The sequence below is a fragment of the Equus asinus genome, chromosome 8, assembly GCF_041296235.1.
Source record: "Equus asinus isolate D_3611 breed Donkey chromosome 8, EquAss-T2T_v2, whole genome shotgun sequence".
Taxonomy (NCBI): Eukaryota; Metazoa; Chordata; class Mammalia; order Perissodactyla; family Equidae; genus Equus; species Equus asinus.
The window spans coordinates 21752259-22033443 of record NC_091797.1 but is presented as its reverse complement, the minus strand read 5'-3'; the positions used below and the strand labels follow the sequence as shown (position 1 = coordinate 22033443).

General features: G+C 46.3%; 12 protein-coding genes and 1 pseudogene across 74 annotated transcripts; 7 read left to right on the top strand and 6 right to left on the bottom strand.

Moving 5' to 3' along the window:
* The first annotated feature begins 120 nt into the window (after positions 1–120).
* On the top strand, positions 121–545 carry LOC106828697 (RWD domain-containing protein 1 pseudogene; annotated as a pseudogene).
* A 38583-nt stretch (positions 546–39128) lies between these two features.
* On the top strand, positions 39129–58390 carry ABCC10 (ATP binding cassette subfamily C member 10). 2 transcript variants are annotated; one of them, XM_014837416.3, is made up of 22 exons: positions 39129–39281; positions 39611–39782; positions 41600–42818; positions 44190–44417; positions 45040–45196; positions 45481–45590; positions 47236–47315; positions 47936–48107; positions 49329–49427; positions 49838–50027; positions 50788–50865; positions 51006–51200; positions 51617–51770; positions 51964–52153; positions 53873–54216; positions 54550–54719; positions 55232–55392; positions 55702–55955; positions 56902–57047; positions 57147–57244; positions 57490–57602; positions 57920–58390. In XM_014837416.3, the coding sequence occupies exons 1-22, from the start codon at positions 39173–39175 to the stop codon at positions 58071–58073; spliced, it is 4593 nt and encodes a 1530-aa protein (XP_014692902.2). In that variant the 5' UTR covers positions 39129–39172; the 3' UTR covers positions 58074–58390. The 2 variants fall into 2 exon arrangements, with proteins under 2 accessions (XP_014692902.2, XP_014692903.2); XM_014837417.3 differs by having other exon boundaries at positions 39198–39331.
* On the bottom strand, positions 58299–62864 carry DLK2 (delta like non-canonical Notch ligand 2). 2 transcript variants are annotated; one of them, XM_044776742.2, is made up of 6 exons: positions 62604–62864; positions 61980–62110; positions 61644–61707; positions 60538–60668; positions 59948–60092; positions 58299–59237 (listed from the first exon to the last, which is right to left on the bottom strand). In XM_044776742.2, exons 2-6 carry the CDS (start codon positions 62053–62055, stop codon positions 58502–58504), a joined length of 1152 nt encoding a protein of 383 aa, XP_044632677.1. In that variant the 5' UTR covers positions 62056–62110; positions 62604–62864; the 3' UTR covers positions 58299–58501. The 2 variants fall into 2 exon arrangements, with proteins under 2 accessions (XP_044632677.1, XP_044632676.1); XM_044776741.2 differs by having other exon boundaries at positions 61980–62190; positions 62604–62838.
* A 14491-nt stretch (positions 62865–77355) lies between these two features.
* Positions 77356–101886, top strand: TJAP1 (tight junction associated protein 1). Of its 50 annotated transcripts, none has more exons than XM_070514884.1 (13): positions 77412–77550; positions 78039–78185; positions 87178–87288; positions 87380–87500; positions 94309–94407; positions 95051–95173; positions 96849–96877; positions 97599–97760; positions 97970–98036; positions 98283–98312; positions 99084–99191; positions 99296–99379; positions 100082–101886. In XM_070514884.1, the coding sequence occupies exons 6-13, from the start codon at positions 95075–95077 to the stop codon at positions 101180–101182; spliced, it is 1680 nt and encodes a 559-aa protein (XP_070370985.1). In that variant the 5' UTR covers positions 77412–77550; positions 78039–78185; positions 87178–87288; positions 87380–87500; positions 94309–94407; positions 95051–95074; the 3' UTR covers positions 101183–101886. The 50 variants fall into 50 exon arrangements, with proteins under 50 accessions (XP_070371008.1, XP_070370985.1, XP_044632665.1 ...); XM_044776730.2 differs by having other exon boundaries at positions 95051–95209; XM_070514883.1 differs by having other exon boundaries at positions 95048–95173.
* A 437-nt stretch (positions 101887–102323) lies between these two features.
* LRRC73 (leucine rich repeat containing 73) lies at positions 102324–105720 on the bottom strand. Its single transcript, XM_014837433.3, has 6 exons — positions 104889–105720; positions 104127–104287; positions 103632–103754; positions 103154–103254; positions 102783–103005; positions 102324–102631 (listed from the first exon to the last, which is right to left on the bottom strand). Exons 1-6 carry the CDS (start codon positions 105158–105160, stop codon positions 102561–102563), a joined length of 951 nt encoding a protein of 316 aa, XP_014692919.1. The 5' UTR covers positions 105161–105720; the 3' UTR covers positions 102324–102560.
* Positions 105721–107484: 1764 nt separating this feature from the next.
* YIPF3 (Yip1 domain family member 3) lies at positions 107485–111625 on the bottom strand. 2 transcript variants are annotated; one of them, XM_070514908.1, is made up of 9 exons: positions 111402–111625; positions 110577–110869; positions 110276–110382; positions 108962–109007; positions 108732–108824; positions 108443–108574; positions 108133–108246; positions 107808–107931; positions 107485–107709 (listed from the first exon to the last, which is right to left on the bottom strand). In XM_070514908.1, the coding sequence occupies exons 2-9, from the start codon at positions 110817–110819 to the stop codon at positions 107561–107563; spliced, it is 1008 nt and encodes a 335-aa protein (XP_070371009.1). In that variant the 5' UTR covers positions 110820–110869; positions 111402–111625; the 3' UTR covers positions 107485–107560. The 2 variants fall into 2 exon arrangements, with proteins under 2 accessions (XP_070371009.1, XP_014692921.2); XM_014837435.3 differs by having other exon boundaries at positions 110577–110774; positions 111402–111536.
* Positions 111626–111677: 52 nt separating this feature from the next.
* Positions 111678–115588, top strand: POLR1C (RNA polymerase I and III subunit C). Of its 2 annotated transcripts, XM_014837442.3 has the most exons (9): positions 111678–111862; positions 111988–112059; positions 113511–113618; positions 113874–114006; positions 114184–114303; positions 114394–114546; positions 114728–114877; positions 114994–115110; positions 115223–115588. In XM_014837442.3, exons 1-9 carry the CDS (start codon positions 111794–111796, stop codon positions 115339–115341), a joined length of 1041 nt encoding a protein of 346 aa, XP_014692928.1. In that variant the 5' UTR covers positions 111678–111793; the 3' UTR covers positions 115342–115588. The 2 variants fall into 2 exon arrangements, with proteins under 2 accessions (XP_014692928.1, XP_044632682.1); XM_044776747.2 differs by lacking the exon at positions 113511–113618 and having other exon boundaries at positions 111707–111862.
* XPO5 (exportin 5) lies at positions 115517–171173 on the bottom strand. 2 transcript variants are annotated; one of them, XM_014837436.3, is made up of 32 exons: positions 170865–171173; positions 168907–169028; positions 167911–167983; positions 166706–166843; positions 166376–166558; positions 163650–163676; positions 163063–163248; positions 162089–162165; positions 160990–161089; positions 160259–160342; positions 159514–159639; positions 158446–158536; positions 150809–150937; positions 148975–149093; positions 145424–145579; positions 144130–144171; positions 143726–143815; positions 142781–142980; positions 142131–142230; positions 141098–141279; positions 125961–126061; positions 123944–124040; positions 122943–123079; positions 122135–122232; positions 121344–121390; positions 120794–120891; positions 120103–120165; positions 119208–119290; positions 118662–118769; positions 118388–118525; positions 118026–118190; positions 115517–117863 (listed from the first exon to the last, which is right to left on the bottom strand). In XM_014837436.3, exons 1-32 carry the CDS (start codon positions 170967–170969, stop codon positions 117726–117728), a joined length of 3603 nt encoding a protein of 1200 aa, XP_014692922.2. In that variant the 5' UTR covers positions 170970–171173; the 3' UTR covers positions 115517–117725. The 2 variants fall into 2 exon arrangements, with proteins under 2 accessions (XP_014692922.2, XP_014692924.2); XM_014837438.3 differs by lacking the exon at positions 163650–163676 and having other exon boundaries at positions 170865–171157.
* Positions 171174–171265: 92 nt separating this feature from the next.
* Positions 171266–203493, top strand: POLH (DNA polymerase eta). The gene is made up of 11 exons (XM_014837439.3): positions 171266–171556; positions 174025–174165; positions 174399–174533; positions 177231–177448; positions 188535–188704; positions 190481–190584; positions 192282–192401; positions 193290–193413; positions 193951–194016; positions 197104–197273; positions 199033–203493. Exons 2-11 carry the CDS (start codon positions 174029–174031, stop codon positions 199928–199930), a joined length of 2142 nt encoding a protein of 713 aa, XP_014692925.1. The 5' UTR covers positions 171266–171556; positions 174025–174028; the 3' UTR covers positions 199931–203493.
* Positions 203474–211474, bottom strand: GTPBP2 (GTP binding protein 2). Its single transcript, XM_014837443.3, has 12 exons — positions 211250–211474; positions 209376–209402; positions 208906–209090; positions 208429–208537; positions 208029–208226; positions 207559–207733; positions 207173–207392; positions 206598–206733; positions 206401–206459; positions 205609–205780; positions 204992–205156; positions 203474–204756 (listed from the first exon to the last, which is right to left on the bottom strand). Exons 1-12 carry the CDS (start codon positions 211436–211438, stop codon positions 204580–204582), a joined length of 1812 nt encoding a protein of 603 aa, XP_014692929.1. The 5' UTR covers positions 211439–211474; the 3' UTR covers positions 203474–204579.
* A 4172-nt stretch (positions 211475–215646) lies between these two features.
* On the top strand, positions 215647–226248 carry MAD2L1BP (MAD2L1 binding protein). 2 transcript variants are annotated; one of them, XR_011504964.1, is made up of 4 exons: positions 215962–216086; positions 216560–216825; positions 218305–218916; positions 226112–226248. XR_011504964.1 is itself a non-coding variant. In XM_014837445.3 (3 exons), exons 1-3 carry the CDS (start codon positions 216041–216043, stop codon positions 218815–218817), a joined length of 825 nt encoding a protein of 274 aa, XP_014692931.2. In that variant the 5' UTR covers positions 215647–216040; the 3' UTR covers positions 218818–221377. The 2 variants fall into 2 exon arrangements, 1 of the variants encoding a protein (XP_014692931.2); XM_014837445.3 differs by lacking the exon at positions 226112–226248 and having other exon boundaries at positions 215647–216086; positions 218305–221377.
* On the top strand, positions 222325–236995 carry RSPH9 (radial spoke head component 9). 6 transcript variants are annotated; one of them, XM_070514865.1, is made up of 6 exons: positions 222325–222464; positions 226112–226277; positions 228827–228956; positions 229423–229569; positions 236336–236461; positions 236616–236995. In XM_070514865.1, the coding sequence occupies exons 1-6, from the start codon at positions 222346–222348 to the stop codon at positions 236852–236854; spliced, it is 927 nt and encodes a 308-aa protein (XP_070370966.1). In that variant the 5' UTR covers positions 222325–222345; the 3' UTR covers positions 236855–236995. The 6 variants fall into 6 exon arrangements, with proteins under 6 accessions (XP_070370966.1, XP_044632678.1, XP_014692932.1 ...); XM_044776743.2 differs by having other exon boundaries at positions 222346–222572; XM_014837446.3 differs by having other exon boundaries at positions 222346–222572; positions 236556–236995.
* Positions 222572–253629, bottom strand: MRPS18A (mitochondrial ribosomal protein S18A). Of its 3 annotated transcripts, none has more exons than XM_044776752.2 (7): positions 253032–253629; positions 245802–245833; positions 243285–243392; positions 240713–240836; positions 240402–240471; positions 237357–237423; positions 222572–223121 (listed from the first exon to the last, which is right to left on the bottom strand). In XM_044776752.2, exons 1-7 carry the CDS (start codon positions 253141–253143, stop codon positions 223002–223004), a joined length of 633 nt encoding a protein of 210 aa, XP_044632687.1. In that variant the 5' UTR covers positions 253144–253629; the 3' UTR covers positions 222572–223001. The 3 variants fall into 3 exon arrangements, with proteins under 3 accessions (XP_044632687.1, XP_044632686.1, XP_044632688.1); XM_044776751.2 differs by lacking the exon at positions 222572–223121 and adding an exon at positions 223280–225544; XM_044776753.2 differs by lacking the exon at positions 222572–223121 and adding an exon at positions 226488–226690.
* Positions 253630–281185: the final 27556 nt, after the last annotated feature.

The window sequence follows — 281185 nt, the reverse complement described above, 5'->3', positions numbered from 1 at the left end:
ACAGTGAAAAATACCCAGATGAAGCCCCCTTTATGAAATGTCCTCCCAGGATCATCTAGAAGATAATGATGTCTCAGACATTTTTAAATTATTAACATTACAGGCAGAAGAAAACCTGGTATGGTGATGATCTTTACTTTAGTGATAGCTGTGCAAAAATAATTAAATGAAATAGTAGATCAAATAAAAACTAGAAGAGGAGAAGAAAAGAAACAAAAAGAAAAAGAGGCTGAAGAAGCCAAAAAGCAATTATGGCTCTTCCATTACAATTGAGAATTTCTTAAGTCGGGAAGCCGAGTTTGATGCAGAACTCTTGAAAATTAAAAAGAAATGAATGAAAGAAGAAGAACAAGTAAGAAAAAAGTGAATTAAGTGGGAAACAGCTCATAATCTTGACACATCTGCTATCCAGTTCTTGGAGGATGCTGGAAACAGCGTGGAGGTAGATGAGTCTTTGTTCCAGGAAATGGATAACTTGGAGCTGGAGGATGAAGGATGATCCAGACTACAACCCTGCTGACGCAGAGAGTAACTTGACCGACTAAAGGACTATCTCCGTCTGTAGAGAGGTTTGACTGCCAGCATCTGTGGCTATGCTGAGAGGGTGTTGATTTTCCTTTCTTTTTCTCTAAGAAAAAATAATTTTCAGGATAATATTCTTCTAACAGCTTTCATCGTTGAATTTAATAAACTGATCTTAAAATTTCAAAAAGTAGGTAAATAACTATAAATACTCCAGTACGGAGCTCCAGGTTCGTGCTGAGGTGTTTAAGAGCGAAATGTACTGATGTCTGTAACCAGCCTTTGAAATGCATAAAAAATAAGATGCTTGATGAATGGACAGAAGGAGGGATAGATAAATGGAAAGTTGCATGAAAAGGCAAATATAGTAAAATCTTAACTGTAGAAATCAGGTGTTGGGCATTTGGGTATCACCATACAATACTTTCAACTTTTACTTGTGAATGTTTTCAGAATTAAATAAAAACCTCATAGGATGCTGATAAAGTGATTCGTAAAGAGAAATGTATCCCTAAATGTTTATAGTAGAAAAGAAAGGTAAAAAAATATTAAGCTAAGCTTCTAATTCAAAAACTTAGGAAAAAAACCAACACAATAACCTTAAAGAAAGAGGAAGAATGGCAGAAATAAAAAATGAAAGCAGAAGTTAATTGAATATGAGACAAAGACACAACAGAGGCAGTAAAAAGACAAAAGAATGTTCTTTGAAATAAACTAACAAAATAGGCAAAACTCTGGCAGAATTGATCAAGGAAAAAAAAAAAAAAAGACAGAGAGAGGGCCCAAATAAACAATCTTAGAAAGAAAAGAAGACAGATATGGCCACCACTAGCCCTCACAGTGCCTCTGTGTGAGTTATGAAAAGGTGGTCCCCTCCTGGTGGCTGCAACCCTAACCAAGGACTTGTTACTTGAAAGCCGGGTCCAGGCTGCTCCCACCCACTCTTTGTCCAGATAAGCTTGTGCAATAAGCAACCTTGCACAACTATATTGGCAGGCCTGGATCAGCATAGTTTAAAAAGTTGAGATAGTATGAACAACTCAGTGCCAATTAATTTGGAAACTTGAACAAATAATTAGTTCCCTTGAAAAATACAGTTTACCCAATTTTATCAAGGAGAAATAGACAGCCTGAATAAACCTGTAACTACTAAAGAAGTCAAATCAGTAGTTACAAAATCTACTTACAAAAAAGTGTGAAATTTCTTTTTCTTTTCTTTTTTTTTTTTTTGAGGAAGATTAGCCCTGAGCTAACATCTGCCCCCAATCCTCCTCTTTTTGCTGAGGAAGACTGGCCCGGAGCTAAACATCCGTGCCCATCTTCCTCTACACGTGGGACGCCTGCCACAGCATGGCTTGACAAGCGGTGTGTAAGTCCACACCTGGGATCTGGGCCAGTAAACCCCAGGTGGCAGAAGCTGAACGTGTGAACTTAATCGCTGTGCCACGGGCCGGCCCCTGTGAAATTTTTTTTTTCTTTAGTCTAGCGCAATTAAACACTACTGGAATCATCTGTTTGCTAAAAGATAGATAAAATGCAGCTGTGAAACCATCTGGTTCTGGTGCCTTCTTAAATAGGAAATCTGTAATGATCTTCTTGAAACTTTTTGTGATAATTGGTCTTTCAAGTTTTCTGTTTCCTCACAGGTCAATTTTGGTTTTATTTTTTTCCTTTGAAAATATCCATTTCCTCTAGTTTTTCACATTTGTTGCCATAGAGTTGCACCTAATTCTTTTAGTGTCTTTTGTGGCTATGGATATGTCTCATTTTTCATTCGTAACCTTGGTATTTTTGCTCTTTTTCTCTAACCAGTTTCATGAGATGTTGCTGTATTTTATTGGTCTTTTCAAATAATTAACTCTTGAATTTATTTTTGTCCTTTCTACTATTCTTTTTGTTTTATACATCATTATTTTCTGTTTTTATCTATACTATTTCTCTCCGCTTTAGGTTTGTCATTCTTTTCCTAGTTTCATAAAATGGGCAATGAATTCTTTTTTAAGAATTGTTTCATAGTGAAAGCATTTAAGGCTATGCATTTCCTTTTGCTGTGTTCTACAGGATTTTACATACAGTGCCCTCATTTTTTCATTGCTTCCTAGATCATTTATAATTTCATTTTTTTAAAGTTTACAGGGGCCAGCCTAGTGGCATAGTGGTTACGTTTGTGTGCCCCACTTTGGCAGCCCAGGTTCTCCAGTTCGGATCCTGGGCATGGACCTACACACCACTCACAAGCCATGTTGTGGTGGCATCCCACATGGAAGAACTAGAAGGACTTACAACTATGATATGCAACTGTGTGCTGGGGATTTGGGTAGGAAAAAAAGGGGGAAGATTGGCAACAGATGTCAGTTCAGGGCCTATCTTCCTCACCAAAAAAAAAAAAAACAAAAATGCATACCTTAAAAAAAAAAGCAGAGCTCATTAAAAAAATAAAACTTTACAAATAAAATAATTATTAAATTAGAAAGAACCAAACACCTTAATTCTAAGGAGAGTTATATTCTAGACCTAATTTCATTTCAAAACAAGACAAATTAATCACTCATTGTAATTTTAGCTCTTCTCTAAAGTAATTAATTTGATTTATATACACACATGTACACACACAAAACAATCTATAGACCTAACACTCTCTTTTCAATAACATCTCAGAAACCTTGATTTATTAAAAATAGCAACATAAAAACAATTGTATAAATGGGGAAAAAATGAGCCTAAAAGGGTTTCAGCTTTGCAATAACACAAATAGTTTTCCCATAGAAATTCCACTGAAAAGTTTTATTCTGTGATTTAAACAAATCTTAAATTAAAGCTATAAATGTAAAGATTACTGAGCTAATCTAGCTCTTTCTTTGCACATTTGGTACCGAACCCAGTGATAGGCCATCTAGCCTAATAATAGATCAGTGCCACCCGAGGCTAGCCCTGTTTTCTTTTTTTTTTTCTTTCTTTCTTTCTTTTTTTTTTTTTTTGAGGACGATTAGCCCTGAGCTAACTACTGCCAGTCCTCCTCTTTTTGCTGAGGAAGACTGGCCCTGAGCTAACATCCGTGCCCATCTTCCTCTACTTTACATGTGGGAAGCCTGCCACAGCATGGCGTGCCAAGTGGTGCCATGTCCGCACCCGGGATCCGAACCAGCGAACCCCCGGCCGCCGACAAGCGGAACGTGTGCACTTAACTGCTGCTCCACCGGGCGGGCCTCTAGCCCTGTTTTCTAGTTAATCATCGCTTCCATTTTTATTTTCTCTTGTTCAAAAGATGACTTAAGGATGTGCTGCTCTTATTCTTTACTTAAAATATTTTTAAACATATTTTTATTTTGAAAAAGTGCAAGTTATACAGATTGTAGAGTTTTTTTGGTTTCTGAATGGTTTGAGAGTAAACTGCTGCCTGTTGTCCCACTGCTCCTGATTACTGTAGTAGGTGTTTCCCCAAATAAGGACATTCTCTTGCATAACTCCAATAGAATAAAAATACGGATACACTGATACTCAGCTACCATTTAATTCTCGGACGCCATTCAAGAGTCTCCAGATGTCCCCAAAGATCCAGATTGCAATCATACGTTGCATTTCATTGTCGTATCTCTTTAGTCTTATTCATCAGGAACACTTCCTCATTCTTTGCCTGACGTTCATGACCTTGACATATATAAAGATTACAGGCCAGTTATTTTATTTTCCTCCACTTGGGTTGACTGGGGTTTCCTCGTTGTTGGATTCAGGTCAGGCGTCTTGGGCAGGAATATGCTGGAAGGGATGATATGTTCCTCTCACTGCATCCCGTCAGGTGGTGCAAGATTTCAAATATTCCCTCCCAATGCTGATAATGTGCATTTTCATCACTTGATTAAGGTGGTTTCTGCCAGGCTTCTCTAGTGTGAAGTTACTTTTTTCTTTAGTGATTAATAAGTATTTTGTGGAGAGGTATTTGAAACTGTAAATATCCTGTTCCCCATCATACATTCAGTTCACTCCTTCATTTATATCACTATAGACTTGTGGTTTCCTAGTGTATTCAATGAATAGTAATCTGTTACTATCATTATTTATTTTGATCCTCAAATTGTCACCAGTTTGGCCAGTGAGAGTCCATTCTGTGTTCTTTTGACGCATTCCAATTATTCTTTAGGAACTTCCTTCCTTTTGGGCACAACAAAATATTCCGGCTTATCTCGTTCTTTCCTCGCCCCAGCCGTGGAGTCAGCCATTCTGTAAGGAGCCCTAGTTCCTTTCAGTGAGGGCTTGTATTTAGAAACCAAGATCTGGGCACTGGGGGCTCATTGCTATTGGGATGTCACCACTTCCTGGCCCTCTTGTGGACAGAACTAGAAAATACATGTATGTATACACACACACACACACACACACACCTATCTATCTATCTAACCTTTCATCTTGAATAACATGAGTTCACATTTGTATCTCTAATTACAGTTGTACTCCACAGGGCTCACTCTAGTTTTCTCCCTTTCCATAGTTGTCATTCCCTTCTGTGACACTCAGAATCACTTTACTTATTATGTAAGTATAGTAAGTATCTATATTTTTATAATACAATTTTACTTTAATTTTAAGTAGTTTTACTTCACTATAGCTTTACTTAATAACTTTACTTATTGATCGGCCTCCCTGTAGTAACCAACTGCCCACCGCCATCACCACTCCCTCCCCCTCACAGATCCTCTTCTCACTCCACTTGGACTCTGATCCCCTGTGCGGGGCTGCTGCCAGTCCCCCACCCTGGGAACACCCTCCTCAACCCACCCAGGCTCTGACATCCCACATCGGGTCATCCCATTGAACAGAAGCCCTTTTTACCCTCTAAAGGCCCACCAGAAATTTCAGAACACTGAAGATAAAGAGAACATCCTAAAACCCTCCCGAGAGAAAAAAGAGTCCACACGCAGAAGATCAGGGATTGGAGTGGTGTTGGGCTTCTCTCAATGCAACAAAATACTGAGTGAAAAATGATTTTCGATTTAGACCTGATCCCCAGCCAAACCATCTGTGGAAGCTCCTCCGCAAAGGTGGTCCCCAGCAAACTATACTTCCTAATACTTGTACCCTTGCGTAGTCCCTTCCAACTCTGAATGTAGGCTGGTCTATGATTCACATTAACTAATAGAATATGGTGGAAATGACACTGTGCTAGTTCTGTGCCTGGCCTTTAAAAGGACTAGCAGCTTCCATTTCCCTCCTTTTGGAAAGCTTTTAGGTCCCCAGATTTAGGAGTTTGAGGTGCTAGGTAAGAACTGTGCTGGAGAGGCCATGTGGAATGAGAGAGACCCTGACACTACAGAGAGAGGAGACTCAACATCTGGGATCCAAGAGGGAACTTACAAGAGGGTATGCAATCCTTTCATATGTATATGATTATCAAACCTCTGCTTGCATCACACTTGCTAATATCCTATTGGCCAAAGCAAGTCACATGACCAAGTCCAAAGTCAATGTGGGAGGGGACTACACAAGGCCATGAATCCCTGAAGGTATGGTTCATTGGGGACCCCTAATCTAACAGGATATCACAGTGGTTGAATGGGATTTCAGAGTTAAAAGGTAATTGAGTTATAGAAAATAAGGAGAGTTTTCTTACTCACCTAAATTTGTGAGTTGAAAATAACACTTGTTGCATATCTGAGACTATATTAGTCAAGGTTCTCCGGAGACAGAGAACCAACATAGAGAAAGAGAGATTTTTGTTAACAAGGAATTGGCTTACACAACTATGGTAGCAGAAAAGTCCCAAGATCTGAAGCTGGCAAGCTGGAGTCTCAGGGCAGCCAAGGGTGTAGTTCCAGTCTGAAAGCCAGCAGGCTCTGTGACCCAAGAAGGGCCAATGTCTCAGTTCAAGTCCCAAGGCAGAAAAACACTGGTGTCCCAGCTTAGTAGTCAGGCTGAAGTAGTTCCCTCTTACTTGTCAGAGGGTCAGTCTTTTTGTTATATTCAGGCCTTCAACTGATTGGATGAGGCCCACCACATTAGGGAGTACAGTCTACTTTACTCAGTCTACAGATTCAAATGTTAATCTGATCCAAAAACACCTTCACAGACACACGTAGAATAATATTTGATCAAATAACTGGGCACCCTGTGGTAGACTCATGTTGACACATAAAATTAACCATCACAGAGACTTTGTCATTAGTCAAAGTTTACCTGCCAGATTCTCTCTTCCCTTAGAATGAGTTCTTTCCCAAGGATGGTCCCTAGCCTAGTTTATGCGACCCTCCCCAGTGGTTCATCAGACCTGCAAGGCAAGAATGAATCCCAGAGGCAAACATAGCTTGGCTCTCCTTTATGTTATTAATAGTTGGTGCATGAGCTAAGTTCTGAGAAATTAAGTATACCTCAACTTTCTCATCCTCAAAAAGTTTGTGGTCAAGTTGGGACCAAGAAGTAATAGCTTGAGAAGTTCAATTATAATATTTTTCAAACAGTATACCACATTTTGTCGTGGTCTTCGCAGTGATTCATCCTTCTCTGGGAAATGTCTCCCCCAAAAGATATGTCACTTCCAACCATGTCTGTGCTCTGTGACACCACTCCCTGGTCATAGTTGATTGAAGCGTGAACAGACATCTGATTCAAGCTGAGCCAATCATTTAGTCTCTCGTGGGAGTTTTTGCATTGAGAGACCAGTGCACAGAACTGTTACAAGCTGAGTCACATTAATGACAACGGGCTATATACCTCCAGCTGCTTAGATCCCAGAAATTACCCTGCTTCCTTTCAAGATCTTCTCAAGATCAAGATTAAAAGTTTACTTGGATTTCATGAGATAACTCTAGAATGTTTTTCAACACCACCAAGCAATGCTCAGCAGACACTGACTAGATGTCCTACAAATTTAACTCAGTGCTGACACTCTCTTCCTGGAGATAGCATCAGATTCCATGAGTTGAGGGCTCAGTCCGACAAGACTGTCCCCACTTCAGGCACCAATTGCAAGTCCAGGTTGTCTCCTCAGCTTCTGACCAACTGGCTGTAAATCAGAGGTTCCTACAACTCCCTCCTCAGGTTCAATCATTTGTTAGAATGGCTCACAAAGCTAGGCAAACATTTACTTACATTTACCAGTTTATTATGAAGGATATTATAAAGGATACAGATGAACAGCCAGATGAAGAGGAACATACAGTGAGGTCCGAAGGGTCCTGAGCACAAGAGCTTCTGTCCCCTTAGAGCTAGGGTGGGCCACCCTCCCAGCACCTGGATGCGTTTACCGATTGGGAAGCTCATCACATCTCCTCCTTCAAGAGTTTGTAGAATTTAATCTGCAGCCCCTCTCCTTCCCCTTCTCAGAGGTTGCCAGGTGGGGCTAAAAGTTCCGACTTCCTAATCACTTGGTCTTTCTGATGACCAGCCCCATCCTAAGGCTATCTAGGGGCCCTACCCCAAGTCACTTCATTGGCATAAACTCAGGCGTGCTCATAAAGGGCTCCTTATGAATAATCAAAGACACTCCTATTGCTCAGGAAGTTCCAACGGTTTTAGGAGCTTTGTGCCAGGAACTGGGGACAAAGGCCAAATATTTCTTATTACGTATACCACAGTAACCTAATAACCTTATGTATTAGTCAGGGTTCTCTAGAGGAAACAGAACCAACAGGATGTGGATATATATAGAAAGAGATTTATTTTAAGGAATTGGCTCATGCAGTTGTGGCGGCTTTGTAAATCCAAAATCTGCAGGGCAGGCCAGCAGACTGGAGACCCAGGGAAGAGTTGCACTTCTAGTCTGAAGGCTGTCTCCTGGCAGAATTCTTTCCTGCTCAGGGGCAGTCACTTTGTTCTATTAAGGCCTTCAACTGATTGGATGAGGCCCACCCACATTATGGAGATAATCAGCTTTACTCAAAGTCAACCAACTTAAATGATAATGTCATCCAAAAAGCACCTACACGGACACCAAGAATAATGTTTGACCAAATATCTGGGCACCATGGCCCAGCCAAGTTGATATAAAAAATTAACCATCACACCTTCTAACAGATTCCATTTTTAGTTGAAGCTAGCTCAAATCAATACCGTTACTTGCAAAAAGGAAAAAAAAAAGTAAATATGCCCAAATTGCTTACAATTCTAATGATAATAGCTTCCAAGAACACTGTTAGGTTCTGGTCTATAATGATGAATAAGACGTGGTCCCTATCTTTGAGAAGCTCACAGTGTTTTGGGTTTTTTGTTTGTTTTTTTCTGTAGCAGTTTACGACATCAATAAAAAAATATATGAGGGGGTGAATCATTAAGTCCAATTGCTATGAGACAAGAACCAGCCTAATGAGACAAGGCTATCTTCAGGGCCCCAGGCCTAACAAGATTGGCGCTAACCAATTGGCAGGCTAGGAGAATCAGATAGTGGCCACCGAGATTCACATTCCACAGGCTCTGGACTTTCCTGGGCTTACATATGTGCCCTGGCACCCAGGAGTCCACTGAGGATGACCCTAGCCCCATTAGCATAGTAAAAGTCACAGCCAGGGCTGGAGAGCTAGCATGCTAATGATGCATGTGCCGCATGCACTAGCATGTTATGTGACAGTGCAGGCGCAAGCACAGCCCCACCTCTCCATGCCGTGACAGGGCACTCCTCCCCAGCCTCTTTCTTTCTCTTATCTTCTTTATGAGAATCTTCTCTCCTCTGGTCTCAGGGGCACCGTGAGGCCCTGGGTCAGTCATTAGCCTGTCAATCTGGTTTCGGAGAGTCTGCGTTCCATCCCTGGGAGCTCTCCTCTTCCGAGCCTAATCACCCTGGCGACCCCAAGTGAGTTGCCCTCTCTTGGCGGTCCTGGTTCCTGGATTCCGTTAATCTGTTTGGGCACCTAGAGTGATTCCAAGTTGCCTTCTGGGTCAGTCATTTGACTTACAAAGCTGCAATTTCTGGGCTTGGAAAGCCCTCGTTCCACCCCTGGGAGCTCTCGTCTGGTTTTTGGGCCCCTGGAGTGATTCCAGGTTGCCTCGGGTCAGTCCTTTGACTTGAAAGGACTGCAGCTTTTGGCCTTGGAGAGTCTGTGTTCCACCCCTGGGAGCTTTCTGGAACCATGTTTTGTCTCCTGTCAAGAGTCTGTTGAGTATTTTAGGCACCTACTGAGTAGTTTATTCTGTAAACTGTCTTGCTTGGGAACTACTGTTTGTGTGACCTTTGGGAAGAGGCCTGACCACCTCTTTCTCATCTTTGTCTGTTTTGTTTGTTACCTCCTCTGTTGTTAACAAGTCAAGGTCAAGTTCAGCCTGGACCTGAGCAGAACCTGGATGTTGTGTAAAACCAACAACTTGAAAAAACTTTCTGCCAGGGATGTAACTCTCAACCCCAGTGCTGAGAGCCCTGGGCTCTGGCCCACTCCAGGCCTTTACCTCTTGCCTCCCTGGCTAGCCTTGTGCTGGCTCAGGCACTAAGCACCCGGGCTGAATGGGACTTGACTAGATCTTATAACTATATTGATGCCCACAGTCAGGCTCTGCACCCTTCTCTAGGCTCACCGTCGGTCAGAGATGAGCTGCACTGCCAAGGGGAACACCCCAAGCATCCCTGGAGACTCACCCCCGGGTGCATTTTAAGTAATGGAAACACTTTCAATTGGATGGGTTATGCCCCAGAAACTCCATCTTGGAGAAAACTTGAGGGGTTTCTCTGTGCCTTTATGATGTGGTTGGATGGGTAGATCAACCTATAATGTCAATTGAGTTTCAACCCAATTTCTGAGAAATCAAGAGCAATTTTCCTTAGAAAATCCTTGCAAGACTGGAAAAGTAGCTCCAGAGGCAGTTCAGATTCCACCCAGTTCTTTCATCTTGAAAAGGACTGTCATCTTGCCTCTCCAGGAGCTGTTGCCTAACCCACTAATTCCTAGGACTGAAAAAAAAATAAAAGGAAAAAGGAAAAAAATAGCTATAAGAGTGACAAGAAATCCAGCATCTTATATGTCTTCTCCACAAATATTAGCAAAAAGTCTTAAAATTTGGATTCATAATTAATGTATCACTGTATGTGATTCATGGCAGTAATTTTAAAAACAAATGCTGTGGAGTCTCTATGTATGTGTGTCTATTTGTATGTTATATGTGTATGATATTTTTACCTCCAGATGGTATGGCCAAAAATTAAGAGATCTGTTTATGTGGCATAAAGTAAGTGCTTACCTAAATTATTTCTAAATGGAAAAGAAATTCACCCAAATGTCTTTTAAGTTCACATGATATAAATTAATCTTTGGTAACTGAAACCTTATTGTATAAAAAGATAAAAGTGTTGGGTGAACTTTTTAACAGTAATTATGTGTTATAGTACGTGTATTTAAAATAGCTTTCAAAATCTTTCTGGTAACTTGAAACTTTGAAGTTTTGCTAGGTAAAGTTTAATGACAAAAAAACTCACTGAATATCTGGGTCATTTTTCAAATAAGATAATATGCTGAAAAATTATTGCTAAACATGTCTAAGTTTATCTACTTTTGGCTTGTTATTACAAAGAAACTAAAAGATGTTTGGGCCTAATAGTAAACATGTCTTGTATTTTTATTAAAAATCGTACTATGAAGTAACATGTTTCTAGAAATTATGAAAAGTATTTATAAATTTGCCAAACCACAGAATGCTAATATAAAAGACAGTTCATAATTGCTTAGTTTTCAGTTTTCACTAAGGTCTAGAAGGCTTAAAATTTCTAATTAATATAAATAAGTTTTAACGTAAAAAGTAAGCTATTTCAAAAATTAAAATTTGATTTTCTTTCTTTTAAAAGGGATAATTTTCTTAAACTCTTAGTCTGCTCTTGATAAAGAGGCTATAAAAGGCTTTTCTTTATGTTTGAGTAACTTTACCTGTCACATTGAATGGATAACTGAGCATTTTTTCACAGTGAGCATTGTTTCCTATTTGACCAAGTGCTTTAAAACCTTTTGATATTTTTGACAAGCTTTCTCCCTCCCCCCAAAAGTTCAAATCTTGAATAAAATCTTTCTTTTGACCTGGAAGGAGGGAGAGAATTTCTCTGAGGATTTTCAGAAGGTCCCTGAGACTTCTCAAAGAAATTTGTTCTCTCTCTTCCTATAAGGAGAAGATAGTAAACTTATTAGGCTTATGTGGTATGTTAAATTACATGGGAAGCATTCTCAAATAAGTGTTGATAAATCTTCTTAGGTGGTATTATGTGAATAAATGTTATTGATATAAATGTTTTAAAATTATGTAACATTCCTAAAATTCTTGTCTATCCTGGTTGTCAGCCATAATTCTAGTTATTATCTTGAAATGTTGTATGTCACAGAAGTAGCCAAGTTTCTTTGTCAATTGCCCTTCTGAGTCTTTTGTCATTTGCAGATAGTTGGTATTTTACTCCGTTGTTTTTTTGCTTTAGCAAACATGTTTCATCTTCAGAGAGATTCATGGAAAGGACTCTGATACTTACCCTAGAATACAGATTTCTGACAAACTTTCAGATCATAAAACTGAACTGGATAAGAAATCACAGAACTCTGAGAAACTGATAAGTTCATGAAACTGATGACAGAAGATTAAGATTAAGAATCAATTACACAGGACCGAATGAACTGATGAAGATGATTATAATTTATGTGATTTTCATTTGGGATATTGCTGATTTTTTTAATGTTTTGTTTTCAGATTTGAGGAAATCTTTTTCTCTTTTCTCTCAAGCTAACTATGACTTATATCAATTTGGTAAAAGTATACCTTTGCAAGCAAAATTGAAACATTTATCTTTTTCTCCCTTCCTGATCCCTCCAGAATTTGGAAACTCTTAGTAAGTATTGTTATTTTCACGGTAATATAGTTATTCGCATAAGTTCAATAAGAACCTGTTCTCCTTATAACAGGGCACAATTGGAAACATTGGTAATATTACCAAGGCTTTGAGTGGAATGTCATATTTGAGAGAAATATGCAAACTCAGATATGACAAGACAGCTTTTGAGGAATAAAGGTTAACTTTCTGGAATAAAACCACTTGGAAATATTGGCCTGATACTTTGTTTACACAGTTCCTAGCAAACTTACCTGGTGAGTAAGGAATGTCACTCCTCTGGCAGGTGCAAGGAACCTTGAAATATTTTGGGGGACCTTGAAAAGAGAGGAATTCACCCAAATCTAAAGTATTGAAGGTGAAGCCTGATGACAAATCCTTGGCTTGGCTTTCCTGGCCTTGAGAAGCCTTTAAAGTTCAATCTGAGATTCCTTATAAAAAGTTCTAGCAAAGCAGATCTGAAAGAACTTATATACTCAATTGCTATTCTTGCTGCACTTATATAAATAATTGGGCCAAGTGTACTGAAACTAAACTTATTTTGCAAACTAGTTAGTCTTAATTTGGCTATCTTTTATTAAAAATGAGGGTGATTTTAGGGATAAAAATTATGTTTCAATAGAAACTATTACACATTCATGGATATTAGGTTCCAGTTCTGATAACTATTTTGAGGTTTTTGTTTTCTATCTGTAAACTGGAGCAGATCCTGAACTCTTCTAGTCTTCTGAAATATCTGGTTACAAATCTCCAAACTAACATTTTCAATTTTCTTTTCTATCATTTTCAATTGAAATCATTGAGAACTGATCCTGCCCTTTTCTTGAAGCCCTGCAGATTGAAACTGGACAACTTGATATAAACTTAAGGGAGATTCATGTCTTTTGCTGTGTAAGTCACTCAGAAAGATATCTGAACACCCAATGAGATCATCAGAGACATTTCAAACTTTAAAAGATGCTTAGACTCTGACCTAAAATATCTCTTTGGCTGCCCCCTGGGCTCAGAAACTGATTTATAATTTTCTCCCACCATTAATCTTGTTTTTCTTTTTGTTTTCACTAGAAATGACTTATGTTAATAATTCAGGAGAGGTTGAGACCCACATCCAGGAAATCTATGAATAAGCATCCCGGCCCCACTGATATAACCAGGGAACAGACTCTCATCAGGCATGGTCATTGATCAAGGGTGCCCTCCCATCCTTCACCTGGTTCCTTCCCTTCTTGGGACTCCTAGTAATCATCCTGTTCCTATTAATTGTTGGTCCCTGTCTTCTTCTTGTCCTCTAGGTTCCAACAATTCCACGTTAAACTGATGGTCATGCAAGGATTCCAGCCACTTCCAATGGTCGACCCACCTGGTCCTCATTCTCATTCTTACTGGACCCTGCAACAAGCTGAAAATTATTTTTACTTCTCCTGCATATAGGGCCCCCTTCTAAATGCCCCTGCAGCAGGAAGTAGCTTCAGAAGAACAGATCTTTGCCCATGATCCTTAAGATTAAGGAGGATACAGTCTCTCAGGGGGGAATGAGACAGGAACCACCCTAATGAGACAAGGCCATGTGCAAGGGCCCAGGCCTTACAAGATTGGCCCTAACCAATTGGCAGTCTAGGAGACTCAGATAGAGGCCACCAAGATCCACATTCCACAGCCTTAGGACTTTCCTGGGCTTACACATGCACTCTAGCACCCAGGAGTCCACTGAAGATGACCCTAGCCCCATTAGCATAGTAAAAGTCACAGCCAGGGCTGGAGAGCTAGCATGCTAATGATAGATGCATCGCATGTACTAGCATCCTACGTGACAACACAGGCACAAGCACAACCCCACATCTCCATGCCATGACAAGCCACTCCTCCCCAACCTTTGCTAATAAAACCACCACAATCCTGTTCCCTAACGAGCTGGTCACCTGCCCCTTTCTTTTCCGCACCAGCTCCCTTGTGCCTCTTCTGCGCACAAGCTAATAAACTTTTACTTTTCTACTCCTGTTTGTTGTCTCTCTTGATTTCTATCCTCAGTGAAAATAAGAACCCAGTATTCCAGTAACAGTTATAGACATGAATTCTGCACATGGAGACCTCTTTGAGGACTGGGGTGGTCAAAGAAGGCTACACTCCTTTGTCCTGAGAAAAGGTTACATTGTGATGTTCTCAGTGATTCTTCAGGCAGCCAGGATACAATCTGGCTTGAATTCTGGACTTTTAGAGAGGAGCAGGCACAGACACATTGGGAAAGGCAGCTTGGCATCAGCCTGGTGAGAACCTTGGGTTTCAGAGTAAGGAGTCTAGAATTTACCCTGTCAGTAGCGGGAAAGAGGAGGTTTTTGCGTCGGATGACAAAACAAAGTGATCTACCCTTTCTGTGTTTTAGGAAGAAGAAACTGATAGGTGTGAAGGGAGAGAGGAAGGATAAAGCAGCCTGGGAGCCTAAGTTAGCCAGAGTTTTTAGTTGTAAGTAAGAAATCTGGACTCGGTCTAACTTGAGCAGAAAATGAAATGATTGAAACTAAATTGTGCAATTCACAGTATTGATGGGAAATCTAAAGGACGAGGCTTGGAAAATCCTTCCTGCTGCCTGTTATCCACATACTACATTCTTCTTCCTATACTTGCTCTTCCAAAAAGTAGCTTCATTGACTCACCTTAGACATTCCTTATACAAATGAAAATTTCTCACCACCGCCGCCCAAAAAGACAACTTCTGGTTTTAACAGTCACTGCATCCAGCTCCAAGTCCGGTGTCTCTGTTGATGCCCACTTCTAGTTCTGCCCAGTCCTGTCTTGATATTTTTGTGGACTAACTTGTAAAGTTATCAATCACCAACACCTTGTTTATGTTTTTCAAAAAGTGGCAAAGGGAGAAAAAGAAAAGCGAAATTAGTTTAGGTATATGAATATATTTAGGGAAGGAAATACAGGTGGGGACTACAGTTCTCATTTCCACAACTGATCACAAGTGTGTGGGTATTTGTGACTTCCGCCCTCTTTACTTATTCCATATTCTTTGCCTTTAGGCAGAACCTCAGCTGGGCAGCGCTTTTCACCCAGTGTGTGTCCCAAATATCATTTCTGAGGGATTCAAGCCCCATACAAGAGGTTGAAGGAGTCTTTCATTAACTTTTAGTACATCCACATGAGGATGTACCCCAGGGGGTCCCCCCGGTCCCATCCACATGTCTCTTGACCCCATCATGTAGTCACAATCTTATTTCTCCTTGAAAATTAGGATTAATGATTCTAGCCAGTATTGTAACTTCTATTTTTCCCTGTTGATCCACTGCAATGAGGAGCCCAAAGTAGCCAGGCGGCAAACCGAGCTCAACATTGTGCCTACTGGTAGAATTTTCCCTACTAGCAGAGTTCAGAGTGATAGATGATGTGGTAGGCAGAATAATGGTCCCCAAGATGGTCACATCTTAATCCCTGAAACCTGTGAGTATGTTAGGTTACACGGCAAGAGGGAATTAAGGTTGCAGACGGCATCAAGGTTGCTAGTCAGCTGACCTTGAGATGGGGAGAGTATCCTGTATTATCCAGATGAGCCCTTGTAATCACAAGTGGTTACCTTATAAATGAAAGAGGGAGGCAGGAGAGTCAATGTCAGTGATGAGGCATGAGAAAGATTTGAGCTGCCATTGCTGGCTTTGAAAATGGAAGGAGGCCATGAGCTAAGGAATGTGGGAAGCCTCTAGAAGTTGGAAAAGGCAAAGAAACAGCTTTGTCCCTAGAGCCTCCAAAAGTAACACAGCCATTATAATATTTGATTTTAGCCCACTGAGAACCATTTCAAACTTCTGACCTCCAGAACTGTAAGGTAATAAATGTATTGTTTTTGGCTACTAAGTTTGTGGTGATTTGTTACGGCTGCAAGTATAATTTTAAGAGGCACCACCTCACTAATACCGCCATCCCCAGACTCGTGAATGCTGGGTATGAAATAGCTCCATTATAGATGGTCACTGCTTCAAAGCACATGGCACATTCTGTAGGACAGCATTCTAATATTATAAGATATTGTCTTCCAGTCGCCAAAATAACTAAGACTTCAATAGGTCCATTCTATAAGGCCAGCTGGAAGACAAAAGAAAACTAAGGAATCCTAGGAGAGTTGAATTGTGTATCCCAACTGCCTTACTTCTTTCGTTGTGAATGTCTTTGGTCAAAAGCCATGTTAAGGGGCATGTCATATTGATGTATAAGGTATTCAGAAAGTTCCTGGATGGTGGTGCTGGCAAAAGTGTGGTGGGTAGGGAAAATACATAGAAATCCAAAATAAGTTTCTACTATAGTGAGGACATGTTGCTGCCCCCTCCATGATGGAAGGTCTCCAAGTTGGCAGTAGCCAGGTCAGTCTTGGTGTGAGAAAGTCCATATTGTTGAGCCCTTGCATAACCCCCATCAGTGGCCCCATGGCCACTTTGTTCATGAGATCATTGAGTAAGCTCTGGGGTCACAAGCGTAGAGGCCTGACATCATTCACAGAGCAGGTCGTGTCCTATTTGTCCTATTTGTTTGTCCAGATATTCCCACTATAGTAGATTGGTTTGCTCAACATACATTCTAACCTCCTTCTAGTGTGCCTTCCTATACTCACAGTCTAGAAAGCTAAAAACTGTGTCTCAGATCCTGTTGCAGTTAGGGCTCCAGAAGTGATTGAGATTCTGCCAATCAGATGCACGTATATGAGACTTGTATTTAAAGCTGAATTAAGTGAGTTAAGTGGGGAGGAGGCAGAGTGTGAAGCACCCACTTTGCTGCTGTGAATCATGGCAGAGCAGGTGTGGTTCTGTGGTTACCAGTTTGCTGATTTGGTGGTTTCCTGCAGTGGCGGCCATGGCTTACCCAACCACAGCAAAATCAGTGAGGTTCTGGGGGCAGGAAGCTGCTCTTGCAAGCTTCATGTAAAACTTATTCCTCTAGCCCTTCCAAATATTGTATAAGCCACCTAAAACCTAATAACAAATCTCTTTTGCCTTAAACTAGATACAGTGGTATCCATGGTCTGAAACTGACAGATATTCTCACATTTGAGATCCATTCTGAGAGTTTCGTCCACGTTATTCTTCTCCAAACTTCCTTTCAATATGACTTCTAATTCCCCAGCTTGCCAAACCATTAACCTCTGTCCGAGAATCAGTATAGATTCTTACCTCAGGCCTCTCTCCTCTGGGAAAGCTAGCTAGCTAGATGTATTTCTTGAAGTCTTGCCCATCCCCAATGTCCTCCAGGGTTACCCTTGATTGGGGACCATAATATGGCAGCAGTCCATTTCTTTCTAATGCCGGCATATCAGGTAAAGACATCTGTAAACTAATCTTGACTTTTTCTACCACAGCCGATTGGCAACAGGGCACACACCACCAGGGCACAGCGTGGAGGAAGCAGTGATGCAGCAGAAGTGGGGGTATAGGTGCTGTGAGCCACTCGTGTCTTCAGGACCTGCTCAGGCCTCCTCTTGCATATGCCATTTCCACCTGAGCATGGATCCACACCCAGCCTCATACCTATGAGGGCCACATAGTAATCAGCTCGTGAGAAACAGCTTGAGTTGGAGTCACTCTGTGTCCGAGGCCAGCAGCAAGCCAAGAGTTGATTCTCAAAAGGAGATTATTTACTTGCCAAAGGTCATAGCCAAAGGGCCTCTGCTGAGATTCCTCTGTCAGAATTTGCCACAGGCTCCATAGGGCACCTCAATCGCCACAAATACTGTGAACATCAAAAGGATCATGAGAGTCCAGGTGCCCTGCAAACCGGACCAGCTGGAGAATCTTCTCCTTCTCTGAGTCTCACTCAAATGTGGCTTTGTTTCAGGTGACCAGGGAAGGAGGTCAGAGTGGTACACCCAAATTCGGAAAACACTGTCTTTAAACTCACCCAGATGATGTCTCTTTTTGTTTTTTTGTTTAGCAGTATGTAGCACAAGTAAAGCAACTTGTCCTTCATTTGGAGGGTACGCCTGTATGCAAAACCACAAAACATCAAGAAACTTCGATGAAGCGAAAGGCCGTCGTACTTTAGTCTCCCCGCTCTTTGGTATACCTGCGTTTCCTAAAGCACGGAGGGTACCTGCTGTTTTATACTCTGCCTGTCCTGTCAGTCTGATGTCATCAATTCAGTGGACTGGTTCTGTCTGATTTGTCTACAACTCAGGGGTTCCCATGACCCCCTTCTCAGGTTCAATAATTTGCTATAATGGTTCACAGAACCCAGAGAAACACTTTACTTACTATTACTGGCTTATTATAAAGGATACAAATGAACAGCCAGATGAAGAGACACATGGGGTGAGGTCCAGGAGGATCCTGAGCACTTTGTGCTACCCTTCTGGCGTGTGGATGTGTCCACCACCTGGAAGCTCTCCAAACCCTGTAGTTCAGGGATTTTTATGGAGGCTTCATCACATAGGCATCATTGACTCAACCTCAGCTCCTCTCCCCTCTCCAGAGGATGGGGGTTGGGGCTGAAAGTTCCAAGCTTTTAATCATGGCTTGGTCTTTCCAGTGCCCAGCCCCCATCCTGAAGCTATCCAGGAGCCCACTAAGAGTCACCTCATTAGAACAAAAGACACTCCAATCGCCCAGGAAATTCTAAGGGATTTAGGAGCTCCGTGTAAGATGCTCCTATTACCCTTTCCACTCAGGAAATTACAAGGGTTTTAGGAGCTCTGTGTCAGGAACTTGGGGCAAAGATCAAATATATATTTCTTTTGATGTCTTGTAGAATGGGTAAGATGGTCAAGATCCCTATGTATTAAATTGAGGCACAGAGCCAGAGAATTCACATAACCCTGAGACAATATGATAAATATATATTGTTGTGTATTATATCTGTTGTTTTCTGTTAATTAAGCCAAAGAAAAATCTATACCAACTCAGTTTTCCCTTTGTGCCCCTCCTTTTTCAGTAACAGTCCCCCCAAGAAGATGAAACCACTATTCCAACTTCTAATATCCTTGATTAGTTTTTCCTCTTCTTAAATTTTATATACCAGCAGTGGAAGAGCATTACAGTTGCTCCAGATCTTTGTCAGATTCTGGTATTATCAGGTTTTCTTTTTAGCCTTTCTAGCAGATGTACTGCTGTTCTGTGTTTTCTTAGATTCTGTGTTTGTCTATTTGGCAGCCATTAATCACAGAGCCAAACTAACAGCCAAAGTTGTTTATATCTCCCCTGCGATCTAGCTTTTGTGAGCATGCAAATATCATATTACAAACCTCCCAACCAATCCCAAGTCCATACCCCCAACCCCCTCCTTTACCTAATTCTCACACATCAAACCAATACTGCCCTTGCCTAAATCACCCGGGGTAGGGTACCAGACAACTAGAGATCACCCCTATAGCCCAGAGCCTGCTGACATTATTCAAACCAGCCAACCCCGAACTTATTACCTTGCTCTCCTTGCTTTTCTTGCAAAACCTCAATAAAGACTATGGCCTGTGCTTTCCCCTCACTCCTGCTTCTGCCTCCTGATCAAACCTGGTGCTTCCCTGTGTGGCCCTGCATGGCAAGTGTGCCCTCTTCTCCTGGAAACCTTAAGTGATAAAAATCTTCTTTCGATGTCATTAGTTTCTCCATGTTGTCACTCAGTCACCTCTGTGAATCCTATAGATTCAGCTGATAAAAGGACTTTATCATTGTTGTTTTAATGTCCATGTCCCTAATGACAAATAAGATTAAGCATCTTTTTTTTTTTTTTTTGAGGAAGATTAGCCCTGAGCTAACATCTGCTGCCAATCCTCCTCCTTTTGCTGAGGAAGACTGGCCCAGAGCTAACATCCATGCCATCTTCCTCTACTTTATATGTGGGACGCCTACCACAGCATGGCTTGCCAAGCGGTGCCATGTCCGCAACCGGGATCCGAACCTGCGAACCCCAGGCCGCTGAAGTGGAACGTGGACACTTAACCCCACTGTGCCACTGGGCGGGCCTTAATCATCTTTTAATATGCTTATTGTCCATTCAAATATCCTTTTGTGAGCTGCTTGCTTAAATCTCCTGCCTATTTTTGTACTGGATTGTCTCTCTTTTTCTTATCAATTTTTTGAGTTCTTCACATATTCTCTTAAGAGTCCTTTGTCAGCTTACGTGCATTGCAAATGTTTTCTTCCATATAGTAGCTTACCTTCTTACTTTCTTAATGGCATCTTTTGATGTCTTAATCAACTCTTGCATTTTAAAATCGCTATTTTAAACTCACGGCAGAGAAAATAGTTTGAGAGAAAATTTTTCAGTGTAGACCCCCGGGAGCCTGAGAATCTTGATTCATAAATTTCATAAACAATAATCTTGAAAGAAAAATTTCTGACAGGTCTTTTTCTCTATAGTCCCAGAAGAAATTAAAAATTCCTTGAGTCAGGAAAGAAAGGAGAAGTCAGAGACAAAACAAAGAACTTGGACTTGGAGGGATTCAAGAACTGAGTGACTTGTGCCTCAATTCCCCTCCCTCCCTCGCCTTGCAAAGAAATGCAGATGTGGTAACGCGCGGTAACTAGGCAAAAGGGCACAAGACATCTTCCTAAATTTCCTGAGACCTCAGTGTTTTAGAGGAATAGTGTTTCAGCTTGAACCAGCAACTCCTACAGGACATGGATGAGACTCCGAGAGATCCGCAGTGCCAGCAAAAGCCAATATGAGAATGGAGGCATCACCGAGTCATGACTGAGCCGAGAGATTAGACCAACACTTCACTGCATGCAGACATCAAGGGCAATTGCCAACAGGTTCCCAGTGATCAGAAAGACAGAAAAGGAAAACTGCTTCAAAAACCAGAGGTGCCAGAGACCCTGTAAAAACAGATCGAAGACTCTCTCTCCCCATTCGCTGGGAGTTCATATAGCCCTTTCACATTCCTAAAACACATATTAGAAAGAAGTGAGAGGAGGAGTAGACTAACTAAAAGCTTGAGAATTTATCTGAAGGAGTTGTTTTGCCAAGAAGAGTCTGTTTAAACCAAAAAAGGTGGAGATTCTATTAAGTGACAAGTTTAAATTACCAACCAACTAATGGTATTGGGGTTGTGAAGATTTGATCACTGAAAATGAACTATATTTTCTTGGCACATGTGATTGTGTAATTTTGTAACCACACAGTCATGCATTACATAACAACACGTATACATTCTGAAAAAGTGTCATTACGTGATTTTGACATTGTGCAAACATCATAGAGTGTATTTACACAAACCTAGATACTATAGCCTATTACTACACACCTAGGATATCTGGTAAATCTTCTGGGACCTCTGCTGTATATGCAGTCTATCATTGACCGAAACGTCGTTATGCAGGGCATAGTGTACTATTATAAGTGTAAAAGATTCTTATGCTTTCTTGCCTCTGGAGGGAGCTTCTTTCACAATTATTCCCATCCTTTGGTATTAATTTAAATGAGACCAGACTCAATCTCTTTGTGAAAATAAAAAACCTAGCAGAGTTAGGAGCTTTTATGTTTTGCATAATGCCAATCATCCTCTTCTGATTTGAGGAGACAGTATTTATACTTACAGTATTCATACTGTTTAGGAACACAGAAATATCAATTAGCACGATATTATTAAGGCAATAAATCAAATATATGGTCAAGTAAGAAACCTAATAAGAACTATAGGCATATTTTGAAGCAATTTCCCCAGGATAAAAGTCTTATATGACCCCTTCATTCAAATTATACTTCCAAGGACATAGTTATATTAAGAGAGAACAGAGCAAGTTAATAATAGTTTTGAATAGTCACCAAGTTTCCATTTTGCACAAATGGAAATGGAAAACAAAATTGACATTTTTGTAAATGTTCTCAGATTCCTTGAACTAGTTTTATAATGCAGAATGCTATTTCTCCCTCTGTTGATGCAAGGAAGAGATGCAGTTCTCTCATGGACGTCTTTCTGTTAATTTTTAAGGCTTGCTTTTAAAGGCCAAACTCTGGAATTTCATTAGTTAGCGTTAAAAGCTAAATTCAGGCCTTTTGATCTTGATTTAACTGGCTGAAGAAAGAGATGGAAGAATTTTATTTAATAAGGAACATACAGCAGGAATCTTCCATGTTAAACTTCCACATTAGTAACTCTCTTCTACCCCTGTTTATTGATTCCTTTTTCTCCTCCTTGATATGTGCAGAAATCTTATCTCAAAAATTACCTTAGGGGCTGGCCCCGGGGCTGAGTCGTTAAGTTCGCACCCTCCACTTCGGCAGCCCAGGGTTTTGCTGGTTCCGATCCTGGGCATGGACATGGCACTGCTCATCAGGCCACGCTGAGACGGCGTCCCACATGCCACCAGTGGAAGGACCCACAACTAAAATATACAACTAAGTACTTGGGGGACTTGGGAGAAAAAACATAGGGGAAAAAAAAAGATTGGCAACAGTTGTTAGCTCAGGTGCCAAGCATTTAAAAAAAAAAAAAAAGAAAGCTTAATGTACGGGGCCAGCCCAGTGGCATAGTGGTTAAATTCATGCACTTCACTTCAGTGGCCCGGGGTTCACCAGTTCAGATCCTGCACACCACTCATCAAGCCACACTGTGGTGGCATCCCACATACAAAATAGAGGAAGACTGGCACAGATGTTAGCTCAGGAACAATCTTCCTCAAGCAAAAAGAGGAAGATTGGCAACAGATGTTAGCTCAGGGCCAATCTTCCTCATTAGAAAAAAAAAATTACCTGAATGTAGTATATCTAAGCGATAGATTACTACTCAGCAACAAAAAGGAACAAACCACTGATAAGTGCAACAATATGGATGAATCTCCAAAGCATTATGCTGAGAGGAAGAAGTCAGGCCCAAGAATCCATACTGTAAGACTCCATCTATATGAAGCCCCAGAAAATGTAGAAGTCATATATAATGATAGTAGATCAATAGTTGCCTGGAACTGGGAGTAGAGTGAGGAATTGACTACAAAGGGGCTTGAGGGAACTTTTTTGGGTGATGAAAATAATCTATATGTTGATTGTGGTGGTAGTTACATGAGTGTATACATTTGTCAAACTCATTGAACTATACATTTCACTAGTGAATTTATGTATGTAAATTATATATCAACAAATTTAAGTATTAAAAATAACTAAGTCGGCATCATGGTGGAGTGAGTTATTCCCTTTGTCTCTCCCCTCTAAGTTACAACCAACTGGACATTCATCGACCCACAGAGGATTCCCTACACATAACAACAGGAAGCCTAAGAAGCCATGCATCTATACATATGAAGGAGGGTGGAACGGACCCCTGGAAGGCAGTGGAACTAGGGGAGCAGTCTCACCCCCTTCCCTGGCAGCAGTGATCCAGGGAGCAATCCTCATGCCAGCATACACACCTGGTAGTGGTAGCTGTGAGAGCAGAAACAGCAGGCACCATGGCTCGTGTGACTGTGAGCAGACATGGTGGGAGCAAAACCAGCAGGTGTCACTGCCTATCCCCCAGCAGACTGAGCAAGCATGCCTCCTCCCCCTCCCCTGGCAGTGGCCAGGTCTTTTCAACAGTGGAGACTGTATACAAAATTTGGATTTTCCCAGCTGTGGCAGAGCATCCTGACCTGAGCTTTCAAAACACACCAGTTAGCACCACGGACCAGAGGCTGCATGAATGAGCAGCAACAAAAACCTTTCTCTGCTTAACCCCTGCTCCCCACCAGCAGTGGCAAGTGGAACCTGCAACCAGAGACTTCAGGAACCACAGCAGAAGCAGTGACCCAGCCCCCAGTGGCAGCACTAATGACACTGGCTCCATCAGCAGTGGGGGCTGCATACAAGTGTCTGGGTCCCTAGGCATTCAGAAGCAACAACAACATCCGTGAACCCAGCACCCCTGGAAAGTGGTGCAATCAGCATCTCCAGACTCAGGAGCAACAGCACATGTGGTGCACAGACCAGCAGCATCTGAGCATGTGGAGAGCCCCTGGAAAGCCAGTGGAGGGACATGAGACCCAGGTGACCCCAGAAGCAGCAGAAGTGCATGCAGCCTGGTGAGCCTGCTGGTGATACCTGAGACTGCAGTGACATTGTAAGCAGCAATGCATCAGCAACCTCAGAGGCACAAGCAGCACAAGGAGTGCACTGATGCTGCCTCTAGCAGAGGCAGTGGAGGCTAGAAAGTGTAGGCTCTCAAATACAACCAGAAGGAGCTCAGAACCAAAGTAACCAAAGCTGTACCCAAAGGAGAAAGGTGGTTGCTACCATAAATGCACCAGCAGAGGATAAATTCACTAAACACCATGGAGAACTACAGGAATGCAGCAGAACAGAAAGAAAATGACAACTCTCCAGAAACCAAACTTGAAGTCACAGAAGATTATAATCTAACTGACAGAGAATTCAAAATAGCTGCCATAAAGACACTCAATAAGTTTCAAGAAAACTCAGAAAGATAATTCAATGAGCTCAGGAATAAAATTAATGAACAGACGTAGTACTTCACCAAAGAGACTGAAACTCTAAAAAAAGAAAACAAATTCTGGAGATGAAGAACATAATTAATGAGATGAAAAATAATGTAGAAAGCATTAAAAATAGAGCAAGCCATATGGAGGAGAGAATTAGTGAGCTTGAAGACAGAAATCTAGAAATGATTCAGGTGGAAGAGGAGAGAGAACTAAGATTTTTTAAAAATGAAGAAATTCTTTGAGAAATATCCAACTCAATTAGTAAAAGTAACAAAAGGATAATAGGTATCCCAGAAGGAGAAGAGCGAGAGAAAGCAGCAGAGAGTTTATTCAAAGAAATAATAGCTGAGAACTTCCCAAACCTGGGGAAAGAACAGGACATGCAAGTACATGAAGCCAACAGAACTCCTACTTACCCCAATGCAAAAAGACCTTTTCCAAGGCATATAATATTAAAATTGTCAAAAATCAATGAAAAAGAAAAAATATTAAGGGCAGCAAGAGAGAAGAAAATAACCTACAAAGGAACCCCCATCAGGCTTTCAGTAGATTTCTCAGCAGAAACCCTACAGGCTAGGAGAGAGTGGAATGATATATTCAAAATACTGAAAGACAAAAATTGTCAGCCAAGAAGACTCAAATCAGCAAAATTATCCTTCAGATATGATGGATAAATAAAATCTTTCCCAGACAAACACAAGCTGAGGGAGTTCATCACCACTAGATCTGCCTTACAAGAAAGGTTGAAAGGAATCTTCTCATCTGAAACAAAAAGTCAGAAGTTTACAAAGCTTTGAGCAATGAGATAAATACACAGAATCAGAAAAGTGTAGCTCTGTATCAGAATAGGTCAGCAAACACAATTATTACATAAAGGATAAAGAGAAAGAAAACATCAAAAAATAACTATAACCACTTCAATTTGGTCACAAACTCACAATATGAAAAATAATAATTTGTGACAACAAAAATATAGAAGGCAAAGAGGAAAAGGTAGAACCTGCATAGGCTAATGGAGATAAGAGGCTCTCAGGAAAAGGACTATCTTATCTATGAGATCTTTTACACAAATCTCATGGCAAACACAAAACAAAACAAAAATCAGAGCAGGGTCACAAATCATAAACAAAAAGAAAATTGAGAAAAACATCACAGAAAACCACCAAACTGAAATGGCAGAAAGAAATACAAGGGAAAACAAACAATGAAAATATAGAACAACCAGAAAACAAAAGATAAAATGGCAGTATTAAGCCCTCATATAACAATAATCACTCTAAATGTAAATGGATTGAATTCACCAATCAAAAGACACAGAGTGGCTGGATAGATTAGAAAGCAAGACCCAACAATATGCTGCCTCTAGGAAATGCATATTAGCTCTAAAGAGAAACATAGGCTCAGACCGAAGGGATGGAAGATGATACTTCAAGCAAATGGCAAGCAAAAGAAAGTGGGTGTAGCCATACTTATATAAGACAAAGTAGACTTCAAGATAAAAAGATAATGAGAGACAAAGAGGGGCAGTATATAATGATAAAAGGGACATTCCACCAAGAGGACACAACACTTATTAATATATATATATATATGCACCTAACACAGGAGCACCAAAGTATATGAAGCAACTATTCACAGACCTAAAGGGAGAAACTGACAGCAACACAATAATAGCAGGGGACTTTAGCACCCCACATATGTCAATGGATAGATCATCCAGACAGAAATTCAACAAGGAAACAGTGGCCTTAAGTGAAACACTAGACCAGAAGGACTTAATAGATATAGATATATACAGAACATTCCATCCAAAAACAGCAGAGTACACATTCTTCTCAAGTGCACATGGAACATTCTCAAAGAGTGACCATACTGGAAACAAAGCAAGCCTCAATAAATTTAAGAAGATTGAAATAATATCAAGCATCTTTTCTGACCATAATGGTATGAAACTAGAAATCAACAACAAGAAAAAATCTAGAAAAGTCACAAATATGTGGAGAATAAACAATATGCTACTGAACAACTACGGGATCAATGAAGAAATCAAGGAGAAATAAAAAAAATACCTGGAGACAAATGAAAATGAAAACACAATATAACAAAACCTATGGGATGCAGCAAAAGCAGTACTAAGAGGGAAGTTTATAGCAATACAGGCCTACCTCAAGAAACAAGAAAAATCTCAAATAAACAATCTTGAACTATACCTAAAAGAACTAGAAAAAGAAGAACAAACAAAACCTGAAGTCAGAAGGAAGGAAATAATAAAAATCAGAGCAGAAATAAATGAAATAGAGACTTAAAAAACAATAGAAAGTATCAATGAAACTAAGAGCTGGTTCTTTGAGAAGATAAACAAAATTGACAAACCCTTAGCCAGACTCACTAAGAAAAAAAGAGAGAAGACTCAAATAAAATGAGAAATGAAAAAGGAGAAATTACAATAGACACCACAGAAATACAAAGAATTATAAGAGAATACTATGAAAAATCATACACCAACAAATTGGATAACCTAAAAGAAATGGATAAATTCTTAGAATCACACAACTTCCCAAAACTGAATCAAGAAGAAATAGAGAGTCTGAATAGACCAATCACAAGTAAAGAGATTGAAATAGTAATCAAAAACCTCACAAAACCCAAAAGTCCAGGATCAGGTGGCTTCTCTAGTGAATTCTACGAAATTGTCAAAGATGATTTAATACCTATGCTTCTCAAACTCTTTCAAAGATGCTTCCTAACTCACTTTATGAGGCCAACATTAACAAAATGTTTGTGATACAAAAACCACACAAGGACAACACAAAAAGGAAAATTGTAGGCCAATATTGCTGATGAACATAGATGCAAAAATCCCTAGCAAAATATTGGCAAACCAAATACAACAATACAATAAAAGGACCATATACTGCAATCAAGTGGGATTTATTCCAGGGATGCAGGGATGGTTCAACATCTGCAAATCAATTGATGTGATACACCACATCAACAAAATGAAGAGTAAAAATCACATGATCGTCTCAATAGATGCAGAGAAGGCATTCGACAAGATCCAATATCCATTTATGGTAAAAACTCTCAATAAAATCTGTATAGAGGAAAGTACCTCAACATAATAAAGGCCATAAATGACAAACCCAGAGCCAACATACTCAATGGAGAAAAACTGAAAGCTATTCCTCTGAGAACAGGAACAACACAAAGATGCCCACTCTCGCTATTCTTATTCAACATAATACTGGAAGTATTAGAAGGAGCAATCAGACAAGAAAAAGAAATAAAAGCTATCCAAACTCGAAAGGAAGAAGTAAAACTGTCACTATTTGTGGATGATATGATTCTACATATTGAAAACCCTTAATAATCCACAAAAAAACTATTAGAAATAATTAACAAATACAGTAAAGTTGCAGGGTACCAAATCAATATACAGAAATCTGTTGCAGTTCTATACACTAATAGCAAACTAGCGGAAAGAGAAATCAAGAATACAATCTCATTTGCAATTGCAAGAAAAAGAATAAAATACCTAGGAACAAATTTAACCAAGTAAGTGAAAGACCTACACACTGAAAACTACAAGACATTACAGAAAGAAATCGAAGAAGAGGTAAAGAAATGGAAAGATATTCCGTGCTCATGGATTGGAAGAATAAACTTAGTTAAAATGTCCATATTACCTATAGCAATCTACAGATTCAATGCAAGCCCAATCAGAATCCCAATGGCATTCTTCATGAAAAAAGAGCAAAGAATCCTAAAATTCATATGGAACAACAAAAGAACCCAAATAGTCAAAGCAATCCTGAGAAAAAAGAACAAAGTTGAAGGTATCACACTCCCTGAACTCAAAACATACTACAAAGCTATAGTAAGCAAAACAGCATGGTACTGGCAGAAAAACAGACACACAGATCAATGGAACAGAATTAAGAGCCCTGAAATAAAACCACACATCTATTGAAAGCTAACCTTTGACAAAGGAGACAAGAACATACAATGGAGAAAGGAGAGGAAATACAATGGAGAAAGAACATATAAAGGAGAAGGAGAGTCTCTTCAATAAATGGTGTTGGGAAAACTGGACAGCCACATGCAAAAGAAGGAAAGTAGACCATTATCTTACACCATACACAAAAATTAACTCAAAATGGATTAAATACTTTAATGTAAGACCTGAAACCATAAAACTCCTAGAAGAAAATATGGGGAGTACATTCTGACATTAGTCTTAGCAGTAGCTTTTTGAATGCCATGTCTAGTCAGGAAAGGGAAACAAAAGACACAAAAACAAATGAGAGGGGCTGGCCCTGTGGCCGAGTGGTTAAGTTCGCACACTCCGCTGCAAGCGGCTCAGTGTTTCAGAGGTTCGAATCCTGGGCACAGACATGGCACTGCTCATCAAACCACGCTGAGCAGCGTCCCACATGCCACAACTAGAAGGACCCACAACTAAGAATATACAACTATGTACCGGGGGGCTTTGGGGAGAAAAAGGAAAAAAATAAAATCTTAAAAAAAAACAAAAACAAATGAGACTACACCAGACTAAAAAGCTTCTGCATGGCAAAGAAAACTATCAACAAAATGAAAACACAACCCACCAAGTGGGAGATAATATTTGCAATCATATATCTGATAAGGGGTTAATTTCCAAAATATATAAAGAACTCATACAACTCAACAACAAAAAAATGAACAACCCAATCAAAAAATGGGCAGAGGATATGAACAGACATTTTCCAAAGAAGATATACAGATGGCCAACAGGCAGGCACATCAAAAGATGTTCAACATCACTAACTATCAGGGAAATGCAAATCAAAACTACAATGAGATCACCTCACACCTATCAGAATGGCTATAACTAACAAGACAAGAAATAACATGCTGGACGCCATCCTGCAACCGCTGCAGCCCAGTGACACGGGGCACACAACGCACGGGAGTTGCAAAGCAACCCCTGCAGAAATGGCCGAGGGTCCTCCTTGCTCAATCTGCTGTTACTAGCTGCTGTATTGGCTCTCTTCATGACGCTTGTGCTTCCCCAGGGGAATCTGCTGGGAAAGGTGAATCTCACTGTAATAGACAAGAAAGACCCTCTTCTGACTAACACTCCTTCAACATCCCCAGGGCCCTGCCGAAGAAAGAGGGTTAAAGGGTCAGATGTGTCAGTGTGGGAGTTATATAAGAGGATGTGGGGGACCTGTATGCGCCTGGTCTAAACATACCTTGGCTCACCTTTGCCCCAAGGCTTCTTCCGTCCTCCAACATAACCCGAGTCTCACCCCCTGCAAAGAATACTGTAGAGATCTATAAATATTAACTGCACTTACCCAGAAAATGAAAAGAACAGCTCTTTCCCAGGACTGAATAAGGGAAATAACCTTTAGAAACTGCTGATGACCAAATAAATTAAGGAAATAAAATGGTATCATGGGGAAAAATCAAGCTACTTCAGGGGAGAAAATAGATGTATCCCAGACGCTTATGTAATCCTTAAAATATATATAAACACACGCTTGACAATAAAGACTTCAGACTTGCTTCCCCCAACTTGGTGCGCAGTCTCAATCCCTTCGCCGATGCCGTTCATCCCTCAGGAACCTGGACTCTGCTGGAGCTGGACTCCGGCAATAACAAGTGTTGAAGAGGATGTGGAGAAAAGGGAACCCTCACACACTGCTGGTAGGAATGCAAACTAGTATAGTCACCATGAAAAACAGTATGGAGAGTTCTCAAAAAATTAAAAATAGAAATACCATATGATCCAGCTATTCCACTACTGGGTATTTATCCAAAGAACATGAAATCAGTAATTCAAAAAAATATATGCACCCCTATGTTCTTTGCGCATTGCTCACAATAGACAAGTCTTGGAAGCAAACCAAGTGCCCATCAACAGATGAATGGATGAAGAAGATGTGGTATATATATACAATGGAATACTACTCAGTTATAAAAGAGACAGAATCATACCATTTGCGACAACATGCATGGATCTTGATGGTATTATGCTAAGCAAAATAAGTCAGACAGAGAAAGACAAATACTGTATGATGTCACTCATATGTGGAAGATAAACAAACAAACACATAGACAAGGAGAACAGACTGGTGGTTACCAAAGGGGAAGGGGCTGGGGGAAGGGCAAAAGGAGTAAAGGGGCACATATGTATAGTGACACATAAAAACTAAACTATTGGGGCCGGCCCCATGGCGGAGTGGTTAAGTTTGCACACTCCGTTTGGGCAGCCCAGGGTTTCACTGGTTTGGATCCTGGGCGTGGACATTGCACCACTCATCAAGCCATGCTGAGGTGGTGTCCCACATAGCAGAATTAGAAGGACCTATAACTAGAATATACAACTATGTCCTGGGGGGCTTTGAGGGGAAAGAAGAAGAAAAAAAAGATTGGCAACAGATGTTAGCTCAGGTGCCAATATTTAAAAAAACAAAACAAAACAAAACTAGACTATTGGTGGTGAACCTGATGTGGTCTATACAGAAACTGAAATACAATAATATACACCTGAAGTTTACACAATGTTATAAGCTAATATGACCTCAAAAAATAATTTTTGAAAAAAAAGCTTTTAAGAAATCATATGAGATACTATGTACAGCCAACAGATTCTTAAAAATTAAGAAGTCTTACAATGCCAGGTGCCAGAAAATATATGAAATTCTCATCCACTCCTAATGGAAGTGTAATTTGATTCAACTACTTTGGAAAATAATATGACATTATCTTGTGAATTTGAATACCTGCGTACCAATGACCTAGCAATTCCACTCAAGAATCACCTGCACATGTGTTAACTTAATTGACTGTTCATTTGGAAAAAAAGATCCAGATAAAATAATAAAAATATTAGAGGAAAACTATGGCAAATATTTGTATAACTTTAGGATGAGGACAACCTTCTGAAGCAAAAAAGGGAAAAGATACATGTTAACATAAAATTTAAAATTGTATAGCAAAAGACACTATAAACAAAGTCAAAAGACAAACTAGGAATACATCTTTGCAATATATATGACAGGTAAAGGGTTAATACCTGTAATCTATGAAAAGCACCTACAATTTGTTTGGAGGAAAAACAAAGACCTCAATAGAAAAATAAGCAAAACATATGAATAGGCAGTTCACAAAAGAGGAGTACAAATAACCAAAAAAAAAAAAAAAAAAAGAACACTAAAAGCCTACAAGATGATCATCTTTATGATCATTAACAATCAAAGCACATCGGATTGTGTTTTTGTGATGATTAACAGAGGCAAACATTTTCAACATTTTCAATACCAGATTCCTCCCTATCTTTATACTCGTTTTCTCCATAATTCCCTATAACTGGTTTCTACCTCTACACTCGACGAAATTACCCTTGCTGAGGTCACAGGACACCCCTCTCTATGCAAATACGAAGATCACTCCTACTCTTCTAGAACTCTCCAAGGCGCTTGGCTCCTAACTTTTCCTTCCTCCAATGCTGCTCCCAGGCTTCTTCAATGCTCATTCCCACTGCCCCGGACCTCTTCTTGAGCTCTTGACTGACCATTCCCCTTCCTTTTCCTGCCCTCTAGCTTTGACCAACTGTAGGTGGACATTTCTTCTTTGGGGGGTGGTTGTGGGGGCTGCTCAGCAGCTGAGAATTTCCCACCTATGAGTCTTCTATGAAGCAGACTTCACTTCTCACTATAGAAGCTGAAAATAGCAGATACTTGCTTTCCCAGCCCCCTTTGCAGCTGGGCACTGGCACTGACCTAGGCTGAGCCAATCAGATGCAGCTACCTTAGACTTTGACTCTGGAGTTATTGATGAAAAGAAGCAGAGTCTGTGGAAGAGTGTTCCTGGCAACAGCAACTTCAGGTTTCCATGGCAGCTGTGGCAGCAGTGCTGAGCTCAGGTCCCTTGCCTGATGGTGTCAGTGGTGTGAGGTGTGACATCTAGTGGACAGCAGTGTCCTCACCAGACACTGTTTATGGAGCAGTTTTGGCTGTGGTTATAACTGTTTAGGCTCCGAGCCTGGTTCTCCAGCTTTCCCAGTGATTCTGTGAGCTATTTACAGCTTAACTTAAAATCAGAATCTATTTCCATTGCTTGCAACTGAGAACTCTGACAAATATAGCAATTTCAGAAAACTGTCCCCAGTTCTCTCTTTCTTTATATCACCTAAAACCACACTTATCTCTACATTTTCTAAACTTCTATTGCATTATTAACGAATCCATGTAGTTTAGCACATTATCATTTGCTATCTTATACTTTAATTTTTCATTCTCATATGTTTATTTATGTTTATTTACAGGCCCTGTTGTGCCTGTAAATTATGTCTCTCCAACAATAGCATGAACAATGAGAACAATGAAAGGTAGAAGATAGGGGCTGGCCCAGTGGCACAATGGTTAAGTTTGCACGTTCTGCTTCCAGTGGCCTGAGGATTGCCAATTCAGATCCAGAGTGCAGACCTATGCACTGCTTGTCAAGCCATGCTGTGGCTGGCGTCCCACATATAAAGTAGAGGAAGACGGGCACAAATGTTAGCTCAGGGCCAATCTTCCTCAAAAAAAAAAAAAAGAGGAGAAATGGTGGTGGATGTTAGCTCAGGGCTAATCTTCCTCAAAATAAAAAGTGGAAGATAACATAGTCGTATATATTTGCTGATGGAAATTATGGGAATAGGACAAACTGAAGATAGAGGGGTGAATGGCAGGCAGGCCCAATGTCTTTGAGTAGTTGAGAAGATAAGAGATCTAGTACCCAAGTCAAGGAGTTTGCCTTAAGAGCAGAGACAGTCCACCCACAGCGGGAGGATGCAGGCAGAATGAATGTATACAGTTACTGTCAGCGGGTAAATGTGGTGGTAGGGGCTTCAATTTTCTCTGTGGATTAGGAAGCAATGTCTTCAGTAGAGAATGAGAAGGGGAGAAGGCACAGGAGATTGGAGAAGGTACGGAACAGTCATTCAGGACAGCAGTCTAGGGCATAAGGCAACTTTCCAAGAGGTTCACAGTGTGGATAATTTTAAGAGAATTAGTTTCCAGATGCTCAATTTCCAAATGTCCTTTTGCTAAAATTGATCTGTTTTCCTAAAATAGAATGCCACCTGTGCTTCCTCAATTGCCTTTCCCCACTTTGTAGAAGTCATACCTCTCACTTAGCCCAAATCATACCATAGTTACACAGTATAACACAGTGATTATGATTCCGAACTCGGAAGCCAGATTACCTTGAGTTGAATCTCAGCTCTGCTATTTACTAACTGTGGTAGTAGAGTGCGCGAACTTGCCTTGAAGAGATATTTCAAAAAAGACGATATACAGATGGCAAATAAGTACATGAAAAAATGTTCAACATTACTAGCCATTAAGGAAATACAAATTGAGACTACTAAGAGATATTATTCTATACATATTAGAACAGCTAAAAATTTTTTTTAAACTGTGACAATACAAAGTGCTGGTGAGGATGTAGAGAAACTGGATTTCTCATACACTGTTGATGGGAAAGTAAAATGGTATAGCCACTCTGGAAAATAGTTGGGTAGTTATTCAAAAGACAAAGCATATATGTACCATACAACACAACAATCACACTCCTGTACAATTTACCCCTCAAAATAAAAATTTTCATCCACACAAAAACTGATACATGACTGTTCAGTGTAGCTTTATTTGTGGTAGCCAAAAACTGGAAAGTAAAATCTCCCCCAACAGGTGAATGGTAAAACAAACTGTGGCACATTCATATCACGGAATACCGCTCAGCAATAAAAAGGAACAAACTATCGATATATACAACAACTTGGATGGATCCCAAGGGCATTACGCTAAGTGAAAAAACCAATCTCAAAATGTCACATGAGGGGCTGGCCCCGTGGCCAAGTGGTTAAGTTCGCACACTCCGCAGCAGGCGGCCCAGTGTTTCGTTAGTTCAAATCCTGGGCGCGGACATGGCACTGCTCATCAGACCACGCTGAGGCAGCGTCCCACATGCCACAACTAGAAGAACCCACAACGAAGAATACACAACTATGTACCGGGGGGCTTTGGGAGAAAAAGGAAAAAATAAAATCTTTAAAAAAAAAAATGTCACATGATTCCATTTATATAACATTCTCAAAGTGACAAAATTACAGAGATAGAAAACAGATTAGGGGTCCCCAGGGTAGGGGACAGTAGTTGCAGGGGTGGGATTGTGACTATAAAGGGTAGTGTGAGGGAGATCTTTGTGATAATAGAATAGTTTTGTATCTTGTCTACAGAGCTGGTTACACAAATCCACGCATGATAAAATTACACAGAACTTTACACACACCTTGTACCAATTTGGCCCCTACACACAGATTGTACCAATCTGTTTCCTGTTTTTGATACTGTACTACTATATGTAAGATGTAACCACTGGGGGAATCTAGGGGAAGGACAGGGGACCTCTCTGCACTATCTTTGTAACTTCCTGTGACTGTACAATTACTTCAAAATCAAAAGTTGAAAATAAAAAATAAATGCAACAAAAAACATGGTCTAATTCCCTAGTGTGCAAAAATTTCTGAAACAAAAACAAAAGAGACCTCTGTATTCAGGGCACTGTGGTAGGATTTCCTGTCTCTTTCTTAGATGTATGTTTCTGTCATGGGCAAGCATGATCAGGAATGCGGTATTTTGGCCTATGTTGGGGTGTTCTGAATTCAGATATGTTGTAGAACGTGGCTGGAGTGACGGTAATTTTTACCTAGTAACCTCTCTTCTGCTCCCTGACTACTGAGGGAGGGTCCTGTGAGAACAAAGCAAAGAGAATGTAGGTAGGCAACACAGCAGAGAAAGTCACCTTATTTCATTCAAGGACAAATTCATGGCAAGATGCTGTATCTTCTCAATCTATTTAGCATTAAACTTCAGAGTGGGATGTCATCACAGGGACATCATTAATCTGTTTATTTGAATTGAAAAATGAAGTATTTGACAAAGAGGATTGACTTTGCCAGAACATTTACATGGCAGACACTTTCCATACATTGAATGCGTTAAAAATATACGGCTGCAAGATTTTGACCAAAAATATATTTAAAATACATCATAAGATAAATGTATTGCTGTATATTATGAGATTTTGACATCTTAAAAAACCGTTCTGGATGGGGAGAGACTGCCCCTCCCAGGGTAGCTAATTCCTAAAGATAGTAACAACTTGCCTACAAGCACATCTTTCTTATGCAAACAAACCAATCCAGAATTTATACCCCTAACTACCTCCTTCTGTAACTCTCTCACACCAAGTCAATATTCCCCTAACCTTAAATCATGCCAGGTCCAGGTACCAGGTAACTAGAGACCACTCCTATAGCTTACAGCCCACCAAAATTAGTCAAACTAGCTAATCCTAAGCTGTCTTGCCCTCCCTTTCCCATGGAAACCCCAATATTGGCCATGGACTATGCTCTGCCTTTCCTCCTGTCTTATGCCTCCTGACCAATGCTGGTGCTTCTTCTGTGGCCCTTCGTGGTGTGGAGTGACCTTTCTGTAGTATATGTGAGTATAATAAATTTCTTCTTTCAAGACTCATTCTTGTCTCCTCCTGTGGCTGCATCATCTTTACCATACCACAACCAACACGTACATTCTTAAAAGATGCATTTTGCCAAAACAACTCAATTTTAAAGTGGGCAAAATATTTTAAAACACATTTCACCAAAGAAGATATGCGAGTGGATAATAAGAACATGAAAAGAAGCAGTTGAAAAAATGTTCAACATCATTATCCATCAGGGAAATGCAAATTAAAACCACAATGAGATACCATTTCACAACCACTAGAAGGGATAAAATAAAAACCAATAACAAATGTTGGCTAGGATGTGAAGAAATAGGAAATCTCAGACATTGGGAATGTAAAATGGTACAGCAACTTTGGAAAACAGTTTGTCGGTTTCTTAAAAAGGTAAATATAAATTTACCATAAGATCTAGCAATTCATCAATTAGGTATCTACCCAAGAGAAATAAAAACCTATGTCCACACAAAGAATTTTACATGAATGTTTATAGCAGAGTTATTCATAGTACAGAAAACTGGAAACAACACAAATTTCCTTCAATGGATGAATGGATACACAAAATGTGGTATATGTTCATACAATGGAATACTATTCAGGAATAAAAAGGAAATAACTGGAATGCAAGGTTGGTTCAACATTTTAAAAATCCATTAATATACTACACCCTATCAATAGAATAAAAAACAAAAATTACATGATCATCTCAATAGACAAACAAGAAGAATTTGACAAAACTCAACATCCTTTCATGACAAAAACACTCAACATACTGGGAATAGAAGGGAACTTAACCTGATAAAGGTCATCTGTGAAAAACACACAGGTAACATCATACTTAATGGTGAAAGACTGAATGCTTTCCCCCTAAGATCAGGAACAAAACAAGGATGTCTACTCTCACCATTTCTAGTTAACATTTTACTGGAGATTCTAACCAGGGATAGGCAAGAAAAATAAATAAAAGGCATCCAAATTGGAGAGGAAGATATAAAATTATCTCTACTTACAGATGACATGATTTTGTATATAAGAAATCCAAGGAATCCACTAGAAATGATTATAACTAATACACAAGTTTAGCAAGGTTGCAGGATACAAGATCAATGTTAAAAAAAAAATCAATTGTAGAGGCCAGCCCGGTGGTGTAGTGGTTAGGTTCACATGCTCTGCTTCGGCGGCCCAGGGTTTGTGAGTTCAGATCCCAGGTGCAGACCTGCACACTGCTCATCAAGCCACGCTGTGGTGTTGTCCCATATACAAAATAGGGGAAGATTGGCACAGATGTTAGCTCAGGGCCAATCTTCCTCCCCCCCTCCCTAAAAAAAAATCAATTGTATTTTTATACACTTGCAATGAGCAATCCAGAAATGAAAGTAAAAAAAGAAAACATTATGTTAAGTGAAATAGGCCAGTCACAAAAAGATAAATATTGTATGATTCTAAGTATATGAAATACCTAGACCAGTCAAATTCATAGACAGGAAGCAGAAATGGTCACTGCCAGGGGCTGGAGGGAGGGGGAATGGAGAGTTAGCATTTAATGGGGATAGAGCCTCAATTTGGGAAGATGGAAAAAGCACTGTAGATGGACAGTGGTGACGGTTGGACAACAACGTGAATGTACTTAATACTACTGAACTGCACACTTTTTAACGTGGTAAATTTTATGTTATGCATATTTTACCACCATAAAAAGAAAGAAAGGAGGAAGTGCTGATACACGCTACAACGTCGACGAACCTCGAAAACATTACGCTGAGTGAAAGAAGCCAGTCACAAAAGTCCATATTATATGATTCCATTCATACGAAAGCCTAAAATACGGAAATCCAGAGACAGATAGTAGATTAGGGCTAGGGGTGGGTGATGGAGAATAAAAGACTGATAACTAAAGGGTGCAGGGTTTCTTTCTGAGATGATGAAAATGTTCTAAAGTTTATTGTGGTGATGGTTGAACATATCTGAACATATTTTTTTGGCAAGAATATGTTATTTTTCATAAGGAGGCACACCACGTCTGGTTGTCTCTCTCTCTGAGTTAGCAGCCATTGACGATCACTGCCTAAATGATCCATTATTGGGGGTGTGAAATGCAAACCTACATTTCTTAATTTGTAGCAACTGGAACATTAATTCCTGACATTAGAGACACCAGGCTTCTTATTGAGATTAAACAAGATAATCACAGTTATTTGTTATTCACTAGTGTGAAGTAGATACCAATACCAGGCCCAATAAACAGTAAAACTAAGATGCGGAAGTAACTTACCTAAGATCACATTGCTAAGAATTGGCGGGGTCAGGATTCGAACCCAGGTCCGTCTAATTATAAAGCTTATATTCTTCCCACTGCTTCCCTACAAGGTTTATTTATTGTTGGACCCTAAGCATTTTAAATTAACTATGCAACTCTCCAACAGTACTTTGGCATTGGTGTTATTGCCCCCTTTGTACAAAGAAACTGAGGTTTAAAGAGGTTAGGTAACTTCCCCCAAACGATACAGCCTTGGAATAAGGAAGAAAACGGTTCAAGCGTCATTAAGTGACATTATTCGTCCGTGTAGCACGCATGTTTGGCATCCCAGTTCTGTAAGCTTTAAGAATCAGAGAGTGCAATGCATGTGACTGCTAGTAAACAGCAGACAGATGAGAGAGAACACTTTCCGCGAGAGTGTATGAATGACGTTGCATTAGAGCCGAGATCGGTCCACACGCAAGAGAGGCAGCACAGGCGTGCCGAAACGCAAGGACGCCACAGCAGCAGCGCCCCGCTTACCGAGGCCATCGGAGGCCGAGAGCCGTGCGCATGAGCGCAGGAGCCCAGCGAATGGGAGGGCCAAACGGCGCCTGAAAGGTCATCCCGCCTCTAGGGGGTGCCAAACGAGCTTGGCCCGCACCACACCCCGGCAGCACGCTCTTTTGCATGCACCAGTGCACGGGATCTCCGGGTCCGGTGGAAAGCAGCTTCTTCGGGTTAGAGGTTCCGGATGTCTGCGGCGGGGACACAAGGCAGGGCGAAAAACCGAGGCTGAGTAAGTGACCAGTCCAGAAACCCAAACCACCTCCCTTTCTACCCCTTGAGGTAACGCCAGATTCGGCGGGATCTGGCTTCGGGGCGGAAGCAAAGGGAGGCCCTGCTTCGAGGGCGGGGTTAGAGTCGGGGAGACCCGGCTGGGGCGAGCTGTCCGGGCTCGCTGACACCACCCGCCTTCCCGGTCAGCGTCCTGTCCCCATCCCCACCGCTCCCCCACCACCCTCGCCCCCGGGTGCAGGCTCCCAGCCTGGACCTCGCCCTTGGGAACACGGATTGCTCCTCTCTGGGAGGAACCTTCCCTCCCTCCGCCCTCGGCTTTCCCCGCAGGTGAGGCTTCCATGGAGCGGCTCCTGGCCCAGCTGTGCGGCACCAGCGCGGTGCAGCCGCTCCCGGTGTGGGAGGGGGACACCACGGGCCACTGCTTCACTCAGCTCGTGCTCAGCGCCCTGCCCCACGCGCTCCTCGCCGTGCTCAGCGCCTGCCACTGGGGCGCCCCGAGGTAGGTAGAGACGGGTGCAAGACATCTGTCCGTGTGCGCCTGCAGACCTCACCCGAAACTCTCATCTCCGCGGCGGTGTAACCAGAATACGTAGTGAGGTCTCTGGAGGAGGGCAAAAGTAGAATAAAATCACCACTTTGCAGCAGTGTGGCTGTTTTGGGGCAGGTGACCTGTGTCGACGAAGATAATCCATAACCAATCTGTAAATGAAAATTTGGGTGAGTTTATTCTGAGCTTAAATTTTAGGATTATAACCCGGGAGAGTCTTTCCACAAAGGAACAGAGCACTCCAAAGAAGTGGGGGTACACAGGGTGTTTATATACCCTCAAAGAGTATGTTTCACATATGATTGAAATGTCCCTTTTACAATAGTCACGAGGCTGCTCTGTCAGCACAGCGATTGATGGAAACGGTAGTTAGGTCTGCTGTCTCAGTGAACGCCGCGGGGTGGCAGGTGTGTTGCCTCGGGCTGGGGGGGGGGGGGTCACAGGTGAGCGCTGCAATCAGTTCCCAGCCTAAAGAAAGATGCTTAATCTTCAAGGAGATGCCAACGTTGGGAGGGGGAGGGAAGTTGCACCTTTATCTCAAGGGCCTTTGCTCTTGCCATAGGGAGTCTCTAAAGCAGATACACAATGCATGCTCAACGGCCTAGGTCAGGCCCTTTTGGAAAGACAAGGTCAGGCCGAATTAGGTTTACACCAAATGGCTTCCTCATATACTCCAATATATCCTATTACTTGCCATTTTTATTTTTCACCTGTCTTCTCTGAGCCTCCTAACATTATTGGAAGGTTAAAACAGATAATGCATTTAAGCATATAGCGCAGTGTGTGGCACATTTTTAAAGGCCTGATGCGTGGTAGAAATCATCACTTTTGTAGATTTTCAAATTATAAGACTGGTTGATGGCCAACTTGGGGCCAGTGTACCAGCCTCCAAGGGCCCCATATTCTTTCTTCTGTCCCCACATCTTAGGAAATAGAATTATTACCTGTTGACTTTCATTCCAATATAAACCCCTCCATATAACTGTGATCAGCTGGACTTTTTAAAATAAACCCAAAGCATTTTAATCTACGATTAAACTTTGTCGGTAGCCTAACCCTACCAACAAAGGGAGTGACAGATTCAGTTTCGTGCACCTTCGTGGCATTCTGATATTCACTGCTGCAGCTGTGTTTTCCTGTACTTGATTTTAGGGCAGACAGATCACCCTTTTGTTTATTAGCTATGTTTTTTGCATGACAAGAAGATATAGACAAAACTAAAGAGGTTTTTGTTTAGCTAATGGAGTCACAAAAATGATCCACACCGTCTTCTACAACCATCGGTAAAACAGAAAGTAGAATATTCTGAGGTTTCATAAAATTTAGGCTATAGTGTTAAAGTATAGAAGCTCTATGTAAGTCAAATTTTTATTCATGTAATGGTGCTTCAGGTGACTTTAAGGGTTATTAGGTAGATACTTTTGTGAAAATGAATACTCATCCCTTAGTGAGTATCTGTATGAAAATTTAAGATTTCTTTTCTAATTAGAGTCTCCATGTTCAGTTCAACCTTAACTCAAAATTGTCGATTTCTGTGGTGAAAGGATGATCAGAAATGGGGTGGGTAGATTACAAAATGGATTAGGTTAATCCAGGAAGACTTCCTGGGAGAAAAGACCCTGGATTCCAGGGTAAAATGGCATAGAAATAAGGTGTGCAAGACAGAAAAGGGAGTTGATTCTCTCTAGGTGAGTGATTTATTGGAGGTATGTCTGGGCCCTGAGTCAGCCATGATGTGCTTCCTTTTCTCTTTTTCCCCTTGTCCCCAGGTATCCAGATTACATCCTACACTGCAGTTCTGGCTGGCGCATCCGACTTGCAGCCTCCTTCCTGCTCTCCATCTTTCCACTACTAGACCTCCTTCCAGTTACTTTGCCCCCAGGGGCAGGCCCAGGGCCCAAAGGGCTAGAGCTACTAGCAGGGGGCGTGGCAGCTGTGGCCTGGATGAGCCACAGCCTGGCCCTGTGGGCATTGGCTCATTCCCCTCATGGCCACTCCCGGGGACCCTTGGCTTTGGCTCTGGCTGCCTTCCTGCCAGCCCCAGCGCTAGTGCTGACCCTGCTATGGCACTGTCAGCGAGGCACACTGCTGCCCCCACTTCTCCCAGGTCCCCTCTCCCGCCTGTGCCTTCTCATCCTGCAGCTGACTGCACTCTTGGCCTATGGACTGGGCTGGGCAGTCCCCGGGGTGCCACAGGAACCCTGGGCCCAGGAGCCCTTTCTGTCTGAGGGACAGGAGCCTGAGGTAGCTGAAGATGGGGAGAGTTGGCTGTCACGCTTTTCCTATGCCTGGCTGACACCCTTAATGGCCCGTGGGGCCCGTGGAGAGCTCCGGCAACCCCAGGACACTTGCCGACTGCCCCACAGGCTGCACCCAACCTACCTGGCCCGTGTCTTCCAGGCACACTGGCAGGAGGGGGCCCGGCTCTGGAGAGCCCTGTATGGGGCGTTTGGGCGGCGCTACCTGGCACTTGGACTGTTGAAGCTGGTGGGGACCATGCTAGGATTCTCAGGGCCCCTGCTCCTGTCCCTCCTAGTGGGCTTCCTGGAGGAGGGGCGGGAGCCACTAAGTAACGGCCTGCTCTATGCCCTGGGGCTGGCCAGTGGGGCCATACTCGGTGCTGTGCTGCAGAATCAGTATGGCTATGAGGTGCGGAAGGTGACACTTCAGGCACGGGGGGCCGTGCTGAACATCCTGTACCGGAAAGCTTTACATCTGGGGCCCAGACGCCCTCCTGCTGGGGAGGCCCTGAACCTACTAGGCACTGACTCTGAGCGGCTGCTCAACTTTGCTGGGAGCTTCCATGAGGCCTGGGGCCTGCCCCTTCAGCTGGCCATCACCCTCTACCTGCTGCACCACCAGGTGGGTGTGGCTTTCGTGGGCGGTCTGATCCTGGCACTGCTGCTGGTACCTGTCAACAAAGTGATTGCCACCCGCATCATGGCCAGCAACCAGGAGATGCTACAGCACAAGGATGCGCGGGTTAAGGTGAGAGGCTGCTTGGGGTCTCTTAGCAGTCTTGAGACCCCACCCAGCATCCTGGTCCCCAGGTCCTCCCATGTATGGTGCCTGAAGGAGTGAGTGTGATCTAGAAGTTAAGACCTCAGACTGGAGAAAGACAGACATGGGTTCACATCCCATCTCTACCACTTACTGGTTTAATTGCCTCAGGCAAGTCACTTAACCTCTGGGCCTCTGTTTCCTCATTTGTAAAATGAAGATAATAGTAGTTTGCCTCATAGGGTTGTTGGGATCATATGAGATAATGCTTGGTACAGTGCCAGTCACAAAGGAAGCACTAGATAAATGTGGCCCGTTAGTAATATTATAGTTTCAGCTCATGCAACCCTAGGAGATAGGAAGTAACCTGTCTGGGACCACATGGGTTTTAAATGTTAGAGCCAGGACCCAAGTCTCCCACCTCATCTCGGGCACCATCCCATGGCCGCATGTGGAGAGGCCTAGGAGAACCCCAGCTACCCCTTAGGGGTGGGCTGTGGGGAAGGGAGGAGGTCACTCTCCTGCCTGGGCCAGTTCTAGGTGTTGAGGGTCTGGCTGAGTCAGTTCTGGGTTCTGCAGTGATGGTGGGGACCTTTACAGAGGGGATGGCAGGCTGGGGGTCTATACGGCATAGTTGTCAACCTCTCACTGGAATAGCTCAGAATACTAACAGGCAGGGGGAGTGTCCCTGATAGCTAGTTACGGCATGAGGCCTTTTTCCCTACCTGAGACAGCTACACGCTAGGTCTCCAGGGCCATCTGGGAAGGCTCCAGTGCCTCCCTGGCTTGCAGGCTGGGGATGTACAAATGTTACGATCCAAGAATTTCCTCTGGCCTTTGCCTTTCTGGCCTGGGCCCATTGACCTGTGTCACCCTGAGCTGTAGTACAGCCTCCTACACCTGTATACTCCTACAGGCATAGTTCCCACACTACCCAAGCCACGGGCCAGACTGGTGACCAGCACCCGAAGCCCACATCTTCTGGCTTTGGCAAATAGTCCTTAGTCCCTCATCTAATGGAAAGAGGGCTTTACCCCAGCGGGTAACGCCCCTGCACTTTCCACCACTTCATCTCCTAGGATGGTGGGGGGATTCTAGCTCCAACCTGCCCCCAGCCAGAGCATATGGAGGAGAAGTGAAAGACTGGCAGGGCAAGCAACCCAGGGCTGTAAAGGGTTTGAGGGCGGGGTTTCCAGAAAGGGTTGAGGAGAGGCGGAAAAGCAGGGCTAGGGAAGTACGGAGTATCTGGGGGCTCAGAGTACTCAACGTGCTCTGCCGGGACCCTGGGGAAGACGGGCCAAGGAGAAGACACAGGAGCAGTGTCTCCACTTCACACTGCTCTCTTTTCCCTGTCCCTAGCTCATGACAGAGCTACTGAGTGGCGTTCGGGTCATCAAGTTCTTCGGGTGGGAGCAGGCGCTGGGGGCCCGAGTAGAGGCTTGCCGGGCTCAAGAGCTAGGGCGACTCTGGGTCATCAAATACCTGGATGCGGCCTGTGTGTACCTGTGGGCTGCCCTGCCAGTTGTCATCTCCATCGTCATCTTCATCACCTATGTCCTCATGGGGCACCAGCTCACTGCCACCAAGGTGAGGACCAGGAGGTGAGGAGATGGCTGTAGGAAAGCATGAAACCTGCAGTGCAGTGGGGAGGTGGGCTCAGGCCCTCAGTAGTGGCTGGGAAGGAGGGAAGGAGGATCCCTGGCTGCCTTATCCTTTCCCAACCAAGGGGATATTCTCTGAAGGGGACTTTTTCTGGGGCCTCAAATATATAACCTTCCCTCTGAAGGAATTCCTTTTTTCCCTCTCTTCCTCCTTGCTTTCCAACTTCCAGTCAGGTCCAGACTCCATGTTAGGTCCCCTTAACCCCATTCTGATGGCCTTGGGAAAGAAAAATCTGATCTAGTGCTGGGTCCAGCCAGGGCTAGGTGATGTTGCTACTTGGAAATTCCGAGAAGTTCTCAAAATGAGTGAGGCCTGTGTGCTTATCAAGATGTAACCTGGATCCCTGAAGGACCATCTGGGATTTCTAGGATTCTTGGAGTGGCCACCTCTGCCACCTCTAACCCAAGGATTGTCCAGCCAACCCCTCAGTTCTGCCGCTGCCCTGCCCTTCCCTCCACAGTCCAGTCCACAGGGCCACCTGTAGAACAGGCCTTCAGATAGCTCCCGGGCTTCAGGTGATGCTTCACCCCTCCTCTACCCAACTTAGGTGTTCACGGCTCTAGCACTGGTGCGCATGCTCATTCTGCCCCTCAACAACTTCCCTTGGGTGATCAATGGCCTCCTGGAGGCCAAAGTGTCTTTGGACCGGATCCAGCGTTTCCTTGACCTTCCCAACCACAATCCCGAGGCCTACTACAGCCCAGGTAATGGGGAGCTAGAGGGCAGAACCTGGCACGGGTGAGGAGGGAACTGTAGCCCCTTGGGCGCTGTACAGACATGCTGCCAAGAGAAGCCAGAGGCGGCAGAATCCAGGCCGAGCAGGTGGCCATTTCCTCGGGGAGACTCCTCAGACCAAGACTGAGGCTGCATTAGTTCTGGGTGGGTATATAAGGGACAGACAAGCCAATGACATGCCCCTGGTTTACCCTCCCTGAGCTGGTAGGTTGTGGATTAGAAGCCCAAACTGAGTGATTTCTTCCCTGTTCAGACCCCCCCACGGAGCCATCTACAGTATTGGAACTGCGTGAAGCCCTGTTCTCCTGGGACCCAGTTCGAACCAGCCAGGAGACCTTCATCAGTCACCTCGAAGTGAAGAAGGTTCGTTGGTCAGACACCCTGGGGGCGTCCCCAGACTAAGGAGGGAGATACAGACTCAGTGACAGATAAACAAGGACGGAACCAATTGTAGCTAGACGGCCCTGTAGCTCTGGTTACTGAGGGAGGGACTGGAGGGGTTTGTGGGAGCAGATTCTAATCGGAGAGGAGGTGACACCTCGTTTTTGAATGCCGTTCCTCCAGCACACAGCTTTTTCAGAGTAGTCACATCTCTCCTTGGTCTTTAGACAGCTCACATCCTCCCAGTCCAGACCAACAAGTAAGTTTGTCTCCACGTCCCTCAGAGGCTGTTGAGTTCTGAACAGACTGCAGAGCTTATCCAGCATCTCCCCCAAGCTGGGGACCTGGGGAGAGGCGCAGCATCCCTTTTGGAGAAGGATCTTGCAAATAGGATAGATAATCCTCTATTTAGCCTGGTGAAAAGGAATCACACCCTGTGACTCATACCCGGCATGCATCGTCAAAGGAGCACTTGAAAGAACATTCCTGGCAGGACAGTGACTCCTGTTCACCCCTGTCCTGAGTTTTCTTTCTCCCCTGACCCCTTTCTAACCCTTTGCCCCACAGCTCAACCCAGCATTCCCCAGTGGTACCTGAACTGCCTCCACCACATTTGGCTCACATTTCTGGCTTGGGCTGTATGTTTTGTTTTGCTTTTTAGTTCAGGCAAGACAAGGCTGGAATTTTTCAAAGGAATTTTACTAGTGTGTCAGTTGGGGCTTTTTTGGATATAAGTCAGAAACCCACTGGAGCTAGCTTAAGCAAACAAGAATTTATAATAAGGATATGGAGAGGAATTGCAGAATCCAAAGGCAAACACACAGCCAGATCTCAGCAGCCACCCAGAACCAGGCCTCGACTCGCAAGCTGTCCTTCTGTCTGCTTCTCTGTATTTGTCTTGTTCTTCTCTCACTGTGGACCCACTCCTCTGAGCAGAAGATGTGACTGCAGAGAGCCCGCCCACTCACAGACTGCAGCCCAAAAGAGAGAATTGCCAGGGAAGGGTCTAGGATCGGTCCAGTGCCCACTTGTAATGGGTCAATCCTGGCTGGCAGGGTGGGGGCATCACAGACACCTTCTGGGAGCCCCACCTATTTCTAGAGGAGGAATTTTTTTTTTCCCTTTATGTACAGGGAGATAGCTCCATGAATGTATGTTGCAACTCAGAAATGAAGGGAGAACAGAAAGTTTTAAACTGCAAATCACAGAAATGGGTACCTGTGCAAAGCACTGCTTTTTGCGCTGAGATGTTGGAAGTTTAGCCGCAGGTGGACTTAGCCAGCCCAGCATCCAGGCCCCAAAGCCTGGAGTCCTCTCCCCTTCCCCATTCTGGGATGCCTGCCTCAGAGCTTTCCTTGGAAGTGCTTGGGAAGTTTTCCTCCCATTCTCGCTGGCACACTCCTCCTCTTCAGAGACGCAGACAGTGACACTGATAGCTCCTCTGAGTGGAGAATAAAACACCCCACTTCTCTAGGTCCAGCACGGTGTCAGTCACTGAGCCACAGCTCTGCCTGTGGGGTGGAGATCCTTCCCTACAGACTAACTAGGGCCTAGAGAGAAACCTCCTGGGATGACTGGCAGCCCATGGCCTCCAGAGGGAGACCTGACACGTGTGGCTTCCTTGCAGGGTGTCCTGGTGGGCATCGTGGGGAAGGTGGGCTGTGGGAAAAGCTCGCTGCTGGCCGCCATCGCTGGGGAACTCCACAGGTAAGCAGCCTCTAGCACCCTCAGTCCTCAGCTCCACCCTTCAGCAAACACTGACCTATCCCCTGCTGTGTGGTGGACACCTCTTTAAGGGCCAGAGATGCCAAGATGAACAAGACCCGGTCCCGTTCTTGGGATACTTTTCAGTCTGGAAAGGGGAGGGTGGTCAAGAAAATGAGTTATCATAATCGTCACACCAGAGGGTTCTAAGTGCCATCTTAGCGAGTGGAGAAATAAATGGAAACATCTGGCATCAGCTGCTCTTTCAGAAGATGTGGTTGTGCAGGGAAGGGATCCAGAGAGGAACAGAGGTGTGAAGCAGGGCCTTCTTATTTCACGGTGAGAATGAATGACTGCAGGCTGGTGGCCATACTCTTCTGAGCACATCTAGATTTGACAGCTGCTTGGCTGCAGCCAAAGAGAAATTTCTCTCCTTCCCAATCCAGAATGAGTTTGCAGCCTCATGAGGACTCAGTGGCTGCCAATCCAGAGAGCCATGTGACATGAAGGGGGAACCTCTGTCGAAGATAGCAGTCTGGAGAGGCTTCTGGGAGGCAGGGGCTGGGCTTGGAAGGACCCAGTTGGGAACCAGCCCCCCATGATGCTGGCCTGGCTCTCTACAGGCTGCATGGGCAGGTGGCAGTGTGGGGGCTGTCCAAAGGCTTTGGCCTGGCCACCCAGGAACCCTGGATCCAGTTTGCCACCATCCGAGACAACATTCTCTTTGGGAAGACATTCGATGCCCAGCTGTACCAGCAAGTGCTAGAGGCCTGTGCCCTCAACGATGACCTCAGTGTGAGTGCCTGGCCCTCAAACCTGGCCGCCTGCTTCCCTGTGTCCCTGACACCTCAAATCAGAGCCTTGCTTCTCTGGAAAGGGGTTGCTTCTACCCAGGCACCATTTACCTAGGGCTGGCTGTCAGGCTTCCGTCCTCCCAGAGTGTCGAGTTGCTCAGTTCCCCCTTCCACGTAGGGCCCAGAGGAGTGGTGGTCACTGGGTGTTCCACACAGCAGTTGGGGGAACTCTGAGGCCTCTGGGGCTAGAGGAGGGTTCCCTACGAGGCTTAGCTCTCCGTAGGTCTGACTAGTGGTTCTGGTTCAAGAGGCCGTCCCTCACCTCCCACTGGGAAGGCTTGGGAGGGTCACGGTTACTCTAGGGAAGCCTGGCAAGCCCTGGATCCCCCGCACCCAGAGAACTAGAGTTAGGGGAATGAGATTCCAGATTTCTCCCATGCCTTCCCCACCCAGCCCCCATGTCCCCTGCAGGACTGTCACCACTACCCTGTCCAGGTAAATGCGGAACTTCCCTAGAAAAGAAGACCTTTGACTTTGACCATGGGGCATCCTATGTTCATTTATTTATTTCTACATCAGGCATTTTCCAAATGTCTGCCGGGTACTGGGAACTGTTCTAGGTGCTAACAGAAGAGATGAATAACAAAGCTTTCCCTCAGGGGACTCACCCTCTGGTGCACCACAGGTGCTTCCTCTGGTTTGGGGACCCCTTACCTAAGCGGACCACTCCTGAGGCCACAGGAAGGCTCAGGGTACATTCCTTCTCTAAAACCCTATGAAAGCTTTCACATCAATTTTGCCCGTCATCATCCTTGCCTGTTACAAAGGCAGGGTAGTGGGTATGATGGAGTGGTTAAGAATCTACGTTCACGTCCTACCCCTTACTTACTAGCTGTGGAACAACCTTGGGCGAGGTAGTTACTCTGAGCTTTGGCATCATCTGTGAAAAGGAGATAATGCCAACTTCATAAGGTTGTCGTGGGGGTCGGATGAGAGAATGCCTGTAAAGCGCTAAGCACATAGAAACTGTTCAACAAACGCTAGTCATTGTTGGAATTATGGGTTATCCTCTCTGGCTCACTCACCCCAAATTTAAGTCCAGTCTCCTCAAACTCCCTGGCTCTCTTGACCCCCCACCATCTCTTCCCTGCAAAAGGTTAGGAAGTGGGGTACAAGGTACTGGGGAGCTCGCTGACCAACACCGGGGGGCCTGTCCTGTCAGATCCTGCCTGCTGGGGACCAGACAGAGGTGGGGGAGAAGGGTGTGACCCTCAGCGGGGGACAGCGGGCCCGGATTGCCCTTGCTCGTGCTGTATACCAGGTATGTTAAAGATGGGGGAGTCTGGAGCCTCGGGAGCTTGGCTGAGAGAGAGGGGATGGGGATGTTTTTGTCAGCATCTGGTTTCTTCCCTCCTTACTCCATGTTCCTGAGGTATTGGTCCCTTGGTCATCCCATCCACCTTTTGTAGAGTCAAAGCAGAATTAAAGGCCCTTTAAAAAGCCATTATGTGGCTTGAGTTGCTGGGACCCAGCAAAGTTGAGCACTGGCCTTGCTTGACTAGGGGGAGTCCACCCTCAGGTCTCACCTCCTTCTCTACTGCTGTAGGGGTAGCCCCCAGAGTTCTTCTCGACTATCTTCTCTGACTGCCTCAAGATCACGTCTTAGGAGAGGTCTGGGTTCTGCCAGAGGACCTGGGCCTTGGTACCCATGGTGTCCCCACCTCTCCCTAGGAAAAGGAGCTCTATCTCCTTGATGACCCTCTGGCTGCTGTGGATGCACATGTGGCCAATCACCTGCTGCATCGGTGCATCCTAGGAGTGCTGAGCCACACCACACGGCTGCTCTGCACACACCGCACTGAGTACCTGGAGAGGGCTGACGTGGTGCTGCTGATGGAGGCCGGGCGCCTCGTCCAGGCAGGTAATGTCGGCCACCAGGTGGGAGCCTGGCCAAGTAAGGGACCCATCTGCCTGGGTGTGACAAGGGAAGAGTGGCAGATGGATTGTCAAGTGCATAAACTGCTCCTTCTCTGTGTGTGGCCTGGGCCCGGTCATCCTTCTGTCTAATGGGAGGCCCTCTCCTGCCTTCACAGAACTGGTGTGAGGAAGTGGAGAGCAGGAGGGAACGGTGCACACCGGTGAAACGCCAGTGGATGTGGGACTTGGGCTTTGTGACTGGGAGCTTCAGGAGCTTAGAGGCCCAGGATCTCTGAGAACAGTCTGATGTTCTTAGAGAAGAGAAAGCAGTCAGATTTAGAACAGTCTTTTCATTAAAAAAACAAAAAAACCTCTGAAGGAGTATTATCCAGAGGGATGTGACCATCTGCATGTTCAGCGGGAGAGAAACAGGAGGAAACGGGGCTCCACCAGAGTGTTAGGAATTTCGTGAAGCATGAGGAGGAATCTCTGCAGTAAGGAGAGGTGACCTCTGGACAAGGTGCTTCTGAGTGGCCATGACTCTCCTTCTAGGGCTGAGCATTTTCTGTCTGTGCTGATTGGACTCCAGACACAGAGGAGTGAACTTGATGGTCCTGCTCAGAGGTGGGGGTCCAGGGAAGGGTCCTGTTAGGAAGGGTCAGGTAGGACGTCCAAAGAAAATAGGAGGTGGATTGGCACACACATTTAGAAAGCCATAGTATGTACCCAGACAGCCCCTCCTCATCTCTCCTGCTACCTTCCAGGGCCTCCCTCTGAGATCCTGCCATTGGTGCAAGCTGTCCCCAAAGCTTGGGCTGAGGATGGACAAGAGTCTGACTCAGGTATGGCCCGGGGGTGAGAGGAAAGGGCTTGCTCTTCACCCCCACACTGGAGAGATATGTCTGCTGCGGTTCTGAAACACTGAGGTTTTCAACTGTTGTCCTGCAACCTTGTTCACCACTGATCTCCCTGATCCCTGCAGCCACAGCCCAGTCAGTACGGAACCCAGAGACAACAAAGGAGAGGCTGGAGGTGGAGGAGAGCACATCTGGCCGCCTACTGCAGGAAGAAAGCAAGAAGGAGGGCGCCGTGGCCTTCCACGTGTACCGAGCATACTGGAGGGCCATGGGCTGGGGCCTGGCCCTAGCCATCCTCCTCTCTCTGCTCCTCATGCAAGGTAGGAGTAAACCCTGGAGCCTCTTATCCCACCCACAGCCCTGTTGTCTAGTCCCCATGACATCCATCACCTTGTACTAGTCATTACAAAGCCCAGAGACTCACCAAGCTTGGGCAACAGCTGAGACAGGAGGCAGGCCCCCAGTTCTGAGAGCGTCCCAGGGGCCAGAGGGGTGCGCTCTACAGCCGTCTTCTGATCTGCCCCCCAGGCTAGCTCCCATTCTGTAAATTCAAGCTCACACTCTCCCTGGATCTGAAGGGCGACGGCCCAGGAAAGAAGCGCACACTAGGGAGGACTTGGGAAGGTGGCAAGGTGGGGAGGGCCAGGGGGGTGAAGAACGGTAGAAATCAGAGTCAAGGGCAGAGAAAGGGGGTGTTTGACTAGAGGGAAACTTTCTCCTTCCCGTCCCCACTCAGCCACAAGGAACGCTGCTGACTGGTGGCTCTCCCACTGGATCTCTCAGCTGAAGGCAGCCAAGAACGGCTCCCAGGAGGTGCTACCCTCCACCAGCCTGGGCTCCACTGGGCTCCTCTCTGCCCAACTGCTCCTCTTCTCCCCTGGAAGCCTCTAGTGAGTGACTGGGGCTGGGGCTAGGACCAGGTCTGGTGCTCCCAGAGTGGTTGTCAGGCAGGCAGTGAGAGTTGGGGGCTGGTGTTCCAGGGGCTGTATCTTCTGGAGGGCAGGGAGAGGTGGCCTGGGGAGGGGAAGGGACCCCTGAGTGGCCCTACTTTTGGTTACCCACAGCCCCCTCCCCACCACCCAGCACTTCAGTATTCCCACTGCCCAAAGCTGCCCCCAATGGCTCCTCAGACATCCGTTTCTACCTCACCGTGTATGCGACCATTGCTGGTGTCAACTCCCTCTGCACCCTCCTCCGGGCAGTGCTCTTTGCGGCGGGCACCCTCCGAGCGGCCGCCACCCTGCATCGCCGCCTGCTGCATCGAGTCCTTCTGGTGAGGGGATGGGGGGGGTGGCATGGGGGAGCCCTCCCAGGACCTGGGCTGCATCGGGGGCCCCCATTCTACCTCCTAGTCCTCAGGAGAAAATAGCCCCTCACAGTCGGGTACAGCCCTTAACAACTTGAGACCTGGAGAGGCCGAGAGCAGAGCGGCTGCCTGCATTCAAACCCAGTTACTTAAGCCTGCAGCTTTCTCATCTGGAAAATGGGGAGAAGAGAATCTTCCTCAGAGTCACTTCTGTTTTGGACTTCAAGTGCAGAGGGCTGAGTTAATCACCCCTGAGTTTGTGCGGGTCCCTTTTTTGTTTTATTTATTTATTTATCCATCCCCTTTTACATGCATACCCTATTTCCATTTTCCCTCCTTTCCTTGATAAGCAACCATTCTAAGTGCATTTAATTATGTATCTTTTTGTTTGTCTTTTTGCAAAATGCCTATGTTTTGTGTGCACACATTTTTAGAAATGACATTCTGTTTCTTAGTTTTTATTTAGGGCTGTTTCTGAGATCCATCCCTGTTGCTATGTGTACATCTAGTCGAGTGGTAACCCATAGACTTATTATGAGGGTTAAATTAATTAGTATATGGAAAGTGCTTAGGACAGTGCCCGGCACATACTAGTGCTCAATTAGCAATTATTATTAATAATATTGTTATGGTTACAAAGCCCTTTCTTGTCTGTTATCTTCTTAGGGCCTCATAATAACCCTGTGAGGTAAGTGCTATTAGCCCCAATTTACAGATGAGGAAACTGAGGTTCTGAGAGTGTAAGTAACCTGAGCAAGGCTGGTTCCATGGAGAGCCAGGCCATGAACGCAGTGACAGTCAGGGAGCAGCTGTCCACTGTCCTGCCTCTCCTGCAGGAGCCAAGGAGGGGACATCTTCAGACTGAAAAGGGATTTTCTCATAAGCTGGCAATAGGAGGTGCTTCAAAAAGTACTTTGACCAAGTTCCCTGCCTTGAGATAGGACTGTGCCCCAAGTAAAGACAGAGAGTTGGAGGACAGGGAAGGGAAGGGGCTGTCTTTGAGACTGTACCTCCCAACAGGAATCCAGATAGCTAGCAGTGCCTGAGCACTTGCTCCGTGCCAGGCAGACGGTGCGAAGCACCTGCTCTGCGTATAGCCTTTAGTCCTACTAACAGCCCTCTGAGGTGCACTTCCATTATTACCTCTGTTCCTGAGGTGACGAACAGGGGCCTTGAAGAGATTAAGCCTCTTGCGTGGGGTCTCGCATGTAGTAAGTGGTAGGGCTGGGATCCGAGGATCAGGCTGACTGCAGAGCCTGGGCGCTTAACCGTGAGATAATACTGACTTTGACTGCCGCCCTCCCCACTCCGTCCAGCCACAGGTAGTCAGGGTGTTCCTCCTGACGTCTAACTACATCTCATTCACTGGTCTTCTTCCCCATCTTCCAGAGAGAGATTTGCTCCCTGCCCTTGAAAGGGGAGTAGGCATGTCCAGCAGAGGCAGAGGAGTGGCCAGCATGGCCTCTGAGTCACCACTGGCCTGAGAGTTTCTCTCTATCCCACCCTGGAATATTCCTCCTCTAATCTCTGCCAGCCCCTCCTCTCTGCCCCCAAACTCTGGGGACACTTTACTCCTTTCCTATTCTCTACCTTGGGCCTTCCTCCCCACCCCATCTTTCCCCAGGGCTGCCCCCAGCCCCTTTTCTGCCAGGCCTTGACCTCACCCAACCACACCCCTTCTCCCAGGCACCAGTGACTTTCTTTGACTCCACGCCCATGGGCCGGGTCCTAAACCGCTTCTCCTCCGATGTGGCCTGTGCGGATGACAGCCTGCCCTTCATCCTCAACATCCTCCTGGCCAACGCAGCAGGCCTGCTGGGCCTCCTGGCTGTGCTGGGCTCTGGCCTGCCCTGGCTGCTGCTGCTGCTGCCACCGTTGAGCGTCATCTACTATCGTGTGCAGCGCCACTACAGGGCTTCCTCGCGGGAGCTGCGGCGTCTCAGCAGCCTCACCCTGTCTCCACTCTACACCCACCTGGCTGACACCTTGGCTGGCCTCCCCGTTCTCCGAGCCACTGGGGCCACCTACAGGTGTGTGAAGTCTGCCTTTCCCAACCAGAGCCAGTGGGATGAGGGCTGGGGGAGGGGAGAGAGGGGCCCCTGAGAAGGGCTGGAGAGAGGAGCTTCAGTTCTCCTGAAAAGGGAAGGATGGGTGAGGCACTAGGAGAAAGAGAAAGAAACAAAAAAGGGACCATGAAGCAAAGCAACCCCCCTACAAAAGAGCACACTGGCCTCTCTCTACTCCTGAGGTGAGGCCTATGGGTATGCAGATCAGCTCCAAGAAGGAGGCTTTCTGCTGGGAAGGAGTCTGGGCGGGTCAGTGCAACAGTGGAGCGTCCTTGCTTCCTTCCTGGCCTCCCCCAGGTTTGAGGAGGAGAACCAGAGACTCCTGGAGCTAAACCAGAGGTGCCAGTTTGCCGCCAGCGCCACGATGCAGTGGCTGGACATTCGGCTACAGCTCATGGGGGCTGCAGTGGTCAGCGCCATTGCAGGCATCGCCCTGGTGCAGCATCAGCAGGGCCTCGCTGACCCAGGTGCCACCCTGGGACCCTTCATTCTCACCTCAGAAGCATGTTATTCCTACCCCTTGTCCCCTAGCTTTCCCTCCACCATCCCCCCAACATTTCCTCCTCCCACCCAGAGTACCCTGTGAGGATATGTTGTAATTCTCATCACCCCCATTTTAGAGTTGAGGAAGCTGAGTCTCAAGGAGTGACTCGCCCAGGTGGTGGTGGATCTGGGACTAGAAGGAGTCTTCTGACCTTCTGCTCCTTGTCCCTGCCCTGCCCCACTCCATCCCCAGCACTCTGCCTGGCCCACCTGTCCTCCACCTGTCACCTCACAACCTCACCACAGGCCCATTCCACTCCCTTGCATCTAGTCTCCTATGGCCCTGGTCTGGGTCCTGGCATCTTCTTGGTTCTCTGCTGGCTTCCTTTAAATGCCCACAGTTCACAGGTTGGGATTCCCCCGTTCTGCCTCACCCCTCCCTGCATGCCTCCCAGTGTCCAGGCATCCCCTAGCAGCTGGTGCTTCTCTCCCCCAGGACTGGTGGGCCTGTCACTGTCTTATGCCCTGTCCCTGACGGGCCTGCTTTCGGGCCTGGTGAGCGGCTTCACGCAGACGGAAGCCATGCTGGTGAGCGTCGAGCGGCTGGAGGAGTACTCCTGTGACCTGCCCCAGGAGCCCCGGGACCGGCTGCCGCAGGTAGGCCTGCACCCCTGCCTCAAGCCTGGGCGCTGGAACCCTGAGGGACCCTCCTGATGGCCTCAGTTCCTTTCCTTTCACTCCTCACCATCTCTCTCAGCAACTCTAATGTCCCTGCGTGATGTCCCTGTTCTTCATGGTGCCCCTTGTCTTTGTGTCCCTTCTCCCCATCTCTCCTGCACTTGCCCCCATTCCCCCTCTCCTCTCATGCTGTCTGCTTCTCATTCTCTCCTCCTTCTACTCTCCAACCTCCCTTCTCCTCCTCATTCCTCCCCATCTCACTCATCTCCCTCCATCTCCCACCACTAGCTGGGCATCGGCTGGCTGACCCAGGGGAGCGTGGAGTTCCAGGATGTGGTGTTGGTCTACCGGCCAGGGCTGCCCAATGCCCTGGATGGGGTGACCTTCCGCGTGCAGCCTGGAGAGAAGCTGGGCATCGTGGGCCGCACCGGCTCCGGCAAGTCCTCCCTATTGTTGGTGCTCTTCCGGCTGCTGGAGCCCAGTTCCGGGCGAGTGCTGCTGGATGGTGTGGACACCAGCCAGCTGGAGCTGGCCGAGCTCAGGTCTGGAGGGAGAAGAGGGGAACCAGACTACTAGCACTTAGGAAGGCCCAGCCAGGAAGGCTGTATATAAATTTAGGGCAGCCAGGGCGGACCAGGGGGCGAGGTGGTGGATAGGATGAGCAGGCGAGGAGAGCGAGCTCCTAGTGCCCAGGCCCAGATTCACACAGTCTTCAGTGTGACCCAGGCCCACCTTTCAGCTTCATCTTTCTTGTACTTCCCAGCATACACCCTCCACTCTAGACCACTAGTCACTGCCTCCTGAGTCACCTCCCAGGTGCTGTGCCGGACACTGATCCCCTCAGCTCTCAGGCTCGGCAGGTGGTGCTTGGGACAGCTCAAGACCTGGGCCAGTGGCCCCTGGCCACAGTGGCCTCATCTGGGGCTAATATCTCCCCACCCCCACCCCCAGGTTAACCTAGTATGGTTTTCACTGAGTTCCATGACATGGGAAAGGTAGAGAAACTCTGGCCTAAAGGCCATTGCTGATCCCAGGCCCTGCCCCTACCCTACCTGCCTCTCTTCTAGCCTGTGGTGGCCTTACCTCAGCTCCACCATACAGCTTCCAGGACCCAATTCCAGGCCCACCTCCAACCTCGAAGCATCCCTTCCCCATTCGTCTCCGGTCACTCCTTGCCTGTCACTCCTGTCCCAGTTACTGCTGGAGTCAGGACCACACAGTTTAGTCCACTCTTGTTCTCTGTTTTTTGCACCTCGGTGAGATGTAAACTCCTTAAGGACTAAGTCTGGGCCTTTGGTTTCTTTGTATTCTTCATAGCACTGCACAGTTCTTGGTACCCAGCTGACCAGGGGAATAGTGGGGCTTATGTTCAGGTCTTATCCCCAAGCTTCCTGGAAGTGCTAGACCTACAGCTAAAACCTGTGCTGGAGCAGAAGTGGCTATATCTTCAGCCTAGACCCCATGTCCTGTCCTCTCCTTGTCCCCCAGATCTCAGCTGGCTATCATCCCCCAGGAGCCCTTTTTGTTCAGTGGGACTGTGCGGGAAAACCTGGACCCCCAGGGCTTGCATGAGGATAGGGCCCTGTGGCAGGCTCTGGAGCAGTGCCACCTGAGGGAGGTGATCCTATCCCTGGGTGAGTACCAGGCCTACCCTGCAGGGCAGCAGAAGGAGGGAGCAGGGAGGAAGCAGGGAGAGGCCCGGGACCTGAGGGTGAAGATGCTGTGCCTTGCAGGTGGTCTGGATGGTGAGCTGGGTGAGGGGGGCCGGAGCTTATCCCTGGGGCAGAGGCAGCTGCTGTGTCTGGCCAGGGCTCTCCTCACAGATGCCAAGGTAAGGCAAGAGAAGGAAACATTCAAGAGGGCCAGGAAGAAGGCAGGGGATATGTCTGGGGTGAGGAAGTGGGTTGGGGAGAGGACTCAGGGCACCAAGTTAGTTTCCTTTTAGAGCTGGAGGTCGGGAGCTGTAGGCTAGGCCGGGCTGGGCTGGCCTGGCCAGAAGTGGGGGCTAGTGGTTGGGTAGGAGCCAAGGCTAACCCTCTTCTCCCTCCTCCCCCCCACTCCCTCCACATGTTCCAGATCCTGTGCATTGATGAGGCCACAGCAAGCGTGGACCAGAAGACAGATCAACTGCTCCAGCAGACTATCTGCAAACGCTTCGCCAACAAGACAGTGCTGACCATTGCCCACAGGTGTGCAAGCGTCCAGAGTGAGAATCTAACCTGAGGTTATTGCCTCAGGGACCCAGAGCCTCCATTCCTCTCAGGGCCCCCAGGGGTCAGGGCACTAGAGACTCCAACCCCCCATGAATCTCAGCTCTTCATTCTCCAGGGCCTTTATAGCACATTGTCTGAGGGAATCTGCTCCCCCTCCCCTAGCACAGAGCCAGGAGGTAAAGCCTGTGGGGCAGACCTGTGCTGTCCAGGAGAAGAGAGGAGGGGACAGGGGTCACTTTTCTTCTTTAGGGTTTTGTCCCTCATCCCTCCACTGACGACCGTATCCCACACAGGCTCAACACGATCCTGAACTCGGACCGGGTGCTGGTGCTACAAGCAGGGAGGGTCGTGGAGCTGGACTCCCCTGCCACCCTGTGCAGCCAGCCCCACTCGCTGTTCCAGCAGCTGCTGCAGAGCAGCCAGCAGGGAGCCCGCTCCTCTCCCTGAAGGCCCCGAGCCCAGTGCCCACCCTCTCCCCACCCTCTGCCAGGCAGGTGCAAGAGGCTGGCTGCTCGTTTACATCTCCTCTGTGGCTCTACCTCTCCCTCATTCCCCAGAGGGGAAAAGAGTGTCCTGGGTTCCTCTTTGGAAACAGGGACAGAGTCCCAAGTCTCCCCCAGAACCAGGCCTCTGCTCTGGCCCTCTTGCATCTGCGACTCCAGGCAGGTTTTTCTGGCAAAGGAGCCAACTTGTACTTTCATAGTTTTATTTGATAAAATTCCCATCTTACATTCTTGTATTAAAAAAATAATATTTCTGATGTGAGGCTGAGGTCCCTCAGTGTGTGTACCCTAGCTGAGGGGTGGCAAGAAAGGACCACTCCAGACTGAGGGGTGGAGGAGGTGAAGGAGGGCGCCGGAAAGCCTCACCTCCCATCACAGTGCTGTGGTCTTTCCAGGCTCAGGAGACAGGTCAGGCGGCAGGGGGAGCCCTGCTGGCAGCATGCTGACCTGACACTCCTGGTCCTGGCGGGCTGGGGCATAGTGTGGGGGTGGATAGCAACAGGGTCCAGGGGGGCAGATACCCCGGCGCCAGGCCCTCAGGGTCAGCAACACTGTGGACAGGACTAGGGCAGCAGTGAGGGCTCCAAACACCACCACGGCCACCAGGCTAGACTCACCTAGCCCAACCTCCTGCCTCCGTACCACCTCTTTCACTGAGATGCGCAGCAGACCAGCCCCCACGCTGTGGGGGACAGGCCCTGTGGCAGGTACCACCACAGCCGAGGTGGGCCCCAGGGGGCTATCTGCTGTAGTGGCGGGGTCCGGGACAGGTAACACTAGCTCACAAGTCTTGCCGCCATAGCCACTGGGGCAGAGACAGTCAAAGTCATGGACACGGTCCCGACAGCGGGCCCCTCTCTGGCATGGGCGGCTGGCACAGTCATCCAGGTTGATGGTGCAGAAGCGTCCAGCAAAGCCCTCAGGGCAGAGGCAGGAAAAGCGGTTTATGCCATCCAGGCAGGTGGCGCCGTTCGCACAGGGTCGCATCAGACAGTCGTCCACATTCACCTCACAGCGGGCACCCACAAAGCCCGCCAAGCAGCGGCACGTGAAGTTGAGGGCATAGCCATTGTCGTCCTGGCATTGCCCGCCATTCCGGCACGGGGAGCTGGGGTGGGGGTGGGAGAGGGCATTGATACTGACTGACACCTACAGGGTAGCGCAGGTCAGCATCCTGACCATTGCCCCCCTCCTCCTAGCTACGTCACCTTGAGCCACTCTGCACCTCGAATGCCTCATTTTAAAAACAAAAATAAGAATAGTACCCAGCTTCCCAAATTGTAAGGGTTAAATGAGATAAACCAATGTCAGGCAGTCAGCACAGGGCCTGGCCCAAAGGCAGGGCTCAAGGTCAGTGTACTCTTACCATCCTCGCGGGCTCTCAGGCCTGAGGCAGATGAGGACAAGTCCAGTCCTGCAGGCCCGTTTCCTCATTGAGAATGAGGTGTAAGGCTGCCATATGGAACCTCCTTAGGGGCTGCATCCCAGCCTTCTTGGGAGGCTGAGGGGAGTCCTAGGGCCTCTACCTCCCCACACCCACTGTCCCCAGTCAGAGCTGTCACACGTGGATCTGTTATACCTCCAGCTCGTATAGATATTTTGTTGAAGAAATGGTTCAGGTGGTACAAAAACGTTGAGAAACCCTGAACTATGGACACTTTGGCAGGCTGGGGTTTTATCTTCAGGTGTCCGCATGTTGGGCTTCTGACCCTCAGCCCTAAGACTTCGCCACCACCCTCTCAACAGTCCTGCCTCCTCCATCTTCCGGTCACCAGATTCTGTCTGACCGCCCACTCATCCCACCGGGCCAGCACTCACCCTGCTTGCTCACATGGTCCAGCTTTGTGCTCACAGTCACGCCCATGGAAGCCTAGTGGGCACACACAGTGGTACTCGCCGCCCCCGTCATATACGCACTGGCCTCCGTTCCGGCAGGGGGACTGCGTGGTACAGATGTGCTCATCTGGAGAGGAGACCCGGAAGGCTCTGGGATAGCCCCTCACGTCTGGCACCCAGACTTGCCCAGGCCCCACCCAGGGCTCTGTGGGTATGGCTTGTACTACAAACCCACCCTGGGTTGGTATGGTGTCAGAGAAAGCAACAACAGTGAATTTGGAGTCAGGAGGCTCCTGGCACTGTCAGTCTGTCTCAAAGTGACTTTGGACAAGTATCTCATTTGTGAGTCTTGGCTTCCTCATCTGTAAAATGAGTACAATTTTCAGCAGCTGCCTCATGGAGTTATGTTGAGGACCAATTCAGACAACAGATAGGTATAGTCTAAAATGATGAAATACCATGTAATTGAGGGATTGAGCCAGATACAATACCTGTTCAGTAAATATGGATGGATGTTTTCCCAAGACATACATTCTCCCTAGCCCCACAGCCAACTGTCTCTACTCCCCTACCTTTGTCACAGAACTTGCCCGCCCAGCCACTGTGACAGATGCACTGCCAGGGCTGGTGGCAGGTACCATGCTGACAGCCAGGCATCCTTACACAGCGCTCACAGTGCAGCCCCTCCCAGCCTGGGTCGCACCTGATGGGGAGAAGCACAGGGTCAGGGCTTCGGGTAGGGGATCTGAGGAAATGGAGGAGGCAAGACCAGAGCCTCTAGAAAACAGAAGGACGTATGACAGCCCTAAGGGAAAGCAGGCCCTAAGGGAAACCAGGTGGGTGTAGGGCTGTGCAGGGTCATGGGAAACATGGAATCAGACCATCAGACACAAGCATCAAGTCCTCATTCTGCACTTACTTTCTGATGCTTAGTTTTTCTCCTCTGTAAATTGGGGATACACCTGGTAGGGGTGTATTAAATTAAATAAGATGATGTCTGTAATTGCCCCCAGTACCACTCCTGGCATGTCTGAGGTGCTCAGAAACGTTTGAAAAGAAGAGTGACCTTGAAAGGTCACCAGGACTATCTTCCCACCCTGATTCCAGGGCAAAGGCCTGACCCATGTCAGAGAGTCCCAAACACCCCAGCCTGACCAGCAGCTTGCCCTGTCAGTTCATTTCCTTATGTCCAGACACCCTTTCCTCTTGCTGCCAAATTTGCCCAACCCCCACCGCAGTGAGTCAATTACTCAAATTCAAAGAGAAGGACCCTCTTTCACAAGCGTTTCTCCCCAGCAATCCTCTAGCAGCCTTCCGTTTCCAGGCTAAACCTAACTCTCTTTATATCTTTCCTTTATCTCCCTCTCTCCCCGTGGCTTCCTATCTCCAAACTCTCTCAAGCTTCAGGTCTTTCTCCTGGTATCTTGAGGATTGTTTCAGAATTCCTGGATCAAACTGGTGAGAGTAAAGTGGGAGACACAAGCCAAAAGCCAGGCACAGGGGAACCGGGGGTGGGGAGAGGATGGCCAGCCTGCCCTGTGTGCCATGAGGGCATGGCAAGCGAGCAGTAGGGCCTACACGCCTAGACAGTCTGTCCCGGGACTTGACCTGGTTGTGGGTGTGGAGGGCTGGGCAATGGGGAGCAAAAAGTTTGGGAGCACGTGCTCGGGAGAGGTACCTGCAGGAGCCGTCAGGCGCACAGCAGCCATGGGCTAGGTCACAGGAGGCGCTGCAGTCATCAGCTGCAAGAGATTGATGTGGGAGGGGTGAGCCCGGGGTCAGGGTTCCGCTCCCTGAGATGCGGGGGCGGGAGAGGATGCGGGGTCCCGGTAATTGGGTGGGTTCAGCTCTAGGGCAGGGCAGAAAAGACACTCATTCCATTCCAAAGACGACCTGGGTCGGCCAACCGCGCGGGTCGGAGCGTCTGCAGTGCTGTCTCTGGCCGGCAGAGGTCAACGTGAAAGCGAGGGACGGCAGGACAGGGCCTCGACATGAGCCCTGGGGGCGCGCTCACCTCGGGCAGGCTGAACGGGTGCCCCTAAGATGCACAACAGGCACACGAGATGCAGGCAGCGGCAGCCGCTGGGCATGGTCAGCGCCGGCCCCAGGAGGGACGGACGGATGGACGGACGGACGGACGGACACCTGTGGGACGGCACAGGTTGGGAGGCAGCGGGACGCGGAGATAGCGGTTCGGACTCCGGTTCCGAGTGACAGGAGCGGAGCTAGGAAAGGGGCGGCGGGACAGAGTGGGGTGGGGGTATCGAGGGCAGGGGCGGCGAAGGGTTGAGCAGGCGAGGGGATTGGAGACGGGAACCTGGGAGCGGACTCTGTGGGAAGAAGGCGACGGATGGGCAACGCAGAGCGAGGTCAGGGCGCGAGAAGGACCAGGCTGGGAATGCAGTCGGACGGAGGAGTCCGCGGGGATGGGGACAGCGCCGAGAGGCAGCCTCGAGCACGGAGGGGACGCGAGGGCCGGTTCCAGGCCGCTAGCCGTCTCCGCCCCCCACCCCCGACCCCCAGGACTTGCTCCCACGTCCCCTTCCGATCTCTGTCGCGCTCTGCTCGGCCGCTGCGCGGGGCCTGGAGTCCCCAGAGCGCCCCTCGCCCTGCGCTCCCCTGCCCTCGCGGTCCTCACCTTGGACTGGGAGGCGGCGCGCCCCGCGGCGCAGAGCGAGGCCGGATCCGACGGGCTCCGCCGAGGGCCGAGCTGGGGCGGGGGCCGCCCCTAGCGGGCCGCGGGGCCGGGAGCCGAGGCGGCTGCCATGCGAGCCGAGTGCTCGGGAATCTGGGGCTCAAGGCGACCCCGAGCGGCGGCGGCGGCGGCGGCTCCTCGCGCGCGCTTAGGCCGCCTGCCAGGGGCGGCGTGTGCCGGCGGAGCCCGCCTCCCCCTCCCTCCGCTCCCAGGGCTGCCGCGGGCCCGCCCCCCGCCCCGCTGCCACGCACCGCGCGCACCTCGCCCGGAGCTCGCCCCTTCCTCCGCGGCCTCGCCCTCCCCTCGGCCCCCACCCTCCGCTGCCGCCCAACCTCTCCGAACCTCGCTTTCTTCAAGAAAGGAGGAGATTATGGGAGCCTAAATGGGAGCAGACTGTAAAGTGCCGGCCAAACGTGCGCAGCCCTATTATTCTCCGATCTTGCATCCCCGCTTTCCTGACCTGCGCCTCTCACCCCACGCCCCACCTCTGCTCTCACCAGTCCGCTTCCCATCACGCTTCTCATATATACCTCATGCCCGCTCAGGGCACATTGCTGCTCCCCGCCCTCCTCCTGTCACCAGCCCACACCTCCTCCGTTTGTAAATCCTACAACACCTGCTTCATCTGTCTGCTCCTCTCCTCCTCGGCTCCCTCCGCTTCTTTCTCTCTTCATTACCATCTACAGCCTTCCAGGATCGACCCATGCCTATCCGAATCTCAGCCCTCCTAGCCCCGCATGCCTCCCTCCGTCAAGTCTGTCTTTCCCACCCCTTTCCTGTCCGTGACCGCTACCGGGAGGCCTCCCTGAACTGGGGACGCCCCTGACTCGTAAATGTTCCCCCCAAGTTCCCACTTCTGTACCCCGGATCACATCCGTTCTTGACTTCAGGCTAATCGTCAACTGCCCAAACCCAGAGCTCAGGCTGAGAGTTCTGTGGGGGGTATGGGGGAGGACTACCCCTCCAGGATAATGGCTCAGAGACACCTGGGCAAGGCAAGAACAGGAAACGGTTTCTCGTTTGCACAACGCAAGAGGGCAGAGGTCAGGAACGTCACTGCCCATCTCTAATCCTTCAGATCAAGATTTCACCATCTTTAAGTTCAAAACTTTGGAAGGAGGCGTCCCTAGCCCGTGCAGAGCAGCTTCCTACAGACAGCAGCCCTCCCTCGCAGAGGGACGGAGCCCCTGGACTGAGTTCTCTTGCAATCTCCATTGGACTTAGCCACGCCCACCCCATCTCTCTAGCCACCTTCCCAGAAATTGATCACCTCTTTCCTTATGCGCTTTCTGAATTTGAGTGACGCCAGGGCTCTAACCACTATTTTGTTAAAATTTTTTTTGAGTGAAGAAATGGGAACAGCCTATAATGTGCAAAATTGCTGTAGGCCAAATAAATTATGATATGTCAACACTATGTGACTATTAAAAGTCACCTTTGTGAAGTCTAAAGATGTCAAAAAAGCTAAGAATATGTTAAGTCGGGGGGGGGAGCAGGAAACAAAGCAGAACCTATCTGAAGGACAGCAGTGATTTTTTTTTTCTGGATGATGGAATTATAGGTTATTTTTCTCTTATTGCTTTTCAGCATTTCCCCCTTTTCCACAATGAACATGTACAACCTTTGTTATTATAAAAGAAATTCAACAACATTAAAGAACTTTTGGAATAAAGAAAAAAATCACCTCCGATCCCACCAGCTTGATAAAACTGCTCTTGTTGTTTGATTCCTTTTGCTACCCAGATGTTTTTACACAGTACCTGTAATGTTGTATCCTGCTTTTTTTTGACACATACCTGTAATGTTTATCCTGCTTTTTTTTTAAAGATTTTATTTTTCCTTTTTCTCCTCAAAGCCCCCCGGTACGCAGTTGTATATTTTTAGTTGTGGGTCCTTCCACTTGTGGCATTTGAGACGTCACCTCAGCATGGCCTGATGAGCAGTGCCATGTCTGTGCCCAGGATCTGAACCGGCGAAACTCTGGGCCGCCAAAGCAGGGGGTGCAAACTTAACCACTTGGCCACTAGGCTGGCCCCCTTTTTTTTTATCCTGCTTTTTTTTTTTTGACATGTACCTGTAATATATCCTGCTTTTTTATTTTTACTCCACATCATGTATTGATAGTCCTCAAAAGCGTAATTTTTTATGGCTGCATGATATTCCATTAAATAGATATATCATAATTTATTTAACCTCATTATTGGGTACTTATGAAGTTGTCTTTACTTTTTTGCCATTATAAATTCATTCAACAAATATTTACTGAGCTCCCATGTGCTACTACTATGCGCCAGACATCATCCTAGGCACTGGGGACACAGCTCCCAGACAAATAGTAGTGCCACAAATTTTCATGCATATAGTTTCTTCCCATGGTTTTAGATTCCTTCCTTAAGATAGAGTCTGAATTGATGAGTAGCTGAGTCATAGAAGTTGTGAAAATGAACAGTTCCTTTTCATTAATGAAGTTCACTGACATTCACTGATGAAACAATAAAGATATTTGAAGTTTTGGAGGATGCTGGCATCAGACTATATCACTTACCACTCCCTCATGCTTTCAAGATTTTGGCACCTGGCTTGTTGTCACTTTCTTCACTCCCACTTCTGTCAAATTCTTGGTGATTCTTAATGATGCAGTACCACATAGACAACCATTCCAATAAATGTGATGGTTTGTTTGCAAAGATGGCCACTGCCGTTCCTCCTGTCCCACAGGACCCTTTGCAATGATTTTGCTACTTCTTCCAGCAAAAGGTGGAGTCTGTTTCTCAGCCTCCTGAATCTGGGCTGACTTTATGAGTTGCTTCGACTAATAGAATGTGACAGAAATGGCATTGTGTGAGTCCCCAAAGTCTAGGTCTCAAGAGACCTCATAGCTTGCCCCTTTGCCCTCTTAGAACACTTCCAGTTTCGTATAAAGAAGTCCAGGCTAGCCCATTGGAAGATGAGAAGCCCCATGGAGGAGAACTGCAGTACCCTGCCCAACAACCACCAGACACAGGAGGTCATGTTACCAGCCCCAGTCAAGCTTCTAGATGACTGCAGCCATGTGAGTGAGCCTAGGCAAGACCAACGGAAGAACTCAGCAGAGCCCAGCCATATTACCAAACTATGGGCACATAAATAGTGGCTGTTTTAAGCCACTAAGTTTTGGGGTGGTTTGTTAATATGACAATAGATAGCTGATAAAACCAGCTTCTCATTTCCTTAATTTCTTCTCCATCAATGAGAAGGATGGTTCCACCCAAACCTTGTTATTACCAATACTTCACACACTCCATATTCTCAATTTTGAGTATCACACTTTCCTATTACCGACTCATATCTTTTCATCCCATCCCCTCTAGTACCCGGACTCAAACAATTCTGGATACTTAGGTTGTATTTACTTTTTGCCATTATAAATACATTCAACAAATCTTGAATTTGGATCCACTGGGATCACTCGTAAGTGCTACATTACAACTTTTGTGGACACTCAGCACTTCAGTGAACCTCATGGGGGCCTTCCTCCACAAAAGAATAATAAAAATTATATTTTATGGGGCCAGCCCCCGTGGTCTAGTGATTGAGTTCAGTGCACTCCTTTTCGGCGGCCCAGGTTCAGTTCCCAGGCGTGGACATACACCACTCTGTTAGTGGCCGTGGTATGCTGGCAGTCCTCATACTAAAAAATAGACGATGATTGGCACGGATATTACCCCAGGGCAAATTTTCCTCAGGAAAAAAAAAGATTATGCCTGCATTGGTAAAAGACAAATATAATCCAAGCTAGATTCATTATTATATATTCATTTTTATTATACTCATTTTTTTCTTCTGATTTTAAAATAAATTAAGTCATTTTGTGGGGTTCTAAAAGTATTGTGGGCCTTTGGCACCGTGCCTCCTGTGGATAAATTGGCCCTGTCTCTCGTCTATTGATCGTATCTCCTTTTCAGTGTCCCCTAGCCCCATCACATACACCCTTCTCTCATTATCCAGCTTTGATTCCATGATCTGTCATTATAATTAGTCCCTGGCCCCTCTCTTCCATCACATTAATCTGGTAAAACCCCGTCACAGTGCCTTCTCCAGCCTGCACCTAAGCAGCTGCACGTGGCTGGAAAAACGCAACTCCAGGCTGACTAGTCTCACTTAAATTTCATCCTCTCAAAAGCACCCTTTGTGTTGACCACCCACGCTCCTGCCTTTCCTCAGTTCTGTGCACCCTCCCACCCTTCCCGATAGCTATTTTTACCTCCCCCTCTCTCCTCCAACGTCCAACCCCTCCTCCTTTCTCCTCCTTCTGCTGATGTCTTGCTTCCAACTTCATGGAGAAAATAGAAGCAATCTGAAGAGAATTTCCACATGCTTCCGCCACCTACCTACATCTGTCTCCGTATACTCTGCGGTCCCTCGTTACCGTAGATGCACTGTCTGCGTTCTTATCTAGGTTGAACTCCACCTGGGCACTAGTTCCCATCCTTCCTTACATATGTGACTACAAGGTTCCACCAGTTCTCCCCATCTCTTCTGCATCATCAGTTTGCTCATCTCTATGGGATCATTTTCATCATCCTCGCTTTCATATTAAAATAAATAAATAAACTCCTTCAATCCCATATTCTCTTCCGGCTACATTTTTCTGCTCCCTTTTGCTGAACACTTTTCAAAAGTATTTGTCTATACTTGCTGTCTTTACCTTCTTTCCTCTGGTTTTCTCTCGAACTCACTCTCACCCCACCACTCCACCACAGTTACTTTTTTTTTTTTTAAAGATTTTTTTTTTTATTTTTTCCTTTTTCTCCCCAAAGCCCCCCAGTACATAGTTGTATATTCTTTGTTGTGGGTCCTTCTAGTTGTGGCATGTGGGACGCCGCCTCAGCGTGGCTTGATGAGCAGTGTCATGTCCGCGCCCAGGATTCAAACCAACGAAACACTGGGCCGCCTGCAGCGGAGCGCACGAACTTAACCACTCGGCCACGGGGCCAGCCCCTCCACCACAGTTACTTTTGTCAAGGTCACCAATGCCCTCACCATTGTCCAACCCAATGATTACTTCGCAGTCCTCATCTTGCTGGCTCTGTAAGCTGCATTCGACACAGTTGTTCACTGGGCTTCTGGGATCACTCTCGCTAGCTTTCCACCTACCTCACTGGCCACCCCTCCTCGGTTTCCATTGCTTCCTCCTCATCGGTCCCAATTTCTTCCATAGCCCCAGGGCCCAATCTTCAGACCTCTTCTCTTTTCTACCTTCACTCACTTCCTTCATGATATCATCCAGCCTAATAGCTTTAAATTCTAGCTATAAGCTAAGGACTCTCAAGTTTATATTTCCGGCCAAGATTTATCCTTGAAATTCAGACTCTTGTATCTAACTGACTACTTGACATCTCCACTTGGATTGTCCACTAGGCAACTCAAACTTAGCATGTCCAAATGCAGACTCCTGGTTTCCATCCCCAGTCTACCCATGTCAGTCTTACCCATCTCCTTAAATGGCTAGTGTTTTAAGCCAAAATCTTTAGCATCAGACTTAACTCTCCTCTTTATCTCACATCCCATGTACTGCACATCCTGTTGGCTCTGCCTTCAAGTTCATCCAGAATTTGATAACTTTTCACGGTCTGACCTCTAACATCCTGGTCTGAGCCCCATTATCTCTTGCCTGGACTACTGCAACAGCTTCCTAATGGATCTAATATTATCATGTACTAGCCAGAGTGATCCTGATAAAATGGAAGCCAGCAAAATGCGATGTGGTATTCTAAATTGAATCTGGAAACAGAAAAAGATCATTAGTGGAAAAACAGGTGCAGGCTGAGTAAAGTCTGGAGTTGTTTACACTAAGGTACCAATGTTGGCTTCTTAGTTTTGACAAATGCACCACGGTAATGTATAATGTTAACACTAAGGGAAACTAGGTGAATGGTATATGGGAACTCTCTTTGCTATCTTTGCAACTTTCCTGTAAATCTAGATTTGTTCAACAATAAAAACTTTGTTTAAAAGATAAACGTCAAATTATGTTGCATCTCTCCTCAAAACCTTCCAGTGGATCTCATCTGACCTTATCTCCTACACTCTCCCTGCCTCATTCTGCTCTAGCTAAACTGGCATCTGTGTTGATCCTTGAACACATCAAGCATGTTCTCTGCCTCAGGACATTTGCACTAGCTGTTCCCTCTGCCTGGAATGCTCTAACCCAGGTATTTTCATAGCTCACTCCTTCATTTCATTCAGTTCTCTGTTCAAATTTTGTTTTAGTAAAGAGGCCCTCCCTATATAATAATCTCACCCCCACTCCTGGCATAGTTCCTTTATCCTACTTTATTTTTCTCCACAGCACTTTTCTCCACCTGGCACATATATCTATTAGCATATTTATATATTGGCTGGCTCCCTCCACTAGGTTACAAACTCCATGAGGGCAGAGACTTTGTTTCGTGTGCTGCTGTGACCCAGCTCTTGATTTATCACATGACGTCTTGTGCTGTTTAGCACTGAATTTGCACTCTTTCTCGTCTCAGTTCCTCTGTCTTTACTGAGACTCGAGTCTCTTTAACGGGCAGGATGAGGGATTTAGGGCGATGGTGTGTTCACTGCTTTCTCATGACTTGGAAGAAGAAAAAAATGAATTTTCTATAGGTTGGGCCCTTCCATTTAATCCTCACCACAACCCTGCAAGACAGGCATACGATTATTCTGCTTTTATGGATGAGGAAGGAAAGGATGCAAGGGGTTACGTGACTTCCCCGAGATCACAGAGCTAGTGAGTGAAGATGCTAGGGTTCAGAGCCAGGCCTGTCTTCCTCTGTGCCATGCTTGTGATCTGGGCAATTGTGCAAGAGTCTGGCCAATTGTGTTTTCCAAAGATGGCTTCCCCAAGATCTCCCACCCCCCCAGGCACTTCTTATAATGTGACTTTGCCATTCCTCCCATTAAGAGATAGGATCTATGTTCCCTTGCTTTGACTTGAGGCAGGATTGTAACTATGGTGGAAGTGATGCTATGTGACTTCTGAGGTTAGATCACAAAAGATGATCCAGGTTCCACCTGATTCTCTTGGGGCACTTGCCTTTGGAGATCTGAATTGTCGTGTAATCAGTCTGATTGCCCTGAGGTCACCACACTATGAGGAAGCCCAAACTCGCCCCCGTGAAGAGGCCACATGGAGAGGACTTGAGACCACATGGAGGGAGAGAGAGGCCCAGACAGCCCCTAGCTGCTCCTGCTCTTGCTGTTTCAGCTCCAGCCACTGACAACTGCAGTTTCATGAGAGACTAAGTCAGAACCGCCCAGCTGAGCCCTTCCTAAATCCCTGACCAGAAGAATCTGAGAGATAATAAAATGACTATTGTCTTAAGCCACTAATTTTGAGGTGACTTGCTATATGCAGTGATAGATAACTGGAACAAAGGGAGTGACAGAATGTCAGAGGGATTCAGGGGGCAAGTCCCTTCTTTCTGGCCTTAGGTTTCCCTTGTAAACAGTAGACATTAACTCCGTGATCTCTAAGGATGGTTCTGGCCCTGATGTTTGGTGCTTATCATAACGTTGCCACATCCCCCACTGTCCATTTTCACTGCCTCCTCAATACCCAGTCAGTATCCCATCACTTCCTCACTCCCAGAGAGAAAAGTAATGCTCCCAGGGCACCAGGGGATGTCTGCGGATCTGCTGAGGAAAGGAGGGCGCCTCTGGCCCCAACCTGCATGAGATGTCTTGAAGTGGAGGTGTGGTGTAGTGAAGTAAAATGAGCAGGATTTGGAATCTGGTCACTGATTGGCATTGGCTATGTGACCCTGAGAAAGTCTCGTAGACTTTTTGGGCCTCAGTTTCCTCCTTTGTAAAATGGAGAGAATAGTACGAGCCTTAACCTCTAACAGGGGTCACTGTGAGGATAGAATGAGATAATGTGTATAAAAGTGCAGTTATGTTTACAGGAGATGGGAGAGTGGGGGCTGGGAGGAGTGGTTGCTGAAGCTTTGGGGGTCCCTGGTAAAGTCAATTTTCTGCTCTGGAGTAGGAGAGGGTGGTGGTGACAAGAGCAATGATGGGAAATTGAACTGGGCTGTTCTGGGCTGTGCTGGGGCTTGTCTCTTAGCAATTGTTTCTGTTCCAGTACCTCTGAGAATCCATCTACTACTCACAGTAGGAGTCCTTTGACGTAAAAGACATCACTGAGTCCAGGCTTCTGACTGCAAAACTGTCTCTGACACACACTGCCTCCCCCATTTGACAATCACCTGGGAAAGAGGGCTTGTCTTGCTGCTTGGATTTCTAAGAACACACCAGTCCCAATCACCTGTCTCTGGCAGAAGACTTGCTATTCCCCGGGGAACGAGGCTTAAAACCTTAAGGCTGTCTGTCCTTGCTTTCTCTCTTATCCCCACTCCCTTGTTCCGACTGCTTACCAAATTTTGTCTGATCTTCCATCTCCCTGGGGGGGCCTTGGCAGTTCCATCCCACTGCCTCAGCCCTTCTCAGCACCTTCCTCGCCACACTAGATTCCTGACAAGCATTTTCTACCTGCTGTCTTGGCTCCAAGCCCAACCCTTTCTCCCAGACACCCACTCTGCAGGGTGCCTTGAGGTTAAATATTCTGTCCCACCATCATTGTCATCTCACTCCCTGGTTCAGCAACCCAGGACCACTCCTATTACTCTTCAGGCTGTGATGTGAAGGCAGGAGTACCAAAAGCTCCTTCAAATCCTGGCTCCATTATCCATAGCTGGGTGACCTTCAAGAGACATCAAACTTCTCTGAGCCTCAAGTCCTTGCTGGTAAATAGACAGACATCCCATGTACCAGGCACTGTTCTAAGCTCTTTACATGCATGAACTCATTTAAACCTCACAACAACTCTGTGAGGTAGGACTATGCTTAACCCATTTGATAGATGGAGAAACTGAGGCACAGAGAACTTCACTCATCTGCCCATGTTGATGCAGCTAGTTAAGTGACAGAGTCAAGATATGAACCTAGGCAGTCTGCTTCAGACACCCTGCTCAGAACCACTGTCCTCTCCTTGGGAAAGAGACTGCTCTGGGCTGTGTGGTAAGAGCCCCCTGGCTGACATAAATCAACTCGGCTTTAAATTCTGCTTCACAGTACAACTACTGGCTGTTCTTCCAAGGACTTTTGGAACAGATTAGTCTAGAAGCCTGATGACTTTAGGGTCCTCCTAAGCCTGCCTCAATAATGGCCTCTTTTGGGGGTGCACCACTAAACATATGAAGCTCATTTATGGCTTTGATCCCAGACCTGAATAGTAACTACTGCTCTAGAATACCCCAGTCTCCCATCCCTTAGGATTCCCCCACTTTCCTGAGCATCTCTTTTCTGTACCTGCCAATAAATCCCTCCTTCAGGGCCCCCGACCACATGGATTCATCTTTCTCGGCTTCCGCACCTCTCACCTGGGTGGTGACTTCTCAAGTTCGGCATCTCTCTTTCTAGCCTCCTTTTCAAACAAAAAGTTTTGTGTCCTACCAACACCAAATAAGGGTGCAGAGACAAGAGAATGGGGGACAAGAGGAGCTGTACATTCACTGACTCACCCACTCCCTGTCAGAGCCTGGCACCATAGTAAACACTGTGGTCAGGAGCAGAGAAGGGATCCCAGATGCTCAATAAGCATTAGCTGAAGGAGTGAATGAATTAATATGGAGGAAAAAGATACTGGGGCTTGACCTTAAGCAGCTTATAGTCTAGTAGGGCAGGCGCACCCACTCACTTCCCGCACACTCCGAGTATACAAGGGACCAGATGCACCTGTGGGCTCCGGGCCTCTTGGAGACCCAGGGGCATGCAGGCCTGGCCCTTGTCCTTGCCAGGTAAGGGGCAATCATCTACCTGCGTGTTTTGTCCTGCTACCAGTTCTGGCCAGCCTAGCCAGTGGGGACCCCAGGTGGGAGCTGAGTTGGTGCAGGGAGGGAGTCAGGCATACCCGATCAGTCCACCCTTCACTGGGGCTTTCTGCCAGCACAGGGGCCTTTGGATTCTGAAACAAATGTCCTCCCCCTCTGGTTGTTTCCTGTCCTCCACCCCCACCACTACCTCACGGCAGGCGTTGGAGCCAGCTGCTCAAGGGCAGAAATCCAAACCAGCCATTGTGCCCCACCTCTTGGCTGTGTTTGACTCTGTGTGTGTTGGCAGGGCCTGTTGTGTGCCTCAGGGGCTGGAGTGCCAAGTCTCAGGCCCTGGATGCCACGCTTGGGTACCTGGCGATATGTGCTCAGGGAAAGGAGGAAGCTGGACTAGGGTAGATATGAATACTGATTATGGGCTTTGGGGTTAATTGAGGAGTGGCAGAGGGGGAGGCTTTGCCCACTTCTGGGCTCAGTGTGCAGTCATGCCCAAAATGTCAAGAGAGGGAACATGTCCACTTGGAATCATGAGAGTGTGCCCACACACGTGCACAGGTCTGGAAGGGCAAGAGGTCCACCCGTATCCAGAACTGTGAGTGTAAAGCACAGTGGTACCAAGTATTCACAAGCCTGGGAAGCCCCTGCCACCATGGAACCACCCAGAACCCCTGAGGGTGTCGGGGAGGCATCAACAGACAGGTCATGCTCCAGCCCCTCTATAGCAGCTGCGAAAGGAGTCATCCCTGGAGGTTTACGTGGAGCTTCTGGAAGCTGGGCCTCCTCTGTTAACCTTTCACATGTAAATAATTGCTTAGTCTATGGGACAGCACATACATTCAAGGCCATGTTTCAGGTGCTGACCTGGCATGGAGGGAAACCCTCCTGATTCAGCAAAGAGGTTAGGGACTACAGAAATACCCAGTGCCTACTGTGTCAGAGCAAAGCAGGGCCTGAAAAACGGGTCCCAGTGCGGTCCAGAAGAGGGAGGTAAGCTGTTTCTTCTGCACTTTCTGAGCTTCCTCAGGACTTGAAGTTGAAGTCAGAGAGGGGAGGCACAGGTTTTCTCAGGCCCAAAGTCTGAGGGGGTAGACAAGCCTTGCCCTCAGGGCGTCCCTGCCTTAGAGTTGGGAGGGGCAGGAGGCCACCTGAAGCCGGAAAACAGGACTCAGTATCATATGAAGATGTACGGGATGTATATTTTAAGTATTTTTTTACTGGAAATATTTTTTATTATGGTAAAATACACATAACATAGTACATCATTTTAACCATTTTTAAGTGTACAGCTCAGTAGCTTAACTTTGATTGCCAACATTTACGTTCCTGGGCAACCATCATCACAATGCAGCTCCAAAACTTTTTCATCTTCCCAAACTGAAACTCTAGTATCCATTAAATGCTAACTCTCCATCCCCCACTTGCCCCAGCACCTGGCGACCACCATTCTATTTCTTGTCTCTACAAATTTGACTACCACAGATACCTCATGTAAATGGAATCATACAGTATTTGTCTTTTTGTGACTGGCTTATTGCACTTGGCATAATGTTCTCAAGGTTCATCCATTTTGTAGCATGTGTCAGAATTTCTCTCCTTTTTATGGCTGAAAAATATTCCATTGTATAAATATATCACATTTTATCTACTCATCCATCAATGGACACTTGGGTTCCTTCCACTTTTTGGCTATTGCAATAATGCTGCGATTGATAGCATTGTTGCATATATGGGTGTATAAATATTTGTTTGAGTTCCTGCCTTTGTTAAGTATCTTTCAAGAGTTAAGTGGTTTTAAGAATATTAAAGGATGCAAGATCCCACCAAGTTTCGAGGTTTTTAAAATTACATTTCTTAGGCTCCCATCAAATACAACATCCTGAGTTAGGAAAAAGACACTTACACATAATAAAAGCTTATCCACCAGGGTGGCAGCTGTGGACTCCTATTAATAGACAGAAGAATTAGGAAATGGGTATAACTTAAATCTAGGGAAGGAGAATAAGTTATCACCTCTTGAAGTTTTGAAATAATTGTCAAAACAACCATGTAAATAGTGTTCAGCATGTCCAGTCAGGGTCACAAATAAGAATAAAGGTAGCCTCCTGGCTTCAAACTATTGGTAGATAAGGTCAATTGCAACCAAAAGGGCTGCCTATGGTCTGAGGCCCTTCTAGCTGTCATGAGAAACAGTTCAAAGGACTATCAGGCTGAGCCCAGGATGGTTTCAACTCTTTTCCCAGAAGTTTCCTCAAATACCTGGAGCTCAAATTGTTGTCTTTGTCCAAGATCCACTTCTATTCCAAGACCCTTTTCCACCTACGTAGTCTGTCAGGCTGAGCCTGGACTCTGCATCAATACAGTCATTCCAGCTGGGAGACTAGGTCTATATAAATGAAATCGGGAGAAACAACTGTCTTGGACCGGGGTGGACTGTGTCCTGGGAAATACTTGACTATGCTTGCGCAGGTGGGCCCTGCAGGCCCGTCGACACCGAGTCACAACCATATAAAAACTGCCATCAAAACCTAGTGAGTCTGACTCTTGTGCAAATCGCAGCTACTTCGTAAGACCCTGAAAACCTAGAAGAGATCTTTAATCTTCACCACCTTCTTCGGAGTTCTCTTACAGTGATGGCGATCAATTATGTAATTGTGGCCTAATGAATTTATAGGTATGCAGACATGCATTTGTATATCCACAGAGGGAGTGATGAGGTAAACCAGTAAATCAGAACATCTCCTAAAAGTTAAAAACTCTGGAGGACTATGACTCCTTTTCTTTTCAAGTTATGTTTATATTTACTGATACTTTCCTTGTTTACAAAATACAAACTTGGATCACTTTTCCAATTTATATACTGTAAGTTTGTTTACCTGACAGTTCATGGGCCTCCTTTCCTCTATGGATCACAGAACAATTTCAGGAAAGATGGAGAGGAGATCTGGGGGTCATATCTATTTAGAAAAGAAAACTAGCTTCCTCATTTCTCCTTTCAGGCAGATTCCTTTTAGTAAACAGTAAAAGTCATGTTTCAAAAAATCTGAGTTTGTGGTCTTATGTCACAATGAATGTCACATTTTGAGAGTACTGTATAACAATTTAAGGGGGACCATGTGGAAATGTATAATGTTCAGGACCCTTATTTTAAGCATGGCAAGAGCCAATATGATTGATTCATTTAGTGGAATTTTATCAAATTAATAATAATGAAAAGTTGTATGGAATTGAAAAGCATGGACAGGATGGGAAATAAGGATGACTGATCCCTCCTTCCAGGGACCTGGGAATCCTTACTGAGGTTTTATTTGTGTGTGTTGTTGAAGGAGTGAGTGCTTGAGGCCACTTCCACCAAGGGACAGACCAGCTTCCATCCCTAGGCTCAGGGAAATGGGACACCTCTCTGCTCTGAAATGTTGATGAGCTGTGGAGGGGAGAAGGACAGGGGAGCAGATGGAATTCCTGGACAATTGTTCCGGCTGTCACCAGAGAGGACAGGCAGGAGGGAGCACTGGATAATTTACAGAGGAACAGATGCTGAGGCTTCTCCGGAACCATCTGGCCAAGAGAGGCCGGGGCTCGGGGTGGATGTTTTCTTTAGATCTGAGTAAACTCCTCAACCTCCAGCCTACCCCATTTCTTCTACCTGAACTGTGGCTTTCCCAGGAGAGCTCCGCTCCCTAAGGACCCACCTCCAGAGTTCCACCTGGCTCTCATCCCACTCCCTCCTTTGCTGAGCCTGGGTTTTATCTTTGCTACCAATCCTGATAGGGCCAACCTTGGCCTTTGGGGCCTGTAATTTCTACCTATGCATTTCCATATTTTGTAGCGTTTTCAACACCTCCTCTCCACCACTATGTTCCAAAATCCCTCTATCACTCATCTCCATGCCATTTATTCACTCAATAAACATTTATTGAGCACTTATGATGCCAGGCTTTCTTTAGACTGTGGGGATACAGTGATGAATGAGAAAAAGTCCCAGACCTCTGGAGTTTGCATTGTAGTGGGTGATGGTCAATAAACAAAGAAATATTTAATATGTCAGATAATGATAAGTACTATGAAAGAAAACATTAAAGCAGAGTAAGGCAGAGTGACTGGGAATGCTGTTTTAGATAAAATAGCCAGGGAAGGCTTCTCTGAGGTGGTGACACTTGAGTAGAGACATGAATGAGAATATGTGCAGGAAGAACATTTCAGGCACGGGGAACAGCAAACCTAAAAGCCCGAGGCAGAAGTATGCTTAATACGTTGCAGGATGCCATGCTATTTATTCATTAAGCATTTACTGTGTGCCAGGCACCTGCTAGGGAATACGAAGATGCAATCAGACATAGCTTTTGCCCTGGAGCGGCAGTTTAGTGAGGGATACACCATGTAAATAAATAATTACAGCACAAGATAGCTACAATGAAGTTATGTGCAAGCGGCTAGAGATATGCAGCAAAAGCAGCACCAAATCCAGTCTGGGGGATTGGGAAAGGCTTTCTGGAGGAGGTGACAATTTGAGCTGAGGACTGAAGGAGGAGTAGGAATTTATAATGCAACGGGGAAGAGAGGGCTTCGACATTTTAAGGTCTGACGGCGTGAAAACACAGCACAACTGGGAACCTGAAGTCCCTGGGAGAGGTCGAAAATTAGGCTGGTAAGGTGGAAGAGGCTGGGTCATGCGGATCTCCGCATGGCAAGCTGAGAAGCTGCTTTCAGCCTTTCGATGACGGGGAATCAGCGCCACGGTTCTGTTTTTGTACTGCCTTCCTCATTCTTTTTTTTGGTTGGAGTATCAGAGTCTTTCCCCACCCTTTCCGCTATTGCCCTTCTTCTGACACCTCCTTCCTTCTCCAGCAGCCGGGCAACCAAACCCTCCTCGTAGAAGATTCCCATCTTCCCGAACACCTGGCGCCCCAGTTCCCGGCCCGAGGCCACGCCTCCCCGTGGCCACGCCCCCGATGACGCGGGGCGCCTTGTGCGTGGGGATTCCCGCGGCGGTGGCCACTACCCGGCCTGCCCCGCGGCAAGATGGCGGCCTGAAGGTAGTGGGTAGCCGCAGAAAGTTTGTTGTGGGATTGGAGTAGTCGGGCCCGGAGGCTAGAGTTGGGGGCGGTCGTGGGGACACCAGCGTAGAGTAGGGGCGGAGGAGGGACTAGCTTCGGGGTTGAGAAGAGGAAATGGAATGGTGGAAGGTTGGAGGCGGAGAGAAAAAAAGAGGGAGATCGGGGCGAAGGGGAGGGGGCCCAGGGCCCAGTGGCGGGTCTGGGGGAGGGGGTCCAGGACTCAGGAACCCGAAGTAGGTGTGCAGGCCCTGGAGAAGCAGAGTCACGAATTGGAGGGGAATTTCTTAACGGAGCGTAAAGAAGCCTGGAGCTTGTGACCGAGGCCCGACTGTACTAGGCCAGTGCGAGAGGAAGGGGGGTCTTTTCTGTGGAGGAGGATAGTCGGGTAGGGAGGAAGAGAGACCTGGAAGATGCTGAGCAGGTTTGGTAAGGAAGGAACTAAAGCCCGTCAAATGACCCTCTTCCAGACTTAGATGAGCCTTTCCATAGTCCTATAGCAGCATCTGCCCCAATTTCAGCTGAAGACTCAGGGGCCCCAGAGACTGGAAGAAATCACAGAGCCTGCTTGGAAAGAAGAAGAGGTAGCAACTTGCCCCAGCCCAACCCCAGAGCGGGTAAGGTGGCCTCCATTGACAGGCTGGCATACTCCCTGGAAGCGGGATGCATGAGCCCCGAGTGATGCTGAGAATCATTTAATCTGAGAAGGGCCCTTTTCTATAGAGGTTGCCCTTTGCCTTTGGTCCCTAAATTAGTGTTCTGCTTAGATTGCGTGCTTTGTTTTGAGTGTTGGGTGTAGAATTGAGTCTTGTGTGCCTTTACCTGTGCAAGTGAACATGGGCAAGGGCCCAGAGATCAGGCTCAAAAAAAAGTATTTTAACACATCCCTGTCATAAGCAGTTTCTTACAGGCCTGCTGTATCTTCTTCCATCTCCCCATCACATCTCCACTTTGGCATCCTGCCTGATTTGTAGTTGACAGATGGTGGGAAGTCTTGAGAAAACAAATTTCTGATGGTGTTCATTGACACTTTAGGTGCCTACTGTCACCAGCTCCTGAATTCACTCTTGTAGCATGTCTACTTCTCTTGATCTTTTCTTTTGATAGCAAGGGCTCATTGGTGTTCCTGTGAGGATGTGGATTTGGTAGGTAGGTGGGGTCAGAGGACGGGGAAAGGCAGATTAGGATTAGGGAAAAGAAACCTAGATCAGTTTATGGTAAGAGGTCAAACTGACTGGTATAAAGCTGTGGGAACATTTACCACATCACTCTCTGTCCCTGAGACCCCTAGTTGAGAGCTGCTTTACAGTCTGGACCAGTGTGATGATGGAAGGAAAGGATTGTAGAACTTGCCTTTTTCCCTTCTCATAGCTTTCTTCTCTTCCGTTGTATTTGCCCCATCAAACCACACTAAAAAAAAAAAGAGAGAGAAATTGGTTTCACTAGCCAAACTAAGCATGGCTTGAGAGATAGTGAACTCTGTGCTGGAGGAAAGGGAAGGGGTCCGGAGCCACAGGGTGCAGTGATTCTGGTCTCTACTTCCTTTGATGCTCTGTGGTTATGCCCAAGCTAGAGTTTGGAGCAGGTTTCTTACTGAAGCCTGTTTCAGGACTGGCGTCTGCTCCATAATTGAACTAGGAGGCCTAGTTTGATCCATGACTCCTCACTAACCATCCCCCTCCCACCCCCAAAGGGCTACTCCAGACAGACCAACCAAATCACTGTTACTAGGCCAGCTTCCGTACCTTCAGGTATCTGAGGAACTGATGCTCTTTAGCTGTGACTCCATTTCTAGAAGGCTGAGAACCTTCTCTTTCGGAGCACAATTTGTGGATCCCCCCTTAGAAATTGTGATCAGCAAGGACAGTGTGCACATAGAGATTAAGAGCACTGACTCTGGAGCCAGACTGCCTGGTTCAGATCCTCGATTTACCATTTGTAGCTTTGTGATCTTTAGATATTGCATTGCTTTCTGCGCCTCAGCTTCCTCATCCATGAAATGGGGATGGTAAGAGTACTGGTCTCATAGGGGTGTTGTGAGGGTTAAGTAAGTTAATACATTAATGTATTTAGAACAGTTACTAACACTCAATACACATTTGTTATTGTGATAGTCAGATCTCAGTACTAATTTCTGCTTCGTAATTGAACCTGGTATGTCTATGGAGTACCTGTACTGATTTGGGCTGCTATCCTGATGTTAGAGAGATGAGGCACAGCTCTTGGATAGTGTAGATTTTGCATGAAATAGAATATCCTCATTAAGCTATTTAAAGTGATGTTAAAATGTCAGTGATTTCCTGTCTGAAGCTGTGAGGCTGTAGAATTAACTTCTTTGCAGTTGAGTGATAATAATAATAGTGCTTATTGAGCACATTCTATGTGCCTGGCGCTGTTGTAAGTCCTTTACATGTATTAACTAATTTAATTTTCATAACGACCCCATAAAGTATATACCGTTGTTATCCCCATTTTACAGGTGAATAAATAGAGATGCAGAGTGGTTAAGTAAGTTGTTCCAGGTCACCCAGCTGATAAGTGGCAGAATTGCATTTCACCCCAGGCAATCTGGCTTCAGCAACTGAACTTTTTTTTAATTTGGTATGAAGTTAACTTAAATATGCCTGGTGGCAGTTTGTATCTTTGTCATGGTGGTTATATGTACACCTGTTTTTGTTGTTGTTAGTGCTGTCGAGTGGATTCTGACTCCTAGTGACCCTGCGTATGCACAGGGAGAGCGGAACCCAGCCCAGTCTTTTTGTGCCGTCCTTTCACCTTCTGGCGCTGTATCGGACAGTGCTCCGCTGCTATTCACAGGGTTTTCATGGCCAATTTTTTGGAAAGTGTGTGGCCGGGTCCTTCTTCCTAGCCTGTCTTAGTCTGGAAGCTCTGCTGAAACCTGTCCACCATGGGTGACCCTTTGTATTTGAAATACTGGTGGCATAGCTTTCAGCATCACAGCAACATGCAGCCGCCACGGTATGACAACCGACAGATGGGTGGTGTGGTTCCCTGACCAGGAGCAAACCCAGGCTGCAGGGGTGAGAGCACTGAATCTTAACCACTAGAGCACCACGGTTGGCTTGTATACCCATATTGTAGTAACATTTTTTTGGTTAGTTAAAAAACGTTTTAGGAGCTGAGCTCTTCATCACAGCTCTCTCCTTTCTCTCAGAAATAGCAACTGGTGCAGGGACGGTAGTGAAGGAGCCATCTGTGCCATGTTAGCCAAATCTGGACTCTCTGCATGGTTCGACTTGGTGACTGCCCTTTGGAAAACCTTAGGCCTAGGTTGGGTGAGCAGACTGACATTTGGATCCATTCTTGGCGTGCCTTAAAGGGGTGTGTGCGTGTGTGTGTGTGTGTACATGTATAAATTAATGTAGATGTAAATATAAGGCTCGTTTCTGACTTTGATACTGACATAAGCAGTTGAAGTAACTGTAGTGTTAAATTCGTAGACAGTTGGATGTCATCTTTCTTTTAAAAATAGCAAGTAGCAAACTACACAGAAAAAAAAGTGGCATTTTAAATAGCTTCCTCCACCCAGTTTGAGAGGAAAATGGAAAACAAAAGTGCTTCTACTGAAGCTTGTGTTGCCGAGGAAGGCCCTGGCGCAGTGCTGTAGTCTCTCCTTTTACCTCGGCTGGAGGCTGTGTGTAGTCTTGGGGTAGAGGTGTGCCCGAGGTTTGATTGACTGGCTTTCCTTTGCCCTGTATTTAAAACTCACTCTTCCCCTCCTTGTGAGTCATGTCCTGTCTATTTAACACGCCCTCAGGGCCCATCTTTTTCTTCAGTAAATGATTCTCCACCCTGCCGTCAGAGTAGACACGCGCCTGGTGTCTAACCAGATTTCAGGGGAATTGGGGCCTCAGACCTTAGGGCTTTCCCTGCAAATTCTGACCTGTGGTAACTTTTCTATTTGTTGTGGCACGTGTGATTTTGCGAGTTAGACAGTATTTGTCAGACTCTGCTCCCCTCCTCCATTAACTTAGGAGTCACATATCTCAGGATGATGTACTTTATCTTGATTTGTGCTGCTGTCAGCATGTTGAAACATGTTATCTCCTTAGACTACACCTTTGTGTTTTGGTAGAAGTCTTCAGACTTTCTGGATTCAGGTCACGTTTTAGCAAGTGATTGAACTGCACAGTGAAGGCTGATGGATTTTGAGCTGATTCTCCCCCTTTGCTATTTTCTTTTTGTTGTTATCTAAATCAGTTTCTTCTCATAACACCCCTTATTCATGTACTGTCTTTGAATCTAATCCCTTCCCATCCTTCTCACCACCATATTTTGAGTGCCAAGGACCTCTGGGTAAACTGGGCCCTCATTTCTCACCTGGATTCAGCCTCTTACCAGCTCTCTGAACTTATCTCATTCTCTCTTGCTTCTGGGCCTTTGCAGGTGCCGGTTCTGCTGGTCCTGCTGGTCTGGAATGTATTCCCCCCTTCTCCCTTTACCTTCCCTTTTATCCTTCAGGTCTCAGTTTAAATGTCACTTCCTTTGGGATTCCACCTCCCTTTAGTGCCCTTCTGTGCTTACTTCTGTTTTAACACTTATGCTATATTATAATTGCCTGTTTAGTTGTCTGACTCTTACAAGACTTAAGTGCCCTGAGAATAGGACCTATGTCTTATTCAGTGTTATATTCTACCATTTGGGATAGTACAGGGCACATAATAGGTGCTTTATAATGCAGTGGTGCATATAGAATGAATGAAATGTGGTGGGTAGTCTCTCCCCACTCCAACCTATCTTCTTTGCTGCTATAGAAATTATTTTCCTATAAAAAACGTTGCCTCTTCCTTTAGAAATGCCATGGAGTCTCCCTTGTTTAGTCCCCATCTTTGGCTGGGCATGCAAAAAGGTTCTTTACACTCTGGCCCAAATCCAGCCCTCTAGCCTGAGTTGCTGCCACTCTACTTCATCTTCCTGATCTTCACTGCTCCTAAATTTCCTACAGCTCCTGAACCTGTTATGGCTATCCGCTTACTTTATTCTTTTTTGCTTGTGTGCTTCACTCTCTCCATAATGCTCAGCCTGTCTCTGAAACTTTGCTTATCCCCTAAGACCCAGCTCCTCTGTCACCTCCAATGAGAAGAATTCCCTGCTTTCCTTTCCTCCTCTTGGCCTCCATAGCACTTTGTTTGAACCTCTGTTCTGGTACTTACCATATTGTGTGGTAAGTTCTCTGTTTATTTGTCTGTCCCTTTCACTGCGCTGACCTGTAGAGGAGGGACCCTCCCTGATCTTGGGGTGGGGAGCTGGGAGTGGGATGAGGAGTATGATGGAGTCTGACTTTGGAGCTAGGCAGACCTAGTTTAAATTCTGACTCTGCCTATTACTAGCTGGGCGACTTTGGGGAAGTTGCTTAATCAGTAGGATCCCTGGTCTTGTCACCTATAAAGTGAGGATGACATTATGTTTTTTGCAGGAGTATTGAGCATTAGAGATAAGTTCACAGCATGTAACATGGTGCCTAGCATATGAAGGAGACTCGGTACATATTTGTTGAATGAATGAATCTCACTTTGGAAAACTCAATGGATAAGAAAAGTCTTTGTTTTATTCAAGTTAGAATAATCCTTTTGATTTCTACCCAGTAGCCAGGAGCATTTCTGAGGTGGGAGTCAAATTGAGAGAGTCTCCTTTCTTGTGATGAAGCAATAAAAAAAGTGACATTGGGGACATCATCAGTGAGTAGCCTGTGCAAAATAAGATTGTTGATGTTTCTCCCCATCTCTTATGTTGTAATGTCTCCTTTGACAGATCGGGACATTCATGCGAGATAAGTGGTGACCTTGGTGGGTACAGGTGGGGGTGGGTAGGTGGTGGATTTGTAATGTGGTTAAGGCTGTGGATGACTGGATGGTGTGTTTGAGGATCCATGTTTCCTGATGTTTTATGGACTGAAAAATCTTGGGCGAAGCTGATGGAACACATCGAGACATTGAGGAAGGCAAACTTCTTGGCCTCAGTTTTCTTAGGGCTTGGATGACCTGGTGCCACAGACCAGGCTTAACTCAGATGCTCCCCAGAAATGGGGCTGGTAGCTGAGAATCACTGTCCATTCTTTGCTGTTTTGTTTTTAGTGTGGCTGATATAGGTCTTAGGGCACCAGTTCCCAACAAACATCAAAGAAGTTTGTTTCCGGAGATGTAGACCTCTTAATTGTGTAATGCCAGGTGGTGCTCCAGTCTGAGTTTACAATCAGCTGAGGAAGATATGTCTGACTTTTCAGGAGGGCAGCCTTCTTGTTTGGTTCCTAAACCCCTGCCCCAGGCAGGCATCTCTCCTCTGCTCTCAAAGCACTCACCACGCTGTAATGCAGGTGGCTGTTAACCTATCCCTCCCTCACGAGGGCAAGGTCTTCTATCTCTGCAGTTTCCTAGGGGCAAGGTCTTTTACTGAATGCTGAGCATTCAGGCCCTATGTAGTAGGTGCTGAGCAGTCCTGGTTGTTGTGGGCCCTGACCCAGTCCTTCCTCAGTGAGACTACAGCAGATAGGATCTATCTGGCGAAACCTTTTGGTTGGAAACTCTTAGGATGGAAGATCCTGCATAAAAAAAAGGTGATAGCATTGACAATAGCATTCTGATTATTTTCCAGAGTTGAGTTAGTGTGGTGAAACCATCTTCCAGGTGCTTGGCTTCAGCTGTCTGCCTTTTCAGCCTTTTTATGTTCTAATATCAGGTCCTTGAGGCAGCAGGAAAGGGTTAAAAGAGGAGGTGAAGTACACACCTGTCTATTTTCTTGTTTAATTAGCATCTTCTAACAAGCCTTAGGCTGCTGGCATCCTCTGTTATTCGTGAAGCTCCTTTTAGTGCCCCTTGTAATTGGCTTGCTTCTCTGGTTGGATCCTAGTCCTATCTCAGTGTGCTCCATGCCCACAGCCAGGACTTACCTCAATTTTGTTAATGCCTAGACAAAGCAAAAGGGTGAAACTGGTAGCTAAAAGTGGAGTGAAGGATTTCCCCTAAGCTCTATCCCTTGTCCCTTGGTGTGGAGTGCGCATGGCAATGTGGGCATATCTTTGCTGATGGCAGGAGTGATAAGCTGCATTGTATGTTAAGCAGATTTGAGAGGAGATTTGGTGAGCCAGATGGACTGGATTGTGTTGTGTACTTTTAGTCTTCAACGGGACTGAGTCTCCTGGACTGGCCATGAGTAGAAGAGTGAGGCCTCTTCTTTGTTAGTTACTATCTCGTAAGTGCCAACTGACTACTAGGTGACATTTGGGATCTGTAAAGGGCGTGGCCTCCTATTTGTGAAGAGCTCCTGTGCTCTTAGAGTGAACTGGGGCAGGCACTCACTGAGGGGAGGGACTGCCTCAAAGGAAGTCACCCTACACCCGAAAGCCCTGTGGTTCCACTCAGCTAACCAGTAGGATAGAACTCTGTGCTTATCATTCTGGGTACTGAGCAGTGGCCTCTTTGCACCTTGACAGGTAAGCCAGGTGTGGAATTCAATCTGAGAAGCCTTTGAGAGTCTTTACCTCAGGGCAGAATTGTCGTGGCTTTCCTCTGGCTCCCTAGAGAAGACAGCTTTCTAGGTTTGCACTGGAATTGGAAACTGAGGGTTCTGTCCCAGTCTGTCTCTGTGTCTCTGGTCTTGGGCATGACTTGTCCTCTCTGTCACTTCAGAATGGGATAACTCCACTTGTTTTGTGGGCCTCACTAGGCTACAAGGATCAAAGGAAATATCATGGAAGGGAAAGTGCTTCCAGAATGGTAAAGCACAGTGCAGGTGCAGGGGCTTGTCCATTTGTCTAGGAATTTTATATTTTCATGGTAAATATAATTTATGTTCTTGTATAAAATACCAACCATACAGAAAAATGTACAAAATAAAAAGCCAAAAGACCTCCCTTTCTTTCCCCACTGCTCCTTTCTAAGTCCTTTCTCCAAAGATAGGAAACTACTGTTAACCATTTATCATGTATCCTTCTAATCATTTTTGTGTACTGCTAGACATCCTCATCGTGTATCGCCTCTAAAATAAACAGAATTCAATAGTAGTACATACTGTTCTTCAACTTGCTCTGTTCACCTTACAAGTTACCCAGGAGTCGGGTAGTCCCTGTTGGAACCTTTGAGGAGCCTGGTTGTAGCTCTTTCCCAGCTTGGTGGGTTCCTCTGGGACTGGCTCCTCAGAAGGGCTGGAGAAGCTTTCCTGGAGGTTCTCACCACAGCAGGCCCCTGGTTATCTCTGAGGGATTGTTTTATTCTGAGATGAAATTTTCTGGCAGGAGTGCCCTTCATTGGGAATCAGGATGGATATAAGTGCCATGTGGGCATCAAGATTTCCATCTCTCGTGTTGTTTTGCCCCTTCACTCCTTCATTTTTGGCTGGGAAGAGAGTAAAATTAGCTGATTTCCCAACCTCTATTGTAGTGCCGAGAGAGTCAGTGGTTTCTGAAAGCTTGGCATAGCTGGGTCATTTGCTGCTCTTCCTTTTGAAAGTAAACCAGACCCAGCTGGTGTTTTTTGATTTCTTTTTTTGTGGGTGAGGATTGTGAAGGTGGCCTGTGAATGGCCATGCTTTCTTGGCAGTCCAGGGAAGAGGTCAGAACCTACAGGAAGCGTTGTCATCTTCTCTTCCAGCTGGTTATCTCACCCTCCGCAGTCAGGCCTTGGCCTTTTGAGCTCTGGGGCTGTTGTCAGAGCAGTTATGAGGAGCCCAGTAAGTAGGCTGTTCCATTGGGAAGCCTATTGGAGGCTTTTCCTGCCTGCGTTAATCATTAACTTAGGCTTGGGAGAGGACCAGGCCCATCTGTGGGGCCAGGGTGGTCACGGTTCTCCCCTTTCTACCCCGAGACATCTGCAGGGCTTTCTAGACCAAAGGGAGAATCCCTCTCCTGTGTTTTCCTTGCCAACACGTTTCTCTATTAAGCACAAGCACTGTTGACTGATAGATTTGCCAGAGCTTTCTTATCCTCTTGCCCCAGGGGTCACGTCTTGTGGGGTCTCTGGCACTCAACTGCTGTGGCCACATTTGCCTTGAGATCTCTAAGCCAGGGTGTGTCACTTCCCCTGGGTGGTTCTGGAGGCTTCAGGAAGGTGTTTTCTACTGTTCCCTGGGCTTGCTGTGGTGGGAACACTAGCCTTTCTGGCTGTTGCACATGCTGAGGGTATGGACTAGTTCCTGTGGGAATCTGGGAAGCCTGGCTGTGGCAGGGCCTTTATCCTCACTCTCTGCGTTCCTCTGGAGCTAGCTTCCTGGGCAGCACCATCCCTTGGTCCTTTCAGAAACTGAAAAGTGGCAGTGTGCCACCTCTTCCCTTGACTGGCCCAGCTCTGGGCCAAGTCACACACTGCCGCATTATACTGTGCTTTCGATGGAGCTCTTGTTGCAGCCTCTGGTCCCTGGGCCAGTTCTCTCTAAGCCCCTTTCCTTGGAGCCTGTGGGAGGTGGTGGGGTAAACTCTGCTGGCCCAGGCAGGGGATGGGTGGCAGCTGCAGCTGTGGGTGGCTTTGTTCTTACAACTCAGCTTTCAGGACTCTGGTGGAACCTGGCAGCAGTGTTCAGGGAATAGGCAAGACAGGGGAGCTGCCCCCTGCTACCCCCTTCTACAGCAGCTGTCCTCTCTTTCTGTTGACCAACCAGAGAGCCTTGTTACCTGGGGTCAGCAAGCTGGACTCGCTGGTTGGCAGGGGGAGTGCTGCACTTCCACCTTGCTTGATTTCTGGATGGGAGACAGCCCCTGAAGGTCCAGTGGTAAGTCTGGGGAGTGTCCCCTGTCAGGAGAGTGCAGTGTGTGTCCTTGGGCATCCTGCAGCTGGGCCTGCCTTCTGCTCTCTCTTTGTAGCTCCGGATTTGGGCTGCTCACAAACCAAGCTGTCTGTTTATATGGAGTGCCTGGAGGGCGTCTACCATGAGTCTGTCACTAACCAGGAGAGCTGGCTGATTGGGGAGAAGACACTAACCCTGTGAGTCTGACCTGGGCCAGCTAACCTGCTCTGGGGGTACCACCAGCAATGCCTCTGTCCTCCCTTCTTCCCTGCAGCCTGCCTGCCCCCTCCCCTTAGTTTACATCATAGCATCTCCTCTGCTCTCTTGGTCTTACTACTGGGTTCCTTCCACCTTCCTGGTCTCCTCGCTGTGGGTGGGGATGTGCCCCCTCCACAGCCAGGAGAGGGGGGCCTCCTACGCACAGTCATCTGCCAGCCTGCTGCTGGACTTTGCACCCTTCCCTCAGTCAGTACCAGGGCTCTCAGTTCTCCCTTAAAACAGAATTGGTTAGAGTTTCTGTTTCATCTGCCTTTAGCACCATGGAGTTTGAGAATATCCCTCAGTTACCATGCTGTTTCTGTTTCACACCTCAGAGACAGAGTGGCAAAGGAATTTTCTTCTAGACCAGGTAGTTTCCTCTGTCAAGAGGGGAAGACTGAATGATGTCCCTATTGTTCTCACCGCAGGATGATAATTTAGGATCGACTGCAGAGTTCTCCTTGGGGTTGAGGAGGTTGAGGAAAACCTTGGCCTGGCTTTGAGAAATTCCCTGAGGGGAAGAGGGAAGCTCCTTAAAAGCTGGAGCTCAGAACCAGGTACCCATCTGAGATGTAGCTCCCATTGGTGACCATTGCTCTGGGAGGTGGAGTGGGTGGAGTTTGGCCCCCCACCACCTTCCACGTCTGGAGTTTCAGGTGGACTTTATCCCAAAGAGCTGGGAAGGGCGCCTCAGCCAGGCGGGGCAGGACCTGGCTTTGGACTCCTCAGGGAGCCTTGGTCTCAGACTGGGAGATTGGTGAACAGCCTGCCATGGAGAAGCTCCTGCCACACTCCTTTCTCCCCCCAGGCTTAGAAAGGAGAAGGGGCTTCTGGAGATAGCAGGAAGGCCGATTGCTCGGGGCTCCCTAGTATTCTGCACAGGTAACTCTAGAAAGACACTGTCTCTAGCCTTTGAGGCAGTGCAGTGTGAGCTAGGCTGGACCCCCTGTGGGCTAGGAAGGCCCTCTAAGTGGGTTCTACTCCCTGTGGGCTAGGAGGGAGAAGGCAGGGAGCTGTCTACCAGCATGGGATGGGAGATGGGAGTGTGTCCGTGTGAGAGGGTGTAGGTGCTGCACAGAGTATAGGGACCCTGAATAGGGAGTGAGCAAGCTGGAGTTTGCTTTCTTGGCCCTGACTAGGAAAGCAAGAGAGGCCTGGAGTGGAGGGCTGGTTCAGGGCCACCGCTCACTGTGCCCTTCCTTAGAAGAGGGCAAGGGGACTAATGTCAAGTGCTGGTTATGATCTTGGGGATTTTTCTGGCCCTCCCTTTATGAGGGGTGGGGGAGTTTGGTTTGTTTGGACCATCATCAGTAGTCTTCAGCCCCTTTGTTCCTATCAAGTGTTTGCTTGAATGAGAGGCCAGGTGGATAGACTTGAGGTATTTGCTCAGGTGGGGAGCCAGGTGAGCTCTCAGGTCACCAGCATTCGTTCTGAGTTCTTAGGATTATTCTGGGGCAGAATAATTTCCACCCATTTTGGCTTTTAAAAACCTGTCAGTCTGTTCCACTTAGAGCAGGCAGGGGGCAGGTCAGGGCCACAGGCAGCTTGTCCCAAGAGGGTGAGGTTGTACTTGCCCAGAGGGGTGGCAGGCATGGCTGTTAGGGGGACAGTGGGGCTGGTCTGGGCACAGACTGGCATCTTCTAGTCTAGTCATCGGCCCAGAGCAGAGCCTGCCCAGGCTCCACCCCATGCTCTGCTGGCTGCTTGCCCGCCACGTGCCCAGGATTGCTGAGGGCCTTGCTCATGTAGCTCAGGAATAGCTGCATGCTGGGAACTGGGGGCTGGGGGTGAGCGGGGGGGTCATCAAAGATGGTGAGGGGAAGGCTAAACCCAGTCGGCTCTGGTAGGATCAGCTCACTGTGCTGGGGGACTGTTCTGCTCTTCGCTGACAGAGTGAAGAGGGCTCATATTCATGGTGGTGGGGTTCCTTGTGAGCAATCCCCAGGGCCCCTGCTGTGTCACCTGTTTACATGGCTGGTCCTTGCAGGGTGGTGGTTCATGTTTCTAGGGCCTCAGTTGGAGGCAGAGCCTGGATTTCAGAGGCTTGAGAAGCAGCTGGACTTGTATGGCAGGAGTGTGTCCTGCCCCTAGAGGCGCAGCTTCCTCTAGGCTCACAGAGTTCAGAGACTCTACATCCAGGGCTGATAGCTGAGGACGCTTCCCGCAGGGGAGGCTCTAGGCCCTGCGTGGTCGGATGTTGATGTTAGCAGTTGATTAGGGGCTTTAGGAAGGGTTTATTATTTATTTATATCCTGCTGGGTTCCAAGGGAATTAAGGCAGCATACAACACAGCTGGAATGTTCTGAAAAAGGGCCAGTTTTCCTTTCATTTTGAAAGTGATTGCTAACTTCTGTTTGACTTTCTTGGTGAATTACAAAGAAGAGCTTTAATGATTTTTGTGGTGATGTGTGGGCCCTCCCTGATTCAGAAGATGGGGTTCTTTGACCCCTTAAGGTCCCTCACTTGCTTGATTCAGTGACAGCTGTGAGCAGAAAGGTGTATCAGTAGGTGCGGAAATGATCTGAGCCCAGATAAACTGTTGGGGCCACCGTTTCTTAAAGAGTGTGGGTGATGTGGGGAGCGCTGGGGGGCAGTTGGTCTCTCTAGGGCAGGGCAGCTGACATGGTGTGAGTGGAGTGAGGTAGCAGTGCAGGACCTGGGGAGCTGGAGGAGCCATCCTGTCGGGGAAAGACAGAAGTTTGAAAAACTAAAGAGCCATGCCCATTTTGGATTCGATCCTGTCTCCCACTGCTGGGCCAGTGTTGAAGCGGTGGCCTCTGAGCCCTCAGCAGGGAGAAAGCTGCGTGCTTGGACCTCTCTTCCTCTCCTGCACCTTTCACTTTGCCCTGGACCTTGGGCAGACCCACAGAGAGGATGGCAGAAGGAAGTGAGAGGGTATCCTTGGCTCCTGGGCTTGAACCTTTTGCTGTTGCCTCCTGTGGGTGTTTGCTGGGAGTAGGAATAAGGGTGGTGTTTTGGAGAGAATCAGGATTCTGAAGAGGTTTCTCCTTGTCCTACTCCGTCTTCAGCAGCGGTGATCCCTGACCATGGTGGAAGCCCCTGGTCACATACACATACGCTCCGTATCCACAAAAGGGAGCACGTATGAGTCCCAGCTCCTGGTTGAAGAGTGATGCTTGACAAATGTTTTGTTCTTCGATTAAAGGATACTGCTCAGCCAGCTTCTGGCACATTTCTCCTTATATTTGTCTCTGTCTACACTCTCTGCTCAGCTGTTTAGTAAGTTCAGAGTGCAGGTTCGCTGTGCGTGCCGAGTCCCATTTCTAATGAAAGCAGACTTTGTTCTCTGGAGGCAGCTAATCGTGCCCCATGGGCTGTAATCAGGGAGAAGGTATTTAATACGGGGCAGGCGGCAACAGGCGGCCTGCACTGACTGGCAGATTGCAACATGGCAATTAGGAAGTTATCACCCCCTCTCTGCCCCAGCAGATACGGGGTTGAGTGTCTCTTCTGAACTGCTTTTGAGTAAGCGAAGAATGAATACTATGCAGAAGAGGAAGGAGGAGGCGGGGTGGGGTGGGGTGGGGTGGGGGCAGTGAGAGGTGAGGAGAGCTGCTTTCTCTTCTCCCCTCACCTCCATGAGATGGGGAGGTTTACTGCTGCTCTGGGTGTCTCCCTCACCAGTGCCTAGAGGTCCAGCCCGAGGAGCCCCAGACCAGACTGAATCAGCCAGGGGTTTTAACCTCAGTCTTCTTCCCAGAGCACAGCTGTTCTTGTAGTACAAACCCAACACAATGTCTGGTAGCCCAACATCCTAAGTCATCTGCCTCCAATTCCTTGAAACTCAGGTAGTTTGAGGTGAGGGGTGGGAGTGGGATTCTTCTCTGGATTTCTAGACCTTCCAGAAGACCATTTTCTTGGAGGTGCCCTGGAACCAGCTCAGCATCCAGAGGCCAAAGGCCCCAGAGGCTGCTTGCTTGCTTAGCACGGCCCATGTCCCATTCTGAGTTGTCCAGCTGCTTTATTAGGGGCCTCCTCTTCTCGACATGGGATTGGGAGTCCTCCTTGGGCTGAAACACTCCAGGGCAGCCTGGGAACCTTTGGGGGAAGGAATGTGGCCAGTGGAGGCTGCATATGGTAGCTTCCTGGAGGGACTGCTCTGCTGCCTTCCAGCTCACCTTTCACCTTCTCCCAGCTTGTGGGCCTGGTGTCCAGCTCCTTCTTGTTTTGTTCTCCACCTGGCATTGCTCTTACCCCAGATGTGTCCTTCCCTGCAGAGCTTTCAGTCAAGGATAGTGGCCTGCCAGGCCCATTGTGTTCCTGTTCTGTGCTGGAATTGTGGGCCCCTGGGGGCTGGATCTGAGCTGCTTATCGCATCTCAGGAGTTGGAGCTAGGGCCCTGACACACACTGGTATTCTTGGACATGGGGCAGGGAGTAGCATCTACTCTCCTTCATGGACTTGAGTTGGGGATACTGTAGGCTCCCTGGGGGACTGCCTCCCTAGTGGCATTGCCTTCTGTTTCCCCAGTTGGGAGTGATTCCCTTCCTTGTGACTCTGACATGTGTGAAAAGAGTAGACTCTGGCTGGGAGACATAACCACCCCCAGTCACCTCTCAAACATCCCAGAGAGCCTGGGTCTGCATCTCACTACCAGCCACATCCACACTTTCTGCCCTCTCAGCAAGCCAGATTATCTGGCCATGGAAGCCCTGGGAATATGTGCCATGGGGCTGGGGAGTGGGGACTTGAGGTCAAGATGAGGCAGGATGAGCTACAGAATGTGTAACAACTAGAGCTAGGGCTACAGGCATGGAGTGAAGCTGCTCTCTTTATGGGTAGAATTTACCAGATACCTGAGCACGTCACTGTCCTCTCTGCCTACCCACCACCCATACAAGTGTCCTGGTGCCTAGAGAACGGTGTGTGCATTGGCAGGAACAGGGCTAGGGAAGAAAAGAAGAGGCTGAGTATAGAGGGGGGTACACAAAGGGGCCTGCAGGGAGGAAGGGCTACTCAACTGACTGGGGAGCAAATGGGGAAGGGCTTGGGGGCCTGGTTTCTCCGCAGACAAGTGGAGGAGGCTAAGGCCAGTTCTGGAGCCTGCCCTGGATTTTGAAGAAGCTCTTGGTTTCCTGTGCCTCTTATTTCTCTATCTCTGTCCCCTTTTCTAACTCATATATACCACCATTCACCCCTTTTGAGGAGCAGAACCCAGGTATCCAGGCTGGCTTGGGACTTTCTGGACCTCTCTGCCAGGCCATAGGAGCTCCCAACCCCCGGGGCCTTCTGGAAGGGTGGCCCCACGGAACCTGTGGGGATGCCTTGCTTGCTCCCCCACACCCCAGGAATGTGCTGTCCTCTCAGGCCCGCCCGGATTCCTGTGCAGGGAGTCAGCCCGACACAGCATGCTGCTCGTGCCCTGTGGGGACACGTTCTGCCTCACCGTCAGAGGGGCGGATGTTGGCGGCTCGTGCCTACTGCCACACCCCAGCTCCCTCAGAGCCCCGAGCCGGAGACCAAGCTGCCCGGACAGAGGAGGGCGGCCACTCCTGCTCCCCACCTTCCCTACTCCTCTCCATTCTTCTTGCCTCAGGGCTGTTGGAATGTGACAGGAGTCATGGCCAGGGCATGTCCCGACAGCAGGAACACATGCTTTAGCCTGTAAGGCTTCCCTCAGCCCCCAGCTCTGTTTAGATGGATGGCAGGGGGAAGATTGTTTATGCCCAGAAGGCCACCTAAGGTTACTGCCTCCATTGGTCCCTGTGGCGGCTGCTGCCCCCGTGCTGCAACCTGGCTTATTACAGGTTGGGGTGAAACTTGGAGCCCCAAGAACCTGGAGGGCCTCTCACCGGTCACTCAGACCAGCCACCAGCCACCTTTGTGTAGATGAGAAACAGGCTTATCCAGTGAGGAGGGGACTTACCGACCGCCACAGTGTGTCAGAAGCAGCACTGAGCCTAGAACCCAGGTGTCTCAGCTCCCCTAGTTTTTGGTTTTCTGCACCAGGGTTTCCCAACTTTGGCACTTTCAACATTTTGTGCTGATAATTCTGTCAGGAGGGCTGTCCTCCTGTGCATTTTAGGATGTTTAGCAGCATCTCTGGCCTCTCCCCACTAGGAGTCAAGTAGCACCCTCCCCTATCATGACAACCAAAAATGTTCTCACACATTTGCCAGATATCTGGGAAGGGAGCAGGGGCACGGGGGGAGCAGACTCGCCCTGGTGGAGAACCATCATTGCTCTAAACTGCTGCCTTTTCACATTTTCTCTCCTGGACCTACCCTTCCTCATTGCCAAGTCTGTTTGCCACCACTGTACATAGTAGTAGTCTTTGGGCTCCTTCTGGAAACATTGCTAGGAGCTTTCTTTCTGGCATCTTTTCTGGTCTCTACTAGGCTTTTTCCTGGTGTTCTCTTCTACAACCCCAGATGTCTTAGTTGTTTCCAGACTCTGAGAGGCCTGGGAGATGAACAGGACAGAAGTGCGGTAGGATAGGGACAGGACAGGACCAGACTATTCCAGAATCGGGCATGTGGTAAGCTGAGACTATGAACCCAGACACAAACACACATGCGACAGTGCTTTCATGGAGAAAGGCAAGAGCGCAGTGCTTCCAGTCCTCTCTCCCCTCCACCACTTTCCCCTCAGACCCCTGTTCCCAGGTTTTCTTGCCTGGCTCTCCCTGGGGGCCTTCCAGATCCCGGACTGGGTAGACCAGCCTGTGGCACTGACAGACAGGCGGCTGACACCTGGTTTCCACTTTCTTCCCTTCTCCGGTTTCAGGAGCTGTTGGCTAGAGGAAGTTGAAAGGGCTGTGGGATGCGGAGAGCCCAGGGCTAACTCCAGGACAGCAGAACAGAGAGAGCTGCCGACCAACAGACGGTATGTCCTTGTGAGGCCTGCACCCCCTACTTGGCTCTCTTCTGGGGAGGCTGGCACGTGGTGGGGGCTGGTGAAGAGAGTGGTGGAGGCCAGAGAGGCTTGGCTTTCAGGTCTCTCGAGCTTGGAGACCCCCACTGAGGAGCCTGGTTGGGTGAACAACATTCTCAAACCCTTACTTTCTGGTTATGATTTTTTTTTAAAGCCAACATTTACTGAACATTTCCTAGGTGCCAGGTGCTGTTTTGATTGCTTTACATAATCTTCACAACAACCCCATGAAATCGGTAGTGTTTTAATCCCCGGTTTAGAGTTGAGGAAACTGATGTAGAGAGCAGGTTTTCCCTCAGAGGCCTTCTAAGCCCACAAGGGCGAGTGGTGGGCTGCTCTTTAGACTCTCCATCCCTCTCCTAGAGCTCAGTCCACTCTTCCTGGTGCCCAGGCCCCCCTCCAGCACTCCCCTTACCCATGGGCACTGACACACTGGAGTCCAGCCCTTCTAATGACCCCAGCAGTGGCCCAGGCCTGCCTGCCTGTCTGGTGGCTCCTATCTGTGTCCCTTTTCCCATCCTTTTTTCCCTCAGTCCAAAGGCCTCTTGCCCACATCTTTAAGCCACCTCCTTCCTTGCTTCCTTCCCCTCAGCAGGTCAAGGAGCCCTCACCTCCCAGAATGACCAGTGCGGCTCCTGCTAAGAAACCCTACCGTAAGGCACCACCCGAGCATCGGGAGTTGCGGCTGGAAGTTCCTGGATTGCGGCTTGAGCAGGAGGTCAGCAAGACTGGTACCCTGCCCTGGCTGGCAGAGGTGGGCCCCTGAGGCTGGGTGTCTCACTGTCTTGTCCTACCTAAGGGGACTTCTGGTCCCCTGAGTTGGGGTGAGGGTATGGTGTTGCTGATACAGGCCTGGAGCCTGCTAGCTGCAGCAGTGCTGCTGGGGGCAGTGTAGGCTTCTAGAGGACGGCTGTGAGTATGTGTCCACGGGTCAGGGAGCCCCTGTGGGTCATTTTGTAGCTCGGCAGAAATGATCCTGCACAGTATTGTTCTTTCTGCAAGAGGCAGCCCACCAGACTGAGGGGTCCCAACCTGCTGGAGGCTGGGACTCTGGCCCTCTGCTAGTAGACAAGAGCCTCTCACCCTGCTGCCCCTTTCCGGGCTGTTGGGAGGTGGTGCTCCAGCCCTTTCTACCACAGTGGCTGTTCTTCACTGGCCTGGAAGTCCGGCCCTTCCTCCCGCTTTGCTTTGTTTGGCTAATGTTCGTTAAATACGTGCTCCCTGCTAGGAACTGCATTAGGTTCTTAGGACGCCTTCAGTCAACTACAAAACATCCTCCAAATCCGTGATCCTCCCTCATTAAGTTTACCAACAGGAGAAAACGAGTGTTGTGGTTTGTGCACCTTACTACCGTGTTTCTACCCTGTTGCAGTGGATAGAGTACGCTGACAGAACTTGAGGGACAGTCAACACATGCTGAGCATCTGGCACCCCATGGCCCACTTTGATCAGATTCAGGGCAGAAATGCCATGACTTGCCCATTTCAGTTCAGGGAACATGAAATAAAAAGGCCAAGTATTGTGGTACTTGCCACCCATAGGCATTCCCCTGGTTTTGTAGGTGAGGACGCTAAGCCTCAGTGAGGTTAATAAACCGTAATCAGTGTGTGGTAGAATGGGATCAAATCAGGTGTCAGTGGCTCCAGAGTCCATGGTCTGGGCCACCTCCCTCATTTGCCTGCCCATGCCTGGCATTTTGAAGCAGTCAACTCCATTTGGAGTGGGCCCCTTGATATTTCCCTTTTGCTGTAGCACTTGCCCGCTCTGCTTTCTGGTTGGCTGAGCTCTGGCTCTTGGGCCATGACCAGCCTGGGGGCTTGGGAGGATGGGGGAGAAGGTTAAAAGCAAGACAAGACGCTTCACTCTCGGTCAGTTATAGCCCAGAGGCTCTCCTTCCCCCATGCACTTGTTCCTCTCGGGCCTCAATAAAGGCCTGCTGCTGCCCGTCTTCCCTCCAGCTCTGTCAAAGCTCAGAAGCCTCCTATAGCTCACCTGACTTATTCACTTCCCAGTAAGGTCTCTGCCATGCCTGCAGGGCCCACTAGGAGCACAGTGAACAGCTGAGAGGTTCTTTATCCCTGGGAGAGGTAGCATGGGTACCAGGATTCATTTGCACCTGGCTCTAGGATTAAGAGAGGGGTTGGAGCTGGTGTGGGTAAGGGTGACGGTTGGAAGGGGTTCTTGAATCTTCTTGTTGGCGTGGGAGAGAATAATCTAGGCTTGTCTGGGTGTTACTGGATTGCCTCCATCTCTGCAGGGCCTTGTAGCCCAGTCTGCTGTGAGAGTCTTTGGGCTTCAGAGATGGCCATTTCCAGGGCTCTTTGGAGGGTGGGCTAAGCAGAAGGTCAGCTGGCCCAGAGCTGAGCCTCAAGCTTCTGTTCTTTTGTGCCCAGGAGCCCCTGACTGATGCGGAGAGGATGAAGTGAGTATCTGCTGCCTGAGAGCCTGCCCTGCCTCAACTCTGTCCCTCTTAGCTCCAGGCGAGGCTCTTGGTACAATTGGGCTTTTCTTTGGATTAGGTAGAGGTAAAGGTGGGGGTGGAGTGTTTTAGGGACTCTGGGAGGAGGCTGGATGTCATGGATATTCCTTCTGGAGAGCAGTTTTATTCCATGGGCTCCAGGAGAACGTGGAATCAAGGAGGGGCTGGCTCTGAGGGCCTGCTCTTGCCAGAGAGCCCTTGCCCAGCTCCTGGCCCTCCTGTGCCAGCTGCCTCCCTGCAGCCCTTGCTGTCAGCCATGTGAGGCCTCTGGAGAGGAGGGCAGTGCTGGGCTGGATTTCCAAGAGATTAATAATGGAGCAGCCTGATTGTGCAGTGAGGAAACTGGAGCTGGGGGGCTTGGTGGCCTGCTGGCTTGGGCTGTAACCAGAGACAGACTTGGAACTGTTCCCCGCCCCCCAATTCTGTCTTCTCATTCTTCTCCAGTGAGGGGGTGTTAGATTGCCCTCTGTCTCCCCCCATCCTCCAAGCCAGGTCATGTTCTCGGGACCAGCAGGCCTGTGGAATATGCTTCCCCAGACTCAGACTGAGTCTCAAGGCTTGTCCTCAGGTCATCCCTACTCCTTCCTTCCTGAGACCAGCCTGGGGCTCCAGGGCTGGCCCCTATCTCTGATGCCCCTCTTCCCTTAACCCCTTACCCTGCTAGGCTGTTGCAGCAGGAGAATGAGGAGCTTCGCCGGCGCCTGGCCTCAGCCACCAGGCGCACTGAGGCCCTGGAGCGTGAGCTGGAAATCGGGCAGGACTGCCTGGAGCTGGAGCTGGGCCAGAGCCGCGAGGAACTGGACAAGTTTAAGGACAAGTTCCGCAGGTGTGGGCACAAGGTGCCCAAACACACATGCACACATCTCCCCTTCATATGAGGTTGACTGGAAGAGGCCTCAGAGATCATCTGATTCTCTTGAGAAAACTGAAGTTATGGGAGGAGAATGACTTGCCCCATCCCATATCAAGGAGGGGCTGAGCAGGGTCTAAAGAACAGGATCTTGACCCAGGGCTCTGCCTTTTATTCCTCTACAGGCTGCAGAACAGCTACACGGCTTCCCAGAGGACCAACCAGGAGCTGGAGGACAAGCTGCACACGCTGGTAACCTGTCCAGGAGGGCAGTTTGGCTGGCACTATGCTCACAGCATAGCTGGGGGCTAGGACTTGCCAGGGAATGCCATTCTGCCCTGCGTCTTGGGGAGGGGGGCAAGGTGGGGGGCGTGCAGTGGTGGGGAGGGGACCGCAGTGTGCTGTGCAAGTCAGGACTGTCCTAATGCTCACACTGTTTCTCTTCTCTCCTCATCTTCCCCTCATGCTGCCGCCGTTGCTGCCGCGCTCTCCTCTCAGGCCTCTCTTAGCCACAGCTGGATTTTTGCAGTTGCGTCTGAGTTTGTGTGTTTCCTCCCTTGCCCTGGCCTCCTCCTCAGCTGAGATCTGGGATTGCTGGGCCCTGGCTCTTTCCTCTGCCCACTCCTTGCCTCTTCCTATGTGAGGCCCATTCAGTAGTCAGGGCCTCCCTCCTGGAGGACAGCTGGGGAGCCTGCTCTTGGCTCCAGCAGAAGTACTGATTGATGTCACCAGTGAACACTCACAGCTTCTCAGCTGCAGTGGCAGCAGACCAAGCCATTTCGGGGAGGGAGGCTGTAGGTCCAGTCCATGAGCTGAAGGTCAGAAGGCTGCTTTTGAGCTTCCAGCTCTCTCCCTGCTCAACTAGATAATCTCACAGGCGCCCCCAGCTGCCACCCAGCCCCACTCCCTCCTCCCTCCCCTAGCCTGATCCTGGAAACAGCTACACACATAGGCTTCAGCCCCTGGGTTTGCACAATTGTTGCCTCTCAGGTCCCAGCTGCCTTGCCTAGGGCGTAGAGCCCCTCCAGTTCCCTCAAGGGATGGGCAGCTCTTATACTGCCTCTGTCCTGGGTCCTGGTGGCAGCAATTTATGCTTAGAAAGCCCCCATTCCACAGCCAGCCCAGAGAACAGGAGAGGTGTCTGGTCTCCTTCTGTCTGTCCATCGTCTGTCTCTACTCCGTCCGCCTTGGCTGCCCTAGCACCTGTGGCTTCCTGTGTCTCTGGGCTGGAGGAAGAGGTGGAAGGGGAGGAAGGGCTGGCTGGTGTGGGCTGGGTTCACCACAAGTCTTGTGTCTCAGATCAAGAAGGCTGAGATGGATAGGAAGACACTGGATTGGGAGATCGTGGAGCTGACCAACAAGCTGCTGGATGCCAAGAACACCATCAACAAGCTGGAGGAGCTCAATGTATGTGTCCGTCAGGAGCCTTCCTTGCCTGTGGCTGGCTTTGTCCTGGCCCAGCCCTGCTCCCCTGGGTAGCGCCGGGCTCTGACCCACATCTGTATCTGCAGGAGCGGTACCGGCTGGATTGCAACCTGGCTGTGCAGCTCCTCAAGTGCAACAAGTCTCACTTCCGTAACCACAAATTCGCCGATGTGAGTAGAACACCCTCCCTGCCATCACGCCAGCCTTTATACACTCCTCTCACTCTAGTTTCTGCGCCTCTCCCTCCCTGTGGCCTGGCCTCCATGTCTCCTCTCAGGCCAGTCAACTGCCACTCGTTGGTATCCTGTGTGCTGTCAGGGGCCCATCACTGGGGCTGGGCGCTGGCCCTGTTGGTAGTTCTGGAACAGGGACAGGGAGAGAGGGACTCAACTCCAGGACCCTATGCAGGAAGGAGGGGGTGGCCAGGGCTATCAGCCAAAAGAGTATTGAGAGAGGATTAGGCCCAAATCACTCCCTAACCCCAAGGGGCAAACTCTGGACCCAGAGCCTCAGGCTCCAGGTTGACGGGGCCTTCAGAAGGAGGGAACGTATTAAGGCTGCTGGTCACTACACATTCTTAAACTTCTGTCTGGTTTGGGCAGAAGCCACTGCTGAGATGGGGAGACAGAAGTTTGAGAGCATGTGGGCCTTAGCACTAGTTCTGGGTTCAGATCCTGGCTGTGTTCATCAAAAGCTTCAAGTTATTTTACCTCTACTGAGCGTCAGTTTATCTCTGCGAGAGCGGGAGAGAACAAAGGGCTGAGCACACAGTGGTTCTTGTATGTGGTAGCCGGTATTGTTGCCCTGAGTCAAGCTATTTTAGGCTGGGATCATTCATGTCTCTCTTCCCTTCTCCTGCTCCTTTACCCCAGCTGCCCTGTGAGCTACAGGACATGGTTCGGAAACATCTGCACAGTGGTCAAGAGGCTGCCAGCCTGGAACCTGCCCCCAGCCTGGCACCAGGGGCTGTGGTACCCACCTCGATCATTGCCCGGGTGTTGGAGAAGCCAGAGTCGCTATTGCTCAATTCAGCCCAGTCAGGCAGTGCTGGGCACCCCTTGGCTGAGGATGTCTTTGTGCATGTGGACATGAGTGGGGGTGCCCCGGGTGACCCAGCCAGTCCCCCAGCCCCTGGCAGCCCCACCCCCCAACCCAATGGGGAGTGCCACTCTCTGGGCACTGCTGGGGGCTCCCCAGAAGAGGAGCTGCCTCTGCCAGCCTTTGAGAAGCTGAGCCCCTACCCCACCCCATGTCCACCACACCCGCTGTATCCTGGCCGCAAGGTAATAGAGTTCTCTGAGGATAAGGTGCGAATTCCCCGCAACAGCCCCCTGCCCAACTGCACTTACGCTACGCGCCAGGCCATTTCCTTGAGCCTGGTGGAGGAGGGGAGTGAGCGGGCCCGCCCCAGCCCAGTGCCCAGCAGCCCTGCCTCAGCCCAGGCCTCACCCCACCACCAGCCCAGACCCACCCCCTCAACCCACAGTGCCCCAGCCAGCTCTGCCAGCTCTGAGGAGGACCTGCTGGCCAGCTGGCAGCGGGCATTTGTGGACCGTGCTCCACCCCCGGCCGCTGTCGCCCAACGCACTGCCTTTGGACGTGATGCACTCCCTGAGCTGCAGCGCCATTTTGCTCTTAGCCCTGCTGACAGAGATGAGGAGGTTCAGGCACCTTCTCCCCCACCCAGTGAGAGTAGGCTTTTGCTGCCTCCAGAACCTGACTCTGGCCTTCCCAGAGAGGAAGAGGAAGAACAGCTGAACCTGCCAGTCAGCCCCGAGGAAGAGCGCCAGAGCCTGCTGCCCAGTGGTAGTGGCACAGAGGAGGGGCCAGGCACTTCCCACACTGAGGTTAGGACCTGGGCACTCCCTAGCTCCAGCCGCCCCCAGCGCAGCCCCAAGAGGATGGGGGTGCACCACCTGCACCGTAAGGACAGCCTGACCCAGGCCCAGGAGCAGGGCAACCTGCTCAACTAGGGCCCTTGCTTGCCTTCCTGCCACTGCTGCACTGGGACTGCAAGGAGGCTCATACCCTTGCAGCTCAGGGTCCCCGCCCAGCCGAGCCCTTGGACTTCCCTCCCTCCAGGCCTGCACAGCTCTGCTCCCTGTGCGGGTAGGGTCAGGTGGTGGCCACACCAGGCCTTTCAGCTGCGTTGACTGTGAATGGCACCGGCTTGCCTCATGGTTTTTCCCCTTCTTCTTGGAATATTTATTCTCCAAAGGTAACATGCAGCTGGGGCTCAAGACCTTTCTTCCAATCAGCCCAGCCCAGGTTGGGCTGTTCTGGGGAGCTGAGGGGTTTATTTCATCAGTGTTCATCCTCCATCCCCCTTTCATATCCATGAGTTTTGTTTGGTTATTTTTTTGGGGGGTGGGGGGTGTTGTTGGGATTATTAACCTCTAATTTCTATTTTCCACCTGTTTCTCTCTCCCCCCAAACCCCCTGCAGGGGTGTTGCCTCCAAGAGGCCTGGATGAGGGAGAGGGCTGACTCAGGGCTCTGTTTCCTTCCTCCCTCTGGAAGGGAGTAGAGGGTGGGATTCAGGGGCTTCAAGCTGAGCTCTATGTGAGGCCTGGCCCCCTCCCCACCTTGGCTCTAGACTGTTACTCCCAGCTTTGGGAAATTTTCACATCGATGACTATTTTAAAATTAATTAAAACTATTTTACTGGTATGGCTTAATTTGTCTATTAATGACCTTCCTTCTGCCAGTTTTCTCCCCATTCTTGAGTATTCTCAGTGCTTGTGATGTCCTAGTCTTTGCTAGTGATTCTCCCTTGCCACACTCTGCCAGGGTCTTCCCTGGGCATGGAGCATCCGGCAGTGGGAGAGGGTACACCTCAAGTAACTTTGGCCGGGACCAAGTCTCTCCTCGAGGTAGAGTGCAGTCCAGCCCAGCTCTTGAGGTGGGGTGTTTACCTTAGTTATGATGCTTATCGTGGGGCCTGTGTGAGGTGTCATCCCAGAACCCCAGGTCAAGACCTGTCTGGGACACTTGGGGCCAGAGGACACTGCCTGGAGCTTGGGCTGTGAGGTGGCACTGCCCCCTAGTGGTGCCTAGTGGTAATTCCAGTTCCTCCCCTACTGCTGAGCCCCAGTGACCACAGCCACACGCCAGGTTGTAGAGTTCATAAAATCTCTTCCGAGCCAGCGGGCTGCAGCCAGAGCTGCCAACAAGTGCAGAGGCATTGCCTTGGGTTCAACTGCCTCCAAGGCTGTTGCTCTGTCACAGTTTCCAGAGCCTCCCACCACACTGCCAGGAGCTGCCAGAGCCCCAGGGCCTGACCCTGACACCTGGGTCAAGGTGCTGGGGACACAGACAAATGTAGTGATGCGCAGAAGCCCAAGTGGGAGAGTCACATCTCGGTCTCAGCCAACAGACTGTCCCCTAGTCCTGACGTCATTAGCACCATCTGAGAGCTGGGATCTGTGGAAGGGCAAAGGGGTGTTCAGACCACAATTTCTTCCTCCACTGGGGACCACAAATAGGTGAGAGGTGGCCTAGGTTTCCCACACCCACTCTCATTGGTCCCAAGCCTCTTCCAGACCTGGCTCTGATCAACCCTCAGGGCTCTTACCACTGGGGCACATCCAGGAGCTGCTGCCCCTCTGGTGGACAGCAGACTCCTGCCCTCTCTCTCGTTCCTGGGTGTTGCCAGCCCCTCCTGCCGTCTCCTCCTCCTCCTCCCCCTCAGAGAGGAGGTCACAGATCTGCTGCTGCAGCTCTGGGCTGATGCTGTTCTCAGCCAGCACCAGGCTCCGCAAAGCCGTGGGGTAATTTTCTACCATGTCCAGCAGGGTCTGAGGTGGGGCAGAGAATGAAAAAGGATGAACACAGTTAAGGCAGCGCCTCGGGCTCCAACCTGCCACCCCTTCCGAATGTCCACAGATGCACCAGCTAACCTCCACCCCAACCCCCGGCCCATCCCCAAACCTGAGGACTTCTAACCTGAGCTGACTGGTTGGTGAGCCCTGTGCCCTCCAAGTCTAGGACCTCTAAGGTGCGGCTGGAGGCCACAGCTACAGCCAGCATCCCTGCCACATGGTCACCTGGAGAGAGAGCACACACTCAACTGCATTTGTGCACAAGCATGCTAACCCTTTCTCCACACGGTCTCCCCATTGCCCTAACAACCTTAGATCCTACCCCCAGGCCAGGAATATTGACAATTGGTAGATGGCCAGGAGGGGAGCGTTGTGATTGGTGAGTGAATGGATGAAGCAAGCCAGGCCCAGGGATGGTGAGGGATGCTTTGATCTACTTGTTGGTCATCTGGTCCTCCACACAGGTGGCTCCTCTACTACCTCCCAGACCCCTTTCCCTTCTTCCCTTCCCCAGTGTGGGGGTTACCATGGCAACTGATGGCCCCAGGTTCTTGGATGGGGGTGGGGTGGTGAGAATTGAAAGGGGCTTTCTTGAGCCTCACCCAGGGGGTTGTAGTCCAGATTGAGGACGCGGACCTGGGAGCTGTGGGCCACGGCAATGGCGAGGCGGCTCCAGCCCTTAGGGGTGATGCCAGGGTTGGCACTCAGCGTTAACTCCTTCAAGCCTGGGCAGCATCATAGCAAGAAGCCAGGATGGAGGTCAGGCCCTCCTCAAGCCCCTCCCCCATCCCGGGTCTCTGGGGTGTCCCTAGTGGCTGGGAGCCACCCCACCACTACCACAGAGTTCCAGGGCCATTAGAGACCCAAGCCTTCCCTGCACTGCAACCCCCCCCCCCCGCCGACCCTCCCCCACCCCCCAATTCCCCCAGCCTGGATTCCTGTCTCCATCCTGCTCAGCCCCCCAGTCCTTCTCCTTCCTGAGAGGATTTTCTCCCATTTGGGCAAAGCCCTCAGCTCCGGGCCGCACCCCTTACCCTGTGCACTTAGCTTTTCATCAAGGCCATACCAGTTCATGCCCTCAGCAGGGCCTTGCTCACCAGATTTGGCCCCATCTGGGGGGAGGAGGCCACAGATGAGGTTGATGGCTTCATCACCCAGCATGCAGTCCCCCAAGTCCAGAGCCACGAGGGCAGGGTGGAGGGCCAGGGCGGGGTTCAGCAAGGCCAGCCCGGCATCTGTCAGGGGGCTCCCATGCAGGCTGGGGGTGAGACAGAGAGCAGAGGTTACTGCGGTGGTCAGTCCTATCTGTAGGCAGAAGGGGCACTTCCCTTATGTGAGCCCCAGAGGTAAAGAGGGCACTCAGTCACACCACTTGGGATGCCTTGGGGAGGGAGAAAGAAAATTCTAGATTCTAAAGGAATACAGGTAGGAGAGGAATTCTGTTTCTTTTCTGGAGCAGGGACTGGGATCCAGGACAGAGCACAGAGAAGGGGTGTGTAGGTGGCGACGGAGCTTCTTCAGTGGGCAGAATGTAGGGATCGTGGTCTAGTCCTCAGGGGAGAGTTCCCTTTTGGGAACTGAGGAGCTGCTCCCGAGAAGTCAGGAGGGCGATTAGGTGGAGAGGTGCACGTGCCCTGCTAGGAGCAGGTGGGTAAACCCTCCATTGGGGTGGGGCTGCGTGTGCACAGTCCGCAGATAAGGCATGTGTTTGGAGGGTGTTGTGGAGGCCCAGGCAGAGGAATGAGGTGTGTGTATACGGGGTGAGAAGGTAGGTTGGTGGAAAGACAGGTACAGGAAGGTGTGTGGAGGAATGGGAGGGGTGCAGAGCCCGGGACCCCCTTGCGAGGGAGCACACTCACAAGAGGGACTGGATGGAGCGGTTGGTCCGCAGCGCCTCCGCCAGCTGCTTGATGCGGCTGGGGCTGGACACGACGCCCAGGTTAAGGTTGAGCTGTGCCAGCGACGTGGCCCCGGCCAGGGCCCGGCAGATGCGGCCGAAGTCGCGGTCGCAAAGGCGGCAGCCGCGCAGCGAGAGCAGGCGCACGGCGTTGTCGCGCAGGCCGCGGCAGATGTCCCGCACCTCGGCGCCTGACAGCGGCTCCCCCGAAATCTGGATGGAGCTGGGCAGCATCGTTCCCACGGCTGGACCTCCGGGGCCGGGGGTGGGGCCTGGGCCGCGGCCGAGGTTGGCGGGGCCGCGGGCGGGGTCGGGGCTGAGGTCGGGGCCCGGGCTGGGGGCGCGGACGAAGCGGGGGCAGCGGCGGCGGCAGAGGCGCAGGCGGCGGCGGTAGGGGCGGCGGCTGCAGCGGCGAGGAGCGCGGGGTCCCGGGCCGGAGCCGGCCGGGGTTGCGGAGGCGCGGAGGTCGCCGGCAGGGCTGAGACCTCGCGGCGCTGCGGCCGGGGCGGACCGTGCGGTCCGTGTCTGGGCGGCGGGCCGGGATGCGCGATCCGGAGCCGGACGGGCGCTGCCCGCGCTTGTTCTGGGCCCTCCCGGTGGCGGCGGCGGCGGCTCAGGGGCCTCGGCTTAGGACGCGCGGGGCCAGTCTCCGCTCGGAGGCCGCATCCCCGTCCCCTCCTCCAGCCCGGCTCCCCCTACCGCCCCGCGGGGAGAGCCCGGAGCGGGCAGGCGGGCACCCGGCAGGCGGGCAGCGGGCGGCGGGCGGCAGCTTCGGTTTCGGCTCCTGCACCGGAGCGGGCGGCGGGTTCCCATGGCAACCGCCGCGTCACCGCCGCTCGCCCCGCCCCCTGCCCGGCCTCGGCCACGCGCGTCCACGAGGTTTGCGCACACCGGGTGGTTCCGGAGCGGTGTGCACGCTCCTCCCCCGGGTGTGGGCCTACAGCAGGTAGCGTGTAGGGAGCGGTGTTGAGGCCCGGGACTGGCAGCGGGGTGGGGACGCAAGAGTGGAGGCGCGGCGCATGCGGATGGCGTTGGAGACTGTGACCCACCGGACTTTTTTGCCCATTCTCCCGTCGTTCCCCATTCCGACATCCAGATCCTCGGTGCCTTTGCCTGAGCCCCGGGCACGCCCTCGCGTCCCGTTTGAAAGTCCCCAGGGCCCTTTCCGGCGCGCCCCGCCCCACCCCCGCGTCCCCGCCCCCGCGACCAGAGACGGGGCGCGCGGGGGTCCCAGCCGGCCAGGACTGGCCGCGCGGCCCTCGCAAGATGGCGGCCTCGCGGCGCGGCCCGGCGACACGGCCGGGGGGGGGGGGGCGCGACAGGTCCCTGGGCCGGCGGGCGCAGGGTCGGTGCCGCCCCTTCCCCACGTGCGCAGGGCACGGATGCCCTAAGGTTCTCGGTGTCCGTGAGACCGGGGTAGCCAAAATAAAGGGGGTGTCCGGCTCGGCGACCCCGAGCGGTGGCAGGACCGTGGGAAGCGGGCTGGAGCGCTCGGGACGTGCACACTGCACAGCGCGGGCAGTGCCGTCAGAACGTTGTCTGCTGCTGATGGTGCGGGCCTCCCGGAACAGTCGCACCGCGCGAATGCAGAGCACGTCTTTCAGTCCCCTTATCAGGAGGGCAAGGTGCTGCCCCAGATTTACTAGGGTAATGATTTTTTTACTGAATAATGTAAGCATAGTTGAAGGGAGGTCAAACATTCTAGTCCCTCTGTTAACCACCTGAATTAACTGCCCAAGTGGAGCAGATGAAGTGAGTGGTGGGGGTGGACGGTGCTCTGCTTGGGGTGGTGGTGGTTTTTAGGAGTGAACACACTCTTGAAGAGGAAGGACAGAGAAAACTCTGGAAGAGGCTTTGTCCCTCTGGCCCCAGTATAACCAAGGCAAAGCCGAGTTTGGCTTCCAATGTGAGTTCCCACAGGAAAGTTATCCCTACACAATGGCTCAGGTGCCTGAGGGCTTTTAATGACATGAGGTTGAGTCTGGAAGTTCTTGTCCACTTGTCATTACTCCACTGGCATCCCAAGAATGAGGCTGAGCCCACACTCAAGCTGGGTGTGCTGGTCCATGAGGCTCGTGGTTCTTGTGTTTGAGTCCTCCCTGCGCTCCACGGGTCAGGTGTCCCCTGCCCTTGGGCAAGTTACATATTTAGTCACTACTTTCAATGTAGTCTGGGCTGTCCCTCCTTCATCCTGCCTGGATGAGGGTATAAAGAATGGAACATGTGACATGCCCACCACTGACAAGAACAGGAAAGTGCACAGGAAGTAGGAAGGCAGGAGGACCACTGGAAGGGCAGCTGCAGTTCCGGACTTCAATCAGTATTTTAATTACCAAGTCTATCTTTAGCAAGACATTGTGGGAGAGACAAAGAGGAGGGAAGGGGTAGGTGGAGAGGGCTCAGAGGAGCTGGCCCACTTTCTGCACTGGCTTCAGAGCCTGCAGTCCTGGCCGTGAGTTCCTGGCCGTGTGCCCTTCGGGAGCCCTGACGGGTGTCAAGGAGGTGCTTAAGCAGCTACAGCTCTGTGGCAGCTGCAGACCCCATCAAAGAGACACATGTCATCAGTACTGTCCTTTAATCTTCCTCTGCTCCGCAGCTGGGGGAAAGGGGGCCGGCCAAGGATCTCAGGTGGGGTCAGTGTGACTGCAGGGTCACCGCGACAGCCTTGGCTGTGGCGTTGAGCACGGTGGCAGGAAGCCTAGCAGCAGGGAGCGCAGCAGGGATGTCTCTGGGGACCCTCTGCATGGGTGGAATGTTGGGGCCCTCCAGGGTGTCCAGGATCCCTGAAAGACGGAGGATGGAAGGTGAGCATGAGTCGGCTGGGCCCTGCCCTGGGCGGCTCTCTCCCCCTCCCTCGCGCCCAGGCCCTCCTGTCACTTACCCTCTACCACCTTGTGATAGGCAAAATGCAGATAGAGCAGGAAGAGCATGTGCAGGGCGGCCAGGGTGCCACAGAGGAGCAGCCGCTGTGTGGGGCCCACAGTCCTTGACACCAACACTGCCACCTAGGGCCACAAGAATACAGTTCAGAGGACCTGGTTCCAAAGTGAGCAGTGTGGAGAAGACACTCCTACCCAGAGCAGAACCATCTTTGGGCTCTTCCCTCCCATCCAGAGCCCTCTGTGGGGTTCGGCCGGAGCTCTGGGCTGTTTAACCCAACTCCCTGGGAGGACAGCCCACCTCTGGAAACCTCTTGCCCAGCTTACCATTCGCAGAGTTGACAGCCCACCCAGCAGCAGCCAGAAGAGGTAGAAGAGGGCATGGAGGTGGATGTTATAGGTGATGAACAGGACAATGCAGTGTCCAAAGAGGCCATAGCCCTAGGAAGGAGGATGGTGGGGAGGACAATCACTTGGGCCGGGCTGGCCTCAGGACCCTCTTGGGGACCCTGAGAAAGAAATGGTCCACTGGCCAGCTCACCCCACTCCAGGCCCTGGGGCCCCAGGACAGATGCAGACCACGGCCTGGCTACTCTTTTAACATCACCCTTGCCCAGCACCATGTGGGACTCCTTACCAGCAGGGCCAGCATCTGGAGCATGGTGATCTGGGCATTGCACAGGTAGGCGAGGAAGTAAATGAAGGACGAGACGCCCAGCCAGTAGCCGAAGCAGGTGCCAATGGCTGTGCCCATCAGGGTGCCCTCCCGCTGTGGGAGGAAGGCTCTACTTAGTCCTGGGAGGCCTCTGGTCGCAGCCTCACCCAGGGCCTTCCTCAGGGGCTGCTTCAACCTCACTCCACCAGTGTCTCCTTGGGCAGCTTTCAACTCAGGTCAGCCACCCCCCACAGTCCTCTGCCCTGCTTACGATGATGGTGTCAGATGTCTTCATTCCATGGAGGAGGATGGCAACCAGCGTGAAGACCAACATGAGAGGTCCATAGAGCTCACCTGCGATTTTCTGTCAATATACCAACTCATTCAGGCTGGAGGGGACAATGGCCCTTCTGCTTATGCCTTCCCAGGCTTTGCCTGGTGGCCCCACCCTCTACCCTAGTGCCTCCCGAGGCTCTTCCAGACATGCTACCCCCTATTCACCTGGGGGAAGTTGACCATCTTGATAGGGATCATGGACTCCAGGAGCCTGGGAGAGGAGAGGAGATATGAGAGCAGAGGCAGCACTAGGCTATGAGGTTCTGGAGGGCCTGAATCTTAGTCATCTCTCTCACACCAGAGAACACGCTGGGTGGTAAAGGGAGAAGAGGACAGTCAAGATGGACAAGGAATGAGGGAATCACTTCCTTGCCTCAGCCCAGCTGGGCCTGGAGAGAAGGCTTGACAATTTACCTATTTGACCTGCTCCCCTTTAAAAGACAGGCAAACCCCAGCAGAGAATGCCCAGAATTCAGGGCTGTGATGCTGAAGCCCTGGAAGAGGTTTAGAAGGAAAGGCTTTACTTGAGGGAACCAGCGTGCCTCCTGCCCCTTCTGCTTACCACTCCTTTAGGCACCGCTGAGCATTTTGTTGAAAATATATCTGAAGTGGTATAAGCAGTCCAGCCAGGAGGAATAAAAGCACAAGTCACTCCCCCACTCTCTTCTTAAGTGGCTAGCTCCTAATAATACATTGGAATTTGGCTAGATTTTACTTCCTCTGGGAAACCTGCCTTCTCCCACCCTCCAGCCTACTCTGGGTCCAGGTGTCCCTCCTGTGTGCCCCACCATAGCACTTGAGTGCTGTGTTCTAACTGCACTCAAGGACAAGGCTCCCATCGGTATTCACCACTGAATCAGACATAACAACTAAAGTGCCAGACACAGAGTGAATGCTTAATAAAGCCTTGCTGAGTGGTACTGGCTATTCGCTAAACGTTGGTTACATTAAAGGATGAACAAATGACCAAGCCAAGATTAAATCCAGCTCTTGAAAAGTCATTCAACAACTATGCACTGATGTTTTGGCTCATAGACTCTTCTGGTGCTGGGAATAAAAGGATAAACAAAATAGAGCCTGCTTTTGAGGCCGAATCTGTGGAGACAGACCCAGGAATAAGGAAGTACAGCATGGCTTAAATGTCATCTGTTAGAGGAAAGCATAGAGTTCTATAGGGTCAGCAGGAGAGGAAAAACTGGGGATGGGGTTGAGGAATGAAGAACAAAGAAAGCGACATTTGAGCTAGGTTTTGAGGGAAGATGAGTCGATTGCTAGATGGAGAAGAGGAGGAAGGCAGTGTGTTAGCACCATATCCTGTTCCATGACTGGTAACAGGTCTGGTGCGGCTGGGTACAGGTGCAATGATGAGGGCGGGGTGGGGGTCACAAAGGCTCGGGGAGCCTAAGGCTTGGTATTTGGTGGTAGTTTGGATCAAGGATTAGGTGTTGAGATGGCAGCTTCTGTCAGAAGGATCCTCACCTGCTTCGCACCTGGGCAGGCTCCACATCAAAGTAGGGTCTCAGGATGTCGATGTTGGCGTACAAGCTGAAGGCCCTGGAGGCTTGTCTCTTCCCTGCCTGCCACATCTGAAGTAAGGAAGACGGGGGTGGGGTGGGTGGGAATTGTGAGACTCTTGGCTCTAGGCCCTGCAGCTTATTTTCTGTTGGATTTCTACATGGTTCTAACTGGACAACCTGGGATGAACTTGAACACCAACTCCAGAACCTGGGGGCCTGCCTAGGTATACTTTTCCACCTGCCAGGGATCCAAGCTTGCTTACCTGATCAGCCACCTGCCTGCTCAGCTGTCCCTTAAAGCCCTTCATGCCTAGGAACTCCCCATCCTCTTCTTCAGCAGCAGCTGCATCAGCATCTACTTCTTCCTCACGCAGGCGCTGATGCAGCTCACCCATGTCCTCAAAGCTGGAGCCGGAGGTATCATCCATGTTCTCCATGTCGATCACAGCTGAGCCCCCACCCTGTGAAGACAGTGGCTCCTGGAGTGCAGGACCTTTCTGCTCCATCCACTAAGTCCTCCTCTGTTCATCCCACGGTTTGGGGCTTTGTTCTGTCACTGCTGGGGATATGGCTTGGAATCACCATAGACCATGCCACTCTCTTCCCCTCTTTTGCTCTCAGAACCCTTGGTTGTTTGGCTCTCTTTTCTTTGCCTGGGAAACCCACTCCCTGTCTTCCATACATGTCTTTCTCCTACCTTCCCTATCAAAGCCTCAAAGGGCTGCAAAAGCACCCATGTCCTTGGTCTTTCCCAAACCCCAAACGAGGCTGTGCAGAGAGTATGGTTTCAGCCAGTGCCAGTGAGTGCCGCCCATACCCCCGCCATACCTGACCCCGACCGACCTCCTAACTTGTTCCGAAAGCAGAGCGGGCAGGCCTAGAGATGTGAAGCCCTCTGGCTGGAGTACCAGTCTGGACCTTTCAGGTCAGCACTAGTCCCACTGCCTTTCGTGTGCAGCAAGACCCAAGCAAGAGAAAAAGTGCTGCAAATGGAGCAGACTTCCAGCCTCCTAGGGACAGTCCCCACGACACTTCAGGACGGCTGCTGGCCCTGGGGCTGCTAGCAGCCCGAGCCTTGGGGACATTACCTGGATGTTTTCTTCGAACCCTCCCCATTCCGGGCCAGCCCCGTTTCGGGCGCCCCCGGCCGGCGCCGCCGTAGTTGCCATGTCCCTCAAGAGCTCCCGTCGCTGAAGCCCGCGCCGGCCCCGCGCGCGGAGGAGAAGTGGGAGAGATGTGGGCCTGAGGGAGGCAGACGTCCAGCGGCGAGAAAGAGAGGTGGCACCGACCGGAACGCAAAACAGAGAAACCCGGATGTTTGGCCCAAACTGACTTCCGGAAGTTGGGGACGTGGACGGAGGCGGAGCGGAGTCTCGCGATATTTAAGATTCCAGGCGGTGGTGCGTTGCCACGGAGACGGAGGAGGGCGACGAGAACGCACGCGCCGGTTTGATGCTCTAGTCACGTGCAGGCGTTGAAGATGGCGGCGGCCCAGGCGGTGGAAGAAATGCGGAGCCGCGTGGTTCTAGGGGAGTTCGGGGTTCGCAATGTAAGTCTTGTGGCCTTGAGCTCAGGAGGAGAAATGAGAGCGGAACAGGGATGAGTTGGGATCGGAGTGGGGACAGGCTTGTGCTCCCTGCCCCTTTGCGGCAGACTCGTCTTTCTTTGCCCTAGGTTCATACGACGGACTTTCCCGGCAACTATTCCGGCTATGATGATGCCTGGGACCAGGACCACTTCGAGAAGGTGGGTGGGGTGCGAGAAGGTGGGAGATGTGAGGAACGGACCGTGTGATCTGAGCAGCCTGTGCCTTAGAAGCTGCCCTTGGGGGTTCGCGCCGTTCACAAAACGTTTATTGAGCAGTATGCTAGGCGCTCTGTACACGGTTTCTGCCGTTTTCTGCGAACAAGAAGTTCAGCCTTGTTGAAGAAGAGCGCGTGTAAACAAATGATTCCAGTGTAATGTGGTGAAAGCGGTTAATAGCAATAAGGAAGGGTGGGGGTGGGGTATCCCGCAGAGGCACTTAGTTTAGAATGGGAAGGGGGCGTAGAGGTATGGAAGATTTCCTTCCTGAAGGAGATGACGTCTAAATTGAGCCTTGAACGCTAAGTAGAAGCTGAGAACAGCGAAGGGCGAGGAAGAGCTAAGAACAGAAGGCTGAGTTATAAAGGCTTACGTGAGCTGTGCTCCGGGAATGTCCAAGCAGTTCATTATTGCTAGAGGGTAAAGTGGGCTGGCGAGCGTCTTAGGCACCGTAGGTCTCTAGGGAGCTTTTGAAGAGCTCTTAAACAGACCTGATCAGATTTGCAACCTTAATGGTTGGGAGACAATGAATTTGAGGATCATCATATGGGGCAGGCCTATTTGTCACAGAATTGCATAGGGGAGCTGAGGTTGAAGGCATGAACTAAGATTATCATCTCGGAAATAGAGCCAAGGGGAGATAGAAGGTAAGTTTGGTAATTGCTTTGATATGGGCTGTGAGCTGGGAGTGTCAAATGACCTAGCTCAGGGAACTGCTTCGATGGATGATGGTGTCATTTGCTGATGAGAAATGGGTCTGGGAAAGGGGAATGATGATGCAGTTTCCTGTGTGTGGAGAAGTCTAGAAGAATATATGTTTGAAATGAGATCAGAAGTGAGATATAATTTTGAGAGTTGTCAGTACAAATAGTTGCTAAAACCACGAGTGTGGGTGAGGTCACCCTGGAGAGACAAAAACCTGGGAAATAGTAACGTTATGGAGTAGGTGGAAGATAGTGAATTTAGGATTTATCAGAGAAAAGAAGGAAGAGAACCAAGACTGGTGCTCTGAAATGAAGGCAGTAGTTTGAAAATAGAGGGAGTCTATCAACAAATGCCAAATGCAGCAGAGTTTAGTGAGATAGGGATTACTAGTGTCACCTAAACTAAGCAGGATGGAAGCCTGTTCTTTAGTAGGAGGGTAGTGTCTGAGGATGGACTGGCTGGAAGCTGTATTGTAGAGGGTTTTAAGTGAATGGAAGATAAAAACAGGGAGACTTTTTAAGAGACTGGTAAAGGATCGGAGGAGAAAGAGAACACCTAATGAGGGACGTGTGGGCCAAGGGAAGTTTTTGGATGAGAGAGGACGTTAATACGTTGGGAGGAAGATCCATCCGGGAGGTGTCGACTCTGCAGAGGGCAGGCTTCATTTAGTTTTTTTCCTGTCCCTTTAGAATTTCCGTGTGGATGTAGTACACATGGATGAAAACTCATTGGAATTTGACATGGTGGGAATCGACGCGGCCATTGCCAATGCTTTTCGACGCATTCTATTAGCTGAGGTATCAGTGGGCATGGTGGCAGGAGTGGAGTTGCTTGGGGGAAACCATGCCATCACCTCACCTGTAGAATTGTCTCAGCTGCCTCTTTCATTCTTTCTGTAGTTTTGCTGAGCATTCCTCCTCATTCTTCGTAAACTTTTCATCAAGCCTTCTTCTAGGAAGTGGTCTCTCCCCATCTCCCTGTGTCAGGAGGTAGGGAGTAGAAGGAGAGTCTGTAGGGTCTCTGAAGATAAGTGATGTTATTTTCTCGGGCAGGTGCCAACCATGGCTGTGGAAAAGGTCCTGGTGTACAACAACACATCCATTGTCCAGGATGAGATCCTTGCTCATCGCTTGGGGCTCATTCCCATTCACGCTGATCCCCGTCTTTTTGAATATCGGAACCAAGGTGAGTGAGTGAGAGAGTGAAATTTTGGGAAAAGGGGAGCAGCTTTCTTCTGAAGTAGATTCTAGAATCACACTGCCTATGTTCACATCCTGGCTTGACCACTGCATGACCTTGAACAAGTTACTAATCTTTTGGTACGTTAGTAGTTCTTATCTGTGAGAACACTTGCCCTTGCAGGAGATGAAGAAGGCACAGAGATAGATACTTTGCAGTTCCGGCTGCAGGTTAGGTGTACTCGGAACCCCCATGCTGCTAAAGATTCCTCTGACCCCAGTGAACTCTACGTGAACCACAAAGGTGAGTAGCGGTAGCGTGAGGGAGAAGGCCCACCTGTTGGTGGGGACTAGTTTTAGGGACTGAGGTCTTCTGATGTGCTTCTCCCTCCAGTGTACACCAGACACATGATATGGGTGCCCTTGGGGAACCAGGCTGACCTTTTCCCAGAGGGCACTATCCGACCAGTGCATGACGATATCCTCATTGCTCAGCTGCGGCCTGGCCAGGAGATTGACCTGCTCATGCACTGTGTTAAGGGCATTGGTAAGAACCATGTCGGGCATCCTGGGCAGGAGGGCAGTTCAGTTACAGTGGGGCGAAGTGTCTAAAAGGTGATCAGCTGAGGTGTGCCTGACAGGCAGAAAGCCAATGGGCGTTTGCTCTTTGTGACTTAGGGAATGTGAAGAAGGGTTTCCCACAGACTCTGACTTCCCTCTTCCTCCAGGCAAGGATCATGCCAAGTTTTCACCTGTGGCCACAGCCAGCTATAGGCTCCTGCCAGACATCACCCTGCTTGAGCCTGTGGAAGGGGATGCGGCTGAGGAGCTGAGCCGGTGCTTCTCGCCGGGTGTTATTGAGGTACAGGAAGTCCAAGGTAGGGTATTTGGGATGCTGTTCCGGTCAGGACCTAAAGTCTGTTCTCTTTGAAGGTAGCAGAGAGAAATAAAAGCTCTGGGCTTGTGTATTTATAACATGGTTTGTTTTCATTAGGTAAAAAGGTGGCCAGAGTTGCCAATCCCCGGCTAGATACCTTTAGCAGGGAAGTCTTCCGGCATGAGAAGCTAAAGAAGGTTGTACGGCTGGCTCGGGTTCGGGACCATTATATCTGTGAGTATCAAGTTGGGCGGAGGGGGGCAGGTCCAGATGTGGAATCTAGCAATAACTTACACAGGAGCTCTTGCAAGCCCTGCCTGGGCTAAAGTCTCTCTTTGGTCCCCAGTCTCTGTCGAGTCAACAGGGGTGTTGCCACCAGATGTGCTGGTGAGTGAAGCCATCAAGGTACTGATGGGGAAGTGCCGGCGGTTCTTGGATGAGCTAGAGGCGGTTCAGATGGACTGAAGTTTCCAGACTTACTGGCATGGCTGGCCTCGGATGCTTGCTCCTGAGGCAAATGGAAGATTTGGGATTCTGGCCTGCCCCCACAGGAGTGCTGTGGAGAGCCCAGTGTAACCAGGGGTCTTCGGTTTTCTGGGACAATCACCACTTCATCTGGAGTCAATACATTTTGTTAAATGTGCCATAAAATGTGACTTTTATGCCTTTGTAAGGCCTTAATGTAAATAAATTCACCACTCAAACAAAAAACCTTTTTTTTTGGTCAGAGACCACTTCTTGAGTTTTGGCCCCAAAAATGGGGCCTCACCTCAGAACAGGTTTGGCATCATTGGCCTCATTTAGCAGTTAGGAACACTGGCTCAAAAGTCACTGCAGGTCAGGGCTAAGTCCCTCTGAAGCCTCACAAGAAATGCCAAATTGAGGTGGTTCTTTGGGGGGGCGAGCACAGTCACAACCTAGAAAAACATTGTGCCACTGCAATCCACTACCTCCTGGATTACCAGAGGAAGTTCCTGGGTAGAAAAAGGGTGGTTTGTAGTAGTCAAGTGACATTGCTGTCAAGGGCCACATGAAGAGCAACAGCAGTTCCCTTTGAACAGTCGCGGAGGGTCAGGTCCAGAGGGCACCAACCACCACACAGTGAGAATGGTCCGGGCTGCCTGGTCTAGGTGTGTCAGGGATGGAAATCTTTTTCTAGCTGGCATACTACCTCCATCAGTCACACTTCTTCCTGTCCAGTCCCCTTAGCAGGATGCCCATGAGGAAGAGTGACCCTAGAGCACGTCACTGGTTTGAAAAAGGCAGATGGCGCCCTTTCTGTAGGAAATTGAGATTTTTACTGACATGCAGATGTGCTTTAGAGTTAATGTTTCTACAAAAGGTTCTATAAACAATAGAAAACTTCTAGCATGAAGTCACAGGATGTTAAAAATATTACAACACAATAAATACAACTATGCCCTCCACAGCCCCAACCAGAGAGGAGTAGGCAGCATCAAGCCTGGAGGGAAACATGCGTTGAGATGGCCTTCACAGTCAACAGGAAGAAGCCCAGAGCACCACCCAGAAAAAGGGTGTGGGACGAGTCTGTGCCACAGAACAGACAGACAGGACTCCAAGCCCTGTTTCCCCAGCTTCGCCTCTTCCCGACCCTACCTGCCTGGGAGCCTACACCAGCTCACAGCTCTAGCTTCGGTCCACGCTGCTCCACTCAGTCTTTACAGAAACCCTTTTCAATGACAGGCCTCTGTCATTGTGCCCAACTCATGGACACACTACATGGTGTCTGTATAGATTAAGCCTGTCTATGGCCAGCAATGATCTCAAGGCTAGGGGGTCCCACATCCATGTCCCCTCTGCTCACGGCCTTGTCCAGTGACCTCTAGAACAGCCTGGAGACTCACAGGTCGATGGGAAGGCATATTCTTTTCTTTTGGAAATGGCCCATGAGAGAAGTGACCAGGGACCTGAAAGAACATGGGAATTTTGAAGGCACCTGGACTCAGCTAGTCCAAGGAGAGGAGACCAAGTGGCTTTGCTAGCTGCTTGTCACAGATGTAGCCTAGTTGGCCTGCATTATCCTCATGGCAATGGCATCATGTGACACTAGATAGGGTACTGTGGCTCTTGTGCCTGAGTGGACTCTGGGGCTGGGAAAACCACACTGAGGGGTCATTCACGGAAGGGCAAGATACGTGAGATCTAAGGGGGACGTTAGCACTATAGACCCTGGCCCAGCCCCGGTCCCTGAAGATACTACACTTGAAACTGTGTCCAGAGCTTACCAGTAGCCTGTATCAGGGATTCCATCAGGTAACCAGATCCTTGCTCAAAAGAAGAGGGAACTGGCCAAATTCAGTTCAGCACTCGGCACCTGACCCAGACATGCCCCTGGGGGATGGGGAAGGTTCCCTGCCAACCCAGCAGCAAGGGGGCTCAGTGGGCCTTGCAGTGGTCCAGGAGAAACTCTGGCACAAGCAGGTCAGGGCCGAGCCCTCTCCGCGAGCCCGGCTAGTCGCAGTGTCAGGGACGGCAGCCCTAGTTAGCACTGCAGAGCTGTATGGCTATGTGGGGGTGGGAGGGCTTGGGGAGAGGGGCCACTCTGCTCTAGCTTTTCTATCTAGGAAAAGCCAAAACTCCCAGTAGAATGAGAGATACCTGGGAGATCTAGACAGAATGGTCTAAGCCCTGACTCCCTTTCTTGATACTTGAGTATAGTTACTTCTGGCCCTGCACAGGGCCCACTCTCTCCAGCTCCAGACCTGGAGCTCTCTCCAGGCTGACAACGGTGGAAAGTGAGGCGGCAGTGGAGAGGGGCCTAGACATTAGCTACGAAGGGGAAGAAGAGATGACAATAAAGGCTGAGGAAGGATGCCCAAAAGCTTGATTCAGGGTTCAAAGATGGTGGCCAGGCCGCCCTCCTCGTTGTCCAGCACCTCCGTCTCCAGCATTGGCTTTGTTTTTTTGAAAAGTGAGGGAAGATTCTTAATGTGAACTTCCTTTCGAAACTGCTCTCCCAAGGGTTTCTGTGGAAAACAAATGAGAAAGAACTAATGCAGGGCCCTGGTTGTTGTAAAGATCATCTCACCACGATGGTCAGCCACACAGCCGGTTCTGGCGTGCCCATACACACGGTCTAAGAAGACTGCAAGGGTGGCTGGGAGCACTAAGGAAGGTGCGCGACCTACCCCGATGCAGCCAGCAATGAGGCGTTTGAATTGGTCCTTCCGGCGCTTGTCAGCCACTTTCTGCAGAGAGGGGTTCAAAAGCTTGCAGTCAAACTGGTCCAGAGAGTCCTTCTGTATTTCAGGGATCTGCTCCATTACAGCTCTTATCTCCAGGTACCTGGGACGCTGAGAAGTGGTGATAAACCCAGTCAACGTTGTAGGTTTGGGCGCTGCCACCTTCCCCATTCCCTGCCACACCCACCTGGCAGGGGCAGCGCTAGCAACTTGGCAACAGCCTACATTTAGGAGAAGGCCCAACCGATTGGGCACAGGCTCTGCTGGTGAAGCTGCAACCACCCTGCCCCCTTGCTTTCTCCACTCACCAGCGCCTCGTATATCTGGAAGGCCAGATGGACCAGGGAAGCCATGCAGCCGTCATGCTGCCCGTGAGTCTGTAAGCCCTTCAGCACGCTGGTGAAAAGCCATGTAACGGCATCTGCCAGCAGTGTCCCTGACAGCACCTGGGGAGACAGCTGTGCTCAGGGCCAAAGGGGACTCTCTGAAGGGCCCAGCACCCCAGTTCTTGCAACTGATTCAGTCAATCCTCATGACCCAGAGCTTTCATAAGGGGTGAGGAGAAGGGGTGATTAACCATACTTGTTTGAGGAGAGGCCAGCAGAGCTGTGTGGTCGTCCTCTGGCAGGACAGAGTATCCTTCCAGGCCAGGGAATTGAAGGCTGTAATTAATAGCGCCGTACAAACATCCTAACGGAAAAGGGTGAAGGATTACAATGAGAAAACAAGCGCAATGTTCTCTCAGTATTCTTACGCATTAGGAGTTTTAATAGGTAAGCAGGAAAATATTTCCTCTCTTTATGTATATCAGGCAGTCAAAAAGAAGAGAAAACAATATAGAGAGAAAACCTACGTGCAGGAAGGAGATGGAGCTCAGGCCAGGGGCAGCTGCACACCAGGGACTGGCATCAGTGTGCCGTGCGTTTCCTGAGAGCCTCTGCCCATGGTGCACGGGAGACCCTGGGGCCTCGCACTTTCCCCGTCTTCTGGGGGCTTTAGGAACAGGGACTTAACTCATATAAAGGAGTATTACCCAAAAAACTTTTTTGATGGCATCACAGTGAGAAAAGTAGAAGCTGACTCCACAGCCAGGAAAGCAGAAAACCATCACCTGCCCCCTCCACCCACCTCATGCTTCATCAGACATTTGCCCAGGTCCGTGAGCTCTGCCATGGCCGAGGGGGTCACCTCTGTGGCCATCATCTCTTCATCTGCAAGCAGAGAGCAGAATGTTAAGCTCCACTCTTCCAGAACAGAGAAGACTATCCTGTTCTGACAGAAGCCCACGAAGTAAAGGACAGTTGAGTATACTGGGCTGACGTGGTTCAGAGTACTAGGACAGCCCCCAGCCTCACAAAAGGGTGTGGAGGCCCCTGCCCATGGCAGATCTAGCGATGCATCCAGCTGTACAGTGGGAAATAGTGGGGAACAAGGGATTTTCTGGACAGTTACTTAAAAAGCTGCAAATGCCAAGGATCTTTTATTGCTGAAGAAACATTTGTGGACCTGCTGTAGCAGGGACTGACTTAATTACTGGGGCATAAGAGGAACAGGACAAAGTCCCTTCCCTGATTGGAGTTTACATTCTAGTGAGGGAAACAAATAATAAATGAATATACAAATAAAACATAATGTCAGGTAGTGATAAGTGCCATGAAGAAAAATAGAGCAGAGGAAGAATACAGGGTGGTTGGGGTTGCTATTTTTGACAAGTTGGTCATGGAAGACCTCTTGGAGATGACATCTGAGCAGAGATCTGAATGAAGCAAGGAGACAGGCTATGTATACAGTGGGAGAAAAATCATTCTAGACAGAAGAAACAGCAAGTGCAAAGGCCCTGAGGTGGGAGTATGCTGGAGGAATACAGCAAGAGGGCCAGCACAGATGAAAGCCAGATACACAACATCTCACCCACACGACTGTGAGAGAAACAGTTTCTATGGGAACTGACCTGGTTACAGAAGGGACAATATTTATTAGCCTAAAGACAGACCTCTAAGGGCCATGCAACAGGCTCACTTACCATCTCCATCTGCAGGGGGAGCAGTACCGTGCTCAGCACCTTTCTTTGAAACACAGCACACCGCTAGAGCAAGAAAGCAGGGTTACTGGGCTTACTAAGGCCAGATAACAGCTGCCTCAGGCCGATGGATCCCAAAGGGACTCTGGGCAGGTGAGGAGGGGGGAAGGTGGGGTACTGTGCAGGCACAAAATCGCTTCACCAGAGGAGACAGAGGCATTCGACCAGACTGTGTTCTGGTTCCTCTTCAAGTTCAATTAACTAGAGGGAAATTACAGAATTCCCTGAGAGTAAGTGACCCGGAGAGGATGCCTGACACATCCTCGGTCTACTCTGCATCTCAAACAAACAAAATGACCAAAATATAAAAAACCAAATTAACCAACGTCATGTCCAAGAATGAAAATTTTTCCCTATTTTGACAAAGCTAGGAAGTTATTCCTACCATTAACCCAAATTTCTCCTGCTATTTTAGACATTTCCTCACGATCTGGCCTTGGTATGAATGCAATTCACTTCACAATTCATAAAGTGTCCTTAGGTTGATTTAAGGACTACCTAGTTTCTATCTAGTTAATTATTTCTTGTCAATCTGAAGTATTACTGTAAACATGCCTTATAATGGGGTTGGGTGACCAGGTCTTTTTCCAGAAAAATTCTTCTCTACTACCCTGGATTCCCACATGCCACTTACTGATTAGGTCCATGACTTCTCGGGTTAACATCCTCACCAGTTGTTCCTCCAGCATCTCTTGAGACTCTGGATTTTCATCTGCAGGCTCATCTTCTCCACTGCAGAAAACCAGGGGGCCCAGTTCCATGGGAGTGCAAAAAGGGGAAGGACTCCTTAAGTAGTGACCCTAACCAGACCCTCTGTGTCCACTTCCTTCTCCTGGCTTCCTTCCGGTCTATATTCTATGTAAATGTTGGGAATGGACAGCAATGATCCACTGAGGGACATTATTACTTGTGACTATATCCAGTTGGACAGAGGGTACTGGATCAAAATTCTAAGTAGATAAGGATGTGTCACCATCCTCCTAAGGCAGCCAAAGATCCCCCCAGGAGAGCTTGATCTGAGTCTGCCTAATGGTTATAGACAAGCCATCTGCCATCTAGGCTGAGAACGCCTAGAACCTACTGCTGCTCTAGCCCTGGACAGTGGAATCTTCCCTCAGCCCCCCTTCCACCTCCTACCCCAATCCTAGCTGCCAGCTCATCCGCCAAGAAGAGATGTTCCTTACCACAGCAGGCTCCTCTGGTTGATGACTTGCCATTTCTGGGAAAGCCTCTGGGAAAAGAAAAGGAAATAAACACTAGCACTGGGGAGAAGGTTGGAAGAGAGAACATTAAGGTCCACTTCATGCTTAGAATTAGCCAAGGATGATTCCAGGCTTCAATGACAGTGCCTTGGAGACCCTACCAGATATGGTTTCTGTAACCTCTCCCACACCCATGATGAGGGCAGGATAGCAAACAACTCTTTGCTTTGAAAGGGTCAACATTTTAGAATGTTTGGGTCTCTCGGGACACATCTGTTGTCCACCCAGCTGGTTCCCCTGCTTAATTCCAGAGTCATGGAAACAGACCCAGGGGAAACACCCCCCTGATGACTTCTCAGTCAATAGGACGTTGGAAGCTGAATCTGAGCCTACAGGTGCCTCGCGGGCAACTGAACCAGTTTAGTTCTTGGGGGGCTGCTCAATCCACTGCAGCAAGGATAGTCTGCTGGGACAGGACGGCTGGGCAGCCATCCTGACAGGCTGAGGAGACGACACTCTCAGGAGCTCCTGACCTGCAAGACTCACGAGAGGCTGCCCTTCCTCTTTGAATGTCTATTCAAGTCCTTTGTCCATTTTTGAATCAGGTTTTTTTTGTTGTTGAGTTTTGGAAGTTCTCTCTCTATTCTGAATATTAATCCCTTATCATATATATGATTTGCAAATACTACTCCCGTTCTGTGGGTTGCAATTTTACTCTGTGGACAGGACTTTTGCGAAGTCCTCTTTGCTACCCTTTCTGACCGATCACTTACCATGTGGAGGTAGGTGAAAAGAGGTCCAAGGATGGGAGACACCAGGGCTTCATAGTGCTCCGGGGGACAGAAGAGTACCAGAGGCTTCACAAAGACCCATGCCACGGCAGGTTAAGAAGGTTTAGCACATGAGTACACATCCCTCTCATTCTAAAGCACCCCTCCCTCACCTGCCAGGCAGCAGGCTGCACCCTTGGGCAGAGTCAGCCCCCCAAGGACTTGTAAGATGCCAAAAACATCCTGTGCTAATAGGCAAACATCTTCAGGCTCTTTTCTGAAAATCCTAAGCTGCATGGATACTCAATTCTATTACATTTTTAGTTTAACTTTCCTTTCTACTAGGCTGCACATTATGGGCATTGGGTTGCCTGAAAGTAGGGAAGAAAAAAATAGGAAGGACACTCTTACAGTAAACTCTCCTTGACTATTCTCCTTAAACGATAACTTCAGGGAAGAAAGACACTCATAAAAACAAAAAAAGGTCCAAATGAGAATGAAGAAGAGCCTTTTCAAAGAGGAAGCACCTGACAAAATATAGCAAAGGGATAAAGCTTCATCCTTCCTGTTTCCAAGAAGTGGGGTGGTAAAGATTTACCCCTAAGGAGACAGAGCTTTCAGGACCCCCTGGACTGCCTTCATGTTCCTCCTGCTATTTACTTCAAGCGTCTTGTAACGCGGGTGTTATACACTTAGATAAATGATTCATCTATTCCACGCAGCCCAGCTCCGCCTCCTCTGGTGCCTGCGAACTATTCCTGTCTTCAATCTTCAGGCCCTGTGGGCTATCTAGGGACTTTTGAAAGGATATGAAGCATGGGTCTGAGTCGGTAGTCAGGAATATTGTTCAAGTTGACGAAGGCCGAGCTGAGGAGCTGGGTAGCGAGGTGCTCCACGGTGTAGAAGTCCTGCTGCATGGACGGGCCCGCCTTCCCCAGGATATGAAAACTGGAGGGAATATCACGGGCAACGACAAACACAACACGTGTTACTGCCGACCTCACTGCCCCAGGAATTTCTGGTCTACATTAAGACTTTACAGCTAGAGAAGCACCTGTATTTATTCCTTAAGAAATCTGTAGCTTAATCGCTCTACTTCAAACATATGAACTTAATCTTTTATCAAAAGTGAAAATAACACCTCCCTCTGCTCCTCACTTTTAAGGAAACTTCTTGGTAGCAGATTCAGCATCTTTTTAAAGATAGAAATAGGTACCTAAGATCAACAGTAGCCTTCATTACTTCCTAAGTAATACAGATTTACAGTGGCGATCTCTTGTTAGCCTGGCTGCCTAGAGGAGCACTGGGTTAGTGAGGCCAATGCCCTGCATGTGGTGGTGGACGGGGCCAGTTACCTCCCCATCCTGCAACCAAAACCCAAAGACAAAATCTGGCCAGCCACCTCCCAGTGTCCCATGACAAGTAGGCTACAAGCAGTGAGTGGGCTGAGAAAATGCATCCCCCCACTAGATTTCCTACTTTGGTCTCATCACTTTATACACTGGAGAGCACACCTACCTGTTTTTCTTTTAAAAGTTAATTATAAAACATTTCAAACATACATAAAATTACAGAATATAACAGACAAGTTGGACATAAAATATCAAGTCATGGCTAGGACTGAGGCTCCTATGACAATTATAAAAAAGCAAATGCAAGAAAGCAGCCTGTTCATTTTGATTTGACACTAGAATCACTAGTTTCCTGTCAAATTCTTACCTGTACACTAGAATTCTAGATCAAAAGTCCACCCTATGGCCATTCCTAACTAATGCACGTCTAGGAACTATAGAGGCAGCATTGGTTCCTTACCAGTTTTCATAGAGGGTGCTGAAGAAACGCTGCATTCTTTCCAAGACTGTTTTGTAGACAGGATAGTCATTCAGTTCCAAGAGAGGCTGAGGTAATCCTACAGAGAAAGACAGGCAGGGACAAGCTGCGTCTCTGCCCAGAGTCTCACCCTGCCAACACCGTGCCGCAGGCAGCCGTGGTTCAGGGGTTGGCGTGAGGAGTGTTCTAAATGAAAGCAGGTGGCTACGTCTCCTGACAGCCAGAGCCGCTAAGGGCTCACCCACCTTGGCAGCAAAAGGTGAAAGCTATTAAGTACCCAGGCCTTCAAACTAGACTTGGCTACTCCAACTTTCGCCTGCGTTTCTCCTGAGAGGACTTGTATCAAAACACAAAACGACAACTCAAAATGATCTCTCCATAAAACAAGAGGCTGCCCCTCATCCCTTTTTAAGTTGTTGAACCTCTTTTTCAAGCAAAATTTTAAGTAAATGACCAAGATGTATAGCAGATCAAAATGAAACCCACCTACCTCAGCATAACAACTGCCTTCCAAGACCTACACTTCTATGAGAGCGATTCAAGTCTTGCTCATGGTTGGAAGCTGCCAGAAGGAATTGTTGGTCCATTCTAGTATGTTTTGGTTGACCACATATTTCTATAGCAGGAGTTCCTGGCTTAATTTGAATAACTGAATGTGGGAGAGGGGAATGGGTTCTGAAGCAACACCTGTTTTTTATATTAATGGCAAAGTATTTCTTAGAAGTTCTGTTTTTACTGGTGCCTGCAACATGGACCTTAAGTGTAACGGTGCCAAAGGAAATGGCCCAGGACTGTGTAGGCCAAGACAGACAGGAGCTTCGGAGAGGCAAACTAACATCCTCTCTTTCATTAATGTCACAGATGAGGATGCTCACTAGATTGCTTAATCATAGCCACGCCCAGGCAGACGTTATGGCCAGGAAGGAGCTACCGAGAGGGCTGTGATGGTGAGCCAGGACGAAGCTTCAGCGACTGGGATAAGGTTGAGACAACTCTGGTTGTCTAACTTGCTCTCTGTGTTCCAGCCACATGAGTTACCCCTCTCTATTCCCTGGACATACGAAGCTCTTTCCTGTAAGCCTCAGGGTCTTGCACCTGCCATTGTTTGCCCAGAATATTTAGCATCTTCTCTTGCCCCCAACCTGGTTAGCTCCTTCTAGCCCTCAAGTCTCTTCTGGGCGGCAGTCTTCTGACCTCTCTCCAAGACTGGGTTAGGTCTCCCAATAAACCCACTCACAGCCACTTTCCTTCACAGCATATATCACAATTATGATTGCACAGTTATTTGCCACTAAGTAATATGAATTAAAGCAACATTTTAATCAAGGTAACAATTGGGAAACGGCTTAGAATCTATTAAAAAAAAATTTTTTTTTTTTGAGGAAGATTAACGCCGAGCTAACTGCTGCCAATCCTCCTCTTTTTGCTGAGGAAGACTGGCCCTGAGCTAACATCCATGCCCATCTTCCTCTACTTTATATGTGGGACGCCTACCACAGCATGGCTTGACAAGCGGTGCCATGTCTGCACCCAGGATCCAAACCGGCGAACCCTGGGCCACCAAAGTGGAATGTGTGCACTTAACCGCTGTGCCACTGGGCCAGTCCCTATTCAAACATTTTGATAATATATATAGTATTTTACTGATTAAAGCTATTTAAGCTTAATTGTTTTAATACTTTTTTCCATAAATGAAAGTCAGGAAATATTCTTCAGGTCAAAAAACCAGTATATTTATAATCTAAAGGCTCTCCCACACACCACTACCTGGAGGGGTTCACATGGGCAGGGGGTGGGGGTCTGCTGCCTCCGAAGACCTCTGTATGCTAAGGTGATGAAGCAGACGCACTTGTTCCTAGAGAGCGGGTAGGAACTCCATATACTCCTGAACAAACAGGTGGTCAAAGTAGTGCCGGGTGCAGAAGGAGGTGACAAGGCACAGAGAGAGCCCATTAGAAATAAGGTGAACTTCAAGAAAAAAAAAGGTTAGATATCTTACCTAAAATAGCAGACTTTTCCGCTTCAAGCATATCCAGAGCCTTTGTGAAAGGCTCTGCCATTTTGGCTAGCATTTCTGGTGCATATAAAGTATTGTGAGTTCTGAAAGAAACAAGGATGCTCTGTGAACTTTTCCTTGTCTGCCGCAGAAGGAAAGAGCGGGTTCACCTTGTAATTCAGTGATACTACACTTCCATATAGAAAGATATCCCTGTTAACACTACTCCTGGCTGGGGAAAGAAAAGAAGGTATAAACGCGATTGAAATCTTCCCCTGGAAAAGCGAATAGGCTTAAGGCTATTTAGCTGCATAGTATAAAAACCTAAAAGCAATCAAGAGAACCAAATCCTGAGATAGCAGCACAACACAACAGACTGAAGCTAGAAAGCAAAAATGAAAATTTGAACCCTGACACAATGCCTGGCGCTCCCAGTTTTCTGCCCAACAGACACATAGGATGAATATCAGAGGCACTGTGGATGCCCAGGCAGGAACGCACGGCAGGCAGGAATGTGCTCCCATTTTTCAGATGTTTTGTTTCCATTCCAAGAGCATGGACCTTCCAATGCTCTGACAGTTGCTTCTGCCTCCTGGAGGAACAGTGACAATTCCCAGTATGTTCGTCTGTTCCCCATCAAAATGACTTCCCGGAGCAGTTACTGGCTTTGTGTGAGTAAGGAGCACTGACTGTGAACCTGATCTACCTGCCATCCACAGTGGTCCCCTCCTGCCCACAGCAATGGCACCACTGAACAATCTATAGCCAGAGAGAATACCTGCCTAATTTTCTTTTAAAAGTTAATTATAAAACATTTCAAACATGCAGAAAATTACAAAATATAAAAGATACCAGGCAAGGTTAAATATTTAAGATGCACACTGACCAGATCATTTTAGACTATGCTTATTAAAAACAAAAGCCTCAACATTGGTTTTTCAATCTAACCATGTACACTCACCGGTGCACTCATTTAAACTGCCTTTTACAACACTACTTAATAAGTTAATTCAAGGTTATTTCTCCATCTCCCTACTGAGAGGTATTGTTTGTCTCCACTCTTTTGCTTATATAAAGAACACAGCAATGAGCTTTTCTGCAGAGGTCTTCTTGGGTACACGTCTGAAAGTCTCTCTGTGGTGGACATAAACAGGTAGAATTACTGGATACTAGTTCTTTGCAACTCAGGGGTTGCAAATATCTTCTCCCAATGTGGCCTGACTTGCTTATATTGACATCTGCAATAGGCTTTACTTTTTTTTTTTTTTGTGGTAAAACAAATAGAACATAAAAGTGACCATTTTTAAGGTACAGTTCAGGGGTATTAAATACCCTCACACCGCTGTGCAGCCATCACCACCACCCGTCCCCATAACTATTTTCATCTTACAAAACTGAAACTCTGTACCTATTAAACAATAATTTCCCATCCCCTCATCCTGCTAACTGCTGGCAACCACCATTCTACTTTCTGTTTCTGATTTTGGCTAGTCTAAGTATCACATATAAGTGGAATCATACAGTATTTGTTTTTCTGTGACTGGCTTATTTCACTTCACAAAATGTCCTCAAGGTTCATCCACATTGTAGCATACTACAGAATTTCCTTTCTTTTAAAGGCTGAATAACATCCCATTGTGTGTGTGTCTATGTATACATATACATATATATGTATATATATACACACATACATACCACATTTTGCTTATCTGTTCATCCATCAGTGGAAGCTTGGGTTGCTTCAACGTTTTAGCTATTGTGAATAATGCTGCTATGAACATGGGTATACAAACTATCTCCTCAAGACCCTGTTTTCAATTCTTTTGAGTACATACCCAGAACTGAAGTGCTGGATAAAATGGTAATTCTATTTTTAATTTTTTGAGGAACCTCCATTCTGTTTTCCATAGTGGCTGAACCATTTTGCTTTCCCACCAACAGTACATAAATGTTCCAATTTATCTACATCCTTGCCAACACTGGTTACTTTTTTAAAAATAGCCATCCTAATGGATGTGAAGTGGTATCTCACTGTAGTTTTGGTCTGTACTTCCCTAATGATTTGTGATGCTGAGCATCTTTTCATGTACATTCCTATATCTTCTTTGGAGAAATGTCTATTTAAGTCCGTTGTCCATTTTTGAATCGGGTTTTTTATTGTTGTTGAGTTTTGGAAGTTCTCTATATATTCTGATTATTAATCTCTTATCAGATATATGATCTGCAAATATTTCTCCCATTCTGTGGGTTGCCTTTTACTCTGTGGATAGTGTCTTTTGATGCACAAAATTTTAATGAAATCCAGTGTGTCTATTTTTTCTTTTGCTATCTGTGCCTTTGGTGTCATATCCAAGAACTCACTGCCAAATCCAATCCTGTGAAGCTTTTGTCCTGATTTTTTTTTAAGAGTTTTGTTTTAGGTCTTACATTAAAGTCCTCGATCCATTTTCAATTAATTTTTGTATATGGTGTTAGATGAGGGTCCAACTTCATTCTTTTGCATGTGGATACCCAGTTTTCCCAGCACCATTTATTGAAAAGACTGTCTTTTCCCCATTGAATAATCTTGGTACTTTTGTAAAAAATTATTTGACCATATATGTGAGGGTACAGGGGGCCGGGCTGGTGGTGTAGTGGTTAAGTTTGTGCACTTTGCTTTAGCAGCCCAGGGTTTGCCGGTTTGGATCCTGGGTGCAGACCTACGCACTGCTTATCAAGCCATGCTGTGGCAGGGTCCCACTCACAAAATAGAGGAAGATGGGCACAGATATTAGCTCAGGGCTAATCTTCCTCCAAAAAAAAAAAAAAGACACCATATACGTGAGGGTTTATTTCCATGCTCTCTACTCTATTCCACTGGTCTACATGTCTGTCGTTATGCCATTGCCACACTGTTTTGATTACTGTAGCTTTGTAGTAGGTTTTGACATCAGAAAGTGTGAGTCCTCCAGTTTTGTTTTTCTTTTTCAAGATTGTTTTGGGTATCTGAGGTCCCTCGAGATTCCATATGAATTTTAGGATAGGTTTTTCTATTTCTGCAAGAAATGTCACTGGGATTTTTTGAATCTGTCATTGAATCTGTAGATCGTTTTGGGTGGTATTCACAGTTTAATAATATCGAGAGTCTTCCAGTCTATGAACATGGGATGCATTTCCATTCATTTATGTCTTCTTTAATATCTTTCAGCAATGTTTTATGGTTTTTATCGTAGAAGTCTCTCATCTCCTTGGGTAAGTTGATTCCTAAGGGTTTTTTTTGATGCTATTGTAAATTAAATTATTTTTGTAATTTCCTTTTCAGATTGTTTATTGTCTTGTGTATTGAAATGCAACAGATATTTGGGTGTTGGCTTTGTATCCTGCTACTTTGCTGAATTCATGTGTTAGTCCTAAGAGTTTTCTTGTGGAATCTTTAGGGTTTTCTACACATGAGATTGTATCAGTGGCAAACATAATTTTACTTCTTCCTTTCCAATTTAGATACTTTTTTTCTTTCTTTTTTGTGCCTAACTGCTCTAGCTAGAACTTCCAGTATCATGTTGCATAGAAGTGGTGAAAGTGGGCATCCTTGCCTTGTTCCTGATCTTAATGGAAAAGCTTTTAGTCTTTCACCAGAGTATGATGTTTGCTGTTTTATTCTTTTTTATATAAATATGGCTTTTATTATGTTGAGGTGGTTTCCTTCTATTCCTATTTTGTTGAGTGTTTTTATCATGAAACAGTGTTGAATTTTGTCAAATTCTTTTTCTGCACCAATTAAGATGATCAAGTGGTTCCCCCCCCTCATTTTGTTGATTTGGTGTACTATACTGATCAATTTTCATACTTTGAACCATCCTTGCATTCCAGGAATAAACCCCACATGGTCGTGGTGTATAATCTTTTTAATATGCTGCTGAATGGTTTTGCTAGTATTTTGTTGAGGAATTCTGCATCAGTAAGGGATGCTGGTTTGCAGTTTACTTTTCTTATAGCATCTTTGGCTTTCAGGGTTATGGAATTTGTCTGGAATCAGGGTTATGCTGGTCTCATAGAATAAGTTAGGAAGTGTTCCCTTCTCTTCAATTTTCTGGAAAAGTTTGAGAAGGACTGGTATTAGTTCTTCTTTAAATATTTGGTAGAATTCACCAGTGAAGCGATCAGGTCCAGGACTTTTCTTGCTGGGAAGATTTTAAATTACTGATTCAATTTCCTTACTAGTTACAGGTCTATACAGATTTTCTATTTCTTCATAATTTAGTCTTGGTAGGTTTTATGTTGCTAGGAATTTGTTCATTTCATCTAGGTTATTCAGTTGTTTGGATACAATTGCTCACAGTACTCTCTTATAATGCTTTTTATTTCTGTGGAATTGGTGGTAATGCCCCACTTTCATTTCTGATTTTAGTAACTTGAGTCTTTTTCTCTTAGTCCACCTAGATAAATTTTGTCAATTTTGTTGATCTTTTTGAAGAACCAACTTTTGCTTTCACTGAGTTTCTCTATTGTTTTTCTGTTCTCTATTTGTTTATCTCTGCTCTAATGTCTATTATTTCCGTCCTTCTGCTAGCTTTGGGTTTCGTTTGCTCTTTTCTAGATTATTAAGTTGTAAAGTTAGATCTTTCTTGTTTGTTAATGTAAGTTTTTATAGCTATGCATTTCCTTCTTAACACTGTTCGCTGCACCCCATAAGTTTTCGTATATTGTGATTTTGTTTTCATTTGTCTCTAAGTATTCTCTAATTTCTCGTGATTTCTTATTTGATCCATTAATTGTTTAAAAAAATGTATTGTTTAATTTTCACAATTTTGTTAATTTACCAGTTTTCCTTTCATTACTGGTTTTCAACTTCATCTCGTTGTGGTCAAAGAAATTTTGTATGCTATCTTTTTAAATCTACTGAGACTTAATTTGTGGCCTAATGTATGGTCTATCCTGGAAGAGGTCCCATGTGCACTTGAGGAGAATGTGTATGCTGCTGCTGTTGGGTAGTGTTCTGTAAATGCCTTGTAGATCTAGTTGGCTTACTATTCTGTTTAAGTCCTCTTTACTTACCTTCTGTCTGGTTGTTTTATCCATTATTGTGATTAGGGTACTGAAGTCTCCAGCTATTACTGTATAACTACTTCTGCCTTCAATTCTGTCAATTTTTGCATCATATTTTGATGGTCTGTCTTTAGGTGCGTAAATGTTTCTAACTGTTATATCTTCTTGGTGTACTGGACCTTTTATTAATATATAATGGCCTTGTCTTTTATAACCTTTTTTGACTTAATGCCTTATTTTGTCTAATATTAATAACACCCCTTCCTCCCCATGCCTACTCTCTTTTGGTTACTGTTTGCATGGAATATCTTTTTCCATCCTTTCACATTCAACTTGTTTTGTGTCTTTGGATCTAAGTCAGTCTCTTGTAGACAACATATAGTTGACTCATGTGTTATTACCCATTCTACCAATCTCAGTATTTTGATTGTAGAGTTTAATCCATTTGCATTTAAAGTAATTACTGATAAGGAAGGACTTACTTCTGTTAACGTGCTATTTGTTTTCTATATGTCCTATAGTTCTTTTGTCTCTCATTTCCTGCATTACTGTCTTCTTTCATGTTTAGTTTATTTTTTATAGCACCATGTTCAAATTCCTTTCTCATTTCATTTTATGTATATTCTATAGCTATTTGTTTGTAGTTGCCCTGGGGATTTCATTTAACATCCTCAAGTTGTAAGAGGCTAATTTGAATTTTTACCAGCTTAACTTCAATAACATACAAAAACTCTGCTCCTTTACAACTTTGTCCCCACCCCTTTCAGTTGTTGATGTCACAAAATTACATCTTTATACACTGTATGCTCCAAAACACAAACTAATAATTCTTTTAAATGCATCAGTCTCCTAAATTATGTAGAAAACAAAGTTGAAGTTATAAGCCAAAGTTACAATAATACTAGCTTTTACACTAACAGGGTTTTTTCTTTAAATGTACTAGTCTCTTAAATCGTGTAGAAAACAAACAAGAAGCACCATTACAAACCACTGTTACAATAATACTAAGTTTTATAACTGTCCATATATGTACCTTTATTAAGATCTTTGTTGCTTCACACAGCTCGGAGGTACTGTTTGGTGTGCTTTTATTTCACCCTGCAGGACTCCCAGGAGCGTTTCTCTCGGGGCAGGTCTAGTGGTCACGAACTCCCTCAGTTTTTATTTATCCGAGAACGTCTTAATTTCTCCCTCACTTTTGAAAGACAATTTTGTCAGATATTGGATTCTTGGTTGACAGTTATTTTTTTCTTTCGGCACTTTGACTATATCAGCCGACTATCTTCTGGGCTCCAAAGCTTCTGAGGAGAAATCTACTGATAATCTTATTGAGGATCCCCTGTGAGTGATGATTCACTTGTCTCTTCCTGCTTTCAAGATTCTTTCTGTCTTTTGAAAGTTTGATTATAATGTGTCTTGGTGTGGATCTGAGTTTACCTTACTTGGGGTTTGCTGAAATTCCTGAATGCTTGTATTTATGTCTTTGATCAAATTTGGGAAGTTTTCAGCCATTATTTCTTCAAAGATTCTCTCTGCCCCCTTCTCTCTCTTCTCCTTCTGGGACTCCCACGATTGAGAAGCTAGGCCACTTGATGGTGTCCCCCAGGTCCCTTAAGCTCTGTTCACTTTTCTTCAATCTTTTTTCTTTCTGTTCCTCAACCTCAATAATTTCACGTTCACTGATTCTTTCTTCTGCGTGCTCAAATCTGCTTTTGAATCCCTTCAGTGAATTTTTCATTTCAGTTATTGTATCTTTCAGCTCCAGAATTTGTCTGGTTTCTTTTTAGGTTTTCTATCTGTTTATTGATATTTCCATGTTGATCACATGTCATTTTCTTAACTCTCCCCACATCTTCCTTTAGTCCTTTGAGCATCTTTAAGAGTCTAGCATATCTACCATTGGGTCTTTTTCAGAGACAGTCTCTACTGATTTATTTCTTCTTTGAATAAGCCATACTTTCCTACTTCTTTGTATGCCTTGTGATTTTTTGCTGAACATCGGGTATTTCAGTCTAATAATGTGGTAACTCTGAAAATCATATTCTCCCCCTTCCCCAGAATTTGCTGTTTTTTGATACTGTTTGTTTTTTAATTTTCTGATTGGCTGTCTTTGTGCCAAAGATCCACCTGAGGTGTAAACTTAATGTCTTCCCAGGGTCTTTTCTGAGCCTTTCCCTGGGCATGCACAGACACTTTCTAATTTTCCCTGTGTATGTAGTTGTTTTGGAATGTATTCGTTTTTAAAGTCTGGCTCCCAAAAGGGGCAAAAGCAAAAAACGAAGGGGGAAGGGAAGGGCACTGGCCCTTTAAATCTCCTGAGTCACTTCAGTCAGATGGGAGAGGCCTGCAACAATGGGGGAAGGTACAACAATGGCTGGCTGCCTCTTTGTACCTCTGTGGTCAGAAGCAGCAATTAGTGATTAAAGCACACATCTCTGATATTTGGAGTACACAGTCCTTTCTGCTCACCCTGACCCCTGCCAGCCGTGTGCAAGCTGCTCTAGGAATATGTGCACAGCTGCCTGCCAAGGGCTGGGGGTGCACGATGGGTAGCTGCTACTGTGCTAAGAGCTGATATTGACCAGAATTAACCACAATCTACTGTTTAAGTTTTCCCATGGAAGTTGCAAGTTCTCAACAGATTCCAGAGTTCCAAAATAGTAACATCAGACCCATTCTGCCAGAGCAATTTTTGTCTAGGGGAGATAGATTCCTGGTGCTTCCTACTCTGCCACTTTTCCTGGGCTTTACTTGTAATGTAATCAAACTTATCAATCTTTACCTTATGGTTTGTTCTTCTTGTGTCTTGTTTAAGAAATTCACTACCCTAGGGGCGGGCCTGGTGGCTCAGCAGTTAAGTGCACATGTTCTGCTTTGGTGGCCCAGGGTTCGCCGCTTCGGATCCCTGATGCAGACATGGAACTGCTTGTCAAGCCATGCTGTGGTAGGCATCCCACATATAAAGTAGAGGAAGATGGGCATGGATATTAGCTCAGGGCCAGTCTTGCTCAGTAAAAAGAGGAGGATTGGCAGCAGTTAGGTCAAGGCTAATCTTACTCAAAAAAAAAAAAAAAAAAAATCACCACCCTAATACCCTAAGTATGGTCTAGAAGTTTTACCTCCAGGGTTTTAATCCATTTGAAATTTATTTTTGTGTACGGTGACAGGTAGGAATCCAATTTTTTCTTCCCATGCAAAGCCAACTGTCCCTGCACCGTGAATTTTTTCTCACTGACCTGTATTACTTCTGTCATAGATCGATCTGTCACACATACCCTAAGAGTCTTTGTAGACATTTTTACTATTGTGTTGAACCCAACATCACCTATCAAAAATTTCTACTAAAAAAAACCAGTATCAGATTAATTTTCTAGACCAGGAGTCAGATAGTAAATGTTTTAGATTTAGCCAGCATGACTACTCCTCCCTGTTGCTGAAGCACACTGGCAGCCACAGACAATGAGTAAACAAATGGGCAGGGCATGTTCCAATAAAACTTTATTGACCAAACATAGAGGCCCATTTTGGCTGTGGTTTGCAACCTCTGCTCTATACCAAATTATTTATCTATAAGAAATATTAAGTAATGTAGACTAAGTTAAACAGTGCTATAGAAATGCAATCAGCACAATCCAAACCAGGCGAAACTACAAGTACAAACCCAGTTTTTTCAACAAATAAATCTGAAAAGAAAAGAAGGCAGGGCAACTTATAAATTTAGAGATTTAAGAGATATCTCAATCAAACACTATGTATAGACCTCGTTTGGATCCCGAGTGAAAAAGAACTAAAATATTTTGGAGATATTTGAACACTGATTGGATGTTTGATGATACTGAGGAATTACTGTTAATATTTTAAGATATAACATTGGGAATGTGGTTATATTAAAAAGACACTACTAGATTCAATTGACAGCCTTTTATTTATAATTTCTGCATCTATCTTTTCTATTGCAGCCTATAATTTTCCTCTTTGGCACTGTCAATGTCTAGTTTTGACATCACAATAAGCCTCAAAATGAGTTGTGGAGCACTCCATTTTTCTATTATCTGGAAAAAATAAATGATGTGATCATTGAAGGTCTGATAGAACTCACATGTAAAATCATCTAGAGTTTCTTCGGTCTGATTTAACTACTGGCATAATTAATGGCTTCAATCTCTTTTTCTATCTTCTTCAGTTAGTTATAGTAAGTTACATTTTCCCTGGGAATATCCAGTTTTTTTCTTAATTAAGCTTTCAAATTTACTAATGCTATTATTGGTATTTTTAAACACCCAGCTTTATTTTTATTAAATTTTTTTTATTGAGGTGAAATTCATGTAACATAAAATGAACCATTTTAAAGTGTACAATTCAGTGGTATTTCATACATTCACAATGGTGTGCAATCACGAACATCTAGCTAGTTCCAAACATTTCTATCACCTCTCCAAAAAACCCTCATACCCATTAAGTAGTAGCAGTTAACCTGCATTTTTCCCTTCCTCTAGCTTCTGGCAACCACCAATTTACTTTCTGTCTCTATGGATTCACCTATTCTAGATACTTCATATAAAGGGAATTATACATTATGTGGCCTTGTGTCTGGCTCCTTTCACTCAGCATCATGTGTTCGAGGTTCATCCACGTTACAGCATGCATCAGTACTTCATCACATTTTATGGCTGAAGAACATCCCACTGTGCGTTTATGCACTATTTTGTCTATCCACTCATCCAGTAATGGACATTTGGGTTGTTTCCATCATTTGGCTATGGTGATACAGTGCTGCTAAAATATTCATTAGCAAGTATTTGTTCAAGTATCTGTTGGCAATTCTTTCAGGTATATACAGAGAAGTGGAATTGCTGGAATATGTGGTAATTCTACGTTTAACTTTCTGAGAAATTGCCAATTGTTTTCCATAGTTGTTGAACCATTTTACATTCCTACCAGTGATATACAAAGGTTCCAATTTCTCCACATCCTTGCCAACAACTGTTATTTTGGTTTATTTACTGTTTATTATTATTTATTATAACCATCCTACTGGGTGTGAAGTGGTATCTCATTATGGTTTTGATTTGCATTTCCTTAATGACTAACGATGCCAAACATCTTTTCATGGGTTTGTTGGCCATTCATATATCTTCTCTGAAGAAATGTCTATTCAAGTCTTTTGCCCATTTTTTGATTGGGTTGTCTTTTTCTATATGTCTATCCTTATACCAGTACCAAACTATTTTGACTACTATAGCTTTATAGCGAGTTTTGAAATTGAGAAGTTTGAGTCCCTCAACTTTGTTGTTCTTTTAGTTTTGGCTTTTGGGGCCCCCTTGCAATTCCATATGAATTTGAGGATCGGCCTTTCCACTTCTGCAAAATAAGTCATTGGAATTTCAATAGGGATTGCAGTGAATCTGTAGAGTGCTTTGGGCAGTATGCCATCTTAAGAAAATTAAATCTTTCAATTCATGAATATAGGATGCCTTTCTATTTATTCAGGTTGTCTTTAATCTCAGGAATGTTTTATAGTTTTCAGTGTGTAAGTCTATTACATGCTTGGCTATATTTATTCCTAGGTACTTTATTCTTTTGAATGCTATTATAAACGGAATTCTTTTCTTTTTTTTTTTGGTGAGGAAGATTGGCCCTGAGCTAATATCTGTTGCCAATCTTCCTCTTTTTGCTTGAGGAAGATTGTCACTGAGCTAACATCTGCGCTAATCTTCCTCTATTTTACGTGGGATGCTGCATGGCGGGATGACCAGTGCTAGGTCTGCACCTGGGATCCGAACCTGCAAACCCCGGGCTGCCAAAGCAGAGCACATGAACTTAACCACTATGTCGCCAGACCAGCTCCAAAATGATTTTCCTAATTTCCTTTTGGAATCTTTCATTGCTGGTATATAGAAACACAACTGATTTCAGTATGTTGATCTCGTATCCTGTAACTTTGTTGAGTTAGTTTATTAGCAGTAGTAAATTTTTTGTGCTTTTTGGGGGACTTTCTGTCATTTGTAAATAGAGATAGTTTTACTTCTTTGCCAATTTGGATGCCTTTATTCTTTTCCTGGCCTAATTGCACTGTCTGGGACTTCCAGTACACAATGTTGAATAGCAGTGGTGAAAGTGGGCGTCCTTGTCTTGTTCCTGATGGTAGGGGGAAAGCTTTGTATCTTCCACTACTGAGTATGACGTAAGCCATGGGTTTTTCAGAAAAATAATTTTTCCTGTTGGAAATTCCTTTCTAGTCCTAGTTTACTGAGTGTTTTTTTTTTGAGGAAGACTAGCCCTGAGCTAATATATGTGCCCATCTTCCTCTGTTTTATATGTGGGACACCTGCGAGAGCATGGCTTGACAAGCGGTGCGTAGGTCCATACCCGGGATCTGAACCAGCGAACCCTGGGCTGCTGAAGTGGAATGTGTGAACTTAACCACTGCGTCACTGGGCTGGCCCCTGCTGAGTGTTTTTATCACAAAAGAGTGTTGGATTTTGTCAAATGCTTTTTCTGTGTCAATTAAGATGATCATGTGGTTTTTTTCCTTGTTCTCTTCATTGGTGTACCACACTGCTTCATTTTCATATGGTGAACCACTCTTACATCCCTGGGATAAACGCCACTTGGTTGTGGTGTATAATCCTTTTAACGTGCTGTCGGAGTCACTCTGCTCGTATTCCGTGAGGCTGCCCACAACTCTGCCTCAGCCTTTACCTCCTGTGGTGTGGAGCCCAAGGACTGGTAAGAGGTGCCTTTCACTTTTAAAAACTACCATTTTCCATCTTTTTAGTTTTTTTCTTTTTTTTTTTTTAAAGATTGGCACCTGAGCTAACAACTGTTGCCAATCTTTTTTTTGGTTTTTTTTTAGTTTCTGAATTAGTTTTTTCTTGGTTGTCTGGGAAGACGGCTAACATCAGGAAATGATTTCTGATAAAATCAATTCTTCCTGAGAAGAAATTCATAGTCTTAAGTTTGATGGGGAGCAGATGAGCTATCTGTTTTGTATTCTTTAAGTGTGATTGTGACCCCAAGATATAAATAAAAAACAAAAGGGTTAAAGCATCCTATGTCAAATGTCCCTGATGCTACAACAAAATCTTGTATTCTTCAATTCTTCATAGTCTCCTCCTCCTCCTCCTCAAGGAGACGGCACCATGGTGGCTGCACCTCTAACTCACGAGCAGGCGCAGGAGGACTCAGACTATATACTGCTCCGACACCTCTGACTCCAGGTCAGGTGCTCACAAGCAGAGACATCCACAACCCCCAGTAATATTCAGGCTCCTGAAATATCACCTTTCCTGACAGACTTGCAAGTTAGAGCTCTGTGCTTCCATGTTAAGAGGAACTAGTTATTGCTTGGCAAAGAAAACGACAATCAAGTAATGAAAGTTTTAAGTTTTGTACAATCTGTACCTATCTGAAATATTCTTTGTATCACCAGCTAAGAGTATAATCACTACGCTAAACAAGATTTTACACATAGAAAGATTTTGATAAAAAATATAGAAAATATATGGAAACAATATAACAAACTTACAGTTAACCAAAAAGCTGTTATCATTCTAAACAGATGATGAGAATGCACCTTTTGAGAACCAGAGAGTTCTGCTCCCCACATCTGTCCTCCATCCAACCCACTACGAACAACACTGTCCAACAGAAATATAATGTAAGCCACATAAACCATTTAAAGTTTTCTAGCCAGCGAAACTTAAAAAGTGAAAAGAAACAGGTTAATCTTATTTTACTTAACCCAACGCATCAAAAAATCATCATTTCAACAGGTTATCAATCTAAAAAATTATTGATGATATTTTGCATTTTTTTGTATTAAGTTTTTGAAATCTGGTGTGTATTCTATACTTACAGCTTATGTCAATTCAGACTAGCCACATTTCAAGTGCTCAATACCCAGCCACGTGTGGCTAGTGGCTACCATATTCGATAGCACAGCTCTGACACTTTTTTTGCTTATCAGATAATTTATAAGAGTTAAAACTCACAGTTCCAATACATTATTGGTGGGAATGTAAATTAGTACACCATTTTAGAAAACTGTTTGGTTCTCTCTATGAAAATTGAAAATATGCATACCTTATCAACCAGGAATTCTACTCTTACATGTAGGAGTCCACTCCTACCCAACAGAAATTATGTATACACCAAAAGACATTTACCAGAATGTTACCAGCAGCACTATTTGTAATAATACAATGCTGGAAACTACCCAAAAGTCCCTCTACGCTAAATGGATGTTACAGCATATTCACACAATGAAATAACCATACAAGCAATGAGAAGGAACAAACCACAACTATATGGAATAATAACATGGATGACTCTCACAAACACAATATTGAGCAAGAGAAGCCAGACATGAACAAGTGCATGCTTCTGACTCCATGTGTTAAAGCTCAAAAAACCAAGCCGAATGCTAAAAGAACAGTGGTTGGCCTTGAGGGGCAGGTAATGACTGAGAGGTGTTGGCTAAGGTTGTTTCTTGATCTGGGTGCTGGTTATACGGATGTGTGAACTTTGTGAAAATTCCTCTATAAGCAGTGGTAACTCATGTCCTTTCTTTCATAGATTTGTGTCCTTACATTATACTTCAAGATAAAATTTACTCCAAAACAAGACAAAATTCTAATAGCTCCAGCTGCACACTACTCAAAGAATCAAACTGCTCTATAACTACGGTCAACATTTTCCAAAATACCTTTTGCTTGACTTTGGGATTTCCCAAAAGCATTGAACTCTTAGGAAAATAGAAAGATGACAATCATATTGTTCTCCTCACCGAACTGGGAATGAACCTCGTTTCCAGGTCTGGGTTCTCATCACATGGACCCTGGCCACAGGCCTAAAGAGTCCCGCTCAGGGAGTGTGCTTCAATCTGACTTCATCACTTTAACATTTCTCTAAGCTACAAAAGAAGCTTTTGGTTTTAAAACATCCATATGGAAACAAACTTTTCCTTGACTAACTATTTTATTACCCTCTAAATATGCACGCCATACTTCTTTACTGGGATCTCTTTCTTCCTTTTGAAATCAAAACAAAATATGCCTGTTTCCACAGACACGTCTACAATGACAACTCTTTCAGACACTGTAGTCCTCCAATTAGGTCAACATTAACTTACAACCTTTGATTCTTAAGCTTATGATCTAGGGTGTCTGTTGCCAGCAGAAAATCCCCGAGACATGAGTAATTTGGTTTGCCCAGTTGAGACTTTATTCTTACACCCTGGATAAGAAGCCAAAAAGCACTGAACAGAGCTCTAACCTGTAACTCAGAAACACTATGAGATATAAAAAGCAATCACATTTGCCTTGGCCAGTAAGAACTGAGTTCTATCCAAAGCCTCTCTCTCTCTGCAGAGAGCATCCCTGAATCATCAAACGCACATCAAGAACCAACAAGCCTGGACTCGGCCTACTTCCATTTGTGATTTATAACAGTGATGCTGAACCTTTAATGTGCACACAAATCACCAGGATCTTGTTAAAATGCAGATACTGTCTTAATATGTCCGGGGTGGGACCCCAATTCTGCATTTCAAACAAGCTCTCAAGTGACTGCTGATGCTGTTGGTCTGAGGACTCGGCTTTGAGAAGACCTAAGAAAGTGAGGTAGAAAGGCACGGATCATGCCTTTCTTTGGCAGGTTTAGCCACTGGATATTTGGTCCATTTGAGATCAGAGTCATTATTGATAAATTCAGGTTAGCTCCTTTGAATACCACCCAGAGAAGCGCCACAACAGAAAGCAATTGTCCTGTTCCCAACGAATAGCTCCTTTAGTGGCAAAAATTTAGACCAAATAAAGCTTAAAGTAAGAAGTAGGGATGAAGTATAAAGAAGTAGAAGAAGAACTTAGAAGAGACTCAAAATGAGAAAGGGAATTTTGGGATTAGCCCCCATGTGTTCACTTGGAACTCAAGAATTACGCAAGTGAGAGCTAATGTTATTTTTAAAAACAAGAGACTCCCTCTAGAAAGAAACAGTACCTAATCCTTCATTTACCACTACCATGATCTGAAGAAATATACACAGATTAAACTTTTGAGATTCTTAAGGTAAAAAAATAAAAAAACAACAGAGAAGAACCATTATTCCGACTCACCTTATAAGGGCAAGCAAATTGTCAAGAAGTTTCAGAATCTGCTCTGTGCAGGGGTTACGGAAGATTGGATTTCCACTGGGCGTGTAACCCACCACAAATCCCCCAGCTTTGGCCTCTTCTAGGTCGGTGGGCCAGCAAGTTCGTTTCACAACTCCCAGAATGCTGTACACGCAAAAGCTCATCTATAGAGGAACATGAAAATGAAAGGGAAGCATAAAAGGGGAAGAAAAGACAAAAGTGCTATTAGATCTATGCAAGGTAACGGCAACAGTGATACAGAGGCCAGAGAAAAGGAAAAGACCCCCACCCCCGGTCCTTCCTGTAAGTCCAAGAGGGGTTCTTTCCTTGCCATCTGCAGGACCAGTGGTAGGATCTAGCAGCTTCCTTTTCATGAGGATGTCCCTGCAGAGGCTGCAGCGATCCTCTTGCAGGACCCCAACTAGAAGGCAGCATGGACATGCTTCAAAACAAGTGTTTAGACTCCCAACACTCCATCCTGTTTTTGAGTTGACCTTGTACCCTCCAGCTCCGGCCTTGACAGCTTTTGCCCTAATCCTTACTCATGATACTCTCAACCAATCTACTTCTTGCCAGGTTAATTAATACGACTTTTGCCATAACATAGCCAGGAACAGTGCTTATTTGAACAGCAAAGAACTGAAAAATCTCAGGTTTGCAAGTTGGGCTATCATTTAGAACTTTATATGCCAGAGAGCAATGGCAGGGAGGACTTACCCTGCTCACCAAGTTCTGACCTACTTCCTCATTACACCTTCATCCTTCAGAACTACTTAGAGATTCTTAAAGCCAAATTAAAGACTTCATAGAAAAGACTGTTGGCTCTGCTGTGGGAACTAACTCAAGAATTCAAGACTAAAGAAGAAAAGAAAGGAGAAGCTTAGGGAGTGGAGAATCCCAGACTTCTCACTCAGACAGAAAAAAACATAAATCTGTAAGACACTCGACAAATGACAGCACCCTACTCCTACCCGTGGCCAATGCAACCTCCCATTCCCAGGAGAGGCTTACTCACGCGTGCACGGTTTAAGCCACAGGGATCCTCCAGGCCTGGGTCATAGCTTTTCTGATCTGCACCCACATAGGCAATAAAGGCATCAACATCTGACAGCACTCTGAAGGTTGGAGGGGGAAAGACAAGTTACACCAGGATTTTAAGCAAGGACAATTTCTTCCACAGAAGCTAATAAGCTATGATTATTGGGCCCCAAAGAGAAGTTGCTACAGTGAGAGGATTGTAATCATATTATCAGCTGTCATTTCAAAGTTTAAACTTCTCTTTCCACTTCTGAATGTTATTATCAACACTTTAAGAGTCAAAAAGGGTACAAGCTTGAGAATGCCACGTGGGAACAAATGAGTGTCTGTGTGGCCCCTATGGGCTGTTCTCATCTCTTTACATGTGCTGGTGCTGCAACGCAGACATCACAGCAGGACTCGCTCTGTGGCCTCCCAACACAAACTATCCTTTTTTACTCCCTACACCTCTGTACAACACGGTGCTATTTTCCGGGATTAGAATACAAGACTGCTTTAAGAGACCCCCAGCTATCACTGATAGTGCCATTATGCCTCAGTATCCTTACACTCCACCCTGGGCACAGATCTTGAAATAGAGTGGGTGCTCAAGTGCACCGAGGGGCAGGGGCAGGAGATCTCCCCAACCTGTGCATGTCTTCAGAAAGCCAGAGGCTGGCCACTGGCACCATCAGCTCCTCTAGGAACACCTTCTGACGCTCGTAGTTCTTGAATTGGTTGCTAATGAGAACCAGGGCTTCCATGAGGGCACACTTCTCCATCTGTGTCAGGAGGAGCTCATTGGAGAGGAGTTGCTTCACATGGTTATAAAGCATGTCAAAATTGGGCTGCAGATTACAAAGAAAAAACAACCAGAGGTGGTGAAGGTCTGATTTGCAGGGAGAGGTGGGTCAAGGAAGGTGGAAAGAGGACCAAGGCATTCCCAGGAAGGTCAGCCCTATAAGACTGTCACTTAGTAATTTAGTCCTAACACTCTTCTTTTGCCTGAACAAGCAAGGCAGTTTAGGCAGAAGGTGGTTCTTGTCTGGAGTATTTGGGTAATTGCACGTTCCCAAACTACAACTGCGAGAACAATTTGTCTTTTCTCTACATCCACTTTTATAGTATCTTCACAAAGATCAGTTTGTTCTATATATATAGGGAGACAAACAACTGCTGTGTATTCAGAGAAGAAATTTCTGGTTAATTTGTAATCTGGAGTAGTGCTAAATTTCTTATAGAAACCCTCCAAAAACAGCTTGAGGTTTGCATCTGGCTTCTCTCAAGATTAGGCACAGCATTTGGCAGCAGTAGATAAGAACATCACATAGCACAATAAGGAGGTATACGCTGATGGGGAAAACTTGGTCATCCATATGCAAGAGAACTATTCATTTTGAGGGAATATAACTGCATTTTTCACTCCACTACTAAGTAGGAGAGAAAGAAGACACAACTCAACAATGCTTATTCTAAGCAAAGCTACAGTTCTCAGCTTTCCCTTATATGAGGTATAATCAGGGCTGGATTTACAAAGAAATGTAACCAAATTCGATAGGTCTCAGTGGCTGCTTGGCCAGGCCACTGGCTTACCAGCACGAGCTGGGGGTAGTCCCGACACATCTTGATGATGGAGGAACAAGCATGTCTCCGCACATTCCTCACTGCCCGGGTTCTGGGGGCCTGGGAAGAAACAGTCAACAAACGTGGAGTCACTTTTAATATAACTTGCAGATGCTGCACAGAATCATGTAAATATCTCCTTCAGAGGCAAATTCACCATCAGTTTTCCCAACTGTGAGAGTACAACCGAGTGACATTTATAGTCCCCATGAATTGCCATGCTGACTGGTTGCACCAGACTAGCGCAAACACCCTATCTTCTGACCATCACCTGCCTTCACTACCCCTTTACTGAGGAAAAAATCTAGACGCAGTGTTAGGGATTCATACTTTTGCTCTCAAGAAGTTAGAATTTGTTGAATTCATGGTCTTACCTTACTTTCTTCAACAGTTTCAAAAGTGACAGATGAAAATAGCTAAGGGGAAGGAAAAAAAGGTCACTCTTCAGTACCAAATACATAAAGTATTTTAAACAGCAGTTATGATAAAGTTTCCAAGAAAATCCCCAAAGTGTAAACAATATGGTAACAAAAGGCCTTTCAATTTACAAAGTTTCAGATGTTCACTTTCTCAGATAACTGTGAGAGGCTTGAGATTCACAATTTTACCATCAAATATTTTACAAAGATAAAGGTTACAGAATCCCAGAACAATCCATGCCATCCTCCAAGCACTCGGCTATGGTGACACCACTCCCTTCTCCACGTTTTATTAAGAGCTGAGTAATCTACCCTCCCTGATTCCATTTCGTAACTTCTCATTTACTCTTTGACTCAATGCACGATGATGGCTGCCCCAGTCACCGGGATGGAAGGACACTCTAACACAGGTCCAATCGAGAAACCTGGTGGACATTCTCCAATTCTTAGAGAACTTCTGTTGCAACAAATGAGTCCACCTTTTTGAAGTTCTATGGCCTTTGTAACACAACGTTTTCTCCATTTCTCTGGCTCTCTCTTTTTTCTTCTTTGGGGGCTTCTTCTTTGCCCTCCTCCCCCAGTGATGGTGAGCCCCAGGATTCCCTGCTTCAGTCCCATGTCTAACTCTACATACATATCCTCTTTCCTAGGGCTTCACCTCTACTCCTAGCACTTCTATGATGATATAGCCTTAATTTTATCTCATAATCTTCTAGAGTCTGAACCGTTAACCTCCAATAGCCATTTTACTGTGAGGTGTCTCCACCTGGATGTTGTACATGTATTTCAAACACAGTATTCCAAAACACAATCACTCCCTTCCCTTCCTCACTCCTACGGAATCCAGTACTCACTCAGGTGATGCTCCATGACTCACCTAGTCACCTAAACTGGAAGCCCAAAAACTGTCCACAATGACCTCATAAAATCTCCTCCCAGTTCTCCGATAGCACACTCTGATACCCTCCTTTTGGTATTCTTTTCTATTTCTCACTGTACACATCAATTAATTGCAATGCCATGTAGGTACATCTATTTATGTGACTTTCTTCCCAAACAGAGCACCCCTAAAGGGTGAGGCTTTTCCGTCAGCATGGTACCTGATTCACAGTAAGTACTGAGTAAGCATTTGATAAACGAATAAATCATTGTCTGTTTATTACTTGTCTCACACACTTTCAAAAACAGTTACAAAAAATAATTAGCTTAGAAATGCCAAAATAAAATTTACAAAGGAGATGGAGTTTACCTTAGAGAAGACCTGGGGCAGGAACTCTGGTCTGTAGGTGACAAAAGGAAAGAGTGCTGAGACATTAGTGAGGACACAGGACAGGATGAGGGGATCCTTGGTGTCAAAGTTCAGGACCATTTGCAATAGCTCTATTCCATCATTAACAGGAATTTCCTATAATGAAATGAAAAGACACACATGAAAAGGAGGTTGACATGGCTGACAACTACTTTTAGCTAAATTTCCTTTAGACTCTACTTCATAAATACATAGTAGGTTGCCAGATATGGTTTTATATACTGCTGCTTTTTAACCTTTAAAATTCTAACCATTATCCTATGTTATTAAAAATGTTCATAAATGATGGCACCATGTACCATCTTACGGATGTAGCATTTCCTACTACTAGAAATTGAAAATGTTCCCAGTTCTTCACTATTGTAAATAATGCTAATATACATCTTTGCAAAAATGTTTTTGGCTACATTTTCAATTATTTCATTTAAATAAGAGACTTTTAGGGACGGTTGTAATTATTGGGTCAAAAGGTATAAATACTTCTAAGTCAAGCTGCTTTTCCTCTTTATAGCCTGTATAAATTGACTCTCTATCCATCAACGTGCCTTTCTTACCATGTTCTTAGCAGCAGTGAGTTTATACCCTAAAACCTTTGCTTATATAGTAAGTAAAAAAATGACTTTATTTAAATGGGCATTTCTTGATTACTAATATGGCTGAATTTTTAAAATATCTGCTACCACTTTAGTTTCTCCTCTATATATTATCTGATCATATCTTCTGTCTATTTCTCCATTGGGTCTAGTGTTTTTCTTATCAATTTATAACAAAATTTTATTGTGAACAATTCCAGGCCTTTAAAAAGGTGTAAGCAATACTTTAATAAGCCTCTCCATGACCACTTTGAGAGGTACAATGTTACAATACAGAGGTTGTTCTGTGTGCATTCCCTCCTTTGCAGCCCTAGGTGTCCATTTTCCTGAATTTGGTGTTCACAATTTCACAGATTCCTTCATCTCTGTATACTAGTGCCACAAATGTACATATCCCTAACTACACAGTATGGTATGTTTACTTTTGTAGCTTGCTGTTTGGGATCAACATTGTTTATGCGCTATCACCCTTATTCATAGTATAACCCTCAATCATTTTCATTGCTCTATAAATACATCACAATCTATTCTATACAATCTATTGGTGGACATTAAAGGTTTTTTCTAGGCTTAACACACAAGACTTCTTTACTAGTACACAGAGTTTCTTCAGAGCACAGCCTTAGGAGTAGAGCTGCTGGATTGCAAGGCTATGCATCTTCAAGTGGATAGTGCCAAATTATTCTCCAAAGCTGTGCTATCAATTGTACTCTATAAGCACTGTTTAAGAGACATAAACTTTTTATAATGAGGCTATCAATCCCATTCATATTTATTGCAAATACTGTTCCAAGTTTGCCTTTTAAAGTTTATTTAACAAGTTAAGAAAATATGTAGTTAAATCCATTAATTTTTCTTGGGATTACTTTCATTGTTTTTAAACTTACGGACCTTTCCCCAGTTAATTTTCCCTAATGCTATTTATTAAATGACCCAATCCTTCTCGATTTGTTTGGGATGCTTATATATGCTCCAGGTTGTTTCTGGGCTATTTTGTTCCAGTGGGCAGTGTCTAATGCCAGTTCCATACTGCTTTAAAATACTGTAGCTGTACATTTTACTGAAGCAAATCAACCTCATCTTCTTCAAAATGTGACTTTTGTTCCCCAAAGCTGTTCCCTGACATTAATGCATTGCTAAAGCTGCTGAAGCAAGGCTCTACTCAATGTTCTTGGATGCACACTACTGGAAACACCAGCTCAGCTTATGCTGCAATGCATCAGATGGGGAGTTTTTCCACCTTTTCAGCCAAGGAACCTCTTGGTCAAACTATTCCACATGCTAAAAGCTGAGCTGCTCTGACTAACCCTGGGGTGAGGGTGGTGACTGAGGGCAGACACTGAGCAGTTTGCAAAACCAGTGGCCTAGGCTATACTCTGCAGAGTCAGAAATTGATAGCAGCAAGTGGGAACGTAACAGGCTGACATCTATCATATGCACATTTCTGGGATATGTAATGTCACAGCTTCATTAACAAGTAGGTGAGTAATTTCATCATATGTATATATATTCACCAAACACTCACCTCCCCTAACTAGGAATGCTTCATTCCAATTCATTTCATTTTGGTGAAGAAAAAAAGGTTTTAGAGTCAGAGGTTTACTCTGCCATTAACAAGCCTAAATACTACCATCTGGGATTCTCCTGAGGAAAGAGTTGAGTTCTGTTTGTTCCCCCTGACTCCTACCAAATTTCCAACTGTTACCTATGCTTTGTCCCCAGCCCAAATCTTTCCCCTATATACACCCCAAACTGTTTTTGCACCTTTTGACCAATTAGTATTTGGTATTATAACCAAATATCATATTCAAGGACTTTTTACAAAATACAGCCTACAATAAACTAGGCACCACGCACCCCCTAAAACTGCCTAATACTTTCACACATCTTAAAGACAAGTACTTGACTACCCCTGACCATTTCATTCTCTTGCCTTCAAGTATGATCACACCCACATATGTGGATCTATTTAAGGTGTTTAACTTAAAAAATGCCAGGAAAGGAAACAGCAGGGCCATTTCCTTTGATTTAATAAGGGGCTTTCTTGATTTGCTGCACTTACTCTATTAGACACGTTTCCTCTAAACCTGAAAAAAAGGCTAACTTAGTAAAAAATGCCAGATCCAAGTAGGGTTTCCCATCTAGATTTTGGAACAAACTCAAAATGCCATCATTTCAAACTGAAATGGATCAATATAAAAGCAGACAAAGTTGATCCTGAGATCTAATTTGTTAATATGTCACTTGTAAGAAAAAGCACTATAACTCACTTATCTTCAAGGGATTTAGAAGGGTTCTTTTCTACAACTAATCTAGAATATACTAAGATATAATTACCCCAAATTGAGTGATCCAATTATTTTAATCTAATTAATGTAGTTAATGGTGTGTACTGTTACCCAATTAATTAGAGCTTCATCTAATGTAATAAGAGAACGGTGATAGGTGACATGAAGTACAAAAAAATAAGACCTATTTATTAAGATTATTCAGTGAAGAGGGTCACTGATCAGCCAACATGAATATTCTGGTCTATCTGCCACAAACTGAAAAGGATGCTTAGTGACAAATCTCTCTTAAAATTTTCCAATTCAAGGTTTCCATCATTGTCCTCCCTACAACAGTTATCCTACATCTGTGGTTCACTGAACTATCAGGCTCGTCTTACTATCCCCTTAAAATGAATACTAAACATTGTAGGGCTTAGAGTCAGGGAGGCCTGAGCTTGTGTCCCAGCTCTCCTATTTACTACCTATTTAAACCTGAGAATGTTACTTAACCTCTCTGAATCTCAGTTTCCTCTTCTGTAAGATGCACATCCAGAGATTTTCCTATCCTTTTGCCAGTTTTCAAAAGATCAAAATCATCATGCAATCAGCATGGGAAACAGTTACTTACTTCTTTATCTAGTGTTCGAAACATCTGGTTTATCACGCTCTCCAAAAAAAAAGTCATGGCTTCCCACTGCACAAATGAAGGTGAGAAGATAGAGCAGAGGCCGCCTTCTCCAGTTCCAGCTGTAGGGGAACAGAGTTTAAAACACACACACTTACCAACATTGCAGGATCACAAAAGACACAGAGAAATAGTGGGGTCTTAGAGACACTTGGTAATTTCACAGTTGAAGGAACAGAGTAATCTAAACCCTCACAGCCTGGGAAAAGAAAAGAACAAAAAGCAGAGAGGGCTCCCTACCCTGCGTCCACCTCTAACGATGAGCTGCCTGAATTCACCTGTGAGCCTTGTCTGTAAAACCATTTTGAGTATTGAATGAGATTTACATTTACATGGCCAATTAGAAGCAATTGATAAACATTAATTAATTTCTCCCATCCCCGCTTTATAATTTGTCCATGGGAATATAAATAACTAAGACATCTGAGACCACAAAGAATCCTTCCAACAAGGAATTGATATAAGATACCAAACGCTGCTTCACGTCCAGCAGCCTCATGACAATTGCAAGAGCAATGTCTACAGAACTGTGCCACCCTCCAAGGTCCCAAGTATCATCAAAGCACATCACTCAAACAGCGAGGCACAGGCATAAAGATTTTCAAATTACTTCTCTCGCTTCCATACAGTACTCCCGTTTAATAGCTTCATTTTGGTGCAGCATATCTGGACCTCTGCAACCATTCAGTTACTAGATACTGGGGACCTTCACAGTCAATTGTGAATACACAAAGCTGAACGTTGAATCCCATGAATTTCAAGTAAGTAGCGTACCTGGTAACTGACCATTAACATGGAACTTTTCTAAAGCAGTGACTTATACCCTCTCCTTTAATGCATATTCTACCCGCCACCCCCAAACTTTCTGAATAGTAGGTCTGGGGTAAGGGCTGAGACTGCATTTTTTTTAAAGATTGGCACCCAAGCTAACATCTGTTGCCAATCTTCTCTTTTTTTTCTCCCTTTTTCTCCCTAAAGCCCCCCAGTACATAGCTGTATATTCTAGCTGTAGGCCCTTCTGGTTGAGCTACGTGGGATGCGGCCTCAGCGTGGCCTGACGAGGGGTGCTAGGTCTGTACTCGGGACCCGAACTGGCGAAACCCTGGGCAGCCGAAGTGTAGCACGCGAACTTAACAAGTCTGCTGCGGGGTTGCCCCCCTCCTGCTTTACTGATCCTGTCACCCACAGCATGCATTAATAAGACGACAGACAGAAGAGATGGAGTATGGAGAAGTTACCCGGCTTAAGCATTTGGTTAGAGGGGGGTTACTGTGATTTAATATAAAGTGGCCTTTCCCAAAGTCTTTGAGGTGGCTGAGTTATATGGGAAGTCCCCATACTGCTGTTATGTCTGACTGACAAGACATTCTTTCTGAGTTTAGGAGTACTAATAGGAATAAAGCTTTCCAACCAAGTAATGCAAGAACTTGGTTGGAAAGCTTTAAAAAGTTACATCATGCCATTTGTTAAGATGCTACCTGAAGTGAAGTGATAAAATCAACAACAAACAATTGGTTGATTCTGTTAGAAAAGAAAAATGAAGACAAAACTGATAGGGACATGGTTTTACCCTAATTTAAAAAGATAAAAAATTTAGTGTTTTCTGCTTTCTCTGTGTATACAACTAAAAAGGCTCACTCCGTAAGATGAAATTGTGGGGTGAGCAGAGCTATTTTTGAACACTATCATTCTAAAGTGTAGCTCAGAAAGGTTGCTTCCTATGTGCAGTTTGATATGATACAATACTTCACTAAGGTTCAGACATAAAACAACTCACAGTTAATGGACCCAGTATCAACAGAAGTGGAGAGCTGATACTTTAGCCATTCCCCAGCCATCTGGAAACTTGTCTTGGGATCCAAACGACATGCTAACCTCATTACCTCTCCTTGCTGGGCCCGGGAGGCTGCCAAGAGAAAGACATGAATCAATAACTGGCACATAATAGGTACTTAGTTAATGTTCATTCATTTATCCATCCCAGGGGGAAAATGTTCAGAGAGTCTGTTTTGCAGACTTGGGCTATGAATGTAACAAACGCTCAATAAAGCTTTGTTAACAGATTCAAAAATTGTCAAAAATAATCTCTGGAAATTGTGCTACCAGCTAGATCCTATAAGGGGCAAATTCAAAGAAATGCTGTCCCATTTCTGTTGGAATTAAAAGACAAGGTTGGTGCAGACGTAAAATGATAGAGCCACTATGGAAAACAGCTTAGCAGTTCCTCAAAACATTAAACATGGAATCACCACATGATCCAATAATTCCCTTCCTAGGCATATACCCAAGAGAAATAAAAACAGATGTCCACTCAAAAACTTGTGCACAGATATTATATCAGCATTATTCTTAACAGCCAAGAAGTAGAAACAACTCATATATCCATCAACTTATGAATGGATGAAGAAAATGTGGCATCTTTGTACAATGAAATATCATTGACAATAAAAAGAAACAAAGTACTGATATATGCTATAACATGGATGAATTCTAAAAACATTTTACTAAGTGAAAGAAGGCAGTTACAAAAAGCCACAAGTTGTATGATTCCACTTACATGAAATGTTCAGAATAGGCGAAATATAGAAATAGAAAGTGGATTAATGGTTGCCCAGGGCTGGGAGGGATGAGGGGATTGGAAGATGACTGCTAATAAGTACAGGGTTTCTTGGGGTCATGAAAATGTCCTAAAATTGATTGTGGTGAAGGTTGCATAACTCTGAAAATACGAGAAGTCATTGAATTGTATACTATAAATGATGAATTGTATGGCAAATGAATTATATCTCAATAAGGTGTTATTAAAAAACAAAAAACACATCCAGAGTGAGTGATGTCAGCATCATGGTGGAGTGAGCTTCCCCAGTAATCTCTCCCCTCAAACATACAATGAAAAGGACATTCATACTCCAACAGAAGACATCCAAACACAATGCAAAAAACATTGGAGAGACTCATGCAGCCATACAGAGGGTGGAGAGGCTGGAGGCCCCCTTGGAGGAGGTGGAACAGGGTAGGAGAAAACTTTGCTCCCTCCCCTTAAAGAGTGCGATCTGGGACCACGGGAGGCCTCCCAGAGGGAAGGAATGGAAGAGGGGATGTTCATTCTTGGGAACATCAAGAATCCCCAGTGGTCCCATGCAGCCTAGAAGGAAGCCTTCTACTGGGGTGAAAACCTTCGCAGGGGGTGACCTTATGAAGCCAACACCCCAGGAGAACAGATAGCAAGAACAGAGGGAGAAAGCCCTGAAAGCACACAGGACAAAGCACCCCTCCCCCTCCCACCCAGAACTGGTTGGAGCACCTGGGATCTTGGCTGAAGGCAGAGGGCACAGAATAAGCAGCTCTTGACCCCCACCTAGTGGCGATAGGTGGTGACTGCGACCAAATAACACCAGGATGGACAAAAAAAAACCAGAGCCACTGCCTCTAGCAATATCAAATATTAGATTAGATCTCCAGACCCGAGAGAAAATGACAAGTACCCAGAAATCGGTCCTGAGGATACAGAAATATGTAATCTAAATGACAAAAGATTCAAAACAGCTATCATCAAAGAACTCAACGAGTTAAAAGGAGCTACTTCAAAACAATTCAATGAGTTCAGGAGCTACTTCACAATAGAGATTAAATCTATAAAGAAGAATCAATCAGAAATATTAGAGATAAAAGACACAATGGAAGAAATAAAACAAAATATGGATTCCCTGAATGCTCAAGTGGCCATCATAGATGAATGTATCACCATAATCTAAGACAGACATGTTGAAATGCTCCAGATAGAGAAGAGAGAACTAAGGTTGTAAAGAAATGAAGAAAGTCTCCAAGAAATATCCAACTCAATTAGGAAATGCAATGTAAGAATTATAGGTATTTAAGGAGAAGAGAAGGAGAATGGAGCAGAAAGCTTGTTCAAAGAAACAATAGCAGAGAACTTCCCAAACTTAGGGAAGATGGAAATCCATGTGGAAGAGACTGCCAGATCTCCTAAATAGGTCAATGTAAAAAGACCTACTGCAAGGCATACAGTAGTGAAACTGGCAAAAGTGAAGGACAAAGAAAGAATACTAAGGGCAACAAAGGAGAAGAAAATAATCTACAAAGGACCCCCTATCATGCTTTCAGCGGATTTCTCTACAGAAACCTTACAGGCTATGAGAGACTGGAATGACATAGTCAAATCTTTGAAGGACAAACTTTCAGCCAAAAATACTCTATCCAGAGAAAATATCCTTCAGATATGATGGAGAAATAAACACTTTCCCAGACAAACATAAACTAAGGGAGTTTGCAGCCACAAGACCTCCCCCCACAAGAAATCCTCAAGGCCCTCATACCTGAAAAAAAAAAACAAAACGGAGAAAGGGGTTACAAAGCACAGAGTAAGGAGCTAAATAGGTAGACAGAATCAGAGCAGGACAGCAAATACTCAAGTATAGCATTACAGAGAAAGGGAAAGAAAACACGAAAAACAAAGATAATCTTGTCATTTTAACCACAAACTCATAACACAAGATGGAATAAGATGTGAGAAAAACAAGTTAGGAGGGGAAGAGGTAAGGGACTGAATCAGTTTAGTCTAAAGAAATAAGAGGCGATCAGAAAAGGAACTGTCTTATCCACAAGATTTTGAATACAAACCTCATGGTAACCACTAAACAAAAAAGCAGAACAGAGACACAAACAATAAATAAGGAGAAAACAAAGAAACACAACATAAAAAAATACATAACTTGACTGGTAGACCAAAATACACAGGATGAGGAACAAAGGAAATGCAGGAGAACTGGAAAACAAGTAACAAAATGGCAGCATTGAGTCCTCATATATCGATAATCACCCTAAATGTAAATGGATTAAATTCTCCAATGAAAAGACAGAGTGGCGAGATGGATTAAAGACCAAGACCCAACAATACGCTGCCTCCAGGAAACACATCTCACCTCCAAGGACAAACACAGGCTCAGAGTGAAGGGATGGAAGATGATAATCCAAGCTAATGGCAAACAAAAGAAATCAGGTGTTGCCATACTTATATCAGACAAAGTAGACTTCAAGATAAGACAGGGAAAGAGAGACAAAGAGGAGCAGTATATAATGATCAAAGAGACACTCCATCAAGAAGACATAACACTTGTAAATATCTATGCACCCAACACAGGAGCACAAAGTACATAAAGCAACTGTTAACAAACCTAAAAGAAGATATTAATAATAACACAATAACAGTAGGGGACCTCAGCTCTCCACCCACATCAATGGATATCTCATCCAGACAGAAAATCAACAAGGAAACAGTGGAATTAAATGAAAAGCTAGACCAGTTGGACTTAATAGACATATGTAGAACACTCCATCCAAACACAGAAGAATATATATTCTTCTCAAGTGCTCATGGAACATTCTCAAGGATAGACTGTATGTTGGGAAACAAGGTGAGCCTCAACAAATTTAAGAAGATTGAAATAACAACAAGCATCTTTTCAGATCACAATGGTACAAAGCTAGAAATTAATGATAAGGAAAAAGCTGAGAAAGCGACAAAGATGTGAAGACCAAACAACACGCTATTGAACAATCAATGGGTCACTGAAGAAATTAAAGGAGAAATCAAAAAACATCTGGAGACAAACGAAAATGAAAACATACAATACTAACTCATACGGGATGCAGCAAAAGCCGTACTAAGAAGGAAATTCAATGCAATACAGGCTCACCTTAACAAACAAGAAAAACCCCAAATAAGCAATCTCAAACTACACCTAATTGAATTAGAAAAAGAAGAACAAAGCCCACAGTCAGCAGAAAGAGAGAAATAATAAAAATCAGTAGAAATAAATGCTATTGAAACAAAGAGATAGTGGAAAGGATCAATGAAACAAAGAGCTGGTTTTTTAAGATAAATAAAATTGACAAACCCCTAGCCAGACTTACAAAGAAAAAAAGAGAGAGCTCAGAAAAACAAAATCAGAAGTAAAAGAGGAGAAATAACAATGGATACCATAGAAATACAATGGATTATAAAAGAATACTACAAAAAACTGTATGTCAATAAAATGGACAATCTAGAGAAAATGAATAAATTCTTAGACTCTTACAACCTCCCAAAGCTGCATCGAGAAGAAACATAGTATCTGAATAGACCAATCACAAGTAAAGATATTGAAACAGTAATCAAAAGCATCCCAAAGAATAAAACCCCAGGACCAGACGGCTTCCCTGGGGAATTCTACCAAACTTTCAGAGAGGACTTAACACCTATCCTTCTCAAGCTATTCCAAAAAGTTAGGGATGATGGAATGCTTCCTAACACATTCTATGAGGCCCATATCACTCTGATACCAAAGCCTCACAAGGACAACACAAAAACGGAAAACTTCAGGCCAATATCGCTGATGAACACAGGTGCAAAAATCCTCAACAAAATACTGGCAACCCGAATATAGCAATACACCAAAAAGACCACACATCATGATCAAGTGGGATTTATACCAGGGACACAGGGATGGTTCAACATCTGCAAATCAATCAATGTGATACACCCCGTTAACAAAATGAGGAATACAAGCCACATGATCATCTCAATAAATGAAGAGAAAGCATTTGACAAGATCCAACAGCCTTTTATGACAAAAACTCTTAACAAAATGGGGGCAGAAGGAAATCACCTCAACATAATAAAGGCCATATATGACAAACCCACAGCCAACATCATACTCAATGGGGAAAAACTAAACGCCATCCCTCTGAGAACAGGAACAAGACAAGGATGCCCACTATCACCATTCTTATTCAACAGAGTACTGGAGGTTTCAGCCAGAGCAATTAGGCAAGAGAAAGGGATAAAAGGAATCCAAATAGGGAGTGAAGAAGTGAAACTCTCACTGTTTGCAGACGACATGTTCTTATGTATAGAAAACCCTAAAGAATCCATTGGAAAACTATTAGAAATAATAACAACTACAGCAAAGTTGCGGGGTACAAAAGCAACTTACAAAAATAGTTGCATTTCTGTACTCTAATAATGAACTTATAGAAAGAGACCTGAAGAATACAATTCCTTTTACAATCGCAACAAAAAAAATAAAGCACCTAGGAATAAATTTAACTAGGGAAGTGAAGGACTTATACGATGAAAACTGTAAGACATTATTGAAAGAAATAGATAATGACACAAAGAGATGGAAAGAGATTCCATGCACACACATTGGAAGAATAAACATAGTCAAAATGTCCATACTATCCAAAGCAATCTACAGATTCAGTGCAATCCCAATCAGAATCCCAATGACATTCTTGACGGAAACAGAACAAACAATCCTGAAATTCATGTGGGGCAACCAAAGGCCCCGAATTGCTAAAGCAATACTGAGAAAAAAGAACAACACTGGAGGCATCATAATTCCTGACTTCAGAATGTACTATAAAGCCACAGTGATCAAAACAGCATGGTACTGGTACAAAAACAGACACACAGATCAATGGAACAGAACTCCAAGTCCAGAAATAAAACTGCACATATACAGACAGCTAATCTTCAACAAAGGTGCCAAGAACATACAATGGAGAAAAGACAGTCTCTTCAATAAATGGTGTTGGGAAAACTAAACAGCCACATGCAAAAGAATGAAAGTAGACCAATTTTGACACCATACACAAAAATAAACTCAAAATGGATCAAAGACTTGAAGATAAGTCCTGAAACCATAAAACTCCTGGAAGATAATACAGGTACTACACTCTTTGACATCAAACTTAAAAGGATGTTTTCGAATACCACGTCTTCTCAGACAAGGAAAAAAAAAGAAAAAATAAGTGGGAGTTCATCAGACTAAAGAGCTTCTGCAAGGCAAAAGAAACTAGGATCAAAACAAAAACACAACCCACCAATTGGGAGAAAATATTTGCAAATCATATATCCGATAAGGGGTTAATCTCCGTAATATATAAGGAACGCACACAACTCAACGACAAAAAAACAAACAGCCCAATCAAAAAATGGGCAGAGGATGTGAACATTTTTCCAAAGAAGATATACAGATGGCTAATAAACACATGAAAAAATGTTCACCATCACTAATCATCAGGGAAATGCAAGTCAAAACTACACTAAGATACCACCTTACGCCTGTTAAAATGTCTATAATCACTAAGACTAAAAATAACAAATGTTGGAGAGGGTATAGAGAGAAGAGAACCCTCATACACTGCTGGTGGGAATGCAAACTGGTGCAGCCACTATGGAAAACAGTAGGGAGATTCCTCAAAAAGCTAAAAATAGAACTATCATATGACCCAGCTATCCCACTACTGGGTATTTACCCAAACAACTGGAAATCAACAATCCAAAGTAACATATGTACCCCTATGTTCATTGCAGCACTATTCACAATAGCCAAGACATGGAAACAATCCAAGTGCCCATCAACTGATGATTGGATAAAGAAGATGTGGTATATATACACAATGGAATACTACTCAGCCATAAAAAAGACAGAATCATCCCATTTGCAACAACATGGATGGACCTGGAGGGAATTACGTGAAGTGAAATAAGCCAGACTGAGAAGATAAACACCAGACGATTTCACTCATATGTGGAATATAAACAAATACACTGACAAAGAAAATAGGTCAGTGGTGACCACGGGAAAGGGGGTGAAGGGGAGTACTTATGTGGTGACAGACAAGAAATAATGTACAAGTGAAATTTCACAATGATGTAAACTATTATGAACTCAAATAAAAAAAATCGAGCATTAAGACATTAATTGTTATGAAATTTTAAAAAGTAGTAATAAACAAAAAAGATCTTGAACTTAAAAAAAAAAAAAAAAAGAGGGCCATTCCTAGTGGCCTAGTGGTTAAGTTCGGTGCCCTTTGCTTTGGTGGCCCAGGTTCAGTTCAGGGGCTTGGCCCTACATCACTCATCTGTCAGCGGCCAAGCTGTGGTGGTGGCTTGCAAACCAAAAAAAATGAGGAAGATTGGCAACAGATGTTAGCTCAAGGTGAATCTTCCTCAGCAAATAACAAACAAACAAAAAAAATCCAGCACAGAATTAGGATATTAGGATACACGGGTTTTTCCTCTCTTTTAGAAAAAAGACCCATAAGGTAAGATGGTATTTAATCCTAAGGATAAAAAAAATTCAAGAGTGCCTTATGGATAATTACTCTCTTTAAACATTAATGTCCAGAGGCAGTGTGTGTGTATGTGTGTGTGTAAGGGAGAACACTATGCCTGGAATGAAGGAGTGTAATCCCAACACCTCTGCAATGTAAAACTAGAGATTAAACAGGCTGCTGTAGATTTGGGGCTCTTTAACATAGAACCCCAGGGGTCATGCACCACGATTCGTAAACTAGATATCATTCTGAGACTGTTGGGAGAAAGTCCAGGTTACTATCACTTACAGTTGAAGAAAGCATTGAAGTCCTCATCGCTATCAAAATCAAATCGAGAGTATTCACAGCTAGGGCTGTCAGTTTTAGAAGGAAAGCCCATCTGGAAAGAGAAAGAGAATTTGGGTAAGGATGAAAATAGACCTACCAAAAGAGTCTTAAACTCCAGGAACCCAAGCACCTTAATTTAAGAAGAGTCACGGGTTTGCATGAGATATTTTGTGATAAATATCTGCTTCTGGTCTACTCTAAGTCCACAATTTGCCCCCAGTTCCAATAATCCTGAGAGTAGTAGAAAAGAGAACACTACCACTTGATACTCTCTTCCAGCTTCCTCAGGGAGAATTAAATTCTGGAATTCGTTTAAGGTCTTCAAGTATAAAAATGTCCCAAGACAAAGTACTAATACAGCATGCAATAAGTAAAAAAGAATTGACAACTATTTGTCTCCTTAAATGCGGAACCCTGGGAATAAGCAGGGAACTTTGCATGTTTCATTCAAAAAGTACTGAAGACCACGGCAGAGGATCAGAACCTGGTGTGCTACTTACTAGGTGAATTCCTTGAGGAAATAAGGGGACCCCTGAATGGGTTCCATTCTCTGATTTTACAAATCAAGATTAAGCATTTGTCAGCTGCAAGAGCCCTTAGCAGATCTCAGGGAATTTATAAGCACCTCTCTACTGAGGTAGTGAGTAACCTGCTTCCACTCTCCCTCCCTTCTCATTCACCTTCCTGACTCTCACTTGACCTTCAGATACAATCAGATATTACCTCCTCTTGGAATCTTCTTGATTCCACCCTCCTTTCTGCTTTTAACCTCTGAAAAGTAATTATCACGTTGTATGGTCAGTACTCTTGTCCTATCACTTCTTTCTCCCTAGCACCTAGCCCAATACTTGCTCCAAAATATGAAAGAGTAGACACAGTAATCACTATGGACTGCTTTCTTCTGGAGGAATAAGAGAATAATATGCCCAAGAGATCTTAGGGACCAAGACAGGGCTGTCAATGATGCCAGTCTAAGTCTTATTATGTGTATTCATCTACATGCCACGTGTTTACATTCCCATTGCGTACCTTGACCAAGTTAGTCATAGAAGCACGAAGATATTTTGGTATTATTGCTAATAGCAATGGGTCACGGGATAGGATCTCATGCCGGAAGAGGGCTCCCCATGTCATCTGAGTTGAAGAGCGTAGAAACTAAAGAGAAAAAAAGAGAAAAATCTCAGTTTAAGAATTTGGATTTTATCTAACCAAGATTCTTACTTAGCCTGGCAATTATCAACTATATTTCTTCATGGGAATAAATCTCTATAATACTTTGAAACTATCCATACCGTAGTGCATCAGTAACGACTGCTCATTATGGACCACACATTAACAAGACAGACTGTGGATCAGGTGCAATTCCTGGAGCTGAGCCAAACTCTACCACTTTCTCCTTTATGCAAGAAAGGATATGGGAATCTCCAGGTGATATTACAAGGAAAATCTTGAATTGGATGAAATTAATTTTATAATAACCCAGTTAATCAGATTTTTGTATTTAAGATATCTTTAGTAGCACAGCAGCTGGGACATACCTCACATCTGAGCATTATCAGAATATCATCCGAGGGCAAAAGCTGCTGACCTAGATGGTGTGATGCTTGGCTCAGGAAGAAGACCCTGCAGTTCTCTTAATGAAATGACACTATAGTTACTCCCTAGGGCCTTAAGAGTCACATTTTATACATGAGCTACTAATGACCTCAGGCCACAGTGCTTGATTTTGGTTTACCTAACTAAAATTTTAAGAAGTAACCTGCATAAAGTTTACCTGACTTGGGTGGGTTGTGAAAGCAAGAAAAGATTCCAGGTATTTTCCAAAGTTTGCTGGTGTTTCTACATCAGAATCCACGCCCTATAGGACAAAAAGAGCACTACATCAATGACGTTGAAGTGGGTAGAGGGTAGTGGGAGGAGAGGAGTAACAAATACAGATAACTTAAACCCTCAAAAATTTCAGTTTTGAAAGGACTTCATACTTACTTGTGGCCTAAGGAAGGCATTGTTTCAAGGGCTAAAAAAAGCAGGAAAGTGGCTTTATCTCCTTAATCATCATTAAAACCCATTCTGTGGTCACAGAGTAAAATGAAAAAGAGTATTCATTTCAGAAATCACACAAAGAAGAAATTTGTATCATGTCCTCAGACCTTGTCTATTCACAGCTCTGTGACCCAACCTATTAAATAACCATTCAGTGGCATATATTTTCTGTCTGAAGCTCTATCCTCCCTGACCATCAAGCCACCACAAAAAGGCATGACATCAAACATAAATGTCTGTACCAATGTCCTAGCTGTCAACTTGTAAGACTGAGGAGTCATCCCACATGCCACAACTAGAAGGATCCACAACTAAACATATACAACTATGTACTGGGGGGATTTGGGGAGAAAAAGGAAAAAATAAAATCTTTAAAAAAACCCCAAAAACCAAAAAACAAATATAACTTTCTAAATGCTCTTCTCACATGGCCCTGAAACTCTCCAGAAAGTAAGTGCTCACCAGCAGTGCACATAGCTGATTGCCCAGAGCACACAACACCTGACAGAGTCTCTTCAGGAAGACATAGTGTTTCTCTACCAAGCCCCCTCCATCAGCAGTCCTGTAAGATGAGAAAAGGGTGTGATTAATTGCAGATCAAGAAAACCGAAGGGATTGCCATCAAATGGAGCGGTATGTAGTCTGCATTTCAACATTCAAATTTCAGTTGATTATCAAAGTTAAAAAAAACAAAACTATCAAGAAACCTCCAACCAAACACTGAAAGACTGATGAGGACTAGAGTTCAATACAATTTCATCCCTAAAGAGACACTCTAATTTGGGGCATCATACACTCCTTGGGTATTTTGGGATAACCACAAAAACTCTGAGCATGACTCCATAAAACATGCATGGACGTATATGCACAAGAAGCTGCACAGAAAGACACTGGTTGACACCCAGGGAGGACTTAGAGAGATGCCTAGAGAGCACGTGACAATTCCTCACACAACTGACAAAATTAAAAGGACTATAATAAGAGAATGGGAAGACAAACCACAGACTAGGAGAAAATATTCGCAAAAGATACATCTGGTAAAGGATTGTTATCCAAAATATACAAAGAACTCTTAAAACTCACCAATTAAAAAGAACCTGATTAAAAAATGGGCCAAACACCTTAACAGACATCTCACCAAAGAAGATACACAGATGGCAAATAAATAAATGAAAAGATGCTCCACATCATATGTCATCAGGGAACTACAAATTAAAACAAAGGGGCAGATTCTGGTCAGGCACCAGAGCCTTCTCAGGCCTAGTCATCAAGGCTACTAGGTGGCTTAAGGATCATCAGAAGCAGACAAAGAGAATCAAGATGAACTGTCTGGGGAGAACGGGGAAAACTGCGAAATTGAGTGGGTGCTGAGTCAACAGCCCATCTTATTTCCACATAAGGTCTTCAAAAAGGTTAAAAAGTCCCTTTAAGATTGCCTGATTTTCCTATAAAAAACACTGTCAATTGACTGCCAACATTCAGATAGGAACTTCAGATATATCCAAATAAGATAGAAAAATGAGAAAAAAATTAGAAAACACACAGAAAAGTAGGTACTCACTGTGCAGCAGAGAGTATATAATGCATGGCAACATCTCCAAATAAGACCATCAAGGGTTTCCGGTCCTCCAACTTTCCCTAGACCCAATTTGGGGGAAATACAGGTAACACAAACTATATTATGAAAAGTCTCCAAGTACTAACATCTCCTATACCTACACAATCAAACATACCGACTTCATAATTTCTCACAGAGTCCCGGGGCTCACTGAACATGGGAAAAAAGCCAACTCTTTAAAACCAAATCTGGATAAGACATATTTTTAAATGTGTTGGGCAATAATGCTGATATGAAAGTGAAGTAAATTACATCAGAAGATAATATTCCTATGGAGAAAAGAGTCATGGTCCCGTGTGTTAGCCAAGACAGATATAAAGCTGATGTAGCCACCACCTAAGATTCTTTAATATAACTCTGAGTTTTAAACTTTAACATTACTTTTCTCTCTCTCTCTCTCTATTTTTTTTTTTGCTGAGGAAGATTAGCCCTGAGCTAACAACATCTGTTGCCACTTTCTCTTTTTTTGCTTAAGGAAGATTAGCCCTGAGTTAATACCTGTGCCAATCTTCCTCCACTTTATATGTGGGTTGCTGCTATAGCATGGCTGATGAGTGGTGTAGATCTACGCCCGAGATCTGAACCTGTGAACCCAGGCCACTAAAGCAGAGCGCACAGAACTTAACTGCTATGCCATGAGGTGGGACCACTTACATCATTTCTTAACCATGAAGTGCCAAGATTCATGGCTGTTTTAAGAACCAAGCAGCCTGACAAATCGCTGTATATTCTGTCATGGATCCCTGGAATACTGGCAAACTACTGTCCAAAGGAGTTGGAGGCAGGTAGTCATGTTGGCATTAAGTAAAAAAAACCCCAAACCTTGAAATGTCTTCTTGCTACAACATGCAATTAAACAGATATACGCACCCCTCAGGGAATCTGAGGATAAAAGTCAGTTTGAAGTGGTAACTTACTTTTCTGCTGACTGCAATGAGAAGACATTCAGCTGCTCCCAACTGAAGCTCCTGCTCATTCAGAAGCAGGCACAGCATCTCCAGGAGTTTACAGTTTTCGGCAGTAATATGACTCATGGACACCCAGTCAATGTAGCCTGCTAGAGTATTCAATGCTGCCACTCCTACTCGACAGTTTGCTTGGGCCTGCATGAAAAGAAATTACCTGTGACCATTAAGTCCTCACCAATGGACAAGGAAGCTGTGGTTATACCTGAGCTCCTTCTATTTTCTAATTCTAAAAAGAAAATGATTTTTAAGAAAATGTACTCATGTAACAGTCACTGATAGAGAACTCAAAGATTTTCTTCTGATACACAATCACTTCTCAAACAAGGGCATTTTCAATGTCTGTCCATGAGACCATACTGGCATGTGTGGCCATTTTATCTCCTTTAGAAATCTCAAATACTGAAATTTCAGCTCCCGTCCACCATAGCTCAGTGATCAAATGAACCAAGGCTGTGGTCGCCCTCCGCTAGGTGTATGCGTCCCTGTACCTGAGAGCCTCAAAGAAGTCTCCTTTCCACTCCACAAAGAGCTCTTACCTTTGACTCCTGAGAATTATCTGTCTTCTGAAAGAAAAGAAGTATAAGGATCCAATGTTTTTAACGAGGAAAAGGCTATGTAATAACTTCCCCCCCCATAACCAAGGCCTTGAAAAATGATTTTCAAATACAGACTCAACTTTTAATCTTGGAAGGAATACAACTTTACTAAGAACACATAACTGATATTCCCCCTAAGGACAGGTTATTTTAATTTTAGCAAAATGACAAAAAGTTGATAAACAGCTAACACAAATTTAAGAGAACATTAAGATCCACAAAGACAGTTTCAAAGCACACAGTTTACAAAGAAATACAACTAACAGATGATCAATGAGTAAGGCTCAACACTGCTAATGACGAAAGAAATATAGTTTAAAACAAAGCAATAGCATTTTTTCCACATTAAAATAAAGACAAATTAAAACTAGCAAAGGTTACTGAAATAATGTAATGTTAATGGAAAAAAGCAAGAAACAAAATTAAATGAATACAATTTATGATCGTGTATGTATGGACAGAACTACAGGAAAACCACGTACACAAAAATATTCGATGCTAAACACATCAAAATACTATCTGTTCAGTAAATACAGAATCAAACTGGCCTTTACCCTTCTATTTCAAATGCCACAAAAATATTACACAATGCTTATAACTTACAAGTGTATAAAATTAATATTTTCTCAGGAACTTCTGAAATTAAAACTACGAATAACTCCTGAAAAAAGTTAAAGGGGAATACAAGCAAGAATAATAACTTCTGAAGAATCTGAAAACTTACCACCATTAGGATCATAAAGGATTTGTTTTACAATTCCTTTTCTCAATTTTCAAAAAATATTTTTTTTTAAGAAAGAACAAGTATTAACGGGGACACATGATAACTAGACATATCATGGTGATCATTTCATAATGTATAAAAATATCAAATCGCTACACCGTACACCTGAAATATAATATTTTATGTCAATTATACTTCAATTAAAGAAAAACAAAAAGTAAGTATTAAGCCTGCATCATCAGTGATCAAGAGGAGGTGTTAATGGGGCAGAGATGAGTAGAACCCTCTCAACAGCATCTACTGATGCTGCCCAAGAAGAAAAAGGGGATCCAAGTGACAACAGCGAAGTCCAGCCTTCACCCTCCACTCCAACAAACCTTCCTTTCCATTTGGATGCCTACGCCCCCTGGGACCAGTGTAGGAGCCACGTGATGGGACAGGGAGAGTGAGCCTACTCATCCCATAGCTGTCTGCCATTCAACCTACACCCCAACTGGGAAGGTGAAGGGATGGAAGCAGAGAAGTAACTATGGGCAAACTGAGAAGTTCCAGTACAAAAGATGGCTCTCGGTGTGCTCTGGTCCAGGGCACAAGCGGTAGCCTGGTTTAGCAGAGGGAGAGAACTGAAACTGAGGCTAAAGAAAAACACCACAGTGGATGTGTTTCCAACCTGTGTCAGACCATCACCAATCAGCCCTGCTCTGGCACGCTGGCTGCATTTCTAGAGCATCTAAGTATTCGTAATTTGTTCTCCTTCTCCTAGGGGAAAATGAAAAGAATACCTCCTTTACCCTCAATACCCATAGGTTCTTAAATGCAAATATTTTCTTTTGAAAAACTTTGGGGAGATATTTTGGGGGAAAGAGTTCATTCTAGTAAAAACAATGGAGTTTGAATTCCACTGCAACCATTTATTAGGGGATCTTCAATAATAATACTCTCTGAACCTTGGTTTTGTCATCTGTAAAATAGAGACAATACTTTCTAACTCTTGGAGTTGTTTTGAGGATGAAATAACATATAAAGTACAAACAAGTATATGGCATATTACGTATTCCCTGTGAGCTCCTCTCTACCCTAACAGCTCATAGTACCCTCTCATCCACTGTGTCAGTATCTATCCCTTCTCTAAAGACAGACCAATGGAGTTGCCAGGTGCATAAAAAATAACTAATTTTATTTAATCGTATTTTGTGAAATAAGCACATATGCAAATTCTAGATCAAGGTTTTCCAACCTCAGTACTATTGACATTTTGAGTTGGACAATTCTATATTGTGGGGGATTGTCCTGTGCATTATAGGAACTTTAACAGCATCCCTCTCCTCTACTCAGTAGATGCCATTAGCAACCCTTGGCTGTGACAACCTAGAGGGCAAAATCACTCCCCTGTTGAGAACCACTGTACTAGATTAACTTTCACACTGCTTCTTCTGAAGGTTCTCTGCTAAAAATGACAGTGGACACTGACAAAAGACGGTATCTAGCTTGCCCTTTTCTGCAGAAGAAAAACCTCATCAGGAAGAATGAAATATCAGACATGATGTAGTCAAGATCAGTAAGACCCGCAGTTTCCTCTACAAAAGGGACCAGGGCCAATGGGACATCAGAATTTAACAGGGAAGCAACTCTGACCTATGAGAAATCTGGGCTTTCAAACAGTAAAAATTAATCTTTATTTTTATACTACTTTAAGAATTTTCTTACTATAAAAGGAATTATCTTTTCTAGTAGACGTGGAAACTCATTGAACTGAGTTTCTTAGAAAGTTAGTTCTGGTTTTTCCTGTCATCTGTTTCTTTTTTATTTATAAAACGGCCTTTCCTTTTGCTGAACTAGATACCCTAGTTCTTTGCTGAAGGATTATTTTAACTTTAAAAAACAAACGAAAAAACCACTCATATTAGAAAATAGGACTTTTGGGAGGTGAGGTAGCCCTTACCACTTGCCGGTACTTGTTTACATTTTCTTGAAGTGTGTTAAGTAGAAAACTGAAGATCCTTTCCATGTTCTGGGTTAAGGTTTGCTGGATATCCCTTCTTCTTTGAGGGGGTAGTGTCTGAAAAGTCACTACGTCCTCTGCCAGTCGCAAAAGAATGAACATCACTAATTCTGTCTGTGTTTCCTATACCAACAGAGAAAAGCTAATTAAATTAAACTCAAACATCTTTTTCATTATAAGTATGCCCAAAGGCTCTTTTCTGTTGACAAAACAAAGAAACTCCCAAAGAGCCAAAAAAACAAACTGAATGGATACAGCTGTATTTCATACCCCTTGTTTGGAAAGAGTGTCCAATTCTATTAGCATGTCAGGCCAGTGCTGTGGCCACTCGCGCTTGATCATTTCTACTACAATTCGAGACAGGACATCTTTAATATGGTTCTCCTCTTCCAAAATGTTCAGTGTTCCCTGAAAAAGAACAAGAGATATTAAGAAGTCTGAAAGACTGAATTTAAGGAAAAAAACTGAGCTGTAAAAGTGTACTAACTCATTAGCAGGCCTGCTTTTAAACTAAACAAAATAAACAAACCTGTTCTCCATGTCTGAGTCACTTGTCCTGCATTCTCACTAATCATTCTTCCCACTTAAAGCTTAAGTGAGGGTTGCATCAACTAATAAAATGACTGTCACCCAGAGCAAGGACGACATCATTGTTCTCCTTTACAAACTGAAGAGACTCTCACATTGTCTGATTTTGAAAGCGGGCCAGAGGGAAGAGTATAGAAATAAGGAGTACATGCAGAGGCTGAGAACACGAGAGTTAGAAGAAACTGAATACTTTACCAATAGTTCTACTATTAGAAGATACAGAAAGACCATGACTGGGACTCTTCTTCTGAAGTTTGATAGCAAGACTAATAAATTACGACTTCTCTCAAGTTTCCCCAGAACTAGCAAAATACAAATCCTAGCTAGCTAAGTTAATTAATAATTTTAAAGGGATTTTTTTTTCCCCTATTAAAGGCACTAGACTTTGGGGATGAAAAGGTGGGGGGAATTACACTTTTCTTGCCCTTTGTATAAAAAGAAAAAAAAACGGCTGTGGATTTTAAACATGTTTAAAGTCATATTCTAAGTCCTGAAACAAATTTATTCTGCAATTTTTTGTTGGTAGTATTATACAGTAGTACGGTTTGGAATAAAAGGAAACAAACAGCAAAGTGCAATCCAATTTAGATCTAAGAATCTTACTCATTTGCTGAACATGTTTAATCTCCTCTACCTAGTCTTTTAATTTTAAAAATAGAAGTCAACACCTAAAGCATTAATTAAACCTAGTAAGAGAAATGTGATCAATCATGATTTCTTGTGATGGTGGTTCTTTTTATCTTGAAGGTTAACATTTACTATTATACAAAGCATGCTGTAGGACCTATGGAGAATCAGTGAATTTTTACACAAATGCTACACTGAAGAACTCACACTTTGTCTGAACTACTTTGGAAACACAAGTCTTCCAAGCAACCATTCCTTACATTTGCAATCAGCTCCATGACGCTGTTCTTCAGATACACCTTCTCCAATCGAGACATGCTGTTCCACCGGAACCTGGTCATCAAGATGCAGAAAGTCAACACAACCACATCAGAAGTCTTCTCTTCAAAAGAGACTGGTTTTGATTCCTGCATTACATTATGCTGGTGATTTCATTAAGAAATTATACTTCCAAGTTTGTGCCCTTCAAAGGATGGACAAAACCAGTCCACATTTAACCAAAATGTTAACAAGAGGAAAATTCTTGGGGAAGAGTTTTACATAGGCAGTGGTCTATTAATTGGAATCCACACAAGATTTGTGCACAGATTAGCTTTTCCCCTTGATTTTGTTGACAAACCAAAAGTAAATATACCTAGGACAACCCCAACAATGCAGTTGCTTTTTGGAAAATAAAATCTTGATACTACTAACTCCCTTTCTGTGTTGGCTTACAACGTAATGGCACAATTCTGGAAAAACTGCGGCTAAGTCTTAAAAGCTGATTCTTCTGATAGGCGTTGGGGTAGAGGACTCAATTCAGGAATGGTTTTCAGTTATTCTCATACAAGCCTCCTCTGGATTTGCCATTCAGAGAAGGCGCACACTCAAACTTAAAAAAAAAAAAATTTAAAGGCACAGTGCCTAATCAGAGATTTATTTACCTATATGTTGCATTAGTCTAAAAAACTGAGTTTGCTGGTATTCAGCAGGAGCTCAATAAATGCTGACTGAATAACTATTATTTGTAGATATGCTTAGTATTTGTAGAATGCTTAGTATGTACCACCCACTTCACATGGATAAAGAAACTGAAGAAGAGAAAGGTTAAATCCTGAATGAGAGCTCCCGAGAGGTTGTTAACAACCTCTTGGGGACCACTCCTTTCTTCTTGGGGATTGCTTTTTTACTGACCTAAATAGTATCTTTATGAGTTATATAAGAAATAAAGATTTGCTCTCTCACAGACTTTGTGGTAACATCCAAAAGCTCCTTACTTGACAACATGCTCCAGGATCTGAAGGCCAAAATGTCTGACGATGGCAATTTGTGTTTTCTCAGCCAACCTCAAGCCACAGGGGACACAGATAGGGCACTTTTCTTTAAACTCCTCACAAAACTGAAAGAAGAAAAGTTAGCATTTCTCCTAGGAGCCAAGCAAATGGGAACTAAAAAAACTTTTATCTTGGGGCCAGTCCGGTGGCGCAGCGGTTAAGTTTGCACATTCCACCTTGGCAGCCCTGGGTTCGCCTGTCTGGATCCCGGGTGCGGACATAGCACCGCTTGGCAAGCCATGCTGTGGTGGGCATCCCACATATAAAGTAGAGGAAGATGGGTATGGATGTTCGCTCAGGGCCAGTCTTCCTCAGCAAAAAGAGAAGGATTGGCAGCAGTTAGCTCAGGGCTAATCTTCCTCAAAAAAAAAAAAACAAAACCTAAAAACTAAAAAAACTTTCATCTTAAGAAACTCTAACCTGAGCTACATATTTTTTTCCTAGGGAAGATTCGCCCTGAGCTAACATTCATGCCAATCTTCCTCTATTTCTTAGTATGCAGGCCGCCAGTGCAGAATGGCTGCTAACAGAGAAGTGTAGGTCCGCACCCCGGGAACCAAACCCAACCACCAAAGCAGAGTGCACTGAACTTAACCATAGGACACCAGGGCTGGCCCTGGGCTATATTTTTAAATTGCAAAATCTAGATCAATATTATATGAGTAAAGAACCAATACACATTCCTTTCACTTTGATAGTTCCAGGTTTCCCATGCTATATCCAACTAATGTTGAAACATTTCTTGACCTAAACAAGTAAAAACTTATTTACTAGAGATAACACTCAGAAGTATATAGGGGTGAAATGACAATTTCTAGGATTTGCTTTAAAAACCTTTGGTGGGGGAAGAGATAAAGCAAATGTGGCAAAATCATTATAACTGCTGAGTTTAGGTGATGGGTATAGACAAATCATTGTAGAATTCTCCATACTTTTGTGTCTGTTAATATTTCATAGCAAAAAACAAACTAATAGAATGCAAGTGTTTCTGATTCCAAATCCTGTGGCATACATCTATATATTGTAAAGTTTCTTCTAAGTGATGCTCACTCTGCTTTATGAAGTTACATCAGTTAAAATAAGCACAAGTGTTTTTTCCTAACGGTCATTTCTCAAAGCCCACACACAGAGAGATGCAGGAATAAGCTTGTACTAGCATTAGCATCCCCATTTGTATTAGTATTCCCAAACTGCAACACAAGAGTCAGTCCCAGGAGCAGAGCATCCGGGACTCAAGAAAACTACTTTCAGGAAACCAAAGTGCCCTTGTTAAAATGCAAACTAAGTGGTAGAAGTTCATCTTTGCGCAAAATCGCCTAAGAATATCACACACTAAAAAACGTGGGGGGAGGGTGTGTGAGAATTAGCCCAGAAATAGCCCAAGACACAGAAGAGGGTTAGTGAGAGGTGCAAGGATGTAAGTAAAGGGGAGCTAGGGGGGCTGGAGCTTGGTTAGGACGGGTCAGGAGAGTGGGTCAGCAAGGAAACGTTTAATGCAGAGGAGGTCGTAAAGAATGTAGCTGGTGCTGGGGACGGGATGGGCACCTGCGCCGCGGGAAGGCGAGGGGACGCGGGGATGCGGGCTTGAGGGAATGAGATGGGTGCAGCCGGCTCTGGAGAGGGTCGTGGTGCGGACAAGAGTGATCGGAAGTGGGGAAGGGGGAGGAGAAGGCAGTGGGAAGCAGTCGCGAGATGAGAAGCAGCTAGGGACCGGAGTGTCCCGGGAGAAGGCGAGGATGGGAAGAGGCGCGGAGGGCGGCGAGGGGGAGGCCCCCCCGGGGTTGGGGAGGGAGGTCCAGGGGCCTCGTGGGCCAGAGACGACCAGGGTTATGGGAGCCGCTGGGACGGCTGGGGCTGGGGGAGGGTCTCGGGGCAGGCCCGGGGCGCCAGACCCCAGCTACCTTGAGGGCTTCCAGCCTGTAGCGCTGGGTGGAGCTGGGGTCCATCATGACCGTCACCGCTTTCACCAGCTGCTCGCATAGCGCGTTCACTTGATCCATCGCCATGGCTAGGGCCTCGCGCCGCAAGCGCCCACCGCAGCCGTCCCGGGAGCACGAGGCACGGACGGCTCCCTTGGCTGGACCCACGCGCTGGTACCGGGCCGCGGCGGGCTGGGGGGGTGGGGAGCAGGAGGAGGAGCGTGAGCCCCAGCAGCTCCACGGGGAAGGAGCCGGCGCTGCGCACGCGCCCGACTCGCCACTGCGCACGCGCCCGCGGAAGTGGAGGCTCCCTGGTAGGGTTACTCCTCGGTGGGCGGGGCGGCAGACGGAAGGGCCGCGGTGCGCAGGCGCGTCAACGGTCCGTCGCGGCGCGCGCGCAGTTCGATCCTTGTCGGGCGGGCTGGCAAGCTAAGTGCTTTGGCGGTGGTTGACCACGCCCGGCTGTGCGGCGCCTGTCCGGGCACGGATCCTCTGCGACCCTTGGTCTATTTCTCCGTTGTTACGGGGAATAAATCTCCCTGGAGACCGGAAACTGGCCCGGTCCTGGAAAGGGGACAGATAGTGAAGACCCCATCGTCTTCCTCCCAGTGGACACCGAGCCCAGCACCGGCGGCGTCCGCGGTTGGCAGTTTTGTCAGGCGTTTGTCACCTTGGTAAGAGAATTTAGAACCGTTCGGTATCACTGTTTTCAGACTTTTCATGCTGCTTTGGGTCTTGATTTTATGATACAGCAGGGGCCGCTGACAACGTTGGGCCGGAATGACATGGAATAGAAATACATGCTCCCAGAGAGATAAGGCCCTGGTGGTGTCCCCTAAGAGGATTTTTTCTTGTGGAAAAAAATGTTTTCTCCGCAGCCCTTAAACCTCCCTTTTCACTTGTACTGATTTTCCTTGGATGTTATCACCTGATCACCGCCAACTTGTTTTGTACAGATTGGTATAAATCGCGATCTTTAAAGATGAAGAATTGCAATCATTGAAGGTTTGCGCACTTTTGATCATCTGAAGTACTATTATATAAGACTTCAAAATAGTGTGATCCTTATTCCGAAAGGAGGGTTTTGGCAGAGAGTTTCATTTCCCGTCTTTAAAAAGCTCTTGTTTTCTCCAGCAAAATACGTAAACTGAAAACTTCAGCAACTTCGTTATCTGTTGAAGTCTGCATCTCGGTTTTTGTGCTTGCATACTGAGTAAAATGTTTGCAGCACTTAAATCACTGCTTCCATTCATGCTCCACTTCCGGTATTTGTAACTAATATGGTACTTACCTGGGTTTTTTTGTGAAAATGCATTTATTATTTTTATTCTGGCATTATCTGTTCTAATACTACACAAAAGCCACTTGAAGGTTAAGTGATTTCTGACATGTTATGGTTTTAACTTATAAAAGTTTAAAGAATCACATTCTGCTTGTCTTAGGTGAGTGGGATTTATAAGGAATTAATGTTTTTGACTACTCTGATTTTTTTAACTTATTGTTTTCTTTCCATGGATCTTCCAGCTTTGTAGTTGCATGCCACTTTTGTCAAGGTGAATGTTAGTTTTTGACACTTTTTTTTAGAATACAGTTGAGTGTTTACTCAACTGTGTAACCTGTGTTTCGCATATTTAAATCATGAACTACTGGTGTTTCCGTAAGTATCTTGTTTACCTTAGGTGAGTGGTTCCCAATCTCTGCTGCATGTTAAAACTACCTGAAGAGCTTGTAAAAATCACAATGCCCAGGTCACACCCATACTGATTAAATTAGGATGTCTGGTGGTAGAAGCCAGACATCGGTATTATTTAAATGTTACTAGGTGATTTCCAATCTGCAGCAAAGTTTGGGAGCCACTGCTTTGCTTTACCTTCCTTCTTTCAGATCTCTAACAATGTTAAATGATAACATTAGTCTGTATCCACTGTCAAGTATATAAGGTGTGTTCTTCCAATCTACCATCCATACCTTTATGTATCTCTATCTGTGAATAGTATATAGTATTGTTTTCTTTTATCTTCAAAAATTTATGTGAATGAGTTGAAAATCACCATTAGAACACTGCAAAGTAATTGTTACAGGTAAAAATCCACTGATGGGTGCTTAATGGTTGAAAATTTGAGGAGAAACAGGATATTTGCATGGTCTCAAAGTGTCTCCCCTAAGATTTCAGTTCCAAAAGGAAAAATAGTAACTTTACAGTGAGAAACACTAACTCAACGAAATGATCATGGTTAACATCACCAGTAATAAGACATGTTGGCATCATGTACCTCCCAATATGATGCACTGAGAAGAGCACATCACTTTTATAATATTCTTGCCAGAAATGCATAATCTCAATCTAAGCAAGAGAAAACATCAGACAAACCTGAATTGAGAGACATTCTCAAAGTAACTGACTAGTTCTCTTCAAAAGTGTCAAGGTCATGAAAAACAAGGGAAGACTAAGGAAGTGTCATAGATTGGAGAAGACTAAGGAGACATGATGACTAAGCTTGGATCCTCGATTGGGTCCTGGAACAGAAAAAGGACAGTAGTGGAATAACTGGTGAAATTCAAGTGAAGTATGTAGTTGAATATTAGACCAATGTTCACCTTTTAGTTTTGATAATTGCGCTATATAAAATGTTAACATTTAGGGGAAACTGGGTGTAGGAGAACCCTGCTATTTTTGCAACTTTTCTGTAAGTCTAAAATTATTTCAAAATAAAAAGTCCATGAATGCTATGATGTTATATAACATTTTCTGCTTCTCTTTTCCCTGAATTTATACTTGAGATTTGTCTGTCAACTAGATTAACTGTTGGCTTTGTCCCCCTATTGACGTGCATTGTGGTTTTAATTTGCATTTCCTATGACTAATGATGTTGAGCCCATTTTCATGTGCCTTTTGACTATTTGTATATCTTCTTTTGTAAAGTGTTCAGTTCTTTTGGGGAATGGCATTTTTAAAGATTTTAGTACTTAGTACCTTCCTAAAATTGTACCAATTTATTATTCTCTTGCCAGCAATGTATGCCTATTTCATTCTTGTTAGTTTCCATGCTCATGATAACTCAACAATGGAAGAATGGAAATACAATTTTGCTTGGCACTTTGGATTAGGTATCCTTTCTGACCATAAAATATTGTCTTACAGAAAAATGGCTAATGGACAGGACCGGGTGATTGTTCTAGTGGACATGGACTGTTTTTTTGTTCAAGTGGAACAGCGGCAAAATCCTCATTTGAGGAATAAACCCTGTGCAGTCGTACAGTACACAGCATGGAAGGGTGGCGGGTATGTATCTTAGTTATTGTTGTAAGTGTCAACTACCATTTTAATCTGTAAGAATACATGGCACTGTGCTACGTCGTATTTTTGAGATTTCTGAACTGCTGTGTTTGAGATCAAATAGTGGCATCTGTGACCGAAAAGTTTCTACTATTATGTTTATAGCCTGTTAATGTTAAATTTTAATTATTATTGTGATCATGTAATATTTTTTTCTTCTCCCTTTTTCCTAACCTTAGAATAGTTGCAGTGAGTTATGAAGCTCGTGCATTTGGGGTCACTAGAAGCATGTGGGCAGATGAAGCTAAGAAGTTATGTCCAGATCTTCTACTGGTAGAAGTTCCTGAGTCCCGTGGGAAAGCTGACCTCACCAAGTAAGAAGAAAAGATTGTTTAAGGAGAATAGAAGAGTTGAGAATAATATTCCATGAGACTAGGAACTGATGTTTCAAATTTGTTTCATGTAAATAACATCTGAAAAAGTTTCCTTTGGTCAACCAACTTTTCTGTGTGAAATGAAAACAGATTTTGATATTGTGTTGCAGGAGAAGTTCTGAGTCATTATAATGCATAACAATTGCTGCCCTGGACACCCTTTCAGTTCCTTAATTATTTAAAAGTTGGTTGTTATAATTAAAACTTAGTACCAATTCTCATGTTCTCAGGCCAAAAATCTGAAGTGTTTGAAGTAAGTTGTGAAACTAAGAGTTTTTCCAGAGAAAGCTAAGTCAAACTGACATTCTAAGACAGTATCTAGAATTACTTGCCAGAATTGAACAATCTTGCAGGAGATTACTGTCTCTGTTTTTGAACTGAGCCGTCTCTCTGCAAATTTTAGAAGGTTAGCCTTGGAATGGGAGACATGTATAGGCATAACCAAGTTAGAGGTAGGTACAAGCCCCAACCATTATAATAATCCTGATAGCTAGTATGTATTGAGCATATTTCGTATGCCAGGCACTGTGTTAACACCTCCATAGGCAATATCTCTTAAATCTCACATTGTTAGAAGGTAGGTTCCAGTATTAATCCCCCAACCCCACACATAGATGATGAAGCAAGTTTAGAGAGGTTAAATCATTTAAGTTAACACAGCTAGGAAGAAGCCTGAGGATTCAGTTTTTTCCAGATTCCAGTACCCACATTCTCATAGTACACTATACTGTGTTGTATGGTGTGTGGGGATCATGCTTTAACTTGGGATTTGAGATATTCCTGAATTTACCTATGAATTACAAGTTTAAAGGTGGAGTGTCAAAGCCAACCTCACATTGGAGTTAATGCCAGAAAAGAAGACAGATTTGACTGAAAATTAATGCCTTAACCCTAAAGTAGAATTAATTAGCTACTGGACATATGTTACATTGCTCTGAATAGAATCTTATGCTGGTAAAGACAAGGTAACTTTCAAGAAATATAGGTGACTTCAGAGTGTGATTTTGAAAAGCCACACGCCACCAACTTTAAACTGGGTCATTTCACTCTTAAAATCTTCATCAAATAATGAACAAAGGCAGTTTTAGAAAATTTAGGAGTAAGTTTATAGACCAAAGAGTTATTAAGACCTGTCAATTTAAAATTATTATTTTAATAATTAACCTGAGATCCCAGGTTATAAAAATAAAAATATGATTTGCAGAAACATATATACACTAAGCTTACCAAATGTTCTTAAAAATACCTTGGAGTAGGGCTGGCCCTGTGGCGTAGTGGTTAAGTCTGGTGTGCTCTGCTTTGGTGGCCTTGGTTTGTGGGTTTGGATCCCAGGTGCAGATCTACACCACTTGCCAAGCCACGTTGTGGTGGTGACCCACATACAAAATAGCGGAAGATTGGCACAGATGTTAGCTCAGGGCTGATTGTCCTCAAGCAAAGACAGAGGAAGATTGGCAATAGATGTTAGCTCAGAGCGAATCTTCCTCACCAAAAACAAAAAACAAAAAAAAACCTTGGAGTAATTTGCTCAAGAGGCTGTGAAGGAACACCAACTATTGCAGTAGAGTATCCTTCCTTGCTCTGTATGTGTGTGAGTATATTGTGCTCTCATGCTCTCATACATGCTTGCTTTCTCCATCCCAAATAATGATTAAAAGACAAAAACCTTTCTCCAATTCTCTCATTTGAAAATGTTTTAGAACAATAATTACACTAGTATTTATAGATGTCTTACCGAAGAGGTGCAAATATTTCCATTTTTATGATAAATAAAATAGATTCAACAAGAGCAAAGAACTTACTTTAAATTCCATAGCAAGGAAAATATCCATATATTGCCATAGAAAACTAGCTATATACAGCCAACAGAGCTGCTTGTTAATGGTTTGAATAGAAGGTATATGGTGAGATTGGTATCCCCTGGGGAAGGCTTCTGCCTGTCCAGACACATCATCACATTCTAGACGTTTATCTTCAACTTGATTGTTTGAATGTTAGTATATCCAGAAGTGATTGGACTTGGTTGGTTGTGTGGTTGTGTATATGTGTATATATCTGTAGTGAGGACCAGCTCACATGTTAATCAAACTCACCATTGACTGAAGTAAAAAATCAGTGTCACTTTGTTAATTTAAATTGAGAAATACCATCCTGAAGAAGAGCAGATACTCAGTTCACTGATCAGTGCAGTGTTCCCTGTAAGTTACCTCTCATTTGAAGACGAAAGTAGAAGCAGTATACTATGTGGTGGGTATATGAAAATGACAAAAGGAATAGGTGATCATAATACAATTTTTTCTAGTTAAATGAGTTGGAAGCATTTCCTCTTTAGAAAGATCCTTGTCACACAGACACGTTCATGGTCTGGATGCTTTCTACTTTGGTAGTGCTAGAGTTGCACTAAAAATGTTTGCCTCCATGGTTCTTTTTCCTTGCTTCTGTTATTGACCATCTGCATGCTCATTTACCCCTTCTGTTGGGTTACTGTCTAGTCTCTGTCAAGCCACCATTTCTCTCTTTAAGGAGACTTACACTGATGATGTATATTATTGTTCCATTATGAGAGGGAGGGGATGGGGCCAACAACCTCTGTATTCTCCTTCTATTGCCTACACGTGTAATTCTTATACTTTTTAGGTACCGGGAAGCCAGTGTGGAAGTGATGGAGGTAATGTCTCGTTTTGCTATGATTGAACGTGCCAGCATTGATGAGGCTTTCGTAGACCTGACCAGTGCTGTACGAGAGAGACTGCAAAAGCTACAAGGTCAGCCTATCTCAGCAGACTTGTTGCCAAGCACCTATATTGAAGGGTTGCCCCAAGGCTCTACAACAGCAGAAGGGACTGATGAGAAAGGTACTTCCATAGCATCATATTGCTTCTGCTTCCTGCCTTTGGAACCTGCTTTGCTTGGTCATGCTGATCCTTCTTGGATTGATTGAAAGGAAACTTAAACTTCGACCTGAATGAATCACAAGGACTCACATGGAAGGATATACAAATTCTATCTTTCCAGGTATATGAATGTTGAGAAGCTGTGAAATCTGTATGGAATCAAGTTTCTCTTTAGATGTAATTAGGGCAGGTTAGAGTTATCAATAGAAGGCTGACTGAGCACTTCCATCATTTGTAGCTTAATTTATATGATTGTAACTTGGTTTCTTCATTGTGAGAAGGGTGAGCTTTTTTAAGGGGGACCTCAAGTAGAGGGAGCTGAGTCACTCAAAATTTCTAATCAGTTCATAGCACAATATCATCAATGGGCTCTGCAAGGCCTCTCGTTTTATTTTACTACTTTCCCCTTCATAATGATTCCCTCTACTCCCTCCCCACCCCATACACCCTCTGGCACCCACTGATGTTTGGTGTATCTTCTCAAATATGTATATGTCTTTATAAATTATATAGTGTTGCTTGTATTTATGCTTTTTAATTACAAGATAGTATTGTATTATAGGTTTCATTCTGTTTCTTAATTTTCTTTCATTGGTGATTTTATAAATCTATCCATGTAGGCGTATTTATGTGTAATTGATTGCTTTTAATTACAGCATCATCCATGATATGGATCTACCATGTTTACAGACCATTCTCCTAGTGATGAACTCATTTGTTGCTTCTAACTTCCTACTGTTTATATGATGAATGTCCTTATTCATCATCTTTTGGACCTATTCAAGGGTTTCTCTGGGAAATGTTTTCAGGAGGGGACTACTAGCTCATAGGGTATACACATATACTTAGTTTCACTAAATACTGCCAAATTGCTCCCCAGAATGGCTGTAGTAGTTTAACTTACCCCTGGATAGTACATAAGAATTCCTGTTTCCCCCATATCCTCACCAGCAATTGGTATTATCTTGTGTTTAAAAATATTTGCCAAAGGGCCAGCCCTGGTTGCCTATGGTTAAGTTCAGCACGCTCTGCTTCAGAGGCCTGGGTTCGATTCCTGGGCGTGGACCTACACTCTGTTAGCAGCCATGCTCTTGCTGGTGGCCCACATACTAAAAAATAGAGGAAGATTGGCACAGATGTTAGCTCAGGGCGAATCTTCCTCAGCAAAAACAAAATAATTAAAAAATAAAAATGTTTGCCTATGTGATGGCTATAAAGTGGTATTTTGTGTTTTGGGTTTGTTTTAATTTACATTTCTCTATTTACTAATTGAGATTGAGCATCTCTTCATATACTTGTTAGCCAATTGAATTCTACTTTTGTGAATTGCTTATTTATAATCTTTACCCAATTTTCCATTGAATTTCCTGCCTTTTTTTTTTTTGCAAGAATTCCTTATATGTCCTAGTTATTAGTCCCTTGTCTGTTTTTGACATTGGAAATATCTTCTCCCAAGTCTGTCATCCGTTAAATTTGTTTATGCTGTACTTTGCTCAACAAAATTCTTTTAGTCTATCAATTTTTCACCTTATGGTTTGTGCATTTTGAATCTCGTTTTAGACATTCGTTTCTACCAGAAGTTCACAAAAACATTTTTCTAGATTTTATTCGATTTGCCTTATAATTTATTTTTAGATCTTTCAACCATATGGAGTTCACCTTTTTATTTGATTTAAGGTAGGGAGCCACCTTAACTATTATTCTCATAGTGAGCCAGTTTTCCCAACAATTATTTATTAAACAATCCATTATTTCTCAACTTTGCATATATAAGTGGGTCTGTATCTGGAGTATCCCATTAGTCTGTCTGCTTCTACTCCAGAAACACATTGTTTTTATTACTGTTTGTAGTATGTCAAAATATTTTATAAGGACTCTCCTCTGCTTTTCTTTTTTCAAAATTATCTTAGATATTTATGCACCTTTACTGTTCAGTATGGATTTTAGAATACATTAGTTGAATTCCTCAAAAAATCCTGATGGAAGTACATTGAATTTACATATTTAGAGAGAGAGGATAGTTATTTTAATATTGAATTATTTCATCTATAAACATATTATATCTCACTAATTTTTTAGGTCTTCATTTATGTCCCTTTTAGTGTTTTTTTTTAAGTTAAAAATTTTGATTTGGGCCAGCCTGGGTGGCCTAGTGGTTAAGTTCAGCACACTTCACTTTGGCAGCCCAGGTTGAGTTCCCAGGCATGGACCTACCCCACTTGTCTGCCAGTGACCATGCTGTGGTGGCAGCTCATGTACAAGAAGAGGAAGATTGGCAACAAATGTTAGCTCAGGGTGAATCTTCCTCAGGAAAAAAAAAATTCTTTTTGATTTATCTGTTACAATATTTCTGCTTCTTCTGGGGTCTGGAACCCAGTATATTTTCCTTTTTTTTCTCATCTAAACTTTTAATTATAATATATGGAATTATGTAACATATATATATAAAGTGCATTGATTGTAAGTGTACATCTTGACTAATTTTCACAAAGTAAACCTCTTTTGTAAGCAGCACCTAGATCAGAAAACAACATCAGAACCCTAGAAGCCACCCTTGCCTACCCTTCCAGTCAGTATTCATGTGTCTCCCACCTCTCCTACAGTAACCACCATCCTGGTTTCTATTTAGCTTACTTTTGTACTTTATAAAATTGAAATCATGCCATATATACTTGAGTCTAGCTTCATTGGCTCAACATTGTCTTTGTAAGATTCATCCATTCTGTTGTATGTAGTTGAGTTTGTTTACTCTCATTGCTGTGTAATATTCCACTGTATGAATATAGCACAATTTATCTATGTTACTATTGATGAATATTTGGGTTATTTCCAGTTTTGGACTACTAAGAATAGTGCTCCTATGAACATTTTTGTAAATATCTTTTGGTGAACAAATGTATGCTTTTCTGTTGGCTATATGACTAGAAGTCCTCATTGTAGGGTTTGCCTATATTCAGCTTTAGTTTGCCTACAGTCAGCTTTAGATACTACCAGTTTTCCAAAATGGTTGTTCCAATTTATAATGCCACTAGCAGCATATGAGAGTTCTAGTTGTTCCACATCCTTGTCAACACTTGCTTTTTTCTTTTGCATTTTAGCCATTTTGATGAATGTGTAGTGATATCACATTGTGGTTTTAGTTTGCATGTCCCTGGTGTTAATGCAATTGAGCACCTTTTTGTAAGTTTATGGACCATTTAGATATCTTCTTTTATGAAATGCCTGTTTAAGTCTTTTGCCGATTTTTTTGTTGGATGTCTTGTCTCATTTGTCTATAAGACTCCTTTGTATAATCTGGATATGAGTCCTTTATCAAATATATGTATTGCAAATATATTCTGGTCTGTGGCTTTTTTTTCCACTCTCTTAATGGTGGCTTTTTTTTTTTTTTAAAGATTGGCACCTGAGCTAACAACTGTTTCCAGTCTTCTGTCTTTTTTTTCCTTCTTCTTCTCCCCAGAGTCTCCCCAGTACATAGTTGTATATTCTAGTTGCAAAGTGCCTCTGGTTGTGCTTTGTGGGACACTGCCTCAGCATGGCCTGATGAGCGGTGCCATGTCCATGCCCATGATCTGAACCGGCGAAACCCTGGGCTACCAAAGCGGAGTACGCAAACTTAACCCCCTTTGCCACGGGGCCAGCCCCTAATGGTGCCTTTTGATGAACAGAGGTTCTTAATTTTAATTTGGTCCAATTTATCTGGTTTTTTTTTTCCTTTATGGATAGTATTTTTTTATGTCCTGTTTAAGAAATCTTTACCTACCTCAAAGTCATGAAGAAATTTTTCTGTCTTATTCTAGAAGCTTTATTCTTTAGCCTTTTACATTCAGATTTAAAACCCATGGTGTGTGTATCTGTACAGTGTGAGGTAGGGATCAAAATTCCTTTTTTTATTATATGAGTATCCAAATTATTATATCTTTATTAAAGCTTTACTTTTTTTCTATAAAGAGGTTTTGTGCATTTCTATAAAGGTCTTGTGCATTCATTTGTTATGTTAGCTCCTAGATGCTTTAATTTTTTTACTGCTATTGTGATTTTACATTTTTTTTTCTGTTGTATTTTCTCCTTGGCTATTGATGTGTAGGGGAATGAGTGATGTGTGTGTGTGTGTGTGTGTGTGAGGAAGATTGGCCCTGGGATAACTTCTGTTGCCAGTCTTCCTCTTTTTGCTTGAGGAAGATTGTCACTGAGCTAACATCTGTGCCAGTCTTCCCCTATTTGATGTGGAATGCCTCCACAGTGTGGCTTGACAAACGGTGCTAGGTCTGCGCCAGAGATCCGAACCTGCTAACCAAACCAGGCCGCCAAAGCGGAATGTGCAAACTTAACCACTACACCACTGGGCCGGACCCCCAATAAGTGATTTTTTTTATAAGTTCATCTTTATTTACTTTGTGTACCTGTCAAAAACTTGTGATATAATCTGCATGACAGTTCTTTAATAAATAAAATGTACTTGATGCTTAAAAACATTTTCTTAGACTAGAATAAAATTAGGACAATAAAATCTTGCTTTTGTGGTAATATTAGATTATGATTGTTCTGGATAGCCAGATCTAAGAGAATCTGGGTCTTATATATTTTTAATCAAACATCATGAAAGTGGAACTCAGCTAGATCTCCCAGAGCAAATAATTCTGCGTCTAGAGGCTTGTCGACAGGATGTCTACACTTTTTTTCTAGACATTTTCTAGTAGTTTTGATAATGGCTATATTCAAAACAGTGTATCATTTCTCCCCTTCATTTGTAACATGTACTTTTAGAACTCTTACTGTGTAACATTATTCTTATTCAGAAGAGCTCTTTCAGTAAAAAACTTTGAAGCTTGGACATTAACCAAAAGGAAACTGTCTGGATACAAATCTATAGCAAGTTAACTTCTTAGGGGAACTGTAAGCCAATCTGTTATTACTAGTAGAAACTATACAGATTTGTCTGGAAAAAGCTCCAAGAGAGTTTAGCTTATTTCTAGTGGTGAATTTCCTATGGATTCCATATTTTAAAATAAGATGTAAGATGTAAAGTTTCCTTTTGCTGTCCAACAGTTGTATAATATGTCTTTAATGTGTTGAAGGGTAACAGTAGAACTGCCTGGGGAAGCTTGTGGGAAGGAGCACTGAGGAATTATTTTATTCTCTGATCCTGATTTAGCAGAGTTTATCAAGCTGGAGGCTGCAAATCCTTTAGTTCTTTAGGGGAAATACAATGGACAATAAAAACATGCCACTTAAAGAAGGCAAAATTATGGTACATAAACATTTGATGATGAAACGTCATGATTTTCTGTATTATTCTGGGACCAGAGTCGGTAATTTAATGATCATATAAGGAAGGTTTTCTTTGGTCTTAGCTGTGTGTACCACATTTTATTGAGTGGCTAATTTTTTTAAATCAACATTTGGAATTGATTTTATAATGCTTTATTATTTTTTTTTTTGGAGGAAGATTAGCCATGAGCTAACATCTGCTGCCAATCCTCCTCTTTTTTGCTGAGGAAGACTGGCCTTGAGCTAAAATCTTTGCCCATCTTCCTCTATTTTATATGTGGGACACCTACCACAGCATGGCTTGCCAAGCGGTGCCACGTCTGTACCCGGGAACTGAACTGGCGAATCCCAGGCTGCTGAAGCGGAACATGCGCATAGAACCGCTGCGCCACCAGGCCAGCCCCCATATAATGCTTTAAATCCTTCGTTCTTTCAGGGTTTTTTGAGGACTATATAACCTTTTGAAAATCTGTTGAAAGCTGTGGACCTTTGCCTTAGAAAACTACAAATCTACACATTAGACAATTTTGCATGCACTTTTCAGGAGATTCACAGACCCTCTGAAACCCACATACCTCTGAGTAAGAACTAAGATTACACATTACATTGGTTCTAGGCTGCAATTCATTGTTGAAGACTTCTCTGGCTGAAAATGGTACATACCTTCATTGTGGTCAGATATTACCCCAACTCAAATGGACATCCTCCTCTTTCTTCTACACTTATCTTTCTTACCTGTGTACATTTTTATTTAAAATGCCAATGTTTATAAAGAAGTCTTATTTCTATATGTCTTATATATCTGTTGCTTTAATGTGTCCAGTTTAAATATTAAGCTTCCAGATGCAGTGATATCTTATAGTGTTCACAGTGCAATGTCTAGTAAATGGTTTATGATGATATTTCATATCATATTTCCGAGTCTTCATATGATGTGTGCAGCCAAAAGAACTGATAACAGAAATTAGCTGATCTAGGGCTGGCCCAGTGGCACAGCAGTTAAGTGTACACATTCCACTTGGGCAGCCCGGGGTTCACCAGCTCAGATCCCGGGTGCGGACATGGCACTGCTTGGCAAGCCATGCTGTGGTAGGTGTCCCACATATAAAGTAGAGGAGGATGGTCACGGATGTTAGCTCAGGGCCAGTCTTCCTCAGCAAAAAGAGGAGGATTGGCAGCAGATGTTAGCTCAGGGCTAATCTTCCTCAAAAAAAAAAAAAAAAGAAAAGAAAAAGAAAAAGAAATTAGCTGATCTAAGTGCATGTAATTTTCCAAAAATTATTTTTCATGGATGTGACATATTTCAAATCTAGGAAAAAAGCCTAGGTATTTGTGATGTTTTGATACTGATGTTTCCATTCAACTTTACCACTGCCTCTTAATTCAAAGCTAGCAGGCTTGCTCAGTAATGCTGCATTTGCAACTTTGTATTTTCTGTTTCTGAAATAGTTATGTGTGTGGAAAGTTTTAGTAGTAGGATTACTTTAAAGTAATACTCAAAAACTGCCAGGAAAAACTTATCCTTCGAGGCCATTTTGTAATTAGTTTATGTTAGCTAAGGAGCTCATTTGTTCTCTCCTCCCTTTGCTTCCTCTTAATTCATTTCTTTCGAAGCACATAGTGAACATCTTCTGAAGGCATATGACGTGAAACCGTTGTGTTTCAAATCAACTGTCAAAGATGAGAGTTGTGGGAGTTGGAGATACTTCTTGCTGACTTTGAAGAAGCAAGCCACCTTGTTATGAGAGGGCCTTTGGAGAAGGCCCCATGGCTAGGCTCTGAGAGCTGCCCTCTGCCGACAGCCAGCAAGAAAATGGGGTCCTCAATCCTACAGCCACAAGATGATAAAATCTGCCAACAGTCAGAGGGAGCTTGGAAGGCACTAATCAGCTTGTAGCACAGAGGAGAGCACACCTGTTATCAGTACAGGGACTTCTCTTTTGTAGTTACAGTCCCTGGAGTTGTGGAGTCTAGCTAGAGGTTTATCAGTTTAACCCCGAAGTTTTGGCACAAGTCATCAATGCTTGCTCTTACGCCAGTTCTATTCAACATTGTACTGGAGGTACAAGATGGTGCCATGAGAATAGAAAAAGAAATAAAAGATATTCACATGTGAAGGAAGAAGTAAACTTTCTTTGCAGGTGACATGACCATGTTTGTAGAAAATCCTAAGGAATCTACCTCCTCCCCCCAAAAAACCAGCAAAACTAGAATAAGTGAGATTAGCATTTTGCAAGGGACCAAGTCAATATGCAAAGATCAGTCATATTTCTATATACTAAAATTAAAAATGGGAAATTAAAATTTAAAAAGCAGTATCTTTTGCAAAAGCATTAAAATCATGAAATTATTAGAGATAAATTTAACAATATATGTGAGAAACTAGTTCAGTGAAAACTATAAAACATCACTGAGATAAATTAAAGATGAAATCGATGGAGAGACATACCATGCTCATGGATCAAAAGACTAAATATTGGGGCCGGCCCCGTGGCGGAGTGGTTAAGTTCGCAGGCTCTGCTTCGGCAGCCCAGGGTCTCGCCAGTTCGGATCTGGGTGCGGAAATGGCACTGCTCATCAGGCCATGTTGGGGTAGCATCCACATGCCACAACTGGAAGGACCCACAACTAACAATATGCAACTATGTATCGGTGGCTTTGGGGAGAAAAAGAAAAAATAAAATCTTAAAAAAAAAAGACTAAATATTAAAGCTCCAGTCTCCCCAAATTGACCTAAAGATTCATTGCATTTCCTTCCAAAATCCCAGCAGGATTCTGTAGAATTTGACAAACTAATTATAAAATTTGTATGGAAATGCAAAGGATGTATGGAAAGGCAAACAACTTTGAAAAAGAACTAAGTTGGAAGACTTCCTCTAAATTTACAGTAAGTAGGGCAGTGTGGTATTGGTATAAGATGAGACATATAGACCAATGGTATATACAGAATAGAAAGCACACAAATAGTCCCCACAGTTTTTTTGGTCAATTGGCTTCCACAAAGGTACCCAGATAATTCAATAGGAAAAGGAAAGACTTAGCTTTAGTGGGCATTTCACACCAAAAACTACCTGAATATTCTCCCTCTAGTCCATTTCAGTGTATCAGAGAAAAACCAAAATTTTATAGATTCTTGTTATTAACTAGAGAAGAGAAGGAAACAAAGGAATGCTACTGATCTTCTGGTCCTGTTCAATTGACATGGATACAGAGTAACAGGATTGCAGGTTACCTCATCTGGGAGAGCAATAATGAAGAAATCTACAGCACAGAAAATTTAGCTCTACTAGTTGAGTCCAGAAAAAAGCATAATTTCAATACATTCTTCATATTTTTATGTTTCCCAAATGTAATAAGTGGTTTTAAATGAAGGATGTTATAACATTTATTGTTCTTAATATGTGCAAGATACTGTGTTAAGGAGCTTTAAGATATATAAATATCCTTTAATCCGCACAACAATCCCATGAGGCACAGTACTTTCCTCCTCAGTTTACAGACAATCAAACGGAAGCTTAGAGAATTATGTAACTTGCTTAAAGTCACATAGTAAGTTGTGAACCCAATATTTGAACCCTGCCTGACTGTAGAATGTGCTCTACTCACAATTATGCTGCACGTGTTACAGATAAGAGCTAAAGGACTTTAGTGGGGCACCCCAAAGTTAGCCAGTATAGTTGGAGAGGACTTCGTGGTAGATGAGACTTGAATAAGCCCTGAAGTATAGATAAGATTTATTTAAACAAAGGAGAGAGAGTTAAGGAGTAAGAGCAGGGAAATAGAGTAAGTGATATCTTAAGGCACAAGCATGGTATGTTCAGGAAATCGTAAGTATATAACAAACTTGGGATTAGTGGAAGATAAATTGAAAAGGTCAGATGATCTTCAATGCCAATTTATAGAGTTTTGTGGGGTTTTTTTGAGGAAGATTAGCTCTGAGCTAACTGCTGCCAGTCCTCCTCTTTTTGCTGAGGAAGCCTGGCCCTGAGCTAACATCCGTGCCCATCTTCCTCTGTTTATATGTGGGATGCCTGCCACAGCATAGCTTTTGCCAAGTGGCGCCATGTCCACACCGGGATCCGAACCGGCAAACCCCAGGGCCACCGAGAAGCGGAACGTGAGAACTTAACTGCTGCACCACCAGGCCGGCCCCATAACCTATAGGGTTTTGAACAAGGGATAAGACTGATAACATTGGTATTTGAGGGTATTTGATTGTGGTATTTAATTGGTATTTAATTTGTGGGCATTGTGTAGAATGCACTCGGGGTGAGGGTGGTTTAGGAGTTAAGGTGGTCTAGGAAGGAATGAAGAAAACGTGAATAAAATAGGGTGGGTTGCAGTGGATATGTGAAATATTTTGAAGTGCACTTTGTTGACTAAATAGAAAAGAAGCCAATATTATTTGGACTTTAAACCTTTACTAGAAATAGGGAATTGTTTGGGAAAGTGAACCTTTGAGGAGGAAAATATAATAAAGGTTGATTTTAGTTATGTTTAATTTGAAACTATAATGAAAAATTCAAGATGAGTTATTCTGTAGGGAGGTGGAGATAAGGGATTAAAGTCTAAGAGTTTGTGGATGGAGATTAAGATTTGCATGTACTGGGGCCGGGCCTGGTGGCGCAGCGGTTAAGTTCGCACATTCCGCTTCTTGGCAGCCCTGGGTTCACCGGTTTGGATCCGGGGTGTGGACATGGCACAGCTTGGCAAAAGCCCTGCTGTGGCAGGCGTCCCACGTATAAAGTATGGATGTTAGCTCAGCTGAGGCTGGTCTTCCTCAGCAAAAAGAGCAGGATTGGCAGTAGTTAGCTCAGGGCTAATCTTCCTAAAAAAAAAAAAAAAAAGATTTGCATATACTCAGCATAAACAAACTAAACATAAACCAGTACCAGTTCACCAAGAGAAAAAAGCATATATACAAAGAAGAGGAGAGTGTTGCTCAGTGTTTACAGTTAGGGTCTTAGAGGAGGAAGACAGAGCAGCAAAGGAGAGAAGCAGGAGTGATCGATAGTTGGAAGATATTTCCTTCTGTGTGCTCTTCTTCCTCCTCTTCTCTATATATGTGAACCTTCGCTCTACCTCGCCAAGATACTTTGAGTGTATTTTCTTGCCTTGTTCCTACTTCATTACTGCCTCTTTAAACCAGCATGTCTCTATTTCCTATGTACCTAACTCTCTTGCTATATAATCATTTTTGTATGCTTCTTCAAAATTGTGACTAGTTCTAAATTGATAAGATATTTTCAAGGTTCTGAGGCCAAAGCTACCTCTAATTTAAATAGCTTTTCAGGAGAATAAATCTTCTAGTGCCTCTGATTGGATTTTAAGCTACTCAACTGGAACTAGCCTCTAAAAATATAGAAATACTAACAAGTTTATATTGAAACATGAATTAGTTCTGAATATTTTCTAATTGAATAACATAATAGAATTCTTGGGGATGTACAAGGGGAAGTTGGAGGAAGAATGTTCAAGAGAACTGGAGAGAGAAAACAGATGTACTTTTAAATCATTGCTCACGAAAGATAATACAAAATATTTGTTGCATATTAGAACTATAAGGTTCAGCCTGTGCTGAAGCTAAGGCTGCTGTAATTGGTATGGAGAAATTGCTCTCTCTTGTGAGTACTGGGTAGTTTTGTAAAAGGGTTGCCATTTTTTGTGAAAACCTATATATCTAGAGTACCTGAAATCTAAGCATTTCTGCATTAGATTACACACATAAAATCCTGATTTAAAAAAGTGTCTAAACGTGACCTCTCAACTTTTTCAGAGGAGATGCGAAAACAAGGCTTATTTCAATGGCTTGATTCTCTTCAAACTGATAACACCACCTCTCCAGACCTGCAGCTCACCGTGGGAGCAGTGATTGTGGAGGAAATGAGAGCAGCCATAGAGAGGCAGACTGGTTTGCAGTGTTCAGCTGGAATTTCACACAATAAGGTAAAGGCTAAAAGATTTTAAAGAGAAACATAGATACCTGTAGTTAAATACAGCAAGATAGATGTGAGTGGGACATTTAAATCGTTACAGATATACTTTGAAATGGGTTTCTCTTTTAAAATTCATGTTGACCAAAAAAAAGCCTAAGTAATTCTTTAATGAGCCAGCCCTGGTGGTCTAGTGGTGCTGTCACCTCCATGGCCTGGATTCTTTTCCTGGTCAGGGAACCACATCACCCATCTGTTGGTTGTCGTACTGTCATACTGTGTGTGGCTGTGATGCTGAAAGCTATGCCACCAATATTTCAAACACCAGCAGGATCACCCATGGTGGATAGGTTTCAGCAGAGACAGACAAGAATGACCTAACCACCCACTTATGAAAAGATCAGCCATGAAAGCCCTATGAATAGCAGTGGAGCATTGTCTGATACAGCCCTGGAAGGGTGAGAGGATGGTGAAAAAAGACTGGGCAGGGTTCCACTCTGCTGTCCACAGGGTTGCTAGGAGTCAGAATTGGCACTAACAACAAAAATTCTCTAAGACGGGAATCAGCGTTGAACATGTACTTTCCTAAGAAGCAGGCTGAAAATTTGCAGGAAATGTTATAGTTGCATCCCAAGTATTTCCTTAGTGATTGAACTGTCTGTAGAAAGGAGGAGGTTAGTCTTTGAATCTTACGTATGAATCTGTTTCTTTTCCTTTCACTTGCTGAATATTCTAGTTTATCTCATTTCTTATGTGGAGTTGCCCGAGTGTTTTATGCTTTTGCCCATTTCCACTTCTCTAATGAGAGCAATAAGAGAAATAGAATAGCAAAATTTTATTAATGTGGACCACTCTTTTGACGTAGGGAATACAGACAATTCTCAATAAACCAGGGGCAGAATAACTGGTTTCCTGACTCAAGTGCAGTGAGGGCCTGGGATCGTCATCCCCTTCTGACTAGGCCCAATAATTGGGCAGTGGCTGATTATCCCAGGTTACCACCTTCTCCCCCTTCCTCCAATAGGTGGAAAGTTGCCCAACTACCTGGCAGAGTTTTGTGGGGGTTTTTTCTGGTTGGGTGGAGGGAGAAGAAACAAAAGCCCCAATGTAGTAATTTAAACCAGATGAAGTGTTGCCTAGTACAAGTTTAGAAAATCTTTCCAATGAATTTAAAGGATGATTTTATGCTTTTCCTACCAATTATAATTTGTGAAATGATACCACTAAAGTACCTTATTCGTTGAAAAGAATTCACAAGGATTTACGTTTTTTCCTTTTGAAGTCTTGTTTATAAGATGTTTGCTATTAGAAGATGATTTTGAGCCTAATTTCTATCATAGATATAAATTATGGTAATCTGTATTAAATCTGGGACTCAAAATGGACTAACCATTAATCAAGAAATGTAAATAAATGGGGCAGGGTAAAACAAACTTGTTTTACCCATCTTACTTAAGTTTCTTCTGCAGCTTCTCAGTTTACCCTCTTGAAGTGGGAGAACCTTAAGGAATAGATGGGGGTGGAAAAAACTACCAAAGGAAAACCGAGAATGGAAGATGTGGAAAGAACAATGAGAATAATGATAGTGGGTCATGTTTTCCACTGAGGATGTTGTGGGACACCAAGGTTTAGAGATGTCTTGAGTTTCTGGTTTTATTTTTGTTTTTAATATGGAAACCATTAGTTACAGCCCTTAAGCTGTGCCTGTGTATGTGTGTGTTCATATTCACCAACTCTCTGTGTGAGTGGAGTTGACAGTAATGAGGTTTTTACACTTTCCATGCTCCAGGTCCTGGCGAAACTGGCCTGTGGACTAAACAAGCCCAACCACCAGACCCTGATCTCACATGGGTCAGTCCCACAGCTCTTCAGCCAAATGCCTATTAGCAAAATGTAAGTATTCAGGGAGCACCTTACATTTCACTCATGTACTTGGTGAACGCACTCTTTATAGTTTCTTCTGTTCCTTATGAAAGATTGGAGCCAGGGAAAATAGGTACCAGGGAGGTAGGAGGGAAATAACACAGAAAATTTTGAAAAACACACTGAGATTTCTTTCTTAATGGACCTTCAATTCTGGATTATGTGTGGAAGATACTTAATCCTAAATTTTAAAAAATGAAGTGATTTTTAGCTATATGTTTAATTTCCCTCTAGATCTTTTATTCAAGTCTGTTAATAACATAAATAGGAATTTTCCTTCTTTTCTTTTGTCTAATATCATATCAAGGTGTTCAGGGCTATTGACTTGCTCCCAAACCAGGCATGAGAGAAGAAGCCAAATAAAATGAGTAACTAGGTTGTGCCTACCCACTGTGTGTCCTTGACAAAGGCTTGTAATATTGTTGAAGGGACAAGATATAACAGTTCTAAGCAACAGTGAAAGTGCTATCTCAAGACTGAATGTGAATAATTGCTGCTAAATCAATTGTACAGAAAGTTACCAAAGTCATAGAAGAGGAGAGTCATCTGAGAAGGATTTATGAAAAAGGCATGGCGTTTTGTTTTGACATTTGGTAAAATTTGGAGAGTCAGATGAGAATACAAGAGCAATACTGATTAGGAGAATGTTTTGAACACAAAGAGGGGGAAACTATAAGGTATTTTCAGTGAACTGGGACGCAAACTAGTTTACCTGGACCACATTGAGAAAGATAAGTGATGGAAATAGGACTGAAAAGATAAGCTGAGGACAGATTATAGGAAGCCTCAAAGGCCAAGCTGAAGAATTTTGAGTATGTTCTTAAATAAAAAGGTTTTAGCTGTGAAAGGGATTTGTTTTGGGATTGGAATTTTAATCCCTAAATAGGACAGTAGATCCTATAGAATTGAAAGGGTTTTTTGGGGGGGCTGGCCCAGTGGCACAGCAGTTGGGTTCGCATGTTCTTCTTTGGCAGCCCGGGGTTTGCAGGTTCGGATCCTGGGTGCGGACGTGGCACTGCTTGGCAAGCCATGCTGTGGTAGGCGTCCCACATATAAAGTGGAGGAAGATGGGCACGGATGTTGGCTCAGAGCCAGTCTTAGCCAAAAAAAGAGGAGGATTGGCAGCAGATGTTAGCTCAGGGCTAATCTTCCCCCCCCAAAAAAAAAGAAAGAAAGAAAAGAAAGGGTTTTTTTTGCGGAAGATTAGCTCTGAGCTAACATTCACCACCAATCCTCCTCTTTTTGCTGAGGAAGACTGGTCCCGAGCCAACATCCATGCCCATCTTCCTCCACTTTATGTGGGATGCCTGCCACAGCATGGCCCAACAAGCAGTGTGCAGGTCTGCACCTGAGATCCTGACTGGCGAACCCTGGGCCGCCAAAGCAGAATGTGCAAACTTAACCACTGCACCACGGGGCCAGCCCTTTGATAACTAATCAATGACTTTAACGTTTTGTTTATGCTATTGTTAATTTTCTTCCCAGGTCCTAACTCCCAAAGTATCTGAATTCCCAGAATCATCTAGGCTTTAAGCTAGAAAATTAATGGTCTACAGTACCAATACGTGTTCTCATTTGTTTGAACCTACTTACACAAGCAAAATGTCTATGTCTGCTGCTAACTAGATATTTATGATGTCACCTGTAAATTTTGCCTTTTTTGTTAGCCGTAATCTTGGAGGAAAGCTAGGGGCCTCTGTCATTGGAATCCTGGGAATAGAATACATGGGTGAACTGACCCAGTTCACTGAATCCCAGCTCCAGAGTCATTTTGGGGAGAAGAATGGGTAAGTGATTCCTAATACTTTTCAATCATAAGCTTTATGAAGATGCTAAATTCAAATAAAGACAAAAGCATCTAGGAAAATCTAGACCTATCTTTAGGTTAATGTTTGTTCCCTAAGGTAATTTCTTTCGTCTTTTTGCTTTAAAATATTAGATTACTATGGCCTATCAGCCTGGAATATTTATTCCATGTACCTAAATAGATTGATAAATAGGAACTGTTACTTTAAAGCTTAGATATACACATCATTTATGTGTACTAAGATGCTGATAGTCCCTTAAAATTCTTGTATTTAGGCTTAGTAAGTACCAAAAAACTTGGGGATATGAATCAGTGGCTTGCTTGGCGCTTCTCCAAAAATATAAATGATGGGGGCTGGCCCTGTGGCCGAGTGACTAAGTTCATGTGCTCCACTTCGGAGGCCCAGGGTTTGACAGTTTGGATCCTGGCCACAGACCCACATATGGCTCATCAGGCCATGCTGTGGTGGCATCCCACACAGAAGAACTAGACTGACTTACAACTAGGATATACAACTATGTACTGGGGCTTTGGGGAGAAAAAAAAGAAGAAGATTGGCAATAGTTGTTTGTTCATGGCCAATCTTCCTCACCAAAAAAAAAAAAAAAAGTTTCGTTGAACATTAGAAAAAATACAAATGATAACTTGGCTTTAGAAAGCATAACTGGTGTCCCCCTCCTTGGCAATATATCGCACCGGAATTCATTGGGAAGGCTAGGGATTCTGTTAGAGGTGAGGTATACTTAATTTTGGACAAATTTTTCCTTTTTCATGAAAGGGATAAAAGGGTAGTATAATATAGGTATTTTGTTTTGTTTCAACAATAATCATTTGCTTTCACCTTAAACCTTTTTGCTGCTTTTATTAGATCTTGGCTATATGCTATGTGCCGTGGGATTGAACATGATCCAGTTAAACCCAGGCAAATACTCAAATCCATTGGCTGCTGCAAGAACTTCCCAGCAAAAGTGGCCCTGACAACCCAGGAACAGGTAGGCAGGCATTCTCAACAGAACACTGCCCCTTTTAAGGGGCTAGTGGGTAGGTTTGGGTAGCTGTGGAAGGTGTAATAAATTAGATGGGACCTTTATGCTGTAAAGTATGAAGGGAATAGAAGTTCTTTTTTTGTGTTGAAAATTGACTAAACTTGTGATGTATTATTATTTTTTCCATCTAAAGAGAAGTAAAATGGAACTGATTGAAGTTCAAAATGGAATTACTCATTTTTTGGTAGGTGGAAACTTGGAAGGTCTAGGATATTGTGCCTCCAGTTTGTGTCTTTTCTTTTGTCTCAGAGCTGGAACATGCCTGAAATTCACCTGATGGCATGCCAGCAGGAAATAAAATGAAAATCGTGACCTAGGGCAGGTCAGAGTACTGCAGATTTCTATGAACTGGGGATCCCTTGGTTATGGGGAGCCTTTGTTGCATAGTTCCACTTAGGGGAGAACTGAGCAAATCTACCATCTAGTTCTCTGATAAACCTAGAGTTTTTTAAATGAAACATTAAAATCTCAATACTTTTTTAGGTACAATGGTGGCTTTTGCAGTTAGCCCAGGAACTAGAGGAGAGACTAATCAAGGACCGAAATGAGGTAAGATTTCCTTCTTTTTTTCCTGGGGTGAGCTTTGGGATCTAAATACCAGTTGCTCCTTACCTTATGAAGTAGAAACAAAGATACAAAACGACACCAGCCTAGGAAATTTTTAAGAAATCTTTTATCTTTTTCCATAAAATTCCCGTAAAACTCAACATGACCTTTGAAAGCCGGCATCTGTGAATGTAAGACCTGACCACCCCTGTCTCCCTCATCACCATTTGCGTCGACTTTTTTGTAGATTTCTTACCTAACTCCTTCCGCAACCCTGAATATCAGTGGTTCTTCATCAAAGTAACGAACCATTAAGCAGGACATTTAGAAATTGGACTGTAAATTATTGGACTTAAACACAGTCCATGTGGCAAAGAAGTACTGGCAGTTCTAGAGTCAGAGTATTAAGTCAGAGTTTTGACATCTGATGATTAATTTCTTTATCCTCTCCTTTTTTTTAAACTTTATTAGATATATATTTTATATACCATAAAATTCACCCATTTATAGTACACAGTTCAGTAGTTTTAGTATATTCCAGAGTTGCTCAACTATTCCACAGTCAATTTAAGAACATTTTCATTACACAAAAAAGAAATCCTATACTCATTAGCAGTTACTCCCCCAGCCCTACGCAACCACTAGTCTGCTTTTTCTCTACAGGCTTACTGTTGTGGACGTTTCATATAAATGGAATACAATATGTGGCCTTTTGTGATTGGCTTGAAATCTTTCAGCTAACATAATATTTTCAAGATTCACCCATATTGTAGCATGTATCAATACTTTATTCCTTTTTACAACTGAATAATATTCTGTTGTATGGATATACCACATTTTGTTTATCCATTCATCAGTGAATGGATATTTGAGTTGTTTCCACTTTTTAGCTATTATGAATAATGTTTCCATGAACATTCATGTGCAAATTTTTGTGTAGACACGTTTTCATTTCTCTTGGGTATATACCTAAGAGTAGAATTGCTGGGTTGCATGGTAACTCTATGGTTAGCATTTTGAGGAACTGCCAGACTACTGCTGGATGATTTTACATTTCCAGCAATATAAGAGGGTTCTAACTTCTATCTTTGTTATTGTCTTTTTAAATTTTAGCCATACTAGTGGGTGTGAAGTGGTATCTCATTGTGGTTTTCAGGTGCTTATTGGCCATTTTCTTACCTTCTTTGGAGAAATGTCTGTCAAGATCCTTTGCCCATTTTTGAAATGGGTTGTCTCTTTATTATTGAGTTTTAAGAGTTATTTACATATTCCGAGTACAAGTCCTTTGTCAGATATATAATTTGCAAATATTTCCTCCCATTCTGTGGGTTTTCTTTTCACTTTCCTGATGGTATTGTTTGGTGTTTGCTGTGTCCTCTCTTGTTGAAACCCCTGGGAATCCTACAAGTCAACAGTATGCTGTCAGGAATCATCCAAAACTACCTGTTCACCCCTTTTTAGCCGAATTGGTGGTGAATGTTCTTTGGTAGACAGCAGAAAGAGGGACATGATCCCAGTTGTGTTATGGGCCTATTTGACTTTGTCCACGAGGTGTTGCTCCTTTCTCATCTCTCTTTATAAGCCCCTGGGGCTTTTCTTCCCACTTTGTATGAGTGCAACACAGAAGGGATCCCTGAAAATTAATCTCTCTTTAAGCTTCAAGGCCCTTATGCCAAAAAGAATTCTGACATAGAAGATCCAGTCACTTCACTGTTTAAAATATCTAGTGGCTTCCTTTCACACTTAAGTCATGTGTGGACTTCTTTTCTTTTATTCTGTGACCAATATGATTTGCTCTGGCTACTTCTCTAACCTCATCTCCCTACCCTCTCCCCCTTACTCCACTCTAGCCTCCACTCCACTGGCCTCCTTCCCTTTTATTTAAAACACCAAGTAATCTCCCACTTTTGTACTTGCTATTCCTTCATCCTGGAGAATCTTTGCTCATTTATTCTTAAAATTTGCTCTCTCATTTTATTCAGGTCTCTGCTCAAATTTCACCTTCTCCAAGAGGCTTTCCCCAAGTACCCTATCATATTAGCAGCCTCCATCACTCTCTGCCTTACTCTGCTTTTTCCATAGCACTTTGTAGTCATTTCTATTACATGCCTACTTGTTTATTATCTGTAGCTCCTACTACAAGATAAGATCCATGAGGGCCTGGACTTAATTTTGTTCTCTACTGTATCTCTGGGCAGGGTCTGATACACAGCAGGCATTTAGTTATAGTTGAATGGTTTTAGTCAATAATGACTCATTTGTAGTTGCCAATTTGTATTCTCTCAAGATACACAAATCTGTATGAATTGTATTTACAAAATGTGCGAAAGTACAAAATATGTTTTTACCCCCAAATATAGTTGGTGCCCTTGGCTTGTTTGCCTTAGGGGTATTTCTTCTCTCTAGCGTCTTTTGATTTAGAGGGGACCCCTATGTAGAATTTTTACCTTCTTATATTTTAGCCTTCACCTTTATTTCACCTTTATTTCTTAGTTTTCTTTGCATCAACAGTATTTCGATGCCTAGACTTCACTGAAAAGTGAATCAACAATCTTGCTCTCTAGAGGCGGGCTCACTACACTGTGTCTTCTATAGATGGGCTGTAAGAAGGTGTTAGTGGAAACTTCTGCTCATATTAAGCATAAGAGCATCAGGGAAGATTAAAGAGTAGATCCACTACTCAATCTTGACATCCTAGCTTGGAACTTCCTTTCAGACAATTACTTACATGAACCTTTTCTTCAGTCACAAAATAGAATATAGTACTATAGGTATTTGTTATAATCATCCTGCATGGATGCTACAAAAAACATTCAGGAGAGTCCATTTTCATTTTTTCTGTCCTGTTCCCATCACCTATCAATATCCTAGATAATCTAATATTCCATCATCCAAATTATTATGTCTTCTCCAACTACTTCTTACAGCTGGAAAAAGCACAAAAACTTTTTTAAATTTTAAATTAAACTTGAATATTTCCAAACCATTCTGTCACCCTGATTCTTTTAATTTCCTCTCATGCAGTTCAGTATATAGAATCCAGATGCTCATGGTAACTTCAGTTCTGGTCTCAACCCTTTACACCCACAGAATGACAGGGTGGCCACCCAGTTGGCTGTGAGCCTTCGTGTGCAAGGAGACAGACGTCTGAGCAGCCTGCGCCGCTGCTGTGCTCTTACCTGCTATGATGCTCACAAAATGAGCCATGATGCATTTGCTGTCATCAGGAACTATAATGTTTCAGGAATCCAAAATGAATGGTGAGTTTCTTTCTAGCTTGTCTTCTCAGAAGAGATTTATACTCTGTTCTTGCTCTAAAATTAGTGGGTGTATAAACTTTCCAGCTGGGTTAGGTTCTTTGTGACTCTGGCTAGCAGGAACTATTACAGAGGGGAATGGTCATGCACTAAGGGAGAGAACACAGTAAAAACACTACAAACAAGGCAGCTCAGCTGCAGCTTCTTGGCTGCATTTGGTACATTCCAGTTCCCACTGGTAGGTTTGAGAGGCAGAGTGAACCCATACTATCCCTGCCTGGATCCATTTGCTATATGCCCTGCTATAGTCAGGGCAAAGACCACCTGCACTTGGGAGTACAGAACGCATTTCAAGAATACATTTAGGAACTAGGAACTTCTTTCTCAACTACCTGATTGTTGAATCTTAAAAGCATCTTCCTTGATAATGAAAGTCACCTATATTCATTGATAATTTCTAACATCCCAACTCAGTTGTAAGCTCCAATGGTATAATACCAAATATCATATTAATAAACTTCGCTTCAAGTGGTCATGAAAAGTAACCAAATATATGATTGGAGTGCGTTCCCTACTGCCTAGATATTAATGATTTTCAGTATTGAAATCCTTTAACTATTTATTTAACATAGACTGTTACACTGAAAAAAGTACTCCAGATTCACAATGGAAATAGAATTATGTGAGAAAGATAAATTGGATGTTTATAGATCTATATTAAAGATTATAAAAAATAAAAGTTTAGTTAACCACCTAAGTTACTGCTTATCTAAATATGTGGGCATTACTATTATATGTACAGACCTACAGTATGATGGGGTCTCTAAAGTTGGAGTCTTTGTTCTTAGAATATTTACTTCCTGGTATATTTGTTTTCAAATATTGAATAGTTTTGCTGAACCAAGTGATAATTGTGATACTATGTTCATATAAAACCTAATAAATTGACAGACTATAACAAATTCTACTCACCAAGAGTGTGAAACTTATTGCTAGAGAAGCATCAAAATTATCTGATTTTATAAGACTGTCCCAAAGCATGAAACTGAGGATAGGGAGATACTATCATAATAATTGTAAAATAGCATTTACTCTTTACCTCCTCGAGGGTCTAATCTGTATGTAAAAGCACATTTCATCTTCTGAAATTCAGCTGTGAAAATTTATTTAGATAATTAGACATAATGAGGAACTTTATGACACGAATTCCTTGAAACGTTTCTGAGACTAGCATAGGTAACCAAAAGCAGTTGTGGAATTTCATTCTCTAGAAATTCCAGAGCTGAGAGTCTGTTAGAGTTAGGGTTAGGTGGTACCCTCTTTAAAAACAGGAGAATGGGTAAGAGAATTTTTCAAGAGTCTTTCTAGTCTAAATATTCTAAAGCTTTTTTGTTGCCCTGAATAAAATTTCTTGCCCCAACCCTGAATTACAGCAGCTCTTCAGCAGTATCTTTTGAAAATAATACCTAGCTGTCGGGGGCTCCGACTTATACATGTCTGACTGAGTAGGTGTTCATCAAGTCAGTGTTCTCAAGGTGTGATTCTAGACCAGCAACATCAGCATTACCTAGGAACTTGTTAGAAAGGCAGATACTCTGCCCATCCCAGGTCTACTGAATCTGATTAATCTGATACACCCTAAAGTTTGAGAACCACTGCAGTAATAACTTCCTCTTGTGGCAGAACCAGAATCCCAGTCAAATGTAAATACAAACTGAATCTGTGACCTGGTGCTAATCTTGTTCCTTTACTTTCTATACAGGTCCCCTCCCCTCACAATGCTTTTCCTCTCTGCTACCAAGTTCTCTGCCTCTACTCCTTCATCTTGCACAGACATCACCAACTTCTTGAGCAATGACCCAAGTTCAGTGCCAAAGGTGCCAATTACCAGTTCAGAAGCTAAAACCCAAGGAAGTGGCCCAGGAGTGACGGCCACCAAGAAAGCAACTACTTCCTTGGAATCATTCTTCCAAAAAGCTGCAGAAAAGCAGAAAGTCAAAGAACCTTCACTTTCACCTCTTGCTGCCACTACCCAGGACCCCATGGGCGATTCACCATCCAAGCCATCATTACCTTTCCAAACCAGTCATGCTACAGGAACTAAGCCCTTCTTTAAGCAGAAAAGCCTGCTTTTAAAGCAGAAACTGCTTAATGATCCTTCAGCTTTCTTCCCTCCACAAAATCCACAATGCAGCCCTAAAGAGTTACCAAATGATTTTCCAATAGAACATCCTGATTGTGTCCCTGTCTGTGAAGAGGCGGTGAAGCTAGGATCCTCCAGAGCAACTCTTACAGAGATGGATTTGACCCAGAAGAGCCCAAGCCAGCTTGCTTCTTTAACTTCCAAGTCTGCTCTGGAGGTGGCTCAGAAGGCAACTACCACCCCAAGTCTCCTGGCTGCTGAGGACCAACTGCCCTGTGAGAAATGTGGCTCTCTGGTACCTGTGTGGGAGATGCCAGAACACTCGGACTATCATTTTGCATTGGAGTTGCAGAAATCCTTTTTGCAGCCCTATTCCTCCTCAAACCCCCGGGCTGTTTCTGCCAGTTCTCCTCAAAACAAAAGAAATCCCAAGAGCCCTTCAGCTTCCAGTAGTAAACGCCCCAGGCCTGAGGGCATGAAGACACTGGAATCATTTTTTAAGCCATTAACACACTAGTGCTGCCCTCAGGCTTGCTACGGGGTTTTAATATTTTATCTGTAACCTAGGAGATGGAAATATGTTCAATTCTCAAGGAAATTCCTAACTTTATGAAATTTTTAGTAAGAAAAGTAATCCAGCTAGATGCTGAGTTAAGGCTCCCATCTCTTCACAGGCATGGATTCAAATGTTGCTGATAGAGATGTAAAATTCTTCTTCCAGAGATATAACTGCTTTGAGTTTTTAATCGTTGGAGTCTAGGGAGGCAGCATCATATAGTAAAAAATGTGTAGGCCTTGGAGCCTAAGAGATGTGGTTTCAAACCTGGCTCTGCCTTGTGGAGGTCACTTTCCTCACTTCTCATCTGTAAAATTGAGAAAATACCTTACGGATTATTGAAGATTAAGAATGATGTATTTAAAGTAGGTAGCTTAAAGTTGGCACTGAAAAGGAACTGAGTAAAAAAATATTAAAAAATTTTTTTTTCCTATAGCTCTGTGACAGGGGCAGTTCAGATAATGCCTTGACCAAAATGCGAGGTTTGAGAATGTGAGGTAAAGACTTGAAACCCTAAAGGGATAATTAGTTTAGGGCAGGGCTCTGTATACAGAAGCTTGTCAATGAACAAAAATTGACAGTAAACTTAAAGATCTAATTGGTTTTATTCAACATTCATGAATTGGGCAGCATCCCATCTAGTAAATAGAAAGGGCTCAGAGGAGTTGTACAAAAAGCAAGATATTTATAGGCAGAAACTGGGTAGGACAAGAAAGTTATTAGCAAAAGAAAAGAAAGGATTGTTTCAGGCAAGGTCACCAGTCACCTTTCTTTGGGGAAAGGGTGGCAGGGTCTTATCAGGCAGATTACCTCACTAGTGTTGATCAGGAACTTCCAGATTGATTGGTTTAAGGTCACATTCCTGGCAGGGGCTGAAACTGCAATTAAGTCTTGCTTTGCTGTCCTGGGTACAAGTGACTCTACCTTGGGCCTATTGTTTATTTTAAAGAGCTACTCAATAAATACTGAATTTCATACATGTAAACTCTATTATAGCCACAATTTTAGATAAACTTTTTTTTTGCCTGAGCTAACATCTGTTGCCAATCTTCCTCTTTTCTTTTTTCCTCCCCAAAGCCCCAGTACGTGGTTGTACATCCTAGTGGTAAGTTGTTCTGCTTCTTCCATGTGAGCCACGCTGCAGCATGGCAACTGACAGATGGGTGGTGTGGTTCTGGGACTGAAGTGAACCCAGGCCACCGAAGCGGTGAGAGCACCAAACTTTAACCACTAGGCCATCAGGGCTGGCTCTATAGCCACAATTTTAGCCACTAGCCCTTCTACCTCTTGCATTTTGTTCTAATGTAGAATGGTGGTGTTACTGGGCCAGTTCAGGAACTGTTTAGATTGGATAAGTCATGATCAGAACTAGATCATCTCTAGAACCTTGCTACTCCAAGTGTGATTTTAAGGAGCATCAGCATCAGCAAGGAACTTGTTAGAAATAGTCTCAGCCTCACCCCCAGCCCTACTGAATCAGAATCTGTGTATTAACAAGATCCCCCAGGGTGTATCTTAGAGTTTGAGAAATACTGATCTAGAAGATACTAATGGCTGACCAGGTTTCTAGAGGGCAATGACATTTCCTTAAATGCTGAAGTACAAATTTAAGAGGTAAGTGCTTGGGCCTTCAGGGTCACTGGCATGTTCATCTCTTCCCTATTGAAGTGTGAATATTTCACTTAGGGTTTTAAATTAATTATTGTAGCTTATCGCACTTGTCCATGTTTATAGTACTATATTCTTCACCTTCACTCTTATATGTGGAAAGTCAGTTTTTTTGGCTTTTTGATATGGGAAACCTTGAATTACACAGAGAACCCAACTGAAGATGAACTGAGCTGGGGGTGGTGGGGCAAGTGGCTAGGGAGAATGGTGTACCTATCCCCTCCCATACATGTACACAAACCACCTGCTTTTGAAGCTTATTTGTAAATTAGGGGTCTGTATTTAGTTTGAAGGGGGAACGTTTGAAAACCCCTGGGTCTAGCAGGAAATTATTTCTTCCTCCAAAAATATTTTCCACTTCTGTAGCAGTTAAATATCTAATAAAAGACAGCATTTGCTGTGCACATGGCCCTTTCCCTACTAGATTTGTAGTTTCTCGAAGGCAAGAATTCTTCACAGTGCCTTGCACATAATAGGTGCTTGATATTCACTGGATGAAACATACAGTGAAAACTTCTACATGATTACCAGAACTGGAAAAATAAAAATGTACATACTACTGGGGGGGGGGGGGGAAGGCAACCTTATACCTTTTTATCCTCCCAAATGTTCCATTAATGTAGCAAAGTGGCTCACTAGCTCCTAGAGATGTGTCATTAAAAAAAACCTGAGATGAAGCAATCATCTCCTTTGGGTGCTGTACAGATCAAGCTGAAGAAATTTTTAACACTTTGCTTGACTGGAAGGAGTCATATAGAAAAGTAATGTGGGAGAAACTTTGGTTTCATTGGACATCTAGAGACCAGGATGGGTAGTTGGGGTGGAGGGGGGCAGGCCTAGTGGGTAACTGATAAGACAATACCAGCAGCACACCTGTTTTCTTAGAAATGCCACCCCTGCCCCAGCATACTGGCAATAAGCCTGTGGAGGGGACAGCAGACAGACATGCAAAAGTCAGTGTTGGGTGAAAGCTATAGTACATTTTTGTTGAATAGAACCTTTCCTCATAACTGTTTAACCACAACTGTACAGAAGGAAGTAAATAGCTCTTAGTTCCCAACACAGGAAAAAGTTCTTCAACCCCTTGCTCCTTAGTAGCAACTTAAACCAGTGATATTTTAAAAAGCAGCTGAGCTCGAGTGCCAGGGAAGCTATCACTTTAATACCCTGGAGGCAGAATGCCCCATGGGACCTTGGGCCACATTTATCATTAAATTTCTTTTGTAAGGATCAGTACTCAAAATGCAGACCCTACTTTTTCCAACTGACTAACCTTAGGCCCTATTTCTCCACCCATAAAACGTGAGTCAGGTACTCTGAACGCGAACAGTAAGAAAGGGATAAGGTTTGGCTAGGTAGCCCTCAGAGCTCCAAGAAGCCAGTTTAGGCTATATAAACCTCACTTCAGGCTATTTTGCATGGCTAGGAAAAGCGTGAGGACCAGATTACCATGTCTAAATTCCACTCTTCGTTAAGTAGCTGGCATGCTAATCTCCAAATTTGCGATAGGGCACAGTAGTGGGTTCCTTACCATCGTGACCATTAGCAAGTGGCCAACTCAAGTACAGGGTGGTTCCCATCTCAGCTGAAAAGGTGGCAGTTTCATTTTCTATTCTGCTCACTCAAAGAACTATGCAAAATAGGCCAGAATACTTGGTCACAATGCTGGAACACTGACTGCATGTGGAGGAGAGGAAAGGAAGAATAGTGAATGAGATGCCAGATGGGTTCTTTCCCCATTCAGGGCTCAACAGTGTTAGGGTTTCACTTGTCTAATCCTGGAGAGGAATCTAGCTCTGGAAGCTGAGCCTGTGTCTTAAACATAAGCAAAGTGTGTTCAATAAAACATTTTTATTCTGTACAATATATATATGTGTATTTAAATATATATGTATATTTATATGCAGAGAAACCTCAACCAACAAATCCCTGAGTCCATGGGAACCCAGGACACTAAAAAGGGAAAGGAGGGAGTCCATGCCCTAAAAAGTAGAAATATGGCAACATCTTTCCCTTTCCTCCAGGTTCCCTGCAACAGAGGGAAAGGGATGGTCACTGCAAATTACTAAAACAAGAGAGGACTTACGGGGGAGCAGGAAGTGGGGTGAGGGTGGCAGGATGGGGAGCTGTGGGTCAGGTCCCCAGCCACCACCAGTTTGGGAAAGGAAAACATACTGTTTGATCCAGCATTAAAATCAACAGATCACTGCAAAGGGGAGGACAAGACTGATTGACATGCAGCTGACCTTCGGTATGCCGAGCCTTCGCTTGGCAGCCCCACGCCTGGGCCAGCACAACAAATAGCACCTGTGGGGCCTATGAGAGGACAATCTGGGGAAATGGCCCTTGAGTGAAGAAGGGAACAGAGATAAAGCTGAAGAATAGGCCTCAGGTCTCAGCACAGGGTAGGAGCACAGCCACTAACTGTCCCTGTGCCATTTCTTCAGACCCTGGGCCACCAGATGGCCAGGAGCAGATGTCTTTTGTCCACAGTCAGGTAGAGATGGGCAACTTACATGGCCTTGAGAAGAGGTATAGAAAAAGGAGTGCTTTCGAGGACCACCCCCAGTTGTTGTGACAATTCCTGAAGTGCAGGGACCACACTGGCGAATCATGCCCAGTCCTGACAGTGGGGCCGAGGTGGCAACAGTCAGCTCCTTCCAGTGGACAGGCCATGGGGTTGCACGGGTTGATGAGCCAACCAGGTGGACACAGCCGCTGAACACTGCCCTGAATTCTCCTGTCTTCTCCCTCAGGACTGCCCCTCCCTGGCCACACCAAGCTTGGTACTGCTCCAGAAAGGTGGCAGGGAGCAAGTGGCAGAGAGCACCCCTCTCTCCCTAGCCTATTAATACACAGAGCCGCCAACATGGGGCAGCGTGGCCGGAAGTCACCTTATGTATTGTAGGGACAGCAATAGAGCTGTGCCTGCCTGGAGGAGTTCAGAAGCCCATGTTGGCCTGGGCCTCTCCTGCTGCAATGGCTTGCACATCAGTGACATGGCCGATGCCCTTGGTGACACCCTCCCGGAACAGCAGCTTGGCACCCACCTTCAGGTACTCTGGGTGTTTCAGGAAACGGAAACGTACCACTGCCTTCTCCCCTGTCCGCAGCTTGTCCTGCAGCAGATACGCAGTCACTGGCTCTGGCCAGTGCCTCCTGTCCCATTCTCTACCAGCTTTGGCTCTCCACCCTCAGGGGCCTATCAGGCTTATACCCACCCTACGTGGGGCTTTGTTCCCTTTGTGGGATCAGGGAATTCTCTAAGTCTAAGGTCAGACCTCCTTCCTTTCTGGAAGCAGGAGAGTTCTGATTTTTCCCTAGAAAACGGGGGTATGGCTGGGTCCCTCTCACCTTGGCATGGATCTTTTCCACCACTGCCGTCTGACGTACGTTGCCCACGTGTACTGTCACCTGGAAGCCTCGCCGGAAGGTGGTAGCGTGGAACAGCAGGACTATTTCTGCCTCGAACACTGAGCAGATGGTGGGATTCATCTCAGGGCTCACCATCACCATGCCCTGGGGAGGCAAAGCCCTCAGACCCAGAAACGGCAGACCTCGCATTAGTCTCTCCCTCTCCAGCCAGCCCACAGCCTTTACAGCTTCTGAATTTTCTCTTTCTCTAGGACTATAAATGCTAAGACCTCAGAAGACAATATTCAAAACTCTCCTCTTAGAGGGAACCCATCATTACCCACCTCCCATGTCCTCTAACTCTTCAAATGCTTTGTATTTTTAGGCTCCAGGACACTCAGATTGCACCACAGTCATTCATATTTAGCGATCTGAACTTTATGAGTATTCCAAGCATTTTCATGCATGGATAGTCTGTGTAACCAGCTTCTTGGGTTAGAGACCATGTTTCCTTTGAGTTCCTCTGAAGCACCTGAGACAGGTGTTTCTCATTCACATAGCCAGTCTCCCAGGCACTTCTCTTTGTGTTCCCTCTCCAACCCACCCTCCCACCTTACCTTGCGAAGGAGTGCACGGTCAAATTCCCCGAGGGCCAATGTGGCAGCCTGACCAGCTCGAAGCACACGACAGGCAGAGCGGTTGCGCTGGATGCTGCATACTCTCAGCTCCAGGAAGCAGCCATCATCCGTGGGGCCCACCACCAGCTGGTCCCCCTCACGGCAAATCCCACTGCAGCCCAGAAGGCAGGTGGCACAGTGTGAGCCTAGCCCTCTTCCTCCTTTGCTACGATCACCCAGAGCACTCCTTCTTTCTAAGGTTGAATCTCTCAAGTGGGGAAAAGAGACCCTAAACTCTGACTTGGAGGGAGGGGAGATGACTGCCTCACCCCAGTCCAGAGTGCAGACTCTGACAGCTAATACCAGGAAAGGCACTGACAGCTGGCAAAGAGGTAACTGCTGGTTTGACACTGGACACCTGATCCCTGAACGAGCAAGTTATCCCCTTGGGTTTCATCCTCTGCTTTGGAAAGTCTTAAGGGAGCTCTCATGTCCCTACTTGGAGATGAAGTCAGTTGAATACATTCTAGTTTTTTTCCTGGGGCCCAAGACCCACACTTCTCTCTCAGAGGCCTGGAAATTCCCAGAAAGCAGCAATAGTGTTTCCTCCCTCATAAGCCAATGGACTAGCTTTCTCTAGCTCCCTGGATAGTGAAAGCCCAATCTGGAAACAAGCACATCTTTTTGATGGGCCCTCTTCAACTCCAGGGGCTCCTTTGGGCCCCGATGTCTTCAAGTGACTGCATGGATATGTGAGGGCTGAGTGGGTGGGTAGCAAGCAAGGCAATTCACCTGGAAAGTGTCCCTCCAACAACTGTCCCCACCTCTGGTACTGTGTAGATTTCATCCACCTGAAGCCAAAGAAGATTCTCTCAATGGCCAGCCAAGCAAGGTTGACAGGTCCCAAAATCTCTCAACAGATTCAGGGCTCAGGCAGAATTAGTCCCTCCCAGTTCCCCAGCTCACTGCCGGTTCAGGCGGCCAATTACCTGGAACTCTGTGAGCTGCTGCATGAGTTCCTCCTGCTCTTTGCTATTGGTGAGCGGCGGCAGAATATTCAGAAAGACTTTGAGTAGGTCCAGACTCTCTCCAGACACGCTGGACAGTGTGAAGATAGGAGTGACACTGTAGAGGGAGGCATGCAATGAACAGTTGAGGAAAGTTCTAACAGGAAGCAGGGGCTAGAGCCACATGTGAGGAAACGTGAACTGCTCTCTGGGTGGTTAGGGGCCCTTCTCTCCTATCTGCTAACTGTCTCAGGAGCTCTTGGCCCTCTCTCTGCCAGCCAGCCAAGGAACGCGGCACATGAAGCCGATCCCAAAGCCCAAGGGAGATGGCAAACGCCTGGCACAGCACTTCATCTCCAGGGTCTCAGGCATCAGCAAAGCTCCAGGCTGGCTTGGGAGAAGGGCCAAGCCCTTTAGCAAAGACTCTCTCTCACAATCCTAACCTGAAAAACCACGGAACTGAGCCAGAACTGGTCTGGTTCTGGGGGGGAAGCCACACTCCTGGGCCCTGTGGCAGCCTTCCCTGTGGATCAGGGCTCTGGGTGAGAAAGGCTTACTTGGGGGACTGGGCAAACTGCTGGGCAGCAGTGACAGCATCATCCTCGGAGGTGACCAGCATGGGGACCTTGTGGCAGCCAGGCTGCTTGAGGACCCGCTCTAGCTGCCGTACCGTCCTCTCCACTGTGGTCTTGGCACACAGGTCCACCTTGCTGACCACGATGAAGAAGGGCACTTTCAGGGCCAGGGCCAGCCCCAGATGTTCCCTTGTGGTGCCGGCTGCCTCAGAGAAGGCAGGCAGGCAGCAGGAGAGAAGAGTGAGAATGTGGGAAGGAGGCAAGGGAGCCAAGAGGAGAGTTCGTCTGGCTCCCAGATTTGAGGAAGCCCAGGGTAGGACAGAGTGAGCAACCCCCTCCAGCCCCGTCCCTGTCCCAATGCCTCGTACCAATCCCAGTGTTAGCACTGACGAGGAGCAGGGCACAGTCAGGACAGTATGAGGTGAGGCCAAAGATGGTGGTGTGTAGGTACTTGTGGTGGCCTGCCAGGTCGATGAAGGTGATCATCTTGGAGCTGCTCTCACAGATCTCTTCTGCGGTCCGTGAGTCACTGTAATTCACCACCTGGCCCAGAGCCCAGGGCTCTCAGTGCCCCCTGCCAGCCTCCCCAACCCTTCAAGAGTCGCCAGGACCTAAACCAGTCCCTGGGTGACCCTAACTCATAACCCTGAGCCCCATTTCCGATTCAATTCAGTTGATTCCCCATTTGTTTTCTAAGGAGGCCAGAGCTCATTCAGTGCCCTCAGGGCCTTCATCTACGCTACTCCAAAAAGTCTCCACACTCTGCCCTCGGACTCTCCTTCACCACACCATCCCATCCTCAGAGTCCGGTCCCACTGGGTCCCGTTGATGCATGCACCTCTCCCTTGCTGTTAAAGCCCAGGATCTCGAAGCTGATGCTGGAGGTTCGGCCAGACTGAATCTCATGCAGGTGGCGGAAAAGGTTGAGTCGAGCCCGGCCCCGCCCATTGTCCAGCTCTCCCTGGGTCAGGACTCCAAGCAGAGTCGACTTCCCTGAGTCCACATTCCCCAGGACGGCCACACGGAGGTCTAAGAACTGTGGATGAATTGCCAGACATAAGGGCTCCACTCCCTCACCTCTTTCCACTGAAGGTTGGGTCAAGGGTAGTGACACTCCCTGGGGACCAAATGATGAACTGGACATCCATCCCCAGGATCCCAGGCCAGGGGAGAGCATGCCACCACAGGGCCCTCCTGGGGAGCACGGGCGTTAGAGGCAGGGAAGGGTCTGTGCTCACCTGTTGGTTGTCAGGGACCTTTCGCACCAGCACCTCAGTGATCTTCCGGGGCACGTCGCTGTCATAATCTACTTCTCGCTCCCGGAGAACAGTGATGTCTGCCCCAACCCTGTCACAGCAAGGCCACAGGTGCCACATCTCACCTGCCATTCCACTCCACCCCTTTCCATTTTGGCTCTGGACCAATGGCCTTCCCACACCTCCCACAGAGCTCCCAACACCTTACTTTGCTTCCTAACACCCTCCAATCTATCCCACATCCATAGCTCCCTTTAAACCAACCAGCCAAACTCAAATCAAGGAGTAAAAAAGCCTAGGTCCAATGAGGAGGAGCCCAGAACACTAACCCTTTGTCAAGAGAAGGCAGTAGAAGGAAAGTCCCTCCTTGGCCCCTCAGACCCTAGGTGACCAGGAAGGTGAGGGTCCTCCCCAGAGTCAGGTAAGGGAGAAGGGAGGGGAGCGGGGAGAGGAACATACTTCTCTGCCATCCGGTGCAGGGTCTTGAGGGAGGCCCGCATCTCCTCCTCAGCCAGCCCCACCAGCAGCCCATTGTCCTCTACCCCAATCTGGTAGACAGCCTCACCGCGGCCCTCCTGGAGCCGCCACTTCATCTGTGTCACCAGGTGCTCAAAGCGGTACTGGGATGGATTCACCAGCTTCAGCTTAGGCAGGTGAGGTATCACGAGAAGGTGAAATCAGAGATGCTCCTCCTACACCCACATGCTCCCCACCTGTCCTGCTGCCCAAGCCCAGGGTCTTCCCTTCCCACGTAAACTCCCTCATCCCTCACCCCCTCCAACAGTGAGTCCCCCTCCAACAGAATAAGGTATGGAGCCCTCACCCTGAACCACATCCCTAAATTGCTACAGATCATGAAGTTAGCAGCATCTCAGAGAAATCATCCCACACAGCAAGGACAACCTGACTCTCCCCAACCTAAGACTCACTTTATATTCGATGTTTCCATCTTCAGCCTGAAAAGAAACGGAGCAGTTTTACCACACACCATCCAGACCCAACCCCTACTTCCCCGATTCTCCATGGGGCCCAGGCAGCTAACTTGAGAGAGCAGAAGGCCTCAGCTGCACCTGCTTAGGCAGGTGCCTGCAAAAGGTCACTGGCAGACAAGCCCTCTACTCAGCCCCAGTGTGACCTCTCTGAAGGAAAGGTCTAAGAACATAGTGAGTCACCCATCTAAGCCAGGAACAGAACCCTGAACCCTCCCTTTCTTTCATCACTGGCAGCACATACTTCCTAGACGCAAGATCACCCCTTCCTTCTCCCCAGGGCCTCAAACTGCTGTCCCCAGAAGTCTACGTCTCTTCTGGGTCTAGGCTGCTGAGGCCATTCTCTGCCATTGGTCTGGGAGACACCATTTCCTTCCTGCCCACCCCTCTTAGCTGATGTCATCAAGAGTAAGATGCAAGAGGCTGCAAGAGGTTCTGGACCAGGGCCAAAGGGTGAGCTGAGCACTGGTCACTACAAGCCCGAGGAGAGAGGAGCCCAGGTGAGAGAGGCACAGGGCTCCAAAGTTGGAGCTGAGATGAAAAGATGGTACTCAGAAAATGTAAGGAAGGGGGCAAACTCCACAAACCAGACTCAGTGTGGCTTTTACCTCATGTCCCTAACCCTCATGCCTCAGATGAGGTGAAATCCTGAATCCACCCCACAATCTCCTCTACCTCTTCCTTATATCAGGTGACGCAACAAAGAAGCATCCTGTTGCCTGAACCTTCCCCTCTTGGGTGCAAAGGGGTAAGAGATTTGCTTGTTCTGCCCGATCTGCATTTCTGCACTCCTCCTCCCTGGCCATTTTATTTTTCTTCTTCTGTTGCTGTCATCATTCCAACTCTTCACGGCCCTCTTGACTCCTAGGCTCTAACAGGTCTTCACCCATAATCTCCGCCTCATGGAATATAACGGAGATATTTTTCCATCCACAGAGACTTCCTTTATCATTTTGCTGGAGATGAATAATTACGGTGGATGGCTTCAGAAAAGTGGTACAAGGATGATGGGCTAGGCCGATGATTCTCAAAGTGTGGTTCTAGGACCAGCAGCACTAGCATCACCTGGGAACTTGTAGGAAATGCACATTATCAGGCCCACCTCTGACCTACTGAATCAGAAATTCTAGGTGTGGGGCAGCAATCCCGGTGATTCTGATACATGCTAAAGTTTGATAACCACTGGTTTAGGCTCTTCCCCCAGGGCCTCCTTTCCAAAGAGGGACAAAACAGCAATTATTCTCTGCCTTAGGGATAAATGAAAGAGGTATGTGGAGGCTGTCCCCACTTCCTCATAGGACAGGCAAAGGGCAGGAGGACCAAGTCTGACTGTTGTCTGGTTTTGTGTATACGTGTGTGTATGTGTGTGTACTCAAGGATAGAGACGGAACATATTGCTCTTTTCCTCGAGCACTCTCCTCCTCCTTATGGAACAAGTTTAGAAAACTCTGCCTCCTCGTCCCAGGATGCAGTCTGCCTTCTCCCGTTGCAGCACAGGGAGGGGGCCGGGGCATTCTCCTCAGCCCTTCCCAAGTGGATGTGGGTGGGATCCCCTTTCCCCACTTCTCCTTCTGGAGTTATCCAGATCAGAATGGGGGGGGGACCCTCCCCATTCTTCCTCCTGGGGTCTCGACACCAGAAAGGAGGTCAGCCCCTGTCCCTCCTCCTGGGGTCCTGGGACCGGAAGGAGTGGTTCTCCTCTCCCCGGGGGTCTTGACACCGGAAGGGGGTATTAATTCTCTGTCCCGCCTTCCTGGAGTCCCCGGACCGGAAGGAGTGGTTTCCTCTCACCCCGCCACTTCTCAAGTGCTCACCTCGGGGGGCAGGTACGGAGGATTGTTGGCTTTGGCCCCTCTGTTCCTTCCGTTCTTCTTCTTCCCCTTCGGGCCCCCGCAGCCACTGCTGCCGCCACCGGCGCCCCTAGCCTTGAGGGTTCCGCCCACGGCCGGGCCCCCTCCGGGCCGGCAGCAGCCGCCGAACAGCTCCGATACCCGCGAGTCCATCCGCCGCTGCCGCCAGCCCCCCGCCCGGCCCCTCCCCCCCGCCACCACCACCGCAGCCGCTGCCACTGCCGCCGCCCCTACTGCCACCGCCGCGTCGGGCCAGCCAGAGGAGAGCGGGGTGGGGCCCTGTGCAGACCACGCCCCCGCCCTCCTCGGCCCCCCGGCTCGCGTCAGAAATAGCCGCGGGGCACCAAGGGATATAGAGTCCTCAAGCCGGGGACCTCCCGCAGAAGAGCTCGCCACCGCCCTACAACTCCCAGGAGGCATCGCGGCGAAACATGCCGCGCGGGGCTTCGGGACGTAGGCAAGCTGCGCGCCTTTGCGCGCAAAGGCCTAATGGAGCTGTAGTCTGGTTCCCCGTCTCCACGCTCCGAGCAGGTCTTTTCCTAGGGCCTCGGGGAATTTCAGAGCCCCGCGGCGTGGGGGTGGCGCAGTCACAGGAGGCGGAAGGTTTACATCAGAATCAAGCTTTTTGTACGCTCCTAGGTGCGGCCCCTTAGCGCGATCTCAGACTACAGGTTTTGAACCAGGAGAGCTGCAAAATTCAGGACTACAGGTCCCGCCACCCTGCTCGCTCCGCCCCTGCCTCAGTTTCTTCCCTGACAGCTGGCGTGCCGTCGGGGTGAGTCAGGGCGAATGCCAGAGCGAAGGCGGATGGTGGTTAGCCTAATTACGGCTGTTATTGTTGCGATGATTATGCCACCTTTACACAGTAGTCACTGCTTTATTACCAGGTTGGCACCCTCCGGGGGCTGGTTTTAGTAGCCGGAGACACTCCGGTGGCCCCGACATGAGGCCCGAACCCATAAACCAGCCTCGCTGCCTGAGGGCTACAAGGATGCCCGCAGCGAGTATTACCCCTCCTCTTTGTTTTGATGCAGAACCAATCCGGGAGAACCGAGTTTGGTTTTAAAACAGTCAGAGCTGTAGGAGGGGCCTGGCCCCTACTTGGGGCGGGGCTGGGGCTCGGGTTACGTCAGCCATTGCGAGGGCGGGGGAAGTGGTTGGGAATAGAAACTTGGCCAAGGGCCCCAGGGGAATACAGTACTGACTTTAAACTTTCCTGCTAAGCCATCTCTCTTGCTCTTTAGGGCTCTTGTAGTCAGCAAAGAGTAAACACACTCAGCGACCTAAACCAGGGTACAAGACACTAAAAAGGCAGAGTGGAGAAGCAGTTAGTGTTGCTGGGCTGGGAGTCAGGACGCCAGGGTTCAATTACCAGCCCCCGTGGCTGTCTCATGATTCACCACTCACCATATGTCCACTTCCTCTCTTCACAAACAGCGACATGCTCTCACACAGCCAAGAAATAAAACAGCCCTTCCCTCCAGACCTCAGTTTTCCCTGGAAAACTAGAAGCAGCAACAGTGGCTTACCTCTGGTGATCCTTTCAGGGGTTCAGACCTGGTAGAGTCCATGGCTTTCCCCTAAGACCACAAGGAGAGAGGCAGGTTGCTGTAGATCATGTAGTTGCTGTCCATATGGCATAACTCTCCAAAGCAGTGGGAGCAGAAGGACCAAAATCTGCAAAAGGGGCCTAGCAGACCCAGCCAATTATGTGGTCTTCAGTGGTTGAAAGCATATGTGACTTCTCTTTTCTGAACCCTGTTCATCTAAATAAAGGTTATGCCGCAGAGGTCAACCCAACAAGGGGCACAGTTCCGCCAGGGAAACTGCTGCTTTGAGGCTGAGACTGAAGAACTCAGTGAGAGATCTCAAGAAGCATGGGGATTGGAAGGGAGAGTTAAGACCATTCCCCCAACATTCTCACCACCACCAGCTCTGGTCTCTCTTGATAACCAGGGCCTGCTGCACTTGCCTGATAACGCTTGTCCTCTCATCTTCATGGACCTTTCAACCAACTCAACACACAATTTCACTTCTTCCATCCCAATCCCCTTGTCTCCTAAGTGAAGAACTTCTTTGAAGAGATAGGAGGGGATAACCCATTCTGATATCCCATTCTTGAACAACTTGGCTTACCACAGACAGGAGTGGAGGCTGGCAGGGGAGTAGGCTGAAACATGGATGTCTGTCCAGGGGAAGATCAGGGTCCTGGGAAATGGAATGTGGTATTTGTGTTTAGTTTCCTAAAGGTGTTACTTATGAGGTGGTTGACTGTGGGATATGTATATACACACACACACACACACACAAACATTTTTCATGGTATGTAATTAGTCATTTATTCTATGTGTATAGTACATTTACATAAGTTTTAAACTCAGACTTAGCGATCTTTCTCTTTATACTTTCTTGGTTTTGTGTCATGCCTAGGCTAAAACCACTCCTTGATTATGAATTATCCCTCAATATTTTCTTCTAGGAGTTTTGAGGTTTATTTTTGTGTTTAGATCTTTAATCCATTTGGAATTTACCTTTATGTAAGGTGTGTGGTAGGAATTAATTTGACTTTTTTTTTCTTCTAAATGGATAGATAGAGAGTTGTCTCAAGTTCTTTGCTTTGAAAAGTCACCCTCATTGTATACTAAAGATCTAAATTTCTGGATTTTTTTCTGTTTTATTATTTGTTTGTTTATTCCTGAGCCAGTACCACAGTATTGTTAAAGAGAAAAACCACAGACCCAAAATGGCATCACTTGTGCTAAAACCTGTGATACCAAACCTAGATTTAATACTCACTAACCTAACCTAACCTAACCTAACTGCAGTTTCAACCTTCCCCTGAAATATAACCATAAGCAACCAGTCTGAAATTTTCTGGTTAGTACCAATGAGGTAGTCTGTCACAGGGCACTCTCCATTCCTACCCCCTACCCCCAGGAAGGAGAGGCAATCTGCATGATAAAATCCTAGCTAATCCCCCCCCCCCCCCCCAAAGAGAAGATGCCCTGGCCCCAAAAAGTCATTTTTTTCTCTTTTACTAATAATTTCCTTGCCCTACCCTTCTTCCTATAAAAACCTTCCATTTTCTATAAGTCCTTAGAATATCTCTCGGCTTACTAGATGAGATGCTGCCTGATTCATGAATCATTTAATAAAGCCAATTAGATCTTCAGATTTTCTTTGTTGAATTTTGGTTTTTAACAGTATTTTAATCGTTGTACTTTTATAGTATGTTTTTATCTTTGGTCCCCACTTCCTGAAACACACCCTTTTCTTGGCCTCCATGACCTGACACTTGTTTATTCCATCCTCCCCCGCCACCCCCACCCCTGGGCCATGTGTCTATTTCTCTTTATACTTCTGGGGCTACTCCTCAGTCTCCTCCCCAGGTTCTTCTCTCTGCTCATCCCCTAAACAGTAGTGTCTTCAGGAACCCAGCTCATCCTCATTCTACACACCCTCCCTGGGTGATCTTATCCACGTCCATGTTGATGACTCTCAAATACATGTCTCTATTCCTAATGGTGTTCCTAAACATATCTTCGCTGTCCAATGGAATAACAAACTCAGCCTATCAAAAACTGAACTTATCTTTTCTCCTTACCCACACACCAATAAACTTGGCCCACCTCTAGTGTTCCTTCCTTCATTGAATGGCACGACTGGCCATAGAGTTGCTGAAGTCAAAAACCTGCTTGTCTTCCTGGCAATCTCTCTCTGTTTCTCCTCCTCTTCCTGGGATCAACCACCAAGTCAAATCCATTGGACCTCCTAAATATCTCTAGGGTTCACCCAGTTCTCTCCTCCTCACTAGTTCAGGCCTCTTTCACCATCCACTTATGTAATTGCGGTAGCTGGTAAGAGAGGAGGCAGCTACCACTGTTACTGCTCTCCTCTCTTACCCTCCCCATAATCTAATCTCTACACTGCAGCAGGTGTAGAGATTAAATTTATAAAATGTAAATTTAATCAGGTCCCTCCCCTACTTAAAGCTTTCAAAGCTTCCCCACCCCCCTACAGGATCAAGTTCAAATTCTTTAACATGACTTATAAAGCCTTGCCATGAAGTGGCTCCTGTTTGTCCACCACAGCATTACTTGGATGGCACACAGTCTTAACTCTTTATAATCTGAACTCTTTTCATTCCTTGAATAGAGGATGCTCTTGTCTCTGGAGGTCTCCAGGACCACTAGGCCTTCCTCTTTACATTTACTCATCCTACAGGTCACAGTTTCTTGGACACATTTCCTCTGGGAGCACCCCTCACTCCCATCCCATCTAGATTAGGCGTCCTAGTTCTTCGCGTTCACAGCCCGTGTACACCCCACAGTAGAATTCATCACATTGTGTTGTATCTATAGGCAGCGAACCCGTTGAGGACAGCGCCTGCCTCCGGCTTGTTTGCTGCCGAGTCTCCAGCACCTAGGACAGGGCCTGGCACGAAGTAGGTGCACAGTGAATAATGAACGGAGGAGAGAACGCATGCGTGAGGGCAGGCGTCCACTGGAAGGCAGTGCCCAGTGGCCAAGAGTGCGTGGGTTCCCTGTCGAGGAAGGGCTCGGTATCTCCGTGCCAGCGAGTTAAAGAGAGAGCACGCGGCTCTAATCCCAGCCCAGCCCAGCCCAGCCTCCACCCCAATGCGACGGCGCCACGCCCGCTTCCGGCCCTGCCACGCCGGAAGTGGAGGCGCGGGCTTCCCATGATACCCCGCGGGGCGCCTATTCAAACCGCACTGAGAGGAGGGAGGAGGTCGTGATGTCGGCACCGGAGCTGGAAGTGCTGTCCTCGGCCGCAGTCTCTGGTAAGGCCTGGGGTCCCGAGGTCGGGGACCTATTTCGTCCCTGCTGCCGCACCCTCTAGTCATTAGCTCCTGGCCCTTTCTCTGGCCCGTCTTCGTTGTCCCCGTTTCCCGGCGTCCCTCCCGGCTCTGGTTCCACTCTGTCTTCCTCTCAGCGGCGTTCTGGACTCCGCTGGACTACATTGTCTTTCAGCTCATTTCCCCGGATCAGGGCCTCCACTTTCTGAGCGGAGCCCCAGTCGCTGCCTCCGAAATTCACCCCGCTCCTTTTATCCGGCGGTCACTTAGATCACCTTAGGCGACTGGGATCGCGAGTCTCCCCACTGTCGCCCACACAGGAGTTTGCGGAGGGAATGTGCTTGTGTCGGGGTGTCTCCTCCGCAGTGGTGGCCGGTATGGCCACAAAGGAATGAGAAAACCGACTTTGGCCTTTAAGTTTTTCATTTTTCTCTCCTGTCCCTCTGTGCACCTGCTAGATTTGGAATGGTATGAGAAGTCGGAGGAAACCCACGCTCCTCAAATAGAACTATTTGAGACCACCTCTGCTCCACAGCCTCCCAACCCTTCGGAGCCCTTTTGCCCCAGAGACTGCATGGTGCCAGTGGTGTTTCCCGGGCCTGTGAGCCAGGAAGGCTGCTGTCGGTTTACTTGTGAACTTCTGAAGCATATCATGTACCAACGGCAGCAGCTCCCTCTGCCCTATGAACAGCTTAAGCATTTCTACCGGAAACCTTCTCCCCAGGTAGGCACAGGTGGGGAGACTTTGTGGCTGTTACATGTTAGGCAGGTAAAATGGGGGTCTAAGGAATCTTCAGGGCCTGTCGGCCTAAGCAGCTGTAGGAATGTGACTCAGCTCCATGGCTTCAGTCACCTTCTCCCCACTCTGCGCTTTGATAAGCTGACCCTCCTGGCGTTTTCTCTTCTTTTTTCTGAAACTCCTATTGTGTATTGTATTTGGATTTCATGAACTGACCCTTTAATTTTAGTGTATTTTCTCTCCAAATTTTCATCTTTTTGTTTTTCTGTCCTACTTTCCGGTGGACTTCCTTGACTTTGTATTCTAACGCTTCTATTAATTTTTTCTTTTTTTGGCAATCACGGTCTTAGGAGCTCGTTCTTAAGTTTTGCGTGTACCTTTTTAATGGCATCCTGTTGTTTCATGTCTGTATGAACTTCTCTTACCTGAGGATGTTAATTATTTTATTTTTGAGGTTTTCTTCTGTTCCTTGCAGTGTCTCAGTTTCTTCCAGATTCCTTTTTCTGTTCATTTGTTTTGGTCTCTGACTTTAATGGTAGAGGCTTTTATTTTGTGTCTGGTGAATATTTAAGAATAAGTCATGGAAAACTGTGTGTGTAGCTGGGCCTTGTGAGCTGATAGATTTTACTCTAAGAATAGTGGGTGGGAATCTAGCAATCTCTTTGGGGGACTTCCAAAACATCAATATCGGAAAGTCTTCTCTCTGGGTGGAGGAACTTGGCAGGTGATCTGAAGCTTCTCACACAGGTTTTCACTCAGTCCGCCTTTGTTCACTCTTGCCTTCTGTGTCTAAATTGCCAATTCTTGAGGCTCTCTGGAGTTCTCAGTGTGAATCAGTTTGCTTCTTGTGGGAGTCCCCTCTGCAGCACTTGGTATTCAGCTCTCTTGAACTCTTTCGTCGGCTTTCTCTCTTCCAAAAATTTGTTGTTGCCTTCGGCCACTGTTGTCTATTCACCGGTTCTCTGTGTTCTTGGGAGTTCTCCTTCTCTCTCCTCCCTCCCTTCCTCCCTTCCTTTCTTCCTCCATTCCTTCCTCCCTTCTTCTCATTTAGTACTATTTCAAATGGGAGCGCAAATAAGCATGTATTCAATTTGCCATGTTTAACTGGAAGACCAACTCCAGAATCACTTTTATTAGACAAAATTATCGTCATTCTTGTTATCACTCCCAACACAGCAAAACTTTGCCACCTGCCATGCCACCAAGTCTCTTTGACTATTTTGGTTGCTTATTGCTGGGTGCCTTCCTGCTTCAGAAAACTGTGTTTGCTGTTCTAAGCATGGGAGAATTATGGTTTAGTAGAAAGAATATATTTTCCTTTTTGATATATTTCCCTCTGATAAAACCGAAAGTCTTAGCCATGGAAATTGTCTCCTTTGTCTATTACATCCCAACAGCATTCTTCAGAGGGCATTAGCTTCTCCCTACCTTGTCCTTCTTTCTCACTATTCTTTGTCCTCACAGGCAGAGGATGTGGTGAAGAAGAAACCTCGAGCCACTGCTGACATGGGCAGCAGGAAATGCCAACAAGCCCTGGCAGAACTGGAGAGTGTCCTCAGCCACCTAGAGGGTCTCTTTGCCCGGACACTAGTACCACGGGTGCTTATTCTCCTTGGCGGCAGTGCTGTAAGTCCCAAGGAGTTCTATGAGCTTGACTTGTCCCGCTTAGCCCCCAACAGCATGGACCAGAGCCTGAGCACGGCAGCTTGTTTGCGTCGTCTCTTCCGAGCTATTTTCATGGCTGATGCCTTCAGTGAGCTGCAGGCTCCTCCGCTCATGGGCACCATCGTCATGGCACAGGGGCATCGCGACTGTGGAGAAGATTGGTTTCGACCCAAGCTCAACTACCGAGTGCCCAGCCGGGGCCACAAACTGACTGTGACCCTGTCCTGTGGCAGAGCCTCCATCCCAGCCACGGCCTGGGAGGATTACATTTGGTTCCAGGCACCAGTGACACTTAAAGGCGTCCACGAGTGAATGGGGGTGCTTCTTAATCATGAACACAATGGCTAAATTATCTTCTCTGCTGTGGCACCAAGTCGCTTGTCTCTTGCTTGGAGCTAGAGTTGCTTCCAGGTGAGAGGAAGGTACTATCCTTCTGGCTGCCCGCCTCCCCTCCTCGGACTTCCTGGAGGGTTGATGGTATGGCTGTGGCTGTAATAATCATCATTGAACAACGTCTCTGAATCAAAGGTTGATTTTCCTGGTGGGTGCTGGGTCAGGCGTGTCTGGGGTTGGAAAGCAAACTTGTGGGAAAGCCCACAGACAGACACTCTTATGGAGGTGGCCACTTTCTGCTTTTTGCTGCGGCCTTTCAGAATTTTTAACAGGGACATGATAATGTGAGTGTGACTCATGAACTTAAATATAAAATGAATGAATTCATAGTAAATTTTCCTGAAACTCTTTTGGCTTACAGAGATTTTTCAGGCTTGAGGCTGGAGTATTTTGTCTTTCTCCTTGGCCTCTATGCTTCAAGACTTGCAGGGTTTTTTTACTAGTGGTTCTTTCTCTTCATCAGCCCCAGGCCAGTCTGGGAGGTTCAATAACTTGGCCAAGGTTCTATAATAGTTTGATATCAGAGTTGGGGCTAGAGTCCTCAGCAGCTGAGTCCTAGCCCAGCGTTCTTTCCTCACCACAACTGGGTTTTCTGACCCTTAAAGTATATGTGCCCAAAGCAGAGGTCACGCAGGGGAAGGGGCTGAGAGACTGGGCTGAGAAGAGAAAACTGATTGAATTGTAGGCTAAAGCCCCAGGACTGCCCTGTGGGATCAGCTCCCTGAGGCCAAGTGTCCCTCCTGGAGTTCTGCCCAGCCTGTCTATTGCAGTTATCTGGCGGCTGCTGTCAGTTGCTGTTGGCAATATTGTCATTAGGCAAACCCTGCCCTCCTGCCTGTGGCAGTTCTTCCTCAGCTACACCTCTGACTTGGCCATCCTGATCCTTGCTGTTATCCTCTCCGGTGTGGTGCTGTCCTTACCACTAAGCATTGATGTTTTGTCCCTGAGAACACCTGCGTATTTCTGGAAACAAGTTGAAACAGAATCCTTACCCTGCTGGTGTTGGAGATGTGCGTGTCATGTGTGTGCATGCGTATAAATGGGGACAATATAAATATTTGTTATTTTTTATGTTTTAAGAAGAAGGAATGGGGGCTGGCCCTGTGGCCTATTGGTTAAGTTTGGCATGCTCCACTTTGGCAGCCCAGGTTCGGTTCCTGGACACGGACCTACACCACTCATCGGCAGCCATGCTGTGGTGGCAACCCACATACTAAATAGAGGAAGATTGGCACATATGTTAGAAAGATTCAGGGCGAATCTTTCTCAAGCAGAAAGAGGAGGATTGGCAACAGATGTTAGCTCAGGGCAGATCTTCCTCAGCAAAAAAAAAGGAATGAATATGTTTTGTGTTTTGTTCAGAAAACATAAAAAATAGTTTATATTTTATACTATGTTTTAAGCACTTTAACTACATTATCAAATCTAACAACCTTACAAAGTACATATTGTCCCTGCTTTGTAGATGAGGCTTGGGGAGACTGAATAGCTTGCCTGAGTGGTGAAACCTGGATTCAAACCCATCTCCTGAGGCTGAGTGCTTCACACTGTGCTGTACACCCTGTGTGGTTTTACTCTGAAATAATGCAACTCTGCCGAAGGTGGCAGCATGGGACCAGCTGCATGATCCCCCTCTCTGGCTTCAGGTTATGGTTCCTGACATGGAACCTGCCATTAAAAGGTGCTGAGTAAATATGGAATCAGTGAAAACATAAGGTTTGGGTTCTTTTCTGTGCATGACCACTTAAAGAATATTCTGTCAGCTAGAATTTCGGCTGTTTTTCTGTCTGATATTACCTTACAGAGGAGGAATAGGGCCCTATCTCCCACTTGGGAAGGGACAGGCTGAGAGGTCTGATTGGAACGAGAGAGTTATAAATTGTTTGAGTTGGAAGACATATTAAGCCAAGTTGGCTCCCTCAAATACTAATTTTAAAAGCCTTTGTAAACAACGCCTAGACAATCAAAGCAAGGTAATTATCTTGGTAATTTAGGACATTTAGTTCTCTGTTAGCGTTGGGCCCCAGGTCATTGTGATTTCATGAGTCCTCACCAAAGGAATCCAGAAATTAAAAGATCAGTTAGTTAATAGTATGAACAATAACTCCCATCTCCTTCCCTGACAGCAAGCTTGCTGAGGCGGCTGTTGATCAGTTTGCCTTGGCTGGGGCCTCCAGAGGTAGGTGTGAAGAAGTGGTCTCTAGCCCAGGCAGTGAAGTGCCCCAGCTGCAGTGGGGTCTGGGCTTTCATTTGTTGCTACCATTTGGGCCTAAAAGCAATGGTTGTGGGGCCCAAGGTAGGGAAATGTAGGTGGTGGTTGATGGGACAGTGTAGTCTGTAAATGTCATCCTTTTTGTACCCCTCTTCGCACCCTGCTTTCCCAAGGTGTGGCCCTATTCCTTGCCCCACTGCCTAGGTCTCCACTTGCCGCTTAGGTGGAATAGTCCTATGGGAGGGGTAAATGAAGGGACATCTGGTGAAGATTGAAGAGAATGGAATGCATGGACCCCATTCTGTAAGACCTGGATTTGGGGGGAATGAATTGTCTTAGAATGCTAGACTTTTAGAGCCAAGAAGATCTCAAATTCTTTTCTTCACAGATCATTCTGAGGCCAATAAGGGACACAACTGGAGTGAAATAATACAGCTAGTGTCACTGCATATAAAGTGAGGACTCAATAAATGTCGACTATGTGGGAGGGCTCAGGAGGAGCAAAATACAGTAGTTTCCCCTTATTCGCAGTTTTGCTTTCCACTGTTTCAATTATCCCCAATGGTCAACCGCAAAGCAGGTGAATTTGTCGTTAGGTCAGTAGTAGCCTAACGCTACTTCACAATGCCCTCCTCTTTCTCCTCCCTTCGTTTCATCATGTAGGCATTTTATCATCTCACATCATCATAAGGATGGGTACAGTACCATAAGATATTTTGAGAGAGATGGCATATTTACATAACTTTTATTACAGTATATTGCTATAATTCTATTAAGTTGTTAATCTCACTGTGCCTAATTTATAAAACTTTATGATAGGTATGTATGTATATGAAAAATCGTAATATGTATAGGGTTCCTTACTGTCCAGGGTTTCAGGCATCCACTGGGGGTCTTGGAACGTGTCCCCCACAGATAAGGGAGGACTACTATACCCTGGGAATTGGCCTGGGTTGGAATTCAGGGTTAAGGGAAACCGGGCTGTTGCTGTGACAACTGAACAAATCTGCTCCCAACTCCGCAAAGGAAGAGGGGAACTAGTGTACGTACGCCCAGGCTTTTCCGAAGGGCAGGGTAGGGAGAAGGGCCGGCCGGAGGCCCTGAGAGGGCTGGGCCGCAGGCCGTCAGGCGGGTGGAATCCTGCTGCCCGCCTGGCGGGAGGGCGGAGCTTCGGGTCTCCACGGACACGGCTTCTCCTAGCAACCTGGCGGGCGTTGAGCTGAGCCGCCGGGGCGATGGACGCCGAGAGCCTCCTGCTGTCGCTGGAGCTGGCGTCCGGCAGTGGGCAGGGCCTCAGTCCGGACCGTCGGGCCTCACTGCTCACTTCCCTGATGCTGGTTAAGCGCGACTACCGGTACGATCGGGTCCTCTTCTGGGGCCGCATCCTCGGCCTCGTCGCCGATTACTACATCGCGCAGGGCCTGAGTGAGGACCAGCTCGCACCGCGCAAGACACTCTACAGGTGGAGGCAGCGCCCGGGTTGGCCGAGGCCGCCGCGGGATGCTGAAGGGAGGGCCAGAGGGGCCGGGAGGGGCGGGGCCTACGCGGTGGAGGACGCGGCTGGACTGGGTCCGAGGAGGAGGGAATGGGGAAGGGCTGAGGGGCGGGGCCCGGGACGGAACGAGACGGTTGAGGATTAAAGGGGACCTGAGCACAGAGCAGAATCTGAGGCGCTGGGGAAGTGGTGGGCGATGTCCAAGAGGGCGGGGCCCTGGGAGGACGGGCTCTAGGCAAGGGGTGGGGGGAGTGCAAGAGAAATTTAGAGGCCAGTGGGTTTATAACAGAGGCGCCGCCAAGAACAGAGGCGGAGAAAGGTGAAAGTTCCTGGAGAATGGCGACCTGGAGTAGAAGCCAGGTGCCAGCCAGTGCGGGGGCTGGCATTCCGAAGAGCTCAGTCTGGAGGAGGGTCAGAAGCCCCGGGGGTGGGGGTGGTGTGGTGCTGTTTGGAAGTGGGTCCAGAAGCATCGTCAATGGAGTTGTTGTTGGCTGTTGGCTCACGGCAGGAGGCGCTCTAGGAAGTAGTGAAGGAATACGGAATGGGAGAGAAGGGATGTAGAACTGGGAAAAATTCCCTGGACACTACCACGCAGGACCATCCTGCCTCTTTTTGACCACCTCCAGCGATGATGGGGAGCTCAGTGCCTTACAAAGCAATCCATTCAGACCACAGAGTTGGAGACTTCATTTATATATCCATGCATCAATCCAATGTTGGTTGGACACATTCTGTGCTAGACTTTGCTTACAAAGATGGCTAAGAATCACCCCTGTCTCCAAGGTATTCACATCTTGGGAGGGAGACCGATGGGTAACCCAGTAATTTCAGCAAAAATGTGTTAAAACTAGAACAGAGGTGTATACTAAGGGGGACCAAGGCAGGGCATTCTCCTAGAGAGGAATTAAATAAGGTTACTAAGGGAGTAACTTCGTTGAGATCTGAAAGATGAGGAGGAGTTCTCCAGAAAGGTGTGGGGAAAGGCATGCCAGTTAGAGGGAACAGTTCTGCACACTTGTTGGCTGGAGCGGGCCGGGTGTGTTTGGGAGAACAGTAGGTAGGTAGACATAACAATGGCAGCCGAGGGTGTTATGTAGAGCTGGATGGAGGCCGATGGGGTTGAATTTTGTCCATAGGTTGTGGGGAGCCATCGAGGGCTTTAAACAAGAAGAGCCTGCTCAGATCTCAGTGGGCAAGATGGCCTGGCAGTGGGCGAGCATTTAGGAGTCTGTTGCAGTGTCCAGATGAAGGGGTCTGAAAGGAAGAGGTAGCTGAGGGAACGGAGGGGAGGGGATGGGTTGGAAAGATCTAACGGGTAGACCTGGAAGGACTCGTGACTGTCTGAACGGGCAGAAGGTGAAGAAGAGGTCGAGGTTGACCCCTCCTCCCAGCTTAGGCAGCTGGGCAGGCGCTCACGCCACTCACCGTGAGAGGATTCGGGGAGCAGGGCCAGGGAAGACCTAGGGAATTTGGTGTGAGGTGCCTGAGGGGCGGGTTGGTAAGGAGGCATGTTAAAGTACAGCTGAGTAGTCCAGAAGAAACATTTGGACTGAAGATAGAGATTTGGCACTCCATTTTTCCCCATAAGTTTTTATTTCTTCAGCACCTACTATGTGCCAGGCATTGATCTAGGCACCAGGAATTCAATGGTAAATGAGACACAGTCCTTGTCTTCATGAAGCTTACATTGTAGTATGTGTGTAAGGGGAGGAGAAACAGACAATAAATACACACACACATATTACATGTCAGCTGGTGTGCTAGGAGGGAGAGAGAACACAGGATGGGGCACTATTTGGTGGTCAAGGATGGCCTCTCTGATAAAGTAACCATTGAGAGGAGACCAGAGGCAACTGAGACAGTGAGCTCTGTGTTTATCTGAGAGAAGAGAATTCCAGGCAAGTGCAAAGGCCCTGAGGCAGACATGTGCTTAGGGTGTTTGTGGAACCCCAAAGAGGGTAGTGTGGCTGGAGAGGAGTGAGTGAGGGGGAGCATTGTCGGATATGAGGTCAGAGAGGTAAGGGACTGAAGACCATCATGCAGGGCTTTGTGGAGCATTGTGAAGAGTTGGCTTAATGGGAAGTCACTGGAAGTTTCTGCACAGAGACATGGTCTGGCTTAGGTTTTAACAGTTGGGTGGGAACTAGACTGAAAGGGGAGCAGGTATGGAGGTGGGGAGACTGGTTAGGAGGCTACTGCAATATCCAGGCAAGAGGAAACGGTAGCTCGGACCAGGAGGGAAGCAGTGGAGGTGGTTGGATTCTGGATACCAACTAGGCAGTAGCTGTGAGTGAGTACCTGAGTCAGGTGGGTGAGACTGCAGAGAGAAAAGCCGGGTGGGAACAGATCCCTGGAAATACTTAGGACACTGGAGGAGGGAGAAGGGAGATGTGAGAGGAAATAGAAATGGAAATGCATTTGTTGCCTTTTAGGTCCCACGGATCACACTTTCTCCTAAGCGGTCTCTAGGGGTAGGGGGTGCAGAAATCACTGTGCAGTGGGCAAAGAGTGAAAGCAAGGGGGAGGAAGGGCTCCCACGGGGCAAATTATTGTTCTGAAATTGTTGCGCAGAGTTCTGGAAGAGGAGGGAGGGACAGGAAAAGGGCATTTTCTAGAGAAGCATGGATTTGAGGGCTGTTGTTTTAGAAAGCTGAGAAGTTTTTATGTTGAGAAGGAGCCAGTGGAGAATAAAGGGCAGGAAGATGAGCAGAGACCAGGCTGGGGACACAGGCCCTGAGTGGATTAGAGAGGAGTGAGAGGTCCTCTCCGGTGGGAAGTGAGAAAGAAGGGACTGGGCTCGCCAGTGCTCCTGAAGACCTCAGAGGACGGGAGGTCCTGAGCCTGGGCTGGGCTCTCCTGAGCAATGGGGGAAGATGGCTGTGCTGCTGGCTCAGTAGGCAGGTGGAGCACGAATCTGGGGCCCACCAAAGCAGAGACACCTGCAAATAAGGAAAGTTCAGCTTCCAGAAACTCATCTTGAATCTCACAGTCTAGAAATCTAGGAAGAAGCTCTTGGAATTTCGGCATATGTGAAGTTGTTTTTTTTTTTTTTTTTTTTTTGAGCAAGATTAGCCCTGAGCTAACATCTGCTGCCAATCCTCCTCTTTTTGCTGAGGAAGACTGGCCCTGAGCTAACATCCGTGCCCATATTCCTCCGCTTTATATGTGGGACGCCTACCACAGCATGGCTTACCAAGCGGTGCCATGTCCGCACCCGGGATTTGAACTGGTGAACCCCGGGCCGCCAAAGCAGAATGTGTGCACTTAACCGCTGAGCCACCTGGCTGGCCCCCATATGTGAAGCTTTTCTGACCTTTTAAAAAATAAAATTGCATTTGCATCACATATGGGGGTGGGGTGCACCACAGGCACTTTGGGGTCCTAAGGGGAAAAGTGTGACTCCCAACAGCTTTTCTTGGGCCTCACCCCTCTGGAGAAGGGGCAGTGGCGGGAGCCTGAGGGAGAGGGGGAGTTGGAATCTGGGGTGATGCAGATGTTGTCGGCAGCCTGAACTGCATGGAGTGGAGCCTCCTGCCCCCTGCCACAGACGAGATGATGGTGCAGACATCCGTGGTGAAGGGCCGCTTCACGGGGGACCCCTCGCATGAGTATGAACACACTGAGCTGCAGAAGGTGAACGACGGTGAGAAGGTCTTTGAAGAAGAAGTAGTGGTGAGTGAAGACGAGAGGAGGAGGGCTGAAAGAAGAGGGCCTGGGCCAAACCCAGCCCAACAGAAACTCTGGCAGCAAAACATAACACACAGGTCCTGAGTGAGAGGGTGGAGAGTGGGTGGGCGGAGCCTGGCTCTGGGGCAGGGGCTGGAAGAAAGGGTCTGTGCTGTGCTCTAGGGTAAGCGAATGTGTACACGCGCTTGTATTTTTGTATCAATTTTTATCTTACTAGATAATACATGGTTTGAAAGTCAAAGGTACAAAAAGGAATATAGTAAAGTTTGCCTCCCATCCATGTCCACCTGTCACCCAGCTCCTCTTTCGGAGGGACATTAATGTAACCTTTTTGAGTGTGTGTTGTGTCCAAATCTTGCTACTCAAAGTGCAATCTGGATCAGAAGCATCATGATGCCCTAGGAGTTAGAAATGCAGAATAATTGGGCAACATCAGCATCTGCATTTTAACACATTCCCAGGGGACTGGAATACACATTCAGGTGTGAGAAGCTCTGCTTCCAGAGACATTTGATGCGAATACAAACCTCAGCAAATGTCTTACCTCTACATACAGTTATGAGTCGGTTAACAATGGGAATACGTTCTGAAAAATGGGTCATTACACAATGTCATCATTGTGCGAATGTCACAGAGTGCACTTACACAAACCTAGATAGTATAGCCTACTATGCACCTAAGCTAATAGTACTAATCTTATAAGACCATTGTCATATACGCGGTCTGTCATTGACTGAAACGTCATTATGTAGCTCATGACTGTAGTCTCTATTTTTTTTTTTTTTGTGATGAAGATTGGCCCTGAGCTAACATCTTTTGCCAGTCTTCTTCTATTTTATGTTGGATGCCGCCACAAGCATGGCTTGACTAGCAGTGCTAGGTCCTCGCCCGGGATCTGAACCTGTGAACCCCGGGCAGTTGAAGTGGAGCTCACAAACTTAACCACTACACCACCAGGCCAGACCCTAAAACTTTTTTTGTGTGTGTGTGAGGAAGACTGTCCCTGACATAACATCTGTTGCCAATCTTCCTCTATTTTGTGTGTGAGATGCTGCCACAGCATGGCTTGATGAGCAGTGTGTGGGGTCCACATTCAGGATCCAAACCTGCAAACCCTGGGCCACCAAAGAGGAGCACATGAACTTAACCACCATGCCACCAAGCTGGCCCCTCTTTTTATCTTAAAAAACCCCAAAACAAATGGCAGCATGTTATGCATATAGTCTTCACCTTGCTTTTTTCACCTAACAATACATTTTGAAGGTCTTTCTTTCTCAGTACCTTAAAGGGCCTCCCATTCTTTCTACCATTGTGTGAATGTACCGTAATTTAACCAGTGTCTTATTCGTGGAAATGTAGGTTTCCACATTTTAGCTCTGACAGGCAGTGCCACAAGGAAGGACCTTACACAGACATCATTTCCAATGCGTGCAGTCTATTTGAAGGATCAATTCCTAGAAATGGAATTGCTAGATCAAAAAGTAAAGAGCCCAAGTTTTGAAACTAGACAAACCTGGAATTCAAAACCCAGCCTCTGCTCCTGAGCCTGGGTGATGCCAAAAGTCTGGGTCTAGGTCTGCGATGCCTCGGCTGCACCCCCCACCCCCCCACACTGGACAAACTTAACTTGCCTTCAGTTTTATTTTCTGTAAAATTGGGATAATTATATTTACTTTGCAGGCTTGTGCAGATTAAATGAGATTAAGGACCCTGGCCTGGGCGCTTATTAAGTAATAGTTTCCATCTCTTCCTTTGTAAACAATCCCGGTGGGCTGCCCATGGGAAATCAGTGGCCGAGTGACTCTAGGGACTCCTGGTGACATGTTTTCCCTGTCAAGTGATGCTTTTTCCCAAACAGCTTTTTGAAGTCCTTTAGTTCAGGTTTGCCCTTGATATTGATTGTCACCAAATTTCATCTGCATCAAGATGTTATAATATGGTGTGATGAGGAGAAATAGTATTAAGTCAAAGAGCAGGATGTGAAACTATATAAAATTTTGCTTTAAATATACACATAGAAAAAAGAATAGAAGAAAGTATACTAATATGTTATCAGTGATTATCTTTAGGAGATGGGATTATGAGTGGTTCTCATTTTCTTAAGCATATTTAAAATATTTCTGTATTACCGAAATATTCTACAGTAAGCAGGACTGCTTTTGTATTTTAAAAAGGCAAAATAAGCAACATTTAAATATGGTGATAGGATGGTATTGTCCTGGGAGGATACAAAAGAAACTATTAATAGTGGTTATCCTCAGTGAGGGCAATTAGGGCACCAGGGATGGGGTGACAGAGACTGTTTTTTTGTAGTTTTAAATATTGTACCACCAGTATGGATTACCAATTTAAAAAAGAAAGAAAGAAAACTTGACAAGAGGGAAAGTGAGGGCTTGCCTAGCCAGTGATTTTCCATGGACCTGGCATCTACACTGTGGTGACCCAGAACAGATGGTTATGCAGAGGGCCCTTGGACCACGGGTGAGTGGGCACCAGCACCCTGGCAGGATGTCTTGCATCTCCTGTCTCCTCAGGTCCAGATCAAGGAAGAGACCCGCTTGGTGTCCATCATTGACCAGATTGACAAGGCTGTGTCTGTCATTCCCCGTGGTGCCCTCTTTAAGACTCCTTTTGGACCCGTCCATGTCAATCGGACCTTTGAAGGTGAGTTCTCTGGGGCCTCTCTCAAGGGCAGGAGGGCATCTCTTCCCAAACATAGTTTGGACACATGTCTGAGAGTTGAGGGAAACCTGCCCACTTCCTCAGAGAAGGAATAGGTGTGGCCACATCACTTGGGAGCATGGCCCAATGGCCTGGCATGGGTGGTTGGCATGGACCCCGACTCTTTTCTGCCTGAGGGTGGGAGAGCATTTGGCTGTCTGGGTCCCAGGGCTTTGCATGGGTCTGGGTTCCTTGCCTTTTTCCACCTTCCTCCTCTTTGGTCTCTCCTCATTGTAGGATCTGGGCCAAGTTTGGGCTGAGGGAACACTACTGCCTTTTCTCCCTTCAGTTCTCTGTCAGTAGTTCACTGAGTCCTTTGCAAGCCCCTCCATATGGTCCCTATGCATAGAGAAAGGGGGCTATGGGGTTTGGGGCTGACCATCCCTTCCTACCTGCCATCTCTTTTTAGGACTGTCTTTGTCCCAAGCCAAGAAGCTCAGTTCCTACTTCCACTTCAGGGAGCCTGTTGAGCTGAAGAACAAGACCTTGCTTGAGAAGGCTGACCTGGACCCCTCCCTGGACTTCTTGGATTCCTTGGAGCATGACATCCCCAAAGGTAAGCCTATTACTTTGAGGACATTGAATCTGCACCCAGGTCAGAGCAGTGGGCCATGCCACCTGCCGTTCTTCTCTGAGAGTGGAAGCAATGGCCGGGGTAGGAATTGGTGGTTCACTGTAGGTCCTTGAGGGTGGGGCTTCCCAGGGCCCATATAGGGCTCAGCTCATAGTTGGTAAATGTGTGCAGACTAAAGGAAGGATTGTCTTCCATATGCTTCCAGAGACAGGAAGTCTCTCAGTGTCTCTTTTGATGTTCCTATCAATCACGAATGGAGGCAGGTTAGGAATCTTCCCCCAAACATCTCTGAAAACACCCCTGAAGATAGTAGCCGTACATACATCTCAACTGTTAGTTTTGGGGTTAGATCCAGTGCTTGGCACATAGCTGGTGCTCAGTGAGTGGGTGCTGACTGACTTGCTAAGGAAATGAATTCTGCACATTTGCTTCCTGCTATGTGTGTGGTACTTTTTAATCTTCAAACATACAGCTTCAGAGGCTTTCCTGTGCTTCAGGGCCCACCTGGCCCAGGCACACACCAGCAGTTGGTGGTGGGGTCACAGAGACCCCATTTCTTTCCCCTGAGCCTCGCCAATAGAGAAGAGCCTGTCCTAGGAAGAGGCTCTTGCTTGGCTGCTGTACCCCAGGAAGGTGCCAGGCTTTGGGAAATTGAGGGCCAGACCCAAGGCCCTGACTCAAGGCCTTTGCTTCTTCCCCTCCTCATGCAAAGATGTTCTGAGAACTGGAGGGGTCTATTGTTGATGATGACAATGACAATGATAATGATAATAACTCATAGAAGCAATGATGCTGCTTATTGTGTGCCAGGCACTGTACTCAACTCTCTCCATGACTTACTTCATTTTAACCTTCACAGCCAACCTATGAGGTAGATACAATTATTATCCCCATTTTACAGATGAAGAAACAGAGGCTCAGAGAGTTAAAGCCAAGGACACAGTAAGTGTTCGAGTGCTAGACTCCAGGGCTCTGGCATGAACTGTGGTGTCAAGTAGATGGTGTTTCCTTTTAAGTGGACGATGGGGACAGCAGGACAACAATCAGCCTTTCCCCTAGCGGAACACCTCTGAGGAGCAACCAGCAACCCAGCTGGACTGGAACTTAGGAGTGCAATTGCAGAGGTGGTTAAAGGCCAGTGCTCTGGAATTAGCCTGGGTTTGAATTCTGAATCTGCCACTTACTAGCTGTGTGATCTTGGGCAAGTCCCTCAACTTCCTTGTGCCTCAATTTCTTCACTTCTAAAAGGGGAAGAATGATATTTTCTACCTCACTGGGTTGTTATGAGAATTAAATGAGTTAACACGTATACAAAATGCTTATAACAGTGCCTAACACATAGTAAGGACTCAAATAAAGATTAATAATTATTATTCATATTATTTTTAGTGGCAAAAAGACCTTAGAGGTGGGTTGGGCAGGCCTAGGAGGGCCTAGAAGGCCAAGGTGCAGGAGGCCTAGACCAAGGCAGTAGGAACATCTGGTGGCCTGTGAGAAGGTCTGTGATAATAAAGCAGTGGTGCTCGGATGGATGGATGAGGAGCAAGCCAGGCGTCTGGAGGCCACTTCAGGGCTACTGCAGTGTCCTGGGGGCCAGTGATGGGTCCTGAGCGGGTCAGGGGTGCCAGGAAGGAATGGCTATTCTGGCCTCCGCCACAAGGGGGCACCCGAGTCAAGCCTACCTGAGCATAGAAAGGGGCTCCTGGACCCGTGGGGGAAATACAGGTTTATAGGGGTTGGGCATTTCTCACCCATCAGACATACTTTCCAGACTCCTGTTATCTCATCCAACTCTGTGCTCCCAGCCTGGCCAGGAGCCAGAGGGGGCTGCACATCCCCGGTTGATAAAGGTAGCCAGGAACCCTCTGGTGGTGGGACCCAATGCCAGGGGCTGAGTGGTGGGCTGGGAAAAGTCCTCTTACTGTCCCTAATCCGGGGGCAGCAGCCTTGCCTCCTTGATTCAGGGTGTGGCTGGACAGCTCTGCTTGGTGCTGACTTCTGAGCCTTCTCACACGCAGCTGGATGCTCCAAGGTGGGTGGATAAGGCCTTCCCTCCACAGTGCTGGGGGATTAGGGGGGCTGACATAAGAGTGCCTTTTTCCCTTGCAGTGTGAGAGGCAAGGAGGGGGCCAGACTAAAGCCAGGGCTAGATGGGGTGTGGGGGCCCAGCAAAGTCTCCCTAAGGGAACCCCCTTAGCCCCATCAGCCTTGCCATTTGGAATAAAGGGGACGCAAGAGGCAGCTCTCTCTGCAGCAGCGATGTAAGATATGGAGCTTTAGGGTTTTCCCAAAGGATGCTGGGGCCACACTGATGTGTCTAGTCGGCAAGTAAATTCATCAGGCCGCTGGGAGGTACAGGATCTGGGCCAGGGAGGTGGGTGAGTTTCATTGGCCTGAGGCCCCAGACTTCTTGCCCTAATGGTGGGCCTCAGGGCTCAAGGATTAGCTGAAGTTCCTATCGCGGTTCACCCCAGCGTGTTGCTTTGTCCTCAGCACTGAAGGCTTGGGAGCTGAGGGCTTCTGCCATCTCCTATGCATGTGGGCCCAAGGGGAGGGATGCTCCTGGCCTGACCTTGGGAAACCTTACATCTTTTGGTCCTCCAGCCCCCTTCCTTCCAGAGCCACCACCAAAAAGCCTCCAGGAAGTCAGGCCGAGCTTTTTCACATGATTGCTTGGTGGGCCCATGGTGTGAGGGTGGAGGTGTGGATGGTCGGGGGAGAGCAGACACTGATTTTGCTTCCAGACTCCCTTCCTTATCTCCGAGTGAAAGCAGGAGCGCTGGGAGGCAGACAGCAGCCTGAATGGCAGCCTGAATGGGCTGGCCTAAGTGGGGTCAAAATCCTTGGGACACCAGCACTGGTTGGAGAGATGGAATTTGGCAGCTGTTTTCTGCCCAGGTAGATCATTGTTTCCTTTCTGGGTCAGAGGCAACTGCTCAGGGGGACTTCATGTCACCTGTGAGCAGGTACGATTTAGGTTTCCCTATCCCTGGGACTCCTGCTCTCTGTGCCCATGGAGGTAGGCAGTTGCTCAGCAGTTTGTCCCTGGGCCAGCCTTGGCTGAGGATAGGGAGGGATGTCGCCTGGGGCCACTAATACCCTCCTGAGCTGTCCTGCCATGTCCTGGGGTCAGCAGGGCACCAGTTAAGAGTTCTCTGAGCGTGGGCTGCAGCCAGGTGAGACAGATGGAGCACCAGGTCAGGAGGCCAGATTTCTAGGTAGTACTCTGCCACTCGATGCTCCTTAACCTTTCACTCCATCAGCAAATAGCCACTGAGCAGCCACTATGTGCCAGGCAGTGGGGATGCCGTCGTGAACAAGACAGATACTGTCCTTGCCTCACAGAGGTCTGGGAAGATCAAATGAAAGAGAGGATGGGAAGTGGAAATGTAAAATAGAAGGTGCCTCACAAACAAAGTCCCTGGTGTCCTGGGAAGCAGCGAGGGGCAGGCAGAGCCGAGAGGGAAGCAGAGCGTGAGGGGTGGAGGGCAGGGCTCCCATCCTTGCTCCACCCTGGGCTGGAGCTGGCAGATCTCAGGAAGTGCCAGGCACACGGCCTCTGGGGTTCCAGCACACAAGTGGGGTGGAGCTCTCAGCAGCAAGGCCCAGTTCAGGCAGCAGAGGGCAGCAAGGGGCCTCCCTGCCTAGAAAGCAGCCTTTAAAAGGTGCTAGTGGTGGTGATAGCTGGGGAGAGGACGGGGGACAGGGGAGACAGGAGCACTGGAGTGGTGGGGAACATGGTGCCCAGGATCTTGTGGGTCTGTGCAGGTGGCTCCTCCCACCAAGTTCCTTGGAAGCCTGGCTGACAGGTGCTCAGCCTGGACCAGGGTGCCTGGCCTTGCCCATCAATTAGACAGGGCCCTCTTCTGCCTCTCGCCCCACCCCCACCAGCCTCTAGGGGGTGTGACCTTACCTTGTGGCCCTGGTGTGGGGGGAGTGGCTGCTCTGAGAAGGGACTGACGCCATTTCTGTGGTGTGACCAGTTGTGTGGTACTGGTCTGAGGAGAGGGTTTCAACTATCTGCTGCCTGCTGATCCCCAGCCTGGCCCACTCCGCCTTCAAACTTAATCTCAGAGCTTTGCTGCCTTTCTTCCTGGAGGGCAGGGCAATGCAATTATGATAAGCATACTCTGGCCTGAGGTTTCCAGACTAGCAAGGTGGGTGAGACCCCAAGGCCCAGGAAACCCAGGAGGACTTCCTGCTGATTGCAAAAGGCCCTATTCCTAATTTACCAGCTTGTTCCCCACCACATCCTCAAAAGACAGCTTGTGGAGAAGACTGACTGCCAGGGGGCAGGAGGGGAGGTTTGGGGCGACTTAGCCTCTGGGCTAAGAACTGAAAACATCAGGGCTGCAGGAGGCTGCTTCCCCTGGAGTCTGAGAGGAGGCGGTGGCAGCTGGCTGGGCCCAAGCCTTTCTGGCAGTTGCAATAAGAAAAGTGGGTGAAGGTGACAGCAAGTGCCTGGGTCCTCAGGTAGATGCTACGTGACTCCTGGCACGTTGGGAGCCTATGTGTTTCCTGGGCGACCAGCTGAGCCAGGGACAAGGAGAGGAGGACAGGAGTGTGACAGGAATGCACGGGAGGGAGGGAGGCAGTGTTGTTGGCTGGCCTGCCCCTCACATGCCACTTGTGTGCTCTGCCAGCACCCTTCGGCCTGCTTGGCACTGACCCCCTGCCCTGGTTGGGGGGGATCACTGTATTTCTCTAGCATCCCTGACAGTTTCTTCTTGCTCTCTGGGGCTGGGATGAGGGGGAAGTCCCTGCTGATGAGCCTGGGGCCCCTCATCCAGTGGAGGCAAGAGGTAGCCAAACCCTAGGTGGGCAGGCTGGTATGAGGGGTCAGGACCCAGCCCTTGGCCACGGTGTGCCAAGGTGCTAGTGACAGTGACTTGATGAGTGGTCTAGTTGGGGGACTCCAGGACTCCATTTCTCCAGAACAGCATTTGGCCCAGGCGGGCTGCAAGCTGCTGTCTCCGGGTGGGCAAAGAGGAGTGAGGCAGAGCCTGACTTTTCTCAGTTCAAAGGAGCTATGTGACCAAGGGCAGGGAGGGACTGTCCCCAGACAATGCTCTGGGCACTGGAGGGGGTAACCAAGGTGTGTTAGGGAACGCCCCTTCCTGGGGTCTGTGCTTCAGGCCAAGGGTCTGAATGCGGTACACTGGGAACACTGCGTTCTCTCACCCTCCACTCCCATTACCCCTAGGCAATCTGTTTTCTAGAATGAGTGACTATGAAAGCAACAGACCTGGGCCTCTAGAACTCTGAGGGCAGGTCTGGGAGGTGGAGGACCTCAGGTGTCCAGAGAAGAAAGTTCTAGGAGCCAGGGGAAATACTCCTCCTTCTCTGGCCAGGAAAGGCACCCCCTTTTAGGCAGCGCCCCACCCAGACCTCTAACCCAGGGACACTCTTCTTTCCTCTTTATGTTGTCTGGCTGGCACTGTGTGGGCCTGGGGGAGTGGAACCAAGCCCACACTGGGGCTTCTACTTCATCATCTCATGCATGGGTGGTGGCACATGGTGCAGGCCACTGCAGAGTGCTGAGATGGGCTCCAAGCCAGCCTCTCCGTAAGCAGGCCAGGGCCAGCTGATCTACATGCACCCAGAAAGCTCTGGCTTGGACCTGGGCAGGTGACGGCACCCTGAGCAGGGCGGAGCTCCATCAGGGCCGGGGGTTCCTGGTGGTCAAGTCTCTCGGATGCAGGGTGGCCCCCAGTGGGTGGAGACTAGCTGTGAGGCTGCTGGGTGTGGAGTGACCAGGGTGGGCCATGGCTGGAGGAGGCCTGGGGGAAGCTGGGGCAGCAGGAGCCAAGCAGCCGGGCTGAGCTGGCAGCCGATGAAGGCCTCAGTGCAGCTCTCAGTCCATTGCTGGCTGGTCTAACACCAAAACCTTCAAAGCATTTGCCTTTCTGGCAGGGCCTGGAGCAGAGCTGCGGCTGGGCTGGGGAGAGGCCTCAGTGCGCAGGGGAATAGAAGCTCCAGATCTGCATCCAGAGGCGATTTTCCCAGGCTCCTTCCTCCCACACAGCGGCTCCCTCCCTTGGTTCTGGAGCTGGATCAGGCCCTTCCCACCAAGTCCTCGTGGCTGCACAACCTAGCCCCAGGCTGGGCTGCTCGTCTGGGGAGCACACTGCAGGGTAGAACCCAGGACAGACAAAGGCTCATTAGCTGCAGCTCAAGTCCCCTCCTGCCAGGACGGCTCCCAGTCTACCAGCTGCCAGAGAGGGCTATTGAGCTGGGAAACCTGAAACGGCCAAACTTCCGTGTGAGCCCCTGGTCAGGTCTACTCCATTTCAGATCAGAGGCTTCTGGGACTGGGGAAGAGAGAGCAGAATGGCAAGCAGGACAAATGGCACTAGGACGGAAGGTCACTGTGATTACCCCTGGTACAGGGTGCGGGAGCCTGAAGTCTCCCCTAGTCTGGCCCCAACTCCCCTTGGCCTGTGGATTCAGCTTCCTCCCCCACTCAACCCTTAACTAGATTTGCTGACAGAAACAAAACGGACTGGTTTGAGTTTCACCTCTTTTCATTTCCTTTGCCCTCCCTCTGGAAGTGGTTTTAATGAGCAGTGAAATGGCTAAAAGGCAATCAGGAGGAGTAAAGCGTCGGGATAATTAAATTGTCTTCCCTTTTCCCAGTGGAACCTTAGCACCCGGGCTTGGTTGCCCAAGGCGCTGGGGGCCTCTGCACACCCAGCAGAGCTCCGGCTCCAGAGCACCCAGGCCTTGCCTCCTGCCCGCCTCCTTCCAGGGTCCTGGAGCATCCAGATGGAGAGGGGCAATGCCCTGGTGGTCCTGCGCAGCCTGCTCTGGCCAGGCCTTACCTTCTTCCATGCTCCCCGCACCAAGAACTGTGGCTACATCTACGTGGGCACCGGTGAGAAGAACATAGACTTGCCCTTCATGCTGTAGAGGGGGCCACACCTGCAGATTTTTTTGTAAAGTCTAAATATTATTTTCTTAAATTTCAGTGAATTTGGTCTGTTTTCTCCTGCTGCTTCCCCTCATCTCCACCTCCATCTTGTGTCCAGGTTCTGAGGAGAGGACCACTGGGCCGGGAGACCCAGCTCTAAAGCAAGGAGCAGAGGGCTGGAATGTGCAAATGAGAGAGGACGGTGGGTGGAAATGGCTGTGGGAGGTGACAGCCAGAAGCCCTTTGAGGAAGGCAACCTCCTGCACTCAGATGAGAGCTGCACATCGGTCAGGTAGCCCAACTCACCTCCTCCTTGCAGCCCCCCAGGCTGAAGAGCTAACTAACAGCTTTCAATAAAGAGAATGGGAACCTGTTTGGCCCACGAACTCCCTCCAGTTACATTCATGTAGTCCATCACAAGAGCTCTGTAACTGGCCTGAAATGGGCTCAAACCACTGCCACCCCCCAACCCCCTTCCCAAGCAATGAGCACACACACCCAGTGGGTGACTACATGAGCCTGGTTTATGACATTCCTTTGGGCAAAAATCCTGTCCCCCAGCACTGAGCACAGCCCAAGCCAGTCATGAGACCATAGCAGCTGCCAAGGGACCCAACTGCCCTGTCTGCCCCCAACTGCACTGTTGCTGGGCAGGCCAAGGGCTCTGAAGTTGGTCCCACTGCCCCTCACGTCCTTCATGTTGGAGGAGCTGGGTGGCCCTAGTGGCATGGGGTGGGAGTGCAGGCGGAGCTGTGGCGAGGTTCCCAGGAAGCCCACTCAGTCAATGGTACAGCACCAAAGGCCTTCTAGAGTAGGAGACATTGTCTTTCAGGAGGGGTGACCCAACAGCCATGCGCACCTTGTTCCAGCGGTGGCCTTTATTGTAGATGGGCTTGACAGAGCGGGGAGACCAGCGGGTCAGGTACCTGTGGAGGGAGGATGGGGGGCAGCTGTGAGGGCTGAGGGCCCATGCTAGAGCTGGGAGAGTGGGTTCTGCCTTCTCAGGCCAAAGCTGTGGTTGGCCAACCAAATCTTTTCACCAGATTTCCTTTCTTGAGCAGGGGCTTTTCCTGGGAGCAACCGCTGAGTGTGCTGTAAACACATGAGCTGGGCTCTTGCTGCCGCAAGCGTGTGTGGCCAGGGTCAGGCAGCCCAGGGCCATGCACTCCCTTGATCTTTATGAGTTGTCAATGTCTGTGTGTATTTGATGGGGGAGAAGGCGGAGGAAGAAGCTGCTCAGACAACAGATTGTTCCTCTTTGGCCTCAGCCACGGGGAGAGGAGAGGTTGATGTAAGTGCCTGGAGGAATCCTTCCCTCTTCCCCACTTGGCTCACTCTGCCATCCCAGCCTTCAGGGAGCTCCCCTGGACAGCCGTAACTACTGTAGGACCCCAGCCCATCACCCAACCTATGATGGAAGCCAAGGGTGAGGGCCCGTGGGTGCAGACCTAGCCTGGAGGGTTCCTGTAAGTAGGAGGGGAGTGGGAAAGATGGCTGCCGCCCACAGACTTTTAGCCTCCTTTGGGGATGTCCAGGGCCCTGATAGTTCCTGGAAAAGTGGCTCATGCCGGCTGGGATTGGGGTTTACTCCATCCAGAATGAAACTTGGATCCTGTCCAGAGAGGCCCACCCTTCATCGTGAAAGCTCAGCCATGGCAAAGGCCAGGATCCTGCCCTGCCTCCACTCAACCCAGCTGCCTCTAGAAACCCTCACATGAGGGGTTTTTAATTAAAAAATTAATAACTTTGGCTGAAAATTTTTAGGTAAAAAATGATTGCTAATTTATACATTTCAACTGACCTCCCCTGGACCTCGGTCTTCTGCTCTCAGCCCTGTGCAAGGAACAGCTCTGACAGGAAGTAAAAAGCCACAGGACATACTGGCCTACACTCCAAGTGTAGGTGGACAGGCAGGGGAGTGCTGTTGAGGTCAGTGCCCCCAACAGGGAGTCATCTGTGGAGTGGGCTGGCCCCAGGGACTGCTTTTCCTGTGGTTGGTGATGCTGGACAGCAGAAGCCTACAGGTGAAGGGAGGGGAACCCGGCAGGCCCTGTGCCAGCATCTCCCCGTGTTCAGAGGTGGGCCATGGGAAAGGAGTGCTCACAGATTCAAGGACCCCAGGAGATCCTGAGGCTGGCCAGCTACTTGAGAGCTGCTACCCTAGAGCTGTTCTTTCCCCCCTGCCGTCGAGAGCCCTGAGGGAAGCTGGGCTTCAGCTAGCCCTGGGTGTGATGCTTGTGCCACATACAGCAGCTAGCTGGCAGGGCAAGGGGTGGAGGAGACGGCACCTGGGGGGCCTGCAGTCAGCTCTCTGGGAACACTCCAGCTCCAGGAAGAACCAAGGTTCTTTCCTGAACAAGCTCCTTACTACCTCTCCTGAGGGGCGGAGGAAGAAGGAACACGTGGCTCCCCTGGGGCCCCGGCAGAGCCTGGGCCAATACATGGCAGCTCAAGGATCTCTGGATGGAATCATAAAGTCCCTTGCAAGGGAATCGACCTCCCTTGTAGCCAGGACTCCCCTTCCCCCCCAGGGTGGCCTTTAGCAACCCAAGAGCCCCAACACGTCATCAATCCTGTATCACGTTAAAGGACACCGGATATACGGGAGGGAGTCTGGCCTCGCTTCAAAGGCCTGAGGGCAGGATGGCTTGTGTCCTTAGGCCTGCTGCTGTCTCTTAACAAGTCAGGGTTGGGGGTGGGGTGGGCTCAACCCCCAAATGGTCCACAGCACATTTGGGAAAGACACGAAGAGGTTAATGTGTCCTGTTCCCCTAGGGCTGCTGGCAGATGGCCCAGCCAGCAATGTGGGAGGTGCAGGTGGAGATGGGCACAGGGCCAGGGTGCTGGTGAGGCGTCAGTGAAGACCCAGCTCTGACTCTGCACCCCCAGCCCAGCACTCCGTGGCTGGTATATGCCTGGCCTCCCACCCTCCATGCTTGGGTTCTGTTGGGGATCAGCCTAGGAGGATGCTGGGGGTGGGGCGTCTTGCTTTGCTTCAACCATCTTTGGTCCCCTACAGAGAGCAGTTCCAGCAGCAGCTGGACAGGCTGAAGGAGGGAGGGGCCGTTGATAGGCGTGAACAAGAAGAAACACCAAAATCAATTTTACAGACCTGTATCTACAATCAAAAAGGGGGTAATATAGATCCAGGAGTATGTGAGCGTGGTAATGTCAGAGATGGAGGAGGGAAAGGAACTCACAAGAGGATGGCTATCTGAGTGTTAGACAGGAGTCTGCTCCTATACCAGAGAGGGCCACTGTGCTTAGGCCGAAAGGCAGAATGACTGATTCTAGAATTTCGGGGCCTTCTTTCCTCCTCTATAAAACCTCAGGACCTCCTGCGCAGCTGTGCAGGTTGTTAACTGCACAACTAGGGAGCACCAATCACAATCCAGTCTACATGGACGTTGCCTTGCAGTTTTGCAGTGTACAACTTGCATAGCTATACACAGTGGCCCTACCCCAGAGAGCCCTCCCATTCTAAGGCCTCCTCTTGCCCTTTAATAACCCCAGTGCTGGGATACTGAAAGTTTGTAGAAGTACTCTGACATTCCCATAGTAACCCTGTATGATGTCATAAACAGGGGATTAGCACATTCTAATGCCCAATCAGCAGAGCGTCTTACCCTCCTTGCCCCTGTGCTAAGTGCTCTACTGGGGAGGGCAGGGGAAAGAGGTTGCGGCCAGCAGGGGAGGGTGACAGGGGTGTGCACAGTATCAACTGCAGCAGCGGTGGGACTGATGAGAGTGGGTGCTTAAGCTGGAGGGATGGAACTGACAGCCAAGGAGCACTCTAGCTTTCCTGAGCTGTGGGACGAGCTCCAGTAAGCAGCTTCCCCAGCGGAATACAGTGGGACCGAGAGCCTGCAGAATGCTCAGGGTGTTGACACCCAGATTTGCTTACCGGTTGAGTTGGGGTTTGCTCTTCGGAACGAATCCTTCAGGAAGCCGAGGCCTGTGATTTGGTAACAGACCTGAGTGGAGGGAAGAGCATATAAGGGGATGGTTTCTGCCACTCCCTCTGTAGCTCCTGGGGGCCAGAGGGAAAGCCCAAGGGGATGGAAGGCTGGCATTGGGGGATGAATAGAATGAAGACTCTGGATGTCCATTTCTCTTCCAGGAGGAGCTGGAACAAGGGGCAACTGGAGGTGCGGGGTGGGTGGGGAATGGCGCCTGTAGCCCTCTGCCCCTCTCAGCCCTGAGGGAGCCTTCTACCTGCTCGGTGGGCCATCTTCACACACTCCTCAATCTTGCGGTGCTCTTCCTGGCATAGGCCTGTTATTCTTCGGGGCAGCATGCCTCCGTGAGGCCGGATAAACTGACTGAGCAGCAGAACATCCTGGTGGAAATGGAAAACAGGAGCTGGGGTCAGCTGAGTGGGTGGTTGATGCTGGGGAGCCAGGGCTGCATGGCCTACAGGGCAAGCTGTCATAGCCTGGCAGAGTTAAGAGGTTGATGTCTCCTTTGGGAACTGACCTGAGGCCACTCCCTCCACACAGAGCTTTGCACACTGGTCTGCTACCTTCACCCTAACAAAAGTTAAATCCCAACTTTGTAGGATTTTCTGACCCCATTACCAACCCTAAGAGCTCCTAGCTCCTCCATGAGATAATCTTTTGGTAGACAGGGTTAGAGAATAGAAACTCTTCAGAAGTGTTACCTATCTTTCACGCACCTGCAGTATCATTCCTGGTGACGAAAGGTCTGTTATTCTCCCCGGGTGAGGTAGGGGGTATGTCATATATTTCCACACAAGAGGGAAAACCTATACCATTTCCGCCCTCAAAGCCTATATGCCACAGGCTAGAATACACACAGACAGCTCCCCTCCACCTTCTGCCCTTTCCTCGGAAGTGCTAGGCGGCATACAAGCTGAGGCGGAAGGGACCAGGGCTGTGAAGTTAAATCCCACATCTTCTAAGCCCCCGTGACAGATGTGACCAGCTTCTCCAGCTTCCTTTGGTCCATCAGACTGCTTTGGACAAATCAAGGAAACAAGGATAAACAAGAGCCAGAATCAAGACAAGAGACCACTTCCCCTCCCATCTCTCACAGGATGGCTGAGGGGGTTAAATAAAAGCCACCATCCCCCATCCCGCCCACCCCCAGGGGCCTGACGTGCCATTCTTAGCAGTCATGTTCCGCAGCCCAACTTGCTGCCCTGGCAGGCGCCTCGCTGTATAACCGCAGATTTGTTTTAATCATTGGACAGTTCCTGAGGGACCCAGGCCCCCAATCCCACGGCTGTAATCTTCAGAATCTGATGAAAAGAACTTGGATTGGATTATCCAGGGCTAATAAACTGAGCTCATAGCCCCAGCCCCCCACAATGTAGGCTGCCAAGCGAGCTCACGGCCGTGTGCAGCTCAAGCTAGTGGTGTCCCGTGTGGAGGGGGTAAAAGAAAACAACTTTAGCCTTTACCTCGGAGGGGATTGGATTTCTTCTGCTGGATAAACAGAGCCAAGTCCATTTCCTGGAAATGGCTGGTAGGAAGAGTGCCCCATAGTGGTTGGCCAGGTGTGGGTTCACCTCCCCATTTACAGCTGGGATTCCAAGTATGCCCACGACCGCACTAACTTCCATGTCACAAGAAGCTGTGAACACTGCCCTGTGGCCTGCAAGCTTCTTGTTACTCTGGGAGGCCATCAGCAGAAGGGCCCTGGGCAGGGCAAAAGAACCCGCCGCCCCCATCCCAGGGTGGCCTGAAGCCAAGGCTCCTGGCCCATGAGATTAGTTGGGTCATTCTGTTCAGATCCCATGGGCATGTGGCCTCTCCTGCTCTTACCACCTGACCGGGATCTCTGCCCTTAGTCATCCCATTCCACAGAGGGGCACAGGGACAACTTGCAGGTCAAATTCGCCCAGAGCCTGAATCACCTGAAACCTAAAAATAGGGCACTTAATGTCACCAATAGAACTCTGAAAGACAAGTATGTCTTTTCCCCCAGGTCCTCCCCATTTCGAGGGAGGATGTCGAGTAGTAGTTGGCATCGTAGGCTCTGCCTGGTTTGTGTCCCCAGAGTTTGTATCCCAGCTCTGATACCTGCTAGCTGGGTGATCTGAGGCAAGTTCATTAACTTCTCCATGCCTCAAGATGTCTCATTTGTAGAACAAGGATGAAAAAAGTACCTAATTCATAGGGATATTTTGAACACTAAGTGAATGAAGACATGTAAATGCTTCCAACAGGGCCTGACACAGAGCCCGCACTCAGTGCAGGGTACCTATCATTGTTACTATCATCATCTTTCTGCGGAAACAATGGCTCCAGAAGAGCTAGAGCAAACAGGAGTCTTTGTAGTTCCAAGATGGAAAGACACAGTAATGTGTCCCCAGATCACAGTGAAGACTCCAAATAGACCCTCGTTATAAGAGGAGGAAAGTCAAACCCAGATCCTGATTCCTCCCCTGGGGAACACAACACTGCAAGAGTGGGTCACAGGGCCCTGGTGGTCTGAATCCCACGCACACAGACCATGAACTAAGTCGGTGACTCTCAACCCTGGCTGCACATTAGAATCACCTGGGGAGCTTTAAAAACTAATGACAGCCAGGCTCCACCCAAGGCCAACTGAATTGGCGTCTGTGGGTGGGGCCTGAGCATTTTTTTAAAAGCTTCCTCGTGATTCTAATGTGCAGTCAGGGTTAAGAGGCACTGAACAAAATGCTCAGTCTTTGGTGGCTCCATAAGATCTAACAGTGGCCTCAGGGGGAGATGCTGCTTAAGTTGACCAGGAAATATGACCTCTGGGACACTCAGAGCTGGTGAATTGCACACAGACTCACCTCATAGCCATACTTGTGCTTCAGGTTCCACCGGCAGATGGGGCACTGGCCCGAGGGGTTAGGGGGCAGTGGACTTTCCTGGGGAGTCTCTGTGATACGGCCTTCAATCTAGGAGGCAGGGAAAGAGAGCCAGTAAGGGAGCAGGCCACATGGACCCTCTGATCCTTGAGTAGCCCCCCAAACAGTGGGAATGCTAGTGAAAGTTCATCTCTGGGGTCTTATGGGAGTAGCTAAAAGGTCTCTCTGGCTGAATTGTGGTGGTTCTGCAGCAGCTGTATATTAGACCATGGGGTGACCAGAGATGTGGTTTGGTAGCCTGCAAGGGTAGTGGAAACCGAGCTTAATGTTGGTGGGAAAAGGGCAAGGTTTGCTGTATCTTCTGAATGCTACCTTACCTTCCTCACAAAAAGCACAACACCAGAACATTATGCTTTCCTCTCCTAGCTTTGGGAGAAAGTAATGCACGTGGTAAAAAGTTTCAAACTGCACAGGGAAGTCTCCCTCCCATCCCATCCCCTTCTCAGAAGAAACTGCAGTTTCCAGCTTTATCTTACAGAGGTAAGTCTATGTCAGTGGTTCTCAACCAGCCATGATTTTTTTCCCCAGGGGACACTGGACAATGTCTGAGACATTTCTGATCGGCATAACTGGGGGTAGCGTGCTACTGGTATCTAGCAGAGAAGCTACTAACCATCCTATAATGAACAGGACAGCCTCCACAACAAAGAATTAGCCAGCCCGGAATGCCAGTGGTGCCGAGGCTGAGAAACCCTGGTTACCCTATACAAGCAGATATCTGTGTGCACTCCTCCTGCTTCTCTTTTAAAACAGAGTTGAGAGGATACATTCCCCCGTCATCCTCCTCGCTTTTATCATTTTGGATTCCACCTTTCAAACCCTGCCAAGGCCACATGTGAAATGATCTCCACCACTGCTGCTGTGTCCTGTGACACAGCCTTGGAATTACTAAGTGCAATAGACTAATGATGTGGGAGTCAGCTCCAATCGCAAGAGGGGAGTGTAGAAAGCCTTGCTGATTGAGGCCATGGATTATGAGAGTGAGGTTGGGCCAGGTCTGAGAGGCTTTGGGAGGGAAGCAGCACTGTCCCCTGGGGGAGAACTAGCAAAAGGGAGAGGGGGCTGGAAGCAATGCTTGGCTGTGCAGGGCATCACTGCCTACGTTTCTGCCAAGACTACCACAGCAGCACCAGAAATGGAGAAGTGGGTTAGGGAAAGTATGTAGGTGCTTGGTAGGCCTTGGGAGAGGGTTAAATTGGGCCTGGGGGAGAAAGCTAACATTTTACTGACTCCCCGTTATATGCCTGGCTCTGTGCTAATAACAGTTCACATGTATTATCTCATTTAACCCCCACAACCTAGTGAGGGAGGCATCACGATCTTATTTTATAGATGAAGAAACTGAGACCCTAGAGTGAGCCATACACAAAGTCAGCCATGACTGCGCCTCTCCAGGCATGGATGGGCTTCCCTCCCCCAAGGGCCCTCACAGTGCCCCAGTGTCTCCATGTACATTCTACAAATAGCAATTCACACCCCATATGAAAAACCTTCACACTCAAAAGCCAGATGTGTTTCTCTCCACCAGTATGGAGTTGATAGGGTGAATGCTTGCTTTGGCTTTGAATAAGGGAGCCCAAAAAGGTGCCTTGTGAGGATAGGGGCCCCTAAAAGAACTGTCTGGAGGCTACGCAGTGAAAAGGCTGAGGGAGTATTTTGGGGAAGACTCAAAGGGGGAACCCTAAGGGCTTGTCCTGGAGAGAAGACTGCCTTGGGGAGGACCGAGCTTGGGTGGCTGCCAGAAGGGTTAAATCCCTGGTTGACATGGAAGTTACAGAGGCTTCTGGGAACTCTGGGGAGGTTGAAGATTTCTTGGAGGCATGGAAGGCCATGTGAAAACAACATTGTCTTTTAGGGATTATAGGATAATCTGGGTCCCATGACTCTCTGAGGAGGGGAGGTGACATGGGCCCAATGAGAGAAAGGGGGGAGTGGGTGGATGAAGAATCGTTCTAGCTTTCTTACCAACAGACAAGCTAGGGCAACAGCTAGTGAGCCCAGGGCCCAGAGAGTGTCACCTTTTAAATTGCATCATTTAAGAAGTAGCTCAGTCGTTCTAGGAGAAAGGAAAGGAACTGAGATCCAGGCTCCTGGTCCTGGGTCAACTCAGTCTGGCCTCCAGTCCTGCCACTGCCTTAGTTTCCCCTTTGGGAAAGTGATTTATCATCCGCCAGAGAACATATCAGCAAAGACCTCTGAGACTGTGTCATACAAAAGGCCACTTTAATCAAATAACAGATGTCTCAGTCCAGGCACAGCGACTGTTCCTGATTAACCACACTACAGCACGCAGCTTGAAAAGAGCAGACTGTGGGATTTAGTCACAGAGGAGCTGATCCTGGAGCCAGGAGTCCAGTTTGGGCCTCCCTCTCTCAGAGCAGCAGCCAGGCAGCTCCAAGCCTTAAAGAGGTTGCAAGTGGCCAACTCGATGATACTCACTATAGTCGTCTTCCCTTCTTGGATCTCCACCACTGCAGAGATAAAGGGGAAAAATTAGGTCAGCCATTTAATAAGGAACAGGGAGTTTCAAATAACAGTTTAAATTCTACACATGCAGAAAAATGGAGCCTTCAGTCCGCACTCTCCCATGGTTCCCACCTGGAAGAGAAAGCATGCAGGGTTTACCTCCGAGTGCCCAGGCTCCATGCCCTCGAGGCTGCGTGGGGGCAAGCCCAGATGCTTAAATATCATCTCTTTGGGATTAAGGGTCTCCACACTCTTTTTGCCTTTTTAAGCCGAGATTCATCGTGGTTCTATCCAAGGGAATTGGCAAGATCCTGCCCTACCATGGCCAGCAGCAATGACCTAAGAGTTGGGGGTGGAGGGCAGCAGCATCTCAAAGACCTCCAAAAGCAACCACTGCATGTGTCTTTCATGAAGAGAATCAGACAAACATAGTTTCTGACCTTGAAGAGTCTGCAGTCTAAAATACAGCACTGAACTAACACTGCTCCAGGAGCCCCACAGTGGATAAGCAACGAGACACGTTCACTCCTAAAACTCATCCTGAGGGCCTGTGTTAAAGCTGAGAGGACAGCTGTGAGAGTTACACCCTCTTTTCTCCTCTCCTCTCCCTGCAGGGTTGCATTTTGTTACCTACATTGGAGACGGGTGATAGAAGAGATACGGGGGCTATGGATATTAGGTCCAGGCAGAACTTAAGGAGAGTACTACAACTCCAAGCCAAGGTAGACTCCCTCAGCTCTTTGCCAATTTAGGTCTGAGGGGAAGGGAACTTCAGGGCAAGACAGTAAGTGGCACACATCCATCAGGCTGTATCTATTTCCTATCTCACTTAACCAGGATGCAGAATAACAACTTCAACAGTATTCAAAGGAAGAACTAAGCTAACAGCCCACATTTGGCAAATATATAATCAAATAGAAAGTTCTTAGAGATTCTCCCTTGTTCTCTCAGTTTCTTTAGAAAGAGAGAAGCAATAGCTGTTAGCATAGGAACTGGCACACAGCAGATGCTCAATAAATGCTAGCTAGCATTTGGGGAGCAAAATACTTGTCATGGTCCCCTTCTGACTGCTAATTATTGTAACTGAAAACTTTGGCCCACACAGCTAGGCTGCAAACTGTCTCTCCAAATACTAAAACCATATTTTAATAGCAGCTTGGCCACCACAATGAGTTTCACTCAGCTCCAGCCAAGGCAAGAAGTAGTACAGATTAGAAAGAGCCTAAGGTTCTTAATTGTGGGCATCTAGTGAGAGTTCTGGACCTCTCCCTAGAACATGTCCATCAGCATACACACAGGTAGACATGGCCTTCAGGGGGCTCCCCTAAATGGTAACACTATTTTCTTCTCGTAGGGCAGGAGGTGATTTCAGTTTGTTCATTATGTCTAACTGTAATTTTCGAAAGCTGCTAAAATAAACATGTAGTGCTTTTGCAATAAAAAATAAACAATAAAAAGAGAGAACGAGAACGTCTAAAGAAAACAGTGAGGCAATTCGAACCCAACCAGAGGCCCACGACAGCATCTGGGATTACTGAGCTCTGTGACCGACACCTAATTGGACACAGACTGCCTAGAATTGTCCCTCATTTGTTTTCTGGGCAAGGCCATTCATAAAGACTCATTACTCCAAAACAACCAGCCCAAGAGCCCCTCAATGTCCAACTCCAGACACACGAAGGAGTAACAATGGCCAGAAAGGCCCTGAGGCTTTCTCCAGAGAACTGCAGTCACTAATCAATTCAAAGACAAACGAGGTTTCTCCCTGTAAAGGAAAATGCGTCACCCCACACACGGATCTACTTGTACAGAACAGAGACCAGCCCAAACGGGATGTGGGTGAGGCTCAACCTGGTGCTCAGTCTGGAGGCCAGCACAGCTGCAGGGGGACAGGCACTGTGACGTGTCAACCTACAAACATGGGGGAGCAGAAGGGAGCCCCAGCCCAGCCGGGTTTCCAGGCACCCCGGAAACTTTGCAAATTTACACAAACCAAGTTGGGAGAGGGACGGGGGACCAAATCTGAGCACAGGCTGGGAGTCAGTTTTTAAGAATCCCAGATAGGAAACAAAAGGAGAGACACATTCCGGTACCACTCGAGTCAGCACAAGAACAATGCCCTGAAACACAACGCGGATAAACATGTGGTTCCTCTCTCCGTGGAGGCACTTGGGTCCTAACCATGAGGTAAACAAGTCTAACAAAACACACATCACTCCCGGCAAAGAACCAAACCCTGAAGTCATCCCGCTGGCCCCTGGAAAAGAGATCAAAGCCTGTGGCAAGCTTCACTGTTCACAAGCTCCCCACACAGCAACTCTGCGCCAGTGAATCATCTTACTATAAGCCAATGGGTAAAACAATAGGCAGATGCTTATCTAATAGAGACAATTTGTCAACCAGAAGGAATGACCTGAGAACTCATAGGAGATTGAGATTGATCAGGGCGGTGTCTCAGTGCAGAGGCAAAAGGCCTGGCTGGAGCCTGAAGAGGCCCAAGCAGATTTTAAGCCTCTGAAAACAGGAGATAGGAATCAAAATAGCATTGATTTTCAGTGTGCATACAAAAACATGTCAAAACCAAACAAACCCTGAGATCCATTTCGTCCCTGGCCTCCTCTCCATTCAAGAGAAGGGGGTGGCTAAGAAAAGTTGGAATAAGAGACTTAGGCATGAACAGAAAACTCGTTTAGAAACAGAATCATCCTTGTGTTCTGAGATATGGCTATATCAAGAATACCAAGGACAGATATGAAGCAGTTTCCTAAACTAGAATAAAGGGCCCAAATCTTCTAAGACAGGCACTTCTCATACATATCAAATAATCTGTCCCACATGAGACAACACATCTGCAGAGCACCCGTGGAGTGTACAGCCCAGCTCCACCTACTGCAGAGAGTTACACAGAATGGGAACAGTCTTTACTCTAGAGGAGAAAAGGGAACTAAACCAAGGACGGGAACTTTACTATAATAAAGTCCATGCCTCATAAAGAGGTCCTTTGAGTACTTCAGTAAATACTCACCTAGGATGGAGTCCAAGATAACTGAGTTGTAACAGTCTAGAGCAAACAGCATTGCGGTAAAATTGCAGTGAACGCAAAAAGACCTCGATGGCCACAGAAACACAGACACAGTGAACTGCAGCAGTATAAAGACCCAACTGTTTAGTAAAGGAGGAAGTGAGGAAAGATGAATGAGGAAGAGTGGAGGGCGCTGCTGCAGGAAGTGCCCAGGGACCAAGGTCCTTCTTGGAAAAGATCCATGGAAACCAAGTCCCACACAGGGTGTGAAGGAGTGGAGTAAACAAAAGGTAAGATGGCTAAAAGGTGGCACTAACAGTCTTATGTAGGGTCAGGGAGTTGAGTATGTGTCTGAGATGTGTGCCCACACTTCCAGCCATTGACTACTTTTCTCAAACTCTTTCCTCCCTCAAGCACTGCTCCCTTTTGCTCATCTTTAATTCTACCACTAAAGGTTTCTGATTCTCTTTCACCCACTCCCTTCTTTGCCCTTGCACCCTGAGAGAATGTCCTCTGCTCTAGCTTCAGAATGAGGTCTTATTGCTGCACAAAAATCTCTTTCCACTAGCAAGGTACTCTGGACTATAAGTCCTTTGAATTCTTTAAAGCCCCCAACTTGCCCACTCCTCTCTCAAAGTTTTTAGCTACAGGGCTGCCCACCCTGCTGGGCACATCCCTGTCTGAAATGTTAGGTCCTCCAGAAAGCCTTCTTAGCTAACTGGAAAAGATAAGGAGAATCCCCTTCAGCCTTACTCATTTCAACATACTCTGCTCTGAGCGTCTGACAGACCATTACTGTTAATTCAGAGTTGTAAGTGTTCATTTTTCTTGTTTTAAATACATTTCCTTCATAAGCGCTCTACAAGTGATAGGGCAGGAATGAGCTCTATGACAACCTTTGCTAAGCCTGGCGGGGTCAACCATAAAAACACTAAATGGTCTTCAGTAAATTAACTGATGAGAACTTTCAGGGAAGGGAGGGACCTGGGAAACCCTGCCGTGGAGTACCAAGGTGATGTTACTGGTGGAGAGGAAAGAATGCCGGCTCTACTTCCAACTCCACAACTTACTAGCTGTGTGGTGCTGAGCAGCTACTGAACCCCTCTGGATCAGATCTCTTCATTTGTAAAAATGTCAGAAAGGATTTCAGGATTGTTGAGAAGACTGAATAAATGTGGGAAAACCTAGCAGTGCTTGCAGCAGCCACTCAGTAAACTACGGTTTCCATTTTTGTCATCCTTCAGTCTTGCTTCTTCCATAATAATCTTTTTTGGCTTTGTGCGTCCCTCTTGTCAAACTTTAGACCTGGCTTTCTCAACAGCAATAGGACTGACATTCTGAGTTAGGTGGTTCTTTGCTGTGGGGAGCTGTCCTGTGCACTCTTAAGATGTTTAGAAGCATCCCTGGCCTCTATCCACCAGATGCCAGGAGTACCAGTTGTGAAAACCAAAAATGCCTCTAGATGTTGCCAAATATTCTGCTTCCCTGGGATACAGAAGTGCCCCCAATTGAGAACCACTGCTTTAGACTGAGGGTCTCTACCGACAGGAGTACTGGTGCCATGTGCTTATGAACTCTGACTAAAATAAAGTAGTACTACCTGATACGTTGCAAAGTACCATGCTTGAAGATTTTCAGCAAGACACCCAGCTTCCTTCCCATAACTTTAAAATTCTATGTGTACAATATTGTTTGGGTGTCAAATACACCAGCTGGGACCAGCCCAAATTAGCTTTATGCCTTATACGTAACGGGTAGAATACCAAGAGAAAGTTTTTTCATTTAGAGGCTTTGCAGACAGGTGGTTCTCAAGAAGAAGACTGAATATGGTAGTGCCTTCATGTACGACTACATCAATTCAGTTATTTAGCTGTTAGGTCTGAGAGTGAGTAACAAAAAAGGGCCCTCAACCCAAGTATTGACAGAGAGGTGGACTTCAGATTACATAGTCCATCATTTTACAAACTCTCCAACTGAAAAAATTCGAATCTCGAATATTCCTTTGTTAAAAAACAAAACTATTCGTCTTGCCTATCCTCTGGGAACATAGCAAAGAACTGTTTTCAACTTTGAATTTCATAGAGGATATGTAAAATTCAGCTATTAGTGTTTGACACTTGGCAGACACCCTCAAAATTGTTATGGGCATATGCTTAATTTGCAGCATGGGAATAGATGAAACATCTTATCCAAAACCCTTCTATCATCAGCATGATCTCTTTGGTGTCTTTCTTTATTAATGGATTAGTTTATCTAATGTTAACCAGACAGTATCTGGATTTTGTTGTTCTTTCTAGCAAATGTTCCATCTTCCCTTCATAGCTAAATTCTTCACAAATACCTGCTATTTCCGTTTCTTCATGAACTATCTCTTTGATTTCCCCAAAGTAAGCTCCTTGTCTGCCATTGTATTGAAATTGCTGTTTGAAAGCTAAAAAAGGAGATCTCTTCTAAGACAAACCCAATGTCTCTTCATCAGGCTCTTCTTTTTGGACTTTTCTGCTCCCTCTGACACAATGGTCACTCTTTTCCTCTGGATACGTCTCAGCTTTAAAGGACACGCTGGTCAATACTATGCCAGAATCTTAAAAAAACAAAACCACATCACTTCTGTTGCACATCACTCATGCTTTCCTGCTTCCAGCAGTGTACAAAGGAAGGCTATGTCCTGAAAGACCTTTTCATTCTCTGCCATATTCCATCCTTTTATAAGCCTGTTCAAGACACATCCCTACAACCCCTTATAAGAACTTCCAATTGGGTTCCTGTTTCTGTTAACCAAATCTCCTTGTACTTCCTCATGTAAATACAGTAGTCCCCCCTTATCCATGGTTTCAGTTACTCATGGTCAACCACGGTCTGAAAATATTAAATGGAAAATCCCAGAAACAAAAAATTCATAAGTTTTAAATTTCCCACCATTGTGAGTAGTGTGATGAAATCTCTCGCTGTCCTACTTGATTTGTGCATCATCCTTTTGTCCATCCCACCCAGGCTGTATAGGCTACCCTCCTATCAGTCACTTAGTAGACATGGTTATCCTATGGACTGTTGTGTATCGCAGTGCTTGTGTTCAAGTAACCCTTATTTTACTTAATAATGCACAAGAGTAGTGATGCTGGCAATTCAGACATGCCTATGAAAAGCTTTAAAATGCTTTAAGTGAAAAAGTGAAAATTCTTGACGAAAAAAATCATCTGCTGAGGTTGCTAAGATCTATAGTAACTTTTATTACAGTGTATTGTTATAATTGATCTACTTTATAAGTTATTGTTGTTAATCTCTTACTGTGCCTAATTTGTAAATTAAACTTTATCGTAGATATGTATGTTTAGAAAAAAACATAGTTCATATATATATATATGGTTCAGTACTATCCACGGTTTCAGGCATGCACTGGGGGTCTTGGAACGTACCCGCTCAGATAAGGGGGGACTACTGTACCTAACTCGTATTTATTGCAGCGTATAGGTACAATCTCATTAGAACCAAACTTCTCAGAAAAAGGGCCATATTTTCTCTTTATCCAGAATCCCTTCACAGCTTGAAGTATAGCACTCGGCCTTCAGTAAGCTCTCAGTTCAATGCTAGAATCAGGATGCCTTTCCAGACTTAAGACTGACGAAAAGCAGAACCACCATCTGGCATTTGCCTCTGTTTCAGCTGTTCAAAGGCCTTTCCACCTTGGCTTCCACCTCTCAGGGAAACTAGCGGCCCGGGTAGAAAAAGCCGCCGTCAGATCACAGCATGTTCAGAGGAGAAACTGGAAAAGGAAGCCTTGGGAGGGTATCCAGATGTCCTTCCCTCATGGCCCAGGAATTCTTTAATGAAGGAGGCGGCGGTTCGGAGAACACAGAAGGGAGAATTAACCTGCAGACCCTTACCGAAAACTTTCCTGAACCCTGGGACAGGTTTCTTTTCTGTCCTTGCTAAGGAAGCACGTCCTTCTCTCCGTCCTCTCCCCGTCTCCCTGCCCGTCAGGACATTCACGAGGGGTCGGGAGTCAAGATAACAGCAATCAGGAGCTGGAAGGGGCTTTCAAGCAGCCCCGGAGCGCCGGCATCTCCGTCGTCTCGGAACCCCGCGAAGGAAAGGGAAGGAGGGGCGCACAGGGGGTGGAGGAAGCAACCTCTGCCGCTCTTCTCCTCAACCTTGGGAGGTATCTGGGACCCAGTACTCACCTTCCCTGAACCCGCGAGCTGCAGGCCGAGCCCAGCCGGTAGCGGCCGGGAGTCCCACGAGCCCTCGGAACAGCCGCCCACAGCCCGTGACCAACACATTGAGCGCCGCCATCTTGAAAAACCAACGCTGACCTCTTATGCACTTCCGCTTCCGGAACGGTGTGCGCGCAGCCGCAGTGGTGGGCAGGAATTGGGCAGCTTTGGAGGTTGCCGCTCCGTTACTCGTGTTGCTTTTGTTTTCTCAACTCTCTGGCTTTGGCCTAGGGGGAGAGGTCTCTGTGTCAAGCTTATGCTACATTCCAAGGATTTAGGGGAGGCCTTCTAGCTCCTGTCTGCCAGTCCTCGAAATCTCCAAGGTCGCTTTCTTTCCCTGGCTGGCTGCTCCGTAAAATCGCGTGCGCTTTCTCTACTTCTTTAAAGCTTTTTCTTCTCTGCAAGTCAGATGTGGGTTTTCAGCTTCTTGTGGCTGCACCTAGGCCACAAGCTCGGTACGGACCTACGTACGGAGAGGTTGAAATGGTTAGGAATTCTGGTTCTGGAGCATCAGGTATCAGGCAGACGTGGGATAGAATTAATATTTCCCTCCCCCTCCCCCCCCCCCCCCCGTCTTTCAGGCTCATACTTAGCACTTCCTTTTGGCTCCAGGGTCTTTGGCAAGCTATTGCCTCCGCCTGCTCTTTGGCTACATGGTAAACTCCTAGTATTACTCAGAGCTCAGCTCAAACTTCACTTCAACAGAGGAGTCTTCCTTAAAAACCTCCCTGTTACTGGTTCTCAGCACCAGATACCTCTCCATTTTAGTACTTGGCATAATTGCAGCTTTACGTTTATATATGTGTCTCCCCACCAGACTGTAAGCTCCATGAAGGCAGGGACATTGTTTTTTGTTGACTCTCATATGCCAAGTGCTTAGCACGGTGCTTGACACGTAATAAGAGTGCAATGTATACTTGTATGAATGAGTAGAACCTATTTTATAGGGTTGTTGTGAAGATTAAATGAGATAAAACATAAGTGCTCAATAAACATAAACTAATTAATAGGGCAATTACTGAGATGGCACTTGTGCCAGGGCCAAACTTTTCAGAAGTTTGACCTACTTGCCTAGTAAGGAAGCTTATAGTACCACAAAGAAAACACAACTGCCCAATTTTCCCTCTTTTGGATTCACAGAACATATAGGATGTTCCCCTGGGCCTACATAAGAAAGAAAGCCATTCACAACTCAATTCTTCCATTTGGTGGTTAGGATATTCTTTCCCACCCTCCACAATAAATCTGGAGGGAGATTTTCTAATTATGCTACTCTGATTCGTAAATGGGAAAGTCAGGCTTATTAAATGGCACAGCATGTTCCCCCATGAAGGGGAGGGGAAGGAGCCCATCTTCCAGTTGGGACTGCCACTCTGGTGGACTAGGATGCAGAGCAGCTGCTGCATGGGGACGTTGAGTGGCATCACTATAGACAAGGAGAGGAGGGGAAATGCGATGTTGGGGTACCTTTAAACTTTGCGTTCAGCAAAGGCAGATTCCGGCAAGGGGGAACTTGAGAGAAAGGTCAATCTAGGTGGGTGAAACGGACACATGGGTTAGGAGTGGAACAGAAGGTTTTGGCAGGGTATAGGTCTAGGTATCCTGGCCAGGATCAGGAAAGCCTTGGCTCTCTCTATAGGTCCCACCTTCCATCTGTACAGATGACCTCGAGTCCTTGCTGCTTGTACCACATCCCTTATTTCTTTACAAGTCCTCAACTTCTGGGGATCTGGTAGGGACCAGGGCAGTAACAGAGCCCCACCCAGAGCTTCTTTTGGACATAATGAGCTGAATATTCCAGTGCTAGCCCTCCTCTCATTATCTTATCCTAACTTATCATAATCAAATTTTATTTTAAAAAGCAACTTGTATTTTCTGCAATAAGTTACATGTGATCATTGTAGAAAAATGAAACAATACATAAAGTAAAAAGAAAATAAATATCATCCATAATCCAGAGATAAGCATGATTTGCAATTAGCAAAATGAAATAATACTGTACATGTTCTTTGCTTTGTAGTATATTATTTTTCTAAATCCATTTATTATTTGTTCCTACATGAAAAAACAATTCTGTGAGACCAGATTTTGCTCAGGAAACTAGGCTTAAAAAATTTTTCTTAAAAGACTAACCTATATAAGAAAATACGCAAATGATCAGTGTACAGCTTGATGAATTTTCACAAAGGGAGCATACAACAACAAGAAGTAGAACAGTACTAGCACTCTAGAACCCTCTCTGGTGTCTCCTTCCAGATACTACCCCCCGCCAAAGGTAATCATTGTCCTGACTTTTTGCACCATAAATTACTTTTTCCTGCATTTGAACTTTATTAGAATCTTATATGGCTTGTACTCTTCTGCGTCTGCTTTCATCTGTTCATCAACATCATGTTTGTGAGATTCACCCATATTGTTATATATGGTTGTCATTTATTCATTCTCATTGTGGAATAATGTTTCTCTGTCATTATACCACAATTTATTTATCCTTTTTTTTGTTGATAAGATTTGAATACTTCCCAGTTGGGACTCTTACAAATACTGCTGTGATGAACATTCTTCTATATGATTTTGGTGAACACAAGAACAAATTTCTCTCAGGAATATATCTAGAAGTAGAACGTTGGGTTATAGAGTATGTACTCAGCTTTAGCAGATACTCCCAAACCGTTTTCCAAAGCACTTGTACAGTTTATTCTGGTATGAGCTGTGTATAAGAGTTCTGGTTGCTCCACATCCTTTTCAGTATTTGATATTTTTTTTGTATTTTTCATCTTGGCCATTCTGGTGATTATGGGATAGGATCGCATTGTGTATTTAATTCATTTTTCTCTGATGCCTAATGAAGATGAATCACTTTTCATGTTTATAAGCCATTTAGATATTTTCTTTTGTAAAATGTCTGTTCAAGTCTTTGCCTCATTTTATGTTGGGTTTCCTGTCTTTTTCTCATTGATTTGTAGAAGTTACTTATATATTTTGGATACTTGTTCTTTGTTGGATGTATGTATTGCAAATATCATCTCCCTCTCTGTGGGTTGCCTTTTCATTCTTCTATAGTATATTTTTTGATGAAAAGTATTTTTAACTTTTGTGGGGGTTTTTTTGAGGAAGATTAGCCCTGAGCTAACATCTGCTGCCAATCCTCCTCTTTTTTGCTGAGGAAGACTGGCCCTGAGCTAACATTCATGCCCATTTTCCTCTATATGTAGGACACCTGCTACAGCATGGCTTGACAAGAGGTGTGTAGGTCCACACCCGGGATCCAAACTGGTGAACACTGGGCTGCCAAAGTGGAACGTGCAAACTTAACCGCTGTACCACTGGGCTGGCCCCTTTAATTTTTAATATAGTGTAATTTGTCAGGGTTTTTTCCTTTATGGTTGGCATTTTTGGTTTCTCATTTAAATTATTTTTCTTCTTCAACGTCATGAAGAACTTCTCCTATGCTTTCTTCCAAAACCTTTATTGTTTTACCTTTCACATTAGATCTAAAATTTATTTGGAGTGGTTTCATTATGTGGTCTGAGATTGGCATTAAGATTCTTTTTTTTTCTCCATAGTGATATTTAACTGACCCAGCACCATTTACAGTCATGCATTGCTTGATGACAGGGATACATTCTGAGAATGGCGTCATTAGGTGATTTTGTCATTGTGTGAATATCATAGAGTGTGCTTAAACCTGGATAGTATAGCCTACTACACACCTACCCTTTATGATATGGTCTGTTGCTCCTAGGCTACAAACCTGTACAGCATGTTACTGTACTGAATACTGTAGGCAATTGTAACCCAGTTTAAATATTTGTGTATCTAAACATGTCTAAACATAGAGAAGGTACAATAAAAATGTAGTATAAAAGATAAAAAATGATATACTTGTATAGGGCACTTACCGTGAATGGAGCTTGCAGGATGGAAGTTGCTCTGTGTGAGTCAGTGAGTGAGTGGTGAGTGGATGTGAAGGCCTAGGACATTACTGTATGCTACTGTAGACTTTATAAATACTATACACTTAGGTTATACTAAATTTATAAAAAATATCTTTTTTTCTTCAGTGATAAATTAGCCTTAGCTTACTGTAACTTTTTTACTTTATAAACTTTTAAATTTTTAAAACTTTTTGACTCTTTTGTAATAACACGTAGCTTAAAACACAAACACATTGTACAGCTTTACAAAAATATTTTTTCTTTATATCCTTACTCTATAAGCTTTTTTCTATTTAAGAAATTGAAAATTTTTTTTACTTTTTAATCTTTCTTGTTAAAAACTAAGACACAAACACATATCCCTACACAGGGTCAGGATCGTCAATATCACTGTCTTCCACCTCCACATCTTGTCCCACTAGAAGATCTTCCGGGTCAATAACATGCATGAAGCTGTCATCTCCTATGATAACAATGTCTTCTTCAGGAATACCTCCTGAAGGACCTGCCTGAGGCTCTTCTTGAGGAGGTGTCACTCTTCAGAAATATGTCCACGGTGGTTTGCTTGGTTTGTTCCTATCTTTCATCAAAGATTTGCTTGTAAGCAGATAATGCACCATGAACATCCCTCTCTATTATTGAAAACCTTCCAGTGTTAGGGCCCAGTTTTCAAACTTTTTAAGGAGCTTGTTGAGGTCTGCAAAAGCTTCTGCTAAACCCTTCACTGTGAATTTTCTTGGGGGTTCCTCTTCTTTTTTTTTCTCCTGCAGTTTCCTTTTCTCTTACCTATTCTTCTGCTATGTGTTCCTGTTGCAGTTCCACCTCCTCATTAGTCAATTCCTCAGGAACCACCTCTAGGAGCTCCTCAATATCGTCCTCATTCACGCTCAGGTTAAAGCTGTTTGCCATCGCAACCACAGCCTTGTTGATTTTTGCAACCTCCTCATCCTTGGCAAATCCTTTGAAGTCATGGATGAACCTCTTGTGTGTCTTCTTCCAGAGGCCATACATACATTCCTTGGTGACATCACCCCAAGCCCAAGCAATGTTCTTGATGAAGTCATGTATGTTGTAATCCTTCCAGAATTTTATCAGTGTCTTCTTCAGTTGCAGCGATAGCCTGGGAAAAGGTCCTCCTCAGACAGTAGGCCTTAAAAACTGCTAAACTCCTTGATCCATTAGTTGGATCACACAGGTTGTGTTTGGAGGGAGAAACACTGCTTTGATATTGAGATGAAGATCACAAATAAAAGGAGGATGTCAAGGAGCATTATCAGCAATAAGCAAAATCTTCAAAGGTATGTTATTTTCCAAACAGTACTTTTCCATTTTGCTGGCAGAGCAATTTAGGAGAGCATCTTGGAAGAGGGACTGTTTCATCCATGATGTCTTATTGCTCCTGTACTACACTGGCAGAGTGTGCTTATTGATACGCTTGAAGGCTCTGGATTCTCACTGTGTCAAATCACAAAGGGTTTCAATTTGTAGCCTGCAACATTGCCCCCAAGCAAGACTGTTATCCTATCCTTAAAAGCCTTGAAACCTGGCATTGATGTGGCCTCCTTATGGATAAAAGTCCTTTCAAGCATCTGTTTCCAGAATAGGAAGGTTTCATCCACATTGAATATTTGCCCTAGCAAGTGATTTTCCTCCACAATCAACTTATCTAGAGTTTCCAAAAATTCTTCAGCTGCCTTCACATTACCACTTGCAGACTCACTACTCAGTTTCACATCATGTAATGAATAATGATTCTTGAATTGTTTAAACCACCCAGAGGCAGCAGTAAATTCAACATCATAGTCAAGTCCAGCCTTTTCTTTCAACATCGCAAATAAACTTTTTGTTTTGGCTGTGATCATCAAGATGCTGAGAGGGATACACTTCTGTGTCTAGTTTTTAGTCCAGGTCATAAGAAGTTTCTCTATGTCTAAAAAACACTCTTCTGGAATTTTTCTTAGTCTTGTTGCCGACAATGAAGCAGATCCTTTAGCAGCTTCTATCGCTTTGTTCTTGTTCTTCAAGATTGTAGCTGTGGTGGGATGGGACATGCCTGACTGGCGAGCAATAACCATCACTGATTTTCCACCTTTGTAATCCTTAATCACTTTTAATTTCATTTTCACATCAATCACTTGACAGGTCTCTTATTGGCAACATTAGCAGTGGATTTTGTATGCTTAGGGGCTGTGGTGAACAAAACAACACAAGATTAAATCAAGTACAAGAGAAAATGATGCAATCAAGAGATGCGGTAAACATGAGATGTATGAGGCTGCTGCCAGTGCAACACTGCATACTGTTTCACAGTAAAGTTTTTTTTTAATAAGTATAAAGAGTACACTCTAAAGTAACAATAAAAAGTATAGTATAGTAAATATATAAACCAGTAATGTAGTCATTTATTATTATCAAGTATTATGTACTGTACATAATTGTATGTGCTATACTTTTATATGACTGGCAGCACAGTAGCTTTGTTTACACCAGCATCATCACACATGTGTGAGTAATGTGTCATGCAACCACGTTATGATGGCTACAATGTCACTAGGTGATAGGAATATTTTAGTTCCATTATAATCTTATGGGACTGCTGTCGTATATGTTATCCATCATTGACTGAAATGTCATTATATGGTGCATGACTGTATTAAAAATATCATACTTTTTCCCATTGCATTTTCTGATGTAGATCTGTTTCTGGAATCTCTATTTGGTGTCTTTTTCTGTCCTTTAGTACTATTTTTAATGGCTGTGTACTATTTCATTGTCTGGAAGTGTCATAAGTTACTCAACAAATTCCCAAGTGCTAGGCATTTAGATTGCTTTTAATTTGAACATGTTTTTAAGACCTATCTCCCTACTCCAAAAATAGCATCTTCTTTTTCATGAGTGAGTCTTATACACCCCTCTCCCCAGTTGGGTATGTTGTGATTTTTTTTTTTTTAAGTATAACTGTGTTGTGGAATAAAAGGGAGTGAGGGCCCCTCTCTGGGGGCTGCAAAATGGTAGCTGTCACCTAAAGGAAGAGTCTTTTCATGAGCCAGAGTTTCTGGGGCTGTTGGCAGAGTTGCTCTCATGCATGAGAAGAACTATTTCCAGCTTCAATAGCAATCCTGGCACTTGAAAAGCAGTGATGATACTGTATGCACATATATGAGAGAAGGGAGGCTGATGAACCACTCTTTATCCTGACAAAATCTTCTATCCACCCCCTCTTCTGAGGAGCCCACCTCCTTGCCTCCACCCCATTCCCCGAGGAAATTTTTCTTCCTTCCTCCACCCCTTGCCCTGGACCTTATATCTTAAATCTGGAGATAACTCAAGTCCCAAGTAAAGCGTCCTAATGAAGATGTTCAGGGAAATATTCACACAAGGTGAACCCAAAAATGTTCATTTTGCCAATAAAAAATGATCTGGTCCAGTGACTTGTTGCCAGCCAATGGGACAGCCAGCTCAGGCCAGAGTGAGGGCGAAAGTTAGGAAGCCACGGGTGGGTCAGCCTGTCCATGCCTTCGGGGCTGAGGCAGTTCTGGTCCCAGCTGTGGATGAGTGTGCTCTTCCAGTCGTCCTCCTACCTCGCCCAGGAAGAGTGGATCAGAGCCAAAAGCCACACAGATGTTTGCTGTGAATGAGCAGAGGCAATGAAAAGGCGCGGGGAGGTGGAGGCAGCTGATCTGGTAGAGACCACAGTGGGAGGGGGCTGCGAGAGAAACCAGAGAAAGGCCTGGCAGAGCAAGCGACTGGCATGTTTGCTTTCCCCTAATTAATGTGGTTCCCTTACAACCCCCCTGTTGATTCCCAGCTGGTCGACTGAACCATAACAACATGTGGCCTGCCCTGCCCAGGCCAAGAGCTGAGGCAGTGAGCCTCCCAAGAAGGGGTTTAGTTTTATTTGCAGCTGCTGCCCCTCCTCCCCAACTGGCTTTGTGTAGATGAGGGAAGGGACAGCACCTCAATCTGTGGAGACCACTGGGTTGGGGGACAGCCAGGGACTGCTGGCTTTCAGCTCTCCTGGTTGCTTACCTCCATTTCCCATGACCTTTAAAAAAGGGCGGTTCCTTGCTTGTTTGGGCTGCTGCCTTCAAACAGGTATGAGTGGGGGTGGGTGAGGAGACCTTGAACAAAGAAGTCCTTGCTTGGTGGTGGCCTCTCTACAGGTGTGCCCTGTTTGACGCAATGAGCCCGGAAACAACTGGGGAGTGTCCAGAGTCCTCGCTAATTCAATGTTTTCCATTGATTTTTTAGTGTGGCTTCTCTTCCTTGATAGGGCTCTTACACTGCCTAAATTCTTCATCTTATCCCCTCGTTCGTTCATTGATTCATTTCGCCAACAAGTATCAATTGAGCAGCTACTATGTGCCTTTTGTCAACAAATGATTGCATACGCCAGGGGACCACTCTCCGGGCGTGAAAGCTCTTGTCTGACAAAGAAACATTTTGTACACCAGATGATTGCCCTGGGATTTATTTGCTTTCTCTCTCCCCAGCTTTCAAAAACTTTAAAAAATAGTGAAATAAAACACACATTCAGAAAAAGCACATACAACGTAAATGTACCAGAAAGATTAATTATAAAGCAAAACTGATTCGTTTCTGTGTTGAATCACTAGGGCATGCTGCCCTAAGAAGAATAAGGGAGGAAAATTCAAGAGAAGTGGAATTGGTGAGAGGCAGCTTTAGGGGCCTTCGGAACCCCAAAAACCTTTCAGGAAAGTGAGGCCAGAGAAAGGAGGCCCCAAACAAGCCTGCAGAAGGAGAGAAAGCCTCCTGTGTCCTTTGTGTGCACTGCCCAGGCACAGGCCGGAATCCTTTCCAAGTGAGTGCACCCTAGTAGGGACCTCCAGCGCTTGGCCGGCATTAGCTTCACCCCAGCTTCAGCCAGTGGTTGGGGCCAGTGAGACCCACTCAACTCAGTTTCCTCCCAAACTAAGCCAGCGCTAGCTATGGCCGGGCGGTTCTGCAGAGGGCTGGATGCCCTTTCTGAAAAGGCCTTCGTGTCCCTGTCAGGCTGAGAAGCTCATCAGGTTTCTTTCTCAGTGCCCGAATCCACTTCTTGCATAAGGAGAGGATTTTAACCTTTTTGAACACTTTGGAGCTATTGGCACAGTTTTGCTAATGGGTACAAAATGGCCCTCTATGCAGATGCTGTGCCCTGCACGTACATGGGGACTTATGCAAAAGCAAAAGAAAGAGCTGTAGACTGAAATCCAGCTCTTCTCTAACCAACTGGCAACCTGAAGTCAGATACGCTCTCTGGGCCTCAGTTTCTCCGTCAGTAAGGAGTCCCTTCTGGTTCTAGAATTCTGATTGTGTACACAGTGCCATCCTTGCCACCTAGATTGGCAGACTTCAGTCTTTAGCGTCCTCCTCCCCATCTGCTATCCTTCAGAGAGTTCACCCACTTCCACTCCTTGGCTCTCACCTTGAAGCTGTTAAGTCCAAATCCACAGCAAAGCTCTCTTGATCTCTACCCTCTGTCTCTGACTGCCTACGGGAATTTCTCTTTGGTTCTTCCGAAGGAGCTTGAATGCATGCCATGTTTAAGTAAGGCCACCACTACCTTCCTGATAAATGCCATCAGTGCTGTCGGTCTCCCTTGTCATTCACAGCATCACCGTTGACTACCATTCCACCAATTTCCAAAGTTTTCATAAATTTCATAAATTTCAGTTACCTTTGATTTCCCCCTCTTCCTTACCATTTCAATTTCCACCATCTTCCAATACCTCAATTTGCCCATTGCCTTCATTTTCCCCATCTCCAGTCTACTCTAAGGTCTCTATCTAACTTTTCTAAACACCCCTGGTCACTTCCTTGCTTGATGGCATCTCATCACCCATAGCTGGCCTCTGAATAGGCATTCTTAAGGAACTCTTGGAAGACTAAAGTCTGAGAACTGCTGGCCCAGGGGACTAAAGTCTCAACTTGGCAGCTTGACAGATAGGGCCTTCTGTGATGTGGCACTCCCCACCATTCTCACCTTCCCCCCTCTTCTCCCACACAGGCTCTCAAAACCTATCCTGTGCTCATGTTTCTTCTCTCCTTTACTCCCACCATGTTCCTCTTCAGCAGTGCCCTCCTTCAGCTCCTAGTCAAAGCCCTCCCTTCTTTCAAGGCCTGGCCCACTTCTCACCTCCTTTGTCAGGACTTCTTCCATCTGACCTTCCTGAATATTCTCTTTCTTTCCTGTGACTCCAGTGTTGGGCTGCTCCTGGATTGCATGCTATTCCACGTTAGCCAGGACTCTCTGGGTTGTAAGTGACATGACTGTAGAAGGCTTGTAGAAGGACATTTGCTACTTCTTATAACCAACCCAGGATGGGCAGGGTTCAGTGGGGCTCGGGGGCAACTGGAACCAGAGACTCAGCCTCCCCCAGGCTCCTCCTCTCCTTCTCTTGTCTCTGTTTCTATCTGCATTTTGGCTTTATTCACTCGTTCTCTCTTGGTGAGGCTGCCAGCAGTTCTAGCCTCAAGATGGGGCTTGGGATACTAAGATTGGCAGGCCCCAGTGGAACTATATGGAGAAGCTGCAGGAAAGGCAAAAGAAGAGGAGTTTCCCCAAAGAAGGGAAGTACTGTTTTGAGAAGAAGAGAAAGTGCTGGACAGAAAAACTAACAAATCATCACCCCTGTGTCAGTTAGGAGTCCGGTCAGCTCTGCAAACAGCAGGGACTTAATAAAGTGGCAGAGGACGCTGGGAGCAGTCAGAGACCCACCTCCTACTAGCTGATTGCTTTGCTACCTCATAGTTCTAGCTGACTGCTTGAGCTCCAGCCATTCTGCCCAAATAGTCTAGGAAGCAGAAAGGAGCAATAAATGAAGCCTAACATGCCATCCTTTAAAGAGCCAAGTGGAAGTTGTATACACTTTAGCTTATATCCCTTATATTGCCAGAACTTAGTTATGTAGCTATACCTTGCTGCAAGGGCTTCTGGGAAACGTCTTAATTCTGGGTAGCCACGTGCACAGCTAAAATTCAGAGGTGCAATTACACACTAACAAAGAAGGAGAGAATGCATGTCAGACAATTAGCAGCTTGTGCCATGACAGCATCCATGAGATGCTTTGAGAGGGTTTTCCCAGCTGATGGGGCACACGCTGCTATGCAAGGTGAACTGCTCCATTTTTGGACAGCCCAAACCTGCCCCTCTGGGACTTATACCTGCTGGTCCTTGCTCTGCCCTGTAATCCTTTTCTACACTATGGCATTTAAATGATTGGAAGACAGCATTGGCACCCAAGTCTGTTTTGGTCCAATCATCCTTAACTTCTATTTTTCTCACATAAGTTCCAGACCTCAGCACTCTGGTGTGCAGCTGAAGCTGGTCAATATCTTCATTAAAATATGATGCCCTAAGCTGGGCCCAGTGTCCCAGATGTGGTGTGACCAGTACAGGATATTATTGGGCTATTGACACCCTCATCTCAACACCCTACATCTGTTAATGTGCCCAAGATTGAGAGAGAATGTGCCGTCTTAGGTCTGATGGGCTTGATGTCAACTAATGTCATGTTCATCCTCATGTGGATGTCACAGTGCCAAAGTGCTCATACTCTGTAATCCACTCCTCTGTCAGACTGTCTGATACCAAGGCAGGTCTTTACAAGCATCTGTGCCAATTGCCATCTTGCTCTTGTGAAACCTTCCTTTAATATCTTGACTGTCAGCTGGTGGACTTGCTTTTCCTTCTGACTTCCACCAGGGTGAGGAGCCATGTCCTCTTCAACTTCCATGTTCCCCAAGGAGCCCAGTTTAATTTTTACCTTCCTTTGGGAAAGTTTATTTCCCTGAACAAGGTGCAAGTTATTTCAGAGCAATGGAAAGCTTCTGGATTCAGAGTATGTTGCAGACTGGGTTCCCCAAGAAGAGGACTCTGAGACTCAGGTTAGCGTGCACTGAGTTTTCCAGGGAGAGCTCTTAGGATCCATGTCTGCTAAAGGGAAGGGAAGGAAGGAGGATTGGCAGGGGGAGGAAGCAAGCTGCATTGGGCTGCCAGTGAAAGGGCCCAGCCTCCCACAGGGAGTTCCAAAGCTGGGATGATACTTCAGTGTTGTCTTAAGTAGGGACAAGAGAGCCAGGTCTTTATATCTTCATGACAATCAGCCCACTGGATGTGGGCAGGTCACCTCTCTTCAGCCAGGCAGTCTCGACAGAGATTGTCAGCTCAGGGCTTCCTGCCTGCAGCACTCTCAGCATCTGGAAAATGGGGTCTTTACTCCTAAAATGGGGTCTGAACAGTGTGACATGGTGCCCACCACGGAGTGGAAGACCTGGGTGCTCTAGCCTGGGCCAGTCCATTCACCTTGGTGAGCCTCACTTTCTCCTCCTGTGACAACAATGTTTGAGGAGTCACTAGGTGGGAGGGCTGCCAGTGGGCCATGATCTGGCATTTGGATATGGTAGGAACTCTGCCAAAAGGCATGATCTGAATCCAGGGAAGATGCCTAGGTCTTCCCAGCGCTATCTGGTTGCTGTGGGCGTTCTCAGAGGGCCAGAGCTGGGCATCTAGGTGAGAGGGAGGCTACATTAGCAACCAGTTGGCAGGGCCCCTGGGGAGCTCTACTATTTGTAATGATTTTCCTCAGAATCCTTGAAAGGCCTACTAGGGGACAAAAGCCACAGAGTGGTTGTCATGGACTGAATGTTTGTGTCTTCCCTAAATCTATATGTTGAAGCTCTGCCCCCCAATGTGATGGCATTAGGAGGTGGGGCCTTGGGGAGGTGCTTAGGTTTAGATCAGTCACAAGGATGGAGCCCCAGTGATGAGCTTAGTGCCCTTATAAAAAGAGGGAGAGGCACCAGAGCTTTTCTCTCTGCCTTGTGAAGACACAGTGAGAATGGGGCCATCTGCAAGCCACGAAATGGACTCTCACCGAGAACCAGATCTGTTGGCACCTTGATCCTGGACTACTCAGCCTTCAGAAACTGTGAGAAATGAATGTCTGATTTTTAAGCCACCTAGTCTATGGCATTTTGTTATAGCAGCCCCAGCTGACTGAGACAATTGTCGTGGGAGAGGGAGGAAGGAGACAGCTGAAGAAAGCCTAGGGAATCATTGCTGGTGAGAGGTCAGGAGAGCTGGACCTGCTGTTCGGTCTGCCTCTGACTGGCCGCGTGACCTGGGGCATGGCCTGGACTGCTCTGGACTCCAGTGACCTCATCTGAAGAGTGAAAGATTGGGCAGGGATTCTCTGAGGTCATCTCCAGCTTTATGATTCAATCGCTCTAGAGCTATAGTGCTTCCGTTGCTGGGGTGAGGATGGGGAGAGGCTGGGGGTCAGGGAGCTAAGCTCCCTCCTGCTTTCCTTCCCTCCCGCCCTGCTGTTCCTGCAGAAGACATTGCAGACACCTCAGGAAGACTGTCCTTAGGTGGCAGTGGGTAGGGGTGGGGGCTGGAGGGTAGGTAGGGGTGGGGAGAAGACTGCAGTGGCCAGGAAAGGGCAGTCACGACACTCCCTTGTACTGTCCTTCCCAGCTTATGGCAAACTCTGGGTCAACTTTGGACCTGACAGTTTCAGGATGAATTTATTAAAGTGTATTAATAATAAAAGAATGTAAACTAGATTTTATCTGTGACATGGATACTCATGACCATGTGGTATGTGCTCCATGCACAGCTCATGTGTACATATGCGCATGTGCGTGTGTGTGTTTATGAGAGAGAGAGAGCAGGCTGTCATAACTTGGTGTTTGGAAAAATGCCACCTTTCCCCATTGCTCACAGTTTCCTTTTGACCCCTGAGAAGATTTTCTGTTATATTTATCACCACAAGCTGCCAGGCCTTGGACCGTGAGAACCCAGGGGAGGAAGTGGAGCCAGCCTCCCTGCCCACTCCTTTCGGTCATTGGGAGGTACCCTGAGCAGAGCGAGAGGGAGGATGCTTTCTTTTCTTTCCTCTTTTGAGCCCATATGACCTTTCAAAGGGACCTAAGTCCTGCTACCCTCCTCTCTGAGAGACTGCATCAGGCTTGAGTGGGGGCTGGGGGACGCACAGGATGCTCCTTAGGGGCTTCCAGGCCAGGTTGGTGCTGGGATCTCTGTGGGGGTGCAGGGCATGGGGCCGTTCCACAGTCCCGGCTGCCTCTTTCACTGAGGCCTGTGCATGTCATCTGCCTCAGGCCTCCAGCCTCCCAGATTTGAGGGTCTCTGACCAGTAGAATTATCCCTTGTTCTCCCAGCAGTCCTGGGAGGCAGGAAAGGGCAGGCAGAGGGCGTTCCTCTTTCTGGAATGACCTCCCAACTCCAGAGAGGACAAGTGACTTGCCCAAAGTGACACAGCAAGTTAGAGACAGACTCCTAGTCCATCAAGTGACTTGGCATCTAAAAATAGAGGGATTGTATTTTCTTTCTCTGGTTGGGAGGTGGGAGGGGCTGGAAAAATTATTTTTGGCCTGTCAGGTCAGGTAGTCCTGAGGGGCAGGGTGTTCCTTCTGGTCCCACCCATGGTCACCTGCTGAGAGTAAGAAGTGCCTGCTCTGCTCCCCACCGTGAATCTACCCAGGAGCTGGTGGGGTTGGGGGAGGGAGAGCGGAGCTCAGGATGGAGAGAGAGAGAGGCCAGGACAGGGGAACGCAAAGGGAGGGAAAGGGCTTGGGGACAGACGGAGTTGGAGAAGGAGCAGTGTCCTGGAAAACAACTCGCTTCCCCTTTCCAGGCTCCCTGCCTGCCTGCCTTCCCCGCTGGAGACAGTAATTTAGAATAACGAGTCCTAATTTGATTACATTCTCTTCTAGTCTTTGCTGGGTGAACAAGGATCTCCCCTTGAAGGAAGGAACAGCACGGCCCAGGCTTCTGCACACGCCCTGGGCTGGACAGGGGTTTCCCCTCCCCGGCTCTTCCTGGGTGCACTTGAAACATGTTTGGGCGGCTTCAACCCCCATTTTCTACCAAGGTTTACATTCTCCTTCTGTCTCTTCCCCTTCCCCTCCCCCTCCCGCTTTCTGCCCTCCCTGGAAATGTCCTCACCCTGAAGCCTGCGTACGGTGTAAATATTTAAACCCATCTATTATTTCCTGTTTATTAGCAGTGTAAATCCTGAGTTCATTCATCGTGCGTCTGTCCCGCTGTATCTGTCTCAGAAGGGCAGGCCTGAAGGCAGGGCTGCGTGTCCACCCTTCCCTGGGAAAAGCCTCACTCAGGCCTGTGGTCAGCTGCATCCCCAATTCTGGCTTTGATTTTATTTTTTTCCACGTTTTTTAAATTGTGGTAAAACATGGAAAACAAAATTTACCGTCTTAACCATTTTTAAGTGTATGGTTCCTCTGTATTAAATACATTCACATCGTTGTGCAGCCATCACCACCATCCATCTCCAGGACTCTTTTCATCTTGCAAATCTGAAACTCTGTCCCCATTAAATGCTAACTCCCAATTTCACTCTCCCCCCAGCCACTGGTAACCACCATCCTACTTTCTGTCTCTATGATGTTGATTACTCCAAGTGTCTCGTATAAGTGGAATCATACGGTTTCGTTTTTTTTTTTTGTGACTGGCTTATTTCACTTAGCATCATGTCTTCAGGGTTCATTCATATTGTAGCATATGTTAGAATTTCCTTCCTTTTTAAGGCTGAATAATATTCCACTGTGTATATATATCACATTTTGCTTATCCATTCATCTCTCTGTTGACGGGCCCTTGGGTTGCTTCCATGTTTTAGCTATCGTGAATAATGCTGCTATGAACATGGGTGTGAAATCGGCTTTTATTTTTTATAATCAAAGGCCACCTTTTATTGATTGCTTACTAATTGCTCCGGACTGTGTAGACTTAGTCACTTAATTATCACAAGTATCTCCCAGGTGGCAACTATTCTCTCCATTTTATGGAGGAAGAAATTGAGGCTCTGAGAAGCCAAATAACTTGCCCAAGGCCAGGACAGGGGAAAGCGAGGACCATGGTCTGCTCATGCCCTAACCAGGACCTTTTACTGCATCGTGCTCATGATGGACTTGAAGCAGGAGTCTCAGGGTGTATCACCCGCCCTGCAGCCCCAGAAAGGGCAGACTCTTTCCCTGAGCCTCTGCCCAGTGAGAGAATCCATCCTCCTGTCCACATGATTCCATCAGGAGGGAGTCTCGCTCCTGGTTGCACTTTGGAATCACCTGTGGAACTTTAAATGCAGAAGATGCCCCAGCCTCTCTTTGAGTTAAATCCACCAGTTAAATTGAACTCCCTTGGGGCTGGACCCCAGGTATCAGCAGTTGAAAAACCCCCCCAGGTGCTTCTCTGTGCTGCCAGGATTGAGAAGTGCTGGGTTGGAAGATAGGAGAGGCAGAGGACAAAAGGACTGACTTGACTCCTTGTTCAGCCTCTTTGTCTTCCCCCATGAACCTCCCCCCAACAAGGGCTGTGGATGCCCCAAGTTCAATGACTCAGAGCCCCTGGGATGCCTCCTCTTCTGCCTCCAGGGGTTCTGTTTAGTGCGTTGTGTACCCCGCAGACAGGATGGCCTGGACACAAAGCCCTGTGGGGCCCAGGATGGACCTGGCAGGACCAGCCAGACCCCGGAATGAAAACGGTTGCTGACAACCCTTAGGCTGCCAGTATTTCTGTCACCTCCTCATCAGGGGTGAGAGTGGGGAGGTGGAGGGCAAGGGTCAGTGTGTCAGTAGGACGGTGGGGAGCGGAGGGAGCCCGGAGTACAGGGGCTCCACAGGGTGGGGTCAGGGAAGTCATCATCCATCCCCACTCCTAGCTATTTTGCCCATGGCTGTAGCACATCTCCCCTTGGTTGTCCTGCTGCCAGCCCCACCTGTCCCCCGAGTCTCCCTGGGCTCCTGCTAAATCCAGGGTGGTGTCCAGGCCTGGAGAATTTCCGGGTGGGGCTCTGCCCTGAGGCATCCAGCCTCAGGGGCTGCTTGAATGAGGGCACATTGGGGTGTGGCGCTCTATTCGTCTGTCCTGGATCTCTTCCTCTGAGCCAGCCTTGAGCCAGGAACTCCAAGGTCCATGTGGGAGCAGCAGTTGGTCAGCTCAGTTCCCACGGCAACTCAGGGGATGGGGAGAAGGGTAGGGGTGGGTGCACAGCAGGAGGCGGCTTGCCTTGCTCACTAGAAGACTTGGGTTCAGCCACTGCCCTGCTGTGTGACCTTGGACAATCGCTTCTCCTCCCTGGGTCTCAGCATCTCCACCTGCATTATAAAGGTGTTGGCCTAGATCACTGGTCCTTAAACTCAGCTGCATATTGGAATCTTTTGGGGAACTTTAAAATCTACTCTTGACTGGATTTCATCCTCAGAGATGCTGATTTAATTGGTGTAGGCTGTGGCCTGAGCATCAGGATTTTTAGAAGATCCTCAGATGTTTCTAATTTGCAGCCAAGTTTGAGAACCACTGTTCTAGATAACTGCTTGCTCACCACAGTCACATCGTGGCACCCAGAGAACCAGATGGTGTTTGAACAGTACCCTGTTTACACAGAGGGCTCCAGCTGCCCAACTGCCCGGCTGCCCCTAAGGACTGCAGGGCTCTGTGTCTCTGTACCAGCGAGAAATTCTGTGTCCCTCTGGCTGAAGCTTGTTGCCTCATTGGTCCTCCAATGGAGGTATACATGACGTTCATGCTGAAGTCCCAAGTAGGTTACAAAGTTACAGGTTAAACACGGGGCATCTTCTTGGGGCATCAATTTCCTAGAAGATCTTACGAAAAAAATTATGATTCACTTTGTAAGTAACTTAAGATATTTTAAAAATGCAATAACAGAGATAGCTATATCCTGGAGTAGAATACAAAGCTCACGTATATTTGAAGCTAAAAGATCAGGAGGCGAAGAGGTTTGACTGTCGTGTCAGGAGGCCTGCGCCTGGGTAGAGGGTCATACTCCTTGACTTGGATGACAGTTTGAGGAAAACGCTGGAGAAGCCCTCAGTCAGTGTATGCATCCGTACAAGGATTGGAGGGAAGGAGAGGCATTAACTCCTGTCACTTCAGGAAGGCTTCTTGGAGGAGGCAGCATTTCAGGGAGGTTCTTCAGGAAAGGGAGGGAAGAAAGGAACTGGTTGGGACAAGGGCATGGGCAGGCTCTAGAGAGCCTGCAGTGGGAATACAAACTCAGAGAATGTCTTTCTTGCCCTGGGCCTATGAATTCAAGAAAGCCCCCAAAGATCCCTCCAACACACACGCCTACCCTAGTCCACACCCTTGAGGCCGACCTGGCCCTCAGCCCGCTAGCCTGGAGCAGCTTGTGCAAGACTGCAACACCAGAGCCTTCTCTCCCTTGTCCTGGCTTTCGTGGCCTGCTGCTGAGTCACTGTTGCAGAGGTAGCCACTGACCACCCAGGCAGGAGAGCAGCCCAGTTGCCCCAGTGTCCTGCCATTTCCCCTGTCTATCTGCTCTGGTCCCCAAGCCTGAGAGAGGCCCTCTGAGCTGCAGGGCCAGGAGAAGCCTGGGGGAGGGAGAAATGGAGCCTCCCCTGTTTCCTCTGTGAAGTCTGCCTGGCAAACTGCCCCTCCCCAATGGCCTCCAAGAGATTGGGTACAGCCCAGAGAGACTGTAGGAAGGGCTCTCAGGGCCTGAGCCCTAGGTCCTCTGTCCAGTAGCCTAGCTATTAGAGAGGGGGCATGAGCCCCAGAGCCTACCAGCTTCTCAGCAGAGTGGCTGGGCTGATAATGCCATGGGCACCAAGCATCCTTTCCAAGCGTGAGGACCGACCTTTGCTTCTGTTCATCCCACCCTAGGGAGGTAGCACAGCACAGTCGTTGACAACATGGACTATTCGTAAATTCACTACATATCCACTGTCGTGTCCTGGGCGTCTAGACAGAGCCTGGCACATACTAGGCGCTTAAAGAGTATTTCTTGAACAAACAAAAGGAGCCAGACCCTGGATTTGAATCCCACGGTAGACACTGGGACCTCTCTGGGCCCTAGTTATTTCATTCTGAAAAGGGGGGACAGTAATAGAACCTACTCCATAGGATTAATGTATAAAGCATTGAGACAGGGCCTAGCGTATGCTAAGCACTCAGTGTTTGCTGAGTATCTTAAATCTCTAGCATTATTTTCTAGCCCAACCTCCCCATGAAAGGCTCTCTCTTGTTCTCCTCTGAGCCCCTGTTGGGGTTACAGCTGATACCAGTGGGGACCAGCCGGACCTGGCATTACACACCTTTGGGGCCTAGGACAGTGTCCAGACCAGCCATGTGTGGGGCTCTCTTCCTTTCCCTTCCCTTAACATTCTGGTGAATGAAACGTCATTCAAACATGTGTAGACAGAGTCCTGCTTGGTGTAAAGGGCAGGAAGGGCTCATAGACCATGAAGTTGCCTGACAGGGCCCAGGGTTTTCCCCTTTGGATCCTTCTTTCTCCTGCCAGAGTGGTCTCTCTAAGCCAGAAAGAAGACCTTGTCACTCCCTTGCTTACTCCTCCCCCACGGTTCTCTGTCTCTTGCTGCATAAGCCCAGGACCCTGCAGGTGCCTGCATGGCTCCCAGCTTTCTCTTCCCCTCCCCTCTTCATCTTGTCTGTGGCTGTGACTCTTGGGCTCCACATGCCGGTCACCCCAGATGACCTACCCTCCCCAGCTGGCCCGCAGTCTCCCACAATATGAAGCATATGCTATCCAGAGAGAGGCTGACCTGGCCACCACACAAATGAGACAGCTAGGGCTGCTGCCTGGAGAGCTCCCCACCTGGCTCCCCCTGCCCTCATTTACTTTTCTTTGAAGGTTCAGCTCAAACATTACCTCCTTTCAGAAGGCTTTGTTGACTCCTGCAGCCATGTGGCTCACAAATTCCCTTTCCAGCCATCTAACTGATAAGGACCTTTATAGTGCTTTCTTGTTCAGGTGCCACTTCTCTTCAGTCAAGGAGTAACTTCTATGTGGGGCCTGACACGGGGCTTGTGGCTTAGGAAGCTCCGTGAAAATTTGTGAAATGAAGAATGGATACAGGGATGGATTTCCTGGTATACATCACTCACTGGTACACATCAAAGCTGACGGGTGTTGCACTCTGAGGGGACGCGGGTCGTATCTTCTTGGGCTGGGACTAGTGTGTGCACACACTTGGGAGCAGGGGCAGTGGGGAAGGGGGTCGGGCCACTCTGGGCCGGGCTTGGTGGTTTGGGAGGCCTAGACTGAGAGAGGTCTGCTCTTTCCTTCAAAAACCCTGGAGAGGGAGACTCCATAAGGCCTTTCCCTGCCTTTTCAGCCCAGGCTCTGGCTGGGCTGGGCCCCTCCATCTCATTTGTGTGGTGGCCAGGCCAGCCTCTCTCTGGATAGCATATGCTTCCTATTGTGGTCATGTGAGACAATTTAAATAGTTGAGAGCATCTGTTCGGGTTCAGACTGGATTCAAATCCCAGCTCTGCCACTTATTAGCTGTGATGTTAGACAAGTTCCTTAATCTTCTCTGTGCCTCAGTTTCCTTATCTGTACAATGGGGATAAAAATAGGGTTGTTGGTAGGATTGTGAAGATTAAATGAGTTAACGCTGAAAAGCATTTAGAGGATCACCTGGCACATAATAAAACACTCAATAAATGTGAACTGCTATTCTTATACAGCAACTGCCTTCCTGCTCCAGATCTGGCCCATGTCCCACCCCCTCCGTCTGTCTTTCCACGTCCATGCACTTACCTCACCAAACCAATTCAATCTGACAGATGTTTACTAGGGTCCCCTGTGGGAGCCCTGCTGTGCCAGGCATTGAGGGAGGGACAGATGAGAAGAAGTTGGGGTCCCTGCTCTTCAGATGCTGAGTCCCCTGGAGACTTGACATGGTGTGCATGTAAGCACCTATGATGCTGGAGATAAACGATGAATGAGACAGGTTTCTGCCCTCAAGAAACTCATGGTCCAGATGGGAGGCTGGTGTGGAAACAGACCCGCAGAAAAACTAAAGGGCCATTTATACAGAAGCTGCTGCTGTTCTTTCTGCTTTCTAGGAACGTGGTATATTTCATCTTGGGGAAGTGGTTCTTTTGTGGGGAAAACACAGCGATGGGCCCTTTGGGTGAGAAAGCCATGGCCTGAATGAGTGAAGGTGAAGTCAAGAGAGAACGCAAGTTTTGCATAACATAAGATATTGAGGAAACTTGGCATCTTTCAGCCAGCTGGGCAGAGAGGGGTGTGGGTAGGGTCCTTAAAAGAAGGCCAGTGGGAGAGGAAGATACATTTGCATATTTCAAACTTTTAAGTGTACAACGGTGTTTGTAATGAAAAGTCTCCCTTCAGCCCTGTGCCCAGCCACTAAGGTTACCGCCAGTTTCTTCTGTGGCTTCCCAGAGATAGTCCATGTATATACGACAAATGTATATAGACTTATTTTCCCTTCTTCCGTCTCTCCCTTTCTTTTGCACATTTGTCATTCACAGTATCCTTCATCTAGTTTTGTATTTACTTAGTGATCATTCCATGAGCAGCAAGAACTTTCTCATTATTTTTTTACAGCTGCACAGCCTTCCTCTGTGTGTGCGTACCGCGGTTTATTTACCCAGACTCCTATTGTTTCACCTTGATGTTGAAGTTGCTTCCTGCGCTGTGCTGTAATTTCCCGTTGTACACTTGAAACTTCAGGAAAGTCTGCCACGCAGATGTGGGCCTGGTGAAGCGTACGAGCAGATCACCTCCCAGCTGAGGTCTTCATGGAGAAACACTTGGGAGAATCCCCTATGCCAGCCCTCAGAGATGCTGGGAAGGGCTCTGCGCTTTCCACAGTGTGTGGGTGGGGGCTCAAGCCTTCCTCCTGGACATTATAGGAAAGTATAAGTCAAGGAGGCCCAAGGTCAAGAAGTCATCCAGATTTGAGATGCCCGAGTTAGTCAAATAATGGCAATATAATTAGAAGTGCAGACAAATATGATAGTACAGGCAGAATCCCAAGGTCATAGAATGCCAAAGGTGGAAGGGACCTCAGAGACGACTGAGGGCTCCTCCCTCGTAGTCATACTAATACAAACAGTTAACATTTATTGAGCCCCACCCTGTGCCGGGCAGCATTTCATGTGCTTGATGTTTGTTAACCCTTTTCATCCTCACACTAACCTTTGAGGTGGACACTGTCACTATCCCCATTTTAAATAAAGAAACTGAGACACAAAGAGGATATATAACATTCCCAAGTTCACAAAGCTAGTAAGGGAAGAACTGGGAATCAAAACCCGGGAGTCTGGTCTGGAGCCAGTGCTCTGAATGTTTGCACATTTCCCCTCTCACACAGGTGAGGGGACTGAGCCCAGAGGGGACATCACATAGCCAGTTGGTGGCAGAGCCAGGGGGGCTAGAATCCAGGATCCCTTTTAGGTCCCCTCCCCCCTTTTAGCACATCATTTTTTTTTTTTTTTTTTTGAGGAAGATTAGCCCTGAGCTAACTACCGCCAATCCTCCTCTTTTTGCTAAGGAAGACTGGCCCTGAGCTAACATCTGTGCCCATCTTCCTCTACTTTATATGTGGGACGCCTACCACAGCATGGTGTGCCAAGCAGTGCCATGTCTGCACCTGGGATCCAAAAGTGGCGAACCCCGGTCTGCCGAGAAGCGGAAAGTGTGAACTTAACCGATGTGCCACTGGGCCAGCCCCTAGCACATCATTTTGCCTGATGAGCTCAGAGTGGGATATGTGTGTGTGTACAGGGAGGGACCAGCAAGGGTATGGCTCTGTGGGTGATGGTCGTGGGGAGAACCTGTTGCCTGGGGACGTGCTGAACACCTGACATTACAGGCTGGTCTGGGGTGTGTCCTGAAGACCCCCTACTGTTGATTCAAGAGATATTTTTGACTCTTGGTGATCTTCCAACTATGGTTTGTCCACTTGATGGCTTTTCTGTGGCCCAAACTGGCTCCTTGTCCTGTCCCGAAGCCCACCAGATCTCTCTCTACCCACCTATCATCAGTAGCATCTCTTTACCACGTAAGCAGGACCCACAGTGTTTTTGGGGTGGGGGGCATTTACTCAAGAAAACAAAGAAACCACATGCAGGTTAGAACCGTGTATATAGTGAAGTCTCCATAAATGCTCTCAAGGGCCCCCTGTCAAAGTCTAACGAAAGTGACTTGGGGACTGGGAGTGGTGGCTTCAGGACTCTCTTTCTGACCTCTTCCAGGATGAGGCACTTTCAACAACTGTACCGCTTAGGCTATGGAGCACCCCACCTTGCTGGTCCCCACTCTCCAGGCACAGCCCAAGTCAATCTGCTGCAGCTCTGAGCCCACCTGCGAGTCTGTCTCCTACTGAGAGATCAACCCCACTCCAGTTGGTGAAGACTGTGAGATGGGGCAGGGGACAGCCATCCCGTCTTGGTTCCTGTCTGTTCTTCCTGCTCCCACAACACTCTGCGTGGCCTCCCGTGACACTGCTCATGTTGGACTCGCCCAGCACTGTGAGCAGCCTGAGGGCATCTCAGCCTCCCAGCCCCCAACACAACGCCTGGCGCTTAGTAGGCACTCCCCAAAGCTGTGGAGCCAGTGTGTAAGTCCACCGGCCTGCCATCTGTCTTAGAGGAATGCCATCTCCTTCTCTGTTCGCTAAGCCTGGCCCTTGCTGAGTCCCCTTTCTGACTCCCAAAGGAGCTTGTGTTCTAGCCAGACTGCCTTTTTTTTTTAAACAGCTTTAATGAGATATAATTCACATACCATAAATTCAACCACTTAAAGTGACAATTTGGTGGTTTAGTCTAGTCACAGAGTTGTGCAACCATCGCCACAATCAGTTTTAGAGCATTTTCATCACCAGCCCGCCCATCTTTTGGCAGCACCCATCCTCCTCAGCTTTCAAACACCCACAGGTCTTCCTCAACTTAAAAAAAAAAAAAGGAAGGCGTCCCCTGACCCTGCTCTGCACTCTCTGGCCATTGTGCAATATGTTTCCCTCTTTCCGTGACTAAACCTCTTGAATGAGTGGTTCACACCCACTGTCTTCATTGTTTCAGATTCAAGAAACGTTTTAAAAAATCGTCTACCAGGAACGATGCCAGAGGTTTTCATATACATCATCTCACTTAATCCACACAAACACCGTGTGAGCTGGGAATGATTACCTCTATTTTAGGGGTGGGAAAAACAAGGCAAAGAGAAAGGGACTTGCCCAAGGGGCTTGGCCAGGATTTGAACCCAGGTCTGCACGAATGCAGAGTTGGCACTTTGCTCTGCTGCCTGCCATCCCTTCGGCAAACCTAGCTGCCCGGTGGGACTGTTGACGTTCTCACTCATCACCCGGGCTGGGTGCTTCTCAAGTCCCACTACCCCTCAAATGACCATTCTGTTCCAACCAGACTGATGCCCTTCATGCTAGGCTCATTCTCTTCTCTAGGCCTTTGTTCAAGCTGTTCCTTCCATGTGGCATCCTTTTCCTTCCTCCTTTCTACCTTGGAATATCTGAAATCCTTTTTTATTTTATTTTATTTTTTTAGATCTGATTCAGATTTGCTTTCTCCATGAGAAGTCCCTAAATCTTTGGTTGAGCCTACCTATCTTTGATTGAGCCAAGTCTTGAGGGCTGTGGCTTGTTTTCTTATTTCACAGCTTGGTCTCGTTATTGAAATTGTTGTGGGTACAGTTTTAAATCTCCTGGGATTCTGGAGCCACACTGGTACCCTACAACCCATAGCAACTTTGCTATGTTATGAATGGAGCAGAGGCTCAGTAAGTGCTCTGGAAAAAAGGAAAGAAGGAGAGAAGGAAAGGAGGGAGGGAAGGAGGGAAGAAAGAAGGAAGGAGGGAAGAGTTTGGGGTGATATTGTGGTAGTGATAGTGAGGGTCCCAGCAGATACGCATGTGAAGGTGTTTTCAAATGTAAAACCTATTTTTAGGGCAAAGTAAAACTAATGTCTTAGCAAGGGGCTTCATATATGCTATGTGCTCAACGATTACTGTTTGCATTAAGATACATGACCTCCACCCCTACCTCCACTCCCTGCAGGAGATGGTGGAGGTGGTGCTTGTGTCCTCTTCTGGGTGAAGGGTCTTTGGAGCCAAGACCACATCTGTCCCTGATTACTCTCCCGGACTCAGCACAGGGCCTGACACATGCAGACCTCCAAAAATGTTTAGCTAAAGAATGAATTTACCTGTAGCCCACCTGAATCTCCTGAGATGTGCTGTCCCAAAGGTGTCTTCAGGATATCTCCCAGCTCAGTTGTGTCATTCATTCAAGAAATATAATAAGGGCCAGCCTGGTGGTGCAGCGGTTAAGTGTGCACATTTTGTTTTGGTGGCCCGGGGTTTGCTGGTTCAGATCCTGGGTGTGGACATGGCACCGCTTGGCAAGCCATACTGTGGCAGGCGTCCTACATATAAAATAGAGGAAGATGAGCACGGATGTGAGCTCAGGGCCGGTCTTCCTTGGCAAAAAGAGGAGGATTTGCAGCAGATGTTAGCTCAGAGCTGATCTTCCTCAAAAAAATAAAGATTTATTAAGCACCTACTATGTGCCGAGCATAGTTCTAGGTACTTGAGCTGCAGCAGTGAACAAAACAGATTTGCCTGCCCATGTGGAGCTGACATTCTCGTGGGCAAGAGAGATGATAAAGAAGAAAGCATAAAAATAAGTCAATTACTGGGTGATTGAGTGAAACTGATAAGGGCTTTGGAAATTAAGATATTGGGAATGTCAAGGGAAGGGTGGTTGCAAAAAAACTGTTTTGGTCACAGTAGGCCTAATTGATAGACGAGATTTAGGATCAAAACCTGAAGGAGGTGAGGGAGTGAGTCATGAGGATATTTGGGGGAAGAGCATTCAAGGCAAAGAAAGTATTCAGCCCAAAAACATTCACTGGGAGAACATTCAAGAGCAAAAGCCCTGAGGCAGGAATACAGTGTTTGAGGCAGGCTGGTGGCTGGGGCTGAGAGAAGAGGGAGAGTGGTGGGAGAAGAGGGAAAGAGTAGAGGTCAGATGGTGTGTGTCCCAGAGGTTGTTATGAGGGCCTGGCTTTACTCAGAGTGGGAAGTAACACTAGAGGGTGTTGACCAAAGGAGGGATGAGGTTGGCTTAAAAATGGTCAACTCTAACTCTGGTTACTGTGTGGAGAGTAGACTGCAGGATCCAAGGGCAGAAGGAGGGAGCCCTGTAAGAGGCCACTGGAGTAATTCAGGAGAGAGGGGATGGCAGCTTGGTGCAAGCAGGAGGGTGTTGAGAGTGGTGGGTTCTGAATATATTTTGAAGGTAGAGCCAACAAGACTTCCTGATGATTGAAGGTAACATATAGGGGAGAGGTGTCAGTGGTGGCTCCAAAATTTCTGGCCTGAGCCAAAAGGATAAGCTGTGATGGGGAGGCTGTGGGTGAAGCACATTTAGAAGGAGAGGTCAGAGGTTTGGTTTGGACATGTTGAGTTTGAGATGCCTAGTGGGCACCCAGGTGAAGCTGACACATAGGCAGTTGACTATTCAGGTCTGGAATCCTTTGATCTGGGTGACTTGAGCCTGCTCTTTAACACCTGTGCAGACCTGCTGCCAGGCACAGAGATGCTGTTCCTGTGGACTGTGACTGCACAGTGAATGGGGTGGCCCTGTTTCTGTGGCTTGGTTTCCTCATTTGCAAGACTGGTATAATAATACTCATTTTGGAGGTTGTCATGGGGGGTCCAATGAGAGAGTAGACATAAACCACTTGGCACAGTGCCTGGGACGAAAGAAGCACTCACATGGTAGTTAAAAAACAACAAAGAACCAACCTGGATTGGCTCCTGAGGACCAGTCACCAAACGGGTTAAGGGGGTGTGGATTAGGGAGGAGGGAGAGGAAAGGCTGAAAATGAGGCCAAGCCTAGGGGATGTGATTTCATTGTTCCGGGACGGTGAGCGGCAGGCTGTCCGGTTGCCTGCGGACATTGCCCGTTTGCAGCAGCACCCCTAGGAGATATTAACCAGCCCTTGGCTTTTTAGAGTCCATCACTTCCCAGGGGAGAATCCAGGACTTGCTCAGCTTTTCTTTCAGGCCCAGCAGATGCCTGGTGCGTAGCAAGTCTTTAAAGAATCTTAGTATCTGTCCTTCCCTCCACATCCACAAAACTGTAGCTAAGAAATCTTATTTTCCAGAATTGCTGTGAAGATGATGTGGCTGGCATACAAGGAAACATCTTTGAAGCAGTGATGACATTTAACCCCCAGGATAACCGAGTCTCAGAGAGGTTCAATAGTCTCCCCAAGGCCACAGGTGCTATGGGTTGGAGGGAGATTTGGCCCCTTCCCCATCTCCCTTAGCAGGGTGTCTTCAGCAAGTTTAGAAAGTGAGGAGGTCAGAGCTGGGCAGAGAAGAAGGGGAGTCGAGCTCTATCTGGGTAGGGCATGGCTTTCAGAGCAGGTCCAGCCATTGCGTGGGTGTGTGGGATGTAGGCACTGGAGAATGAGACCCCAGAAAGTGGAGCTGGGAGTGGAAAGAGGGGAAGGTGTCCTGTGCAGCTTCCTGCAACTCTTAGAGATGAAGGAGTGAATGTTTTTGGGTGTATACCAGACCACAGAACCCTCTTGCTGGGGAGGTACCATCCTCCATTGCATAGATGAGGCTGCTCAGGCCTAGAGAGGCTGAGGACCTTGCTCAAGGTCACATAGACCAACAGTAATGGAGCCAGGATTGTGACTCGACTCTGGTCCACCACAAAGGCTGCCCTCTTTCCACTACGCCACATGAGGTCGTAGTGACCCCCAGGCAGCAGGGGGACAGACGGTATCAGATGACCTTTTGATGATCTCTTCCAGCAGAAACATTCTCTCAATCTCTGCTCCCTGGTCTCCCTCCACATTCGCCTCTGCCTCCTCCCTTTCTCTTCCCTCCTCATTACTCAACCCCTAGTAACCCCACTGGCTGTCTGCAGGGCTGGGGGAGGAGGAAACCAGCCCTTCTCTGTGATGGTTACTCACATTAACCCTCCATAGCCTGCCCGTCTCCCTCCCACCCCACGAACTGTAGTGAGGGCACCCCACCCCCACTCCGTTCTCTGAAAGCAGCCACAGCTGAGGGGTACTTCCCAGAATCAGCCACAGAGAACAGCTGGAGCAGGGAGGGGGAGGCGGGAGAGGCGATGGAGGCTAACAGCTTCCAGATGTGCCAGGGCACGAGAGCTGAGGGAGCCTCCGGTCCAGTGGTCTCCTGCCATGGCTGGGAGGCGGGGGTGGGTTGGCTCCCACATCCAGGACTTCAGAATTGCCAAGGCAGCTGGGCAGATCCCTACTCGAAAACTGCATGCAAATCCACGTGTACATGGTGAGGGAGTCCTCCGTGCTGCACCTGCAGGGGCCCCTG

What these genes read in the sequence shown, in the direction of transcription:
- ABCC10 (XM_014837416.3), top strand. Translation starts at nt 39,173, where the DNA reads ATGCACCAGTGCACGGGATCTCCGGGTCCGGTGGAAAGCAGCTTCTTC. An exon ending in CGAGGCCTACTACAGCCCAG is followed by an intron (nt 45,197 to 45,480) that starts GTAATGGGGAGC and finishes TTCCCTGTTCAG; the next exon opens with ACCCCCCCACGGAGCCATCT. An exon ending in CTCTCTGCTCCTCATGCAAG is followed by an intron (nt 51,201 to 51,616) that starts GTAGGAGTAAAC and finishes GTCCCCACTCAG; the next exon opens with CCACAAGGAACGCTGCTGAC.
- DLK2 (XM_044776742.2), bottom strand. Translation starts at nt 62,055, where the DNA reads ATGCCCAGCGGCTGCCGCTGCCTGCATCTCGTGTGCCTGTTGTGCATC. An exon ending in ACCCGTTCAGCCTGCCCGAG is followed by an intron (nt 61,708 to 61,979) that starts GTGAGCGCGCCC and finishes AATCTCTTGCAG; the next exon opens with CTGATGACTGCAGCGCCTCC. An exon ending in GCGCCTGACGGCTCCTGCAG is followed by an intron (nt 60,669 to 61,643) that starts GTACCTCTCCCG and finishes TCTCCCCATCAG; the next exon opens with GTGCGACCCAGGCTGGGAGG.
- TJAP1 (XM_044776721.2), top strand. Translation starts at nt 95,075, where the DNA reads ATGACCAGTGCGGCTCCTGCTAAGAAACCCTACCGTAAGGCACCACCC. An exon ending in CCCTGCCCTGGCTGGCAGAG is followed by an intron (nt 95,210 to 96,848) that starts GTGGGCCCCTGA and finishes TTTTGTGCCCAG; the next exon opens with GAGCCCCTGACTGATGCGGA. An exon ending in GTAACCACAAATTCGCCGAT is followed by an intron (nt 99,380 to 100,081) that starts GTGAGTAGAACA and finishes CCTTTACCCCAG; the next exon opens with CTGCCCTGTGAGCTACAGGA.
- LRRC73 (XM_014837433.3), bottom strand. Translation starts at nt 105,160, where the DNA reads ATGCTGCCCAGCTCCATCCAGATTTCGGGGGAGCCGCTGTCAGGCGCC. An exon ending in CGCTCCATCCAGTCCCTCTT is followed by an intron (nt 104,288 to 104,888) that starts GTGAGTGTGCTC and finishes TCTCACCCCCAG; the next exon opens with CCTGCATGGGAGCCCCCTGA. An exon ending in TCACCAACCAGTCAGCTCAG is followed by an intron (nt 103,006 to 103,153) that starts GTTAGAAGTCCT and finishes GCCCCACCTCAG; the next exon opens with ACCCTGCTGGACATGGTAGA.
- YIPF3 (XM_014837435.3), bottom strand. Translation starts at nt 111,482, where the DNA reads ATGGCAACTACGGCGGCGCCGGCCGGGGGCGCCCGAAACGGGGCTGGC. An exon ending in AGACATCTGACACCATCATC is followed by an intron (nt 108,575 to 108,731) that starts GTAAGCAGGGCA and finishes TTCCTCCCACAG; the next exon opens with CGGGAGGGCACCCTGATGGG. An exon ending in TCCAGATGCTGGCCCTGCTG is followed by an intron (nt 108,247 to 108,442) that starts GTAAGGAGTCCC and finishes CCTCCTTCCTAG; the next exon opens with GGCTATGGCCTCTTTGGACA.
- POLR1C (XM_014837442.3), top strand. Translation starts at nt 111,794, where the DNA reads ATGGCGGCGGCCCAGGCGGTGGAAGAAATGCGGAGCCGCGTGGTTCTA. An exon ending in ACCAGGACCACTTCGAGAAG is followed by an intron (nt 112,060 to 113,510) that starts GTGGGTGGGGTG and finishes CTGTCCCTTTAG; the next exon opens with AATTTCCGTGTGGATGTAGT. An exon ending in TTTTGAATATCGGAACCAAG is followed by an intron (nt 114,007 to 114,183) that starts GTGAGTGAGTGA and finishes TTGCCCTTGCAG; the next exon opens with GAGATGAAGAAGGCACAGAG.
- XPO5 (XM_014837436.3), bottom strand. Translation starts at nt 170,969, where the DNA reads ATGGCGATGGATCAAGTGAACGCGCTATGCGAGCAGCTGGTGAAAGCG. An exon ending in ATCCTGGAGCATGTTGTCAA is followed by an intron (nt 167,984 to 168,906) that starts GTAAGGAGCTTT and finishes CTTGATGACCAG; the next exon opens with GTTCCGGTGGAACAGCATGT. An exon ending in GGAAAAGTCTGCTATTTTAG is followed by an intron (nt 124,041 to 125,960) that starts GTAAGATATCTA and finishes CTTTCTCTGTAG; the next exon opens with GATTACCTCAGCCTCTCTTG.
- POLH (XM_014837439.3), top strand. Translation starts at nt 174,029, where the DNA reads ATGGCTAATGGACAGGACCGGGTGATTGTTCTAGTGGACATGGACTGT. An exon ending in AGAAGGGACTGATGAGAAAG is followed by an intron (nt 177,449 to 188,534) that starts GTACTTCCATAG and finishes CAACTTTTTCAG; the next exon opens with AGGAGATGCGAAAACAAGGC. An exon ending in CAAATGCCTATTAGCAAAAT is followed by an intron (nt 190,585 to 192,281) that starts GTAAGTATTCAG and finishes CTTTTTTGTTAG; the next exon opens with CCGTAATCTTGGAGGAAAGC.
- GTPBP2 (XM_014837443.3), bottom strand. Translation starts at nt 211,438, where the DNA reads ATGGACTCGCGGGTATCGGAGCTGTTCGGCGGCTGCTGCCGGCCCGGA. An exon ending in ATGGAAACATCGAATATAAA is followed by an intron (nt 209,091 to 209,375) that starts GTGAGTCTTAGG and finishes CACCTGCCTAAG; the next exon opens with CTGAAGCTGGTGAATCCATC. An exon ending in CAGTGCTAACACTGGGATTG is followed by an intron (nt 207,393 to 207,558) that starts GTACGAGGCATT and finishes TCTCTGAGGCAG; the next exon opens with CCGGCACCACAAGGGAACAT.
- MAD2L1BP (XM_014837445.3), top strand. Translation starts at nt 216,041, where the DNA reads ATGTCGGCACCGGAGCTGGAAGTGCTGTCCTCGGCCGCAGTCTCTG. An exon ending in GTCCTCGGCCGCAGTCTCTG is followed by an intron (nt 216,087 to 216,559) that starts GTAAGGCCTGGG and finishes TGCACCTGCTAG; the next exon opens with ATTTGGAATGGTATGAGAAG. An exon ending in ACCGGAAACCTTCTCCCCAG is followed by an intron (nt 216,826 to 218,304) that starts GTAGGCACAGGT and finishes TTGTCCTCACAG; the next exon opens with GCAGAGGATGTGGTGAAGAA.
- RSPH9 (XM_014837446.3), top strand. Translation starts at nt 222,346, where the DNA reads ATGGACGCCGAGAGCCTCCTGCTGTCGCTGGAGCTGGCGTCCGGCAGT. An exon ending in CCGCGCAAGACACTCTACAG is followed by an intron (nt 222,573 to 226,111) that starts GTGGAGGCAGCG and finishes TGTTGTCGGCAG; the next exon opens with CCTGAACTGCATGGAGTGGA. An exon ending in GGAGCATGACATCCCCAAAG is followed by an intron (nt 229,570 to 236,335) that starts GTAAGCCTATTA and finishes GCCTCCTTCCAG; the next exon opens with GGTCCTGGAGCATCCAGATG.
- MRPS18A (XM_044776751.2), bottom strand. Translation starts at nt 253,143, where the DNA reads ATGGCGGCGCTCAATGTGTTGGTCACGGGCTGTGGGCGGCTGTTCCGA. An exon ending in AAGAAGGGAAGACGACTATA is followed by an intron (nt 243,393 to 245,801) that starts GTGAGTATCATC and finishes CCTGCCTCCTAG; the next exon opens with ATTGAAGGCCGTATCACAGA. An exon ending in AGCACAAGTATGGCTATGAG is followed by an intron (nt 240,837 to 243,284) that starts GTGAGTCTGTGT and finishes CATTTCCACCAG; the next exon opens with GATGTTCTGCTGCTCAGTCA.